General features: G+C 49.1%; 1 protein-coding gene, 2 long non-coding RNA genes and 1 pseudogene across 5 annotated transcripts; all 4 read right to left on the bottom strand.

Moving 5' to 3' along the window:
- Positions 1-5,640: 5,640 nt before the first annotated feature.
- TNRC6C (trinucleotide repeat containing adaptor 6C) lies at positions 5,641-154,919 on the bottom strand. Of its 2 annotated transcripts, none has more exons than XM_088028121.1 (23): positions 154,774-154,919; positions 103,316-103,415; positions 102,513-102,534; positions 82,307-82,633; positions 58,022-60,628; positions 45,583-45,798; positions 43,388-43,554; positions 39,799-39,879; positions 38,395-38,452; positions 32,125-32,267; positions 30,408-30,557; positions 28,779-28,844; positions 26,819-26,938; positions 23,533-23,616; positions 23,050-23,281; positions 19,564-19,731; positions 18,241-18,432; positions 17,625-17,768; positions 13,485-13,601; positions 11,262-11,456; positions 10,374-10,444; positions 9,452-9,591; positions 5,641-6,364 (listed from the first exon to the last, which is right to left on the bottom strand). In XM_088028121.1, the coding sequence occupies exons 2-23, from the start codon at positions 103,376-103,378 to the stop codon at positions 6,004-6,006; spliced, it is 5,724 nt and encodes a 1,907-aa protein (XP_087884247.1). In that variant the 5' UTR covers positions 103,379-103,415; positions 154,774-154,919; the 3' UTR covers positions 5,641-6,003. The 2 variants fall into 2 exon arrangements, with proteins under 2 accessions (XP_087884247.1, XP_087884246.1); XM_088028120.1 differs by lacking the exon at positions 28,779-28,844 and adding an exon at positions 28,845-28,991.
- Positions 33,890-33,959, bottom strand: LOC114216347 (U4 spliceosomal RNA; annotated as a pseudogene).
- Positions 154,920-186,971: 32,052 nt separating the features above from the next.
- LOC114216043 (uncharacterized) lies at positions 186,972-201,051 on the bottom strand. Its single transcript, XR_003610675.2, has 3 exons — positions 200,923-201,051; positions 197,395-197,563; positions 186,972-188,198 (listed from the first exon to the last, which is right to left on the bottom strand). It is a non-coding gene; the product is annotated as an uncharacterized LOC114216043 (long non-coding RNA).
- Positions 201,052-213,784: 12,733 nt separating this feature from the next.
- On the bottom strand, positions 213,785-219,120 carry LOC114216275 (uncharacterized). Of its 2 annotated transcripts, XR_003610745.2 has the most exons (3): positions 219,007-219,120; positions 218,040-218,384; positions 213,785-217,613 (listed from the first exon to the last, which is right to left on the bottom strand). It is a non-coding gene; the product is annotated as an uncharacterized LOC114216275 (long non-coding RNA). The 2 variants fall into 2 exon arrangements; XR_003610744.2 differs by having other exon boundaries at positions 213,785-218,384.
- Positions 219,121-287,707: the final 68,587 nt, after the last annotated feature.

Below are 287,707 nucleotides of genomic sequence, written 5' to 3' on the forward strand. Positions count from 1 at the left end.
GGGCCCCACTGCTCCTCATCCCACAGGGGGATCCAGAAGAACAAAGTTCGGGCCTGAGCAAGGCAGTGGGGAGGGCCAGGTCAAACCCGCAGTGGAGATACCCTAAGCAGAGATACCCTCGGATGGGTCCACGCTTTCCTAGATGGTCTCACAGGGGTATTCCTGTTTGGCAGACGTGCAGGGGCAGGTGCCATCTGCTGATATGGCCTTGGAGGTTCACCGGGCAGGCGTCACCTAGACTTCTGTAGGTGGGGGACGGCGCCCTTGGTGCCCCCGACAGCTCAGGATTCCCGGGCTGGTCATGGCCAGTCCCCGACATGGTGCTTCGAGATCTCTGCAAAGAGCTCGTGCTAACCCCAGGCGGCCACTCTTGGCTGCATCTCGGGCATGAGCACCACGGGGTGAAGCTGGGTGGGAAGTCCGGAAGGCGTGAGGCTGGCCAAGGGCTCTCTGGGCCACACCGCCCTTCCTGCGCCTCCCTCTGAATGGTCACAGATGCACTGTCCGGTGGGGGGGGGGCACGAACTGGCCACTTCCGGCTTGAGCTGGCACCACCACCTGTGTCACCAGCCCCTGGGAGGTAAAGACAAGCTGCCTGTGACAAGTGAGTCCTGTCACTCGGGCACTAACGCAGGTGCTGCTCTCAAGGCATTCGGTACGTGTGTTGAATACGTACAATTGCTCGACTTGGAAGATCATCCCCAATAACGTGTGCGGGCCTCATCTTAACAGCAAAACCTAGGTTTTCTGAAGCAATTCTGCCCGAGGCTGCAGCCTCGCCTGCCCCGCCCCCGCGTGTGGCGTCTGTCTGCCTCCTGTCCTGTTCCTGATGCACGTGGCCCAGACCCTCTGGTTGGGGCATCTCGTCGTGTTCCTTCTGCGATGGAGCCCACGGGGGAGCGGGCCTGGATTCTGAGCCTTGTTAGCGGATGGCCTTGGGCGTGTTCCGTGACCTTGCCCAGCCCAGCCCAGCTCCTTACTTCAGGGGGTTGCTGGAGCACATGACGCAGCTCCTATACAGTGCTTGGTTCGCACCATGCTTGGCCCAGAAGTTTTGCTTCAAAAAAAAAAGAGGCGCCTGGGTGGCTCAGTCCGTTGAGCGTCCGACTCTTGATTTTGGCGCAGGTCATGATCTCAGGGTCATGGGATCCAGCCCCACAATGGGCTTCACGCTCGGCAGGCGTCTGCTTCTCTCTCTCTCTCTTCCCCTCCCCGTTGCACACACTCTCTGAAATAAATCTTTAAAAAAAAGAAAAAGTGAGCTTTAAGTGCCAAACGAGGCTAACCAAACTCTTAGAAATTGCTATTCCAGGGCACAGGAGGTCGATAGAGCTATTTCAGGTCAATGACAAGATTCCTCCATGCCACTGCTTCTCGGCCTTGGCTGCTCAATGGAACCGACTAGGGGCCCAGCCCCAGGGATTCTGCTTGCGTTGGTTTGGGAGGTGTCCTGGCACTGGGATTTTAAAAGTTTCCAGGTAGGGACGCCTGGGTGGCCCAGTCTTTAAGCGTCTGCCTTCGGCTCAAGTCATGGTCCCAGGGTCCTGGGATCGAGCCCCGCATCGGGCCCCCTGCTCCGCGGGAAGCCTGCTTCTCCCTCTCCCTCTCCCCCTGCTTGTGTTCCTTCTCTTGCTGTGTCTTTCTGCCAAATAAATAAATAAAAATCTTTAAAAAAACAAACAAACAACAAACCAAGTTTCCAGGTAAGTCTAACACGCAGCTGGGCTGAGGACCACTGCTCTGTGCTTTATGTAGCATCTGATGCAGGTCTCTTAAGCCCAGGGCAGTACTGCCCACTTAGGGGGCGTCTGGAAACGTACTTCTTTCACAGCCGGGGCGCCAGACTGAGGGGCCCGGCCTGCTCCCCAGGCCACTGGTCCGGCCACAGTCTCACAAGTAGAGCTTGTCAACTGTGTTCCCACTGAGGTGCGATGCGCTGAGCTAGCAAATTAATGACTCCTTCAGGATTCCTATGTAGGTCTTCCCTGCTCCACCCCTGGGAAGAATCTTCTTGAAATGCCGGTTTCCATTTTCACTCCTGTCAGTGAGCATGTGCTCAGCCGCTCAGCTCGCCTTTGTCACTAGAACCGGTGTTAGCCCCGACGCCTCTTCTGGCCTCCTCGCTTTTCAGACAGCCCGTTCTCCGCATCTCCTGCTACGACTGACTGAGCACCCTGTCTTTGCCACTCTCCCACGGTGCCGTCACAACAGTTTTGTAGAGTGCAGCTCTGTACCTATTGTTTTCTTGATTCTAGACACCGAGCCTCCTTTGCTACTGTGGGTACCAGGATCCCTGCTCCCCAGCCTGGTGTCACGAGCAGTCACCCCAGATCTCGGCTTACCTTGTGTCACCCACCCGTCCCCTGCTTTCCCCAGGCTGGCAAAATCTGGTCGGCCTCCCGGGCCCAGGGCCGTGCCACCTCCTGCAGGAAGTCCTCCCGGGGAGCAGGCACTCTCACAGTACACACAGGCACCTGCTCGGCAGAATGCTGGGTGCGCTTTGCCCACTTTGACTCCCATTCCTCGCTTTTCACTTCTCCCGACTGTGACCCCCTTCGGTGCTGTCCTTCGTGACTTTCCAAAGAGGTTGGGCAGAGCCAGGAGTTTGCCACCTCGCCCTAGGAACCCTGGTCCTAGGTGGAAGGGGAGTGGAGACAGAAAGACACTCCTTCCGCTGGTCTCTGAGCAAGGGGTCACGGAGGACACGCTGGCCTGTCTCCCAGACACCGTCTTGACAATCCTGGCCGTCAGAAGCACTGGTGCTCGCCAGACTGATTTAAGGTCATGGTGTCTGCAGTGGGCCTGAGACACCCCCCGCCCCCAGTGTCGGCTCAGCTCCCTAGCTGCCACCAGAGGCCACGCTAAGTCACTGCCTTCGGCGCCCTGAGTTCTGCTCCGCGTGTGCAAAACGCTTTGTGAAAGTCACCTTTCAACCGTTATTTTAGGCTACTTTACAAGAATAAATGAATAAAATGTCCAGGAAACACAAAAGGCCTTCATTACTCTCTTTGGTCCCAGTATTTCTGAGGCCCAAACTGGGTCCCGGGTGACGGAGCCACGGTCCTCAGCGGGGGCACTTGGCCCGCGGGCCCTGGCTCCATCTCGGCTGCGAGGCGGTGGCAGCGGGCTCACGCTCTACTGCGCCTCTCCGCGACTGGCAGTAAGGTTTCAGAGTGAGCTGCAAAGTCACAAACCACAAGATAAAATTATAAGCCAAACAACAGACATTCAGAGTTCGTCTCATCACCTAACGCAAACTCTAGGGGTATCTTGAAGAGTTAGGGAATTCGTTACAAACAGAAGGACAGCTCTCTCCCCCAGCACATACAAAGTGAAAATCGATGATATCTCTGTGAAAAATAAAAAACACATTTATTTGAACAGCCAAGAAAAAAATTGCAATTTATTAAGATTCAACAAAGCGTTGTACTTTTGAAAGCAACTTTCGGTGCATGTTCTTCAACGATCACATTCTATGAGGAAAAAACATTAAAAGCCACAAACTTGTTTTTTAATCTCAGAGTTACAGACATCTTTAATTCAAAAGAAAAGGTCAAAAAAAAAATCAACAAAAAACAAAAACAGAGTCTTTACTTCCATCCCCAATTTTAAAATATCAGTTTTTCTACAACTCGATGCTAAGCGGCAGCATGGGAAGCTGTCTGGTGCACACACACGCACACACGCACGCACGCACATATATTTGATATACATACGTGAGCATATATACATCAAATATATAGAACGCATGTAATGGCAATGAGATGCTATTACTCTGAGGAAGGTTTGTTTAGCTAAATACACGACTCAACTTGAGAAAACAAGTCTTGAACCCAGTTTGTGCATAGTTCATGATCCTCTATAAAACCAGCTTTTGTTGAACTGCAATTTTGCAGGACCTTCTTTTTTTTTTTGTTTTGTTTTTTGTTCTTTTTTTTGTTTTGTTTTGATAAAACCATTAAAAAGCTAATTAAAAAAAATGTAATGCACAAGTTTCCTGATCAAGCAGGCAGGGAGCACAATGTTCATATATTTTTAAACATACTTGAGGGTATGTTACTCCATTGTCTGTCTTTCTTGCAAAACAATCAAAACATTGATCATTTTTAAAACATAAAGCAATTTTTAATATATAAAGCACTCTTCAAACATCTATTTCTTTTGAGTCCGTTATTTGGTAAATATGTAACTGCTACACATTAGAGATTAGGTATTTTTCTTCTTTGTGTTTTTTTTCCTTTTTTCTTTTTTTTCTTTATTTTTTTTGTTTGTTTTTTAATAACATCTTCAGTGCTAGGAGTTGGGTTACAAAATACATGAAATGGTGTGGAGCTGCCCCTCGGGAACCCTGGCTTTCCTGAGAGCGCATCCGCATGTGCAAGACAGTGACCACGACGTCTCGTCACCTCGACGAAGGGGGATAATCGACAGCCCACAACGATGGCCGGAGGGAAGCGACGACACTGTTCAATCCCAGAGCTCTGAAGTAGCGTATCTGCATTCTGAAAATAGGTTTCTTTACCACGGAAGTCTCTTTTTTTTTTCTTTTTTTTTAATTCCTTTTTAAAATTTTTTTTTATTTTAAAGTCTGAAGGAGAAAAAAAGGTCTGTAAACAGGTGGGAGCCCTGAGCACGGGCCCCTCCAAAAGCGGTCACCACCCACGTCCAAGTGCTTGTCTCTGTTCCTCCTGCGGAGCCGTCCGCTCTCCGCGAGGATCTATGGCCACAGTTCTGCAACAGTTGTCTTCTCTCTCACTTTCTATTCCACATGGAAACACGGTGCAATACTCTGGTAATATTTTCTTGCATTAGTCCACAATAAAAAGCTGCTAAAGGTAGGTATACATATTATTTCTCCAGAGATATACACTGTAATTTTTAAACGCAATAACAGAGTCCTTGAGTAAACATTTACACATGAATTGTCACCGGCCCTGTCCCATGAATTCTCTTTCATGTATAGGATTAGCAAAAGGAAGGGCAGGGACACTCAGTGCAAAGTTAGAAGCTAATAATAGTAACAAACATTTGACCAATGCGCCAAAAAAAAGCATATACTGAATAAAAGGGAAAACCCACAGTTAAATCCCTCACACACGGAACACACAAACACAGAAAGTACGCACACGCGTACACACACACTTCTGTTTCCACACACACACACACACACACACACACACACACACACACACACACATAGGCTGTGAACTCAGAAATGTTTTCTAGAGCCTGTTTCTGCGCACTGATGTCAGCCTGGAAGTGTAGAATTCGACGCGGCAAGTGTTCACATTTCCTTATTGGCCTGCTGGATTCAAGTATTTGCATGTTTGATATGTCTTTTTTTTTTTTTTTAACTTTTAAAAAATATTTTTTGGGATAAAAAAAATGGCATGAAAAAGTAATGAAACAAGGGTAATGTGCATAGGCGGACCCGTGGGAGCAGAGAGCAGGCCGCAGGTCGCTGCCTCTGCACAGCTCATCGGTCCCGGCCACCAGGCCCGCCGCGTGGAGCCCGCACTCTGCGCCCAGTGATGGACACCAGCTCCCCCTGATTACGGGGTCCGCCTCTGGTAATGTGCATAATCATCACAGGCTCGTTTTAAATAGGCTTTCTCGTCTCCCTCCCTCCCTCCCCCCTTGATAAAATAACCCTTTCCAGCCCACAATCTGAAAAGTGCCCTTCATGATAGAACTATTCTAAGCAGCTTTTATACTTAAAAAATCAAAACAACACACCATACAAACATAAGACAACACAAAATAAAAAGCTATGAGGAACATCCTGTCATTAGCATGTGACACTGACCAAGCGCAGCCCGCACTGTCTCGTGAACAGTTCACAAGGACTGCGGCCAGGGTTCGTCTTCAGTACTGGACAGAGGTACTCAAAGGGCTGCCGGGCTGCTCAGGTCAAGCGGGGTCCTCAGCGCCGCCCGGACTGGAAAGGGTCAGCCTTTTCTTCCTAGTGCTGATGATTGTGGCGCCCATGGGGTCCTCTCGGTCCTAGATGGATTCCCCACTGAGAAGGTCGCCGGGAAGCAGCGTGTTCAGTGGGGTGGGGCTTCCGATCACCCTGCCATCGTCACTGCTAGGTGGGCCCCACAGGCTGCTCGAGTACTGGGGGACCCCGCCCCACAGCAGGTCACTGCTCCCTTTGCCGGCCAGACACGGGGCACTCCAGTGGCCAGTGTCGCTCCGCACCAGGCCGTGGGAGCTGCCCGAGGCGCCCAGCCGCGTCTGGCCAGTCCCGGTGCTGGACTGCCAGCCAGAGGTGGGCGGTAGCGCTTGGCCTTGGGCTAAGAAACGGTTCACCTCTTCTTCGCCCGCAAACTCAGCCAAGATGGTAGTGTTTCCCAGAACACACCTAAAAGAGCAGGACGGCAACAAAATTAAGAGCTGGTTTTTTTGAAAGATAAAAAATTTCACAGAGCTTCAGCTAGACTAAGAAGGAAACAGAAGACTCAAATAAATAAGATCAGAACTGAAAGAGGAGACATGACACCCTATACCACAGAAATACAGAGCATCCTGAGAAACTTCTAGGAATGATTCTATACCTGCAAATTGGACAACCTAGAAGAAATGGACAAATCCCTAGAAACAGATGACCTACCAAGACTGAATCATGAAAAAACAGATAATCTAAACAGACCAGTAACGAGTAAGGAGACTGAATCAGTGACCAAAAACCTACCAGCACAGAAAAGCCCAGGACCACATGGTTTCACTGGTGAATTCTACCAAACATTTAAAAGAGAATTAACACCAATCCTTCTCAAACTCTTCAAAACACTGAAGGGGAGGAAACACTCCTGAACTCATTTTATGAGGCCCATGTTATCCTGATACCAAAGCCAGATCAGGACACAAGACAACTATAGACCAATATCCCTGATGAACACAGACGTAAACAGTGTCAACAAAATATTAAGCAAACTGAACACATGAAAAGGACTGTACATTCACGATTAAGTGGGATTTATTCCTGAGATGCAAGACTGTTGAACAACATATGCAAATCACAAAGTGTGACACATCACACTGATGGGAGTGAAAGATCCAAGTCCTCTTGTCTCAGTAGATGCAGAAAGAGCACGTGACAAAACACAACGGCCTTTCATGATAAAGACCCTCCACAGATGGGACAGAAGGAACATGTCTCCGTGACAGAGAGGCCGTCTATATATGACACACACACAGCTAACATCATACTCGACAGGGAGAGGTTGAAAGCGTTTTCTCTAAGGTCAGGAACAAGACAAGGATGCCTGCTCTTGCCATCTTTATTCCACACAGCACCAGAAGTCTTAGCCAGAGCGATCAGGCAAGACAAAGAAATGCAAGGCATCCAAATGGGAAAGAAGAAGTAAAATGATCACTATTTGCAAATGGTGTGATCTTATATAGATAAAATCTTAAAGACTTAACCAAAAACATTGCTGGAAGTGATCAATGAGTTCAGTAAAGTTGCAGGATATACAACGCACATAATGAAAAACAGCTGCATTTCTATGTACTAACAATGAAATATTTGAAGAAGAAAAAAAGAAAAACATCTCATTCATGACAGCATTAAAAAACAAGAAAATACTTAGGGATAGATCTGACCAAGCAAGTGAAAACTTTGTGCAATGAAAACTAAACGACTTTAATGAAAGAAACCAAAGAAGATAAATGCAAGGCTATCCAGACAACTCAAAGCCATCTATAGGTTCCACGTAATCTCTATAAAAATTCCAATGGCCTTCTTCACAGAAATTTATATGGAACCACAAAAGACTCCAAATAGCCCTAGCAATTCTGATAAAGAACAAAGCTGGAGGCATCACACTTGCTGATTTCAAACTATAATACAAAGCCATAGTATTCAAAACAGTACAGTTCTGGCGAAAAACCCCTGACATAGACCAGTGGAACAGAATAGAGAGCCCAGAAATAGATCCCCATGTAAACAACTGATTTATATTTGACAAGGGCACCAAGAGCACTCAATGGGGAAAGGACAGTCTCTTTAACAAATGTGCTGGAAAAGCTGGAGAAACATGTGCAGAACAGTAACATGTGGATGCCTGTCTCCCACCACTCACAAAAGTTAACTTGAAATGGATTAAAGACATAAACATAAGATCTGGAACCATAAAACTCCTGAAAGAAAACAGGGAAAAAGTTACTTGACATTGGTCTTGGCAATGATTTTTTTGATGGGACACCAAAAGCACATGGCCGCCTGTCTGGCTCAGTTAGAAGAGCGTGCAACTCTTGATCTCAGGGTTGTGAGCTGGAATCCCTGCGTTGTGTGTAGAGATTACTTAAATAAAGAAAACTTAAAATAAAAAAGCACAAGCAATAAAAGAAAAAAAATCAATAAGTAGAACTACATCAAACTAAAAATCTGCACAGCAAAGGAAACTATCAATACAATGAAAGACAACCAACCTATGGAATGGAGAAAAATATTCACAGAGCATTTATTTCATAAGGGGTTAATATTCAGAATATATAGAGAGTCATGTAACTCAATAACAACAACAAAAAAGGCCCAAACAACCTGATTAAAAGATGAGGAGAGGAACTAAACAGACATTTTTCCAAAGAAGACATACAGATGGCCAACAGGTATATGGAAGATGCTCAACATCACCCATCATCAGGGAAATACAAATCAAAACCCAATGAGATCTCACCTCACCCGTTAGAATGGCTAGAATCAAAAAGACAAAATATAACAAGTGTTGGGTGGATGTAGAGAAGAGAACCCTTGCTCACTGCTGGTGGGAATGGGAGTTAGTTCAGCCACTCTGGAGGTTCCTCAGAGAATTAAAAATAGAACCACCGTGGGATCCAGCAATCCCACTGGTCCAGTGCCGTCGCTGAGTACATCCACAGACCCATCTTAGCAAGAGTGTCCTGCAGCCAGTGTGGGGAGGTGGCTGGAAGACGGGTCATGTGCCGGGGGCCACCTGGTGGGGAGGGCATCTTCCTTCCGGCTGTGCTTTACGTGCATGCTCTGAGGGGGCCTGTCCCTAGTGGGGGGCATGGCCATGACAACTTCACAGCAGAAGAAACAGACGTGTCACGAGACACCTGCTTTGGCTTGAATCGTGGCCCTCCAAATCCCCACATGGAAGCTCCAGCCCCCCAGCACCCCGGCTGTGCCCGTTTTTGGAGACGGGTCTTTAAGGAGGTCATGAAAATAAAATGAGGTCATTAATGAACCCTAATCCACTTTGACCTGTGTCCTTCTGAGAAGGGGAAGTTAGGACACACGCACACTCAGACTTGAGAGGCGACCATGTGAGGACACAGGGAGAGGACAGTGCCTGCAGGCCAAGGACAGGAGCCCTGGAAGGAACCGACCCGGCCGACACCTTGGTGCTCCCACAGCACCCCGAACCCAGCGCTGCCAGGGCTATAGCCAGGGGGGCAGCCGATCGGCGGCCAGGAGACGTACATGTGCAGGGACTTCTGGGCCTTGGCGGCTTCCTCCTTGGAGCTGTAGCGGACCACGGCGTTGCCTTGAGTCAGGTTCAGGTGGAATGTGATGAGAGGCCCATGCTGCAAACACAGCGTCCGCAGGGTAGAGCCGTCGATCTGATTGAGGAAGCAAAGGGGGTGGTAACGAACTTCCTGGGACTTCTTCCACAACATTCTTCAAAGAAAATGTCTATGACCCGGGTGTACTGACCACTGGGAAAAGGTCTGTCTTTAAAAAAGGGCTTAGCATCTATGACTTTATGATTTTAACCTTTTATGCCTTGTCATTTACCATGTACTTTTTTTTATTTTTAAAGATTTATTTGACAGAGAGAGACACGGTGAGAGAGGGAACACAAGCAGGGGGAGTGGGAGAGGGAGAAGCAGGCTTCCCACGGAGCAGGGAGCCCGATGCAGGGGCTCGATCCCAGGACCCTGGGATCATGACCTGAGCCGAAGGCAGACGCTCAACCACTGAGCCACCCAGGCGCCCCTACCATGTACTTTTTAATCCTGGCTGTTTCACTTATATTTCGTGAATTCTGTCAATCAGGAGAAAGAAAAGACCCCATTTTGGTTGTGGCCTCCTGCCCACCCAGCTGGGGCCCATGGTTCCTGGCAGCCCTATAGCCCCTGACCCTGGGAAAGGGGACCACAGGACAAATTACTCTTGAGTGGGTATAATTTAAAGGCAAGCAACTCTGTTTAAAAGCCTCAAGAGAGTAAAAAGTGAACAATTCCCCAGGAATGTGGGCATGTCTGCCTGTGGCTGCCCCCGCTATCTGGGCCCCTGAGCGAGGCCCCCAGCAGAGGCCGGCATGCACTGGGGGTGGCGGGAACCACTCTTGGTCAAGGACAGCGCCGGCCCGCTCGGTGACCCCCACGGCAGGCGCCTGTACCTGGGGCGTGAGGTTGCGGAGAACGAGCCAGCTGCTTGTCCGTCCTGAGGTGTCAGTGCTCCACGCGGAACCTGCACGAGCCGGGGGAAAGCCCCATCAGCACGGCCCCCGGCGGCTTCCTGCCCACACACGCGGCAGCACAGAGTGCCACTGCATGCTCTAAGCTTTCTCAACCTTTGAAAACCCACGTTCTCTTTTTGGTTTGCTGAACGCAGCCCCACAATTCCTGCAGACCCCCCCCTGGGCGGAGGACGGCAGAAGCTCCCATCTCCTCTGCCCCCACGCCCCTGAGAATCGATGCTCTAAGATGCTATGTGCTAACACAGCAGACCCACAGGGCTGCCATGACGGGCCCAGAGCAGTTTTCAAACGATTTGTAGCTGGTTGCAGTCTCAGCTTCTTAAACTTCCGGCGCATGTCTTCCTCGGCCGCAGCTTGGCGGGGGCCCTGGTGGCGGCCGGCAGAGCTGCGGCGCCAGGATGCAGGCGCCGATTCACATGGGGGGCTTGGTTTGGGTTCTGGCCCAGAAAGCCCTTTACTCCAGTGAAATGTTGTGGGGAAGCAAATATCAAAGGCTGAAAGCGCCTTCTTGAAGGGCCCAGCGTGGCCCCTCGAAGGGTGCCGTGAGGGCCGAGACCACCTGCCTCAGGGCAGAGGCCGGAAACCATGGCAGCCGGAGCACTGGGCCCACACACTGCCCAGAGTCCAGGGCCCCTTGACCCCTCCTAGGCTCTCCTGGGTTCTAGGGGTGGGGGGAGCAGTTCTTACAGAAGAGCTAGAAGACAAGATGACAGGCACATTTATTCCCTAAAGGGCAAGCAGAGCAGGCCCCGAGCCCCTGCACTCCCCAACCTGCCCCACTTGTACACCAAGAGGGCGGATGCGTACCCGAGGAGTAAGAGCTGGTCCAGCCGAGGGGGCTGGCTCCCCAGGTGGAGGAAGGCTTGGGATTGGTTAACCCTGGAGGTGGTCTTGTGGGTGCAGTAGTGTTTCTGGGCACCTTCCACAGTTCATGAGACAGAGAGGCTTGCGTGTGGGAGGCAGGGCCAGAGGACCACGTCGATTTAATGTCTGACAGTTTACCTAGAAGGCAGGGAGAGCACAGGCATTCTTGAGACAGAGAAGAAAAGTCATTGCAGTGTTTGGGGAAGTGTTCAAAGTGCTCTCCGGCACCAGCAGACTGTGGGATAAGAAAGAAACACCAAGTAAAGCACCCCTACACGAGGGTAAGTGCTCTCTCAAATTCTGGCCCAGAGACCACCTGCCTGTGCCCAGTGCCCAGTGGAGGCCTGACCGGGACTTCTTTTTTTTAAAGATTTTATTTATTTGACAGAGAGAGCACAAGCAGAGGGAGAGAGAGGGAGAAGCAGCTTCCCGGCTGAGCAAGGAGCCCGATGTGGGACTCAATCCCAGGACCCTGGGATCATGACCTGGGCCGAAGGCAGCCGCTTAACCGACTGAGCCACCCAGGCGTTCCCTGACCGGGACTTCTGATGCTGAATTCGCTGACTGTGCCAGATCCAAGTCTGCCACCGAGAAAACAGCATTTCCGTAGTTTGAGGTTAAAACTATCCAGATATTCTGTTGGGACAAGCTTATAATGGAACACATTAATCGAGGTCAAAAGCCTAACGTGTGTACATCCTTTCCACTATTTCTTTAGCTATCAGTCCCTTTTCAAGGCAGCGCCCCCTGACAACCTGCAGCTTTGAGATGAGCCCGCCAGGCTGCATGACAGAGATGGACATGTGTGGCCCAGCTGCCGGGGGCTGACTGTTCAGCGTCTCAGTTCCTCCATTGTGGGGAGTGTTTGAAGGCTCGCTGGGAGGAGAAAACCAAACTGCTAACAACTCCGAACCTCAGCTTCTCGTGCGCCCAGGGCTTGGTTGGGAGGTGCACACACCTGGACGTCTGCCAGGCCTGCCTCACCCGTCCACCACGACCAGGACAGGAAGTGCTAGAGGCAGAGTGGTGGCTGTCGCAGTGTCCCTGGGTAGCACACAGCAACCAGACCCTGTGCAGAGCTCCCCCCTCCACCCCCTAGCCACCAGGACCTCAAACAAACAAACGAACGCTAATCTTAGCAAAGGTGTCATTGATCGGAAAAGCAAAAATGCTATAAAAACTGCCGGAGATACAGGGAAAATGATTTGATTCTGCCCCTTCTCTTTAGCTAAATGACTATGGAGGTAGTAAAGGTCTACATACATCTCCTCTGTAAACGTCAGGAAGAATAAAAATTAGAAGAAGTGAAATAATCCAGAATCTCTCTCTGTTTTCAATAAGATGCTAAACTATATATTGAATCACTGTATTTATACCTGAAACTGCATGGTAACAACACTGGGGTTAAAATAAAATAATAAATTGACTACGGAGTGGGGAAAAAAAAGGGTGCTAAAATATATCAGAACGACTTTCTTCCCTAGGTACTCGTATTAAAGGAATTCCTAGGGCATCTTTACACCAGTTTAAAAGGTCTGGATGCCGAGGTTTGAAGGAATACAGAAAAACACTTGAAGAAGTCTTTAAACAATAAACATTCCTTCTTTAAGATTTCTGTCTACTTACAAACCTGACACGTCTTGTTAGTGTCTGGGCCTGCATCTCTTTATATCCTTAAAGTCTTAAAATTTTCAGGTTCAGATTCCCCTAAAGTTTTTATGACACACAATTCTCAATTCTCCTCTAAGCCTAAACGAAACGTCTAACTTCAAAAACTTCTAACAGTCTAGGGTAACAGGGAAATAACCCAGGCGGGAAACGGCCACATTTTCTGGGACCTATTCTTGTCTCCCCCATCGACTTCCCAGCAGGGGCCGCCTGCATGGTCTGAAGGCCTGTGTCCCCCTCACACCCCCTCATGCCGTAGCCACAGGGGAGGGGAGGGGAGGGGAGGGGAGGGGAGCAGGTCCGTGTGGGCAGCAGGCACGCCCCGTCCTACAGCCACGCGCCCTTCGCGACAGCCCCACAGAGGCCATGTTCCCATTCCCGCTGCACTTGGCAGGGGGGCGAGGTGCCCGGGCCCCCTCTCCGTCACACCACGCGCCCCCCCCCCCCCCCCCCGGCTGCGGGGTGCGCGGGTGGACGTCAGGAGAAGCCAGTGCATACCTGCAATGCTGGGCGCGGGCGCGATGCTGCTGAAGGAGCGAGCGTAGCCGGAGGCACTGAGCGGCCAGGCACTCGAGGAAGGCAGCGCGGCACTCTGGGATGTCGGGGGGGAGGACCCTGCGGAGGCAGACATGGCGCTGGGACGGTGCCACCCGCCGAGGGCAAGGCTCCGCTGGAGGGGCCGGGCTGGCCGGTGGCGGGGAGGGGCTGCCCACACAGGCGTGCCATGGCCAGGGCCACGCCCAGGGTGGGCAGCCGCCCGGATCCCAGGGCCCAGGAGGCAGCGGCAGCCTCTCGGAGGCAGGGCCTCCACGCTCGAGGGAAGAGGATCAGTGGCAGAATGCCGAGAACGCCAGCCGGAGTGTGAACCGATCGCATGGCCTCCCTCCCACGGAGGCTAAAACTCACAGCACAGGGCACTCTCCATCCTTTCACACCTCAAACAATATCCACAAAGTTAAAAACCAAGCTTTTTGTTGTACATTTTACCGCAGAAAGACCAGCACTTCGTTCTGACTCAAAATGTCTCAGGTGTCCACTAGCTCTTGTCCGAGCCTCTCCCTCGTGACACGGGCATGAGGCAGAGCCCCGTGTGGGGCCTGGAGGACTGTACCCCCAACTGCAGTCCCCTCCTGTGAAAACACCTGCTCATGCACCTGGGAGGGAGGCGGGGGCGGGGGGGTGGCCGCCCCTGTACGGCTCCCTGCTGCCTGGCGGCTCTGGGTCACCCTCCCCCAGGCTTCTCTGAGGAGAGCAGGAAGCCGGGGAACGAGAAGGGTGAAGCAGTGCTGGCAGTTCAGGTTAGAGCCAGACAGAATCAGAGCTCCTCCGATTCGGAAAGTCACTCCACTGGTGTGTGGAAGCTGGTGGGGCGGGAACATGACACGTAAAGTAAATACGACAGTCTGCTTGTCATAGTTACTTCCATAAACAGAATCTCACAAGACAATGGAAGCCAGATGCAGGGCCCCACCTGGGCTGGTGCACCGGACAACCTCAGGGGTATCCTTCACAGAGACTATCAGGCAATGGGGTACCTCTCAGACTTGTGCAGTGTGCAACCTGCACAGCTGTCTACAACTGGCCTACTGTGATTGACCTCCTAAGAATGAGGGCACAAGAACTCATGAACATTACAAATGATTTGTAATCTGCAGGTCCACAGTCTAAAAGAAAACCAGTCCTACTGATATCCTAAGCTTATGTCCCAAACTCTCCTCTCTCATTTACCAACAAAATGTCATCAACCCAAGATCCCACGATTACAGACTATTTAATCCTCTTTGGTATTTCTTTTATAATTTCACAATAGAGTGCTTAGATTTTAACAGTGTTCTACTTTTGAAATTTTTAATAGTGGAATTTGTCCCATGAAATTATAGCTTATTTTCCTTTCTGGATGAAATGTTAGTATCAATATGCTATGAAATGGCATGACTGTACTTCACCATCCTAGTTACTGTTCATTCTGTACGGATTAAAGCTATACCAACTGAAGGTTGCTGGAGTGGTGGGGGGTAGGAAGGATGGGGTGGCTGGGTGACAGACGCTGGGGAGGGTTATGTGCTATGGTGAGCGCTGTGAATTGTGTAAGACTGTTGAATCACAGACCGGTACCTCTGAAACAAATAATGCATTATACGTTAAAAAAAAAAAGAAGATAGCAGGAGGGGAAGAATGAAGGGGGGGAAATCGGAGGGGGAGACGAACCATGAGAGACGATGGACTCTGAGAAACAAACTGAGGGTTCTAGAGGGGAGGGGGCGGGGGGTGGGTTAGCCTGGTGATGGGTATTAAAGAGGGCACGTTCTGCGTGGAGCACTGGGTGTTATGCACAAACAGTGAATCATGGAACACTACATCAAAAACTAATGATGTAATGTATGGTGATTAACATAACATAATTAAAAAAAATTCAAAAAAAAAAGTGAATTAGTGAACCCTAATGTAAAAAAAAAAAAAAAAAGCTAACCCTACCGTCCGTATACTGTAAATATGTAAACTTTAATATCAAATCAGAATTTAATGTCAATGGCAGGAAATAAAAAACAAAAATGTAAATTAAAAAGCAACACCTAGGTATAATTGATACTCGACAGAAAAAAGAGAATTGCATTTTGAAAATACGTAAAATAAATAAGCCGATACCAAAAGGTTAACAGCTATTCTCCCTGTTTCTAGGGCACGTTTTCTTAATTTTCTTCTCTACTTTAGATCAAGCTGTTCAATCAAGACGAAGATAGCTGGGGGGCACCTGGCTGGCTCAGTCGATGAAGCGTGTAACTCTTGATCTCGGGGTTGTGGATCCAAGCCCCATGATGGGTACAGAGATGACTTAAAAATTAGAAAAAAACTGGGGCGCCTGGCTGGCTCTGACTGGGGAGCACGTGACTCTCGATCTCCAGGTCGAGTTAAAGCCCCATGTTGGGTGTGGAGCCTACTTCAACACAACAACAACAACGAAAACTATAAGAAAAAATATGATGGCTTTTGTGGCTTGGTCCCTGAGCAAGGTCAGCCAAAGGAGCTGCCTAGAAACTGCTGGCGTGCGGGGAGCAGCACAGCACGCTCTGCAGAGAGGCAGTGGGCAAAGGCCGGCCTCTGCAGCTCAGCTGAGCTGGGGCAGTGACATTATCACGTCCCCGGTTCTACAGAAAGGGAAGTTCTCTATGCTCCCCTTCTCCCAAATAACAAACCACGAGGCCACAGGAGCAGAGGAGCAAGGGCTCTCTAGAGCGTGCAGGAGGGCCCAGGGGAGCTGCCCAAGACAGGCCCCTGACCGCGCCCAGAGGTCACACGACCGCCCAGGCTGGACGGCTGCTTGCCTCTTTACTGTGGAGCTGGAGGCCCCACCTTCCCATCTGGTCCTGACACCAGCGCCTCTGTCACTTCCAGACCCTCTCCTGCCGCCGCCTCAGCCCCTCCGGAGAGGAGGACAGCTGCTGGGCCCCGCCTGCAGAATCCACCTCCTTCTCAGGAACGCCTTCATCACGCCACGGCGCACTCGCGCAAACGTGGAGGTCACCCGCAATGCCCCAGGGGCCACTTGGAGGCCAGGGGACCACTGGAGGACCCACGGGGCACCGGCGGGAAGCTCTGTGCGACACTGAGCAACCTCGACACTTTCCGAGGCCTCTCAATACCCGGGTCAGTGCTGCCCTTTCACACCTGCCCACAAGCCTCAGAATCCACTGATGGATGGTCCTGCCGGGACACAACCCTCCTGCCACCCTCAGGGCAAAGAGCACTGAGGGCGGAGTCTGACTTCTGGCCGGTGCCTCACGCTGTCCCCTGCCCTCTCACACAGGCCCCACTTCCTGTCCTCGGTACCACTGTTCTGTCCCTGATGGCACGGCTGCTCCAGGAAGCGGCTGCATCAAAACACAAGGAATGCACAGCATTGAACGGGATGAGCCATACCTCTGCTGGTTTTCTACCAAACCACAGGAACACCTAGAAGCCCATCACTTTAAAGAACCACTCAAGAACTGCATCTCTCCCCCAGTCTTGCTTTAAGCGGGAAACCTGACTGCACATTCTGGGACTGCCTGAGTGGCCTTACTGGGACGAGCGTCCGCGGCCGCCCTGCTATTCCCTCCCTCTACTGGGACATCGGCGCTGCCACCGTATCAGCGCCGGCCCGTCCAGAGCTGCTCCATCTGCCCCTCTCAGCGTCATGCCTGAGGGCTGCACGGATGCTTCCAACAGCACAGCCAGCTCCTCACCGCCTCCTCCTGGATCCTCAAGTCTGACATAGGGTGTGCCCAAATCTAGCACCCTGAGCTGTGCCAGGAACGGACTTCAGTCTTTTTACCAGACTTCGTGAAGGAAACAGACTGAGATGGAGGAGGAAGGGGTTGATTCACCTGTAGTTTAAATAGATTTTAAGTGGGAACTGACTCACTGGGAAGCTTAATGGTTAACACTGGGATCTTATAACACAGTGATCAGAAATAATGTGTTAATAAATCCAGGAAATCCATTTCCATTTTCACCATCAGCACTACCTCCGGACGGTGAGAAGTGCCCATGGATGTGTCCCGCAGCGCCCCTGCCCTGCGGCCCGCACACCGCCCCGGAGCCCCCGAGCGCACGCGGGGGGCCGTCCGTGTCGGGCAGGTAGCACCCCCTTCCCCTCACCTCCACTCTTGAGGAGGTAGCGGTTGACGTCCTGTATGGTGGTATTGATGGTGGGTCCGGTGGGGACACTTCCAGGAGTGACGTCGGGGTCGTTCTCAGGGTCTATATTCTGAAGTCCTTTCCATGGAACTCCAGGATGGAATTCTGGAAAATGCCAAACAAAATGGAAAACAAAACATGACTATTACAGTATCTTCACATCCCTTCATGATAATTTATGGAAATTCTTACAATCTGCTAGTTAAAATAGGAGACACATCCTAGACTTTCAGTAAATCATCAATCCTCTGGAACAAGCTAGAAGCAGGAATTACAGCTGCCACATTAAGAGAGCATTCAGACGGTGTGGAGTCTAGAAACAGTCTGGCCAGCTGCAATACAGCGTCCCTTCTCATTCCACTCCTCTCACTGAACTAAGGGACTACAGGAAAGCGCTGGGTGCTAACCACTTCCCAAATTCGTGTGACAAACGGATTTCCAATGGAAAAGCCAAAGCTATGGGGTTCATGCTTCCAGGACTCTCAGCTCAGATCCTGGCTTCTCTGGACCGGAATCTCTGTCCTCAGGCTTGGGGCAGCTCTGATCTGCCGCCACATGAAGTGTCGCAAGCTCTTACCTGGGGGCCAGTTGATGCTGGAGCCATTGGAGATTTTATCACTGTCAGACTTGGCACGTGACCAGCTATGGGGAACCGCTACAGGAGGACTGGCTGGTGACTCACTGTTCTGGATTAAATCGTACCGGCCGTAGGAGTCGTCGATGGAGGACTTAGCTGGAGGCCCAATGCTTAGACCTCCAGGGATAGCACCTGTGGGGACAGCAGGAGACCAAGAGCTGAGTGAACAGGGGAGCCCCTGAGCCCTCACTGCTAGGCACCGGGCCCTGCCCCTTTCAGAGGTACATGAACCATCAGACTTGGTTTGTCCTGCACTCTCTAAGGATAAGTAACTATTTTGGTTAGCCCAAACTTTGTGGAAGACCAAAATTCTTTTTATTCTTTAAAGATTTTATTTTTAAGTGATCTCTACCCCCACGTGGGGCTCAAACTCACAACCGTGAGACCCAGAGTCACACACTCAACTGACTGAGCCAGCAAGGCGCCCCAAAACCAAAATTCCTTAAGAATCATTTTAGTTGGTCAAGTTGGAAATCTTGATAAAACACAAACCCATACCATTGAAAGCGGGCCTGTACCTTTCTGGGACCAGCTTATGAGTCTCTGTGCTTAGCGATGGACTCTGTGGTTGCGTGCGTCCTGCCCTCCCTCTGGAAGGACATACTGGGCGTGTGAACGCAGGGCCCTTATCTTCTAGACTAGACTGCCTGGCCAGGGGCGGCCACGCTCTCCTGCCAAGGAAAGTGCCCAAGTAGCCTGTGATGATTCTCTTGTAGAATTAACTGTTAGGAAAAACTGTGTTTTTCCTTTTAGGGTATTTACACCAAGAGAGAATCATACACCTATTACATTTTCTCTGCCATTTATGCTATCAGGAAACTGGGAGCTAAAGTTAATGCTTACTAGTGAGGTCACTGCCTCTGGTTATTAGCACTTTTGCTTCTTCCTTTTTTCAAAACATCTGATTTTCTATTGTGTTTTATCATTTTATTGAAAAAAAATTCTCAGTAAACAACTTTTTTTGTTGAAGAATACAGATATATATAAAAAATATGTAGCTATGACTAATATTCTTTGCTGCTCTGGGGCGTTTTCAACTCCTTCTGGGTTTGTAGCAAAGATCTGGAGGCTGAGGTTTCAGGAAATTTGATTGCGCACTAGCTGGGATCTTACACATTCTGTGATGGAACGGAAGATTCCATTCTAATGGAATTCTCAGACAAGAGATGCAGCGTGAGTAATAAAAGGAGCATGCTCTACAACCGGACAGTCAGCGAGTGGAACAGGAGCGACTGGACCCCAGGCACCCCGGCTTGGACGTACCATGCTTGCTGGGGTTCTGATCGAGGGGAGAAGCAGCACCGGGTAAGTTGTCCATCGGGTTGGGGTGTGTCCACTGAGGGAGGCGTGACTGGGACTGAGATGGGTCCTTCACTGACAAACCACCAGTCATGTCCATGCTGTTGACATTCATGTTTGGGTTCAGTCCAGCTAAAAATACAAATGCTATTAGGATATGCCTGCTCTTCTTCTAAATTTTATTACATCCTAAAGCTCTCCTGGAGAATCAATCCAAGTCTTAACTCATGGCCACATACTTAACTCTTTTAATGCTGGTAGAAAGAAAAGCTTTTTGTCTTTTTAACAACACATATTTCCAGGAATATTATTCCCAAATTAAGCTGAAATGGTCATGAATATTCTCTGGTTAAGTAAGACCAATGATTCTCTTCATTTCACTTGTTCCAGAGCTAAACACAGTCCTGGTGCTCCTCAGAACCCACAGAAAGGCAGGGCAAGTCCAGACAATGAGGAAAATCTTTTCTGATCTTAGGATATCTTAGGGAAACTCAGCAGATCAGGACAACTCCCTCAGAGTTCTAGACAGTGTTCTGAAGTACCAGAACAGGCTGGTAGGGATAATTCCATTCCACCTTTACTGAACTTACTTTACAAAAGTGTGCTCTTCAGGAGTTTATAAATATCAGACCCCTTTTAAGGACTTGACCTATTGAGAGCGTGGCAGGGCTGCCATCTGCCATCTGCCCCCGGCTGGAACAGCGTGCCAATCCTGGGTTTCTTTCTTACAGCTAAAGGCACGTGCTGCCGTTATGTGGCAACACCGTGTCAGGTTACTAAAGAGGGGCGAGGAGGACGATAGAGAGTCCCCGGTGGGGACTGAATGCTCAGTGATGGAGAATAACCCCAGGATTCACAGACCATACATCCTGGTACGTCAGTCAAAGTGCATCTCTACTTGTAAGCAAGGTATTGAACAGGTTTGTTCTTGGCTTTAAATCCGTGTCTGCAAACTCAAATGACTACACGGGCCAAGCAGCTGTGAAGTGGGCCCAGTGGGGGTGGTGGCGAACCCGACAGTGCTTGTCCCACCTGGAGTGCCAGCGGCTGGTGCCAGCCACAGGGAAGGCAGACCCCATGGAGCCATTTTAAGAGAAGCCAGAAGTTACTTTTATTTAAAAATTTCCAATTTGTAAATGTTGGTAATTAACACACACACACACACACACACACACACACACACACACACCTTTGCAGACGAAACACACCACCTGAGCAGGTCAGATGCCGCCAGTGGCTGTCTGTGTGCAGCTGGCACGGATGGCAACCTCCACTTCCATTTGCACACATGTAGTTGGGTGAGGGGACAGTGAGGCCGGGCTCCAGCCTGGCCTTCCAAGTGTTGGGCCTGAACCGATCTCCCCAGCTTGCCCGCTCATTTGTGGACCCCCGCCACAAGTTAGCATGACTGCCCAGGGCACGCCCTGTCCTGCCAGGCTCTGGTCACTGAAGTCCTGCTCATCTGAGATCCATGCTTGGCCCCTGCTCTGGGTTTTTCTTTCACCATTCATGGTGAACACCAGCTCTCCCTTCTCTGCAGCACTGCCTATGAAGGCTGTTTTTCATTATGCTATGCCTCATCTTCCCGTGTGGACGACAAATTCCAGCAGTTAAGAAACAGCAGAGTAAGGAGACGCTGAGTGGGAAGGAAGGTGGACAGAGCTACAACCATTGAAGAAAAATGCCAAGAACCAAAGAGAGAGGCAATTTTATAGGCTAAGTTTCTTATACTGGATCAGCTATTTTTTTTTTTTTTTCTTTTTAAAGATTTTTATTTATTTGTCAGAGAGAGAGAGAGCACAATCAGGGGGAGCAGCAGAGGGAGAAGCAGACTCCCCGCTGAGCAAGGTACTCGACGTGGGGCCGATCCCAGGACCTGTGACCATGACCTGAGCTGAAGGCAGATACTTAACTGACTGAGCCACCCAGGAGCCCCTGATTAGCTGTTTTTCTTTTTTTCTTAAGATTTTATTTTTTAAGTAATCTTTACACTCAATGTGGGGCCTGAACTCACGACCCCGAGATAAAGAGTCACATGCTCTACCGACTGAGCCAGCCACGTGTCCCACTATTTATTTTCAATAAGTTTGTTAAGTTTAATGTGAATATTATAAAATGTTATCAAAATTATTTTTCATCTAATTTTGAAGAGCCACTGTACTAATTTTTTCATTTGTTTTAAGAATAAAGATTAGTGTACTTTACTCTCCAAAAATAGGTTGAGAGGCCAGATGGACACTAGCAAGCTGAAGCGGAAGCTTTTCCTGGTAACAGACAATGGAACCGGTTTCTGAAAGGACTCCTAAACAAGACGTGCTTGTGTCTGGCTCACGTCTCACAAAGGGCTTGCTGCATGGAGCACTGTCCTGAGAACTTCACATATTATCTCACTTAATCTTTAAAGGACCCCATGAGGTAGTATCCCCACTTTAAATGGGGAATTGAGGCAGAGACAGTCGGGCAAGTCATGCAAGGAAGTGCTGAGCCAGCCCTGGTGGAGCTAGGACTCGGCGTGGCGGGTCACCTCTCCAGCCAGGCCTCGGCCACCAGACTGTCCTCCTCTGTGCACATAAAAGGCTGTGAGCATGGGGCAATGAGAAAGGGATGGGATGATCACAGTCAGCATTCATCAGGTTCATATTAAGGACATACCATAAGGATTGCATATGAAGGAGAACATGCTCGTACCATTAGGATTTACGGCTCTTTTCAAGGCAGTATTAAGGAAAGGGACACCATCAGCCAGCAGCAAACTCACCATCATGCATCTGACCTTTGCTCCTGATATGTATTTCCTGGGTTACTGGTTCCCTTTGTCCTAGAGCCTCACCCTAACAGCCACCTGGCAGACAAGCCTGAGAGCGGTCACCAGGTTCTGGATTCTTACATCAAACCGTTTCATGTATAATCCATTTACTGACATATACCTCCCTGGGACACTTCCTCGATCCTGCCTGCAGTTACGTTAACCTATGCCCCTCCTGGCTGGCTTGTAGGACCCGGAGGGTGGCACCGCGTCTTCCGCCGACCTGCAGATTTCATGTGCTGAGCATGCTTCCTACAGGTTAGGGGTCAACACATGCATGTTGATTTGGCGGATTATAAGCCATCTTCTACACTACAAGGCTTATATGGACAACCACTGCTTTCCAAGAAGTACCTGATTTTTAAAAATCTAAACACCTTTACTAGTAAAACCATTATAAACTCATCCCTGCAGTTAGGTGGGGGCTGGTGGCTACTAAAGAGCAGGAAACCAGGAACAGAACAAACCTATTCGACAAGAGAAAGGAGGGAATTCTGGGGCTCTCGCTGGCGCTCCTTTAAAAGACTTTATACTAGAAGGTATTTATGGCCACAGCAGAATTTCGCTCTGCAGAAGACAGCCAGTGGCGCTCCCTTACCAGGAAGCCCTGGGAGAGAGTGCCGGCCCGCACCGCGGGGACTCACCGAGAGGGTAAGGAGCAAAGGTGCTGGGAGAAGACTGTGGCTCTTTGGTCTGCAGGTCGGGCAGGCCGGGGGCCTGGGGGTGGGGGGGGAAGCTGTCCATGGCCGATTTGCCTGCAGAGGGGTGCAGAGACAGGTGCGGCGGGGGCGGCGGCGGCTTCACGAGCAGGGCCTGGGCCAGCTGGCGCTGGTGCTGCTGGATCTGCTGCTGCAGGTTAGTGATTGTGCGCGCAACCTGGCGGCAGAGATGCGAGTTGGAAAAGGTTTGAGAGTGGCGCACGTCACTTGTCTCCAGACCCAGGGCATTCAGTCTCCGCTGGCTGGACCCACCTGCTCCCAAACCAAGGTGACCCCGAGACTGCTAAAAGGGAGGGGGGGTTAGCGAGAGAAAAATCAATGACAACGTAACAGTTTGCCATTTAGCAACTTCAGATCAGGCAAGATGGGCGCTAGCGAGTCCAGCTACACCCCCCAGGCGATACCTACTTGCTGCTCCTGTTGTCTCATGGGTCCGGAAACATTACGCTGAGCCTGTAGCATCTGCTGCTGGATTTGTAAACGTTGGTATGCCTGTTGACAGAAAACAGTTAAAATACTGTAAGAAAGCCATCAACAAATGGTTCAACTATTGTATATTAAAAAAAAGAAAGAGAGAGAGAGAAAACAGCCAAGATTCTTGGTCCCCTTACCATACTATGGTTTAAGCATACTTACTGTGAGGTAGAAGCATTTTTAAAAGGAGAAATGTCTTTCTCAAACCCTTCTAGTGCGTAGATTTTTTTTTTTAAGATTTTATTTATTTTTTTTTTGAGAGAGAGAGACACAGTGAAACAGGGAACACAGGCAGGGGGCGAGGAAGACGGAGAGGGAGAGCAGGCTTCCTGCTCCTCCTCCTCCTCCTCCTGAGGAGCAGGAAGCCTGACATGGGGCTCGATCCCAGGACCCTGGGATCATGACCCGAGCCGAAGGCAGACGCTTAACGACTGAGCCACCCAGGCACCCCTAGTGCATAGATTTTTATTTTCTTATTTTTTTTTAAAGATTTTATTTATTTGAGAGAGAGAGAGAATGAGAGATAGAGATCACGAGAGGGAAGAGGGTCAGAGGGAGAAGCAGACTCCCCGCTGAGCAGGGAGCCCGATGTGGGACTCGATCCCGGGACTCCAGGATCATGACCTGAGCCAAAGGCAGTCGCTTAACCAACTGAGCCACCCAGGCGCCCGCACATAGATTTTTAAAAACTAATTCAGTCAGTACCCTTTAGTGTAGGTAATGAGATTTGTCAGCAAATATTTTTCAGTTAACGAAGAGATCAAAATTCTTCTGCTCAAATCTTACAAACTAAAAGTAAAAAGAAATGATGGGAAAATGAAAAACTACTGATTCTTACAGTGATACAGATGAAAAGTTGTCCAGAGTGGCTCAGACCCTGGCGCAGAACAGCAGTGACTGGCCACCCCAGATAATCAGAACAACTCCAGGCTTGTGAGTGCCAGGGGCCACATGATGATGTCCCCCCACGGGCTGCCTGAAATCCGGCCTGTGGCACTCCTGTCACGGGCCCTGCCTGCCCAGCTGGCTAACCGTGAGCACCTTCCACACAGCCATGCGTTAAGTTCCATCATTTGATCGCTTCAAAATGCTGGCTGCCAATCATACATTTTTTTCTTACAACATGGATTTTTGAGGACATGTTTAGCAAGAGGATTTATTAAAACAGGATCCATATAAAGGTAGAGACTATACTATTAGAAATGCCTCATTAATCTGTAAATTATAGTGGAATAAAATACTCCACTTCAGTGAATCCTTTAAGGCCCTAAAACAACCTCAGGATGCACCAAAACTTTATTTTACCAATTTTTGAAAAAAAAAAAATAAAAACAGTATGAATTGTTTGTAAAACAGAACACATTAAACATAATTCAAGACTTTCTTGCTTTTTCCACCATCTTTTTCTGTGCCGCCATCATGGTTCACATGAATGTCCTGGTAGATGCTCTCAAGAGCACTAACAATGCTAGAAAGAGAGGCGAAAGCCAGACTCTTACTAGGCCATGCTCCAATATTATCATTGGGTTTCTAGTAGTAAGGAGGGTCTGGGGCTCTACTTACTACTGGAAAACCGGCCCCTCGGACTGGTTAGACTGAGTCTAATGGGCAGTAAGGGTTATATGACTGACAGGGCCTGGGGATCTCTTGTAAGAAAAGCTTTGGCATCAATGCTTTTGTCTATCAGCTGGGAAAATCACTGTCAACCTCACAGGCAGGTTAAACAAGTGTGGAGAGATCAGCCCCAGTTCTGACGTATAACTCAAAGATCTAGAAAAATGGCGGAATAATCTGTTCCCGTCCTGCCAGTTTGGTTTCATTGTACTGACAAGCTCAGCTGGCATCACGGACCATGAAGAAGCAAGATGAAAATGCACAGGAGGGAAAATCCTGGGATTCTTTTTCTAGAGATGTAATATATATGTGTAAATAAAATGCCTCAATGGAAAAAAAAGAGATTTTCTTGATGTCTTTCACATTATAGGGGTCAATAAAAATTACCATATAAATAAGAGATTTTAGAACATCAGTATGATAACTAGCTATGTCTCCTGTCAGAATACAGCCATGTCTTCAGCGTTACCAAGAAACAGAAAGCTACTTTCCTCTATAATAATACCTCTACATAATACGCTTTTTAAATGTGTGCCTGACTTTTATGGTTGTTTCCTTCTCCATCTCTGAGGTCAGGGGTCTCTCCCTGTTGCTGCTGGTAGTAAAAGCAATAGTGCTGTGCACTTGAACCACCCACCCACCACACTTTCAGGTCCTGGGAAGCCTTCCTACCACGCTGCAAGGTGCCCCCCCATCTCCAATTTTACGGACAAAGAAACAGCGTCTGAGACCCTAACATAGTCGTGACCCCACTTCCTGAGCTCTGTGTTCTCCCTGAAACCACGATTTTCTCCGGGCACTTTCTTCCTCCCATCCCATGCTGCTACTTACTGGAAAACTGGACCCTTAGACTGGTTAGACATGAGGACTGACAGGGCCCAGGGCTCTCCTATAAGGAAAGCTTTGGCATCAATGCTTTTGTCTATCAGAGGCCTTTCTTCCTTCCTTAAGGATTCCTGGTCATTTTCAAGGAGATGAAGTTACCGGACAAGACTTTGAAATAAAGCAGGTGTCAACATATTAAAGAAAGGTCCTTTAGTGTATATAAATCCAGTATGCATCTAGAGATACAGTGACACAGAATTTTATGGCAAAAGCAGTAAGACTGTCGAAAATTAAAAATTTAAGGTATGTTAAATTGTAAAACTTCCAAGAATTATTAGGCTACATCAGCCTTTCTCAAAAGGGATTGTGAGAGGGAATTAAACCCTAATCTCTATGGCATCTACTGTATGTAATGAAGTAACTTCTCTTTCACGCTTCCAGAACAGACTTTGTGTGTTCCACCCTTGAAGAATTTAGAGAATTGTCACTCAAACGAGTTTCTGTGTTCTGTGGTTCTGACGGGAAACTCTGGATGAGAAAGGCTAGCTGAGACCCTGAGCCGAAGGACACGCCTCCTGGTAAGGTCTGGGACACTCTGTGAAGGGGCCAGAGAATTGACACTCTTAAGTGAAAAACTTCCTAATTTTTTCAGTAGTCTGACATGAAGAAAGTGAGGCATTAACTAACTACTTTTATTAGTGGCTAGGTCGCTGGCATAGCTTCATGAATGTCAGTGCGCACTCTTCCTTAGTTCTAGAAGCTGAATGATCTGTCCGCTTACCAGCTGCAGCTGATAGAGCTGGTTCAACATCGTCATATGCTGAGGATTGATTGGCGAGGTCAATAGTGCAGGGTTGAGACCAATGTTTTTTGCTGCAAACTGCAAAAGCTGTGCTTGAACCTGTTGAACACAACACAGAGCGTCAGGCACTGTGTCCCTGTCGAAACGGCCACCTGTCCAGGCAGTGTTTCCAAGATGCAGAACTGATGAATTAATGACAGTTAAAGACAGCTTGTCTCAAGAATGAACTTCAAAAGCCATTAAAAAACTCATGGGCTTTTTGCCATTAGCAGTTAACATGCTTCTGTAGAAAATAAGGAAGGAAGGAAGGAAGGAGAGAAAGAGCCTTCCACCTCCAAATATTTTAGACACGAATTAAGATGCTAGGGCTCTGGGTAACTCCTATCGAAAACTGATCTCACATTCTGTCACAGTGAAAATAAATGATTGGGCATAATTTAAGGACGGGAGATAGTGAATGTGGGGTTTCAGGGAAGAAGCCGCTCCTGCTGGCAGGTACCACGCCACCCCACAGGAGGGTCTCTGCCCAGGACGGGCTCGGGACGTGGTCTACGCCCCTCTGCCGGCCCTGCCCTGGACCGTCCATCTGCATTCCCGTTCAGGGGGATCTCTTCAACTGCAATTCACTGCGCTGAAACAATCTGGGGCCTGGCACTGGAGATTTCAATGTTTTCCACCATGGGCTATGTATGTTTATCACAACATTTATGCAAGATGATTTTGGGTAGAACGTGGATGGGCTTCTTTTACTTTAATACTTGTCTAATGTATATCAGAAAAATGTGATTTTTTTTTCCTACTTATGATAGGTATGTAAAGTTTGTTTTAAGAACAGATTTATTTAAGCAGGCAAGTCATTTAAAGAAAACACACTGTGTAATAGTACAGGTAATGTGGGGCACAAGGGTGACACATGCTTTGCTGAGTGTGGGAAGCCTGCTGCCGGTCACCCAGGCTCAGCTCTCCTTCTGCCCCTCAGGCTGGGGTGGCTGTGTCCGCAGGCTCAGGCAGTGGGACACAAGCGGACGTGTTCTGTGACGCTCCCAGCGATTGGGAAGGGCTGTGGCAGAGGCGCCCCACTGCCCTGAGCCGCTGCCTCCTGCACGGCCACCCAGAGAAGCAAATGCCTGTCCTGTCTAAGCCTCTGCACTCCGGGGTGTCTGGTATCGTGGCCCACCCCGCATCCTGATGAAGGAATTTAACTGTTGTTTCACCTACATTTCAGCCATCTCAACTCAGTGCACAAATCTGGGTTCAACCAACTGTGGAGGGTTAACTACTTCCAACTAATTCTATAGCTTATCATTAGTAATCTATTACTGAATATTTTTAAAAGGGATGAGGACTGAAACACTATAAGGAAAAACTCAGTCCAAAGCGTAAAATTATGGAATGTTCTAAAAGTAAACACAATTAACATGAAAAAAGTCCAAGTGCTTTAGAGCTATGCAAACAAGTATCCTTTTCCTTTTCTGTTTGACACACATTTTTTTTTTTTAAAGAATCTCTATGGGCAAAAATGGTCTAATACTAGGTAATAAACTTAACTAAGGAGCCAGTAATATATTAATATATAATTATGATCTATGATCACATGCAGGCGGCCACCAAAGCATTCTTCAGGCCCTGAGTGCTCCCACGTGCCCCCTTACGGGTTAAGCAATGTTTCAGCTTGTCATTTTCCTCTCCCAGCCAGGACAATTCATCAGGTTCATCTGAATAATTCTGGTAAGACCTGGACAAGAACTGCATTACAGTGCGTGGGAGGCGATCTTTCCACCCAGCTGCATGGCTCCTGACCGGTGGACGCCTAGCCGGGCCGTGGCTGGTGGGGGCACCCCCAGGGGCCGTTCTGAAAATGCCTCCCGTGGCCGGAGGACCGGTGGACGGGCGGAGAGGAAGGCCGTGCTCGGGGGTGGGTGAATGAACTGGCTCTCACTTTCAAACAGTGACGTCGAGCGGCACAGACACACACAACGCCCATCCGAGTCGCCGCGGGTCCCACCTGAGGGGATAGAAACGGAGGCACTTGAGCACGGAGGCTGGGCTGGGAGGAGCTCAGAGGCTGCACGGGGGGCTGCGGCGGCGGCTGCATGGTCCTGGCTTGCGCTGCTCCGCTGCTGCCGAACATACCCAGGCTGCCACTCGGCATCTGCGGGGAGATGGCACGGGCCGGGTCGCTACGGAGCCGGGCACCCCAGGAGCTCTGGAGGAGGCTCCGCCTTCCTAAATGCGACAGCAAAATCCTCCCTACTTCCTACTGCTGTCGACTTCTACCGAAGTGAACTCACAGTAAATGCTGCCGGGCAGGCTGGCTGTGGACGACGACGGGCCGCCAGCCGTGAAGGCTGCCCATGTCTTCACACGACAGGGCCAGTTGGAAAGGGGCCCCAAAAGAGGCTACCATGTCCACAGAAACTATCATAATACAGTGTTCCAAACAGCAATGCACGCCATGGGGTTCGGAAGCTTTTCTCACAGGCTATCTGTGGTGGGGTACGGAGCGCTAAGGGGTGGGGACTGCTAACCTGAACCAGCAACATTTTCAAGTAGGAAACAGAAGTATAATTTCAACCAAAGTGGAAGCTGAATAAATGGATAAATCCAGGTAGTTACCTTTGTGTTAAATATCATCATGTTAAAAATGCATTTTAGGTGTAATTTCTGCTCTGCTGCAGTGGGTGGGCTCACTCCCAGCACCCTGCCCACCGGCTTGTTCGCTGTCCAATGGCAGAACCCCCGAAAAGCAGGCAGGCATTGCACTGAACTACCACCAGCATTAGCCACATGAGACCGCGGGCTGAGGCGCCACCGACTGCTACCCTGGGACGACAGGCGCACACGTGGCCCTGGTGGGCCACCCCAAACATCACAGCGTCTACTTAAAGATCTGCCTCAGAGGTTGGTGCGTGTCAGCCTCACATGCGAGCGAATCCATGAAAAGGACGTCCTGCAGACGGGTTACGCCTTCCGGGGGGACTGGGAGACACAACGGCCACGGAGCCGCGTTCCACACAAACCCGCAGCCCTCCCTTCCGTGACGCCTGACAGGGGCTCTCACCGCCCCTGAGTGTCACAGAAGGGAAAACACCAACGTGGCTCTCTGGAATCCACCGGGATGTCACCTCTATTTCAGGGAGCAGGGGGAGCACGTGGTGTTTTCTCAAAGACCACGGTATGGAAGGTTTGGACCGCTGGTGCACAGGATGGCATCACCCGGATCCGTGAAGGGACCTCGCAGCTGGAGACCACCCTGCAGGACGCACTGTTTAAACCAGCAGTACTGAGCACTGAGGGCACTGAACTCAGGTGTGTGCTCGTTATGTGCAAAAATAAATGAAGTTTGGAAGCATTTCCTACAACATGGTTCAATTTCAAGAACTGGATTCAACTCCCAACACCTGTACATCACCTGGAGGGAAATCCTTCTCCTATTTCAGCTACCTTAACATACTTGACTGTATTTTAAAGTACAGGTATTAGTTAAAAATCAAAGTATATGTCCCAAACACATTTGTTAGAGGCAGGTGAAACCGAGACCACACTGGCTCTCTCCCCACAGCCTTACCTGTCTAGAAGAATTCAAGTTTTGCATGCCCAGCCCTGAGGCAATCCCACCCAGGGCCTGATTAGGGAGTGCACTGTTTGAAAGGGGGAGCTTCAGGCTTGGTGAAGGCAAAAACGGTGAAGTCGTGGGCTCTTCCACTAGGCCGCCGTCCTGATTGGAGAAAGAAAGGGTGAGCTACGTGCAGTGTCCATCCGCAGACAATGCACAAAGCAGTTTCCCAAGGACGTATAAACGGGTATGGATGGATAAAGAATTAAAAGATCAAAATAAGTGTGGGTAACAAGAGGATGGAGAACATGGGCCAAAGGAAGAGTGGAAAAGAAAAAGAGAAAGAGGATTAAGATGCTGTTCTCATAACCATTACTTCACCAACACATACATTAGCTTACAACGTGCTCAGACTCTGCTGACTCTGCCCGGGGCAGGGCTCAGGAGAAGCACAGAAACATTAGCAAAAGTCATATTTGGAAAACACTTTACAACCATTTTCAAATAAACAGGCTGCCTTCCTTCAGTACGAGGGCTCTAGGGGTACATTTGGTTGCATTCTGCCGACACTCAGCTGTTTCATATGGTTTAATCCAATAACAGGTTAAGTTATAAAGCAGATGGATCTTACTCTTTTACATTATTAAGGTCACATTATGTGTCAGGCCCTTTGCAAATTTATCTCCTCTAACTCCACAACCAGCATGCAGTATTATTCTTCATTTCTTTTTTTCTTTTTTTTTTGTATTATTCTACATTTTAAAGATAAGGAAATAAGTCAGGGTCCCGCACTTAGCAAGTTAAATACAAGATACCAAATTAAACTGGAATTTCACATAAACAACAAATAATATTCTAGACTAAGTGTGCTCCACCTATGACTGGTTGTTTATGTGAACTCCAAGTTCACTAAGGATCTTGGATGTGACCAGAGCCACAGCAGGGGGCAGGGCAGGACCTGACCCTCCCCCTAGGCCCTCCCCAGCCACAGCTTTCTGGAGGGTAGTGTGTGGCAGAGGATCCTGTTCATTTGTGAGCAGGGATGAAGTGTTATCTCTCTCCTGTGAGCCTTTCTGCTTTGTTGTGTTTTGTTTCTAAACCTATCCTTTCTTGCTTCAATTTTATTTTCAAGGTTCAACATTTTGACTGATTTTCACGGGATGCTGTTCTCCCCCTCCTTTTGAAGGCACACCCATCTGGAGAGGGGACATCACTACATGACAATCCTGAAGGGGCTGAACTGGTGCCTGGACACGTGGAACCACCCCAGGGGCTTCCAACAGACACCTGCATGCTCTCTGAAGTGGCCGAGCTGGGCCGACTAGACACGGGTGCCTGCACCCAACCACTTCTAGTTTCTTTTTCTCAGATTAAACATGTAACACATCATTTCCAATGCCTTATAAAATAAGACAGTAAAACAGAAACTTGATGACCCTTGTTACTGGACAAACTGAAGCAGATAAGCCAGCCAAGTTCACCCACTAAAATGAAAATCAGTTTTCAATTTCGGTACTTTTTAACCCTAGCTACATCGTATGAAATGTAACCGTAACATTATTTCTTCTGAGTTAAACGGTCACATATATTTTTAAAAAGTGGGTAAAAGTCACTTAAATATTACACACAATCCGGCAAGTATTTAATCCAGCTTGCATTAAGGACATAGTTAAAATGAAAAATACCTCTTTTTAAAAATGAACAAACAAAACACCCCCTAAATTCATACCTTGTCGAGAAAGGTGGGGCGGTCCCCGGAAGAGTCTTTGGAGACTGGTGGGCGGCAGCCAAGGGCTTTGGTGACCACTCCATTGTAGTCGGTCACTCCCAGTCCACGCTTGTCCACGTCCACCTTCTTTTCCAGCAGGGCGCCTGGAGCAAACAGAAGCAACACTTACACCTAAATGCCCAACGAGTGTCAGGAGTGATGAGCACCAGCTTGAGCCTCTCAACCCCATGGAAAACAGGGAGGCCATGGTTTTGCTCCTGCGAGCCCCACAGTCTATGACCAGGACCTGCTCTCGTCCCTGCTCCTGCTCCACCCACTCCAATCCACCTGCCACCCTGCCCCTCAGGGGCCTGCCCTTCCTCCCCACTGGGATGCACCCCTTCCTTCACACAGCCTTCCCTGGTTGTGTTCCTGCCCTGATCTTCCTGTTTTAAAATGGCGCTGCTGACCCCTCATAGCCCTTGATTTCCACTTCCTGTATCCCCGTGAGCTACAAGGGCTCTTCCAGATACTGGGGACGCAGTATCATGTGAAAACAGGTAAGGTTTTTGTCCTCATAGGCTCTTGGGCTAGTGACTGGTTTGGCGTGGCTACCTTTGATTTTGTGCTATTTTATACTTCTAAGAAGTTACAAATAACTTCTAGCTCACACGGATTGTCATTTCCTTTTTTTTTAAGATTTTATTTATTTATATAAGAGAGAGAATGAGAGATAGAGAGCACGAGAGGGAAGAGGGTCAGGGGGAGAAGCAGACTCCCTGCTGAGCAGGGAGCCCGACGCGAGACTCGATCCCGGGACTCCAGGATCATGACCTGAGCTGAAGGCAGTCGCTTAACCAACTGAGCCACCCAGGCGCCCCCAGATTGTCATTTCTGTCCTGGCAGCTCGTACCACACATTTCGGCACCTGCACATTAACTACAAAGTTGGTCCTCATCATTCACGGATTCTGTGCTTGTGAATTCACTGGCTGGCTAAATTTATCGGTAGCTCCAAATCAGTAATCGTGGCACTTTTGAGGTCCTTTGTGGACAAGCGCAGGGTGGTGGATCTCTGTGGTTTACATACTGCTTGTTACAAATCTGTACTCTGAAACACCACCACTCATCTCCCCACCTGCGGTGCCAGGTAACCACCATTTGCTGTCTGTGCTTTACAGGTTGAATCTGGATAAATGCCACATATAAGTGAGATCATTAAGTACTTGTTTTTGTCTGACTTCACTCACTCAGCATCATGTACTTAAGGTCTGTCCATGTTGGTGCAGATGGCAGGAGATTCTCCTTTCTCACAGCTAAATAATATTCCACTGTGTACATGAACCACATTCATCTGTGGATGGGCGTTTGGGTTGTTTCCATACCTTGGCTATTGTGAATAATGCTGCGATAAACACGGAAATACAGACACCCTGTCTAGATCCTGTTCTCACCCTTTGCGTGTATACCCAGAACTGGAACTGCTGGATCGTACAGTGAGTCTACTTGACTTTTTCTGAGGAACCTCCATATGGTTTTCCATACCAGTCGGACAAATCTACATTCCCCCTGACAGTGCCCAAGGGTTCCCTTTTCACCATGTCCTCACCAGCACCCAAGTCCCTTGTCTTCTTGATGAAGAAAGCCATTCTGACAGGGATGAGGTGAGATTTCATTGTGGTTTTGATCTGCATTTCCCTGATGATGACAGATGCTTGGCACCTCTTTGTGTGTCTGTTGGCCATCTGATCTCCTCTTTGCAGAAATGTCTACTTAGTTATTCTACCCATTTTCAATTAGCAATAATCGCGCCTCGAATAAACCTCATTGGCTATGATACTGCCACTGCGCAAAGCTTCTACCCATTTTTACAAACCATACTTTTTTTGTTTCAGTTGACTGAGTTCTTTATATATTTTGGATATTAACCCTTTATCCAACATATGGCTTGCAAAATTTTTCTCCCATTCTTTAGGTTTTTTTATTTTGTTTTTTCTTTTGCTGTGCAGAAACTTTTGAGTTTGATGTAGCCCCATTTGTTGATTTTTCTTTTGTTGTTTGTGCTTTTGACGTCATGCTCCCCAAATTATTATTAAGACCAATATATATTTTTTAAAGATTTTATTTATTCATTTGACAGAGAGAGACACAGTGAGAGAGGGAACACAAGCAGAGGGAGTGGGAGAGGGAGAAGCAGACTTCCCACGATCAGGGAGCCCGATGCGGGGCTCGATCCCAGGACCCTGGGATCATGACCTGAGTCGAAGGCAGACACTTAATGACTGAGCCACCCAGGCGCCCCTGTTAAGACCAATATTGACAGGCCTCTTCTTTAAGTTTTTTTCTAGGAGTTTTATGCTATCAGATCTTTTGTTTAAATCTCTGATCCATTATGAGCTAATTTTTATGAGTGGTGTGAAACGGGTCCAATTTCATTGTTCTGCACGTTTCTCCATTTTTCCCAAACCACATGTCGAAACACTATCCTTTCCCCATTGAGTATTCTTGGCTCCTTTGTTGAATATTATGTTGACTGTATCTGATGGAGTTTAATTCTGAGCTCTGTTCTATTCCACTGGTTGATGTGTCTTAACTTTTTTTTTTTTAGAGTAAGCTCTAGGCCCAACGTGGGGCTTGAACTCAAGACCCTGAGATCAAGTCACATGCTCCATTGACTGAGCCAGCCGGGGGCCCCAGATGTGTCTATTTTTGTTCTAGTGCCACAGTTTTGATTACTGTGGCTTTGTAGTAGTACAGTTTGAAATCCAGAAGTGTGATACTTCCAACTTTGTTCTTTCTCAGGACTGTTTTGGCTATTTGGAGTATTTTATGGTTCCAAACACATTTTAGGAATTGTTTCTTCTGTTTCTGTGAATGCCTTCAGTTTTTTGATGGGGGCTGCAATTTAATCTTTACAATATTATTTTTTTCAATCCATGAACATGAGATGCCCTTCCATTTGTTTGTATCCTCTTCAATTTCTTTCAGCAAAGTCCTGCAGTTTTCACTGTGCAGATCTCTTACTTCCTTGGTTAAATTTATTCCTAAGTATTTTATTGTTTTTAATGCTATTGTGAACTGGGATGGTTTTCTTTCCTTTTCAATGCTTCATCATTACTGTAAAGGAATGCAATTGATTTCTGGATGTTGATTTTGTATCCTGCCACTTCACTGAAATTGTTAATTCTGTTTTTTGACTGATTCTTTGGAATTCTCTCTATATAGGATCATATCATCAGCAAAAAACGAGAATTTGACTTTTTCCTTTCCAACATGGATGTCTTTTTTCTTTTTCTTTGTCCTGACTAATTGCCCTGGCTAGGACTTCTGGTACTGTATTGAATAGGAGTGGAGAGAATGGGCATCCTTGCCTTATTCCTGATCTTAGGGGAAACACTTTTAATTCCTCTACACTGAGAATAATGTTAGCTGTGGGTTTGTTGTGTATGGCCTTTATTATGTTGAGGGACATTCCTTCTATATCCAGTCTGCTAAGTGTGTTTTTTTGTTTTGTTTTAAATCATGAAAGGATGCTGTGTTTTGCCAAATGTTTCTTCCGTATCTACAGAGATGATCACATGATTTTTATCTTTCATTTTATTGACGTTGATGTGTTACATTTATTGATTTGTGTATGCTGAAGTAGCCTTGCATCCCAGGTACAAATCCCACTTGGTCATGGAATATAATCTTACTTGTGTGTTGTTGAACTCAATTTGCTAGTATTTTTGTGGAGAATTTTTGCATCTACATTCATCAGGGTTATTGGTCAGTAGTTTTCCTGTGGTATCCTCATCTGGTTTTGGTATCAAAGTAATGCTGCCTGGCAGAATAAGTCTGGAAGCGTCCCCTTCTTGATATTTTGGAGGAGTTTGAGAAGAACTGATGTTAATTCTTCTTATTTGGTAGAATTTCTGCCAGTGAGTCATCTGGTCCTGGAGTGTTCTGTGTTTAGATTTATTGACTGAATCTCTCTCTCTCTTTTAAAAGTATTTATTTAAGAGAGAGAGAGAGAGAGAGAGACCACAAGCAGGGGGAGTAGCAGAGGGAGAGGGAGAAGCAGACTCCACGCTGAGCAGGGAGCCCAACGCAGGGCTTGATCCCACGACTCTGGGATCATGACCTGAGCCAAAGGCAGACGCTTAACTGACTGAGCCAGCCAGGTGCCCCAAAAGTAAGGTTTTATGGCCTATCAGGATCTATCTTGGAGAGGCACTGAGTTAGAGTCCCATATTTGGTGTAGAGATTACTTAAAAATAAAACCTTTAGAGAAAGGCGGGGGGGGGGGAATCTATCCTGAAGAATGTTCCGTGTGTGCTTGAAAAACGTGTATTCTGCAGCTGTTGGATAGAATGATCTGTGTATGTCTTTATTTTTAAAGATTTTATTTTATTTTTTTAAATTTTATTTATTTGTAAGAGACAGCAAGAGACCACAAGAAGGAAGAGCAGCAGGCAAAGGCAGAGGGAGAAGCGGAGAAGCAGGCTCCCCGCCCAGCAAGGAGCCCGATGTGGGACTCGATCCCCAGACTCTGGGATCATGACCTGAGCCGAAGGCAGATGCCTAACTGACTGAGCCACCCAGGCATCCTCTGTGTATGTCTTTTAAGTCCATTTGCTTTAAAGTGTGGTTCAATTCAATTTTTCCTTGTTGGTTTTCAGTCTGTATGATCTATCCATTGTTGATAGCTGGGTGTCCGACATCCCCTCTAATTACTGTAATATCTACTTCTCCCTTATGATGTTATTAAATCCTTAATGTACTTCAGTGATCAGGTGTTGAGAATGGATGTATTTTTACAACCATTACATCTTCTTGATGTATTGACCCATTCCATCATATAAATACCTTCTTTGACTCTTGTTACCCATTCTGGCTTTAAGTTTATTTTGTCTGGTATCGAGTATGGCTATGCTTGTCTTCTTTTTGTTTCTGTTTGCTTGGAATACCATTTTCCATCCTTTCAACGTGAGCCTGTGTGTGTCTTAGAGCTGTAATGAGTCTCCAGTAGGCAGCAGAGAGTTGGGACTTGTGGCTTTAATCCATCCAGTCACTCCAGGCCTTCTGATCAGTGAGTTCAGTGCACTGACATTAAGAGAGATTACTGACAGGGCGCCTGGGTGGTGCAGTGGGTTAAGTGTATGACTCTTGATTTTGGCTCAGGTTGTGATCCCGGGCTGTGGGATCAAACCCCACTTTGGGCTCCACGCTCAGTGTGGAGTCTGCTTGAGATTCCCTCTCTCCGTCTCTCTCTGCCCCTCCCGCTCGTGCTCATTCTCTAAAATAAATAAATAAATCTTAAAAAGAGAGAGAGAGATTACTGATATGTGAGGACTTAACTGCTGCCCTTTTATCTTTTGCCTTCTGGTTATTCTATCTCTTTATAGTGTTTTTCCTTCTGTCCCTGTCTACCTTTGTACATTGGTGGTTTTCCACTTTCTGTCTCCCCTTTTTGTGTTTTGTGTCTCTGTTCTGGATGTTTGCTTCGTGGTTACCATGAGGTCTACATTAAACATCTCACAGACAGAATAGTCCTTTTCCTGCTGACAGCAATTTCTCTTTGTTGGCTTATAAAAGTTCCATCCTTTTGCTCTTCCCCTTTTATATTTTTGATGTCACAAATTATCTCTTTTTTGAACTGAGATTTTGTTACCAAGTTGTAGTAGCCGTAGTTATGTTTAATTTTTTCCTTTAACCTTTATGCTGTAGTTAAGAATTTAATATACCATTCTAAAACACAGTGATAGTTTTCCAATTCTGACTATTGCCTTTAGTTATTACTACTTTTAAAGCAGCTCCAGAATGAGGGCTGCTTGTTCTTGAGGTAAATCTCATCTCTCACACAGAGTAAGCGCTCCACCGGCACAGAGACATCTCTGCTGGCCCCTGAGCAAGCCCATTCTGGGGCGGGGCGTGAAGAATGGGCTCAATCAGTGTCAAATGAAGTCTGGCCTGAGGTCCTAGTGTCTTTCTCAAAGAACGTCACTATGACCTCTCCTCAGAATGGATGGAAAAACTCATCTATTTGTTGAAGTACTAGAAAAAAAATGAAAGAGGCAAACATGCCTCCATGTGGAGTTTGGCCATTCGTCCTGAGACCACCAGTCTCCAGAGACTTGCTGTGTGGTTACTGCACATCACGTGGTTACTCCTTTGCCGAAGCCTGGTCCTGTCTACCCAGTACATATTCCACATTAACCCAAGACTACAATGAAATGTTTCTGGAAATCCAAACTCCACACACTGGTACCTTTTTAAAAAGTGTGCTTTAAGTGTGCATCATATTACTTACTCATGGCCTGGTCAAGATTCATATTGTTACTCTTCAAGGCCTCTTCAGCTGGCTCTCTCTGTGTAGGAAAATAAGAGTTTTAGTTAGGATTATGCTTTTATAATAACAAAAAAGCTAGTAAAGAGTTCTATCCCTATTAGCTTAGAGAAATTATTATTGTTGACCTAACAATGACCTAATATTACCCTATATTACTAGGTTTTGGAACTGGGAATACTTCTCTTTGTTGTTGAGGCTAGAGACAAAGGTCTTCTAAGTAAAAGGCACTCAGAATAAAAACATGTATTGAATTGACTTTTAAAGAATTTATATTTAACACTTTAAAAACAAAATGTACAGTGCCCGTGGAATCTTGTCATTGATTCTGTACAAGTAGCAACCATTCAGCAAAGGTGAAATCTCCACCAGGACAGTTTCGGGAAAGTTACTGTAGGAGTTAGAGCACAGAGCTTCATTCTCTACTTTATGGACTCTGGGCTTTGCTGTCAACTATTTTTCATCAAGAAATGTAAAAACAAATCAAATCAAAACAAGTAGGTTCATTTTCGTAACTACCCCTGTGATGGGAACAGATACATGTCAGCATGTGCAGGCACCACAGTAGAAGTGGGGACTCCTGGGAAGGCCTCCAGTGTCCCGCCTGTCCTCTCGTACGGGAAGAGGCTGGGCCACCCCTGGGTCTGTGCCCTGCCCAGTGTCAGAGGGCCTGGGCCTGCTATGAAGTATACAGTTTCTACACTGGGCTATGCTGCACTCATTCTTTAGGGACATTCACAGTAATCAAAAGATAAATATTCGCTTGAGTAATGATCTGGAAAGAAGACCTTTGAAGGGAAGATGTAACAGATGCAGGTGATATCCACACTATCTGAACCCCTGCATTCGATCTCAGGAACTGAACACATCAGGACACATTCTCAGAGGGTCATCCTGCAATGTGAGCTCTCCCCACCCAGGACCTGAGACTCAGGTCCTACTCAATAGGCTTGGTGAGGATTCTTTTTCTGGACACAGAGCTTTAGTACTTTATACCACATTTTCTCTTGTCATCTGTCAATCTACTACATGAACTAATGAAAATTCACTTTTAATTATAAATTAAAGGAAAGGATGAAACTGTGTAAGCCAATGAAAAGAACAATCACACAGCATGTTTTATTCCAGGAAAAGGCTCTCACACCTTACTTGATAGAAACGGTGTGGATCCTTGCTGTAGCTAAAAGCAATGCTCCCTAAACAGAAGTGCTCGTGTGAAAGGGGAATTTACAAATTAGGTTGTATGAACACTCTCCTCCCTCAGAAGTCTTCCTTCCTTGTTACGCATGACAAACGCGGACAGGACACAATCAGGGCCATGCATGGCAGCACACACAGAGGGGAGCGGTAAAATAAGACACCAGTCACCGGGAAGCCCATGTCTGTGAGTTGTTTCATCAGCCGGCTCATGATCCAGGCCTCGTCCTGCTTGCCAGATGTTTTCATGCCCTAGAATGAAGTATGGGTCACATTTTAATGCATTTCTTCTAGAAATGGGAGATGCCTAAAATTCCCAGTGACTTAAAAGTTAAGAGAATCTTCCTGTATTCACGTTGAATAATGCTGTGCGCCAGAAAGTCCCTGACTCTGTTTCATGGCTAGTTACTATGGAATGCTTTAGGGTGCATTGCAAGTTGGCATGTGTGTGTAATTTATGGACTTTATTTTTTTAAAGATTTTATTTATTTATTTATTTGTCATAGAAAGGAGAGAGTGCGTGCACAAGCAGGGGGAGAGGCAGGCAGAGGGAGAAGCAGACTCCCCGCTGAGCAGGGAGCCTATTTGGGACTTGATCCTAGGATCCTGGGCTCATAACCTGAGCCGAAGGCAGACACTTAACCCACTAACTCACCTAGGTGCCCCAATTCTCTTGCTTTTTAAAAGTCCATAAATTAGGGATGCCTGGGTGGCTCAGTCAGTTAAGCATCTGCCTTCGGCTCGGGTCATGATCCCAGGGCCCTAGGATCGAGTACCACATAGGCTCCCTGCTCAGCGGGGAGTCAGCTTCTCACTCTGCCCCTCTCCCCACTCATGCTTGCATGCTCTCTCTCTCTTTCTCTGAAGTAAGTAAGATCTTTAAAAAAAAGGCAAGAGAATTATTTTTCTTTCCTAGAGAATTTAGTTCATCACAAATATGTGCCACTTCCATTATCAAATAATCGTAAGTGCTCCTTGGAACATGGCCCTATGCTAATACTATGTGAAGTTTACGAAAAATTTTACGTTTTCTGCCCTTTTATTAGCTTTACTGTAAAAGATGACAAATGCAGGGGTTTTGTTCCAACAGAATGAAAAGGAACAACAAGCCTGTTAATTTTACTGACTTCTCATGGCTTGCAGCCTTTAGGGTGGAGAAGAAAGTAAATGGGCAAACATCAGTGAGGGACAAGATGAAGAGAAAAGGAGAGAGCAAGCGCAGGGCAGAGGAGGGGAGCGCAGGGCAGTGCAGAAGGGCTGAGCGGGGATGTGAACCATTTTCCCAGTAATTTCCCTTCTATTCTCACAACCACGAAGATTCCAACCATGCGTTAATATAGTAGGAAAAACATCCTCCTCTAAAATTATTCTTCACAGTGCTTTTCGGAGTTGAGCCTGCCGTTAACTACAGAATGGAGCATATGGGGCAATATGAAACTAGCAGGCGCTCTCTCCTTGAGGAAGCAGCTTAATCGGAGGCTGCGGGAACCACTGTTGCGCTGCCAGGGCCAGAGCTGCTGGGATTACACAGTATTTTAATTTTCCAATTTGGTATTTCTGGTCCCATCATTAATTGGATTATCTGCCAGCCCGATTGTAAAAAGATTCCTTTTTGAAGTCCGTAATCACTTCTACTCCTAATGATTTTAGTTTCTGCATTCTGCTTACAGCTAATTGAATGCTTTGTTCAACTAATTTTTTTTTTTTGAACGGATAATACCTTCATAATACCTTCAGAGCATCTGAAAGTAGAAAAAGGGTATACGCCAAAGCACCTTCTTCCCACCCGCTCCTCCATCCGCTTAGCTCTTGCTCTCCCCAGGAGGGACTCCCCCTTCACACACGTGCCCTGCCCCCAGAGGAGGTGTGTACCACACACAGTTTTCTGTACCTTGTACAGAAATTTTCATTTAACAATATACTTTGGTGGTCTTTTCATATGAATAGATATAGAATTTCTGTTTAAAGATCTATTTGGCTCTCCCCCGTGTGGATGCAGTACAATCTAACCGTCACCCCACTGATGTGCATTTGAACCACTGTTTTATTTGACTGCAGACGTGCGCCAACAGCGAGGGACGCACAAATGCCCTCTGCCATGCCTGGGCCAAGTGCGAGCGCCGCACCCACATGCCGACATATCTGCAACCAGGACAGAGGGCGCCAAGCTGCCCTCCGTGCGGCTTACGCTGCTTCACATTCCGACCAGCAACAGACCAGGGTGCCGGTTTTCTCACAGTTTTGTTGACACAGCCCGTTTGTGAGACGTGTGGATTTCCGCTGGTCTGAGAGATGAAAACTGGCATCTTCGGTGTTATTTCATTTGTTTTTTAAAAAGATTTTACTGGGACTGCCTTCGGCTCAGGTCATGATCTTAGAGTCCTGGGATCGAGTCCCCAATCAGGCTCCCTTGCTCAGTAGGGAGTCTGCTTCTCCCACTCCCTCCGCCTCTCCCCCAGCCTCACCCCCTGCTTGTGCTCTCTCTGTCTCACAAATAAGTAAATAAAACCTTAAAAAAAGAAAAAAAGAATTATTTGAGAGAGAGCGTGGGGGGAGGGGAGAACAGCAGAGGGAGAGGGACAAGCAGACTCCGCACTGAGCGCAGAGCCCGACATGGGGCTGGATCCTATGACCCTGACATCGTGACCTGAAACCGAAATCAAGAGTCAGACACTGAACCGACTGAGCCACCCAGGCGCCCCTCGCAGTGTTGTTTTAAATTGAACCCTCTTTCCGTAAGAAAACAGGCTGAACACCCTTTCATATGTGTAAGAGCTGTCTGCATTCCTTTTCCAGGGACCATCTATTTATATTCTTTGTACCTTTTCCTAGTGGGTTACTAACTGATTTTTTAAAAAATCAGTTTCTAGGACCTTGCTTTATATATTCGGGAGATCAGCTCTCTCCATGCTAGCATACAAATTTTTTTTTCCAGCTTGTTATTTGTCTTTTGACTTTTGGTATTTTCTGTCATGCACAGTTTTTATGTCTATCTACTGATTTGTAAGTCTTTCATTTGATGGCTGTTAGATTTTGGTCCCACTTCAAGACTGTTTCTCAAATTCTTTCCCATTTTATATTTTTATTTATCATACTTAAATTTGTGATCTACTTGGATTTTATCTTGGTGCATATATGAGTGGTGGATCTCAATTTTTCCAGGTGGACACCTGTTTGCTACAAGACGACTTAATGGTCTACCTCAGGAGTTTCAGACTTAACGGTCTAAGGACCAACCACATTACCCTCTCTTAAAGATTGAGGATTCTAAAGAAATTCTGGTTATATGGATTGAATTTATCAATATTTACTGTAGCAGAAATTAAAACCGATAAATTTAAAAATACTTTAATTTGTTTAAAAATTACAATAATAAACCCATTCTGTGTTAACACCAATAACATTTTTTTTAATGGAAAATTATATTTTCTAAAACAAGAACTTTTAGTGAGAAGAGTGGCACTGTTGTACATGCTTGCAAATCTCTTTACTGTCTGGCTTCTTAGAAGCAGCTGGATTCTCATGTCTGTCTCTGCCTTTGCTTTGCTGTGACAGTAATGCCAGGTAGTCTCTGGAAAACTCCAGCCTTCACTCAGGCGAGACCCTTGACAAAATCTCAGGGTCTTCCAGAAGTACCCACAGCACTCAAAAAAACTCCTGGTCTACCAGTCATCATTAACTGGAGATACAACCTCTACCCTGAATGTGTTTTTAAGTACCACTGATTTTTAAAGTTTCCTTTCTTTAGTGTTGCACACACCTTTGGGAGTCCTTTTTTGGGGGCGTTCCCCCAGGAACTGCAGGAGGAGGTGCTTTCTTGGGAAGCAGCATTATTCCACATGCCCCCTTCTTCATCTTCCCACTGACTGGTGCCAAGGTTCATGTCGTCCCCACCACTGCCCCAGCCTTCTTGCATAGATTTTGAAGCTAGAAAGAGAGCAAACATGAACTTACCAAACTCACCTTTCCTAAAGCAGATGCTGTATTATAACATCATTTAGGGGAAGGTGGGACAAAAGGGGTGTACTGTAATCTACCTTTTTACTACTTCGTTTCCCCAAGACCTAAGAATTGAATTTCTTGAGCTAGTTACAGAATACATATGCAAATGTGTATATATTTTTTTCTTCAAACTCCAGCTGTTTGTCGTCTGTGCTGTTACAAACTCCCTTAACCAGCTAGAGATGATTTTGAAGCGTGGACTGTCTAACAATAAATCCCGGGGGCTATAGGAGAAGGTGGCAATGTCTGCATGGTATGAAATGGCCAGTAAAATGCAGAGTCCTAAAAAATACCACTGTCTTCCATGTGTTTTGTTTTTTTTTTAAGATTTATTTATTTGACAGAGAGAAAAAGAGAGAGAGAGAGAGAGAGAGAGAGAGAGAGAGAGGGAACACAAGCAGGGGGAGTGGGAGAGGGAGAAGCAGGCTTCCCGAAGAGCAGGGAACCCGATGCGGGGCTCGATCCCAGGACCCTGGGATCATGACCTGAGCTGGAAGGCAGATGCTTAACAAATGAGCCGCCCAGGTGCCCCGTCCATGTGGTTTTTGATTACCACTTGATCCAAACCTGCAGCAGTATGCGGACTAGTGCTCCTTCAATGTGATCAGCCAAGAGTCACCTGGGGATCACGAGAAACACACAGATCTGCGGTTGGGCCCTATAGTCTTGTTTCTGACAAGCTCCCAGGGGATAGTCTCAGAACAACAGGATGGAGACAGCTGAGGCCATGGGCAGATGGAGCCACAAGCTGACTACTGAGTTTTGATTTCAGGATATTATTTTTTCTACTTTTTGAAGATATAAAGTGATTTTGGATATAAAAGTTACCCCAAATTTTCACTTCCTGGGAGAAGGTGAAAAAGGCCAAAGATTAAGTGATAGCACAGTTAGCTGGAGTCTATAAGACTATGAAGATATGATGCTTTTTCAAGGCAGACACGTATATAATAATGCCTCCAAGTTCAAATTATAAAAACAAATATATCCCCTCAAAATGGCATGTGAATCTAAGTACCTCCTTATTCTTTAGATTTGTAACAAGTGTATGAATGGAATAAATAATCCAGCAGAATGGCAGATATACAGAACACACTACCCAGTGTTAGCAAAGTAACAAACACAAAACTAATGCAAAATGCAATAGCAAAAATATAAAATGAATAAAGTTGCATTTTAGATCTAAGACATTTAATGTTGTCCAAAGACAATACGAAGCTTTTGCAGCCATGTGAACAACTGATCTTATTATCAGACTTAAATCACAATCTTAGGTCCACGCTAATGTCCTACGTATAGCATTGTCAAATTCCCATACGTCACAGAGCTCCACTCGGTGAATGCAATGTGGACATCTGTGAGAATGGATGTTTCACAGGTGTACTTATTACACTTCCAGAGAATGGGAGGACGATGCAACCAAATGTTTGTTTCCTTTTCTTCTAAAAAGAAAGGAAAGGAAGGAAAGGAAAGGAAAGGAAAAGGAAAAGGAAAAGAAAAAAAGAAAAGAAAAAGCATCAGCCTGGAGCACCCAAAGTAGAACTGTGCTCACAAGACGCAAGTGAGGCAGGAAGGGCCGAGCACTGTGCAGTACTGTTGCAGGTCTCAGGAAGGAAGGAACACTGGCATGCTTTCTTTCATCCAGCCGCTCAGGGAGGCAGGAGCGGAGGGCAGGCACAAGGACACTGCTGCAGTGTGCGCACTACTCCCGGTATCTGGCTCACACACGGTGTGGTTTGGATTCTGGTAACAAATTTTTTTTTTTTTAAAAGGAGAGCATGGGCTTCTGTTAAGAGCTCCTCTATGTCCCTGTATCAGACGCGGCAAATATGTTAGTCTTAAAGTACAAATAAAAGGAGTAAAGTGTCCTAAACCTTGAATTCTTAAAATTCAACAGAAAGTATCCCTCTCAAGAAAATAGCCTGACCCACTTCTCAAGCACCGAGTCAGGCTTACCTGGTTTGCACAGGGCTGGGGTGGCAGTGGGGGCGCTGGCTCTCCCAAATGTCACCGGTGGCTCCGCGGGCTGGTCCCCCCATCCGCTGCCACTGCTGGGCGGCTTGCCCCATGCTGCGGTTCCGTTGTCAACCAGGGCGGAGGGGGAGGACGGCTCTCCCCAAGAGCTCTCAGCCTTTGAGTGGACATTAGGCATCTCTCCCCAGCCCGCTGAGACTGCAAAGGGCACCGACCGAGAGAGAACACAGTAGGAGTGAAACAGAGGAGAAGGAGAAATGGGCATTTCAAGTTCAAAATAATTTCAAAATGATCTGTCTTTAGGATGGCTTTGGGGGAAAGCAGAAAGGAGGCAGTATCATATCTAATTGGATTTGTTTAGCTTATTAAATTCCCAGTGTTTTCACTCCTGACCGCCACCCACTTAAAATCGAGAGCCCCTTAAACACTGAAGACTATTGAACTCACAGTATCTGCAACATAACAGGGTTTAAAAGAATACTTTAAGACTCATATTTAAGAAGCAGCTTTTACACTTCTAGTATTACATGTAACCTAGAAGAAATTTTACGTTACATAGTCTCTTATAAGAAAAATGTGTAAGTTGCAAATATATACTGAAAAGCATCCTAGCTTATCTTTGACCGACCGTCAAAGACAGAGATCTGGGCAAGGCAACGAGAAGACGGGCAGATGAAACATGTATAGGAAAGCAGTGACAGGAATTCCAGACGGTTCTCAGGCAGCACCCGGGAGCTGTGAAAGAGCTGGGGGAGGCATTTGTCTTCAGGATGGGAAAGACGAGAGGATCGGGCAGGAGGACTGCACGGGTCCTGGAACACTTCCTTCCCTCATCTGCCCAGTGCTGTGGCCAGAGCATCCTGACCCCTGGGGCTGGCACCTGACGAGGGTGCGCACTGGGGTCCAGAAGGTCATGGCATTGCTCTCGACATGCACAGGAGAGGTCATGGGGCCAGGCAACAAGAAGCATCTCGCCAGTATCTTTACACTTCAGCAAGAGAAACATTTTACATTACATACGTACACTTCATCTTCCCAAATCAATCCCTACTTCACTTTGCTTCTGCCTATAAGCTTACTCGACACTACGGATAACTGATAGCTCACATCAGTTGTAATTTTCATATGGATACAGTTTCTCAGAGATGGAAATGTGAACATTTTAAATACTAACTAAAGAATAGAGAGCATACAATACAGTTAACTGTAAATTTTAAATAATTTGGTTGCAAAATGGATATTACCATCAATTACGGAATTTATTACTTTTCTGACTAAAAATAGTATGGAATCAGCTCCCCTGATGCTCTTTATTCTAATAAAATGCAGTAATATTGATTAATGGCAAAAGACCATGCAACCTATGAATTTTAAATTACAAGCTCCATGCTGAGCAATATATTATGTAAATCATTGCCAATAACAGGAAAGTTAGCCCTAATCAGTTACTGTCAGCAATCGCTAACTATAATATTCCCTACAATTACACAGAAAACAATAATGTATACTGGGGAAAGTAGTTTTCTAAATTTAAGGGACAAAATTAAATCAGGAAAATTAACATAGCTGACAAAAATTATGGATGTTTTAAGAAGATAAAATAACTTAGGTGTTGCTAATGGTCAATCAGCTGTAAAAATACTGATTTATTGTAGGTAATTAAATAACATACTCACTTAAAATCTGTCATCCTTATACTTCCATCTTTTTGAAAGGCAATACTACAAGTGATTTAAGTAAGTCAAAACTAAGAATAAATATTAAGACTATGGTAATTATAATTAGTTGATTTTTATAAAGCGTTTTCAATTCCTGTTAAAGCAATGGAAACGTCTACAGAGTATGTCTATACACAAGGCAAATGATCTACAAGCAGCATGTTTCAAAATTTTACAAATGGAAGAATAATTTTTTACCCCCAAATCAAGAGAACAGTATTTCTTTTTCTTTTTTTTTTTTTTTGTGGTGAAACAAGAAAGGAATTTATTTCAGTGACGCCAACACCAGGAAGCCAGCGGACTAGTAGTGTCTCAAAGACTATTTCCCCAACAACATTTCCATTTTAAGTTGATCTCTGGCAAGCATGTAATTTACCGATAATGCCGAACACGCACACATCAGAACGCATGCACCGCGGGATACTCCAAAGGCCTTAGAAGAAGAGATGCTACAACCTTGAGGCACAACAGCTGATTCTGATTCAAAGCAAATACTTCCAGTAGACAGAAAATAACTGTAAATACATACTATTAAAATAATCTACAACGTTTAATGTTCATGGCTGGCGTGAATTTTGGTAAGCTTTTTGTTAAAGATGGGCTTAATGAGGCAGAAAAAAAAATCTATCTTACATTTAAAACAGTGATATCAACATTTTTAAAATGGCCCTTCAAATGCTACTGCTTTTGACAAAATGTTTCTGTGGCCTGGGGGTCGGTCCAGGATTTCTTGTCTCCCTTCTCCAAATGAACAAATACTGTACTAGGACTAAAATAACAATGAAATGCCACTAGAATATGTAGTTTTCATTCAATTTTAAATACACTTTATTTATCAGAACGGAGAAAACAAAGTACCTCTACCAAAGTAGACACCGTGAAGATCAGTGTAAAAATGAACACAAAGCAGTTCTAAGGCCAGGACTGATGTCAAGAGGCTCCTCCACCTGACCCATGATCCCCATCTTAAACACTCCAGACAAATTCATGGATGGAGTTCTTTCTTTTGTGAAATAAGAAATCAATTCTAGTTTGTTCCATAGATGCTACCTGTATAGTTTTTTTTTAATTTTTTATTGTTATGTTAATCACCATATATTACATCATTAGTTTTTGGTGCAGTGTTCCATGATTCATTGTTTGTTCATAACACCCGGTGCTCCACGCAGAACGTGCCCTCCTCAATACCCATCACCAGGCTAACCCATCCCCCTACCCCCCTCCCCTCTAGAACCCTCAGTTTGTTTTTCAGAGTCCATCATCTCTCATGGTTCGTCTGCTACCTGTATAGTTTTATAAGTGTGACAGGCAGTCCTTGCTGGGAAAAATTCGGTCAGACAATGGCCAATCATAACTGAGTGCAGGAAAGAGAAAAGCCTGACACTGCATCGACAAGGCATCTGAGTGTCGCCTGTGTGCTTGGCATTTTCCATACTGACTTAAATAGTAATGGGATGGGATTTTGTTCATACCAATGGCCTTTATGCCTAATGTACACTTATTATCATGCTTTCATGTTTGGTTGGCTATTGGCTTATGGAGGGACAGAGCAGAACTTCCCAGTTCTGTAGCAATAATTACTTTTTCATATTCGAAATCAAGAGCGGTATTTATCTAGTGAAGCTTTATACAGAGTAGTTTTTCTCAGATGGTCAAGTACCCTACTTTTCAGAATGCCTCGTTTCGTGAGCGTTTATTTGAAGCTTCTCTTCCAAACTCAGGGGACGCTACAGGAGGGTTACAGATAAGGTCCTTTTTCAAAAGTGGGCCCTGTGGCCTCAAACTACACAGCAACTGCTCAGAAGAGCTGCTTTTGCCTGTCTTATGGGCCCATCACAGACGGTCAGTATTGGAAAGAAAACATTTTTTTAGTTTTTATTTGAGGGCACTAATAGAGATTTTAAATGTGCTCTTTCTTATTGATATATGGGGGAGCCAAACTGTATTTTTAATGGTCTTATTTATTCATTTTGAACTGAAGGTTTTGCCTACAGCAAAAACTTCCGTGTGTACCCGCAGGACATGCACTGATAACCATCTCCTCCCACCTCTCCAGCAGGACACTTCCGATGCTCTCGTTCTCTTTCCGCTCCAGACCCTCTTACCAAGTCCCCCAAAACATAGGAAAGTAAAAACACTCTAACCAGTCCCCCCTGCCCCCCACATTCCCATATCCACAAAAAGCAGGCTGCTCAGATGACTCCTCTTAGTAACTACTGTGTGGTGCTTAAAATAGAATTACTCCGGCTGGAGAGGTCTGGGAGATCTATTTCTGAAGTTGCAGTGTGAGAACAGTTGAGCTCTTGGCAGCATCTTGCTGATGCACTCTGTCGGCAGGTAAATCCATTTTTTGGTATCGTTTTTGTACCAAAGAATGATAAAGGAGCAGGGGAGCTGCTAGGACATTAGGTCCTGCAGGTAGGACAATGTTCTCCAGCTTCTGCTCTTAAGGAAACTTGGAGAAACAACATCCGTGGTTTATCAACCTAGGCAGAGGATTCAGTTTATCAGATGGGTGTTATGCCTCTTCCATAATTAACTCACACAATCTCTGCCTTTGGTTATAATATTTGTGCCAGAAAACTAAGTGATGGAGCAAACATAGTATCCGTGGATTAAGTACCCAAATGTAAAGTGAAGTCTGCCTCTGGTTGGAGCTTTCTCTAAACTGCACAGGGCGACCACAGTGATTACCTTGGCACTGCTGCAATGCCCAGTGAAGGCGAGAAGTGCCTGAGAAGCTGGGGAGAAGAGGTAGTAAAATGGATAAAACGATATTCTGGAGTCAGGTCAACATTAGCAGTACAGTCCCAGCGTACCGACTGGCCTATGAAAGGGATGCTCTCACTTCGGTCATTGTTGGAAGACACAACCCCAGGCAGGATTTTATTTTTATGACCACACTACGCTGCTGGTTTAGCTTGGATCTCGTCTATAATGGCCTTCCTATGTGACTCGAAATTAACTGTATGTGTAGTGCTCTCTACTCTCCGACCCCTCAGTCGCTTTCAAAGTTATCTGTCTCAACGTCTCAGTGAAACCTGACAGAGTTCACTGTGAGGTTCTCCCTCAATCTCACTGTTCGTTTCAGAGCCTACAGGGAGGATCTGGTTTTCATCAAAAGTTGTATTATTTAATATTTAGTGTTCTCCTGTGTCTGCAAACCCATTGTTAAGTGTCAGGATATTTATTTCTAAGTGTACCAATCAGGCTGATTAGTATTTTTAGGATCCACTTTCATTCCCTCAGAAACAGAAGTAAATGCTATGCTTGCACTTCCTCACTTTTGGCCACATCTCCAGTAACTGTCAAAACAACAGACTGGTTCTCCAAGACTTGATAGCTCCTTGCCACATTAGGCCACAAGTCAGCGGGTCCTGCACGTCTGGCCCACATTCACACGAAGTCACCGGGGCACCGTTAAGGAGCAGGTACTGTGTCGCAACATCGTATACAACCTGACACCCCATGTTAAGAACAGCCCCACGAGTCCCTCTCAGGCAGCTTACCCTCTCTGACCAAAAGACAGGCACAGGGACATTTCTCTAGATTACCGTGCTCCATCTCCCAAATGGGTTCGAAGCAGGTCCAAATAATCCAGTTTATGAAGCTATACTGCATTTCCTAAATTACTATCAGTTTTCCTCAGGCTTATCAGAAAATGAATTGATATCAATATAACAGGAATGGGACAAAAATAACTGTCCTATAGCATTTACTTCTATAAAACCAGACACACATAAAAAAACGTAATTGAGGAAACATATTTTGTAAAACAGAGAGCCATACTCTTAGAGAGGAGTTCTGTTTTTTGTTTGTTTGAAGTAGGCTCCATGCCCATGGAGCCCAATGCGGGGCCCGAACTCATGACCCTGAGATCAAGACCCTTGCTGAGAAGAAGAGTCGGAAGCTTAACCGACTGAGCCATCCAGGTGCCCCCACAGATCAACACTCTTAAGTGGTGATGATCAACAACTTAACACCTGAACTCTGACAAAAGTGCAAATTTGTGTGAAGCCAGCAAGGCCAATAGCAAAATCGCAGAATACCTCTAAAAGAACAACTTCACAAAGATCAGAAACTTGATCAGTTAGTCGGGTGCATGGCTTTGCTGGGAGTGCAGAAACCCAGTAGATTTATGAAAACCAGTCTGCGCAAGTCTTCAAGCCACGATGAGCTAACCCACAGCCTCGCGGGTGCTGTGACTGCTGCTGCCATCACCAATCCGGGCTGCCCAGATGTCCCCAACCCCACGAGGAGGGCCATGAGCTGACGTTTGCACTGCTGAATGGAGAGGACTGAAAGGAACCAGCGTGCCGCCATTGCTAGGAGGGAGCTGGTTTGACAGTGTGACTGCTCCTTCTATCAGCTCAAAGAACGGCTCAGTCCGCCCGGTTGGGAAAGTGCCAGGCTTCTAACACCTGTAACCCCCGAGAGCGAGGAGCTCTGTTCTCACTGCACAGGGTGCCTGCTTCAGGGCTGGGACATGAACATCGCAGGTGACGTGGGGCAGGAAGCACGCCTCGGTGCGGCTGCTCGGTGTCTGGGAGGGAAAGGGACTACCGCTGTGAGTGGAGCCATGGGGCAGCGACCCCATCATTATGGCGCCATACACTCAACTCGGCAGTCTTTGCATGTGGGCCGACTCCATGGAAAACATTTGTCTCACTTTTTTGCCTCTGTTAAGTGTTTTGTAAAACCAAGTTCCCAGCTGCTTCCACACTACTGCTCCAATCACACAGATCACATGCATGCGTAAGGCCCGAGGGCTGGAGGGAAGGCAAGGAAAACAAACAGTTGCCATGGTTGGATGGAGCACATTTCCCTTCTTTTCTGCTCGGTGATAAGATGTGTAATTTGTTAAAAAATCATCTATAAATATTTTTCATATAAAAGAGAATGGTTTTGGCCCTTCTAACTAAACAAGAATGCCTTTATCCAGGGTAAAGCTCACATTCTTTGTCCACTAAAAACCAGTAAGAGAGTGGGGCGCCTGGGTGGCTCAGTTGGTTAAGTGACTGCCTTCGGCTCAGGTCATGATCCTGGAGTCCCGGGATCGAGTCCCACATCGGGCTCCCTGCTCAGCAGGGAGTCTGCTTCTCCCTCTGACGCTCCTCCCTCTCATGCTCTCTGTCTCTCATTCTCTCTCTCTCAAATAAATAAAATCTTAAAAAAAAAAAACCAGTAAGAGTGGATTCTAAGAGTAACATATCAAAGGGAAAAAAAATCAGTAACGCGACATGGTTCCAATCTTAGTGGGGTGTTACGGCTGTAAGATGGCAGAGATGGCAGCGGGCAAGGTATATATCACACATCTGAGACCTTGCCATGTGTGCACCCTCTGTGAGCCACTTGACCTCTGTACGCGGACGCCCAGGGGCGTAAGGATTACACGAGAAGATGTGTGAAGATACACCGCGTGTGGTCACCAAGCACTGTCAGGCCACATTCATCACCGGGACCCCAGTGCACAAGAGAGCACGTTTCGGCTGGAACTTTTCCAGAAGACTACGAGCAGCATGAGGGGCTCAAACTATGACCTATGAGGAACAGCACTGGGCGTGAGGATTTCCAGAAGACAGTCTTGGGTAGGTGGGACATAATGGCTATTTTTAACCATTGATTCTCCTCAGAGTGCCTTGTACATACCTTTACTGCAATGTTAATCAAACCACTAAGTTCTATGTTACCATCCCTCCCACTAGACGGTGCCATGTCTCAGTGTCCTTATCTCTTCGTTTTTGGCATCAATTACCTTTCTTCCTTCTTGCTTCCTCTCATTCCCTCAAGCACTTTATAAAATTTTAAAGTGCTTAGAAATATTAGTCATGTATTAGTAAAAAACAGGAGTCACAAATTCAAATACTCCAGGGAGCCAGCCAAGTCATGCACACAGGCCCATGTGAAAAGAACAAGAACACAAGCCTGGTATGACCCGCAGCTGCTGATCTGACCTCAGTGGCAGGACTGTGGCAGACTAGAAAGCACACGCCACTCCAGTTGACTGCTGCCATCCAAATCCAATGCGTCAGACCTTCCCGGTTTCCAAAGGAAGCCAGGAATCTGGAATTTTACATAAAACATTTTCATTAAAAATGTTGACTGACATGAAAAATGTGGGCCAGGGCGCCTAGGTGGCTCAGTTGGTTAAGCGCCTGCCTTCGGCTCAGGTCATGATCCTGGAGTCCCAGGATCGAGTCCCGCATCGGGCTCCCTGCTCAGCAGGGAGTCTTGCTTCTCCCTCTGACCCTCTCCCCTCTCATGCTCCCTATCTCATTCCCTCTCAAATAAATAAATAAAATCTTAAAAAAAAAAGAAAAAGAAAAATGTGGGCCAATGAGGCACATTTGTGGGATATGGTGCAGTCCATAGACCACCAGGTTTCTGACCTTTGGTTTAGGGACAGAGAAGTGTATATAGAGGCTGCAAGAGTCCTGAGCTCCATAACGTATTCCGGACATGGTGGCTCAGAGAGGTAAAAGTGAATTAATCGCCAAGGAATCTGAGGAGGCTGGAAGGGTCATGTCCAGCGGATAGACCAGGGCAGGCTTTGGAGGGCAGTGGTATTTGCACTGAACTCAAAAGGGAGGACAGCCCTCCTTTTGCTCTAGCTGCTCAATGCTCACAGTGAAGACCAAACAGCTACTCACATGCTCCGGCTGCCCTACACAAGATGACCATCTCTGCCCCCGACGCCCCTGCCCAGCTTCCTTCTCCGCAGCACCCTCATCACCAGACACACTGCATACATGCCTGCTGACCCACGAAGCCTTGGCCCCCCCTTGCTGGATTGCACCCCCACCCAGGACAGGGCTTCTGCCTCCTCTGTTCCCTGCTGTCCCCCAAACCAGAATGCTGCCTGGCACATAGTGGGTCCTAATAAACACATGCTGGATAAATGAATGTTCATTTCCTGTGCAACGGTGACATCTGGATCCTGAACACTGTCCAGCAGCCCTTCAGGGGCCCCTGGTAAGCCCTCTGCTCCATTTTGTATGTGGCTATTGCAAACTTCACCTCTGCTCCTACCCCGGCCCCTCTGTACTGGAGACTGGCGTCCTTGACACTCGGAGAAAAAGAACCCCAGCGGGTGCCTGTCACCCTCTGGCCACAGACACCCTGGCCTCCTCTACAAATTGGGGAGAGAGCTCCTCTTGGCTAGATGCAGGGATCCCTTCCCTTTGCATCCATTCTCCCTCTCAATTGGCTCCTTTCTAGCAGTCTTTTTTTTTTCTTCGTGAGAGAGAGAGAGAGCGCAAGCGCGCACAGAGGGCAGTGGGGGAAGGGCAGACTTCACACTGAGCAGGGAGCCTGATGTAGAGCTCGAGCTCACGACCCTGAGATCATGGCCCAAGCTGAAACCAAGAGTTAGACTCTCAATCGACTGAGCCGCCTAGGTGCCCCTCCAGCAGTCTTTGAACAGGCTCCAAACTCTACTGTCGTAAACAACGTCTCTACTCCTGACCTAACCCTCCACTCCCCGCTGTTCTCCCACAGCTGCACCTCCAGCCTCAGCTCTGGCTGGGGCTGGCTTCTACATCCACCTTTGCTCCACTTCCACGGGACAGGTGCCCCCTGCTGTACTCCTGGGGAAGTCAGCGAGTGACCGGCTCGTGGGCCCACTCTCCCCAGCACTGAACCCTCTCCGCTCACTTTTCTTTGCTTCCACACCCAGTTTCCCAGCCTTGCTGCCACCTCTGTGTCCACGGTCCACCACTGTCCCAACCCAGGGCCACCATCACAGTCAAAACATTGGCTGAACCTGGATCCTCCTCTCCAGCTTTGCTTCCCACTGACCCATTCTTAATTTTATGGTTGGAATGATTCTACAAGTCAGTCTGATCATTCAATCTCTGTTTAAAACTCCTCCCCGGGGGTGCCTGGGTGACTCAGTCGGTTAAGCATGTGACTCTTGGTTTTAGCTCGGGTCGTGATCTCAGGGTCTTAAGATCGAGCTCTGTGGAGCGCCTGGGTGGCTCGGTCGGTTAAGCATCTGCCTTTGGCTCGGGTCATGATCCCGGGGTCCTGGGATTGAGTCCCGCATCGGGCTCCCTGCTCTGTGGGAAGCCTGCCTCTCTCTCTCTGTCTCATGAATAAATAAATAAAATCTTAAAAAAAAAAAGATCGAGCTCTGTGTCAGGCTCTGTGCAGAGTCTAAGACTCTCTTTCCCTCTCCCCCTGCCTCTCTCCCCACTGCTCACGCACACACTCTCCCTCTCAAATAAATCAATCTAAAAAACAAAAAACCAAAAGCACAAAAACTCCTCACCAGCCTCTCAGTCCTCTGGATACAATCCAGCTCTTTCAAAGGCCTAAAAGGCCTTAAAGGCCTTTCCCGATCTCTAGCTCCTCTCTGCAAGGCCTTCCTATCACCCTAACACTCATCCCAACCACTGATCCTCCTCTGAACTTCTTTTTGTCCAGGTACTTGTCTTTCTGTCCACATGGAGGTTTAAAGAGGGCAGAGCTCCTGTCCTCCACGCTATCATATCCTGAGCCTCTGTGTGCTATGCCTGGCACATAAGAGTGTTCAGTGATTTATTTCGAACGAGTATATACCAGATAAAAGGATGAAGGTACCAGTCAGTTCTAGAAGCATTAACGTAGATGGGTGCAAGAGCCCTGTAGTTACTTACTAAACCTTACTAACTATGAGGCTCTGCTGGGTGATCAGAATTCCTGGATTGAGGAGGTTGGGAGGTAGGAGCCAGGGGAATGGAAGTAACCAGCCGGGTTTCTGGAAGTAACCAACTGGGTTCCCGACAGAGTTCTGGTACCGGGGAGTGGGGGTGCACCAATGGCTCTTTATTCATATCTGTTTGAATGATGTTTGATGGTGAGAACGATCTTTTTTTAACCCACATCTCAGTGCATGACAGAGGCAACAAGCACTCAGCATCCATTCTACTGCCTTCTATGAGCCTTCCTGTATTAGACGCCCACAGCTAAAACACGTCACTCGCCAGACTCCCTTGTAGGTTGGATTTGGGATGCAAATTTGGTTCCATATGTAAGGTGACTGAGTGAGTGACCATGGAGAAAGGACTCTATCCTTAGTCTTGTCTTTAGGGCATGTTTACGAAAATTTACGGATGGCAGAAAACTGGAAGGAGTAACTAATATGCTGATTACACAATCAGGGTAGAGAAAGATCTTAACAGGTTGGGGGACTGGAATCCAAATCTTTTACCAGGGCCCAAGTTCTACACTTGGGACGAAGCGACCAAATGCACACAAATAATCCTGAGTGAGGAAGGGGCTTTATAGTTTTCTTAACGAAAAGAAAAACTTCAGATTCTAAACTGAATTTAAGACAAATAGTGTGACGTGACTCAAAAGGGCTAAGTGAAACTTAGACTTCATCACCAGGAGTCGGATTTTTAGGAGTGAGGGAACTTACAGTCTCAACAAATTCTGCACTTGTTAAAACCATACTTGTAAACCAGTGACAATAGTTCTGGGCACAAAGACCCTCAACAAGCTACAGCTTTTCTAGATGACAACAGAAAGGATTTAAAACCAGGACTATGAGGAACAGTGGTAAGGACCCAGGAGTATTTCCTGGAGAATGGGTAGATGGGACAAGAAGCTCAGCCTTGCTTTGTAGAGTCCCAGAGGGCAACGGTACACGAGCAATTACAGAAACCGAAGGGAGGCTGACGGAGGCTCAGTCTAAGAAGACAGGACAGCCAGAATTGGAAGGGCGCTGGGTGGGAGGCGGCCTCCCTGGCACGGGCTGTGGGCCTTGCTGCGGGCCTTGCTGCAGAGGCCTCTAGCTGCGTGGGGACAATGCAGAAGGGGGAGGAAGGCCCTAAGTGTGATGCCCTGACTTGGACTGGATTCTCCCTCTGGTCCCTCTGCACCCAGGGGCTCTGCGATTTGGGGAGCCCAGTTCTCACCGCTCAGGCCGACTCTGCACCTGGAGCACAGCGAGAGCGCGCGCCAAGAGCCGAAACCCTAGTTAGAAAGTGGGGCTGCTGTCAGCTCCCGCTACACAGCCCAGCTGGGGTGCGCCACGTGTGTATTTCGTCACAATTCATGACCCCTGTGGGAAGGTTCTGGTCCGGTCCGGGAAGACTCTTGGCCGCCACAGTGTCCAGCAGAGTGCCTTGCACAAAGCAGGAACTCAAAACCCAAGTTTTAGTCTAATTTTACAATTTTTCTTCCAGCTGGAATCACAACACGACTCGTATTGTAGAATGCCACTACATGGACGATTCCATTTCAGCACCAACCACACATCAGGAATGCTGTGGAGCTCGGCAGCCACCCGTGCACGGACTACCCTGCAGGCCGATGACACCAGAGATCTTGGCAATTGGTCCCCCAGCCCCCGGGCTCCCAAGCACCTCTAACCGAGGCCGGGCTTGAGGACCACTGGCTCATCCCATAAGGAAATGGAAACTTTTCTAAGGAAAGGCCAGCTAACACAACGGTCCCCCATCTTTCCTGCGGGGGATCTATTTCTTCTCTCCTCTCCTTAAACTGAAAGTGTCAAAAATCTTTCCTTCCTGGGTAGAAAGCTATCAGAGAATCCTACTTTCCTTATTCTCTGGCGATAGGATTTAAGTACAACGCCACAAGGTGAAGGACACTTGAATTAGTGTCCTTTGCTATATGGAAACACCATCAGAGTGTGTATTATGTATGTCATGAGAATAAATGATTTTAACTTCTAAAGTTACCTCAAGTGCCCTCCATACCTGGACCGAGCAGCGGCGACCGACTCAGCTGGGCGCCGGCCTGGTGCGGCGGGGGCGTCTCGACCACGTCCGAGCTGCTGCTCGTGGCGGCGGCGGCGGCGGCGGCGGCGGCGGCCGTGGTACTGCTCTGCATGCCTGGGTTGTTTCTATCCCACATGTTTACAGTTTTATTGTTGTAGTTGCTTGGGTCACCCCAAGCTGAGGTACCATCATCAATTTCCATTTTGCGTCGAATGGATGGTGGAGAAGGTTCCTCCCAGCCCGTGGCCTCACTGCTGTCCTTTTGTTTGACAGGGACTGGCCCCCCGATCCACCCAGTTCCTGTCTGTTTAACGGAAGCGGCTCCTCCCCAGTTACTCACATTGTTGTCTTGGGGTTTGCCCGCCCAGTTCTGTTGGGGGCCAGGTTTTAAAGACTCTCCCCAGTTTGTCCCTGCATTCACCTTTGCATTTGTGCCATTACCCCAGCCACTGGTCCCAGACCTGGTAGTATCATTCCAACCAGACCCTGACCGATTACTGTCAGCATCCCATCCAGAGCCATTTTTTTTCCCATCCCCCAAGTGTCCGAGGACAGAAGACGAATCGGCCCAATCTCCCCCTCCTGCATTCCAGGCTGGATTGGATTTTTGTCCGTCTCCCCAGTTCTGAGATTTGGGTTTCTGAGGCTCCCCCCAGGTAGGCGACTTGTCCTCCTGATTTACGGTCCCACTCCAAGCATGGCCACTCTTGGCGGCAGCAGCAGCATTATTAACAGCAGTAGAGCTTATCGAGTCCCCCCAAACCCCTGGGCCATTTGGCGCTTTGTTGCTGCTGTCTCCCCAGCCTGTGTTTGCTGACCCAGCAGCCGGCGGTGCGCTGGCCCACCCGGACACTGAAGAGGTATTTGTACTGTTCACGATGGACCCATCACTCTTCCCCCCTGAGTTTGAAGGCTGAGTAGCGGCACAGCCCCAGGCCTCTGTCCCATTGTCATTTTTTCTCTCAGACCTAGGGGACTCTTCAAATTCCCAGGCAGTGTTTTGCTTTACTGGAGTCTGTCCCCAGCCAGTATTAGACAGAACTCTTGGGTCAAGATCGTTCCTTGGCAATTGGATGTGCCCTTGGTCTATCACCCCTTTATCTCGCCTTCGGCCTTCTGCACCTTCCCTCCCGGAGCTTCCTTCATTGTGACTGCCAGAACCGTCGCTACTTCCTTCACTCGCTGTCGTTCCAGAAGACGCAGCTTTGGCCCAAGAGTTCATGTGTTCACTGCCAGGCTGCATGGCAGGATTCTGGCTGCTAACGCTCGGACTGTCCCACCCTGCTGATCCTTTCCCATTGATGTCACTGTTGGAATGCTGGTTTGGGGGCTTGCCCCATTCCCCATTCACACCGTTAGAGGTGCTCCGGCTGGGGTGGCCCCAAGCCCCCGAATGGATATGACTGACGCTGCTGTTGTTGCCACTGCCCCGTCCCCAGGCGAGGAGTCCAGGACCAGCAGGAGGGCCGGAGTCCCAGGCGCTTCCTCCACTTCCTTCCTTCTGCACAGCACTGCTGGATCCATTCTGCTTAACACTCAACGCTGAGTTCACAGTGTCTCCATTCCCCTGACTGAACCCAGAATTGCTACTTCCTGTGGCAGGGTTACCTGGGGACAGTCCCCACACAGAACTGCTGATTCCTTCACCACCGCTCCCACTGACTTGAGAAACTGATGATCCGTTAGCACCAGGAAGGCCCTGCAGGTGGGGCGGGATGATGGCCCCCATACCGACAGCCATGCCCCAGTTTGGCAGTCCGTTTGTCTGCATTGCATTGACAGGGTTTGGTGAAGAGTTCATGGGGTTAGTGTTATTTGGTCCATCAGTGTTAAGGTTCTGAGGTTGTACGCTGAAAGACACATTCTGAGAAGTGGACGTTTGTGGTTCTGTGCTCTCTTGCGGCAGCAAGTTTCCCCAAGCACCTAAAGTGCCTGTTGGGTTCCCGTTCTGGTTGCCCGTATTTTGACCTATGGCACTGACCGGACTGCAAATACTGGAAGGGTTGCCTGTGGCCACAGTTCCTTCATGTCCAAGTACAGGCCAGGCAGCTGGGTTGGCATTAGGATTAAGGTTAAGATTAATGCCAGTGTTGGAGTTGGAAGCCCCCCAGCAATTCTGACTTCTCCCATCTCCGATCATGTTGTCCATTTTTCCATCCCCACCGCTGAGGGAGCAGTGAGCTGGGCCGGAGCTGGAGCCTGTGGCTACGCCCCACACTCTGGCTCCATTTCCATTACCGTTGGCGCCCCCTGCTCCAAGGGCACTCTGATTAGAAGGGCTTTGGACGAGCGCACCGTTGGTGCCATTATTGCCATTTGTCTTCTTGGTATGTCCAGTGAAGGTGCCCTGGGCACTCCCCGTAGCCATGCTACTGTTCTCTGAGCCACAGTTGGAGGCAGAGTCAGTGTCTGTAGTACATTCTGAGGCAGATTCAGTCTCTGCTCCTGTGATGGAAGGCCACGCCTCCTTGTCAGTCCTGTCTATTATCACTTTATCCCAGCTGCTGCTGGTTTCACCTCTGTACGTGGGCTGCTGTCCCCAGTGGGAACTTTCATAGTGATCTGCCAATCCACCGTGACTGAGATCTGAAAAACATGAAACACATTCAGAATTAGAGCTTCCTCTCATCTGTCAATGAATCCACTGTGAACTAGTCTTTGGGGGAAGCTCCTTATTTCCAGTTTCAACGTTGAAAGACAAATGCTAAAAAATGACTTTAGAAAAAAGTTACCTGTCTTCATAATAAGTTCCAATGTTTCTAAAATGAGCCAACGTTTCTTAAAATGATATGAATCCTCACCACTACCCCACACCATTATCTCTCTTGTGGAGACTCACGGAGCGCATAAGTGTCTCTGACAGCACCGGCCAGAGAGGAAGCTGTGTGATAGGAACGCAGCAGGTGGGACACTGATGCGACCACGCCACACCTCAACACACTCGGACTGTGGAGACAACACGTTCACGTGGCTTCTTGAATACAGTCCGTAGTTCTCTTCAAGACCTCCAACTGGAACCACGGTACAATACAGAGGCTACACAGCTCACTCAGTAGGAAACAACTGTAAATACAGTGCAGAACCATATAACAGAACCAGTATTTTGGGGGTGAGGGACAGAGGGAGAGACAGAAGAGGCATTAGAAAATGCTATCTTGGGGCGCCTGGGTGGCTCAGTTGGTGAAGCGACTGCCTTCGGCTCAGGTCATGATCCTGGAGTCCCGGGATCGAGTCCCACGTCGGGCTCCCTGCTCAGCGGGGAGTCTGCTTCTCCCTCTGACCCTCCCCCCCTCTCATGCTCTATCTCATTCTCTCTCTCAAATAAATAAATAAAATCTTTAAAAAAAAAAGAAAATGCTATCTTATGTTATCGGGGGTATGGAGGGTTAGAAACAGTTCATTACATTTATATTACTTATCTGTTATCACCAGCAATTACGGTTTGCCATTATTAAACACAAATAAGAACTCTCTGAGGACTTTCTCCCCTTGCCCTCCATCTCCTTGAATCACAGTCTTTGCACTGGGGACCCCAGGATAACGTGTTGCGCTATCTTTCTTCCATTCTAGCATTCATCTCGTTTCACCCTTATGATCCTTTTAAAGAATCCAGTATTTGCCATCGGCATTTTATTTCCTAGGATTTCTAGTTATTTGACTATTTTTTAACATTGCAATCCAACTTATACTCCAATGAATTTTCCAGCAGACTCTATCTAAAGTATGGGTCATTTAAAACTAAATAAAAGTAATATAAAAAAATTAATTTAACCTATGCATACAACAAACTCACACAACCTAGGAGATCCCTGATGGTTTCTTCAAACAGTATCATGTATAGATAACTGCAATAAAATATTTCTTCTCTTTTAGAACCTTTTCTTCATTATGTTTTCTTCAAAATTTTAACAAGAAAAATTTTACTCCTGGGAAGTAAAACTGGGTTTCCCACAGAAAACCTCTTTTAAAGTTTAATGGAGCTAAAAGAAAAACAAGGGAAGTGTGTAAAGGATGATCACTATCGCGACAAAGAACATCCTAGAGACAACTTCAACCTTTAAAAAAAAAAAAAAGGCTTTGCTGTCTGCTTTAAAAGGGATGTAACGAATTCAGAATTTTGCTCTTGGTGCGCAGCAAAGGAAACCACCAGTAAGACGAAAAGGCAAGCTACCGAATGAGAGAAAATATTTGCAAATGACATATATGACAAGGGGTTAATATTTAAAATATATGCAGAACTGGTACAACTCAACACCAAGAAATCCAAATAATCTGATTAAAAATGTGCAGAGGAGGGGCGCCTGGGTGGCTCAGTCAATTAAGCATCGACTCTTGGTTTCAGCTCAGGTCATGATCTCAGGGTTGTGAGATCAAGTCCTGCGTGAGGCTCGTGCTCAGCGTGGAGTCTGCTTGAGATTCTCGCTCTTCCTCTCCTTCTGCCCCTCCCCATCATGGTCTCTCTCTCTCTCAAATAAAATAATTAAGTAAAATCTATGGAAAAAAACACGGGCAGAGGACCTGAACAGACATTTTTCCAAAGAAGACACACAGGTAGCCAACAGATACATGGAAAGATACTCAACATCGCTTATCATCAGGGAAATGCAAGTCAAAACCACAATGAGACATCACCTTATACCAATCAAAAAGACAAGAAGCAACAAATGTTGATGAGGATGTGGAGAAAAGGAAATCCACATACACTGTTGGGTCAGAATGCAAACTGGTGCAGCCACTCCAGAAAACAGTTCGGAGGCTCCTCAAAAAACTAAAAATAGAAGTACCACATAATCCAATAATTCTACTTCTAGGTATTTACCCTAAGAAAACAAAAACACTAATTCAAACGCAGATGAACTGCTATGTTTACTACAGCATTATTCATGATAGCTAAAATATATAAGCAATCCAAGTGTCCAGCAATAGATGAATGGATAAAGATGTGGTATACATACACACACATACATACATAATGGAATATTACTCAGCCATAAGAAAGGATTGAGCTCTTGGGGCACCTGGGTGGCTCAGTCGGTTAAGCATCTGCCCTCGGCTCAGGTCATGATCCCAGGATGCTGGGATTGAGCCCCACATTGGGATCCCTGCTTAGCGGGGAGTCTGCTTCTCCCTCTGCCCCTCCCCCTGCTCATGATCTCTCTCTCCCTCTCACAAATAAATAAATAAAATCTTAAAAAAGAAAAAAAAAAAGGAAGAAAGGATGGGATCTTGCCATCCCTAGAAACATGGATGGACCTAGAGGGTCTTACACTAAATGAACTAAGTCAGCTAAATGAATCAGAGACAGATTTCAAAAGACAGTTAACATATGAATCCATTTACATATGGAACCTAAAAAGCAAATGAACAAATAAACAAAGACAGTAACAGACTCATAAATACAGAGAATAAACTGGTGGTCGCCAGAGGGGAGGGGGACTGGGAGATGGATGAAATCGGGGAAGGGGATTAAGAGGTCCGAATGAAATAAGTCACAGGGATGGAAAGTAGAGCATTAAAACACATTAATTATACCCTAGGTGAATCTGAAGTAGGTGATTCCAGGTGAAACTACAAAGGAAAAACAAAGCCAGGCAACAGAAAACTTTAGGACCTAAATTACTATGAAAATAAATTTTTTATTGCCAAACACTAGGGGCTGACTCTGCAACCTTGGTTTATGGCAATTTCCCCCACTGGTTTTGCATGTGCTATAAAAACTAGCTTTCGTAATAACTAATTTAAAGAGATAAATGAGCCAATCATCACTTAAGGCAGAAAATAAGACCAAGTTAAAAAAAAACAGAGATTACTGCTTATTATCAGCAAATCTCCCATAGTTCACTCTCCCATCCGTCTTGCTTCCCTCAGGGATAGGATATACCAGGGCCAGGACAGTACTCACTCCCCCCCCCCCCCACCCAGCAGGAGGGAGGAGGTCACCAACCTGGCTTACCAATGCACTCCTTCCGATACCTGGAGTACCTTTTGAATACATAATATTATTTTTTTCTATTCCATAATAGGTCACAATGCAAAAGAATCAGCTCTCTCTTAATGGTCTAGAGGGTTTGTGTGGAATGCCTTGTGTCTACCACTCAGCCTCCAATCTGCTGGACTCATACTCAGTTATACGTCAGGTTTGAAAAATGTGTTTGCATCCTTGGATAAAAGGATAGCATCGTAAGCCAGTGGAGAAAGGAAGCACCAGCTAATAATGCTGTTGGGACATGTGGCTAGCCATATGGACAAAATAAGATCTCTGCCTCCTATCATATAGAAAAATCAGCTCTAGATGGATTAAAGACCTAGTTACAAAAAGCAAAACTTCTTAAAGCTCAATAAGGAAATACAGGAGGCCATCTCTATGACCTGGGACACTCATCTTCCTAAAGAGTTGATAACTTTGTCTCTGTTAATATTTAAAACAACTGTATGACAGCAGATATCATATAAAGGAAGCTAAAAAAATAAGCCACGGACAGGAAGAGATAACAGAATAAAGAATGAAGAATCCTTAAAACTCAGTTAAGAAAAAGACCAACAACCCAACAAAGGCGGGAAAACGACAGGAAGAGACAATGCAGAGAAGAGGAGGCCCTCGACAGCCGCCACCACGTGAAATAATAACCGATCTCATCAGTAATCAAGAAACACACGTGAACACCGAGAGAGGTCATTGTACACGGAAACAAGAGGACTGTGATTCCTTTCAGAGGAGAGGAAAATGCGACTGAGCAACGTCTGTATCATTTCTGAAATAGAGAACTGAAGCAAATACAGCAAAAGATTATGTTACATCTGTACTGTGGATAGTTCTATTATTTTTTGTACACTTTCTTCTATTTTAAAAATAGATCAGAAAAATTGAAAAAAATTAAATGCTTAATTGTGATATCAAACGAAGTGACATAAATGGAAATCCAAAAGGGACCCAGGCTACTAGGGACCTAGTGCTACTAGCCACAGGGATGTAACAAAGAGAAGCGGTCAAACCTGTAGTGTTAGAAATCTGTGCGAACTTTACGCATGCAAGGAGACTCGGTGTGATTGCACCACCAGTCTGGCACTGAATGAGGTCTGATTCTGAAGGTGAGTCCTGGAGCGCAGTTTTACAGCCATCGTGCCCGCTGCATGATAGCCAACCAGTACAGCTTTCCCGGACCAACCAAGGAATGTACGTATAGAACCCAAGCTGAGTGCCAGCTAAAGGCGCTCACTATCTGAACAAGCCACGTCCCATCTCCACTCCACAAGGACTACATAATCCCTCGGGTTCTCAGCTGCAAACCGGATGATTTCTAGAGCTGCCATACTCTCCACGGTAACAGGAGAATCACACATGAAAGTACCGAGCCACATAGCTGGCATGTTCAGTCTCAACCCCAGTATCAAAGTAAAGATTTCTTTTTATTGTGGTAAAATAACATATTTCCCATCTTAGCCCTTTTTGAGTACACAATTCAGTGGCTTAAGTACATTCATGCTGTACAAGCATGAGCACTATCCAACACCCCAACCTGAAAGCGTAACCTACACACAAGAAGTTCTCTCGACCCTCCCCCCAGGCTCTGGTAACCACTGTGACCCTGACTATTCCATGTACTTCCTATAAACAGAATTGTACAGTACTTGTCCTTTTCTGTCTGGCTTATTTCTCTCAGCATCATGTTCTCAAGGTCCATCCACATTGCAGCAGGTGTCAGAACCTCCTTCCTCCTTTTTAAGGCTGAATAATACTCCACTGTATGCATGCGCCACACTGTGTTTACCCACTCGTCCACCCACGGACAATGTGGGCTGCTTCACCTTTTGGCTGTTGTGAATAATGCTGCTATAAACAGGAGTACACAAGTGTCTGTTCCAGTCCCTGCTTTCAATTCTTTTGGGTGCATCCCCAGAAGTGGTACAGCCGGACCATACAGCCAGATCATCAGTCTAGGTTTAACTTTTTGAGGAACTGCCATACTGTCTTCCACAGTGGCTGCACCATGGTAAACACTCCTACCAGCAGGATACAAGGGCTCCGTTTGCTCCACACCCTTGACCACACCTGTTAACTTCTGTGTGAATAGCAGCCACCCTGATGGCTGTCAAGTGGTATCTCACTGGGATTTGGATTCGCATCTCCTTAATAATTAGTAATGTTGAGCTTCTTTTCACATGTAAAGCAAAGATATTTTCATAATCAAATTGTTTAATTTATTCTGTTTGAAATGAACAAAAACAAAGAACTACATTGTCTGGAAGTAAAAAACCATAAAACCCAATGACTTTTCAATAGATACTGTAGGGCAATTCCAACATATGCCACCCTGCTACTCAGATGATTATGTTTTGGCATTTTCTATAAACATTTACAATCAAAATCTGAAACTGTAAATAAGAAATATGAATACAAAAACAAGCCAAAACATTTGATTTTTCAAAACATTTATTTTTTTAGATTGATTGATTGACTGGGGGGAGGGGCAGATGGAGAGAGAGAGAATCTCAAGCAGACTCCCCATTGAGCGCAGAGCCTGACACACAGGGCTCAGTCCCAGGACCCCGAGATCATAACCTGAGCCAAAACCAAGAGTCGGACACTTAACAGACTGAACCACTCAGGTGCCCCCAAAACACTTAATTTTGGACACTATGAGATGATAAAATATAGGGCAATGTTTTTGCTTAGGAGAAAAATAAATAAACCTAGAGCTTTACATTCGGAGCAACGTAACATTCTGTGAGAAAAAGCAATTTATGAACCTCTCTGAGGTAGTGAGAGGCTAATGCTGATAAGTACTTAAATTCTGTACTTTCACAGGTAGTTCTCTCCCTTTAGATCTTTATAAAAGCAGCAAAGGGCCAAGGGTCAAAGGCTAACACTGGAATTAAGGAGATAATCATGTGAGAAAGATAGTTTTTTTCATTCACATAAATTTAAAAATATCAAATTTCAAAAACACGCCAGTCATTAGGATAAAGAACAATTACCACCACCATCTAGGGTATCTAGGGCATCAGTGGTGCCAGCACAGCGTGGACTGTTTCTAACAAGTACGTCCATCCTCTCCAGAAATGATCAGCACAGTGAGAAAGCTCCCGCTGATGCTCATTCCTTCCTGGGGTTTGAGCTCCAGAATAGCAGAGCAGGATCAACACCAATGTGGCGGTATGGGCAGGAAGAAAAGTCACTTCTACAAACATGCCCCAATATCTGAAACAACAGGAGCGCAGGATCAAGTCATCCTGTGAGTTTACATATTGAATATCTCTAGAATCTTCCATTTAAAAATGAGAAACAGAAGGGCACCTGGCTGGCTCAGTCCGAAGAGTACGCAACTCTTGATCTCAGGGCTGTGAGTTTGAGCCCCATGTTGAGTGTAGAGATTACTGAAATGAATAAATAAAACTTAAAAAAAAAAAGAAAGAGAGAGAAACAAAACTTCCCCGTGAATAGCCCGCATTCAAGCTCCCTCATTCCTTGACTGGAATATTGTAACAGCTCTCCAGCAGCCTCCCCCATACCCACCCCTGCTCCTCTCCAGGGTGCTCTACACCAAGCATTCTTTCCAAACGGACATCCAGCAGATCACAATGCTTACTTGAACACTTCAAAGGCTTCTTAACATAAAGACCCAAAGTCTTTAAGCAGCCCACTAGGCTTGATTCTCTCTTGGGACCTCATTTCCCACCATTCTTTCACTTACTCAGTGCTCAAGCTAGTTCCTCAAGGCGCCATCTGCACTCTGCTACCCCAACAACAGGGCCTCAGAAGAAGCTGTCCCTGACCCGGACCCAGCATCTACTCTTTTATCTCAACTTGGCGGACACTTCATCTGAGAAGCTCCCCCCAGTCCCTCCGGTCCCCCCGGCTGGGGCCCTTGGACACATTCATCCTAACAGTCTGCCTCTCCTTTTAATTCATTTAGACCAGGAGTTGGCAAACATTTTCTGGAAAGGGCCAGATAGTAAATATTTTAGGCTCTGTGGGCCAGATGGTCTCTGAAACAACTACTCAATCCTGTCACTGTGGGGCAAAAGCCGCCATAGAGAATACGTAAATGAATGAGTATGGCTGTGTCCCAACAAAACTTTATTCACAAAAGCAGGTGGCAGGCTAGATTTGGCTCGCGGGCCATGGCTTGCCAAGCCCTGATTTAGATGGTAACGATTATGGAGTGCCTCCTACGCGCAGGCATCGTGCTAGGGACACAGTGCCGAACAAGACAGATGAGTTCCTTTTCTCTCGGAGCACACATCTTGGTGTGCGGTATCCGTCCGTGTGGCAGTCTGTTTCTCCCTCTAAGCTGTAAACTCTGACGAGGCAAGGACTGCCCATTTTTCTTCTCCAGTGTTCAGCAGGGCAGCTGACACATAATGGGCAGTGAGAAAGTTTAGATAAAGTTCACATTTAGTCAAAGTTATAACTGGCACTACAAATCTACAAGTGAAACACACTTTTCTTCAAAGATAATTTCCAGAACCAGAGAAGTCGATCTGTAGCTAGACATTTTACTTAAAACAAAGCAAACTGCTGAGCAGTCGTGTGCTTCACCTGCTCCACCCGTGCGATCTCTTCCGGGTTCCTGGAGATGCTGCAGGCTCTGGGCGACCTCGCGGTCAGCCACATCTGTCCCCACGCTGGTTTCACCTACTGCTGACATTTAATGTCTGTCCTGCCATTACTGGGCACACTGTTACGCCTTCCTCCTTCTTTCCCTATCTCAACTGTTCTTCTGTTTCTTACTTCTTTGGTTCTTCAGCAACATCAAAATAAACTAGGTCTCCAAAAATTAATTCAGGAGCAGTACACGGACACAGAAAGTACATAAAAAATAAATAAAAAGTAAACAGAGGGTATTCTTGTGTTTATGCTACCATTTAAAAGCTGTCTTTCTGGGCGCCTGGGTGGCTCAGTCGTTAAGCATCTGCCTTTGGCTCAGGTACTGATCCCAGGGTCTTGGGATTGAGCCCCGCATCAGGCTCCCTGCTCTGCGGGAGGCCTGCTTCTCCCTCTCCCACTCCGCCTGCTTGTGTTCCCTCTCTCGCTGTCTCTCTGTCAAATAAATAGATTAAAATATTTTTTAAAATAAATAAATAAAAGCTCTCTTTCCAAGGGCAGGTTCTAGGTATTTCTCTGAAAATTATGAATGAAAAAAAAAAAATTAAAAAGCCAGGGACTATACATCACACTGAGCTATTAGTTTACTGTCAGAAACAATTCTGAAGTAGTGCACCCTATCATTATTTGTGGAGGTGGGCATCAACAAACATAGAGAGGGGCGCCTGGCTGGTTCGGTTGGAAGAGCATTCGACTCTTATCTTGGGGTTGTGACTTTGAGCCCCACCTTGAGTGCAGAGATTACTAAAAAATAAAACTTAAAAAAGTATATATAGATACATCTCTCTCTCTCTCTCTCTCTCTATATATATATATACACATAGACAATTCAACTGCTTCAATGGCATTATTTGGGACAACTGGTGAAATTTAAATGTATTAAATCTAGATATATTAGATAATAGGATTATACCAAAGTTACATTTCCTAAATTTGTTCTCTTATATAACCATACTATAACTGTACATCTTTGTATATAGGGGATATTTAAGGGTTATGATATCTGCAATTGACTTTCAAATGCTGCTCCAACAAAACAAAGAAATGAGCACACGTGTGGGATGAGACCCACGCAGGATGACCAACAGAAAGCCCAGATTATATACAGCAAAGATTAGTAAAGCATCCCTCCTGTGTTTTTTATGTTAAAAAATAAACAAAAGTTTTCATTTTCTACACATTAGCATGTTCGGAACATCTAGCCCCTTGTCAAAGATACCTGAGTTATCTTTTTTTTTTAAGATTTTATTTATTTGTCAGAGAAAGAGAGCGTGAGCGCACAAGCAGGGGGAGCGGCAGGCAGAGGGAGAAGCAGGCTCCCCGATGAGCAAGGAGCCCGATGTGGGAGTCGATCCCAGGACCCTGGGATCATGACCTGAGCCGAAGGCAGACGCTTCACTGACTGAGCCACCCAGGCGTCCCAATAACTGAGTTACCTTTGACAGAATGCCAATTAATTTGCCAGGAGATAGCCAGAAATTTGTATGGTACCAAAGATGTTTGCCTTTAGTCCCCATTTCCCCAGATAACAGCAATGCTAAGACTGCCCAGTTCAGGGCAGTCAGGTCTACGAAAATATAACTGAGAGCCCACACGAGCTGCCCCTGGCACAGAACACAGAGGGCAAGAAGGAATGACTGCGGCCGTGAGACCATACTCCTACCCCCACCCCAGGAGACTGCACCATGCATATATATGACACCTGGGACCCAGGACTGGATGACCAGAAGATACATGCATCAGGCTGTAGAATTAATATTAGAATTAGAACACCAGAATTCCTTCCTTACTTTTTATATTAAAAAATAAAAACAAATGCTAATTTTTCTCTATTCCCCACTTTGGTGGCCGTAGTTGAGGCTAAGATGGTAATAATCTAATCTGAAGGCCTTGTTATAGGACATGGAGAGATGGAGTTATATTTAAGAATTCACATGACCTGGTGAAAGACTGGACATGTGGGGAGCAGGAGAGGAGGATTCAAGAGTGATGTCCAGATGTGGGGTTTGGGTCCTGAGTGGATGATAGCGCCAACCACTGAGCTCGGGAGTACTGGAATAAGAGTAATTCTGGGAAGGAAAGGCTGGGGAAGGGAGGTGATGGGTGCACACTTGACCAGGTGAGTCTGGGATGGTTGCAAGACATCCATGCAGGTATGCCCCAATGTCCTGGGAGAAATAAGCCAGAAGCTCAGATGTGAGTGTTTCAGCTCATTAGTGCAGGGTGTGCCCATGTCCCCCCTGGTCTCTGTGTGGACTAGCCCAACACTGCAGGTGCTTTATCCAGCTCCTTAAAAGGCCCTCACTGCCACTCCTGTCTCCTCTCCAGGCCTGTCACCCTCCTCAACAGCCCGGGCAAGTGGGAGCTGTAGCTAACAGCTGTAGCTGAGAAATCTAGGTGCTGTCACTGAGCAAGTGGTACGCACCAGGAGACAAGTGCTCGGAATTCAGAGGTGAGCAGAACATTCTGGAACGAGGGATGAACAGTAGGAAGGGGCAAAAAGGAGTGAGAAGACTAGAGGAGAAGAGCAAAAGGACGGAAGAGATGAAAGCAGATGAAGAAAGGTCTCAGTAAAGTGACTTGGAAGAGCGTTCTGCTGAATGGCATGTGGCTCTGTGCTCTGGCACGGAGGCAACAAAGGGGAGGCGACACCGCTACCACGGGGCTCCCAAGAGGCTCAGGCCTCACCGCTGCACGGAACTGCCTGCATCCACTTTGAAACAAGGGCTTTTGTCCTCAAGACTGCAAAGACTGGAGATTCTTATACATGGAACTCTTTGGAGGGGCTGAGAGGAGGCTAACAAGGTAATTGGCTACTCATTTATCAATGGTTTATTACTTACTATCTAAGTCACTAAAACTAGTTTTCTACTTAAATGTTTTCAGTTGTAACGAAAACAGGTAAGGAAAAATGTGAAAGAGACAATTACTATGATGGTTTTCATTGTGATTAAACTCTCAGACATCCAAAATCATAGAAGCAATTACCTAAGAAAAGTACTTTTGTGGGCACTATTTAAATATATAGAAACCAAAAAGCTAAGGATGAATAGTAAAACTACTTCTACACTGTGGTGCTGTACTTCTGATTTTTGGCCCTACTCCTTGGTGCTCCCAGTTCTGATACATTCTCAGTGCCGCAGGGACGCTCTTTGCAAAGAGAACCCCAGGCCACGATCGACACGGGCATGACAGGCTTCGCTCCATGCCTTAGATTTTCCTTAGTCCCCTTCTTTCACTTCTATCTTGTTTTGTCATTTATTTTTCCTGCTCAAGAAGTTTGACAATGAGAAACAACTGTGTCCTATTACTCTAATATTTAAAAAAATAATAGTTTGAGGGGCGCCTGGGTGGCTCAGTCGGTTAAGTGTCTGCCTTTGGCTCAGGCCATGATCCCGGGGTCCTGGGATGGAGCCCTGCATCGGGGTCCTGGGATGGAGCCCTGCATCGGGCTCCCTGCTCAGTGGGGAGTCTGCTGCTCCCTCTCCTCTGCCCTGCCCCCTGCTTGTGTTCCCTCTCTCAAATAAATAAATAAAATCTTAAAAAGAAATAACAGCTTGAATATAAAAGCCTTTTTATTTTATTTTTTTTAAAGATTTATTTATTTTGAGAGAGTGAGAATGAGAGAGAGAGAGAGAGCACATGAGAAGGGGGAGGGCCAGAGGGAGAAGCAGGTTCCTCGCTGAGCAGGGAGCCTGATGTGGGACTCAATCCCGGGACTCCAGGATCATGACCTGAGCTGAAGGCAGTCGCTTAACCAACTGAGCCACCCAGGCGCCCTATAAAAGTCTTTTTAAACACTTGAAAGGTCTCAAACGCTAAAGCAAAAAGTTATGATTTTAATGCAACAGTTATGGTTTTCGACTACAGACTCAAGTGGATTTGAAAATACCACTCACCACAGTCTTTTCAGCACAGAGGTAAAAACAACACAAGCAACAAAACACAAACAGTGGAGCTGATATTGCCAACACATGGAGGTGTTAACCCTAGAGCCTGGAAAATTAGGCTGCATCCACTCCCACTGTCTCCTCCCCACTCAGACTCCTTTCAAGTCTTCTGCGGGTCTCTGAGGAGCACGGTTTGGGCAACTCTGTTCCAGGGAATCCCTAAATGTCTCTCCCCCTCCTCCTCACCACCATCGCCACCACGTTCATCACCAGCACCACCTCTGCCGCTGCCACCACCTACCATCATAACATATTCTGATACGATAATTTATTCTAAAAATGACAATTTAAAAGACCATTCATTATTCTCTTTATGTTTAAGGCACACCATTATTCTTAAGAGAACTTTATGGCTCCGACAATATTTGAATAACACACTTTGCATAAACCAAAGTCTCTTGACTGTGTTATCAATTCACAAATCTATGTTTTAGTTCTAGTCTAAAAGAGAGAACTATAGGGAAGAAATTTTGTGAAATGACTGACTTGTAGGAGCAAGCATTTTGAAATGAAGGAAAGCTCTGAAGTAAACCAAGACTGAATTCTCTTATAGGTATTCTAGACTCTCCTGTATAGCCCAGGAGCTCTGAAAGGCTAAAATCCATACCTGTAATATACAACAAGTCTGAGAGAGTTTATAACTAAGGGTTGTCATATCCATCGCATAACACTTTGAAATTCTGAAGTATCTCCACCCACATTGAATTAACTGAACCTTAACAAATTATGTCCATTTTACAGATGGGGAAACAGAGGCTCAGAGAGGTCAAACTTGGAGACAGTGTTATAACCAATAAGCAGTAAGGACAGAACTGAAAGCTGCATCTAGTGCTCCTTCCACTCCACCATTCTACTATCAAAATAATTCCCCCTAAAAAAAGCCTTAAAAAGAAAAAAGTAATGAAGTTTGTGTATTATGTTAAATTCTCTTTTCTTCTGCTGTTTAAATGGTCTACACATTCTAAAACTAGATATCTCTATAAAAATCTAAGCAACATAACGGTCTTAAGTGATTAATTTAAAAAGGATTATATAATAACATGATTTAAAGAGAAAAACTTTTAAGCTCCAAAATGTTACCATATAAAGATAAAATTTTCAAGGAAAAGTATTTAATGAAGAGCTTCCAGGAGCTAGAGTAAGCAAAATTTTAATGAGGTATCAAATTCATCAGATAGGGAAGTGTGGACAAGATTTCCTCAGAAGTGTGCATAATGCTTAATTAGTACTAACACCGACAAGAGCATAGAGTTCATGCTTCATGACCACAGTCCCTGGAACTGAAATGACAAAAGAGTAAACCATACACTAAACGAAGTAATTCCGAATGCTTTCCCCTACTGGAAAATGTTTCCTAATGCTTACTGATAACACAAGTTCCCTGCCACTTGTCTTTCAAGACGCAGGATAAATGTTAACAACTGTTTTCAGCTTTTGAGAGGCAAAGATGCCTCCCCATCCACTGCATTTACTGCGTTCAAGAATCTCGCAGAGAAAGCGCTTTGAATTCAGAATTCCATCGCGGGACAGACTCTAAACATTTCATCTGTCAACTTCCACAAATGCAAGGAACTATGAAATGCAGACCAGAGTAAAAGGTTTACTGGGAACAATACTCCAAGTGTGCACAAGACTCCGCTTTCGGGCCTGTGTTTTCTGCAAAGCAGCAGTGGGACGAGCCTGCTTCCTCCAGGTTAAGAACCTATTAGCACGGCGACAAAACGCGGGGCAGAAGGCGCTGCTTGGCGCTTGGGGAGGGCGCGCCGGGAGCTCGCGAAGCGGGGGAGAGCTGCGGGGAGAGCAGGGGTCACGGTCGCGGTCAGGGTAGTGGGCGCCGCGGCGGCGAAGGTGCAGCACCGTGCTAGCCGGCGGCTCCCTTCCAAGACGCCATTTTAACCAGTCGGAGCCGCAGCCAAGGGCCCAGGGCGCAGAGCTGCTGCCCCCGCCGCCGCGCTCCCTCTCCTGCTCCGCGCCGCCGGGGGTGGGGTAGCTGCGGGCAGGGGCCGCCCCAGCCCGGGGAGACGCTACCTGGCGAGCCGGCTACCTGGCGAGCCGGCCGGGGCGCGCAGCTCCACCATGTCGGCCGCGCGCCGCAGGAGCCTCCCGCTGTGGCGCCGCCAGCGGACTCCCGCGCCGGCCTGCGCCCCGGCAACCTGCGGGCGCCCGCGGGGCAGGGGCCGACCGTGCCCCTTCCGCTCCGGGAGGTATCCGATTCATCCCCTTCAGCGAGGGGGAGGCGTCCACGGAGGGGATTTGAAAGCTCTGATTATCTAATTGCAGCTGACACTAAACCGATCTTCCTTCCTCTTTAAATTCTTTCGATTGTCACCAACGTTTGCACTTCAGGACCAGCTACAGGGAGCGCCAGGGCCCCTCTTCTGCTGTCCTGAAAATCAGCCAAAAGAATAAGGGCATAATGCCTACTGGCTGCATGCAAATAAATGCTGCTCTTTCATACCGCCTTTGTTGTGCGTTCCTTCTTCCTTCTCGCTTTTCCTAAACAACCCTGAAACATTTGGCATACCAACACTGGCGATAATATTCTAACCGAGCCCCATATGTAAACTGGCAAGTGTCCAACTTCTTAATTACTTTCCTGCCTCTATCTAAAAAAGATCTAAGAAGGAAACACTCCCCTACTGCATATTAATCAAAGCCTCTGTTTATAAATGTACAAAGCAGTCACCAAAACAATACATTGTTCTGCCTTTAGCACAATGAAAAAGAGGTGTTTTTTTTTTTTTTTAAAGACAAAAGCTCTCAAGTGTTTGGAGCTAGAGCTATGCAGCAGACTTGCAAATCTTGCCTAGAAAATCACATGACAAAATGACATTTTTCTGGAACCTGAATCGTGTGATTCACTACATTTACATACTACCACTTATCTTACCAGTTACAAGTGTTTGCCAATTGGCTACATGAGCTCCCCTCCAAATTCATACATGAATTAAAAAATCAATTTTTCCCCTGCATTATTTTTTTAGAAGGCCAATGTTTTATTTCAGGACAAATGTTGCTTAAATAGGGAACCTGGACGGGGGCTGGGAGGAACCCTGGCCTCTCCGTCTCATTTTGCAGGAGCCCCTCTCTACCACTGACAACTCCTGAGTACATCTCTTTGGATACTGCCAGTGACAGAAGACCTGAAACCCAGCAGAAGTTCCACTGGTTTCCAAACACAGGTCATGCTTTTTCTCCGTGTGGCAAAGCACAATGTCAGTCACTGGAAGGTTAATAGTGTTCCTTCAAAGAGACAGCAGTTGACAGTTTGTCCCTCTTGCCTTTTGACATTCTCAACTCACCTACCGCTAGGCTCATGCCACAGGGCAAGCGATAGCCACTGAGCAATAGGGACTGGGAGGGCAAAAGAGATGTATTCCCAGTTAGAACAGCTGGGTCAGGAGGGGCGCCTAGGTGGCTCAGTTGGTTAACCCCTGACTCCTGAGCTCAGCTCAGGTCTGGATCTCAGGGTTGTGTGTCCAAGCCCTGCGTTGGGCTCCATGCCGGGTATGGAGCCTACTTAAAAATAAATAAACAAAATAAAAAGAGCTGGGTCAGGAGATAGGACCACCTAAAATTTTTATAAATTCTACCAAACTGCCCTCCCTAGTGGCCACACTAGTTACATCCCTACCTGCAGCAAATCAGAGTTGCCCCTTCCCACGCCCTCACCAGTCAGGTGGAGTTGTTCTGGAGTCTTGCTGTGAAGACTAAAAAATTAATAATGTGTGAAGCCCTTGGATCTAGCACATAGTAAGCACTCAATCAACAGTACTGCTGGTATTACAATAGATTTTCAAGTTTTGGCAGTTTGGTAAGTGAAAAATGGTATATCACTGTTGTTTTCATTTTCACTTATTTTCCTCCTGGTCACAAATAATACTCTCTCTCAAAATGTTTAGGACTCATTTGTAGTAGCTTTACGATCTGCCTGTTCACATTCTTTGCCCATTCTCCTATTTGGACTGTTTTTTCCTTGTTGATTTATAGGAAGGCTTGGTATTTCCTCTCAGGTTTTATTTATGGGATTGTACAAAAAAGTCTGTAACTTTCATACACTCAACATTGTCAGGCTTTCTTTTCACGGCTTCTTGCCTAAGAGAAAATTTCAGGCCACAATCTGGAAATGTTCTCCTGTGTCACCTCTGACAGTTTTCATGTTTGTTTCGTGTATGGTTTTCTAGCACTGTGTTGACGGGAGCTGCCACTTTCCCAGTAGTTTGGGAGGCCACACCATACTAACCTAAACCTCTGTGTGCGTGCGTGTACGTGTGCGTGTGCGTGTGCACGCGCATGTATGTGTGTGTGCGTGTATGTGTTTTCCCTGGTCCCTCCAGTGTATCTCATCAATTTGTTTGTTTAGTCTTGCCCCAGTAACACGCAGTTGTAGTTAATTACTGGAGGATCGTGGCTCTATTTGATAGCTCATTACTCTTTTTAAAAATTTTCTTGACCATTCTATTTATGTACCTTTACTCTTCTAGATGAACTTTAGAATTAGCCTACCAAGTTCCAAAAGCAATGTGCTGGGATAGCTTTGAATATGAATTTGATGTGACTGGGTAATCACAGTAAGTTTTTGTGCTAGTTTATTGCTTTACTTAGTAATACTAACAGCTACCTTTGCAGCCCCATCTCCCCTTACTGCCCCCTGCACTTCAGCCACACTGAACCACCTTCATCCCCCACGGAGGCTGCTCTATCACCTGCCTTTCACAGCTAATCCAAAACTCAGTTCAGGTCGCCTCCATTGGAAAGTCTTCCTCCATGGAAAAGCCTTCCTTGGCAGTCCCCCATCCTCAGTCTGGGTTAATGGGCATGTGCCCCCCCCGTTATCTCTTACTGGCACCCCAACCCACTGAGGCATGACTATGTATCCCTATACTTAGTAGGCATTCAAGAAATGTTTTGCTTGGTGACTTAATGCAGACGTGCTTGAAGAGACCACAGTTCCGGCAGGTTAGCCTCTCCTCCTGTCAAAGGTATGCAAGCTGTGTGTGGCACTACTGCCTAGGCATTCTGATGAGGAAAGACATGGTGCAAAAGTATTAAGCTAGCGTATCGGCTTGTCAAAAAATGGCAAAAACTGGCAATGCAATTTTTCCATATGAACAAGTTTGACAGATTACTGTAAATTACAAGGTGAATCATAACAAAACTTTAAGAGCCAGACTGATCCACTGACATATCCTTTTCAAAAGCATGTGGAACATAAAGGAAAAGAACGAATACAGAAATGACTGTCAGTCTGGGTCTCTTCGCATATGCTACCACTGCCTTACGTAACAGTGCAGAACATGTAGCTACGCTCGCTGGGCTCAAACGAGTATGCCTTCAGTTTTCAATTCTTTACACACCTACACTGTTCACTGGTACCTACAAGTGCTTTTCTGTATATCCTGGGGTGGACAAGGCCGCTCTCCCCTACTCCAGCAAACACTGTGACAGTCCCTCCACAGGGAGGAGGAAGTAAGGCAAACGGCCCTGCACTCAGATGGGAGAGAACCAGGATGCTCATTAATTAAGTTATAGCAGGTTTTCACCATAACTTCTTAAAGCTATGATAAAGGTGATTCAAAGTCCACTGATTCTTTCCAGGGATATTTAACCTTCTTTAATCTTTGCCAATCACACTATACCTTTGTTGGGTGAAAAAGAGTCCACATGCTGATACACTTGGGAAAAACAGAAATTAATGCGCTGGGCTGAAATACTCCCTTTCCAATTTTCTTTTCACGAGAAATGGTCTGCTGTTAAAATCTTAAGGATGAGTCACTTACCCGCTCCCGGCTTGGGTAACTCGATCTTAGTTCAGTGACCGAACATTCCTACTTTTTAACTTAACCTTACTGTCAGAGGAATGGAATCATGAACAAAACTGCGTTTTTCAGGTGTGGCTACAGGGGTGGAAACCTGCTGACCCAGAATCAAACTCAGTGACAATCTATGTATTATTTAAAAAAAAAAAAAAATCATACAAGCTTTTACTTGAAGCAGTACCTAGGAAACTTTCAATGTAGCAAGAAAATGTGGCTACTCTTCCGGATTTCACCTGGATATGAATTTAGTAAGTAACCTGCACCATGAAAAAGTTCACAGAATGCTTCAACTCTGGGAAGGATAGCTGAAATTTCAAAATGTACACAGGTAAGAGAAAGATGAGAAAGCTTTTTTTTTAAAGATTTATTTATTTGAGAGAGAGAGCGAGCGCACAAGCAGGGGGAACGGCAGGCAGAAGGAGAGGGAGAAGCAGGCTCCCCACTGGGCAGGGAGCCCGATGCGGGGCCTGATCCCAATCATGACCTGAGCTAGAGGCAGACGCTTAACCGATTGAGCCACCCAGGCGCCCCTAGGATAAGAAAGCTTTATTGCACTGTGAGGAATTTATTCATTTTAAAAATTCTGCAAGCTTAAGAAACAACTGCTGCTCCATAATAGCATGTCAAAGACGGGCACATATTTGATGCACTTATGGAGCACTTACTATATTGCAAGGCCCTCTGCTGAGTACCAAAGAAATATCGCACCCTCGGAGTCCTATAGAGTAGGAATCCCCCCAGGTCACAGGTGAGAACTCTAGAGGGCAGGCCGTGAAAGTGACTTGGTCAAAGTCACACAGGAGGTCATGGGTCTGGAAACTTTATTAGGCCGTGGCTGCACCAGCCTGTCTCCTGACCCCACAGCCATGCTGCCTCCATGCGCGTTGCTGCCCCCCTGCAATCCCCGTGCTGATTCGCGAACAACACCAGACGGAGTACCAGCAATGTCTCCATGGACAAAATCAAACAAAACAAGCTCTTTGGAACAATATTTGACTCAGAAATTAAAGGGAAGAGACCTTAGAGATTAGAGGTCCTGAGAGGTTCAGACCTGTGATTTTGGATGAGAATGAAGTCCTAGGTGGGGGGTATGACCAGTGCTATAGCTGCCAGGACCCCCCCCCCGCCCCATAGTGCAGAGCTCATTCCACCCCACTAGGCTGGTGATACCATAGGAAAGTGAGACTCTTTATAGGATACTTTCAATTTAATCAAGACCTGAGACTCTTACAATTAATCAGCAAACAATGTAGGCTGCACAGTGTGCCATGAAGGTGAGATGTATTTGCAGACTGAGCACCTTCCGGCAGCAAGAGGAGCAGAGAATGGAAGCACGGAAGGGGCTTCGTGGGGCAGGACCGTGATGACCCAGACAGAAAGGAAGGGGGAGGCCATCAGGTGCATGCACGTACTGGGACAGACAACACTGAGCCTGGCGTATTTGTGACACAGTGAGGAAACAGTGCTGGTAGAATGGAAAGTAAGCCAAATAGAATAGAAGGGAAAACGCTGACTAGACAAGGCTGTCTTGACAGCCAGGCAGAGAAAGTGAGACTTTGTGCAGTAGGAACTAGCAAGGCAGGACAGGTTTTGAAGGGACCTGAATCAGAAAGGTTCATCTGGCTATGATACCAGCAACTGTTGGGAAAGAGATGAAACTGGTATAAAATGAAGACTTTTGTTTGGGAGCCAAAAATCAGTCATTTCTTATTTTATTAATATAATATAGATTGATTCCATTTTCTGAGATGTTTATACAGAAAATGCTGATTTAGTCTCCCCCTATATCTATCTATCTATCTATCTTTAACTATAATAAACTAGAAATAGCTTTCCAGAGGCTATTTACAGAGACCAATATTTTAATAAAGGATATTATTTTCAACCCCCAAATGTGAAGCAATTCCTTATTTTCTACTTATCTAAGAAAGTCCTGGTAACATCTTGCACCAACAGCATCTGATGGGAACTCTGATGTGGTCCTGCCAACATCCTTACCTTATCATGTAACAATGGGATAAGGCCTGAAAAAAGCAGGGTTGTTATAGTTCTTTTCCAGTTTTTCAAAACAAGCATCTGAAGTTAAAACACCAAGCTATTTAGGGATGACTACACACTCCTTGTCTGTGTTAAGATTTTCCTAAGGACCATGTTTCAGTGTACAAAGTAACTGTTTGATAATAACTGCTTGTGGTGAAGTAGATGGACTATACTCTTGGTTAATGACTATATTTGATAATTTCTTTTTTTTTTCCTTGCTTTTTGCTGAGAACCACTGACCTACATACCCTCTACCAGGAATTCAGCAGATGAGAGTCAAGACTATTTAAAGACATATGGCCAAGCTAAAAATATTTGTTTCAAAGATACTACAAAGTCGGAGTTTTGAGAAATACTGCTATTAATACTCTTAAGCCATGGATGCCTGGGAGGCTCAGTCATTAAGCGTCTGCCTTCGGCTCAGGTCATGATCTCAGGGTCCTGGGATTGAGCCCCGCATCGGGCTCCCTGCTCAGCAGAGAGTCTGCTTCTCCCTCTCCCACTTCCCCTGCTTGTGTTCTCTCTCCCCTCTCTGTCAAATACATACATAAAATCTTAAAAAAAATCCCAACTCTTAAGCCATGTTGGAATTATCCTCTATGTTAGAAAGCAGCACATGAAAGAAGTATTAATATAACTTGTGGCAGGTTTCTCTTAGATTCCGATCTAATGTAAGAAGCCTCCTTGCTTCTGAGGCCTGAGTCTCACTACCATCAGCAAATATGGTGTCCATACCAGCACCAATGCTGATCGTGAAATCATTCGAAATGGAACGATTTAAGAAAATAACAGGGAAACACAGCAGCAGAACACATGTACTCTGCTCTCTTCCAAAAATTTCTCTAACACTTTGGTAAAGCAAAGGCACAGATGGGGATTTCTCTCAGGGGTCAAGAGAAAGCTGGTGTCCAACGGCAGGCAAGGATGCCAGCAAGAAGCAGGGGGCTCAGAACCCCAGACACGCAGGGGCTGAGCAAGAGACCTGGCAGGTTTGGCTGAACAACTGACAGAAGCACCCACTCCCGATCAAACGCCGTGACCTCCCCGCAGAGAGCGCAGGCACAGTCACGGGCCGGCCTCGGAAATGGGCAGGAAGGTTTCATTAAGAGTTGTCACCACAGGATTCTATGGCATCTGCCTTGAGAGATGCACATGTACGCTTGTGCAGACCTCTAGTTTCTGGTGAGAAACAAACTTAGCTGAAGGAGCTAATCCCATCGGAAAACCGATGAGAAATAATATACAGAAGTAGGAGGAAACAGAACTGAATTTTAAAATTCAATTGAGGGGCACCTGCATGGCTCAGTCAGTTAAGCATCTGCCTTCGGCTCAGGTCATGATCTTGGAGTCCTGGGATGGAGCCCCGCATCAGGCTCCCTGCTTAATGGGGAGCCTGCTTTTCCCTCTCCCTCTGCACCCACCCCCCGTTCGTGCGCTCGCTCTCTCTCTCAAATAAAATCTTTTTTTTTTTAAAGATTTTATTTATTTATTTGAGAGAGAATGAGAGATAGAGAGCACGAGAGGGAAGAGGGTCAGAGGGAGAAGCAGACTCCCTGCTGGGCAGGGAGCCCGATGTGGGACTCGATCCCGGGACTCCAGGATCATGACCTGAGCCGAAGGCAATCGCTTAACCAACTGAGCCACCCAGGCGCCCTCAAATAAAATCTTAAAAAAATAAAATAAAATTTAACTGAAATGAATCTATCCACCTTCTAGCTAGCTAGCTCACTTCATTATATGCATATAGTGAATATGGACCAAAATATGTCTATTTGTATCACTGTACAGCAAAGTTGAAAATAGCACACCGGTTCTGATAAAAGGAATGCCTCATTCTATGTATTTTTACCTGGTTGGAGCTTACTGGGATGCTGCTGTGCGCCGGCTCCAGGGAGGGGAGGAGGGCTTACCCCTGCAGGCCCAGCACCCTGGGTCGGGCTCACACTGGCCAGAGCCCCTGCAGGCAATGGCTGGCCTCTCTTTAACAGCTGCTTCTGTTCTTGCTGGCGGAAGCGTGGAGGCACCTCACGAGGCAGGTAACGGGACGCAGCTGGCTGCTGGCTGCTGGCAGATGCACGTTTGCCATTGCTGCTGCTGGACAGAGTGCTGGTGCAAGTGCTGGTACTGGTACCGGCAGGTTGGGGCTGGCTTGAACAGGTCTTAGTAGGTTCTGGCACTATAAGGAACAAAATGACAAGAACCCAAAACTTTAGGAACACTCTTTAAAATCCAACCCCACCCAAAGAAAACAAAATAAAAACTGAGAAAGAAATGACAATGTAGTGCTTTGGAAACAGAAATGGATTAAAGCCCAGAGGTTCAGGTTTGAGACCCAGTTTTCATAGAAACTAACTGCAATTCTGAGCAGCAGGTTTTGGGCCACAGTTTCCTCATCTGTAAAATGGGTGATTCAGTTAGGGTAGAGCAGCAGTTCACAGCAGTTCACACTTTGGCTTACATCAGACTCGACTCAACAAGTTCCCAGGTGACTGACCTGATGATGCTGGCAGTCCCCGGACCACACTTTGAGAACCACTGCTCTTGGCCAGTGTTTTCTCAAATTAAGGGATCTTAGATGCCCATCAATTTATATATATTTTTGTTTTAATTCTGATGACAATACACACACACACACATGCATTCTGTGTTATCCAATTAAAGCATTTGTGGCGATGCCATCTACAGCACTACCACACTCTATGACAGATCTGCTGGAAGAGAATACAGGTGGGCTAACTTGCAAATGATGCACTTGAATTAAGTGAAAGCCACAATGCCATCTGAGTGTTGCATAAACAAAAGTTCCACAGTAATTTCAACAGAAAGAAGGTGCAGGGGAGCTGAGTGGTAGCCCTGATAGGGCTGTATTATTACTAATAAGCATGCCAAATGCGAAGGTCATTTGCGTAGTAACCCTGCGTTCCTAAGGGAGCACAGACAGATGAAATGCAAAGAATTTAAGCCTCAAGTCGTTCCCATCTTGAACTTGAAACATGAACAACCAGGACGTAACATTTACCTTTTTTTAAAAAAAGATTTTATTTATTTGAGAGAGAGCACATGAGCAGGGGGCGGTGGTGTCAGAGGGAGAGAAAGAAGCTCAGCAGGGAGCCCGATGCAGGGCTTGATCCCAGGACCCTGAGATCATGACCTGAGCCAAAGGCAGATGCTTAACTGACTGAACCACCCAGGTTCCCCGAAAGGATTGATTGAGTTATTTGAGGTGGTGGGGGTGGGGGAGAGGGAGAGAGAATCTCAAGCAGACTCCGCACTGAGTATGGAACCCAATGCAGGGCTTGATCCCACAACCCTGAGATCACGACCTGAGCCAAAACCAAGAGTTGACTGCTCAATCAACTGTGCCACCCAGGTGCCCCTACCTTGTTCTTTGAAAAAATGTTTTTTTCCTACTTAATTTGTAAATGTCTTTATGCAAAATGAGTTTATACCTAGTTTTCGGTGTCTATCTAAGAAGTGTAAGTAACATTATAAACGTATTTCCAGTCAATCCTGGGGGGAACACAAAATGTTACTGTTAGCCTTTACATTACCCATTTCGCATGGCCTGCATTTCTCATCTTCCAGCATGGGCTCTGCCACGCGCCTATGGCCCTGTACTATCTCACAGTCTGCGTCTGCAAGGCCTCTGCCCACTGTTCTTCTGTCGCCCTGCCCAGCAAACCCTTAATCCTAGATGAAGCCACTGTGCCACTGTCCACTCTCTCCACTCCTGACTCAGATCACAGCCATGTAGTCTGGTATCACTATGAGTTTGTGTCCCTAACCCAGGGCACCCTCAGTGCTTCCCAGCCATTCTACCATTTCCTGGGTCTGCTGGGTTCCACTACTGTCAATGACTCACTCAAAGACCTTCCACTCTGGAGCTGCTAAGGCCTCCCTTTAGCTCCTCCTCCTCAGAAGATGAACTCCGACTTTACTTTCCAGAAGGAATAAAAGCCATTAGGCAAAACCTTCAAGTTTCTGCCACTCCAAATACGTGAGCATCATACTGTTCTTTGTCCCATGCCTGTTACTCCATCTGTGGTGAACAGTGTATTTTACCAGTTCTAAGACTTACATTTCTTCATATGTTAGTAGCATTTACATCAGGATCTGTCCTACCACTGATGACACGTCAGTCAACTGGCAGTGCTTTTTCTTTCTTGGTATAAGAATATGATGGATGGTATATGGTGTATGATATGGTATATGGTATATGATCTCACAATCAATGGCTGACTCCCTCAGGTTCCTTCCAACTCTGAATACCTAGGATTTTCTAAGGAAAGAACAAAGGCTGTGGCACGCGGTTTTAGTTCTGTGGTGACTATCCCTTCCTAGTGCAGAGTTTCTCTTACCCATGTTCTGCCTCTCTCTGCTCCAATTTCCCTGGCCTTGCCTCAGACCTGGAACATTTTTTATAATTTACTTAGATTTGATGGTTATTCACCTTCAACTCAAAGGCAAAGGAAATGAACATCCATTCTACCTTTCCTTTAAAAAAAAAAACCAAAAACAAACCTATAAAACCTATTATAGGTTGATTTTTAAACATAGGGGCTTTCCAATGTATTTTTTTCTGACACTGGCCTTTAGCTAATTAAAATAGCAGAAGTTCTTAAGTATTTACCCCAATGAGTTGAAAACTTCTATCTACACAAACCTTCACAGGAGTGTTTAGAACAGTTTTATTCCTAGTTGCCCAAAATGGGAAGCAACTGAGATGTCCTTCTATAGGTGATGGATAAAGGAACTGGTACATCTGTACAACGGAAAATTCACATTTAAAAGAAATGAGCTATCAAGTCCTGACAAGAAATGAAGGAATCTTACACGCCTACTGCTAAGTAAAAGAAGCCAGTCTGAAAAGGCTTCATAGTCTATGATTCCTACTATAGAACATTGTGGAAAAGGCAAAACTATGGAGACAGTAAAACCATGAGGTACAGCACAGGGGACGTTCAGGACAGTAAATCGGTATGATACTTCAATTGTGGATATCTGGCATTAGCATTTGTCAAAACCCATTAGAACTGCATAATACAAAGTTAACTCAAATGTAAACTGTGGACTTTAGTTAATAATAATGTATCAATATTGGTTCATTGATTGCAACAAATGCACCACACCAAGGCTCAAGTTCATAATGGGAGAAACTGAGGATGTGTTAGGGGTGGGGAGAGGAAGTATTGTGGGGACTCTATACTTTCTGCGCAGTCTTTCCATAAACCAAAAACTGCTCTAAAAAAAAAGTCTATTAGGAACTCTCGTGCACTGTTGGTGGGAATGCAAACTGGTGCAGCCACTGTGTAAAAGAGTATGGATGTTCCTCAAAAAATTAAAAATAGGGGCACTTGGGTGTCTCCGTCAGTTAAGCGTCTGACTCTTGATTTCAGGTCAGGATATCAGGGCGGTGAGATGGACCCCCATGTCGGACTCTGCATGGGCATAGAGTCTGCTTAAGATTCTCTCTCTCCCTCCCCTTTCTCCCTCTCTCTAAAAAAATAAATAAATAAAAATAGAATGACCATACGATCCAGTAATTCCACTACTGGGATTTACCCAAAGAAAATGGAAACACTAACTTGGAAAGATATATGAACCCCTATGTTTACTGCAGCATTATTTACAACAGCCAAGATATGGAAGCAGCCCAAGTGTTCACTGATAAACGAACAGATAAAGATGATGTGGTACACACACACACACACACACACACACACAACACTGGAATATTACTCGGCCACAGTAAAGAACGAGATCTTGCCATTTGTGACAACGTGGATGGACCTAGAGGGTATAATGCTAAGTGAAAGCAGTCAGTCAGAGAAAGACAAATACCATATGATTTCACTCATATGTGGAATTTAAGAAACAAAACGAATGAGCAAATAAAGAAAATAAAGAGACAAAAAAACAGACTCTTAAATACAGAACACAAACTGGAGGTTCCCGGAGGGGAGAGGGCTGGGGGATGGGTGAGACATGTGAAAGGGATTAGGAGTGCACTGAGCGTGATGAGCACGGGGTAATCACCAGACTGTACACCTGAAAACTAATAGAACACTAATTATACTTTGATTAAGAAACCCAAATCTATGAATTAAAGCAAACTTGCTGTATCTCTCTCAATAGCAACTTTCCATTATCACTTCGCAAATGAAATTGAGAGCACAGCAGAAGTACATCTGTCTGGAAAATACCACCACTAAATTTATTTAAAAATATGTGATTAGCATGGGGACACCTGAGTGGCTCAGTCAGTTAAGGCTCCGACTCTTGATTTCGGGTCTGGTCATGATCTTGGGGTCACGGGATCGAGCCCCAAGTCAGTCTCTGTGCTCAGCGCGGAATCTGTCTGTGATTCTCTCTCTCCCTCTTCTTCTGCCCCTCCCCCAGCTCATACTCTCTCTAAATGAAGTATTTTTTTAAATAAAAATATGTGATCAGCATGATATCATTTTGCTTTATTACACATTTTAATATATCTGGCCCAAAGGTTTTACTCTAGACCCAGCCACTGCTTCTTAGGAAGCTCAGAATATGAACACAATTGGTTCTTTTACTACAAAATTCAAAAGAAGCAGCCGTGGAAGAAAAGGAGGAAGAGGAAGAGAAGCAAGAGGGACAGAACGAGGAAAGAGAACTATCAGTAAGCTACAGAGCTCCACCTACCCTTGCTGGGGAAAACCCTCCTTTCTTTTGTAGTAACTGACCCTGGAGGCCAGCGACCATCAGAGTCAAGTACTTCCGTCTGTCACCCAGCCTTTTCAAAGAATGGAAATGCAGAAAACCGGCCTGGACTCAAAACCCGATGGCAACAACTGGCAAGGACCTAAGAAATCACCCTGCCCTGCCCTCCTCCGCACAGACCCCCACGGCCCACGTGAGCTGACCAAGGTGCACCGGCAGCCTCGTCTCTGAGCGCCAGCCCACGCTCTTCCACTACACTGCTGTCATCTTCTCAAAAAAATCAGAAGACAAAAGCAGGGCTGTTTCTCTTCAAAATATTTAGGGGAAAAGGAGTTCGTGCTACAGAAATGAAGAAGGCTAATATAATAAATGAATGCTATCAGTTGCTCGGTTTTTTTTTAAAGATTTTATTTATTTGACACACAAGAGAGAGAGAGGGAGAGAGCACAAGCAGGGGGAGCGGCAGGCAGGGGGAGAAGCAGGCTTCCTGCATGAGCAGGGAGCCCGATGTGGGGCTCGATCCCAGGATCCTGGGATCATGACCTGAGCTGAAGGCAGCGGTTTAACCAACTGAGCCACCCAGGCGCCCCTCAGTCACTGGTTTTAAAGAAGTATAATAAATGAATGTTATCAATAGGTAACTAGTTTTGAATATAAAGCACCAATCCTAAGATATCTGAATATGGAATACTCCATTTTCCTCATGTTGTCTGCACTACATGATATGTGGTCACTTTTATAGCTTCATTTTAAGAGTCAAAGAATCCCAAACCAGTCTCCCCTCTGAAAGGGAGAGGGCTGCATAGGGCAGGAGCCAGCCGGTGAACTAAGTGTTTCTCACATTTTTGAAAGGTGGGGAAAGAACAATGAGGAATATGTGACAGAGACCAGACAAGGCCAGCAAAGTCTAACAGTTGCTACCTGGTCCTTTGTAGGAAAAGTTTGAAGGAAAGGGAAGAGAAGCCTCACATAGCAGAGTGATGAGGTAGAAGGAACCAAGAATTCTGACCCTGGTGAGACTCTTTGGTTATGAGAGAGTGATAAAGCTTCTCTGGTGTAAACCAGTATGTTTCAGATCTTTGAAAACTAGCAGCTAACTCACATAATCTCAATTGGTAAGTGGAGGATCTCAAAATTTGATCTGTTCGTATAATATAGATAAACCAAATGGGCAGTTTCTGACCAGCCATCTACTCTCTTCAGATACAAATTACTCGATCTCTCACCGCCCAAAGAAAGAGTAGGGTATCCAAGTCATCATGACACTGCTCTTCTCAAACTCACCTGCGTCTGAGCCTATCCCTCAACAACAGAGGCTCAAAGACAAGTCTATCCTACACATCACTGTTTTAATAGAGCAGCGGAACACAGGCTGTGAGAATTTCAGCTTGATTTTATTTAGGGACCGTCAACAAGTCACTGACTCTGAGAACATGAAGACAGCAGCCAGCTTACCGGTGTGTGGGCCAACTCTCCCAGATTTCTCCTCTCCCCAGTAAACTACCAAATGATAGCGACACCTGCTGGGGAACAGGCAGATATGACACCATCCTCTGAGAAACCAAGGCTTCTTTAAAACAATTTTCTGCTTTCAGTTAAAATTTTCAGAGGGCACTGTCACAACAGGGCCCACAGAGCTTCTAAATTCCTACTACTGCTCTCCCCAAACAGCAGGCTATGGTGTGGGCAGGAAGTTCAAACTGGCCTTTCGGGGCTCTGGAGGGCAGATTTAGAAGGAGCTCCTCTTCAAACTTTGACAAGGAGACCAAGAGCAGGTACTTCCCTTGTTGACCCAGCCTCCTTAAGTTTTATCCCGCCTGTCAACACGTCTCAGTGTCTGAGCTTCAGTTCCCCCACCCGGCACCCCCTGGGGCCCTGGCCTTTCCCTCTGCCACCCACACCTTTGCACCATCCCAACCTCCGGTATGGTCTGCAGACCGCCTGACGCTGCAGGCTCAAGGAACGAGGAGACCTACCGCCCACCAATGCTGCTCTAAGCCCCCACTGCTGCCAAGCAGCCCTCTGATAATCTAACATGGTATGCCAAAATTCCCTTATTTGAACTGCCGGAAACTTCTCCTACACCTTTGAAACCCTGATACCAGCCAGCTCCCTCCTACAGAGGCAGAGGCGGTCCCTCGCCTGCACACACTAAGCCCTCCTAGAGCCAGCCACTGTTCTGGGCACTGGGGCAATGCCCGAGAACAGAAAAGGCAGACTCCCGCCCGTGGAGCTCACATCTCAGCAGGGCAAGAAGGAAAGAAAAGGCCGCGTGGTGAGATACGCAACTGCAGAGGTCAGGTGCTCTGGAACACCAGGGGCACGGGGCACAGGGGGTCAGGGCTCAAATCGCTGTCTGCTGGCTCTCTCTGTCTAGCATTCTTTTTACCGCCCAGAGTGTGTCTGTACCCTCATGTACCCTCTCTATATTTATGTATTTAGGTCATGTTTAATGGATTTTTGTGCCAGACCCTGGGTATACTGTGGAAAACATATGGTTCCTGTCCTTGTAGTTGATAATCTAGTAAGAGATTATGACTCCACAAATACACAAGTACTTGCTGTGGTAAGCATGACAAGAGTAACAGTGGGCCAAAGAAGCTAATTCTGGTGAGTAGGTGACAATGAGGCTGGGCCTGGAGAACCGCCGCTCAGGTGAAGCGTGTGTGCATGCACGCCCGAGCTCGTGTGCATGTGTGGGCTACGCGAGCTCACGCCCGCCAGCTGGCACAGTGTGGGGAAGGTCCTGACCTGAGAAGGAGCTTTCGTGCTGTCAAGGGCTGAAACCATGCCACTGTGGCTGGAGTCTGGTGCCTCAAGGGAGAGCGGCTAGGCCTGAGGCTGGAGAGGCAGGCGTAGGCTCTGTAAGGGGTTTGGAATCTACCTGGTGGCCAACAGCTGGGAGAGCCCCCAGGGTGTTCCTGTTCTGGCTGTAGCACAGAGGAGTCTGGAGCCTCTGGTTTCGGGGAGAAATTCTCCAGGAACAGGCTCCTCTGACTACAAGTTCATGGAGAGCTGACATACTGTTTCACTGCTCTTTAAACTCAACAAGCAGCTGACCTTGATCAACAGCCTGTCTATGCAGGCTCTAGAGCCAGGGGGTCCTGTCTGCATGCCCCCTGTCACCTTCACAGGTAAAGGAAACAACATGGTAGCCATGGCCCCCAGTGCTGCTCCACTCCACAAATCCTGTGGGGACACCCTTGGGATGTTAGGTTCCCATCAAGGTCCACCTTCCCTTCCTCACCAGGGACTTAATAGAGCAGGGAGCAGAGGTGCCCAGTGTACCAAGACATTTCCATCTTATTACCCAAGTCATACTACCATGACATTCTTTTCTTTCAAAATTTATTTGGAAGGGCGCCTAGGTGGCTCAGTCTGTTAAGTGTCTGCCTTTGGCTCAGGCCGTGATCCCAGGGTCTTGGGATCAAGCCCTGTATCGGGCTCCCTCTGCCTGTCACTCCCCCTGCTTGTGTGCATGCATGCGCTCTCTCTCTCTCAAATAAATAAAATCTTAAAGAAAAACTTACTCGGAAATACTTAAGACGTACAAAAGGCATAAATTCTAAATAATCAACAAACCTTCATGTACCCAATCTCCAGCTTAGACATAAAATGTCACCGATTCCACCAAAGCCCCATCTTCCCATCCCTCCCTGACTGTATACTCAAGAAATTCTCCCCACGAGCAACCTGAGCTTTATCATTCCCAAGCACCTCTAGAGATGCAGTGTAGTGGCTGTGGGTACGGACTTGGGGTTTAAATTTCAGCTCTGCCCCTTACTGGCTGGTGACCCTGGGTAAGTTACTTAACCTCTCTGTCACTCAGTTGTGCCATCTGTAAAATGTGGGTAAATGGGGGGAAAAACGGGGGTAAGAGTACCTTGAGGAGTCAATGTTAATATATGTAAAGAACTGTTCAGAACAGTATCTAGCACATAATAAGTGCACTATAAGTGTTTATTATGGTAAAGAAAAAATGTGCAAGGACACTTAAGGATGGTGAGGCAGCTCCCTCCAGGACCCTCACGATGGGCTGATGGGCGGAGGGACCGTGTGCTGGGATTTACAGTGGGGGAGAGAGATTGGGCTCGACTCCGAGCGCAGCGGGGACAGGCAGGAATTTATAGCCAGGGAGCACGGGAGCGGAGCAGTGAATGGAAAATCACTAAGAGGAAACGTAGAGGGTAAGGGGGCTTCTGGCTAAACTGACCTAGCGGGATCCTCGCTGAAGGCCAGCCAGGGTGTGAGGCATCACCCAGGGGCCACTGGAGGATGAGGAACCGGGTCAGACATCCGGGAAGCAGAGGGGGCTTCTGGTGAAGCTGACTTAGCAGGGTTCTTGCTAAAACTGGATTTTATAAGGAAGCGCATGGACGGGCCTAGGAGACGGTCTAGGAGCCTGACTGAAGTTTGGTCAAGTCTTGGCCAGTCTTAATAATCCTCCTCACTCCTCTTCCCTCTGGGAAGCAATGGGAAGGATTTTAGGCTGATGAACAAAAACTCAAAGTCACATGACATGGACTGCAATTAGTGAACTAACTAAAGAAGGGAGGCAGGTAGGCAGAGACTCCTGACAGGAGCATCGTGGTGACTTAGCATGGACACCGACAGAGGTACGCAGGACTGGGGGATTACATCTCTTGTCTGGCCCTAAACCTCCCCATTTAATTTGGGTCTCACATTTCTACCGTCCGGGAAGTGTCAAACACTATACAAAAGTTAATGAGCAGTCATCCATTCCATCATTTTTAAAAATGGTCCAGAGCAGTAGTCGAAGCTGTCTCTCCCTGCCCCCCACTCCCCAACAGGCACACCAGGGGCAGGACTGACAGGGGTCTGGTTCCTAGCTGCAAGGAGGCCTCAGTTGTGGATCAGACCCCAAGCAGACACACGTACTCATGCGATCTGGCAGGCAGTGACCTCGCTGCTCTCTGTCTGCTACCCGAGCACTGACTGTAAGTCATAGCCCTGGAAATGGTGGATGTTTCTGGGCAGGGTCCTAGTTCCCAATCATTGCCTTAGTGGCGGTGAGAGACAGTGCTGGCGGCAGCTTCCCGATCACTGCCCTGCAGCGGTGACACCGTGCACTTGAAGTCAACAGTGCCTGTGAGGCCTCCTGATTCTTTCCCAGGGAGAAGCTCTTTGGGATGACTCTGTAGGGAATCATTTCTAGAGGCCCAGCCTAGGGTGTGCCCCCTCCCTCTGGCCTCGCAATGGTGTTATAAAGCACTCAATTCCCTGTACTTAAAAAAAGCTAGAGTGGTTTCTATACACTTCAACTAAACTCTGATTAAGAGCACAGATCCTTTTTTAGCAAGTAGTATATTCAGCTCTTTCACTCACCTAGACAACATCATGGTGTGTGGTCATGACCTAGATATTCAACAATGGTTTCCTTGTAATGGCATTCACCGTAATGGGACTTCCTTACACATGCCCCCCAGAATCTCACAGGCTACCGTAATGGGACTTCCTTACACATGCCCCCCCCGAATCTCACAGGCTACCGTAATGGGACTTCCTTACACATGCCCCCCCAGAATCTCACAGGCTACCCTAATGGGACTTCCTTACACATGCCCCCCCAGAATCTCACAGGCTACCCTAATGGGACTTCCTTACACATGCTCCCCCAGAATCTCACAGGCCACCACAACAAGCCTAAAGCACACTGACAGCTATAGGCATGCAACGGTATATTTTAAAAGTACTCCTTTATAGATAAATGCCAACCTAGAGGGACATGTTAACATGTCTTATTTCTGAAATTTGCATGCATCTTATAATTAGTGTATAAATTTAACACAGTTTCCTCATTGGCCCTCCAACTGCATCAGTAGGTAAGACATCAGAACAATGTTCTTTAACTGGTGGCATCTTAGAAGTTAAGAAATAGAAGTTTTTGTATGATAAAACATAGAATTTCTCTTCTGTACAGATACCACCCAATGACAGAAAAATATTCAAAAATCAAGCATTAATTCTAGCTATTTCAGAATATATACTCAAAGATTCAGAGTTTCTTAAACTTTAAAATTTACACTCACTTAAACAATTATAAAAGAGAACTATTTTCCTGGGCTAAAATAATCTGTGATTCCAAGGAAGATTTTCATTATTACAATCTCTTCTGCAACCTACACAGCAGCCAACACTATAGTGAGAAGCTCCTTAGAACAAACAACAAGAGGCGAGGGGAAGACAGCTATGTGCGGGAGGGTCCATCTGCCGTGTTTATTGGCAGTCCCCATGGGGTACCAAGCAGTGGCCTTCTGTGTGTTCTGTTGACGGCTTCTGGCTGATCTGTCACCATGGCAACTTAGGGAGCTCAACTCAAAATGAGCACAAACTCATTAACTACTAACTACATTATCTTAGTGCCTGTTGCTAATGAGAGAATGCTGTTCAGAGATATTTTCTATTCTAATGTACTACAGTTACCTCTCTAAAAAGCATGAAATTAAATTAAATGCTACTCTTAGTACATCAGACTGTATAATATGAATGTTAAAGTAAATTTACTTTAATAATGACTACTAACAGTAAGAATCATTTTATTAGAAGATTACTTTGTTTTGGGCCTTGGATTCTTCTACTTTAAAAAAATATACTATTTATCATATAGGCAAATATTTCTAAGTTCTTTTAAGCAACAGCCGGAAAGATTTAGAAGATCAAAATAGATACTTTTGATAACAGCATATGTTAAAGCCAAGTAACAAATACAGCACTAATACCTATTGGCTTTTCTATCATCTTTTCAATACGTAACATTAACTAGAAATACTCCCCGAACGAGGCACACTGGACAGACATGGAGGGTGAACAGAGTCCACTGAGTGCACAGCTTCTCAGCTTTCTCCCCTCCAGCCTAACCTCGTCTCTTTCTATGCTCAATCATCCATAACTGAACAAGCTCTTGAAAAACAGCAAATCCTAAATCTCATGAAACACAGAGGGTTTAAGTGGAATCATGTCTGAAATGTGTTCTCTCAGGGCATGCATACTGCCCTGTGTGGTAGGACTGTGTGTGTATTTTCTTTAATAAATGTAAAAATCGTGGACCAGCAATAATCCTGGGATGTTTGTCCTCCAAAAGTGCAGAATCCTAGAGCCTGCCAGAAGAGGGAGCCTGAGTTAGACTATGCCAACATTTAGTCCAAGCGGGATGGGGGGGAAGGGGAGGGAAATCGGCCATGTTGCAATCTGATTTTGAAAAGGAATATTCCAGGGGTGCCTGGGTGGCTCAGATGGTTAAGTGTCTGCCTTCAGCTCAGGTCATGATCCCAGGGTCCTGGGATCAAGCCCTGTGTTGGGCTCCCTGCTCAGCGGGGAGCCTGTTTCTCCCTCTCCCTCTGCTGCCCGCCCTGCTTGTGTGCTCTTGCTCTGTCAAATAAATACAATCTTAGGAAAAAAAAAAGGAATATTCCACCTCTACATGCCCCGTGCACACTAGGTCCCCACCTACCTTAGCCTCACTGACACCACTCTCCCCCTTGCTGACAACTCACCTGCTACGCCAACTTTTTGTTTGTTTAGTTCCTGGAGAATGCCACACAGGCCAGCCAGCCTTTGCAAATGCTCTTCCCTGCGAATGTGGAAGACCGTGAGTCCTCTCTCTACTTTCCCTGGCCTAACCCTAACTGGCCTAGCTGCCTTCTCTCCATCCTTCGGACCCTGATTCAGCATCACTTGGGATGCCTTCGCTCACTGCAGCCTGGTTCCAGTTCTTCTGTTCTATGCACTCATGAGACCGTGTTCCTTTCCTTCACAGTTGCCATCCCAGTCAGTTCTGACACACACAGCATCGTGATTGATGTTTCTGCCCGTTCTCCATAAGACTCGAAGCTGCAAGAGGGTTCGAAGCATATCTTTTTTTTTTTTTTTTATCTTTTTCTCCCCATACCAAACAGTGCCAGGCAAACAGGTGTTGATAAGTATCTGCCGGATCAAATGAGTAACCCAGTTGGTCTCCAAGTTCTGCCGGCTCTACCACACGACCCTTCCTGTCCACCCTCACCACGGAGCTGTCATCTGGAGTGTGAAGTGTGGAGCAGTCTAACTGTACCAGCTGCATCCAGCTCCCTCTCCAACTGTCTGATTCATCTTCAATCTGGCATGTTCCATGATCTTTCTAAAATATAAATCTCATGAAGACACTCCCACTTAAAATCTCCAGTGGCTCCCTCTGGTCTGAAAGGTCAAATCTAAAGTCCTAAGATGGACTCTATGAGCTGGTCTCCCTGCCCTCCACCCTCTCCAGTTTCAACTCCTTTTTTTTGGTAGGATAGGCTGTTAAGAGTGCTCAATTCTACTGGCCTCGTGGGTGGGTTCAGAACGGATGGGATAAGGTACCCCCCCATCTCATTTTCATGGCTAACTTGGGGACAACTGGGAAAGTGGCCAACTCTAGCGTGCATTCATCTCATTTTAAAGCAGTTTTTGCCATTCTCCCAGTTTTCTCATTTATTTTTAAAAACAGGCCATCTTTTCTTACAGGGGCATAAACAGTGAATAGAAACATGACCAAGTGAACGTACTTAAATCCTTTCAGGTAGAAGATGTGGGATAAATATATCACAACCCTCAGAACATTTCAGTGCATTCATTTGCTTATATATGTAACTCTTCCTCCTAATACATCTCTTTGAGAACAGGGAACTTACCTCTGCTGTCTGATAGATAGTTGTTAATTGTTTAATTAATGAACTAACTTGACAACTCTAGATAGCAAAATGTGACTAACAGCTCATTTATTAACACAATCTTTAGGTGTGTTAAAAGCAAGACAAAATGTGATCGCAGTTAAAAGTGCGCATTTTCTGAAATTACTGTATTACAAATAGCTGTGCACATGGGGAAATGATGGATTACAAAGGAAGCTAAGCTGCAGTGATGAGTCTTTCTGCCTGACTCTAGAGGTCAATGTAATATTAGAAACCAATCTGGAATAAGAAAGCAAGTAACTCAACTTTTTAAAAAGTAGCAAAATATTTGAATATTCACCAAGGATACGCAGCAAAAAAGCACATGAGGATAACATTCCACACCATCAGCCATTACAGAAACTCAAATCAAAAGCACAATGAGAGATCGCCACACACCTCTACAAGGATCAAGACTGATTTTCTAAGTACTGGTAAGGATGTAGCACTGGGAAGCACTCTGAAAAGGTTTTGCGGTTTCTTGAAGGTTAAACATACATCTACCCTAAGATCCAGCCATTCTATTCCTACATATTTACCACAGAAAAAGCAAAGCACATATCCTTATGGAGACTTGTATACCAAAGTTCCTAGAAGCTTTATTCACGAGAGCTAAAAATGAGAAACAACTCAAATGTCCATGACCAGGTAAAAGGACAAATTGTGATATATCCAAACCACAGAACCCCACTCAGCAATAAAAAGAAGTGAACTGCTGATATACACAACAGGGACAAACCTCAAAAGCATTACTCTGAGTGAAAGAAGCCAAGAGTGCATCCTGTGTGGTTCCGTTGCTCTAACTGGAGTCTAGAAAAGAAAACCTGTAGTGATGGGAAGCAGTGTTTGCCTATGGACCGATGAAGGTGGGGAGGGCCTGAGAACTGGGTTGGCAGGGGTGCAGGGAGACTTCCAGGAGAGATGGATTATTGTCTTGACTGTGGGGATGGTTTCACAGGTACGCACATACCAAGACTTACTAAACTGTCCTCTTTAAATACATGTAGTTTACTGTGTGCCAATTTAACTCAATAAAGTGGTTAAAAAAAAAGCAAAGCAAAGAAAGTAATCTGTTAAGTGATTTCTCAGAGAGCAGACTATCAGCTTCCTTTAGAGCTATAAATTATAACTTTCTCTAAACTTGGAACTGCCTTTACATTTAACATTGCACTTTAGTTAACCTATTTAGAGACATAGACTTCTGCTTTATCTGAGACTTAGCAGAAGGGCCCTCAAGAAGATGCTGTTACAATTGCACTACTGGGTATTTACCCGAAAGGTACAAATGTAGTAATCTGAAGGGGCACCTGCACCCCAATATTTATAGCAGCAATGTCCACAATAGCCAAACTATGGGAAGAGCCCAGATGGCCATCGACAGATGAATGGATAAAGAAGATGGGGTGTATATATATATATACCCACACACACACACACACACACACAATAGAGTATTACGCAGCCATCAAAAAAAAGAAATCTTACCATTTGCAACGATGTGGATAGAACTAGAGGGTATTATGCTAATCGAAATAAGTCAATCAGAGAAGGACAATTATCGTATTATCTCACTGATATGTGAAATCTGAGAAACAAGGCAGAGGATCATAGGGGAAGAGAGGAAAAATTGAAACAAGAAGAAACCAGAAAGGGAGACAAACCATAAGAGACTCTTTATCTCAGGAAACAAAGTAAGGGTTGCTGGAGTAGAGGCGGGTGGGAGGGATGGAGTGGCTGGGTGATGGACATTAGGGAGGGTATGTGTTGCGGTGAGCACTGTGAACTGTGTAAGACTGATGTATCACAGACCTGTATCCCTGAAACAAATAATACATTATATGTTAATAACAAAAAAATAAAACAAAATAAAAAGAGATCCCTTAAGCTTGACATCCACCTTGGGTTATTGAGTTATCTGAAGTTGGACACAAAACAATGTACTCTACTCCACTTATTTATGCCATCTTTTATATTTATACCTGAATTGTGCAGATAATAACCTGTATGTTTCTGACTATAAATTACTCCTCAATAAAAAAAAGAAAAATGAATTTTAAAAATCCAACTTCAGGGGCACCTGGCTGGCTCAGTTGTTGGGAGTATGTGGATCTTGATCTCAGGGTAAGCTCAAGCCCCACATTGGATGTACAGAGTACTTAAAAAAAAAAAAAAAAAAAAACAAGAACTTTTCTCCCTCCAACAAAATCCCTAAAAAAAAATAAAAGAAGATGCTGTTGGGGCGCCTGGGTGGCTCAGTCGTTGGGTGCCTGCCTTCGGCTCAGGTCATGATCCCAGGGTCCTGGGATCGAGTCCCATGCATTGGGCTCCCTGCTTAGCGGGAAGCCTGCTTCTCCCTCTCCCACTCCCCCTGCTTGTGTTTCCTCTCTTGCTGGGTCTCTCTCTGTCAAATAAATAAGTAAAATCTTAAAAAGAAAAAAAAAAGATGCTGTTAAAGGGCTTGTAACAGGAGCACTGTGCCGCCTCCCTGCCCCCAGTGGATTTATACTTCCTTCCTTCTAAAATTCGATGAAGAATTTATATGTATGTACCTGCTTAGCTGTTTTCTTTTTCCAATAATTTTTATCCTTTTAAGTTGCCTATGTGTTAGGGGAAAAATACCACATCTTAATATACTTTCTTTTGTTCCCACAGAAAAAATATTAATGTATTATATCTTCTTTCCGTCAGCGATTTAACAGTAAAATTAAATAATTACTTTAAACATAGGGCAACATGGCTACAGAAAGACATCTAATACTTAAAATCCTATAAGATACCATCCCATAAAGAATTCACATAATGGATCTCTTAGGAATTTCTTTCAGCCTTATTTGAAAAGGTCCTAAGTTACTTCCTAAAATAGATGATTACACTGATAACGGGTATACCATGCTGATGTGTCCTTCACATGGCAGCAGACAAAACGTATATGTGAGACAGCTGCAGGACAAGGGTTCCAGCTGTGCTGCTAGCTGGAGCCGTCAAAACTTGTGCAAACTGTTCAACCTCTCTGAGTCTCATTTCCAAACCGATGGAGCAACTGGGGAACCTCTAAGAATACTTCAAACGCTAAGATTTTATTAATTTTTCAGACAGGCAAACAAAATGCCATATATTATAAAATATACTGTGTAAAGCACATTAACTAGACTTCTAGCTATTGCTTCTAAGGGTTAACTCATATACTCAAAATAATACTTGTTTTGTTTATGTGGATGTGAACATGGATACATGTAAACTCAAGGAATCTGGCCAACTTTATTACACAGTGTAATTCAGGAGATGTGATGCCTTATAAAAATTAACTGCTGAATATTGTGTTGAGCAAACAGCTCACGACTGAGCAAATAGCACTCAGCCAACTCTGCTAAAAAAAAAAAAGTGCCACCTAACTGGCGAAGTACAGAGAAGTGGGTTCTCACTTGTATTTGTTCGTATCTAGATCTATGAAATTGGGAAGGCACCCTTTAAACTTCAATGCTCACCTTCATTCATACTGAGAAAACCATGTATAGAATGAGCCTTAACAGGAATACAGCACAGTGCAAATAATCTGTGACCCCAAAACCTTTATCACTCAATGTAAGGCTAGTGAAAGAATATGGTTTCAACTGATTTACATTAACAAAAGCACATAAAGATTTTCTTAAAATTAGCATTACAAATTGAATGCATGGCAAAGTTGAATACCCAACTGCAAAACTTAAATTATAGTCCTTTCAAGCAAGATTAGGAGACTAATCATAATGCATGAATTTATAAAAGTATATGACTCAAAATCATCAAGCCTTAATCATATAGAGTTTGAGACATACTGGGTCATCAAGATATTCACTTTCATACATGATATAATTAACTTTGAGCTTTTTGTATGAAAACTTACCTTTCTATTTCGTGAACTTTAAAAATCTGGCCAAAACCAATGAATTAAATTACTTCACGTTTATGGGTATTATAATTAATCCTTAAAAAAAATTAAATCCATAAAAAACCCAGAAAACAATATGGAAAATTTAGGCTCATAGTCATCACATCACATATAAAGCTACTATTATCTGTGCCCAAATTAAGGGCAGTGCCCAAAATAAAGGAAAGAGATTACTGATTACCGAAGCAAAACCCATTATACAGCGTCCAACACTCAAGATACCAGGTCCTCCACAGCAAAAATATAATATATAGGTGAGATTACGTCTGATTGCCTTCCCGCGACTGTGAGAGCATCTCGAGTCTCACTAAAGGCGTAACAAGTAATTGTGCTCAGCTACCTCTTTCTTGAGTCACTGATAATGCAAAGACAATGTTTAGCAGAAATTACAAGAAACTATTTTTTTTGTGTGGAAAGGCTCATACAAAGGTTTTCAAATTGCTCAATGCAGCTCTTTGAGGGGCAGGGGATGGGGGAGTGTTAATTAAGGGAAGCAGCAGGTCCAGCCTGTGTTGTCCAACACACATGTCCAGTCAGAAATTTCAGAACCACCTTCCTTCAGGCAGTTAATTTTGATTCGACCCAGTAATAACGGAGCATCTGAGAAAAATTTAAACCTTGATACTGCTAATATTCATTAATGAATTATCTAGCAGCACTGTTAGATTATTTATAATTTAAAAAGATTTTTTTTCTGTTTAGGACCATTAATAATCATTATTATTATGTGTGCTAAGGCTATAGTTAGTACAGTTGATGACAAATTGGACCCAAAGGAGCAGTAATTTAGAGAAGATAAAAGGAGAAGAGAAAACACCAGTAGACTTTGGAGTAAGCAAGGAAATGCTCATCAGAACAGTAATGGGACATATGGTAAATTTTCTATTTTGTTATGGTTCTCTTTTATTGATGGTCATGCAGTGGGTGTTTCTTGGAAATTGCCAATTTTTATTAAAATATTTCTGGAAGAAAATTAAAAAAAAAAGAACAGTAATGGGAAATAATAATTCTGTGTAGTGTGTATGTGTAATTTACATATCATTATACGACCATAAGCAAAGAGAAAACATTGACAATGACAACAGAATACGGCTGGTATTGAATCAGGTTATAAAAACTTCTCAGAATGTTGAAAAAAAAAAAAGGAAATAAATGACTCAGAACAACAATCCTGTAGTTTTAAATGCAAGTGGAAGAGGGACGCCTGGGTGACTCAGTTGGTTGGGCGACTGCCTTCGGCTCAGGTCATGATCCTGGAGTCCCGGGATCGAGTCCCGCGTCGGGCTCCCTGCTCAGCGGGGAGTCTGCTTCTCCTCGGACCCTCCCCCCTCTCAGGCTCACTCTCTCTCTCTCTCAAATAAATAAATAAAATCTTTAAAAAAATAAATAAATAAATAAAAAATAAATGCAAGTGGAAGAAACCATTCTTCCTCACTCAAGATCATAACTGCTAATACAACTATGTACCACAACCCTCTGGACCTTCTGAAAAAGTGTGCTATACATTCATACTGCTTCTGAGAGTGAGAGACAAATGTCCTTTCTGGGAACTGAGCTGCCTTTTAATATTTACTTTACACGAAATCCCATCTTACTGTGACCCTGGTGCCGGCACCTGGAGGCCCACTGCATGGGGGTCAGAAGGCCCGGTTCAAGCCACTTAACTCGAGCGTCAGCTTCGGTTTCTTCACGGTCACCTAACACCTGCCCTGCTCAGTTATGAAGTTCGAATGATGTCCTATACATAAACTTTACTTTGGAAACTCTAAGGATGCCAAACCAAAGTAGAGCATTAGCAGTGGTACCACCCAAAACAGCATGCTGGCAAGTCTTTATTATAGCACTTGTGCCTGCACATACAATGTGTACATGCGTCCAACAGAATCTGGAAAATCCTAACAATTAATTCTAGCTCACTTTTACTGAGCACTAACTATGTGTTGGCACCAAGCCCTTTTCATACATGATCTCATTTAATCTTCACAGGAGCTTTATTGAGGGGGGAGCCACCCACTCACCAGCTTTCTCCTTTTCAGTAGGAGATACCTGCGGCTTGGAAAAATCAAGTAACTGGCCCCAGATTTAACAGAGCTGGCGGACGTGGCTCCTGAGCACACGCCCCTTCTCCCTGCACAGCCCCTGCCCAGGGCAAGCACAGAGTGAAGAAGCTCCCAATGCTGCTTCCATTGTGCCCCTTCTCCAGCAAACCCCAGGTAGGCCTCTGTTACTGGGGGAACTACTTTTGTTTCCAACACCCACTAAGACACTAACAAGTAAATTTTTGACTTAGAAAATAAAAAAAAAAACTTCTACATATCAATAAGCAAAGAGGGAATACAGAAAGAATATACCTCTTTTTGTTATACAGTCGGCAAAGAGAATTGGAAGCTTCAAAAAAATTCAGTATCTTTTGGCTGTTCTTATTCAAATTGGATCACCTTTATCAGTTTAGTCCTTGTTTGGTGGAAAGCAAAGCAAAGGAAAAGTAAAAAGCATTGTTCAGAAAGCAAACATAACATTCTTTAGGCATTTTAGATTAAACCAATGCCAATGAAATGTAATGATAAATGAAGAAATGCACAGTGAATGATAAAAAGAAGATTTAAAAGGTTCAAAGCCAGGGTTAGATTCTTTGTTTTTAACTATCAATAAAATAAAAGTCATCTTCATCACAAAAAGTGTGGTGCTGCCATACAATGTACCACCCCCAAATAAAATAAACTTACCTTTGGTTTTTTGATCAGCAGCCTGCAAAAAAAAAAATCAGAAACTCTTTAGGAATAATAATGTGTAGAATGTGCACATCTATGAAAGTTTATAAGCAGACTTTAATACTGGAAATTTTATTAAAAACAAGTTTTTGCCCAATTTATTAAAATTTATTACAGGGAAAATGTATAACTGTCTACATGCTATTATATGCTGATATTGATCTAAAGGCCAAAAAAAAAAAACCTATCTGGAAGCTCAACAGAGCTCTGTATTTTAATATAAACTAAAAGGTACACAGTTTAAATTACAAGGTATGTTAAACTAGGCAAGACCAACAAAAAATGTCCTAACTTGGTATATTAAATGCGGTAAGATTTAAGTGAGACGGTAAGATTTACAGAAGGACTTTTAATTTTTAATAATAATAGGATTTATAAAAGAACATTTGCCAAACCTGCAAAAATTATTTCTAGCTCTCCTAATAAAATCAGTTACATGGCCCTTTTCCTCATTTCTCAGACATGGTTGCTCTGGACAGTTCGCGGTAAGTGGGATAGCATGCACATTCTTTAACCCCAACAACGAAAATCAGGCTTCTTTAAAACAACAGCTCTACTATTTCTAGTTCCTTAAGAAAGATATTCTGTGGCTGTCACTCTGTATTTATTTCGCTAGCACAACATCTATTTTTTGCTAATTATAGCTTTAGCACATAGATATTTTGAGGTCATAAAATGGAACTCTAACATAATGGCTGTGACAATGCAAATGAGACACACAATGATCACAGGCAGTGAAGTAGGAATGCCAGCCAAACCTTTTTCTGAGCACCTTCCTTCTTTTTCTTTTCTTCCTGCTTTTTCTTTTTCTTTTCTTCCATCAAACGTTCCTCTTTTTGTGTTTCTTGTTCTTTCTCCCTATGAAACAAAGAAAGGTGGCATTGGCATAAGGTCCATTTAAAATCAAGCAACGAAAAAGCATTAGCTGCAGGAAGTTTTAGGTCAGGTTGAGTTTCGTGCACAGTACTCGAAAGGGCACTCCGAGAAGGGGCAAGAAACGTGGGGCACTTCTCTAGGGCCACCACTTCTGTGCTCCGGAGTCACTCGTTCCGCCCACGTGTCGAACACCATGCTTCTAGCAGGGAGCGAGTTAGGCAAGAAGGGGACAAAAAGGAGTAAGGCACTGTCCCTGCAGTCCAGCCCCAGACCTACATCTCTCCTTGTGGTCTCAGGGGCCACAATGTCAGCATCCGCCACCACCTATTAAAAACACAGATTCCTGGGGCGCCTGGGTGGCTCAGTTGTTAAGCGTCTGCCTTCGGCTCAGGTCATGATCCCAGGGTCCTGGGATCGAGCCCCACATCGGGCTCCCTGCTCTGTGGGGAGCCTGCTTCTCCCTCTCCCACTCCCCCTGCTTGTGTTCCCTCTCTCGCTGTGTCTCTCTCTGTCAAATAAATAAATAAAATCTTTAAAAAAACCCCAAAGATTCCTGGGTTCTGCCCTAGCCCAACCAAATCAGAATCTTTGGAGGTGATTCTCAAGCATTCTATAATTATATGTTTGCTTGAAAAACCAATTATTTTTTTTTTTAGATTTTTCCCCCCAAAGTTTTAATTTAAATTCCAGTTAGTTCACACACAGTATAATACTAATTTTAGGTGTAGGATTTAGTGGTTCAGCACTTACATACAAAACCTGGTGCTCATCATAGCATGTGCCCTCCTAAATCCCCAACACCCATTTAACCCATCCCCCTGCCACCTCCCTCCAACAACCCTCAGTTTGTTTTCTACAGTTAAGAGTCTGTTTCTTGGTTTGCCTCTCTTCCCCCTCTCCACCCCATGTTCATCTGTTTCTTGAAATCATAAGGGATTTGTCTTTCTCTGACTTATTTCGCTTAGCATAATATTCTAGCTCCATCCACGTCGTTGCAAATGAAAGATTTCATTCTTTTTGATGGCTGAGTAATATTCCATATTTTGCGTGTGTGTGTGTGTGTGTGTGTGTGTGTCTGTGTACACACACACACACACACTGCAACTTCTTTATTCAACGGACATTTGGGCTCTTTCCATGGTTTGGCTACTACTAAAAATGCTGCTATAAACATCAGGGTGCATGTAACCCTTCAAACTAGTATTTGAGTAAATACCTAGTAGTGCAATTGCTGGATGGCGGAGTAGTTCTATTTTTAACTTTTTGGGGAACCCCCACACCGTCTTCCAGAGTGGCCGCACCAGTTTGCATTCCCACCAACAGTGGGAATGGGCATCCTTGCCAAGAGAAAGCAATTATTTTTTAAATAAAGATTCCTACATGATATGTTTGTTTGAAAGAGCAATTTTTTTTTAAGTAGGCTCCACGACCAGCATGGAGTCCAACACAGAGCTTGAACTCACGCCTGATATCAAGACTTGAGCTGCGATCAAGAGTCGGATGCTTAAACAACTGAGCCACCCAGGTGTCTCAAAGAGCAATTAATTTTGTTTATTTTTTTTTAGAGAGAGAGAGAGTGAGCGAGAATCTTAAGCAGGTTTCACACTCAGTGTGGAGCCCAATGCAGGGCTTGATCTCAAGACTCTGAGATCATGACCTGGGCTGAAATCAAGAGTCAGATGCTTAATCAACTGACCCATCCAGGCACGCCAAGAGCAATTAGTTTTTAAACAAAGATTCCTACACAGCACAGTGAGCTACCGTAAGGATGCGCGGGAGCACAGCACAGAGTAACACCACTTAGAAGGGTCAAGGCAACTGGTAAGCTGGGGCTCGAACACTGCATGAGCATTTCGCTGGCACAGGGTGGTGTGGGTCAGATACCAATTTACTGCTGGGCAACTCCAAATTCAACCTTCAACACACGCTCTGCAGTAAACGGGCAGTTCTTTAAGTCTTTCTCCTTTCCAGGGAGCACAACTGAGCATGGAGCTGTGAGGACACCAGTGATAACTCCAGCCATGGGCCAGAAAGGGCGGTCCCTCAACAACCTTGTGCCACACGGTCTAGTGTCATCTGCCCGCGACCCTTTCAACAGACACTCTGTGCTCCGGGCCTCCTGCTGCTTGCCCTACTCCTACACTCATCTCCTGTGGTCCTGCTGATGACACAGCCCTCCCGACTGGGACCCTGTGTGCCCCACACCTCCTTCTGCGCTGATACTTCTACTTCCGCAGCACATCCACATGGCTGACCATCAGCTGCAGCCTGCCACCAGGAGGGCTGCCCCCAGAGCCCCTCTGCCTGCTGCCTGTGTGGCCCTGTGAGCGGCCACTGGCTGTGGCTTTCCTGAGCCAGTGCTGTGCTCTGGAAGACTGCTTCCTGCTGCCCGGCAACTGCAGGCTCGCTGACATGGGCAAGTCACGGAGGTGCTCTGCAACTCCACCTTCTTCAGCGAGTCTGAACCCCAGGCCTTCCTCTGGGACTCTCCCTCAGCCCTAGAACCCACAGTTTCTGCAGTGACTCTTCTATCACAGCTTAACTATTTATTCTTTGTAAGAAACTTCCCCTGTTTACATTACCGTGTGCTTTTATCGCCTGCCTGGGCCCAGGCTGATACAGGTGGGAAAGACTAAACAGAAGGAACAGCATGCACAAAAGCCTCAGGAAAATATCATCCATATATATATTAATGTTGTTTTGAATTTACTGATTTTGAGGTTTTTCATTTATAAATGTGTTTTATATACAACTACACACCCAGAAGGAATTTCAACCTGCTGTCAGTTTGTACATATTTAAACACTATCATAATAAACATAATTTAAATCAATATGGTGTGTGGGGGGGTACATAGGGAATATTGTTCCTTTAAAACAGTGGTTCTCAGTCTTGGCTGTTTCATCAGAATTACCTGCGAAGAAGTTTTGAAAACTTCCAAAGCCAGGGCTGCCACTCTATCCTGCACAATCTCTCAGAGTAGAACGCAGATGTCAGCAGTTTTTAAAGCTTCCGGATGGCTCTGATGTTTTGCCAAGGTTGAGAACACTGCTTTTAAAGAAGTTCAGTATGTTTATCAAGTTTGGAAAATGGTAATCACTCGTTATCTCAGATGACACTTTCCAGGAATATGTTCACCCAGGAAATCTGCATTTAAACATTCTTATAAGGCACAGGCAAGCCTGTGAGTGATGGGTGGTGTACACACAGTGGAGCTATATCCATCATGCTGCTGCCACAAATCTTGGGAAAAAGCAAATAAATAAAAACCAAGCAGTGACTGCCCTCCTCTACCGTTACACTTTCTTAACCTACAGTACAATGAAAGCCTTAAATTATCCTCAGATAGTAAACTTAACAAAATAGGCAAAGTATAGGTGCATCTTTAAAAGGCATTCAATTGCAAAAACTAATGATGTATTACATGTTGGCTAACTGAATTTAAATTTAAAAAAAAATGAAAAAAAAGTATCCCCCCTAAAAATAAATAAATAAAAGGTATTCAATTGAAGATAAAATAAAAATACTCACTCACTTAATTCTATTGCTCTGACAAAGTAATTAGAGCTGCTACTCCCCCAGCAGTATAGTCAAGGTTTTACTATACAGTAAAATAAAATTTTGTAAATAAAGAAGACTATGTAGCCATGAGCTATCTTAAGCCTCGCTTGTCTGAGCTCATGTTTATATATGACAAAGCACAATTCAGATGTATGCTCTTTAATAAAATTTTATCTAATTTCCCCCAACTGACAGTAACTTTCCAGTACACAGTTTCTGCCATTTCTCACTAATAATTTTTTAAAAATAAACATCGAATCACATTTTTACTTTAAAAAGAAAGACATCTTCCATAAGCATCCTTTCTTTCGAAGGGACACCTTATTCCCTGAAATGATCAAGTAATACTTAATAAAATTCTATCTACCTTTCAGGGCTAGTGAGAAGATTAGAAACTTAGATTTGGAGGGGCACCTGGCTGGCTCAGTTGGAAGAGCATGCGACTCTTGATCTTGGGGTGGTGGGTTTGAGGCCCACATAGGGTGCGGAGATTACTTAAAAAAAACAACAACAACACTTAAGACTGTGAAGTTTCTTGACCCTTTGGAAGAGAAAAAAACTAATACGTATCAACTCTACAGCTGACACTTGATCATCCTGGAGGTTAGGGACACTGTCGGAAATCTACGTACAACTTTTAACTCCCCCAAAACTGACTACTAATAATCTGCTATTGACCAGACCTGACTTATCACATCAACAGACAACACATATTTGTATGTTATATGTATTATATACTGTATTATTGTAATAAAGCTAGAGAAAATAAAATGTTAAGAAAATCATAAGGAAGACAAGAATCTATTTACAGTACTATCTTGTGTTTATGGACAAGAACCCATGTGTAAGTGGGGCCCTGAAGTCGAGATGCCTGTTGTTCAAGATCTAACTATGGAGGGAGTTGGTCAGTATTTTTTTTTGGTGGAGACCAAAGTGGTCAGACTCACAAGGTGAACTGCAAGGAGAATGAAGAAAAGGGAGGGCCAGGTTGGGAGAATTTTATTTTTAATTTCAACTTTTTCTTTTTAAAATTACATTTAAATATACGATTGCATATACATGTGTAAAGGTAACCCTCTATTTTTTTTCCAGTATACTCTGCATTTTTGTTTCTCATTTCCTCCTGAGTCCCCTCAGGGGTTCCTCTCTCCACACCCACAGCAAAGCCCCTGCGCCCTCACCGCCCTTCCAGATAACCCATGTTAACCACCTTGTTCATACCTTTCCGGGTCTTTGTGCTCAGGGAACTGTATGGAATCATACAGACCTACACATTTTTACAAAGCATTTTATTTGGTCAGTTTTGTAAAAGTGGGTTTGTCTTATACAAACTTTCTTGCATCTTGCTTTTCTCATTCAATACATGTGTGTGATTCTCTCTCCTCAGTTCTGCCCCCAACTAATCGATCCAATTTATTATTTCTAGTGGCTACGTAATATACCACGGTGTGAATGTTATCCCATTCCATTCAATCACTCTTCTATTCGTACACATGCACTTCCTCTCCAGTTTATTACCACTACAAATAACTGGAGCTTTCCTATCTAGCTTCTGCTAAAGAAAAACAGCATTGCTTTGATTCATGGCACAGCTTCTGTTTCAGTAGTAGTGAAATCCAGGTAAGGAGAAAATCTGATATGGGGCTCAATTTCTGGACCCCACACTGGACACAGGGCCAAACTGGACATAAATCCTCTATACTCTGTATGGCAAGGCACATTATAATGGGTCCCCACTATACTGAGTTTTGTTAGAAAGAAAGTATTTTCAATAATCTGGGTTTCAATAATCTAATGTTTCTTTTACTCTCAAATAGTTCAGCCATCACTGGCTTAGGAGACTTTGGGTGGAGGAAGAAGCAACACTCTTATTCTGGAAGCAGCCAGAAGAAGGAAGAGTTGGGAAGTAGGGGAATCCCCATAACTGAAGCCTCGATGCGTTGTCAATCACCTCAGAATTCCTGGTTAAACTACACACTGTCCCAGAGAAATGAGGATTCAAAAGATAGAATTATGTAGGTAGACTGGGCATGCAGCCACCCCATGCAAAACTATTTTGGTTGGAAAATCTTCCAAATTTCCAGTGTTTTTGTTAGTTGATTACTCCCTTTTTGCAAAAGAAAGGATTCAATAAAAGAGGGCAGACTTGTTTCTACCTTGGAGGCTTAGTTACCAGAAATTATAATTGGTTTTCATCCTAACTTCGTTTTCACCTACAAGACAAAACCACAGCCTATACTCTGAAGTTATCCCAGTTAGGCTCCAATGCCATGTCATTAAAATATTCACTAATTCATTGGGTGTCTGTGTTATGTACATTATTTATTTTTTTAAAAAGATTTTATTTATTTTAGAGAGTCAGAGATAGCAACAGAGCATGAGTGGTGAGGAGAGGGAGAAGCAGGCTCCTGAGCCTGCTGAGCAGGGAGCCTGATGTGGGGCTTGATTCCGGACCCTGGGATCATGACTGGAGCTGAAGGCAGTCGCCCAACCAACTGAGCCACCCAGGCAGCCGGTTACGTGCATTATTTAGAAAGTTTGGGTAATTCAGTTAGAATTTCCTGACAGTGTTTAGGTTAGCAAGGGTAAAGTGTTAAGAGGCAAACTTTAAAAAGGAAGAAGAAGTGGTATCCTGTCTAGCTGTCACTGTTCTTAATTTTGCACCATGTGTTTGAATACCTGCTCTGTGCAGGAAGTACTCAGGGGGCCCTGTAGGCAATATAAAGGGAGGAGACATAAAAACAGTCTTGGACCTGAAGGGAAAGAGAATCTAATAGGAAAGTGATGGTAAGACTTGAATTACCTTTAATACCTGATAGACTATGGAAATAAACGGAAGTATGTCACAAAGAGCATATGCTTGGGATTTAGAATCACAGGACAGAGTTCTAAAGTAAAGGTCACTAGCATACAGGAGGTCAAGAACTCACAGGTCTGAGTACTGAATGGACTGTCTATAAGAACCATGAAGTCATTCAGTGTTTCACCAGGACTGGGGGGTGGAAAAGAGAACCATGGCTCTGATGAATAAGAGCAGAGGGTAGAAGGAAGAGTTTTTATTTGAGGATCAAAGGATAATATAGTTGATAGAGACTCTCAGGTCTCCTGATGTTCACACCTCTGTATAAATGCCCTTCTGTGAGTGTGGGAGGGACCTGTGACTTGCTTCTCACCATTAGAATATGGCAGAGGTGACGGAATGCTGCCCCCCTGACTACATTATGTAAGACTCCATCTTTTTAGCAGACTGACTTTAGTATCCCTCTTGGGTGCTGGCTTTGAAGAAACATCTACCATGAATCCTACCCCTGCAAGGAAATGAATTCTGTCAATAGCATGAGTGAGCTTGGAAGCCCACCCTTCTCCAGTCAAGCCCCCCAATGGAAACCCAGTCCTGGCCTGGACTGCAGCCTGCAGCAGGCCCCGCTAGGCCATGCCCAGTGTCTTGACCTACAGAAATTGTGAAATAATGAATGTATATTGCATTAAAGCCACTAAGGTTGTGGTAATCTGTTATGCAGCATACAAAAATAACACAGGCAGCAATTTAAGACTTCTGGGGCTGATCAAGACAGAGGAAGACCATGATAGTCTCTTGCTGATTACAACAGAAAACTAGATGGAAGTACAATGTAAATACAAAAATACAATACTGAAAAGCAAACAAAAGCTGGTAGAGTAGGGAGCAGACTCAAAACTTGGGGAGGTGACCTGCATGGGGGTGAGTTTCTCATTTTCCCCTGCAGTCACAGAGCTGTGCTGTGGCAATGGTGGCAGAGGCAGCCAAAACTGAGAGAACCCCATCCTTCTGAACCTGGGATTAGGAAAAGAAGCTCTTGTGAGCTAGACAGTGTGGGGGAATCCCAGACAGGAACTGCCTGGAGAAGACTTCTAAATGCTATGTATAAACGTTCCCACGTCTGGGCTCACGTTCATCAGGTCATGCATGTATGGGACAGATCCAGAACAGCAGAGCAAAGGCTTTGAGAAACAACAGCAACAAAAGTCAACATGCTCTAAAGGAGTTTAATTGGACTCAAAATCTGTACAACATATTCAAAATGTCCAGAATGAAATCTAAAATTACTCCTTATACAAAGAACCAAGAAAATGTACCCAGCTGCCAAGACAAAAGACAAAGGATGCTACCTCTCAGATGACCTAGGTGTTGGAATTATCAAAGATTTTAAAGCAGCTATTATAACTTTGCTCCAGGAGGCAATAAAGGTAAATACATCTGAAACAAATGGCAATTTAGGAGTTCACAGCAGATAAATAGAAACTATAAAAATAGAACCAACTGGAAATTTTAGAACTGAAAAATAAAAACTTGAATTAAGCTACTTCACTGGATGGTCCCAATGGAAGAATGGATATGACAGAGAAAAGAATCTCCAAACTTAATAAAGCAACAGAAATTATCCAGTCTGAGAGGGAAAAAGGTTGGGAAAAAAAAAAAAAAATGAAGAGCCTCATGGACCCTAAGGATAATATCAAAAGGTCCAACATCCATGTTACGGGACTTCCAGAAACAGAAGAGAAAGAGACATGTGAAGAAATAGTGGTGGAAAACGCCCCAAATTTGGAGATACATATAAATTTACAGATTCAAAAAGCTCTGTGAACTCTAGGATAAGCTAAAAGAAAAGCATACCCAGACTTAGCATATACTAAGTACAAGCAGCCAATTTCAAAAGGGTATGTGCCGTATGGCTCCATTTACAGGGCACTCTGAAAAAGAAAAATTATACGAACAGAAAACAGACCAATGATGACCTGGGCCAGGGCTGGAGTTAAGATACTGACTACAAAGGGGCAGAGCAAGGGAATGTTTTTGGAGGGTGATGGAACTGTCCTAAGTCTCGACTGTGACAGTCATTACATGCATATACGTATTGCATGTATGTGCTGCATGCAGTCGTCGAAACTTACATAACTGTACAGAAGAGAGTGAATTCTACTGCATGTAACCTTTTAAAAAAGTGAATAAAAAGAACAAAAAAATCAAAAGCAAAAAAATCATGACTTAAAAATGGTCATGGGGGTGGTTCTGGAGAATGGTGAATCCTTCCCCCGTGTGTCCTCCTCCCCCTCCATTCCTGGTCCGATGAGAGGGAGGGCTTCAATGAAAAAGGATGGGGCCGGGGGACCAGAGGGCACTTGAGGGGTGGGAGATAAGGCTGAAGATAAAGGTCTTCACTTCCCACAAGGGAAGATTTGGAGAAGACGACAAAGAAACTTAGGAACAAATGAGCACAGGGACCTTTACTTTGGAAGGATGGAGAAGAACCATGGCAAAATCAGTTGGCCTAAAGGTATTTTAAAGGAACTCCGACATAACTTTCATTTTAGAGCTAATACAGAGTTCAGCCCCAGGGTTTAGTTCTAGAGACTGTTGCGTCCACTCCACCAAACCAGAACAAAACCCGGAAGTGCCTCAGTAGCAACTCCTGCAGTCTGACTGACCAGACTTCTTAAGAAATAGTACCTCTTGGGCGCCTGGGTGGCTCAGTCGGGCAAAGCGACCGCCTTTGGCTCAGGTCATGATTGATTGAAGGGTCCTCCGAATGAGTCCCGCATTCGGTTGGGCTCCCTGCTCAGCAGGGAGTCGGCTTCTCCCCCTCCCTCTCCCTCTGCTCAAGCGCCTAGTGCGCGCGCGCGTGCTCTCTCGCATAAATAAATAAAAATCGTATAGAAAAATAAAAGAAAGAAATACTACCTCTTGCTTCTCACCTTTCCAGTGCCGGTTATCCACTGATGTAGGTATATCCACGTCCCTGTTTCACCCATGTTTTCCCCACTCTGTTATCTTCTTCCATTGACTTTTCTCTGAACAATCAAGGTGATTACCTCCATCTGCCATTTTTGCCATTAGTTCCCTCTACTCCACTGGTAACTGTACCCCAATTTCCCTCACTTGAACTCCATGGACTTTTGGGGCAGTGACTCCACTCAAAGGGTACTGCATCCCTGGGCCATCCACTAGATTCAGAGATGACTCTAAGGGTCAGGGATGAACCTAACAGGATCAGAGGAATGGAAGCTGCTAGAGCTATCTCAACCACAGAAGGCCTGAAAATGAAGCCAATGCCAAGGAAGAGAAGCTAAGAAACTGTGATAACTGAGTCTCCAGGACAGGGACCTGTGTCCTTTGAGCCCAGAAACAGGTTGTTTCTGCGGCCTGGCACCTCAGCGCCTTGCCCTCGCCTAGCCCTCCTAGACACTCCTCAGAATGTGAGTCCTGAACTGCACAGGAGACAGCTGGAGCAGATGCATCTCAACGATTGTTCCCTACAAAGCCTGTCCGTTCGTGCTTGCTACCCACATTCTGCAGGCTGCGGAGCCTAACTTTTCAGTGTTCCCTTCAATGATGTCAGCTGCCTCCTATCATCCCCAAAGTCCCTCTTTCCCTCCCCCATAAACTGTACAGAGTCATTTTCTGTTGCTTGTAACCAAAGAATACTGATAAACAGTTTCTCAATAATCTATTTAATTTAGGCTTATTCAGGAAGAGGAAGTGCTGACTGGATTCAGCACTATTTAATTATGCTTTGTCTCAAACCTAATCAGGTTCAGTAAACATTTTAACCACTATAAAAACTGCTTTAGTATTACTATATTAACATGTCAATTACAGGTATAGGAGTTGTAAGTGTCATTTTGTAAAAAACCTTTTCTTTATTTCATTTCTGAGTTTAAAGCAGCCTCAAATTGAAAATGACACTATAATTTTTACTGTTGCTCCACTTTCACAGTCAATTTATATAATGATACTTGAATATGTGTACTTTAAATATGCTTAAAATAACAGAAGCAAATCTCCAACCAGTCTCTCAGATACAGCAGTCCTTGCTGCCATGTCCTGGTGTGTAAGCTACATAGTGGTTATTAATAATGACCAGGATTTCATTGTTTGCTAAAAAATTTTAAAATATGTACTGTGTAACCAGTGATAAGCATTCTTTCCCCAAGTGTCTACTTGCAACTACAAGGAATCTGAAGGTAGCAAACCATCCTGGCTATTGATTTACTGCCTCTGCACTGCACACTCAGCTTTTTGGCCACTCTGTGAAAACCAATCTGGGACCTTCCAACATTTTTCCTTCGCCAGCAGGCACGATGCTACACTTGTTCAGTAGAGGGCGCTGGAGAGATACAGCAGAAGAAGAGTGTTCTCTCCTGGCAGGCTCCTTGCAATGCCCCCAGCCCCCCAGCAACTTCCCAGCAGCTTCCCCAGTCACCCCCTGCTCAGTGAGTTTTCCACCATCCCGCAAGCCATGGCTGTGCCCTCTCCAGTGAGGTGTGGACCTCAGCCTGGGAGGCTCTCACAGGGTTCCCCACCTCAGCCCTGGGGGCCGTGGCTCCTCTTTGTATCTGCTTGTCCTACATTCTTTAAGCTTTCTTTACTTCCGCCTAGCCAATCCCTTTTACTTCAATCCCTGCTATAGTTTGCAGTTCTTTTTTTTTTTTTTTAAGATTTTATTTATTTATTTGACAGAGAGAGACAAAGTGAGAGAGGGAACACAAGCAGGGGGAGTGGGAAAGGGAGAAGCAGGCTTCCCATGTAACAGGGAACCTGATGTGGGGCTCGATCCCAGGACCCTGGGATCATGACCTGAGCCAAAGGCAGACGCTTAACGACTGAGCCACGCAGGCGCCCCTATAGTTACCAATTCTTTACATTAAACTTTCCCTGTTCACACTGCTGTATGGTTTCTCTCTCCTGACTGATAAAAGAATCCTTAAATTAGAGCCTATTTCGATTCTGTCAATAAAACTGGAGACTTTTTAATACTGTCACACCAACAAGTAAATTCCCAGATGTGTTTCAATGACAAATAGATGACATCGCAGCATAAAACTACAAGTTATACTTAATAACATACAGACCTCAAATACGAAACCTGATAGGTGGGGGGAAAAGACTCTATTTGTCTGAATTTGGCTAATATGACATGCCCGGTATTTGTTTTAACTCCATTACACTTCTATGCTCTAAAACTTGAAGTACATCTGCGCAAATTTAGAATAGGCTCTCCTTCATGATTTTGAAAAAGAAGGGACAAAGTCCCAGCCATAGGACCGCAGGACAGCCACTAAAGCAATGAAACGGGTGCCTGGGGCATTTATCAATGAGAGCTCTGGGCTGCACATGATCTCCAGGGTAGTTTCCTATTAGGAAATTCTGCAATTCTGTGAACTAAAAAGACTGTTAACTGTAGATTCAGTTTCGGGAGCCATTAAACTAACTTGTGGTCAAAGTTGGATTCTAATTTGGGAGAGTAGGCAAGTGCACAAGACCTGAGCAGAAATAGCTTTATGACAATCTGCACAAGGGAAAAGTCAAATATAAAAAGAGATGATACCACCATCCACCCAGTCCTCTGATCTGGAAACATCTGTGAAGTTCAGGGTTTGTATGTAAGGATAGTAGGAAAGAAGATTTCAGGGATATGCACTGGAGTCATAAGCTGATAAAAGGAGTCAAATACCTGCCTAAACAGTTCCTATAATGAAACATAAGTAGAAAAAATGATTGACCAATTATATTTGGGCAAAAAAACCCCACAGTAATAAAGGACTGTTACTATTTTACATTAAAAATGTGAAATGTAAAAACTCTTATTTCAGAAATGATGAGCAAGAAAACCTACCTGAAAAATATGTTATAGAAAAAAATTTTAATTTTCTGTATTATTTTTAAACACATGCTGAGGGGCGCCTGGATGGCTCAGTCGTTAAACGTCTGCCTTCAGCTCAGGTCATGATCCCAGGGTCCTGGGATGGAGCCCCACACGGGGCTCCTTGCTCAGTAGGAAGCCTGCTTCTCCCTCTCCCACTCCCACTCCCCTGCTTGTGTTCCCTCTTTCGCTGTGTCTCTCTGTCAAATAAATAAATAAAATCTCTGGGGCGCCTGGGTGGCTCAGTCGCTGGGCGTCTGCCTTTGGCTCGAGTGATGATACCGGGGTCCTCGGATCGAGCCCCACGTCGGGCTCCCTGCCTAGCGGGAAGCCTGCTTCTCCCTCTCTCACTCCCCTTGCTTGTGTTCCTTCTCTCGCTGTGTCTCTCTCTGTCAAATAAATAAATAAAATCTTTAAAAATAAATAAACACATGCCAAGTTCATATGGGGAAAAAAAAAAGTCCAGACAGATGCGAGGGGAACCACTTGGGTGAAAAAAAGAAGTGCTCTATAATTTGCTGTACTATTCTTATATATAATTAGGTTTATTAGTCTTTAGTCATTCAACAAACGCAGAGCAGTGAACTGCTCCCTGAACCAGTCTGAGATCCTGACCTGCTCAGTCCGATGCTTAGCACATTAACAAGTATTTACCAGTCACAGACCATTGTCCCTGCACTTTACACCGCTGCCTTGGAATTACTGCCTTAAATCTGCAATTCTAATACTCAAAGTCTGGAATCTGGTAGGAACTGTGTACCCGATATTATGTTCATACACCAGTTTCTAAAAGCAAATGTTTCCGGGATGTCTGGCTGGCTCAGTCTGCAGAGCATGCAGTCTTGGGGTTGTAAGTTCGAGCCTCACGCTGGATGTAGAGATTACTTAAAAATAAAAAAATAAAAATTTTTTTAAAAAGAAAATGTTTCCCATTATTCTCATAAAGTCACCTTACTGCTAGCTGCCAACATTCTGACTTTCTTAAAAAAAAAAAAATGGGGTGCCTGGGTGGCTCAGTCGTTAAGTGTCTGCCTTCGGCTCAGGTCATGATCCCCGGGTCCTGGGATCGAGTCCCACATTGGGCTCCCTGCTCGGCAGGAAACCTGCTTCTCCCTCTCCCACTCCCTCTGCTTGTGTTCCCTCTCTCGCCGTTTCTCTGTCAAATAAATAAATTTAAAAAAAAAATCTAGAATTTACCTCCTTAAAAGATTTTAATGGAACCACATCTAGTAAGGATTAATACAAGTATTCAAAGCTAACCTACAATTTGCCTTATAGTGAAAGCAATTACCAATTTACCAAATTATGTTACTATTTATGATTCAATTCCTCTCTGTCTTCTATGGCTTCTCATTAACCATGAGAACACATACCAGTTCTACAAGGAAAGAAAAAGTTTCCCTGGCACTCAGGTCTAAAAATGAGGTTTTCAGGGTAGACCTCACATAGGTGACAGAGTCAAGCAGTGGACAGCCTCTTTCATGCCCTGGAGCATGCATAGGACAGGCTTTATTAAACCATCTCTTGCAACCTCTCACAGCCAAAAGCATGATGGGAAAACTCAGGAAACTCTAAAACACTCAGCAATCCTCCGGGGAACCAAGGTAACATGGTCCAAATATATGAAGGTTTCTGATGATTTTGCTTAATCCAAACATATAACCCAGAAAATCAAACAATCCTCCCTAAATATCAAGTCCAACTGAAAAAATGCTAGGGCAGCAGATAGTTTAAGGTTGTAGTCTTTAGAAGAACTAATGATGACAACAGCTGTCATTTACTAAGTACTGGGCTAGGATCAGGCCTTTTGAATAGACGATCTCATTCATTCCTGAAAAGTATCTTGTTGAGGGGTGCCTAGATGGCTCAGTCGGTAGAACGTGTGACCCTTGATCTTGGGGTAGTGAGGTTTGAGCCCCATATTAAGCATAGAGATTGCTTAAAAAAAATAGAATCTTTTTGAAATGGATATCACCTGCATCTTAAAGGATAGGCATCTAAAGCTCAGGGGATCTCAGTGAATAGCCCAGTGTGATACAGATAGTAAGTGACAGAGCTGTCATTCAAGCAGAGATCTGACTGAATCTCAAGCATACGCTTCATCCATCACACCACACTGCATCCCCAAAGAGCACATATTCTTTGTTGTAGTCCAAGAGTGAGAGCAATCTGCTTCAGACTTAAGATAAACTAATGGTAAGGCTGACCTCATTTCTTCAAAATAGAAAAGCCCAACCAAAACAGTCTCTCAGATGATCATTACTTACAGTATAGGCAAAACTACTTATAAAAGACCCCAAAATACGACGTCCTCAAGATGTTTCTCCCCCCCCATTCCAGAGGCTGGCCAGGCACCACTGTTGCATGAGGTCATCTAGGGACCCAAAGTTCTTCTCACTCACTAGAAAAGGGAAAGAAGAACTGGAGAGCAAGCCGTTTCTTTTTGGGTTTGTGACCTGGAAGTTCATATATTATTTCTGCTCACATCCAATTAGTCAGAACTTATTCACATGCCCATATCTATATCCAAGGAAGACTAGGGAAAATGTCTCTATGTGCGCATCTAAAACTTCTTCCAAAAGGAGGAAGGAGAGAAAGCATTCCAGGAGGATAATCAACAGCCTCTGGAACCAATGGATGGCCTGCCCAACTCTACATGGAGATAAAAAAGTTTTTCCAAAACCAAACAGGTACACATACACAAATGTGAGTTTGTGTGTTACTTGAACAAATGATACATAAATCAAGTCCCCAACATTCAACTCTATAGGAATATGACCAAAATGACTTTAGGCAGAAACTTCTTCAAAGGATCAAGATAGGACCAGTCACCTGCTAATGGCTACAGAAAATCTTAGTAATGCTTCTATGAAATGACTGGGCATCACAAGTTCTCCTTAAATCTTCCACAATGAATATGTTATAAAATACCAAATATAATCTAATCTAAGATGCCTTCAAATATAAGATGCACCATTATTTTATGCACCCCTAAAAAACTGATGCCAATTACACCATGATATGCCATTATCTATAAGATGCATGCCAATTTCAGAGATGTTGAAAGTGAGAAAAATATGTTTCTTAGAACAAATGAAATATAGTATGCCCCTGAAGAAATAAATCAAACTGATCTACCCTATAAAATTACTGGCTAAAAACCAATTAAATTTTAGAAGACAAATTATTATAGTTGCTATTAGGCCATTCTTTATGATGAGAATATAAACAGATATACTGAGGCCATACCTATACAACATGAATTAAAAAAAAAATTCTATGGGAAAGACAGACAGCTACCTTATAACACAATCATTACAATTTGCTAAGTATGGGGTGCTGTGATAGCACATGATGGGGGAGTGTCCTGGCCGAGTCAGGAGAACATGGAAGGTCTCCAATGGAAGTGAGCTAAGTTCTGAAGGATAACCCAGCCATGGCAAGGGAAACATGGACAGAAGCTCTACAGTGGGAAAGAACATGGCATATTTAAGAAACAGCAAGATGGTAAGTCGGCTTAAAGTATGGGAGCAATGAAGAAATGGCTAGCACAATTCTGGCTACTATGGAGAATGGATTTTTAAGAGACTAAGAGTGGACAAGTGGAAACCAGCAAGTAGGCTCCTGCTGTCAGTCTAAGAGAGTTTAGACTTGGTACTTTAGATCTGAGGAGCAGTAGAGGATTTGGGGATGGAAAGCAGGGTTTGAAAATTATTCAAGAGGGGCGCCTGGGTGGCTCAGTCATTAAGCGTCTGCCTTCAGCTCAGGTCATGATCCCGGGGTCCTGGGATCGAGCCCCACTTTGGGCTCCCTACTCGGCGGGAAGCCTGCTTCTCCCTCTCCCACTCCCCCTGCTTGTGTTCCTGCTCTCGCTCTCTGTGAAATAAATAAATAAAAATCTTAAAAAAAAAGAAAAGAAAATTATTCAAGAGGGGTACCTGGGTGGCTCAGTCGTTAAGCGTCTGCCTTCGGCTCAGGTCATGATCCCAGGGTCCTGGGATCGAGCCCCACTTCGGGCTCTCTGCTCAGTGGGAAGCCTGCTTCTCCCTCTCCCACTCCCCCTGCTTGTGTTCCCTCTGTCGCTGTCTCTCTCTGTCAAATAAATAAATATTTAAAAAATAACAATAAATGCCAACTCCCTCTTAAAAAAAAAAAGAAAGAAAAAATTATTCAGGAGATAGAATGAACAGGACTTGCTGATTAAGTGCAAATGGGCATAAGGGAGAGGGAAGCATCGAAAACAACCCTTAGGTTTCCCACCAGTGTGACTAAGTAAATGATGGCATCATTCACTGAGATAAACACTGGAGAAGGGCATGTTGACTTTGAGATGCGTGAGCATTAAACTGAGAAGGAAGCTAGCAGCTAGATATGTAATTCTGGATTCAGAGGAAAGATTCAGCTGGAGAAAAATCTAGAGAGATGTCAGTGTAGAGATATAAATCAAAGCCATGCTCGTAGCTGAGATCAGTAGGGAAGGGGTTAGAATAAACAGAAAAGAGGGTCTGGGACAGAGGCTTAAGGAACATCAGCATTTAAAGGTCAGGCTCAGACGGATAACACAGTCATTCAAACATCCTTTCATTATGTCTGCATCAATTACTGATTAATAACTGGCCACAATGTGCCACTCTGTTTTAGGTATAAGGATATCCAGCGAACAAAATACGTAAGACCCCTATTTCTTAAGGAGCTTATGGTTTAGTAGGTAAACAAATAAAAAACACAAGTTAATAAAGAAGGCAATTTCAGTTTGTGTTAAGTGTTATGAAGAAAATAAAATTGGCATTGCAACTCAAATACCGTGAGTGGCCCTAACACCAGTGATGAGATTTCCAAAATGATGAATAACTACTGAGAAGGTTCCAGACAAAGTACAGTCTTTCCTCAACTTAAATGAGAATTGCTTTCCTGGGAAATTCAGTGCATATTATTACAACAGCACAAAGAACTATATATAAATGTAAAATAGGTTCTGCACTAAAACAGTTTTTCACCTACCTATATATCCAAGTCATAAAGGATGCATGCAATATCAGTCTTTACTTTATGTACTGTATGGGGCTGGTCCAGGCACTATAGAATATCCAGGATCCCTGGCTCCTGCCCACTAAATGCCATTGTGGTTGACCCCAATCATGTGATACCCTTACCATATCTCCCTATTTCCAAATGCCCCTCAAAGGGGTTAGTACCACCCCTGTTGAGAACAACTGCTTTAAGGCAAAAAAGTATACACTGTGCTAAATGACACAAATTCTAAGAAATGGAGATATGCTGAGGTCTCTATGCTAACACTTTACAGTTGTAGACATTTCCACTACGTGGCAATTTCTTCTTTCATTCGGTATATGCTTACTGAGAGTGTACTATGTGCCAATGTTGTGTCCTGCCTTCATAGAGCTTACATTGTAGAAAACTGTAGTAAATATACAATAACTTGAAATGAAGATGATCCAGAATATGGCTCTTATATTTTAAATCTCTACACCTTGTGTTTCTCAGGTAAAAGTAGAAAAAGTTTCCCTGAAAATTAATGTTATCTTCCCCATTAACTGTTATTTATTTATAGGCACATGTACCATAAAATCGATTTAAACATTTAGCACCCAGGGGCGCCTGGGTGGCTCGGTCGGTTAAGCATCTGCCTTAGGCTCAGGTCATGATCCTAGGGTCTGGGATCGAGCCCCGCATCGGGCTCCCTGCTCCGCGGGAAGCCTGCTCCTCCCTCTCCCACTCCCCCTGCTTGTGTTCCCTCTCTCCCCGTGTCTCTCTCTGTCAAATAAATAAATAAAATCTTTAAAAAAAAAAATAAACATTTAGCACCCAACAGATGACACCCAACACTGGAAAAGCAATTGTACAGTTTCATATCCCAATGAAGAAGTTTCTATAGTCTAAGAAAACAGACAGTAGAGTAGCACCTAATAGTGGAAAAGATGCTAATTTATGACTGCACCCTTTTGGCCTCTAAATAAATATGCTCAAAAGAGAAAAGCAAAGGGAGGGAGCTGTGAGTTTTTAACCAAGGAACCATTAACGCTCAGGAGCAATCTGGGAGAATAAATTCACAGACGGGCAAGTGCAGAGAAGAAATTCTGCTGTTGCGAAGATGCGATGAGGAGTACACAGGTGGTAGTACCGCTAATCAGCGTAGTGCCTCGGTATACAGCTGACCACTGTCTTAATGTACACTCTCTGTAATCCTGAGTTCACTTTAGGTAATTTTCCAAACTTAAAAGAAAGGTATGGTTGAAATGATCCTTTATATAAAATTTTGTATTCTGCTATTTTCATTTTTAACAAGGTATTCTCACACTAAACAAGCTTCACAAATATAATTTTTAATGACAACATAATACCTTCATTGTGTAGGTAGACCATAATTTTCTTAACAATTCCCCTGTTGTTTATTTAGGAGTTTCCATTTTATACTATTTTCATCACTAATCCCCTTTTGTGTAGCTTAGTCTGTATTTGTGATTATTCTAGTTTATTCTGTATTTTTGATTATTGTCTTAGAGACATTTCCAGAAGCAGACTTACTAAAACAAAAGGGTATAGGGACGCCTGGGTGGCTCAGTCGGTTAAGCCTCTGCCTTCAGCTCGGGTCATGATCCCAGTGCCCTGGGATCGAGTCCTGCATTGGGCTCCTTGCTCAGCAGGGAGCCTGCTTCTCCCTCTGCCTCCAGCTCCCCCTGCTTGTACTCTCGCTCACTCTCTCTCGCCCACACTCTAACAAATAAATAAATAAAATCTTAAAAAAAATTAAAACAAAAGGGTATAATTAAGGATTTCAATATCCAAAGTATTTTAATAACCTGTACTTTCATTAGCAGAGTATTTAAGAGTGTTTATTTCAAAACACTCTCACAAGCACAGAGTATTATAATTTTTAATCTTTGCTAATCAAATAAAGTATCTCATTGGCCTTAATTTATAATTCCTTGATTATTATTGAATATTTTCCCCTATATTTGTTAATCTGCATGAACTTTATTTTCTGTTAATTGACTGTGTTTTTCCTCTTTTTTTTTAAAGATTTTATTTATTTATTTGACAGAGAGAGAGACAGCGAGAGCAGGAACACAAGCAGGGGAGAGGGTCAGAAGCAGGCCTCCCGCCGAGCAGGGAGCCCGATGTGGGACTCAATCCCAGGACCCTGGGATCATGACCTGAGCCGAAGGCAGACGCTTAACGACTGAGCCACCCAGGCGCCCTGGTTGTTTTCTTAAGTAGGCTCCACACCCAATTTGGAGCCCGATCCGGGGCTTGAACCACGACCCTGAGATCAAGATCTGAGCTGAGATCAAGAGTTGGATGCTTAACCACCTGAGCCACCAGGTGCTCTGTGAATTCACTGTTTATATCTTCTAGTCTATTCCTTGGTTTCTTAGCAGGCTTTTTCCTTATCAATTTATAAGAGTTTTTATATGCTGAATGATTAACCATTTATTGTGTTATTATAAATATTTCTACCATTTTTGGTTTGCCTTTTAATTATTTTTGGCATTCAGAAATTTCAAATTCCCATAAAAATCCCACAAAAAGCTGTCATGAGATTTTACTTTTAGTCCAGAAACATTCCCTAAATTTGCTGTTTTCTTTTCTAGATTTCTCAGTTTCTCAGTTTTTTATACAGATGATGCTTTATTTAATTTTTATTTGGGTGGAAAAAAATTTTATTTGGGTGTATGGTAGACATTAGGATTTACCTTGCTTTCTTTTTGAATCAAGTAGCTAACAGAGTGCCTGGGCATCATTTAGAGCCCCAGGACTAAATGACCCCTCCTTATTCAACTCATCTGTAACACTGACTCTTCATATATCAAAGTCACATGTAACAGATGGACCTGAAGACCATTTTGCTCCATTAATAACCGGCTGTTTCTGCCAGGACCACACTATTTTAGTTATTCCAGTTTCATAAAATTTTGCTCATCTGCTACCACTAGTCTTCCTCATTACTTTTTTTTTTTTTTGACAGAGTGACAGATCACAAGTAGGCATAGTGGCAGGCAGAGGGAAAAGTAGGCTCCCCACCGAGCAGAGATCCCAACGCGGGGCTCAATCCCAGGACCCTAGGATCATGACCTGAGCTGAAGGCAGATGCCTAATCGACTGAGCCACCCAAGCTCCCCTCCTCATTACTCTTTTAAAGTTACTCAGGGCTTAGTAGGTGGCGTATGTGACTCTTGATCTCGGGGTTGTAAGTTTGAGCCCCATGTTGGGTGTAGAGATTACTTAAAATATATTAAAAGAAATTATTCAATTACGCTTTTGTCCTTCCAAATGAAATTTACCATCATTTTATCATGTTCCAAAAGGAAAATATGTAATTTTTTTTAAAGATTTTATTTATTTGAGAGAGAGAGAGAGCACATGAGAGGGGGGAGGGTTAGAGGGAGAAGCAGACTCGCTGCTGAGCAGGGAGCCCGATCGATGCGGGACTCGATCCAGGGACTCCAGAATCATGACCTGAGCCGAAGGCAGTCGCTCAACCAACTGAGCCACCCAGGTGCCCAGAAAATATGTAATTTTTAAAAGTTAGAATTTCTGGGGCACCTGGGTGGCTCAGTTGGTTGAGCGACTGCCTTCGGCTCAGGTCATGATCCTGGAGTTCCAGGATCGAGCCCCGCATCGGGCTCCCTGCTCAGCAGGGAGTCTGCTTCTCCCTCTAACCCTCCCTCCTCTCATGTGCTCTCTCTCTCTCTCATTCTCCCTCTCAAATAAATAAATAAATAATCTTTAAAAAAATAAAAAAATAAAAGTTAGAATTTCTGGGGCACCTGGGTGGCTGAGTTGGTTAAGCGTCTGCCTTCGGCTCAGGTCATGATCCCAGAGTCCTGAGATCGAGTCCCGCATCAGGCTCCCTGCTCAGCAGAGAGCCTGCTTCTCAGTCTCCCTCTGCCTCTCTCCTCTGCTTGTGCTCTCCTGCTCTCTCTGTCAAAAAAATAAAATCTTTAAAAATAAATAAATAAATAAAATCTTAGGAATTGTTTTAAACCTACCAATCAATTGATCTGAAAGCTCTGTAGGATTTAATTTTCTTATTTGAAAAAATCCTTCCTCTTTCAGTGAAATTACTTTCTTCCTACTTCCTATAATATGTTAAGGTCATTTCTAGGTATTTTATGATATCTTATTGTTGTATAGGATGTATAGGCTCAAACATTCTATGGATGGTCTACATGGTTACTGATGGTAGGTGTCTAGTCAGGTTACTGATCTATCTCTATTGCATCAAATAACTTTTCAGCTGATCATCTTGGGTTTCCTGGGTATACAATCTGTAAACAACCATCTTTTCACCTTTTTATTTCTTATTTCTATTCCATATTGTGCTAGGCAGAATTCTTTTTTTATTTTTTTAAAGATTTTATTTATTTATTTATTAGAGAGCGAGTGAGAGAGAAACAGCATGAGAGAGGAGAGGGTCAGAGGGAGAAGCAGGCTCCCCGCTGAGCTGGGAGCCTGATGTGGGGCTCGATCCCAGGACTCCGGGATCATGACCCGAGCCGAAGGCAGTTGCTTAATCAACTGAGCCACCCAGGCGTCCCTGTGCTAGGCAGAATTCTAAGACCCACCTACCCCTGCCAAGATTTTGGCTCCTGGGGGCGCCTGGGTGGCTCAGTCGTTAAGCATCTGCCTTCGGCTCAGGTCATGATCCCAGGCTCCTGGGGGATGGAGCTCCGCATCCGGCTCCCTGCCAAGTGGGAAGCCTGTTTCTCCCTCTCCCACTCCCCTTGCTTGTGTTCCCTCTCTTGCTGTGTTTCTCTTTAAAAAAAAAAAAAAAAAAAAAAGATTTTGGCTCCTGTATCAGTACAAGATCAGTACACATAGCTTCTCCCAGTTATTCAATCAAGCACAAATGTAAGCACTGTTGTGAAGGGGATTTGCAGATGTAATTAAAGTCCCAAATCAGTTTACCTTAATATCCAGGTGGGCCTGAGCTAATCATAGGAACCCTTTAGGTTTAGAGGTCAGAGACAGAGGAAGTCAGAAGTTCAAAGTACGAGGACCGAACACACAGTTGCTGGTTTGAAGTGAAGGGCACATGGGAGAGGAACACAGCTGCCTCTCAGAGCTGAGAGCTACCCCCATTGACAGCCAGCAAGGAGGCAAGGACTCAGTCCTACAACTATAAGCGACTGAATTCTGCCACAAGAAGAATGAGCCCAGAAGCAGATTTTTTTCTCCAGGGGCTCCACAAGAGAACTTGTCTTGGCTGACACCCTGAGTTTAGCCTGTGAGACCCTGAGTAGAGACCTCAGTCATGCCATGCCAGAACTTCTGGCTTGCAGAACTATAAACTAACACTGGTGGTTCTTTGAAGCTACTAAGTTTGTGGTAATTTGTTATGTAGCAATAGGAAACTAACATACCTATCTTATTTAACTGGCAGGAACTTAGATGGTAATGTTAGATCAGACTAGATAATAATGTTAGTGAGTCTCAGCAGTCAGGGATAGTTGGAGTCAGGAACCATACCAGTAATTTGAACAGGGTGGGCTTAATGGAAAGATCTCTTAACCAGTACAAGTTGGCTTACTTTTAAGAGGGATAAAAAAGGTCTTTATGGAATCCAGAAGAAGCAAATCTACTATCTCTAGTCTGAGGGTATGTGAATAATGGGCTAAGAATTTAGAAGCAGACCTCTCCACATGGACGAGAACGGTGTGGCTGCCAGAGAACACACAGGTGATCAGTAGCAAACCTAACAGAGTGCTCAGGTCAGAGATGGTCCACAGGAGGGCCCTACTCAGTGGCAGACCATCTTCCCAAAGGTACGAGTGGACTAAAACTACTCCCTAAGTACCACTGAGATAAGAACTCCCAGATGCCAATCTGCTGACTGCTGCACCAAAAAAAAAAAAAAAAAAAAAAAAGGGCAGCACACCTGAACCAGAAGTCCCTTTGTCCCTCTCTTCCTCCTTACATTCTCTCTCCAGTGCCCTCTGTTGATAAAGACTAACATGAAGCCGGGATCGGTTAAGCATCTGCCTTCGGCTCAGGCCATGATCCCAGAGTCCTAGGATTGAGTCCCGCATCGGGCTCCTTGCTCAGCAGGGAGCCTGCTTCACCCTCTGCTGCTCTTCCTGCTTGTGCTCTCTCTCGCTATGTCAAATAAATAAGTAAAATCTTAAAAAAAAAAAAAAAAAGACTAACATGAAGCCAACTAGCCAAAGGGAAATGTTTGTAAGTGGCCAGCTCCACTATCAGAAGGCCAGGCAAAGATGGGTTTGGATTTACATAGACTGGACAATAAGGGACAAATCAGTAATTGGCAGTCTACCCTTTGGGCTACTTAGCTTCCATATATGTCCTCTACACACATCTGAACTCATATAAAGCACCAAAGAACTCTGTTTCTACCTAACAGCATGCAGCTATCTTCTTATAAATAATGATGCTCTCACCTTCTCCCCAAAATAAGGAGCCATAGTCCTAACAGCCATTGTATACATCAGTGACTATATTAATTACTTTTTTTTTTTAAGTAGGCTCCATGCAAGGCTTGAATTCACAACCCTGAGATCAAGACCTGAGCTGAGATCAAGAGTCAGACGCTTAACTGACTGAGCCACCCTGGTGCCCCTATATTAATTACTTCTTAAATTCTGTACAGCCCCACTAAATATTCTCCTCTCTAAAGACTAAATTGTCAAATTAACTCACAACAATTTCTATATAAAATAAGGGGAAGGAGAAAAATAAAAGTTAAACATATAGAGATAACAAAGAAAAAATATGCTAAATCACTACAATTCTCATTTCTGTACCTGGTCATGAGGTCACAGATAGTATCCATAACTTTCTTTCTCCATTTCCCATCCCATATTTCCTTTGTCTTCAATCAGAACCTCAGGTAATCAGGGTTCTCAACATGACAGGATAACTGTAACTCTCATTCTCAAAGGATCTGACTTATCAGACCTGCCTTTTGGGGGTATGGCAGTTTTTCATTATTCCTTAATGCTTACTGAGAGACGCTCTAGAGAATCCTGATTTAACAGTCTTCCTTGCCCCCATTGTGTAGCATAACCCTTTTTGCCCCTTAGTATAATCAGGATCAAGCACTCCAGGCAGTGAAGTGAGTCCCCCCGTTCAGTGGCAAAGAATGCCAAAAGGGTGGTGGCCTCATATACCAAGTCAATGGAACTACCCTGTATCCTCTGGTTAAAGCATTCCCCACTTGGAAAATAAGAACTCCAAACCCCAGCAGGCTCAAAGTTGCTAGGATGGAAAGCAGAAATTCTGCAAGTGGGTTATTAGGTATAACAATAGTGAGGCTGCTTTTAGGGTTTTACCATTAAGTATGATATGGAAAGTTGGTCTGAGAATTTATACCATGTTAAACAAATATCCCACTCTTCCTAATCCGTGTCTAATCGAAGAAATAGCAGTAACAAACTTATCTTTTCTCCTTTTGATTCTGTTGATTTTTGCTTTTTGCATTTTGAAACTGTTATTATGTAAATTTCCTTACAGATTGACTCATTTTTCATTACAAAATTTCCTTCTTCACTTCTATGAATGTGTTTTGCCTTGAAGTCTACTTTGCCTAATATCACTTAAATTGATCATCTTACTACTTATTTTGTACTTGTTTCACTTATCTATGTTCCTTTTCTCCCCCCTCACTTCTTGTCTTCTTTTGGACCAATAAATATTTTTTATTATTCCATTTCCCCTCTCCTTCTCTATTAATACAGTAGCTATAAATTCTCTTTCTATCCTTTTGTGGTTAACCTAGAGCAGTTTTTCTCAGCTTAAGTTCCATGAGAGAACTGTCTTACAGAAAATAATCTGAGTGGCTCTTCTGTCAATTTTTCCAAGGATGATACACAGCTGGTACCATTCTAGATGCAAAGAAGTTAATTCATTAGTTACAAACGATTCTTTAGCACAGAAGTTAGCAAACTTTTTCTATCAAGGGCTAGACAGTAAATATTTTGAGCTTGAGCTTTGTGGGCTACACGGTCTCCACTGTAGCTACTCAACTCAGGTGCTATAGCATGAAAGCAGCTACAGACAATACATAAACTAATGGGCATGGCTGTGTTCTAATAAAACATTATTTCTTAAAACAGGCAGGAGGCTGGATCTGGCCACAGGCAGATGTTTGTCAGTCCCTGTTGTTGGGCATTAGGACATGATTCTCTCACTAAACACAGTAGAGAAGGGCTGCCTTAGGCATTGTATCTTATATCTCAGACTCATTAGTCTTTTTTTTTTTTTAAGATTTATTTATTTGAGAGAGGGAAAAGCATGAATGAGCAGGAGGGGCAGAAAGAGAGGGAGAGAGAATCTTAAGCAGACTCTGCGCTGAGCACAGAGCCCAATGTGGGGCTCAATCTCATGACCCTGAGATCACAACCTGAGCCAAAACTATGAGTCAAATGCTAAATCAACTGTGCCACCCAGGTGCCCCCACTAGTCTTTTTTTAATATAAATTTACAAGGACCCTAGGATATTTAAACTATAATTAGCCTCTTCCTGCTTTTTGTGCTACTGTTGTCATGTATTATTTTTACTGTTTTATACAGTTAATATAACTTCAGATTTATTACCATTTACTCTTTCCACTGTTCTTCATTCTTTCCTGCATCCCCATGCTTCTATCTGGGATAATTTTCCAACTACCTTGAGAACTCTCTTTATAGTTTCTTTAGTGTGAATCTGTTGGTGATGAATTCTCACAAGTTTTTGCCTGTCTGAAAATGTCTATTTTCTACCTTCATTTTTGCTTGATATAAATTTCTAGGTTGGCAGTTATTTTCTTGCAACATTTTGAAGATTTGGTTCCATTGTCTTCAGATTTCTATTTCCTCTGCAAAGTCAAGTGTTAGTTGCTCCTTTGAAGGTAATGTCTGTTTCTTCCTTTGGTTAATTTAAGACTTTCCTTGAGTTTTAGCAATTTTCCCTTTTTCTTTCCTTTTCTTCCTTCTTTTCTTTCTTCTTCCCTTGCCCCCCCCCTTTTTTTAAGACTTTACTTATTTATTTGAGAGAAGGAGAGAGAGAGAGAGAGAGTGCGGGGAGGGGCAGAGGGAGAGGGACAACCAGACTCCTCGCTGAGTGCAGAGCCCCAATGTGAGGCTCAATCCCATGACCCTGAGATCATGACCTGAGCCAAAATAAAGAGTCAAATGCTTAACTGACTGAGCCACCCAGGTGTCCCTTTTATTTTTATTCTTAGGTCCACAGTGACTTTTTTTTTCTTAAAGATTTTTTTAATAAAGATTTTATTTATTTGTCAGAGAGAGAGAGAGCATAAGCAGGGGGAGCGGCAGGCAGAGGGAGAGTGAGAAGAAGGCTCCCTGCTAAGCAAGGAGTCTGATGCGGAACTCGATCCTAGGACCCTGGGATCATGACCTGAGCCAAAGGCAGACGCCTAACCCACTGAGCCACCCAGGCATCCCAAAGATTTTACTTTTATTTATTTATTTATTTATTTATTTTTAAAGATTTTATTTATTTGACAGAGAGAGATAGCGAGAGCAGGAACACAAGCAGGGGGAGTGGGAGAGGGAGAAGCAGGCTTCCCGCGGAGCAGGGAGCCCGATGTGGGACTCGATCCCAGGAACCTGGGATCATGACCTGAGCCAAAGGCAGATGCTTAACGACTGAGCCACCCAGGCACCCAGATTTTACTTTTATTTAGTTGAGAGCAAGAGAGAGCGTGCAAGAGAGAGCACAAGCAGGGGGAGGGGCAGAAGAGAAGCAGACTCCCCACAGATCCTGAGATCATGACCTGAGACAAAGGCAGACACTTAACCAACTGAGCCACCCAGGCATCCAGGGCCACAGTGACTCTTAAATCTGTGGCTTGACAGCTTTCATCAGTTTTGGAAGATTCCCAGCCATTACCTCTTTAAATATTGCCTCTACTCTTTCTCCTCTTCTGAGACTCCAATTAAAAGTATTTTTAGACTTTTAAGAGTGTCCCATTTGTCTGTAATGTGTTTTTCTTTTTCATTTCCTTTTTCAACCTTTTGTCTCTGAGCTTCAACATGAATATTTTCTTTCTTTTTTTTTTAAGATTTTTATTTATTTGAGAGAGAGAGAGCACAAGCAGGGGGAGGGCAGAGGGAGAAGCAGACTCCCCACTGAGCAGGGAGCCCGATGCGGGACTCGATCCCAGGACCCTGGGATCATGACCTGAGCTGAAGGCAGACGCTTAACCAACTGAGCCACCCAGACGCCCAGCATGGATATTTTCTTCTGATCTTTCTTGCAGTTCACCAATGTTCTTTTCAACTGTGATTAATCTGCTATGAAACCCTTCTATTACTGTATTTTTCAATTCTAGAATTTCTATTCAGTATTTTTCATAGTTTCCAGTTTTCTACTGAAGCTCTCCATTTGTCATTTAATTTTTTAAGAATATTGATCAATGTTAGCTTAAAGTAAAAGGCTGATAACCCTAAAATCTGGATCTTTTGTGGGTGTTCTTGTTGCCTATCTTTCCCCCTGATTTTCAGTCTTTTTATATGCTTGGTTTTTGACTGAATGTTATTGTGTGTGAAAATTTGTAGTGATAACCTGAGGTTCTGGATGATATTATCTTCCTCTAGAGAGAATTTACTTTTGCTTCTACAGGCACTTAAAAGTAGAGGTGAATCGGGCGCCTGAGTGGCTCAGTTGTTAAGCATCTGCCTTCGGCTCAGGTCATGGTCCCAGGGTCCTGGGATCGAGCCCCGCATCGGGCTCCCTGATCGGCAGGAAGCCTGCTTCTCCCTCTCTCACCACCCCGCTTGTGTTCCCTCTCTCGCTGTGTCTCTCTCTAATAAATAAATAAAATCTTTTAAAAAAAAAAGTAGAGGTGAATCATTTTAATCTATTTCAGGCAATTAAAAACTAAGTTTTAGTTTTTGTGAGAGCTGGATTTCAGGATCATTCTATGTTCATCATTACTCCTAGGGTAAAACTTTTGGGGGAGAGGGTCCCAACCAAAAGCCTGAGATGTTCACCAGAGCCCTTCCTCCTCTGTCATTCCTGAACTCCACTTTTTATGCCTGCTAGCCTCGTAAGTCTGCTGAACACTCTATTTAGCTTCTCAACCTGTTTTCTGTTCAGCTTTTCAGCCACAGCTTTTGAGTTGGCAAACGCCTCTGAGGGGGTGTGGCATCAAATGTTTATCCTGCTTCCTTAGATCTTGGGGATCTTGGCCCCTCCAAGTCCTCAATGCGCTGGTAACTTCTAATGCCTTCAAATGCCTTTTTATGGTCTATCTAGTGTTTTTAGTTCTTGGCAGCAATGATGGTCTGGCACAAATGGTCTCTCTCAGGCAGAAACAGAAATCTCAAAAGATACTGCATTTTATTCAATAACTTTCTAGGTAGCAATTAGGATAATCTTATACTTGATCTACTAATGCAGTGGAATGTTAGATTTCTTGCATCCCCAAGGTAACCCTTACTTGGTCTTATTTGATCTACCACTGTTAGCGGGATCTTAAGAGTTCTTGCATTGCCAAGGTAACCCTTACTTGGTCTTACCACTCTACTGATTTAATATGCTGCTCCATTTGTCTCAAATTTTCTTTAGAAAGAGATTTTAAAGAAATAATACTAATATTGGTAAATTATACTTGCTGGTAAATTATTTAAGATTCTCAGATTTAGGGGTACCCGGGTGGCTCAGTTGGTTAAGCATCTGCCTTCAGCTCGGGTCATGATCTCGGGGTCCTGGGACTGAGCCCCACAACGGGCTGCCTGCTCAGCAGGGAGTCTGCTTCTCCCTCTCCCTGTGCCCCTCCCCCTGCTCATGCTTGCTCATGTGTGCACCCGCTAACATGCGCTCTCTTTCTCAAATAAAAAAAATCTTAAAAAAAAAAAAAGGATTCTCAGATTTATGTGACAGAAACTTAAAGTTAGCTTTGTTGCTGTCATTTTCATGAAAGTTTTTGGTATCATAATTATGCCAGCTTCATAAGAGGATAGCTTTCCCTCTTCTTAAAGTTCTTAGCTAATTCACATAGTAAATACTAAAATATGAAAAAAAATTTATTAACATTATCTGAAAAGGAGAAACTTTTTGGAGATAAATTCTTTTATAATTAAAATTTCTTTCTTGTTCTATTTAGGTTTTCTGGATTCGCAAAGGGTCTGTGACCATCTAAAAAGTTAAGATCCAATCCTAGCACAAAGCTAAGGCTCAATAATTGCTATTTCTTTTTGACCTAAAAAGTTGTCTTTTTGTTATATGCCAGGTCATGAATATCTACTATTTTGAGTCACAGAGTTGCTTTTCATTACATAAAGCTTTAAAATTACTGGAGATTATGGACCCAGGAAGATAAAGGGGATATTATTGCTCACTTTACTTTCCTTATCACCAGGAATCTCATCAAACTTTGGAGAGAGAGTTGACACCATTAGAAGTCAGTAATCTGGGGCACCTGGGTGGCTCAGTCATTAAGCATCTGCCTTCGGCTCAGGTCATAATCCCAGGGTCCTAGGATCAAGCCCCACATCGGGTTCCCTGCTCCATGGGAAGCCTGCTTCTCCCTCTACCAGTCCAGACCCCCTGCTGTGTTCCCTCTCTTGCTGTGTCTCTCTGTCAAATAAACAAAATCTTAAAAAAAAAGTCAGTAATCTAACACATATGAACATTTATTCAATCAACCAAGCAATACTTACTTAGTGCATATTCTATAGAAGTCAATGAGCTAAGTTTTATAAAAGATGAAAAAATTAAACATGAATCTTGCCTTCAAGGAGTTTATAATCTAATAGAAGAAAACTTGTATACATATATAATTATTACAAAAAGTAGAAAGTCCAAACGCCATAAGATAGATACCAACCAGAATCACCCGTCATATAATAATTCATAAATCTCTATGCCAAACAGTAGCAACATGTTAAACATTCTATTTTTTTTCTCTTTAACATACCTTTAACATGAGGAAAACTAAGCTTTATATGTAAGTGATAAAGTGACTGTATATTTCTTAAGTATCTGATCTTACTGAATAAAGCTTTACACATTATGGTAATTAAATGCCACAGAAGACCTACTTATAAGCATTTCTGGAACCCTGACTGGGGCTTCTTTGTGTGAAATACAATAAATTAAACTGACAATATGATCATCACAAGAACAAATCCTAATAATCTATACAGAACACAAGTTCAATCTCTATTCCAGGTCTTTACTCACACAATAATTTTATATGCCAGCACATATGGAGTTTTCAGAGTAAAACAATCTCCCCACCCCACACACCTTACCAATCGTACCAAAGTGACTGCTATGGTCATGTCTATGGTAGGATTAAAATAATACCACTCTCTACACTTGAATCACTCCTCTGAAATTACAGCAACACACACACACAAATAGATAATGATAGTACAAATGTGTGACAGTGAGTAACAGACTTTGCAAGCTGAACATACAGAAGATAATGTGTACCTACAAGGTGTCAAATTTATGCACTATCTAATTTAATACATATCATAACCCTGTAGTAGGCATTATTATTCACAACTTCCAGATGAGAAAACAAAGGCTCAGAGAAATTAAAAAATAAACCCAAAGTTACCCAGCTTATAAGTGGCATTCCTAGAAACCTAGCCCAGAATTGGCTAGACAATTCCCAATCCCCACACTAATACCAGCGGTGCCAAACGCTGGTTATCAGTTAATGAGAATAACAAACTGCACATCTTTAAAGTATACCATTCAATAAATTTTGATGTATGTATACCCCTGTCACATGTGCGTGCGCGCACACACACACACACACACACACACACACACACACTCAAGATGACTCCACAGAACGAGAAAAAAAGGGAATGATGTCAGGTAAACTTTTCATAAAGTTAATATTCACTCAAGCTATAAGACTCTCCTCTAAGATGGTGTCCTTTGTACCTCTCTGCATGGCAATATCTTTTCTTTTATAATGATAAGAGTGGATGGTGGTGGTTATTTGATTGTCTTCTGTGGCAAGACTAAAAGATGGCAACCCTATGCTGGCTCCTGCTTCCGTGTTGAAACTTTACTCATGTATTAAGTCTTAACCACAACGCTTTTCTGTATTTTCAAAAGAATAGATTTTACCCTCAAAAGGAAAGGTTTGATTAAATAGTATTTAGGAGGTAATTACCTTTCTACAAGAATGACAGGTATTTTTTAAAACTGCAAGTGTGGGGCACCTGGATGGCTCAGTTGGTTGGGCGTCTGCCTTTGGCTCCCTGGAGTCCTGGGATCGAGCCCTGAGTCAGGCTCCCTGCTCAGCAGAGAGTCTGCTTCTCCTTCTGCCCCTCACCCCACTCGTGCTCACTCTCTCTCTGAAACAAATAAAATCTTTAAGAAAAAAAAGAAAAAAGTCCTGGGATGCCTGGGTGGCTCAGTTGGTTAGGCATCTGCTGTCTGGAATCACAATCCCAGGGTCCTGGGATCCAGTCCCGCATCGGGCTCCCTGCTCAGTGGGGAACCTGCTTCTCCCTCTGCCTGCTGCTCCCCCTGCTTGTGCTCGATCTCTCTCTCTCTGACAAATAAATAAAATCTTAACAAAAAAGTGCTGTGTGTAGCCTCCTTTACAGGCAAAATTATAAGGGAGGCATCCCCATTCCCTCTACTGTTGTCTTTCCGGTGGTCACTCAAGTTTCTCATTTTGCTCCTCACCCCACTCCCACCAACATACTTCACAACTGAATCTCAACAGATACACTCATGGGCAACAATGTAATTCAGTCTTTTGAGTATATTACCATTTTCACTGCCACATTCTTACTAGCAGCAGGAGTGGAAGAATTTCTTTTCTCATCCTCCTTAGGATTATATTTAAATACTGCCAACTTAATATGTTCCCCCCGAATCTGGTTTCTTTAATTTGCTTTTCTTTGATTACTGGCAAGATTAATTTTTAAAACATGTTTGCTCACTGACCTGTTTTATAATCATCTTTCCCTTTACTCTTTTATCTATGCCAAAAGGCATAAAACTAGTTTTCTCCAAGACTTGAGTTTGAACCCAGGACTGTCTGATCTTAGGTAAGTCACATCCCCTCTTTGGATCTCAGTCTTCTCCTCTATAAACCCCAAATATCTGTGAATTTTAATAATTTAAATTAATTAAGACTTAGTCTTGAAAACACAGCAGGCACACAAAATATAATGCTGATTAATAATATTGCTGTTGCTAACCCATTACCACCTTGACTACAGAGAACATTAAATAGCAATGGTAATATAGACCCCAAATAAAACTAAGAAAAACAAAACCACAAGGACCAATCCTCATATTTTTAATAAAAATACAAGAGTGCCTGCAGTATGTATGCACCTTTGATGCACACCAGAGCCTTGAGATTAAAGGGCAGCTTTTTCTCCTCTAAGAAGTCCGTACATTTATGGAGTTATATAGCTGCAAGAACCTGACCCAGGTTTTGAACATTTCCATTACCCACCAAGATCCAAATCATAGCCAATCCTCATTCTCACCCTTAGCTCTAGACAACTACTGACGTACTTTTGGACCCTGTAGGTTTGCCCTTTGTGGAACTATCATATAAATGAAATATGGCTATTTTCACTTGGTATGTTATTGAGATTCATCCACACTACAGCATGTATCAGAACTTCATTCTTTTTACTGCTGAATAATATTCCATCATATGGCTATCTGCATTTCCAACATCCATTTACCATCTGATGGTCTCGGATTGTTTCCACTTAACTGGCCCCTATGAGTAACATTCATGGTCGTGTTTTTGTGTGAAGAGATGGTTTTATCTGTACTGTGTAGATACATAGGAGAGGAACTGCTAGGTCATATGGTAAATTTATGTTTAACTTTTTAAGAAACTGCCAAACTGATTTCCAAATCACCTAACACCAATTCCCAGCAGCAATGCATGAAGTCTCCCATTTCTCCACGTCCTTGTCTTCACCTGCCCTTTCAACTGTACCGTCTAGTGTGGATACAATAGTTATTTTTATAACTATTTTATAACATCTTCTTTGGTGAAATGTTTATTGAAATCCTTTGTCCATTTTTGAATTGGGTACTTTGTCTTATTATTGACTTATGAGTTGTTCTTTATATGTATTCTGAATAGAAGTCCTTTATCAGCTATATGATTTGCATATAGTTTCTTCCAGTCTGTGGAGTATCTTTTCATGTTCCTAATGGTGTCTTTTGAAGTAAAATATTTTTAATTTTGATGAAGTCCCATTTATCAAGTCTTTTATGGATCATGCTTTTGGTGTATCTATGAACTCTGTCTCACCAAAGGCCACGAGGATCTTCTCTTACTTTTTCTAACAGTTGCATAGTTTTAGCTCTTACATTTAAGTCTATGATCCATTTTGAGTTTATTTTTGTGTATAATGTTAGATAAAGATCTAAATCACTTTTTTTTTCTTTTTGGCATATGAATTTCCAACTTTCCCAGAACATTTATTGAAAAGACTATCTTGGGGGGGGGGGCGCCTGGGTGGCCCAGGGTCCTGGGATCAAGCCCTGCATCGGGCTCCCCACTCCGCGGGAGGCCTGTTTCTCCCTCTCTCACTCCCCCTGCTTATGTTCCCTCTCTCGCTGTGTCTCTCTCTCTGTCAAATGAATAAATAAAATATTTTTAAAAAAAGACTATCTTGGGGGGTGCCTGGGTGGCTCAGTTGGTTAAGCGTCTGCCTTCAGCTCAAGTCATGATCCCGGGGTCCTGGGATGGAGCCCTGCATCAGGCTCCCTGCTCAGTGGGGAACCTGCTTCTCCCTCTCCCTCTGCCCTCCCATGCCCTACTCATGTGCATTCTCTCTCTTAGATAGACAGAGAAGGCGAGAGAGAGAGAGAGAGAAAAAGAAAGAAGAGAGGAGAAGAGAAAAAGAAAAGAAAAGAGAAAAGAAAGAAAAGAAAAAAGAAAGAACTATCTTGGGGCACCCTGGCTGGCTCAGGTGATGGAGCGTGCGACTCTTGATCTTGGGGTTGTGAGTTCGGGCTCCAGATGGGTGTAGAGATACTTTAAGATCTTAAAGAAAAGACTATCTTTTCCCCACCGAAATGCCTTGCACTGTGTCAAAAATCAGTTCACCAGAGGGGCGCCTGGGTGGCTCAGATGGTTAAGTGTCTGCCTTCGGCTAAGGTTATGATCCCAGGGTCCTGGGATGGAGCCCCACATCGGGCTCCTGGCTCAGTGGGGAGCCTGCTTCTCCCTCCCCCTCTGCCTCTCTCCCTGCTCATGCTCTCTATCTCTGTGTCTCAAATGAATAATTAAAATCTTAAAAAAAAAATCAGTTCACCATAAATGTAAAGGTTTATTTCTGAACGCTCAATTATGTTCCATTTTTCAATATGTCTGTCCATGTGCCGATACCAAACTGTCCTAATTGCTTTAGCTTTATGGTATTTTTTTTTTCTAGTAGGCTCCATGTCCAGCATGAAGCCCAATGTGGGACTTAAACTCATGACCCTGAGATCAAGACCTGAGCTGAGATCAAGAGTCAGATGGTCAGCTGACTGAGCCACCCAGATGCCCATGGTCATAATCATTTTTTTTAAAGATTTTATTTATTCATGAGAGACAGAGAGAGAGAGAGAGAGAGAGAGAGAAACAGAGGGAGAAGCAGGCTCCCCGGTGAGCAAGGAGCCCGATGCGGGACTCGATCCCAGGACCCTGGGATCATGACCTGAGCCGAAGGTGGACGCTTAACCATCTGAGCCACCCAGGCGCCCGGTCATAATCATTTTTATATGTTGCTAGACTTGGCTTCCTAGTATTTGGCTGAAGATTTTTGTGTTTACATTCACGAAAAGTATCTGGCTGTAGTTTTATTTTTTCGTGATATCTTTGGCTTTGGTACCATGGCAATACTGGCCTCAAAGAATCAGTTAGGAAGCATTTCCTCCTCCTTTATTTTCTGGAAATGTTTGTGAAGGTTTGGTATTAGTTCTTTATGTTTGACAGAATTTGCCAGTGAAGCCAAGATGATCTCGGCTTTTCTTTGTGGCAAGATTTGTAATTACTAGGGCACCTGGCTGGCTCAGTTGGTGAAACATGTGACTCGTGATCTCAGGATCTTGAGTTCCAGCCCCATGTTGGGTGTAGAGCTTACTTTGAAAAAGATTTGTAGAGTCACGTGAGTAGCTAGGGCTCCACATCAGGAAAAGATGAGGAGGAACTGAGGTGGGGAATGCCTTTTCCTCTCTTCCCAAGTCTCCCTGATCAACGTTAAGAAATTGAGGACCCCCCCTCACCGGGGTGGGGGACACGGAGGAACAAAGAAACATCACATCCACATCAAAAGTTGACAGGCAAGTGGAGTCCACAGGGGAATCTCCACTCCTGGCTCCATCCTTCTTAAGAATAAAGGTCATCAGACTCCAAATGGTGGTGGTTCAGATGGAGCTTCACATGGAGGTCAAACGAGACACCTGCAGGGGCCCCCTTGGACTGCCCCGTCCAACACCCCTGACCAGCAGGACGCAGCTACGATCAGTCGTCACCCTTTTTCCCTAACAGCAGTTCGGGTTACCTCTTCAGACGGGGGATAATGAAAGTTAATTGGAAGGCAGGCAGGTGGGGACAAGGCCCCCACCCCCCCCACCCCCAAGGGGAAACTACCCTTAAAAGGCTTTTACACTGCCCTGGAAGGAGCCCTCCACCCTTTCCCATATGATAGATAGGTGACAAAAACCCGACTGGATGACAGGTGCAGGGTGGGTTCATCAGATGAAAACAGCCCACCACCAAGCCCATAAAAACCCCTACACTTAGAAACTCCAGTGGCAACCCCTTCGGGTCCCCTCCCTCCTCAGGAGCTTTGTACTATCATTTTGGTATCGCTCAATACACCTTGCTTTGCTGCCCACCAAAAAAAAAGATTTGTAATTACTAATGTCTTTACTTGTTATATGCCCATTCAGATTTTTCATTCTTTTTAAATCAGTTTTGGTGGACTCTGTCCATTTCTAGGACTGTGTCATTTCACCTAAGCTGTCTAATTTATTGGCATAAGGTTATCCATCATACCTATTTCATTTCTGTAAGATCAATACTCATGTCCCCTCTTTCATGCTTGATTTTTGTAATTTGTATCTTCTCTGTTTTTCTCAGTCTAGCCACAGGTTTGTCAATTTTGTTGATCTTTCCAATTAACCAGCTTTTGGTTTTATTGATCTTCTCTACTATTTTTCTGTTTTTACTCCATTGACTTCCACTCTGATCTTTATTTCCTTCCATTTGTCTGCTTTTTTTAGTTTGTTTTTCACTCTCTGGATTCATAAGATGAAAGCTTAATTTTTGATTTGAAATCTTTCTCCTTTTCTAATATAGACATTTAAAGCTATAAATTTCCCTCTTAGTACAGTTTGGCTGCATCACATGAATTTTAGTATGTTGTGTTTTCTATTTTTAATTCAGTTCAAAATATGTTCTGACTTTTCCTTGTGATCTCTTCTTTGACCCACATTTAGAAAACTTGTTTAATTTCTTTTTTTTTTTTAAAGATTTTATTTATTTATTTGAGAGAGAGAATGAGATAGAGCATGAGAGGGGGTAGGGTCAGAGGGAGAAGCAGACTCCCTGCTGAGCAGGGAACCCAATGCGGGACTCGATCCCAGGAACCTGGGATCATGACCTGAGCCGAAGGCAGTCGCTTCACCAACTGAGCCACCCAGGCGCCCTCGTTTAATTCCTTATGGATTGTACATGGAGACAAAGAGGGGAGTCAAGGGGGAATTCCAAAATTCTTGACTGGAGCAACTAAAAGGAGGAAAGTGCTGCTGGAGACAGGGAGGAGAGCAGGTGCAATGGATGTAGGGTGAGAGCAGGAGTTCAGTCCTGGACATCTGAGGTGGAGAGTCTCCTGCAACAGTCACGTGGAGATGTGGCAAGGCAACTGGGTACGCAAATACTGAGTCTGGGGAGCCATCCAGGCTGGTGATACAAAATTTAGAAATCTTCAGGGCATGTGTGGTATTTGAAGTCAAAGGACTGAATTACCAAAGGTGTGAACGTCGATAAAGAAGAGGAAGTCTCCGTGAGTAAAGTCAGAGACAGTTTCATGAAGGAGATTCTTGTTAAGTTAGGTACGTTAGGACATTTATAATTTGATCCAGCAAGGACAGAGCCAATTTAAGCACTCTATAAGCCATGGATGTGAAATAAATGTTATCACATGATAACATGTCATAACTGTGACTAATGGAGGCGTTAAAGAGAAGAAAATGATATTAAGAGACCAGATCTCCACATAGACATTTTACAATATGTACATATCAATGTCAGGCTTACTGTATATATGTCTACTAAAATGATAACATCCTTAAATTGCCCATGTTACTAAAACAAGATCCTGGGGCGCCTGGGTGGCTCAGTTGGTTAAGCGACTGCCTTCAGCTCAGGTCATGATCTCAGGGTCCTGGGATCGAGCCCCGCATCGGGCTCCCTGCTCCGCGGGAAGCCTGCTTCTCCCTCCGACCCTCCCCCTGCTTGTATTCCCTCTCTCGCTGTCTCTCTCTCTCTCTGTCAATTAAATAAATAAATAAAATCTTTAAAAAAATAAAAAAGAAATAAAACAAGATCCTTACCCCCACACACCTATTTTTTTCTTCTACCCATATGCCTTTCTACCAATATCAGTCATTTAACATACATCTCTTCTGAAAACTGTGAAATCAAAGAAGCAAAATTGTTGCTCTTTGCCACATCTACTGAGAATGAAGACCATTCTTAGTAATCAGACTATTGACATTCCAGAAAATGTCAACATCACTCTGAAAGGATGCATGCACTGTTATAGTGAAGGGCCCCAGAGGAACCCTGCAGAGGGACTTCAATCACATCAATGTAGAACTCAGTCTCCTTGGAAAGAAGAAGAGGCTCTGAGTTGACAAATGGCAGGAAACAGAAAAGAACTGGCTACTGTCCGCACTATCTATAGTCATGTACAGAACATGATCAAGGTGTTAGACTGGGTTTCCATTACCAGATGAGGTCCATATATGCTCACTTTCCCATTAACATTGTCATTCAGGAGAATGGTTCTCTTCTTGAAATCCAAAATTTCTTGGGTGAAAAATACATCCGTAGGGTTCAGGAGAGTTCTAGTGTTGCGTGTTCAGTATCTCAATCCCAGAAAGATGAGTTAATTTTTTTTTAAAGATTTATTTATTTTTAGAGAGAAACAGAGAGAGAGAGCATTGGGTGGAGGGACAAAGGAAGAAGGAGAGGGAGAATCTTGAGCAGACTCCCTGCTGAGCACAGAGTCTGATGTGGGGCTCGACCCCATGACCCTGAGATCATGACCTGAGCTGAAACCAAGAATTGGACACTTGGGCACCTGGGTGGCTCGGTCGTTAAGCGGTTGCCTTTGGCTCAGGTCGTGATCCCAGGGTTCTGGGATCAAGCCCCACATCAGGCTCCCTGCTCGGTGGGAAGCCTGCTTCTCTCTCTCCCACTCCCCCTCCCCCTGCTTGTGTTCCCTCTCTCGCTGTCTCTCTCTGTCAAAATAAATAAATAAAACCTTTAAAAAAAAAAAAAAGAGGTGGACACTTAACCAACTGAGCCACCCAGGTGCCCTGAAAGATGAGTCAATTCTTGAAGGAAATGACATTCAATTTGTATCAAACTCAGCTGCTTCGATTCAGCAAGCCACAACAGTTAAAAACAAGGATATCAGAAAAATTTTGGATGTTTTTCTGATAAAGGAACAGATCAGCAGGCTGATGAATAAGACCTAAGTTGTCCAGCTACAGAAACAGCAAGATGCCAGATGATTTTTCAGACTTATTTGTGATATTTTAAAGATGCAATAAAAGCTGTATTGATTTGGGGCTTCTTCTCAAACCAATAATCCTTTCCAACTATTTGGCAAGTATACCATTCAGAAGTTTAAAAAAAAAAAAGGCAGCAAAATTGTTATCCCTCCAACCAGACAGCCACATGACAAAACAAAAGATAGTATGTGTATTCCAAAGTAAGTGCCTGACTCTTCTTACCATGTAAGTCTGCAAGGGTTTACAACACTCCATTCCTTCAAACTTTTTTTGTTGAAGAAGCAGAAGAAAGATATAATGCTAAAGAAAAATGGGTCAAGCGAGGGAAATTGCTTTCCAACTGAGATTTGAGATTGAATAGGAAATGGGTGAATTAGACTGAAGAAAGACAGTTATCGGCCATCTGTACGCAGCTCTTCTATATCAAAGGCAGCTTACTTCCAGCTTACCCCATTAACTAAAGCATTCTAGTTTCAAGGTGGCACAGAATTTTACAGAAATGTCTTCCCACTTTTAATAATTTGGATCAAAACTAGAATCCCTTTAAATAGGCTTAAAATTTTCAGTAATGTTAATTTTCAAATAATCCTTCAAGAAAAACCTGCTGCTGTGGCAGAAAAAAAATAATCCATGAGATCTCTGTTTGTCTTAAAGACACACTCCTTGCCTAGCTGCATTCTAGATGCCAAAGTTAGAAATCAGAGAGAAAAGAAATTCACCATTACGTTTTTCAAAAATAAACGATTTTTTTTTAAAGATTTTATTTATTTATTTGACAGAGAGAGACACAGCGAGAGAGAGAGAACACAAGCAGAGGCAGTGGGAGAGGGAGAAGCAGGCCTCCCACTGAGCAGGGAGCCTGATGCAGGGCCCGATCCCAGGACCCTGGGACCATGACCTGAGCCGAAGGCAGACGCCTAACGACTGAGCCACCCAGGCGCCCCTAAACGATTCTTTTTTTTTTTTAAGATTTATTTTATTTATTTATTTGACAAATAGAGACAGCGAGAGCAGGAAACAAGCAGGGGGAGTGGGAGAGGGTGAAGCAGGCCTCCTGCCAAATACGGAGCCCGATGTGGGGCTCAATCCCAGGACCCTGAGATTATGACCTGAGCCGAAGGCAGCCGCTTAACGACTGAGCCACCCAGGTGCCCCTAAACAACGATCCTTATAAACACATCAATGTTAGTTTTCTCTTAATGTACTTTTAGAGCCCAAAATGATACTATTTGAGGCTATGAACCCATTAGACACAGGTTATTTATGTGACGCTTAATAAAGTTGTTTTATTGGGGCTTTCGGCTCAGGTCATGATCCCAGGGTCCTGGGATCGAGTCCCGCATCGGGCTCCTTGCTACTCAGGGAGCCTGCTTCTCCTTCTGCCTGCCACTCCCCCTGCTTGTGCTTGCTCTGTCTCTCTCTACCTCTCTCTCTGACAAAATCTTTTTAAAAAATGAAATTATATATATTAAAAAAACTATAGCTATTATGAAATTTGGAATCCTTTCTCCAGCTGTGAATTTATATCTTCAGAGCAAACAGGCTTAGCAACACAACAGTGCACTGAAATGAAAGAATGCAGACTGCTCACCCTATTGCCCCAAACCAGGCCTTACTATCATTTTGGAAGTGCAGTCTCAGGACAGAAAATGTAAAATAAAATGAAAAAAATCAAAAGAGCAAATGAAAAAATGGGGGAAAAGTTATGGGAAAACAAATGAAAGATTAAAAAAAACGTCTGAGTGACCCAGGGGCTGAATTCTGAAATTAATGTCCACTAATTTGAGATTTAGTTAGAAAAATCACAACTTAAAGAGAAAAACCCATTAAAAAATTTATTTATTTATTTATTTATTTGAGCAGGAGAACACGAGTGGGGTGAGGCACAGAGGGAGAAGCAGACTCCCTGCTGACTCCAGGGACTCTGGGATCATGACCTGAGCTGAAGGCAGATGCTTAACTGAGCCACCCAAGTGCCCCCCAAAAAATTTTCTTAGGCCATCAGAACTACACAATCAAAATTCTGCTGTTGAAAGATAGAGGAGCACCTGGGTGGCTCAGCTGGTTAAATGTCTGCCTTCAGCTCAGGTCATGATCCCAGGGTCCTGGGATCAAGCCCGACGTCAGGCTCAGCGGGGAGTCTGCTTCTCCTTCTCCCTGCCCGCCCCCCATGCTCAGTCTCTCGCTCTCAAATAAATGAATAAATAAAATCTTAAAAAAAAAGATAAATAGGCAAATATGTAACCTAATTAAATAACCACATCTAATAATTTTGCCAAAGGAGTACTTAAATTAGGAATCAACATAAACTGATTTCAAGAAAAAGAATTTTGACAACATCCTTTTAAAATCTGATTTCCAGGGCGCCTGGGTGGTTCAGTTGGTTGAGCGACTGCCTTCGGCTCAGGTCATGATCCTGGAGTCCCGGGATCGAGTCCCGCATCGGGCTCCCTGCTCAGCGAGGAGCCTGCTTCTCCCTCTGACCCTCTCCCCGTCATGTGCTCTCTCTCTCTCATTCTCGCTCTCTCAAATAAATACATCTTTTAAAAAAATAAATAAAAAATAAATAAATAAAATCTGATTACCAGAGCGCCTGGGTGGCTCAGTTGGTTAAGCGACTGCCTTCGTCTCAGGTCATGATCCTGGAGTCCCGGGATCCAGTGCCGCATCGGGCTCCCTGTTCAGCGGGGAGTCTGCTTCTCCCTCTGACCCTCCCCCCGTCATGTGCTCTCTCTCTCTCTCATTCTCGCTCTGTCAAATAAATAAATAAAATCTTTAAAAAAAAAATAAAATCTGATTTCCAGAGTCCCCCTGATGGAGAATAAAATGATACGTTTAATATATACTAACCAAACATTCTGGATTGGCCAGAATGATTCCATTACTTATAATACTCATTCTTCCAGTGGGCTAGTATCTGAGGATAGTTACCGGATCTGTAAAAGGCAAACCAAGAATTATTTTGTAATTTGTTTATCATACCAAAATTTCAAATGTCCATAAGAAATGTCACATTATTTCTTCGTAATTCGGTTGGTGGCACTTCCTGGCAGAGCCCAAGGGCCTCAGGGAGAAGGAACAGCCCACTGCTCTGGGTGCCCACAGAAAACACGGTGCAAGGGTACCACTGAGGACGGTGGGGATGGCCTCACACCTGCAGATGTGTTCCCACATGCTGGGCTGACTAGCTGAAAGTACGGTCAGGCGGTCACTGTCCTAAAAAGACTAAAAACAGAAGGAAAGTACTCATTTCTCAGCCTCTTCTCTCCCCCTACTCTCATTTGTGGAAACAACATCTCTGAAGAAAGAGATGATGCAAAACAAAACTGAAAATGTTGATCTTAGTATCCATAAAATACTGTAGATATTATAAAGATGGACATGTTATTATCCCTGCTACCAAGTAACTCAAAATCTATGAGAGAAATGATGATGATAATGAAGGTTTCTTTGCAAAGCAGGAATCTGTAAAGAGCTTTGCTGGGGTTTTGAGTCTGAAATGAACAGGGTGAATGACTCATGCTCATCAATTAAACACAAAACCATAATATATACAAAAGTTCAACTGTGGCTAAGATTCTTACTCATCACCTGACTATAGTAAATAAATAATATTCTTCTGTTTTAAAGCCCCCTCCCCCCAAAAAAGCTTCCCCATCGTACTCTATAAGAGTAAAAAAAAAGTCCATTTTATTGTTTTGTTTTCTTTGTTAAAAAAAAAAGAATCCGGGGCGCCTGGGTGGCTCAGTCGTTAAACGTCTGCCTTCGGCTCAGGTCATGATCCCAGGGTCCTGGGATCGAGCCCCGCATCGGGCTCCCTGCTCCATGGGAAGCCTGCTTCTCCCTCTCCCACTCCCTCTGCTTGTGTTCCCTCTCTCACTGTTTCTGTCAAATAAATAAAATCTTAAAAAAAAAAAAAAAAGAATCCATGATTGGGATGCCTGAGTGGCTCAGGTGGTTAAGTGTCTGCCTTCCGCTCAGGTCATGATCCCAGGGTCCTGGGATCGGGTCCCATGTTGGGCTCCTTGCTCAGCAGGGAGTCTGCTTCTCCCTCTGCCTGCCGCTCCCTCTGCTTGTGCGCATGCTCTAACAAATAAATAAATAATATCTTTAAAAAAAATGAATCCATGATCATTTAGGTTTAAGGATGCTATTACAGTTATCTAACCTTTACAAAGTTCTAGTAACTTCAACACAGCCTAACACTGCTGTTTATGTTATAATTTGATCTTTTATCTTATAATCTGTTATGTCATAATCTGATCTTACGTTTCCTGGAAATATTGAAGATTTGTTTTCTCTCTTTTCTGTCAATATTCCATATCCATAAAGTTTACAATATATCTAGTACTGTTATATAAAGTCTGAGTTAAGATATTTTTATAGGTATGGTACTAAGAAAATTTGATTTCGTTGAGAGTATTCACCATAATTAGCAGCAGAACCCTATTATTACATGGCTCATTACATACTGGGATTTATGCTGTGAGTCAAATCTCTATCCCAGCACCTCAAACAATAAACTCTCCTAAAACTGCTATCTTATGTGTCATCTTTCCCCAATCAGCATTCTAAAAGGATGCACTCTATATATTTTACCAACTATTTTAACATTAGTTTCTTTATTTACTTAAAGCCTCTCTAGAACTTCCAGGAAGTGCAGCAAGCACTACAAGTCTTACCTTTAAGAACTCATTGCTTCCAACAGCCCACATCAGTCATTCTGTATGGTTTTGTCCTGCTGATTCTTTGTAACACCTTTTCAGTTGGATCCTACCATTAAGCTTGTCCAAGCCTGCATCACCTTACACAGACAACTACGATAGCCATAGTCTTCACACTTCCAATTTCCCCTCTAACCCCTGCTATATTTCCAGCTCAAAGGAAGTTTCTAATCTATCACTTGGCTCATGTCATGCCCATCAACAACCACTGATGCAGCCAAAGAACGGAGGTTCTACCCATATAGCTCCTTCTAAGACTCACTGCCGACACAAAGCTTCCATTTACAGCTAGGCCTTAGCGTTCACTTGTTCGATAAAAATATTGAGTCCCAGGAGCCCCTGGGTGGTTCAGTTGGTTAAGCGACCAACTGACTCTTGATTTTAGCTCAGGTCTTGATCTCAGGGTTGTGGGTTCAAGCCCCACATTGGCCTCCATGCTGGGTGTGACGTCTACTTCAAACAAACAAACAAAAAACAATGAGTCCTGGCTGCTATATTAGTCACTTTCCAAAATGTTCCCCTATGTAGCAAATAATATCAACTTTCCAGGACCTGTTCCAGTGAAGTCTTGCCTGACCACAGTGACCCCTGGGTCCTCTCCCTCTTCTGAATGATCAGGCACTCTATTTCTGCATTCTCAAAGTTGATTCCACTGAATCAAAAGGTAGTATAAAGTGAAAACAACGTTTGGTGGTCACACACATTTGGGGAAAATTGGGCTAATAAAGGTAAACATAGGGCGCCTGGGTGGCTCAGTTGGTTAAGCGACTGCCTTCGGCTCAGGTCATGATCCTGGAGTCCCGGGATCGAGTCCCGCATCGGGCTCCCTGCTCAGCGGGGAGTCTGCTTCTCCCTCTGACCCTCTTCCCTCTCGTGCTGTCTCTCACTCTCTCTTTCTCAAATAAATAAATAAAATCTTTAAAAAAAAAAAAAGGTAAACATATTTTTTTTTCTGCTGGACTTCTCTGAGCATCCAGTATGTTAACATGCATCTTCAAGAGGGCAGACATGGTATATAACTATATAATTATATACCACCATAAGTTTTTGTTAACTTAAGGAAGTTTCACAACATTTAATTGCTATTTCAGTTTTTGTTTTGTTTTTTGTTTGGTGCCTGCCTCTCTCATTAGTCAGACAACTCTAGGAGGGCAGGGAGCCGTTGATCCTCACTGTGGCCATTGGGCAGAGAAGGCATTAACTTTTGGTGGAGCAGAGCAGAAATGATGTGACCAGGCTTGGGGTTTAGAAGGCAGTGCAGGGGGATGATAAAGAGCTCCGATTCCGGCATCATAGGACCTAGAAATAGTATTAAGTCTCTGACTGTGGGTAAATTATTCAACCTCTGTGGGGTTTAGCTTCCCCATCTAGAGAATGTACACAGCGACAGGAGCTCCTTACAAGCGGATGCTAAGGAATGGTTTACACACACAAAGTGCCCAGGAAGCATTCAGTTAATATTAGCAGATGAATTGGTAGGATACAGACCAGAAGAGAGACTAATTAAAAAGCTATTCAAATAATCCAAGCTATTTATCCATAAGTGAGGGCTTTGAAGTGGACTGAGTCTAAATTCTGGCTTTACTTCCTATAGGCTGTAGGATCATGCAGAAATTACTTCCTTCTCTGCCCTCCTTTTCCAGGTCTGTACATCGGGAACAATAAAAGCAACTATTTTTCAGGTGTGTTGTGTTGTGTTGTGAAGATATAATAAGATAATACTCATGTCCTTGGGGGGCGCCTGGGTGGCTCAGTTGTCAAGTGTCTGCCTTCGGCTCAGGTCATGATCCCAGGGTCCTGGGATCGAGCCCCGCATCGGGCTCCCTGCTCCACGGGAGGCCTGCTTCTTCCTCTCCCACTCCCCCTGCTTGTGTTCCCTCTCTCGCTGTGTCTCTCTTTGTCAAATAAATAAATAAAATCTTTAAAAAAAAATACTCATGTCCTTGGTACACTATCACACTTGTAAGTGCTCAATTGTTAGTTGTACCTATTTGAAGATTATTTTTAAGCAGAGGTCTGATGACCTGAGAGCATGCTTTCTAACTGCCCCACCATCCCCATCCCATCCCCAATTCTCAATTGTCCCCAGAGACTCAAACGTCCTTCCTTCCACAGAGCCACCACCTTCCTCCCCCACCTCATCTCCTGGCCCAAAACCCTTTAAAACATCAGCCTCCTGAAGAACAAAGCCAATTAAATTCCTTTCTTACACACTCTTTCCCCTCCCCTTGTGCATTGCCCACTTCATATACAGTGTGAGAAAACAGAATGTAATCAAAGGAGTAATTCCGCACCCCACCCCTTGTAATTTCTGAACAACTCTGTTAACATCTTTCCACAGCACAGGTGGATGGAAAGGTGGTACATTGTACCAACGCTACCATTTCCCAATTGCAGATCTTAACTTTAATTCCCAGTTGCTATTTTAATTCACATTTCCCCCACTTATTAAAAGAGTAATTAAAAAGAAATTATCTTTGGGAATAAAAAGTAAACAATGCCTTTGCCAGGCTCAACTCAAGCCGCTGATTTTAGTTGTGAGAGATACTATTCTTAATGAGCTAGTACACATAAAACGAATCCAACAAAGCGTATATTCCCCTGAACCACCTTGGCTCTGGCCAGTCTGCCCCTTAGTAAGAGACTCAACTACAGATAGGTGTGATCCCCCTACTGAGAATAATTTGACTTGATATTGTGATACTGCAGGTTTGCAGTTCAGGCCTTTGCAGGAAGGCCATTATGAAGACATAATAGAGTATTAATTTCTAAAATGTTCCCAAGAAGGAAAACAGAGAGGGTCTTTAAAGGAAAAAAGGAAAAGGAAAAAAGAAAGAAAGAAAGAAAGAGCTGTTCAGGTGTTTGTATTCTAGAGGATCACGGGGGACCTTGTGGATTTATACGAACAGATGCTGGTCACAGAAAATGCTGTAACCTTGTAATGACGACGAATTGATCTATTTGCACACTCTTTCATTCTCATAGTTTTACACAAAAAATTTTTTTAATGAGGAAGGAAAGTGGGAACTGAGCCACAACAGGCCAATCCCTCCTGCCAGCTCTCTGGAAGACAGATTCCAGATGATTCTTTGGGACCTAGGTGCTGTGACCTAGTGGCCCAGTGATCTTATGTGTCTTCAAGCAGGCTGTTCTCCAACAGGAAAGGAGTGTTGTGACAAAGAGGCAAAGAAGGAAAGGGAGACCGCAGGACAAACAACTCCTACTTCCTAGAGCAAATATTTAAATACATTGGCCTGGAAGACACATATCTTAGAAGGTATATTCTTGCCCATCCTTATTTATTACTGTATCTTAGAAAACCAAAGTCCCATTGCATAGCTGGAACTCAAAGAGCCACATGGAATATTAAGAGTTCAAAACAGCAGTGAACACTGCTTTCCCAAGGCCATTCCTTCTGCTGTGGTTGCAGCCAGGAGGGCTCAGGAGGGCGCGAACAACTATCTGTGCTTCAGCAGTGATGTTTTATGGCTGGGTGCCCAGATTGTCTAGCTCCGCACACAGCTCTATAGCCTTTGGAGGGCTACAGGGGAAGAATGCATTCTTAACAAACAGCTCTTCATCCCTGCAACAGCTTCTTCATTCTCTGAAAGCATCTATGGCCAAGAAAATAATTCATTTTTAGTAAAACTCTAAAAATGGCACAAAGGGTATGAATTTACACCATGTTTTTAATATATAAAGCCTCATCACATCCCAGTTGGAGAATTAAAGAACATGTATTTTACTTTTCATTAAATAAGTTATAGTTCAAACGCATGCTCTGCACAATGGGAAACTCACAGGATTATTTTAAGCAAGTTATTCAAACAAGTTCACTGGGCAAGGATTACACATTTCTTGGTTTCAACATCACACATACAATCTCTACACAAGGTTATAGCTATTTCTGACAAGTAATCTTTATATTTGTAAGTAATTATATTCTTGAAAAGTCGTGTATAAGCTGAATGTTTATAATTGAGGACATCTTTCCTGCATTGAAATCTATTTAAAGAAAGCTTACTGTATATTATTTTGCAAATTAAGAATGCTCTCCTCATGACTGCACAATTATTTAAAAGCTAATTTGTAAATTTTAGATATTCATGATTAGACTGGCTTAATGCAAGAAAATCTGTAAAAATCTACCTAAAAAAAAAAGGTCAGTTTTCATTTGATATTCTGTTCTCTCTACCTAAATCTACGACATCTTCAAACAAAATTAAGATGCTGTCTTAATTAGGCAAATAAAATCCACTCATCATACAAAACAGACCGCAGCACCAATACTCCTTCAAAAGATTTCCTTACAGCTCATCTAAAACATAAGACCCTCTGAAATAAAGCTAGCGTGAAAGGTAAAAAGCCATTTGTCTCAAAATCACCAGTAAGAAGCCATAACAATTTCAAAGAAACCAAAAACAAAACACGCGCGCGCGCACACACACACACACACACCCCCAAAGTTGCCTGGCTCTTCCCCACTTACTTTGACTTTCTAGGCGCTGTCTGCTAAAGGCTCCACCTCCTGCTCCCCCAACCCATCCTTCTCCTGGTTCCAAGACCTATAAATCTGTTCCTCCTCACCTCTCCGTTTCTCATGCTCCCCCACCCCTACCCCTGGGACTTCAGTTGCTCTGGCTAGATACTTTGTTTGCTGCATCCCCAAATCTTAATGATCTCATATGTTGCTCTGAAATGGAAAACACCCTCAGTGTTGACAATCTATTTTCTTCCTTATAAAATCTTCTCAAATAGCAACCTTTGCACAATAAACCCTGACTGACTGCTAAAGAGTCGTCTACAACATACGCATGCAATCTCATGGATCTAATTCTTACTGAGGAAGGCCAAAAAGACCCATAAATAGTCTTTAAAATGGCTCTTAAACCTTAAAATGTTAAGTTGTTAGAAAAGTTCTATGATGCTGAAGATATTCTATATACTCAAATAATGGATAAATAAACTAACTTCCACTAGTACCCCCCCCTTTTTTGTAATTTAAGATTAGCATCACTTTGAGTGGAGCAAGAGAAAGTTTATACTCAGGCCCTTTTCGCCCCCACTTGGAGTTGGGGCAGTCATGCAGACACTCCGTCTGCAGCCAGTACTGTAGGAATTCTATCTTCCATTTCTTTCCAACTGAAAGCTCTCTTCACTAAGGAAAAAGGCATGCCCCACTCCAGCCCTGACCTCCTCCTCCCCAGCTTGGTTTTGGAAGTGAGCCAGATGACAGCATTTGGAAAAGCACAAATTTATCTCAGTAAAGCCGGCTGTTTAACAAAAAGGTAGTGGTGAGAAATACTGTAATTTTAGAGTATATCCCCCCCATTACTTACTTCTGTTTTAATCCCTGCGGGTCCAATGAAACAGTGCACCCCACTTTCCCTCATAATCAGCCCTCTAATGCAACTATGTGTTCCAAAACTCCTGAGCCAACTAAGTATAAATATAAACCTGCTACAAAATAATCTTTGTCAAAGTGTTAAAACATACGCCACTTGAAAAAGAACAACAATAATAAACATTGTAAAAAGGAAAACCAAAGTCAACATTTACACGTACCCCAGGTTACTACTAAAATATTTAAATGCCAGAATCCAAAATGAAATAGTGAAGATTAAGCCTAATGACAGCCTCGGTGTCAACCTTATTTAATTTAATAGCTTAAGAGTATAAAACAGAGGTACCTGTCAGTAGGGTCTTTGGTTTGGACAAGAAACATGGAAGACTTAGAATCAGTCTTTTAAAACTAGATCCTCATAATAAAATCAAGTCTCTCTCTCTGTGTGTGTATTTAATATATATATAAAACATCTGGGATCACCAGATCCATTCTCCTGCTTAAGGAAGTGTTAGCTTGAAGAAATCACTCTGTGTCACCACAAGTCAAATTTAACTTAACCAATACTTTTATTGTTACCATTTTCTGAGCTATCAATTTCTCATGACCCAAGGTGTGAAAGAAAAACAGATTCTGAGAAACTATTCTTATGAAAATATAAATATTAACAACTTTCTGTAGAAAAAGCAAACTTTCAGTATAGGTAAGTAAGGCAGCAGCTATTCAGACCATTACTATCTTCTGTAAACACTGACAATAAAATTAGCTTGGATAATGTAACTGGGCTAGTCATTTCTTAAAATCTCATTTACCAGCATTTGCCCCAACAAAGCATCCTAGGAGTGCCACACTGAAAGGTTGTTCAACGACCTTCACCATCTCTGTGGTTCGAGAATAATGTAAATTCCTTCAAGGTGCCCTCAGCCAACCAGGTTCATCTGGCCCGGGGCTAAGTTTTATCTTCTACTCTTTCTCATAGTACAGAAGGAAGTCTGGAATCTATGCATATAACTGTCAACACCCGTACACATTTCAAGCTGGCCCCACTGTCCGCTAAGATCACTCAAGCCACATTTCCAGTGTCTCCACTCATCCTCATACTCACTCAATTCTAAACGTAGGAAATAAGTTGCATAAAATAAGCTTCAGCGGGTCAAATTCCGTTCAGGCTCGTAGCAGTCTCTACACAGTGATCATCATAATCTGACCACCTATACCGACCGCAGCGCTGCGACGAGCGGTATACCCGAAACAGGAGAAAACCCGACCCTCGTAAACACAATGGATTAAACCAGCCAGATGCTTCCAACTTGCAACTCCTTCAAGACGCTCAAGTTGGACATCCACAGAGCACCATTTTGAGTTCAGAATCTGCAGTTCATGCCTAGACATAACCGAACAGACAACTCAAATGGAGGTTTAATCTGACAGAGGCCAAGAGACAATTCCACTCATTTTGTACAGGATCGCTGACACCGTCGAGTGCCTCAAAACGCAAAAGGTGCAGCCAGGATCTGCGGCTCCTCCTCCCCCGCCCCCCGCGGCACCGATCCTACATCTTCGGTGAGATTCCCAAAGCTCCGTGTAACCCGCAAACGAACGGTTTCTCCGCCCGGTTAACACGAAGGGAACCCCTATATTCGCACCGGCAGGTTTTCACAGCCACGAATCAATTGATTAAATGTCATCCACAAGGTAAAGGTGCAAATGAGGCGTCGCTCAAACAGAGGTGGCACTGAGGCGCTCGGGTTACGTGATGTGCTAGCAGGTCAGCTGTGGTGCGGCTCCTTCTCCTCGTGCGCATTGCTCCGCAGTCTGCAACCCCGCTAGCAGCCCACCTGATTCCAGACCCGCAGAAGGCCGAGGGGCGCCTTCACCCTCCCCCAAATCACGCCCAGGGTTCGCTCTTCCCCCAAACAACGGCACGGGAGGCCCTACACCGAAAACGCTTTGGGTTCGTGCGTGCCATCGGAAATGCAAAATCCGTGGGTGACTGTTCAGGGGGAGCCCGGCTCCAACAACCCCACGAGTTTAAAACACACACATCTGGCGTGTGACCGCACCACCCGCCGCGACCCCGCCGGCTCCCCCTCATTCGGCGCTCTGCAAACCTCTCTCCCCGCGCGCACGCACGCACCGGCCCCGCGCCGCCGGCGGCTCCTCCCGCCGCCCCGCGCCGCGCATCCCTTCCCGCCCGGACCCGCCAGCCCCTCGCGCTCCGGGCCTGGCCGAACAAAGGCGACGCCGCCAGCTCGGCCAGCTGCGGCGGCTCGGAGGCCCGGCCCGCGCTCACCTGGGCTCCGTCCCTGGCGGCGGCGGCGGCTCCTCGGCGGGGCTCCGGCGGCGCGGGCCTGGCGGCGACAGCGACAACAACGACGACGTCCCGGGCGGCCGCCCCGGGGCCTGCGGAGCACTCGGGCGGCGGGGGCCCGCTCAGCGCCGGCGCCGCGGGCTCAGGTCCCGGCGCGGGCGGCGGCGGCGGCGGCGGCGGCGGCGGCGGCGCGGGCGGGTGGGCGGCGGCGCGTCCCGGCAGGTCCAGGTCCGGCCCCGGCGACGCCGCGACGCGCCCTCCTCCTCGCACCCGCGAGCGGGACGGCGGCTCTGGCGCGGCCCGGGATCCGAGGTGGCGGCAGCAGCGACGCTCGGCGCTCGGCCGGCTCCGCTCCCTCCGCCTCCGGCTCGGGCGGGCCCGCAGCGGCGGTGGCAGGAGCGCGGCGGGCGCGGGGACGGCCCTGTCAGGGGCGGCGGGGGCAGCCGGAGCGGCGCTCAGGACTGCAGGGCGGCGGGGCCGGCGGCGGCTGCTGCGGCTCCCGGGGCCGTCGCGCTGAGGTGCGGAGCTGCCACCGCGGCCATCTTGTTGCTCTAACTGACAAGAACCCCCCTCCCCCCGCTCCAGCCAGACGGGGCGCTCGCGCCCCCTTCCCCGCCCCGCGTTGGCCTCCAACAGGAAGTCGTCCCGGCCCCTGCCACGTGACTCCACTGTATCTGCATACCGGAGGGCGAACTGGCCAATCGGCGCTCTGCGCCCGAGCTCCGCCCCCGCGCGCCCCTCCCCGGCCCATTGGTTCGTCCTGGCTAGGCCACACCCCGTCCTTCCCCCTTAATACCCGCTCGCGTTGTGGTTCCGCAGACTGCGCGGGGAGCGCGCCAGGGTGCGAGCGGTTGCGCGCTCCCCCTGCCCGGGCGCGGGCGGGTCTCGGGGTCTCGCGCTCCGCCTGCGGTGCTTGAAGACCCGCGCGACATCCTTGCCGATCTGTGGGCGACGTGGCTCGGTGTTAGCGCTCTGGACGGCGGGGGCGCAGCCCCGGCCCTGCACATCCGCCCGGTTCCCCCCCCCCCGCCTCGCCAACACCCTGCGGTGCCCGGGCCCCGGTTTTGCGCGGTATTTTCACCCGGCGGCGTCGGCCCTCTGTACAGCAGCGACCGGAGCCCGCTCCGGCGCGCGTCCTGCCAGTGCCGTGCACACGCCCTGCACCTCCCCACCGTGCACATACTCGTACACGCGCCGACCCGGGCCTGGGAGCATCCTGCTTGCCGCGCGCTTCCCAGCCTCCCCTTGCACGCAGCCGATCCCCGGGGAGCGCCCTGCTGCGAACCAAACAAGCCTCCCTACGAAACAGCCCTCCCACTCCCGAGAGCGAACCCCCCGCCCCCACCGCGTGGACTCCGTGCCAGGGGTTGGAGGGGAACCCGGACGCTCCCGCCCTCGGTACCCGGTGGTGGTCCTCCATTCCGCCGCTTCTCTTCGGTATACAGTAGTCATTAACCGTAGGTAGGGGTCAGGAGGGATGTGCAATTTAAAAGTCCCTTTTTAACTTTAAGTACGAGTCATGAGGAAATTTTAAAACCAAGAATTTTCTCCATTTTCGTGAAGGGTCGTGCTAGCAGGCCAGCTTTCCCCTTCGTGCGGTGGAAGGAAGCTCAGCGGTGCTATTTGAAAGTTGTTCGTGTTGAGAGGAGGCCATTCCCTGTCTACGTGTCCCCATCTTGAAGAGCAGATAATGACACACCACTCTCAAAATGCAATTTTGTTACCGCAAGTGTCATGCTTTGAAAGTCTGTGGATGAAAGAGACACAACAAATTCCCCGCTCTCGTTTCCCATCAGGGTCTCATGAGCTCGGTGCTCTCCTTTCTTCTTACTGCCATATTTTAAGCCCTCTGGTAGGCAGATTAACAAACCACTCTCTAAAGTCGTCTTCAAATGTCTGTGTTGTGTATTTCCCCTCCCCAAAACCCGTATAACTTAGAAAGATCTGAAGTCAGATTTTATTTACTTCTTGACTGCGGAGAAACCTGCATTTTTTAATTATTATTTCTCAAAGATGGAGGTATTATTTGTTCCAGGAGGGAGTGCAAAATAATAACATCTTCAAAATAAGCAGCATCCACTAAGTAGATTGCTAAATCAATGGAGAGGAATCCAGGTACTTGGGTAGACCAATCTTGTAATAAACAGAAATTTGGGGGAAATGGAACCGAAGTTACATTATTTAATATTCTTGATGTTAAAAAAATTGTGACTGTAACCTCTCGACTTCACCTACCTTGTTCTCTTCACTACTCCCCTCCCTACAGCTTAAACTGGGCAAAATAATTGTCTTCTCCTGTTAGCTTAGAGCATAAACACTTGGAAGAAGAGTAGCACTATATTGACCCTTTTTTTTTTTAAGATTTTATTTATTTATTTATTTGAACGAGAGAGAGAGAGAGAGAGAGAGAGAGAGCGTGAGAGGGGGGAGGGTCAGAGGGAGAAGCAGACGCCCTGCTGAGCAGGGAGCCCGATGCGGGACTCAATCCCGGGACTCCAGGACCATGACCTGAGCTGAAGGCAGTCGCTTAAACTGAGCCACCCAGGCACCCTGATCATATTTTCTGAACCAAAAATTAGACTCACGGTTTGACATGAAGAGCTGTGGCACTAGAAAAAATATTTAAAATTAGGGTTGACCCAGAAACATTGAGGCATATGATGGCTCTGAGTATGGGGATTGCAGAACACAGTGTCACTCATTCGTGGCTGTTTGAACTTATTAAAGAATGAGCAAAGACCCCAAGCAAAGTTGTAAAATGGGGAAGTGCATATTTGGGGTCTTCATCCCCTTATGGGCCCTGTCATTACCATCTCATAGCTAAGATATGAGTTAATAATCTATAATAATGGTCAAAACCCACAGAATCACATTTAAGAGGATTAAATGTTGAATGTAGCTCTTTAGTAAAAAAGTCAGCTAGTTGAGGGTTCCTGGGTGGCTCAGTCGTTAAGCGTCTGCCTTTGGCTCAGGTCATGATCCCAGAGTCCTGGGATCGAGTCCCACATCAGGCTTCCTGCTGAGCAGGGAGCCTGCTTCTCCCTCTCGCACTCCCCTGCTTGTGTTCCTGCTCTCGCTATCTCTCTCTCTGTCAAATAAATAAATAAAATCTTAAAAAAAAAAAGTCAGCTAGTTGAAGACATAAGGAGAAGATCTGGATGGACACAAAAAAATTGTGGTTTCAGGTGGTCACATGCTCACATGGCTAACCATGAAAAATGGTTTGTTAAAAGTCATGCAATCTACTTTTTTTTATTCTTGGGGGGCGTGGGGGGGAAAGGGGCAGAAGAAGAGAGAAAGAGAATCTTAAGCAGGCTCCACGCCCAGTGCAGAGCTGACTCGGGGCTCCATCTCACGAACTGAGGTCATGACCTGAGCCGAAATCAAGAGACACTCAACAGACTGAGCTACCCAGGCGCCCCAGGTGCCCCCCCTTTTTCAAATAAGCTGTACACCCAACATGGGTCTCGAACTCAGATCAAGAGTCCCATGCTCTCCCTCTTGAGCCAGCCAGGTGCCCCAAAAAACATACAATCTGTATTAAAATAGTGTCCAGTTCAAGAGACTGTCTTCTGAGCTGGCCAGACCCCCCACATGGGGTACTGCGGCCAGTTCTGAGTACTAAGGCCAGTTCTGAGTACTAAGGCACGTGAAAGAAATGGACAAGCTTAAAGACTGCATCAGGGAAGAGTCAGGGAGACAGCAGGTTATTGATGGAAGGAACAGGAGAGGCTGATACAGGGAAAAAGAAATGGGCAGGACAGGATGGCTGTCCTCAAATTTTTAAAGAATACAAATAGGCACAGGTAAATTCTGTGAGATCCTAGAAGGCAGACCTGTGGTCAGTGGGTGGAAGGTTTGGAGGCAACTTCTGGTTTCATTCAAGGAAGAATCGTGAGGGTTATCCACAGAAGCTCCAGCTTGAAATGTAACAAGATCTACATCTGGTTTATGCAGAAAGACAGGGGATCATGTTCCTGTCTCCATGGCTATTGCAGAATAGATTACTGCATTGGGCACAAAGGTTGAACGAGCTCAGCGGTTCTCAAAGTGTGCTCCCTGGACCAGCAGCTGCAGCATCACCTGGGAACTTATTAGAAATGCAACCTCTTGGATCGCATTGCCCGATCTGCTGAATCAGAAACTCTGAGGGAAGACCCCAGGTATCTGCAGCGTGACAAGCCCTCCAGGTGATTCTGATGCACACTAAAATTTCAGAATAAAAGTAAAAAGTAAAGGGCATCATTTCTTAGGGTTCTATGTGTGTGTGATACTTGCCTCCTTCACACCGCCAACCCCTTCCGACCACACAGGACCAGGACCACTTTGCTTCCTCCTGAAATCCTCTCCATCCTCCCACTCTGTTGATTCTGCAAGTAGAATTTGCATCCTAATGGTAAACTCTTAAAGGGAAAAGCTTCAAGACTAAAATGATTGCTTTCCAAAGAAAAGGTAATGGAGCTGGGCTTGGTTCTCCCTGCTTGTGACCGAAGATCACAACTAACTTAGCCTTAAAAAATGTGATAAGCAGGGCCCCTGGGAGGCTCAGTCCCTTACACATCTGTCTGCTGCTCGGGTCCTGATCCCAGAGCCCTGGGATTGAGCCCTGCTCCGCGGGGAGTCTGCTTCTCCCTCCCTCCCTCCCTCCCTCCCTCCCTCTCAAATAAATAAATAAAATCTTTTACAAAATGTATAAGCAGGGTGCCTGGGTGGCTCAGTTGGTTAAGCAACTGCCTTCGGCTCAGGTCATGATCCCGGAGTCCTGGGATCGAGTCCCACATCGGGCTCCCTGCTCAGCGGGGAGTCTGCTTCTCCCTCTGATTCTACCCCCTCTTGGGCTCTCTCTCTCAAACAAATAAATAAAATCTTAAAAAAAATTAAAAAATGTATAAGCTTGGGGTGCCTGGCTGGCTTATGTGGAGCATGTGACTCTTGATCTCCAGGTTGTAAGTTCAAGCATAAGCATAAAAGACCTTTCAGAGCTTTGCTTCTCAAACCCTGTTTTCACATAAATTAAGGAGGTAGCTTATTTAAAACACAGATTCATCAGGTTCAGGGTACTGTCCATGAAGCTGCATATTTAATCACCTCCCCACGTGATTCTGGTGCTATTGTCCTCCCACTACACTGAAGAAAATACTAGAATAGAGCCAAGAACCTTAAATATGAACAAGGGCTTCAGATTTCTTTGTGAGTTAGAGATAACTCGTCAAACATTTATTGAAACTGTATTGTGTGTCAGGCGTGGACTAGGGCTTTTGAGCTGAAAGCCATGATTATAATACGTAACAAAGTGCTGAAGAAGGCAGGAGGAAAGACCTAGGCCATTCTGGAGGGCTCAGAAAGACTTCTGAGTGGGACCTCTGATTGATTCTTGAAAGATTCAAGGGAGCAATGGTCAGAGGCTGAGGAAGGGCAGTGAAAACAGAGGGAACAGTCGGTATAAAGGGAATGTGAAAGAACAATGTAACACTTTCGGGGGGCGGCAAAGTGTCAACAGGATTGAAACAATCTCCATAGGGATGCCCTGGGTGGCTCTGTCAGTTGGGCAGTTGGGTGGTTGGGTGTCTGCCTTCGGCTCAGGGCATGATCGCAGGGTCCTGGGATTGACCCGCATCCCTGCTCAGTGGGGGATCTGCTTCTCCCTCTCCCTCTGCCCCTCCTCCCTGCTTGTGTTCTCTCTTTCAAATAAATTTTAAAATGGAGAAAGAAAAGAAAAAGAAAGAAAGAAAGAAAGAAAGAAAGAAAGAAAGAAAGAAAGAAAGAAAGAAAGAGAGAGAAAGAAAGGAAAGAAAGAAAGAAAGAAAGAAAGAAAGAAAGAAAGAAAGAAAGAAAGAAAGAAAGCAAGCGGCCCTCATATAAAGGCAGAAAAGGAAGTGGGAGAAATGAGCAGGGGCCAGATTTTAAGGAGCCTCACATGTCACATTTAGGAGTTTGGACTTTATCCTGAAGGCAATGTAGAGCCCTTGAATGATTCTAAACATTATACTTGGCAGTCTGAGAGATCGCTGTGGAAACATTGTGGCAGATAGCGGGGGGGGGGGGGGGGGGGGGGGAGGGGGGAGGGGCGGGGGAGGAGGGTGAAACAGGCGGTGATGGCTTAGGGCAGGAGCAGAGTCCTGCAGCCGGAAATGAGGACCTATGTGAGCAACCACATAGAGATAAGGTGGTTCATGTTGAAATGAATGAAATGAAATTCTTTCCATTGGGGGTTGAAGGAAGGATTCCCTCATAGGTTGTCCCCCACCTGGGCTTCCCTGGCAACAGAGGTCAAACAGGAAGGATCCATTTGAAAGATAATTTTCACTCTTGGGGATTCCGGGGGACTCCCAACGGATAATATATGATGCCTAAGCAAGGTGGTGAAGGATGCTATCCAGTTTCCTTGCTCAGTGAGAGGTGGAGGGAGGGTGAGGCAGGGGCCTTAGGTGAGACTCGGAGGTGACTCAGGTTGGGTACCTTTGGAGTGGGAGGCACCTGAAGAGTTGCAAGTAGAGATGGTCAGATCTGCAAGTTGGGAAAAGTGTCTGGGCTGGAGAGATCAGGGGTGGTCTGCAGAGGGGTGCAGGCTGAAGGCAGGAACACAGAGGATTTGCCTGGGGCCTGGGTTAGGAGAGAAGCTGGGGAGGCTGGGTGCTGAGGCTGAGGAACCCTGGTGGGGGGGGGGGGGAGAAGTGTCAGAGGAGCCTGAGAAGGTTCCAGCCGGACATAGGGAATCTGGAGAGGCCAAAAGAGGGAGGAGAAGGAGGTCGGTAACAGTGTGACTGTAAGCTCCACATGTTAGGGTGAGGAAAGTTCCACCAGATTGGGCAACCACGAGGTCATTTAGTCCTCAGCAAGGGCAGTGCCAGAGCCAGAGGGCAGCAGGCTGTGGGGTCAGCTGGAGGAGGGCAGACGGAGGGAGGAGGAGCAAGGAGGAATCCCGTGTTTTTTTTTTTTGAAGATTTTATTTATTTATTTGAGAGAGAGAGAATGAGAGATAGAGAGCACGAGAGGGAAGAGGGTCAGAGGGAGAAGCAGACTCCCCGCTGAGCAGGGAGCCCGATGCGGGACTCGATCCCGGGACTCCAGGATCATGACCTGAGCCGAAGGCAGTCGCTTAACCAACTGAGCCACCCAGGCGCCCGAGGAATCCCGTTTTGAAGTTCCGCTGTTCTTATGGGTTGAATTGTATCCCTCACAGAAGATTTACTGGAGTCCTAACCCCACCTATGTCAGAATGCAACCTTATTTGGAGATAGGGTCTTCCAGATACAGTCAAGTCGTGTTCACTGAGGGGGGGGCTAACCCAAGAAGACTGGTGTCCTTACAGAAAGGGGAGATGTGGACACGGACACGCACACAGGGGGATGGTCAAGTGCAGATGAAGGCAGAGATCCAGGCACTACACCTATGAGCCGAGGAACAGCAAAGATGGTCAGCGAAGCCCAGCCGCTGGGAGGGAGGCCCAGAGCAGATCGGCCCTGCCGACACCGGGATGCTGCGCCTCTGGCCTCCAGAGCTGGGAGACAATACATTTCTGTTGCTGAGGCCACCCAAGTGTGTGGTTCTGTGTCCCTGAAGCCCCAGAACACCAGTAGAGCTGTGGAAGGAGGGACAGGGGCCAGAGAGAAATGTGAGGCCAAGAAAGGGTTTTTCATTGTTTTGTTTTGCTTTTTGAAAAGGAGAGACTTGTGTGTATTAATATGCTAAGAAAGAGCCATTAAAGAGGACAAAGCAAAGAGGAAGATGTTACCTTGTTTGTTTGGAAGGGGTAAGAAGGGCCTTGGGCAGATGTGTGGGAGGGGGCTCTTCTGTTACTGAGACTAGAGGCAAACACGTGGGTGCATGCATGAGTGTGTGCTTGTATGCGTGCGTGCGTGTGTGTGTGTGTGTGTGTGTGTGTGTGTGTGTGTGCTGGGGGGGCATGGTTTGCAAAAAACGGAGGGCATTGCCATCTTTTTTTAAAAAAATTTTATTTAGGGGCGCCTGAGAGGCTCAGTTGGTGAAGCGTCTGCCTTTGGCTTATGTCATGATCCTGGGTTCCTGGGATTGAGCCCCATGTTGGGCTCCCTGCTCAGCGGGGAGCCTGCTTCTCCCTCTCTCCCTGCCCTACCCCCCCTCAAATAAATAAATAAAATCTTTAAAAAAATTTTTTTTATTTAAATTCTAGTTAGCTATTATTTTTTTTATGAAGTAGCCTAAATTCCTTTTGGATCTAAAATTCTGTTTCTAGATCTTTCAGAACTCATAGCTATTTAAATACAAATTGCTCTTTTATTCTATATCAATAGTGTTGCATTGTAGCTTACTGTCTGTGGTGTATTAAACCTAATAGGAAAACATACTCCTTGTATCTTTGCCTGTTGTTAAAACAAATTCCAAATCTCAAACTATAGAGGACCCCATACTAAACCGTGGGAGGCCTATTCTGTCTGCTTTTCTTTCTTTGGGTCTGAATTTCAACATCACATTTTGGATGTCTGGGAGGCAAGCCTTGGTCTTGCATGTACCTAGCACCTGGACACTTCATGGCACTCTCTTTATACTTGGGTCTATTCCTTCCAGACTCAGGGGTGAAAATCTGTGAGGTCGTCTAGGTACGGAACATAAGATGCTTGATGAAGTCACAATATGGATGTCACCTGTACGAGGTGTTTGGGTATATAAGGCAGCTTTGTTTGTCTGGGTTCCGTGTTACAGAGCAGAAGTCTTTCTTCGATCCAATTCTGCCAAATTGGCAATCTGGTGTACCAGAGAGAGATAAAGTGGTTCATGTTGAAATGAATGAAATGAAATTCTTTATATTGGGGGTTGAAGGAAGGATTCCCTCATAGGTTGTCCCCCAACTGGGCTTCCCTGTGGCCAGAATCTGCTCATATGTCTGATGATCACCTAGGAGTATGGGTTTTGTCCCACCAGCCAGTAACTCTTGGATTTGCCATCTGCTGGAACTCCCCATTCCTGGGCTAGCTCCTTTATCCTTGCATGAATTAAGCAGATATTTGCAATCACCTGGCATATGCAAAGCACTGCAGACATTCCAGATACAGTCACTGTAGTTCACTGGCAACCCCTCCTGAGCCTCTGACAGAGGAGACATGATAAAGATATAAGCAATTGGAACTCCCTGTTCTGTGTTTTATTTTTTCTATAGCGTTTATCACCTTCTGTGAGATATAGTTTGCTTTTTATTGTGTTTATTGTTTCTTTCTTTCCAGTTAGGACTCCACTAATGCAAAATCCTTGTGCATCATTCATGGATGAATCTTAAGCACCCAGAGCAGAGATGGCTCTGGGTGCTCAATAAATATTTCCTCATTGAATTAATGAACAAATTAAGATAGACTATGATAAATGTCATAAGAAAGTTAATATCATGGGGCACCTGGGTGGCTCAGTCCATAGGCGCCTGCCTTTGGCTCAGGTCGTGATCCCGGGGTCCTGGGATCGAGCCCCGCATCGGGCTCCCTGGAGGCCTGCTTCTCCCTCTCCCACTCGCCCTGCTTGTGTTCCCTCTCTCGCTGTGTCTCTGTCAAATAAATAAATAAAATCTTTAAAAAAAAAAAAGAAAGTATATCAAACTGCTATAGGGAAGTGACATTTAGATATTACAAGTAAGGAGTGAATCAGGGAAAGCCCCATAGGGATGTGGCATTCAGACAGCTTTGAAGAGATGGGCAGGAGTCTTGCTCCCTCCCTTCTTCCCTTCCTTCCTTCCTTCCTTCTTCTTTCTTTCCTTCCTTCCTTCTTTTTTTCTTTCCTTCCTCTTTTTTTTTTCTTTTTCTTAGTAGTTTATTTGGTTACTTAGGACTATACACAGAAGAAATACCAGAATGTTTGATATTTACAGGAGACATTTTATGTGCCCTTTGTAGAATCCAAATTAAAAAAACAACTTTGATATATTTTATAATTTTCAATTTTCTCCCCCTCCCAAGTAAACAAAAATGCATTCTTGATATTGAGCAGAAAACAATGGCTGTGTTAGTTATCTGTTGCCGAGTGAAAAATTATCCCCAAATTTAGCAGCTTAAAACTGCAGCTGTGTTGTATCACACAGTTTCTGAGAAATCAGGAATCCAGGAGCAGCCTAGCTGGTGGCTGAGAGTCTTTCGTGAGGTTGTGGGCGAGTGCTGGCCGAGTCTGTGATCAGGGACTGCCGGAGGATCTGCCCCAAGCTCACTCCTCTGGCTGCAGGAGGCTTCTACTTTTCACATAGACCTCTCCATAGGGCTGCTCAGGACATGGCTTCCCCCAAAGTGAGTGATCCAAGAAAGAGGGAGCACCATAACAGAAGCCTAACTCCTCTATAATCAAATATTACAAGCAGCACCCTGTCAATTCGGCCAGTTGCTACTGGTCACACAAACCAACCCCGGCTCAGTGTGGGAAGTGACTACACAGGGCGTGAATATCAAAAGGCAGAGCATATGGGGCCATCTTGGAGGTTGGCTCCTGTAACAACAAATCCACGAGGAGATGCAATGCTCGGAGTCAGCAAGGCTTACTCCCTGTATATACAATCAAATTCCTGGCTAGCAAAATTCAGATCATTACCTGTCCTTGCTTTTGAAGTTCCTGCTGAATGGTTCACATGCAGGGCAAACGGGTGTTTGAATGCTTTGAATGCCACACTTTGGGGATTCCCTTAGCCTTCCTGGGTCTCATTTCCCATCTCTCCTATCAGTGGGGTGGACCATATTGCCAACTGTCAAACTCTCCAACTCTATGACTCAGAAATTCAGTTTAGGTGAGTCAGTACATGGTTATAGAAATGAAAAAGTCTTCAAAGAAGAGAGGGAGTTTGTATTTCAAAAAAACCTCCTGTATTTAGAAGGATGGAACGTGCCCCATAGAATGAACATACAGAACTAAGGGGGAGAGATGTTAGTGGGACTGGCAGCTGGGACTACAGAAGGTTCCTGTTGGGAGGCAGGACCCACACAGTTCGGATAAGTGAACCATTGGGCTAAGCCAAGATTCTCGAGGTCATTCTGTAGGTGGTGAAAATGGCAGAGATGCCTCCATCAAAATGCATAGTGCCCTCCCAGGTTGAGTCTCCACTGAGCAGGAGCTGTGCAGCCAGGGACTACATTTCCCAGCATCCCCTCCTCATCTAGGTAGGGCCATGTGATGACTTCTAGCCAATGGAGTGTGACCAGAAGTGATGTGCCTCACTCCTAAGCCAAGGCCGCAGAGAAGCAGTGCTGTCTTCTCCTCTAGCTCCTTCCCCCTTATTCCTGGAGGGAAAGGACTTCAGGGCTCCAGGGGATGGAGGAGCCTCAAAAGCAAAAGGGTCTATGTTCCTGACACGTCAAGAATAAGATTTCCTTGGGGGGCGCCTGGGTGGCTCAGTTGTTAAGTGTCTGCCTTCGGCTCGGGTCGTGATCCCAGCGTCCTGGGATCGAGCCCCGCATCGGGCTCCCTGCTCCGCGGGGAGGCCTGCCTCTCCCTCTCCCACTCCCCCTGCTTGTGCTCCCTCTCTCGCTCCCTCTCTCGCTCCTTCTCTCGCCGTCTCTCTCGCTGTCAAATAAATAAATAAAATCTTTAAAAAACAAACAAACAAAAAAGAATAAGATCTCCTTGGAATGCCAGAGGAGTGAAAAATGTGCCGGTAGCACGTGGAGCCCTTAACCAGTTGGGGGTTTGTTTTTTCCAGCAGCTACCGCACAGCCCTAACACGCACTGGAAAACCTTTGTCAAGTCTTTCCATAGGGATTTCATGAGAAACGTAGTCCTGGGCAGGTGAGGGTGTCATTGGTCCGTGGGATGGGGTGTAAGGAGGGAGAACAAACACCAAAGGCGGAGAGATCGGCTGGGAAGCTGTTGCGGGATTGCCACACGAGGTGACGTGGGGAGGCACGGCAACCCCATTCCTGCCTCTGCTTCGTGGCAGGATTCATGGAAAAGACACAAGTAATGATGACTGTTTCTTCTTTGCTTATTACATGCCAGACATTATGCTATGCACTTTATAGACATCACCTCATTTAACATCTTTAGTTCTTATTTAATTGTATTTTTACTATTTTTATTTTTGGGGGGGAAGGGAGGGGCAGAGAGAGAGAGAGAATCTTAAGCAGGCTCCATGCCCAACATGGAGCCTGTAGAGGGGCTTGATCCCTTGACCCTGAGATCATGATCTGAGCTGAAATCAAGAGTTGGATGCTTAACCAACTGAGCCGCCTAGGCGCCCATAGTTCTTACTTAAATTTTTATCTTGCCTCATTGGCCATTAAAAACAACTTTTTAGGGCGCCTGGGTGGCGCAGTTGGTTGAGCGACTGCCTTCGGCTCAGGTCGTGATCCTGGAGTCCCGGGATCGAGTCCCGCGTCGGGCTCCCTGCTCGGCGGGGAGTCTGCTTCTCCCTCTGACCCTCCCCCCTCTCATGTGCTCTCTCTCTCTCTCTCAAATAAATAAATAAAATCTAAAAAAGAAAAACAACTTTTTACAAAAAGATTTTATTTATTTGAGAGAGAGAGAGAGCACAAGTGGGATGGAGGGGCAGAGGGAGAAGCAGGCTCCTCGCCGAGCAGGGAGCCCGACGTGGGGCTCGATCCCAGGACCCCCAGATCATGACCTGAGCCAAGGCAGACGCTTAACGACTGAGCCACCCAGGCGCCCCAAAGCAAAAAAAAAAAGTTTTTTTTTAAACTTTGGACTTTTGGGGGCGCCTGGGTGGCTCAGTTGGTTGAGCATCTGTCTTCAGCTCAGGTCATGATCCTGGGGTCCTGGGATCGAGTCCCGCATCGGGCTCCCTGCTCGACGGGAAGCCTGCTTCTCCCTCTGCCTCTCTCCCCAGCTTGTGCTCTCCCTCTCTCAAATAAATAGATAAAGTCTTTTTTTTTTTAAAGATCTTATCTATTTATTTATTTGGGAGAGAGAGACAGAGAGAGCACAAGCAGGGGAAGGGCAGAGGGAGAGAGAGAGAGAGAGAGAGAGAGAAGCAGACTCCCCACTGAGTGGGGAGCCTGATGAGGGGCTCTCGATCCCAGGACCCCGGGATCATGACCTGAACCGAAGGCAGATGCCCAACTGACTGAGCCACCGAGGCACCCCTTAAAAACAACCTTTTTTTAAAGAATAATTTTCTTTTTTTTAAAGATTTTATTTACTTGAGAGAGAGAGAGAGAGCATGAGCAAGGGCGAGGGGCAGAGGGAGAGGGAGAAGCAGGCTCCCCACTGAACAGGGAGCCTGATGTGGGGTTCCATTCCAGGACCCTGGAATCATGACGTGAGCGAAGGCAGATGCTTAACCGACTGAGCCACCCAGGTCCCCCCAAAACAAATTTTAAAAACCAAGCTACTGGCTCAATCAGCGACTCTTGGTCTTGGGGTCATGAGTTCAAGCCTCATGTTGGGTGTAGGACTTACTTTAAAAAAAGGCTAAAAAAGAAAATGCTTTAAAATGAACCAATCTGGGGGCGCCTGGGTGGCTCATTTGGTTAAGCGACTGCCTTCGGCTCAGGTCATGATCCTGGAGTCCCAGGATCGAGTCCCGCATCGAGCTCCCTGCTCGGCAGGGAGTCCGCTTCTCCCTCTGACCCTCTTCCCTCTCATGCTCTCTATCTCTCATTCTCTCTCATTCTCTCTCTCTCAAATAAATAAATAAAATCTTTAAAAATAAAATAAAATAAAATAAAATGAACCAATCTGGGGCGTCTGGGCGGCTCAGTTGGTTGAATGGCTGCCTTCGGCTCAGGTCATGGTCCCAGGGTCCTGGGATGCAGCCCCACGTCGGGCTCCTGGCTCAGCGGCGAGACCACTTCTCCCTCTCCCACTCCCCCTGCTTATGCTTGCTCTCTGTCTGTCTCTCTCTCTCTCTGGTTCTCTCTGTGTCAAATAAATAAATAAAATCTTAAACAAAACAAAACAAAACATAAGAACGAATCCATGCCTTTTAGAAGGCAATTATGTAATATCAGTCTTAGAACAAACAAAACATTCCAGTCTTATACCCCGTCACTCCTAACTGTCAATTTCTACCCCTGGAAGTAACCAATATCAAGTGCTTCAGCTGTTTCTTCTGCCATTTACCTTCATGGTTCTAAAAAAAAAAATGCCTATTCTTTTCTTTTTTTTTAAGATTTTTTATTTATTTATTCATGAGAGACAGAGAGAGAGAGAGAGAGAGAGAGAGGCAGAGGGAGAAGCAGGCTCTCGAGGAGCAGGGAGCCCGATGCGGGACTCGATCCCAGGACGCTGGGATCATGACCTGAGCTGAAGGCAGTCGCTTAACCATCTGAGCCACCCAGGCGCCCTTTCTTGATTTTTCTATTTTAACATCAGGACTTCCCACATTAGAAGATGAGGCTTTGGCTCTTCTCCACCACATCCCGCTATCCTACACCTTTCCCCTCCCTCAGATGAGTTAAGATTTCACCAGCAGACGAGATCGGGCACGTTCAGGGGGGTATGGCTGTAGACTGATCTCACCAGCAGGACTAGAGGTGAGTTTTCTGGACAGGCAAGATAAGCATAGCCATAGTGATAATAGGACATAGGTTCTCCTAGCGGATTAGAAGGAAATGAAGCTGGAGGGGTAGCTTGGTACCAGAGCATGAAGAGCCACCACGTTGGGGAATTAAAACTTAATCTAGTGGGCAGTAGGGAGCCATTGAAAGTTTTATGCAGGGGAGGGGAAGTACAAGAGGATGCTTATTCAGGCAGCCCACTGTAGGATGGATCAGAGCAAGGATCACTGGGCAGTCCAGGTAATTGGCCATGTATGCATTCATTCATCCATTCATTTATCCTATCAGTGTCCTCATTTACATTTACATAGGGGCCATGGGTAGGGCTTCTCTCCCGTACTAGCCTGTACTTTCCATGACAGCAGAGACTGCTTGTTCCTTTGCTTGCTGCTCTACCCCAGTGCTTACCGAGTGTCTGGCACCCTGTAGGTGTTGAGTAAATGTTCGTGGGAGGAAGGAAAGACAGATGTTGAGAATGTGGAGATGAAGTCGGGTGGTGGCCATGATGACAGACTTGGAGGCATTTTCAAGAGAGACATGAGGGGCGCCTGGGTGGCTCAGTTGGTTAAGTGACTGCCTTCGGCTCAGGTCATGATCCTGGAGTCCCGGGATCAAGTCCCACATCGGGCTCCCTGCTCAGCAGGGAGTCTGCTTCTCCCTCTGACCCTCTTCCCTCTCGTGCTCTCTATCTCTCATTCTCTCTCTCTCAAATAAATAAATAAAATCTTAAAAAAAAAAGAGAGAGAGACATGAGTCTGCCCACTAATGGGAGGGCAGCCAAAGTGACTCTGAGGACAAGGCAGCCATGGAGAGGCTGGTGGTGCCAGGAGCGGGGACGGAGGCATTTGAGGGGGTGGGTTAACACTCAGATGATAGTTCATCTTTAATAATGTTTGAGTAAACAAATCACCAACCACCTTCAGTCTGCTATTAAGGTCCACCCAAGGGAGCCCCAACCTGGTTTCAACCAAGATATCTCCTCACTTTGGGCACCTGGGTGGCTCAGTTGGTCGAGCGAATGCCTTCGGCTCAGGTCATGATCCTGGAGTCCCTGGATCGAGTCCCGTGTCGGGCTCCCTGCTCGGCGGGGAGTCTGCTTCTCCCTCTGACCCTGCCCCCTCTCGTGTGCTCTCTCTCTCTCTCACTCTCTCTCTCAAATAAATAAATAAAATCTTAAAACAAACAAACAAACAAAACCTTCCCTTAAAAAAAAAAGCTATCTCCTCGCTTCGTTAGCCCAGGGCTGTGGCATTAAGCTCCCATGCCCGCTGTGCTTCCACAGGGGCTGAACTTCCACTGCTGTCCTTTTGGCTGTTTTATTAAGTGTCCAGCTGTTTCCACGCGAGCAGAATCCTGTCTCACTGGCTCACTACTGTATCCCCAGTGTGGGGCCCCTAACAGGTACTCAATAAATATTTGTTGGATGAATGAAACCAGTCATTACTGGGTTACCTCTGCCTGTGGGCGTCAAGGAAGGCATCATCAAGAGATGACATCAGAACTAAGGAGTAGGTGAGTGTGGGGGGTGGGGGGGGACCAGGGAGGGACAAGCATTCCAGCTCAGGGTTCCATGTATGTGAAGGTGAGGCAGCCAGTTTGGGGAACAGAAGTAGATTCCTCCTGGCAGTTTAGAGAATGGAAATAATTCTGACCTCAGATACTCAGCTGGCAATTCTTGCTGAAATCAACAGGATGAATAATGAGGGGAGCAAGGCAGGAGAGAAATCCACAAGCTTAGACCAGCTGCCCAAACCACAGATTTCAATCAGTTGATGCAGTGGAAACAAGAGTAGGTTTACCTGGAGCCTGTCACGGTGTGTGTGCCGATCTCCCGGGACGTGAGTGTGCTTCCCTCCTTGTGGGGACAGGTCTTGCTCTTAGACCCAGAGGAGGATGCTCGGGGAGGCTCCCTATGTTGACTCTCTCGAAGTCACCTCTGGAATGCAGCCTTTGTGTTGGAAAGCATGGCTCTGGGAATGATCACTGAAATCTATCTCACTCACAGCTAGGCATCAGGGAGCAGTGTCCCCTGGAGAAGAACGGAAGCAGGATTCCAACATCAATGAAAGGAGGTCATCTTCCCGTAAGGAGACTGTGTCACGTACCCTGTGAGTCTGTTTCTTGCAGAGGTGCCACCCATGTGAGCTCCTTCAGCCAAAACGTGGAGATTCTGGGATGTGTATGCGTGTGTGTGTGTAGCCAGAGTGAGAAAAAAAAGAAAAACCCAAACCTGATAAAATTCAGAGGTTGCCAGACCTCTAAGATTGGCATGTGGTGTGATGAGGAGCCGGCCAAGAGGCCTTGGGTGTTCATCTCGCAGAGCGTGGGCAGGGTGCCCGGCCGCCAGTTGTCAGATCACGGGTAAATGTGATTCTGGAACAAGGGAGAAGCTGGATAATGGGGTTCCCAGCCTATTCTGTCATAGCAACCACTTGTTTGTTTATTTTTGTTTGTTTTATTCTTTCCAACTAGAAAGGAATACAGGCTCTTTATGAAAAATGGTAGAAAATGGAGAAAGATAGAAGGAAGAAAAAGATCACATTGTCCCACTCCTCAAAGATTATGTTAACATTTAAAAGTGCTTCCTTCCAGACTCATATTTTAGCATAATTTTAAAAAACCATAGACATGTTCATGCTCCATGAATTGTTTTGGAATTACTCTCTGGGGAAAAGAGAAACATGTTTAGTCTAGGAGTGAGAAACTTTTTCACATTATAATTTTTCATGTTATTACAATAAACTCTATAAAAACCATCTTAATAGCAGACACACTGTTTTACCAAATGAATTTGCCATAATTTACGTAATGATTCTCCTACTAGAGGCAAAAGGATCTTAGATCTAAGTTCTTGCCTTCGCTGGGACCTGGGAGCTCTTGGTCCCCTTTAGTACTGTGTCGCTAAGGATGCATTTGGAGGGGTCAACCCTATTTATAGAAAAAGCATCTCCCCTCGCTTTCTTCCACATATTTAGTGATTGAAGTTTACCCCTGAAGAACAGATTTTAGTAACTGCTGCATTTATTTGGGAAAGTCTTACTTCTGTTAGTCTTCTTTTTTTTTTCTTAAAGTAAGCTCTACACCCAATGTGAGGCTTGAACTCGTGACCCTGAGATCAAGAGTCGCACGCTCTATCGACTGAGCCAGCCAGGCACTGCCCCCATTAGTCTTCATTTTTATTTTTATTTTTTTTAAGATTTATTTATTTATTTGAGAGAGAGAGAGAGAGTTAGTGAGAGAGAGGACAGGCAAGGGGGAGGGGAAGAGGGAGAAGCCGGCTCCCTGCTGAGCACAGAGCCCCACACAGGGCTAGATCCCAGGACCCTGGGATCATGACCTGACCTGAGCTGAAGGCAGACACTTAACTGACTGAGCCACCCAGGTGCCACTAGTCTTCATTTTTAAGGCAGGTGAAATAGTGGGTTGGTTTTCTTTTTTTTAAGATTTATTTGAGAGAGAGAGAGAGTGCGAGCGAGCACAAGTGGAGGGGAGGGGCAGAGGGAGAGAGAATCCCCAAGCAAACTCCCTGTTGAGTGGGGAGCCCAACGTGGGGCTCAATCCTAGGACCTTGAGATCGTGACCAGAGCCAAAATCAAGAATCAGACGCTCAACTGACTGAGTCACTCAGGCGCCCGTGGGATGGTTTTCATGAAAGAAGTCAAACTGAAGCACTTTGCTGTTGTCTTTGGGGGCCCCTGCCAAGCAGGGAGCCCCTTCTTTTTGGGGCTCATGGACACCAAGTGCCTTGCTCATGATGGCCCTGGGTTGCCTGTGTGGCTGACCCCGTGGTGACAAAAGCTACCCATCGGTGGGGAACGTGCACAGGTCCCCCTTCTGAGCCAGGAAGCCTCAGTTTACTGGCTGCTCCTTTGAAATCCAGCTTTCTTCTCCAGCTCTTCAGGGAGGAGATGCTGCTTGATCTGGGACCGCGGTTGCCCTGGGGTGAGATATGACCTTGGAAAGCCCAGCTGGGCACCCTGCGGCTGTCAATGGAGCCATGGCCCGGGAGACCGCATCACCTGCCCTCCCCAGCTCCTGGCTGTGCAGCCCGCTCGTGGAGCAGGACAGAGTGGCTCCCCAGAACCCCATGCACGACAAGCTCAGGCTCTGGCCCCTTCGTCCAAAGACCTGTGTCAAAAGGTTCAAGACACTTTCCTCAGCCGGTTGGGCACAACCGGGCCTTTGTGTGTTGGGGTCAATCATGGCTCCTAATTGGCAGGGTAAACAATGGGCCTCTGTGTTTGTTCCCAGAAGACAACAGTGTTCCGGAGCAATGACACGCGTTCTCAACGTTAAAAAAAAAAAAAAAAAGGAGCAGAGCCTGACATTCCAGGGAAAATCTCTTTGGAGAATCCTGTACTTCGCACTAAAAAACCTTGTACATCGTCCAGATAGCTGCAGCAGCAACCTCCTGCCACTCGGCGGGCCACGGAGGCCACTGTCCCTCTGTGGGGATTGTGTGCATGCAGGAGATGAGTGGGTATGCAGTGCCAAATGGCGAGGAGCAGCTTGCAAGATCTTATTGAGCTTGATGTAAGGGCCTTACCTGCCACAAAGTACCTCCATCCTGGGGCCAACTCAAGCCGAATACAATAGCCATCAGGAAGAAAGCAAGCCTCTTCTCCATACCAATGGCCCCCAGAGGACTCTGGCTAGAGGCAATGTGCAGGGCCTCCCACCCCCAGACCCTTGAAAGAGGGAAATGGGAAGGCACCTGTGACCTGATCTTTGGCACCCCACGCTGTTCGCTGTTCGCTCTTCGGGGTAGAAACTCTGAGGAGGGGAGTCCTGAGATGCATCCCCCTGGGCTTGGACGCTGCCCACCCTCCCCCACCCCTGCCCCTCCTTCCCTCCCTCTGCATCCCGAATCTAGCAGCTAGTGAGGCTGGGAGCAGCCCCAAGCCAGCAGCCATGCCTTGTGCATTGCTCCATTGGTTAGGGTTCTGCAGAGAAACAGAACCAATGCGAGAAAGAGAGACGTAGGTAAAAAGATAGATATATAGAAAGAGCGAGAATAAGAGGCGGGGAGAGAGAGGAGAGGGGAGGGGGACGGGGAGAGGGACAGGAATTTCAAGGAATTGGCTCAGGTCATTGGGCGGGGGGTGGGGGGGGTGGGGGGTGGGAGGCGGTACGGGGGCTTGCAAGTTTGAAATATGCAGGGAGGCCAGCAGGCTGGAGACCAAGGGAAGAGTTGATGTTGCAGTCTTAGGTCCAAAGGCAGTCAGGAAGCAGAAATTCCTCCTCAAGGGGACCTCAGGTTTTTTTTTTTTTCTCTTAAGGCCTTCAACTGATTGGATGAGGCTTATATACATTATGGGGGGTAAACTGCTCTACTCCAAGCCTACTGATGTAAATGTTAATTGCATCTAAAAAATCTGATAAGGAACTTCACAGCAACATCTAGGCAGGCATTTGACCAAACAATTGGATATCATAGCATAGCCAAGGCAAGCGGACACGTAAAATTAACCATCACAACTGCCTAGGTACCCAAGATGGTAGCACATTACCATGTGCACTCTGTAGACTGCACAAACAAGCATCCTAGGATTGCCCTTAACTTGTCCCCGGTCTTGCTCTCCTCTCCAGCACCTACTCCTATCTGACATTGTATTCGTTTTATGTAATTATTTGCTGTTGCCTGTCCTGGATTTGTGTCTGTTTCGTCCTCAGGGCCCAGAGGAGTGTCTGGCACACAGTAGGCACACAGTAAGTCTTTGCAGAATGGATGAATTAAAAAAAAAACAGGATCCATTCTTCACGTGCGCCTTAAACTCATGACCCTGAGATCAAGAGTCACATGCTCTCTACTGGCTGAGCCAGCCTGGCATTCATTCAGATGAATGAATTTAAAGGGTAATGATACCCACCAGCAGAGCATTAATCCAAGTGTGAGGTCCTTCTGCTTGGGGGGGGCCTGTGGGGCTGCCCAGGTCCTCTGCCTGGGGAGCCCACCCTGCTAGGCCCAGTCACTTCTAAAGCACCTTGCTCAGTATGGTCATCGTTGGATTGTACGTTTTTCCCTCCAACACGGAGGCTGTGAGACTCTGGAGGGCTGGGCTATTCCAGTTATCTTAATTTCCCAGTGCCTGGCACAGAGCCTGGCATCGACCAGTGAGCTCAGTAAAATCAAAATGATTGAATCCATCGACACCTTCATCATTAATTCCTCACCAACTTTTGGATTCCTGACAGTCTGCAAATGGCCGTTTCAACCTTTGCTTCTCATCTCTTCCCACAGGGAGTGAATATAATTTGACTCTCAGTGCCATTCTGAAGACGCTGATGTTGTCTGGCCACTTTATAGTCTCTCCGCGTTGTCTTCACCCTCCTGTGGCCAAGGGTTGGGCAGGCTTTTAACTGAGCCTGTCGGTCGCCTCTGTAATCTGATGGTGGGACCTCTCGTGGTTTGGAGGGATTTATGGACACACACCCACCACTCCTGGAGTGTTAGGGCAATACAAATCCATTAGACAGTCATTCAGGGAGAGATTAAAATAATGAAGGTGAGAATGCAGTGAAACCCGTGTCCTGTTGGAACTCCATTAATCATAATTTGTGGCTTAAAGAAAGAGTTATCATCCTAGCCTATTAAAGAAAGTTGTCAATTAGGCACGATGTGAGATCTCAGAAAATTGTTCCCTGAAGAGAATTTCAGGAGGGCAGCCACCTCCCTGTGATGAATTTATCACCAGAGAGCCCAGCGTGGTTCCCGGGGTGAAGCCGGGAGGATCTAGAACATGCCAAACGGAGTGCCCTGCTCACCGTGGTTCCAAGGATGACTGGAGAGGGCAGACTGAGGCAGTCTCAGGAAATCGAGGGTCACCAGGGTGGGTTCCTGAGGTCCCATCACCCACTTTTTAAAGAATTACCTCCTCTACCCAACGTGAAATGTAAAAATGCTTCCGGTTGTGTTTTTATAATAGCATCTATTTGAAAAGCAGCCCATTACAAAATAATTAAATAGATTGGTATACATCATTCCAACTACTTATTCTGCAGCTGTTAAGTGTTTATGAAAAGCTGTAGTTTTAAGTGAAAAAAAGACATCACATAGGGAATAAGGTGACAGCTACAAAAAAATGTCTACATAGAGAAAAAAGACTGGAGGGCGCCTGGGTGGCTCAGTTGGTTGGGCGACTGCCTTCGGCTCAGGTCATGATCCTGGAGTCCCGGGATCGAGTCCCGCATCGGGCTCCCTGCTCAGCGGGGAGTCTGCTTCTCCCTCTGACCCTCTTCCCTCTCGAGCTCTCTCTCTCTCATTCTCTCTCTCTCAAATAAATAAATAAATAATAATAAAAAGAAAAAAGACTGGAAGGAAAAGCACTCCAAAACGCTAGTAGTTGTTGTCTTTGAGGGGTGAGATTTTGGTAAGTGTTTTGGGGTTTTACAATATCCTGTATTCTCAGAAGGCTCTACACTGGGTGAGTGTGCATCGGCTCAGCCCCTGCCAGCGCAGCAGGAATCGGTGGTTTTGTGGCCCAGCACTCCTCCTCCTTTTGTGATAATAGCCACCCCAACTTTTATTTAAGGACCTACCCATTTCTTTCAGATGACTAACAGTGGGATGATGACGATGATGGTGATGATGGTGATGAACTCCTGGTCCGATCAAGGGAAAGCAAGCAAGCTCAACAAGTCACTATTCCCCTCTTTTTGTTTGAATTACCAGGAAACCAGACTCCTCCCCATTGGATATGAAGCTGAGAGCATCTCAGGGAGAGTGGGGCTGGGAACAGAGCCAATGGAGGGAAGCCAAGAGGACAGCAACAAGTTCTGAGAACATCGTCTGGGTTCCTGCATCAAGCCGCATCTGAAGCCAGCCTGGCCTTCAGCCTCGGTAGCTAGTACATTTTTGTGTGTGTGCTTGAGCTCATTGGGTTCGTTTTCTGTCATTTGCAGCTGGAGGCGTGCTTTCCAGTACCCTTGAAGAGTCTTCTGTCGGGCGTTTGGCACAGGGACCTAAGGATAGGGGGCCAGGCCTCTGTTCGTGGGGCTTAGAGGCATGGGCGCCTGAGCTGAGTTTTGCACGATTGGACTGAGTGAAGCATGGGGGTAGCTGTCGGTATCTTGGTGTGCTTCGAGTTCACGGTGCGAAGCAGTAGGCGGGGGCGGGGGCGGGGGGCTGAAGCCCAGAGTCTCCAGAGACCCTGTGAGAAGCTCAGGTGCAGGGGCTGCAAATAACTGAAGTCTTTGCAGAGGCTTTCCAGAAAGCGCCTGCATTTCCTGGGTACTAGAGTGGAAACATTTATGCTCCACCGGGAAGGGAATTCTCCCTGAAGGAAGGCTGTGCTTTACTGTTGTCTGGTTCCAGACTGCCAGAGCAAGCTTCGAGGAGGAGGGAAACTGAGGGACCAAAATGCAAACCTAGCATTAAAGCCCCCAGGGAGGAAATTTCACAGCGGATTCAGGCAGTTTGGGATTCCGAAGAATATACACTGCGGAGGAGAGCTGGGAGAAGCGGGAGTATATTTTTCATTCTGCTTTTGGTAGAAATGTATTTGCAATAGAAATATCACTCAAGGGGCGCCTGGGTGGCTCAGTTGGTTAAGCATCTGCCTTCTGCTCGGGTCATGATCCTGGAGTCCTGGGATGGAGCCCCGCATCGGGCTCCCTGCTTGGCGGGGAGCCTGCTTCTCCCTCTCCCTCTGCTCATGCTCTCTCTCTCTCTCTCTCTCTCTCTCAAATACATAAAATCTTAAAAAAAAAAAAAGAAATATCATTCAATAAATAAGTAAGTAAATAATGAATAAATCATCCAATACTGCTTTGGGTTTCTACTGACAGTCGGGAAGAAACGAGTTCAAGCAGATCATCAAAGATAACGGTAAGGAGGAAGCTCCAGCTGCAGGAAGAAGAGACCACTGCCCTTGACTGATATTGCCCTGGGCATGCAGGCCTGTGGTGGAAACACCACTGGTAAATACCCAGCAGCGAAGAGGGGCTGGCTGGATGCAAACAAGTCAGAAGGGAGGCCTTTGCACAAAATAACCCCCCAGGAAGATCTGGCCTGCGGTGATTGCCTAAGGGACAGTGTTCAAGTGCCTCAGTTTATTGAAAATTGGACTGCGTGAAACAGGGTCAAATTAAGGGACCTTTCTTAGCAGTTACCTGAGGGACCCCTTCTCTCTAATTTCCAGGATTGCACAGTTAAAACAACCCCCATTGTTCGTCCTGGCTTCTGAAGGTGCACGAATCAAAGCGCCACGTTTATCTGATATTCTCTGAAGTGGTTAATCTACCAGAGCGATGAAAGGGTGGTTTATTGGGTTAATTGCCAATGCAAAACAAAACAAAACAACATGCAGACAAAACAAAACAAACCGAAAACCAAAAACCCAAACTGCTGCTGGGGACCTATATTTGAAAACAGACACAAGGGACCGTGCAAGTAAAAATATAATTGTGCCCCCCTCCCCCTGTCCAGTTTCCTTCCTCATAAATCTGTGTGGTTCGAAGTATGGTGACCAGATTATGCTAAGCCCTTCCGATAACAGACCGGAAAAGTCCATACCAGTCTGCCGGCTGCACTAAGAACTTTAGATTGCCCCGAGTGATGTTCACCTTGTGAGCCTCAGGGACGACCTTGAACACAATTTTTACCCCCCTCTGGTCCAATTCACCATGATTGTGAGATGTACCGTTAGCTGGCAGGATTCTCCTGATGCTGATTATGAGATGAGCTTCAATTTGGAGAACATTAGAAAGTGAAGCAAATGTGTATTTCCAAGCGGAGAGAATATGGTGTTACAAGGTATCAGTATTTCCCTTTGTCCTGTTTCTTTTTTCTCTTTCTCGCCCTTTCTTTCCTCTCCTCCCTCCATGCCTTATCCCTTCCCTACTTTCCATTTTGGTTGTACAATACACTAGGGGCTGGGAGGGCGTGTGGGAGCCCTTAGGAACGTCTGCCGCGCCCCACGTTTGCCTGGAGACCTGTTCCGCCACGGCTGCCGAGCCCTGGAGAAGCAGCCCCACCTCCAGCAGAAAGAACAGAGCTTTGCCATCTTAGGGCCAGCCCGGTGCTTCTTGCCATCCCCCACCTGCCCCCCCACCAGAGTTCACACCACCACCTCCCCGCCTCCCCCTCCCCCGCCTTGGGTCGCCGCCTTTGCTTCTCCGAGTCTCTTGATGCAACAGTGGTAGTGGACCCTGTTTCATAAAGCTCTTGAGAGGAAAAAAAAAAAGCTCTTGAGAGCAGTGAATGACATGCTACCTTTATATTTTTTTAAGATTTTTATTTATTTATTTGAGAGAGAGAGAGCGAGCAGTGGGGAGGGGCAGAGGGAGAGGGAGAGGGAGAGGCAGAAGCAGACTCTCGGCTGAGCAGGAAGCCCCGTGCGGGGCTTGATCCCAGGACGCTGGGATCGCGACCTGAGCCGGAGGCAGAGGCTTTAACCGACTGAGCCAGCCAGGCGCCCCGATACCTTCAGAACTCCACGGAGAGCTCTGGACACATGGCTGTTCGGTGCACATCCAACTCGTCTCCTACCTGTAAAACCCTGAACATAAACTGAGAGCATCTCCTTGCTGGCCCGGGCTAGATCAGTATAATGCTGGACTGGTCGTCGTCAGACATGCGAATGGATTCTTTGAACTTAAATGAGCTGGATCTCTCGGCCATCCTCTCTCAAGGTTGTGGAACATCTCTCAAGTCTTGTTCTCCGAATAATGAAGAAGATTTTCAGGGTTTGGAAAACCTGAAAGACACCATGAGGGTGAGGATGGGGTGGGGGGAGCATAGTGAAGCCAGAAAAGAAGGCGCACAGGAGAGGAGACCCGAAGAAAGGGTCTCCTTTCTCAGACAGAAAGGTGTTGCCCAAGAGTAGCTCTGCAAGTGGGGGCGGGAGCAGAGAGGGGCGCCGGGGGCGGGGACGCAGGCGAGGGGGGCTGGGAGTTGACCTGGCCGCTGGAAGTCTGGGTGTCTCAGCTGACCACACCAAGAGGAAAAGCCTGTCCTGGAAGGTGATGCTCCCTGTGGGCATTAGGCCTAGAAGAGCCTCTGGGCCTTGTGCTCCATGGGGTTGGGTCCTGTCTGGACTCAGGGTGTAGCTAAACTGCAACGTAAAATGTGACACTGGACACCTAGTCCTGTAAGCTGGATTTTTTGGGAAGTGGGGGAAGTGGGTTTCTGGCTCCCATAGAACATTCCAGAAACATCTTGATCCTCCCCCACAATCTGGGGAGGCTTACCCCGTCCCCCTCCCTTGCTCCCCGTGGTGTTGAGGCCGAAGAGGAAGGACAGGCACGTGGTGTAGAAGGGAAAACTCACTGTGCTCCCTAATGGCTATGTGGACTGTAGGGTTGAGGTTCTGGAAAGGGACAGGGTTGACATCGCTTCAACCTCGTAGGGGCAATTCCAGGCTGGGGGTTGGTTGGGTCAGGGTTGGCCCAGAGATACTCTTAATCTTGCCTGCTTGTAACATTCACTCCCTCCCCCATGAGCCCTGGCCCAGTGGCCTGGGTGCAGACCGAGGGACGGGCGGGGGGGAAAGAGGTGTTTGGCCACGGGGACCTTTGGAGGCTTTTCAAAGTGCCTCTCCTAGGCTGGTCACAGCCTGACCCTGCCTCCTTCCTGCTGCCCTGAGACTGGGGAAGAATGTGCCCAAAGAGAAAAGAAGCCCAACATCCCTGGGAAGAAAGGTGGAGTCTGACCCCAAAGAAGGAAGCTCTATCCCCTTACACTTTTTTTTTTTTTAAGATTTTATGTATTTATTTGACAGAGAGAGACACAGCGAGAGAGGGAACACGAGCAGGGGGAGTGGGAGAGGGAGAAGCAGGCTTCCTGCCGAGCAGGGAGCCCGACGCGGGGCTCGATCCCAGGACCCTGGGACCATGACCTGAGCCGAAGGCAGACGCTTAACGACTGAGCCACCCAGGCACCCCGTCCCCTTTTACACTTTTCATGGGACAAGGAAGGGGTTGGGGCTGCAAGTCTCCACGGATACGCCCCGGATCACTGTGCTGATCCCAGGCAGGCAGCTCAGGGCAAGGCTCCGTGTGTGTCCGCTGAGTAGCCACCTGCCCCATGGTCTTCGGTACAGGAAGTCCCACTGTTTCTAGGAGGCTTCCACAGCTGCCTCAGCGGGACCCCATCCCGCTCCAGCCAAGCCACATTCAGGCCTAGCCCCAATGTGTGTGTGTGTGGGGGGTGCGTGTGCATGTCCACGCACGGGCGTGCCCACACACACGGGCCCAGAGAAAGCCTTGCCGGGCAAAAGCAAACGGGGAGAGTGCAAGGACATCTCTGTGTTATATTCTCCAATGACCCTTTTAAATATATGACAAACAGTTAAAACAAAAGCCCATTTAGCTTTTATGCCTGTGATTCTCCATATCCATTCCAGTTAATTACAGTGATTTAAAAACATCTGCATTTAATAAAGAACCTTCTTTTCCTCCTGTTCTCAGTCCACCCCCCCAACCTGATCTTTCTTCAGGCCACTGGGCTAACGCAGTAATTATCATCTCCACCAGCCCAGGCCAGAGCCGTCCATGGGGTCAGAAGACCAGACTTCAGGAGGCCCAGAGAGCAGAGTGAGGCTTGGGGGGAAGGGGGGAGGGGGAGGGGAGGAGGGATTGGGGAGGAGGGAGGGAGGGGGGAGGGGAGGAGGGATTGGGGAGGAGGGAGGGAGGGGGAGGGGAGGAGGGATTGGGGAGGAGGGAGGGAGGGGGAGGGGAGGAGGGATTGGGGAGGAGAGAGGGAGGGGGAGGGGAGGAGGGATTGGGGAGGAGGGAGGGAGGGGGAGGGGAGGAGGGATTGGGGAGGAGGGAGGGCGGGGGAGGGGAGGAGGGATTGGGGAGGAGGGAGGGAGGGGGGAGGGGAGGAGGGAGGGAGGGGGAGGGGAGGAGGGATTGGGGAGGAGGGAGGGAGGGGGAGGGGAGGAGGGAGGTGGGGAGGAGGGAGCCTAGCAGGCCTTTTCTCTAGCAGAGGATCCTGGGCTGGGAGGGTTCAAATCCGGGGACTAGGAAATGGCAGTATTTCAAATTTTTCATTAATTCTGGGCCTTAGGACTGTTTATTTGACAAAAGGAGAGACTGAGGCAAGGCAGGGGACTTAACTCTTGACCCAGGATCTCCCTTTGCTCCAGGAAGGGGGCTGGGGGTGGAGAAGCCTCCAAACTGGGTCTCCCACCCTGGGTCTAGAGCCTTCCTTTTATAAAATGCCATGTGTGGTCTCTGGCTCCCTTCTGGGCTCTGGGGACTCGCTGGCGACTCCTGCTCAGGATAATGCCTGTCATCAGCCACAGCGACTCCTTGGTGGATGCGTGGAGGCTCAGTGGCCCTCAGATACTTTGGCCTTGGGTGGATTTTTCTAGGCTTAGGCCGGCAAAACACAAGCAGAAAGGCTCTCAGCTGGGGCTGCTCCTGGGGAGGGGGATGCCAGGGGCCCAACCCCCTGCCAAGGAATCTGCTCCCCCAGCTTCTGGCCCCTGCAGGTCTCCACCTTCAATGCGGAAGAAGGCCAGGCCCTGTCACCATGAGGACAGTTCTGGGCAGGTGCCAACAGCCCGATTTCCGTGGAGGTGAAAACAGAACATCTAGCTCCACCCAGCAATTAGGGGCTCAGGAGATCCCTGGGAGATCTGGGGACCCTGGGAGGGGGAGGCAGGAGCAGAAATCAGCTTTGGGGCCTGGAGAAGGAAGGCCAGTGGGGGCATGGGGAAGTGACAGGTTCCCAAGTTCCCAGTGGGAGACCTCAGGCTCTCAGGAAGTAGGGTGGGGAGGGGGAGAGGGGCCAAACAAGAGGGAGGGAGGGGCTCAGACTTCACAGGGGTGTATGTCCTCCCTACTGGTCTCAACACTTCCAGCCAGAAAGCTCCTTGACTCCTTCCCTGCAACCCATCCATAGCCCCCCACTTCCTAACCCCAGAGGCAGAGACTCCTGGCACTGGGGGACAGACCATCAACCCCTAAAGCTTCAGGCCTTGGGAGGCCCACAGGAGAGGCCTGCTGGGTGGATTCAGGGAAGGTGCCTGAGTGGGGAGGACCTTGCCCGATAAAGACAGTAGAACGCTCTGCAAAGTTAAACATGAAACACCGACGACTTTGAAAGCCATTAGCCCCGGGGTATGCGGGTATGCGCTCAGGAGCTGTGTGACCTCGGACAGGCTCCTTAACCTCTCCGAGCACTGCGCTATCCCAGCTGGGAAGGTGGTGGCGGAGCAGGTCGCTGGAGAGGCCCCTGTATTCAGCACTGCCTGGCTGGCCCCCTGCCCTAGCATCTAGCCCCCTCTTAGGTCAGGATTCTTGAGAGAACTGTCCTGTCTCTGTACCTCTTTAAACGTGGAAATGAGAAGGAACTTTGCTTCCCGAGGTTGCTTTTTTGCCAAAGCCGCAGCGAGGGGGAGGCAGGATCAGAGACTGAGTTCTCAGTGGGATTCAGGTCGCCCTGCTGGGCCCTGCTGCTACCTGCTGGGGGTAGGCTCAGATAAAACCCAGGGGGTCAGACTCTGCGGCTGGGCTGGGCTGCGGAGGAGGTAGGAGGAGACGCCCCCCCCCCCCCCCCCCCGCCGCCGACTTCCTGAGTGGCAGCCGGGACAAATATCCTCAGCAAGCAAGAGCAACACTCAAAACCGGCTGTGCCCTTTTACCCCCTTCACCTTGCCGAGAGCTCCCTGGGATGGGGCTGCCCTGGGGGAGAGGCTGCACCTGCCTCCAGGAGAGGTGGAAGGAGACTCAGGAAAGCTAACCTCTCAGAAGAGTGAGCCCTCGGGAGAAAGGGAGACTTTCTGCAGTTCCTGGAATGCAATTTCTACACGCCGCCCCCCCCGACTTTGCGTCCACCACCCTCCCGTACCCCACCGATTTTCCTTCATTGTTGCTACCAGAGCATCACGTTGATTTGCTCCAAGAGAGTGCTGACTGGCTCTCCTTTTCCCTGCTGGGCCCCCTGGCGACTAGTGCGGGGCCAGGCAGGGTGTGCGGGCCTGTGGGGCAGGCCAGTTCTGGGGCGCGCGCCGAAGGGCGGGTTCCACACAGCGCACGCAGTGCCTGATGTCTGGGAGCAGCTACGGTGGTCTCATCTTGATCCTGAGCTTGCTTCCACCAGGCCCTCCCGCCAGGCCCTTCCTGGCTCCTTTCATTCTGAGCTGGCCAGTTCCTGCCGCCTCCTTCGGTTTCCTGGAAGCCCCATCGGTCCTCTCCCTTGAATTCACGGAGACCCGGATCTCCCTGACGACAAGGTGTACCATGCCTCTTCCAGGAGGCCTCCTAGGACTTCCCCTGCTCCTCTCTGCTCCTCACCCCCCCACCGCTGGAAAGAGACCCCCAGACAGCGCCCTCCCATGGAACGTTCCAGACTGACAATCTTCCCTGTGGGCTCCCCAGGTCCCAGCTCTTCCTCTGAGGAAGCCCCTGACCCTGCTTACCTTCTATGTCCATCATGCTCGGCCAGGAGCTTTGTGGTCTGCCACCTCGCCTCCCTGGTCTGGCGATCGTGGCAACCCCTGACCTCCTCCATCCCAGGCTCTCCTTCTGCTCTCCCTGCTCCCCTCTCTGCCCACAGCACAGCAAGGACTCACTGTCCCCAAGAACTGCTCCCCTCCTCCTTTCTCCTTCCTCCCTGATTCCTCAACTGTCCCCTAGACCGTTGGCCACTTCTGAGGCTCCCCAGGTGTCCCGGAGATCATGGACCCCACTCGTGAGGCTTTAGTCACCTTCTTTATCCACAGACACCTTTTCCTGCCCCGTCGGACAACGGCTTGCCTGCCCTGCCAGGTCCCAACCTGGGTCAGGGGAACCATCTGGTTTGGCAGGCAGCTAAGTTCAGTTCAAGTCCACGGGGCTCCCTATCTGCATGACCCGGGGCAAGTAGCTTGGCCTCCTGAGTCTCAACTTGCTCATCTGCGAAATGGAGGCAAGCGCTGCTTCCTGGGGCTCTGAAGATGATGAAGGCCTGCCACAAAATCCTTCGTGCGGGCTCCAGTGCCGAGCACGCGCTCAGTGGATGTGACCTGCGATCAGTGTCCTTTGCTGGCTCCTCCCCACAGTCTTATCGCGCATTATAGACATGGTGCATCTGTCTTCTCCGGATTGCCTGTCCCTGAAGAAAAGGGCCCAGGTCTTTTTCATCCTTGGATCTTCAGTACTAGGTGTCATTGAACGGTACTGAATCGCATCTGCATTTCTGGAATGTTCCCAAATTTTGGTGTTAAGGGGGCTGTGGGTAGAGGTGACCTCAGAGTGTTCTGACAGGGCCTTCATATGAGAGGTGACAAGCCCCTCCAGCCTTTTCCCACCAGGAGAAGGAGGGCCTCCGCTGAAGGTGTGGCCAGGCATTAATGGGGGTTATTGGCCAAGGCTAGACCAGCAACGCGAAACCGCAAACCTCTCTCTTGGCCTGTGAACTCACAGCAAATTGACGAGTGCATGTCCTGTGTGTGAGCTGCTGAGGTTTTCCATGACATCAGCAGAACCCAGCAATATCCTGGGTTCACCAAGAGCTTCGGGCCTTTTGTTCGTGAGAACCCCTGGCAATGACCAGCCACTGACAGCAGAGAGCCCACCGCACGCGTTAGGAAGTCCCCCCTTGGCAACCCCAACCTAGTACGGGTCGGCCTCATCCAGTGCTGAGCACACCGTGGGTGCTTAATAAATATGCCCTGAATGGGTGAATGAGTGAACAAGTGCATAAAAGGCCAAAGTAGGGCCATCTGTTTTAAACACAAAGGTTGTGGGTTCTGTCCCTGATTGTGCCAAAGAGCTTTATTCCTTTCCAGAATTAAATCTGTGCTCTGTGGCCCCATGAGGGGCTCTCTCTGTTGCTCATTCATTCATTCAGCAAATATTCATTGACCCCCACCCCCGACCACGGACCAGGCTCTGAGCTCTTAGAAGGGGCAGGACGCACCCGCCCAGCCCGTCACCACTATGGGAGATGGGGTTCCAGCACCAGAAGGCTGTTGGTGGCGAAGCAGCGTCCATGGTAGTGACAGCTGTCTTCTTGCTTTGAAAATCATTAATGGCCTGGTGTTTGCTCCCAGATGGCATTTTGAGTCTTGCCCAGTTGTGCTGTTCTCAGTCTTGGGTTGGATTTCTGGCAATTTCAAAATCTCCAGGATTGACTGATCAATCTATTCCTTCATCAACCGTTTGTGAACGGGGCTGTGGCTCCAAGCATTACTCAAATTCTTGCTGGAACACAACCCGGCCCCACACTTTCTCCACCCAGTGCCAGGCCTGCCGGGTGAACCCCAGATATTGTTGGGCTCTGCTGACGTCGTGGAAAATCTTAGCAGCTCATGCATAGGACGCGCACTTGTCAATTAGCTGGAGAGCTGGCTGCCGAAAGAAAAAGGTTTGCGGTTTCACGGTTTCACATTGTCCTTCCAAGAGACAAAGGGTCCTCTCCTCTGGCCTCAGAGGAGCATTTTCCCAAGCAGGGCACTAGATAACCCGAGGCCAGGGCTGTACCAGGCGAGCCCCTGCCCCTCCCTGTTCCGATGTGGGAGGTGGAGGTCAGGGAGATGCGTCTATTCGTTCTGGGCACCTGGGCCCGGGCTGAGCTACCTGGGTTGGAGGGAGGGCCGGGGAAGCTCTCGCGGGCTTGGCTTGCTCACTCGTAGGGAGTAGAAATGACAAATGGCTCCCGCTGGGCACCCTGCCGGCCTTCCTGCCGGATCGTTTATCTCGGCGGCGAGTGATTTGCATACTGACGGGGTGGGAACTGCCTCTCTCGGCGCCCCTCCCCTGCTCACCCCTCCCCTCTCCTCCCCTGCTCCCACTCCAGCACAACTCAGGGCGAGCCGCCTGCCCCGCGGCCACCTTGAGTGGCGCCCTAAAGCCCTCGATCGCCTGCTCGATTGGCACTGCCCGAGACCATCATTGTGTCTCCAAAAGGCTCCCGTTAAAACAGTCAAAGCTGCCTCTGAGGGGCAAGCAAGACCTTTCCCTGTTGTAGCGGCAGGGAACAGGGGCTCGTGATGAATGACACCGAGCCCTACCATTTGGGTGTGCTGATAAAAATTTGGTCAGGAGGAGGAAAGGGGAAGGCGAGGCCAGGTGCCCCCTCTGAACCCTTCCAGTCGCACGCTCTCAGCAGCTCTGAGCATTCCAGTCCCAGTTACGGGGGAGGCCTTGCCTGGGCAGACAGCCCGAGAGAGGCAGCATTTGAATCCAGGTCTGCTGACTCCAAAGCCCACAGGTCACAAGGAGCTACCTGTACCCCAGGGGCATCAGGGGAGACGGGGGTGGGGGGGCGTGGTGACCAGGGACTCACCACCATGTCAGCTCCGGAGGCTGTGACCAGGTGGGGGGCTGGCTGCAGGAGCTGGGCAGGGTGGCTGAGATCCAGGCCCCTTCCTTCCTCCCTCTGCTTCTCTTCTGCTTCCCCATGAGCCCATCCCTTCACCAGCGGGGCACACCACATGCCCAGAGACTTCCAGATCCTCCCAATTTGCAGGGCCAGTCACGCTGGGGGTGGTAACAGTCACGGGCCAGCCGTGTGGGGGAGTTCCTGATTGACCGTGTCCCTCTGGGGTAAGGCCGGTGTGGGGAGCTTCGAGGGGCTGGGGAGGGCTGTGCAGGGCTCTCTGGGAGGCCAGGCTCGGTGGGGCTGGGGTGGTCCAGGACAGAAGTTCCCCAAATCAGAGATGAGGCTGAACAGGGGATCCAGTTGGTACATAGGCCCGTTCTCTCAAGGTTGGTCTTTCCTGCAAATCCCTTGCAAGCCTTATCACAGTGGGAAGCCTCCTTCTGCCCCATTGTCAGTAAGGGTTTCGGGGTGTTTTGTGGACCTTCTCCCCGGGTCCTCTGCCCTCAGGCTCTTTCTGAGACCACACACTACCCTGGGTGTATGGCTCAGCCCCCCTGGAATGGGGTGGGTGGGGGGAACTGGGTTGTCCAAGGAAGGCTTGGCTTTCCCTTTTCCTGGACGGTGAGCAATAGTGTGGGATCCAGGGCAGGTGGTGGGAACGGTCTGTTCCACGTGTGGCCAATGAGGACATGCAGCATCTGTAGGAATGTAAAAACAACAATAAAACCAGCAAAAGTTGGTCTGCTTTCTAGTCTGCCTTTTTTTTGGGGAGGGGGGGCCTGCTTTTTGTCAACATCATGCACTCGCAATTCCCAACAATGTCCCTGAAAAATGTTTTTGTTGGTCTCAGTTCTAAACAAAAAATGCTGTTTGCTGTTGGATTTTAATAACATGTATGTAAGCTTCAAATTAGCACGTTTTTATTACTTAACCTTTGATAAACCTCGCATTCTTTGTGGGAGTCAGTTTGGAAAACCCCCGTTGTGCTGCTGGCTGCCAGCACAGGGACGGCCACTTGGGTTCATTTGGGGAGGTAGCTGTGGTTCCTAAGGGTCCCGCATCATTCACGATGGTTCTAGGGGCAGTTTGTGGGTCCAGCCCCCCCGCCCCCAGAATGGCTTCATACAGCATTTGAACAGCAAGTTTGGAATAAACCATGGCGGCCCTGGGTTTGCAGGGACGATGAGACAGAACTTGACTCAGAACTGACTTGACTCAGTCCTTCTGTGTGACTCCGTATGGTTTTTGTTTGTGTTTAAAATTTAAAACAGTGACACAGGGGCACCTGGGTGGCTCAGTTGGCGAAGCGTCTGCCTTCGGCTCAGGTCATGATCCCAGGGTCCTGCGATCGAGCCCAGTGAAGGGCTCTCTGCTCAGTGAGGAGCCTGCTTCTCTCTCTTCCTCTGCCTCTGCCGCTCCCCCTGCTTATGCTCTCTCTCGCTCTCTCTCTGTCAAATAAATAAATAAAATCTTAAAAAAAATAAAACAGTAACACAGTATGAACTGTGACGAGAAGTTATTTACGTTTGGCAAGTACCCGTTTCAGTTCACACGTGAGATACTGTACTGAATGTGAATGATCTTTTTAAGGTGAAAATTTATTCTTCTTTTAAAACACTTGTTTTAAATCACAAATCAGGAAAAGAATGACTAGTACATATTTTATTCCTGTATGAGTTTCCTGCAGCTGCTTTAACAAATTGCCCAATATCTCGTGGCTTACTACAATACACACCTGTTATCTTAGGGCTCTGGAAGCTGAGTCTGAAGTGGGCGTTCTCACCTGGTCAAAACCAGATGTTAGCTGGGCTGAGCTCCCTGCAGAGGCTTCAGAGGAGGGCCCCTTGCCTTAACCTTTTTCCCAGTTTCTAGGGGCTGCTGCATGCCTTGGCCCCTTCCTGCATCTTCAAAGCACTTAACTCTACTTTGTTCTTATAGTCTCCTCTCTCAAATCTGGGTCTGCCTCCCTCTTAGAAGGACCCAGGCAATTACTTTTAGGGCTCACCTGGATGATCCAGGATAATCTCCCCATTGTCGCAAGATCCTTGACTTAATCACATTTGCAAACCCCCTCTTGCCATTTAAGGTAACATTTACAGATTCTAGGGATTAGGGTATATCGGGGGGCTGTTTTTCAGCCTACCACAATTACCAAAAATCATTTTGTCGCAAGGCGTGGGGGTTAAAACATCACTCACTCTGCGTGTGAATCGAAGCCGGAGGCCTGACGTTGCTGAAAATGCTTGTGGAGGACAGGTTTTGTCATAGGTGTTGAGGGGGATGGAGATTGTATTTTGACACAAGTCAGGGATGTGTGTGTGTGTGTTTGTGTGCGTGTGCGCACCTGCTTAGGTGTGGATGGTCCACCGGCTTGATTGATTGAATGGTATGTGAAGGGCAAGTGTGGGGCTGTTTGCAGGGCTATGTCCATCCCACTCCAGGGTCAAGGATATTTGAGCTCAGCCCCTGTAGGACCTTTATGATTTATTCTGAGGAAGCGTTCTTCATGGTGTGTGGTATTTGCCGCCTGGCGTACGTAACATACTCAGCACTCTGATCCATGATTCAGCAACGAACACACAGACAATCCCTGTGCTTCCGGACTTTCTATCACACCTGTACGTGTTGGTTTAGTATCTGTCTCACCCACAGAAGGCAGGCTCCTTGAGGGCAGGCACTTTTGCTGGTAATTAGATACTGCCCAGGAAGACGGCCCAGCACGTGGCAGGCCTCGGCGAACAGTGATGAAACCAGCTCAGGTCCTGTTGGGTGCATCTCTGAGAGGCAAGAATTTGGAGTTATGGCTCTCCGAGTAAAAATGTCCCAGCAGATGACAGAAGTGGATTTCCTCCTTTCCATGTTTTTTTTATCGTGGTGATGCCATTGTTTTGCCTTCACTGTTTGCGTGAAGTCTTGGAATTCAGTGTCTGTTGTGGATCCAAGTTGAATTTCTGAACAACTACATATGGGAGGTGTCAAGATGATCCTTCGATGGTCATTCACCATTTGGCTGAGACACTTATTAGGTACCATGAAATCTAACAGGACAGAAACCTGCCCTGAGAAGGACTTTCCCCCAAATCACTGGATAAGAAAAGCTTCCATTTGGCCCTCAATGTTTACCCTGCCTTCCGATGCCTCCCTTTCCCTAAGCCCTCGACAGGGCATGCTGCTCTGGCCCCCTTGGATCCCACCCAGCCCTGTTCTCCGTAGGGACAGGGAGGCAAGGGAACCAGAGAGGCAGACACTCAGCCTTACAGAGAACAGCATCTCCATCTTCAGGCAGACCCTGGTCCCCGGCAGAGTCAGCCTGCTGCTTGAGATTAGCTTGGACCTGGTTCTCTTCCTGGTTCTCCTTCGACCCTGCCGAAAGGCATGGGGGCTTCATACTTTACTCCAGCTTTCTTGATTCAGTTCGGAATCTCAGAGCCAGCGCATCATGCCCCTTTAGGGAGGCGGACAATCTAGGTACTCCGCATACGGTTCCAGCCGCCCTCCAGTGGAACGCAAAGGAGGAGAGGCCCAGACGGAACGCCCGGGTTCCCGAAAGACAAGCCCGAGACAAGAGACAGATGAAAGAAAATGATGTGAAGTAAACCACCCCCCACCCCGCCCCGAAATGGACATAAATTCAGGCTGAGATCGCATCCTGGTGTTCTGATGACGTGAACCACAAGAACAAAGCTGAGGGAGATTTTTAAATGTCATCACCAGGCTCCTCTGTGGAATTGCAGCTTTGTTATTTATTACGTACCGCCGGGAACATATCATTCCTTCTGTTCCGTGGTGCCGGAGCACTTGCAGCCCGGCCGCCCCGCTGGGCTCCTCCCCACGCCACCGTGTGAGTCCTGCCTCGTGGAGGTGCCAGCCGAGCGAGGAGAATTATTTTTTGTTTTTAATCGATGTCATGTAGGAGCATGCCGGATCAGGAAGACAGAAGCAGGAAGGCTGAGGTGCGGGGGAGCGTGCGTGGTGCCAGCCCCTGTCTGCTGAGATCAGGATTTGGGGAGCCACGGCCCGTCCACAAGTGGCAGGGTGGGAATCTGCTTGTGTATTTGCGAACTAAACAAAACTCCCCAAACCCAAAAAACCAGAGTCCCAGTGTGTGCGGCCAGTTGGCGGAGGCTCCAGGCTCTCGCGGCCTCCCTGAGCCCAGCGTCCCTGAGCCCCCAGCTGCTCCTCCAAGTCCTTGGGGAAGAGAGGCGAGCGCGCGTTGCTGGCCCATCTGGGCAGCCACCGCCCGGCCATATTTCACCTTTACGCCTGCTGAGTTGCCTTCTGCTTTCAGAAAAGGGAAATCCAGACAACAGTAGGAGCTCTCCAAGAAGTTTCAGTTCCACGTTTTCAGCCCGCGAGGCGGCACGCTGACAGATTTCACCCAGATGATGACATTTAGGGGATGAGTGAGGCCGCCAAGGCCACCGCTTTCTAGCAAGGCTGTCGTGCCCGGCCACGGTTTCGGGGTTTCAGCTGGGGGCTCCTGCTTTTCCCAGAGAATCCTTTCTTCTTTCAAATTCGACCTTTTATTTTTTATTAAAAATTTTTTTTTTAATTATAAATTTTTTTTTTTTAACAATTCGACCTTTTAAACAAAGCTTTGGCCCTTGGTCACACGAACGAAGGCAGCCCTTACAGAGAAGCCTCACCACCATGTTACGTTGCACACCAAAGATGATGGAGCAGCCATGCAAACTCAATTCTGTAAGAAATATTCTGTTTAATTGATTTTCTAAAAAAATCTATTATGTTTCTGTGGGCCTGTCTATTGATCTGCAGCCCCGCAGAAGTAATGAAGAAGCTTTGTGATCAATAAGGCCAAAGTGTATCTTACCCTGAATCTGCTCTGCCCGCCCGCTGGGGATGCGACCGGCCGGATTCCCCAGACGGGCATCCCGACGAGTGTGAGCAGCCTTCTCCATGACTGCTGAAATTTATTTCTATTGGCATCAACATAACAAATGAAACCCTGATGACTTTCCTTGCTCTGAAAGCCAAGAATATATCACACCAGACGTCGTGAAACACACAAGAACACAATTTGCAAAAAGAAAAAAGAAAAGAAAAACCCGGCATCTTTAACCTTAGCGCCTTAGCTCCTCCCCCACACTTAATTAGGATAATATTTTACTCCTCAGCTCTTAAGCTGGTTTTCTCTCGTATTCGCCGCCCGCCCTCCCCAGCCCCTTCGGATTGGTTTTATGAGTCTTAGAAGGTTTTTCTGTGTCCGTCGTGAATGCCAAGTTCAGGTAGGTGCAATTGCAGACTGATCATTCTGGGTAGAGCTGACATTGCTATCTTACCCTCTAAAAAATAATAATGTTGAAAGAAGACAAGGCACCTGCAGTAACTTACACACGAGCGGCGGTCGGTCGGAAATGCTGCAGACACCATCAGGCAATATTTTGCTACAGAAACAAGAGCTTCCTGAACCTGATAAGTAATCTTGGTTGCTGTTAATTTCAGAGTTTATCATTTGCATTTTGCCCTTAAAGCAGAGGACACTGCCTGAGGCAGATTCTGATCAGATGCTGTGCAAACTCAACCGACCGCTTTGAGTGGATTTAGGAATGGGCTCTCCTCAGGGCTAGCGCTGTGCTTCCTGACCACCGCCCCCTCCAGAGAAGCTGGCAGGTGCAGCCGGATGGGGCGTTACGTGGTGCAAAAGCGATGCTATCAAGGTCAGCAGGGACCACATCATGAAGGGCTTTGCCCAGGGGCACTGGGGAGCCATGGAGAGATTATTATAAGGGGAGAGAAGTGACCAGATGTGTAACTTTACAGCCATTACCCGCTACAGGGCAGAATGGCTGTTCTCAGCCCCCTTCTGTGTGCACACACTGAATGAGGACGGTAATGATCATAGCTAGCACTTACAATGGACCAAGCTCTGCTCCCAGTTTTATATGTAGCCACTCATTTCACACAGCAACCCTCTCAGGGAGATACTGTTATTCTCTCACTTTACAGATAAAGACACAGACATACGCGGAGGGTCCCACACGACAGGTGAGCATCTCATGAACCACACCGCCCTGGTCAGGTGTGGCGTGGTATCCCTGCTCTCTCAGCTCCCCAGGAATGCCTGCTGGATAGGAAGCACCTGAGGGAGGATGCCTTTCATGGAGGGATCATAACCCTCACTTGGTTCAAATTTGGATTCAAAAAGCAAGTCATTTGGGGGAATGCAATTATTAGTAAATGATTGCATAAGCACATCTTCCAGCAGGTTAAGATGAACCAGTGTGTTCTGGCTCCAAAGCCCAGCTAGGAGCATGGCCCAGTGGAGGAGGAGGGTGTAGCCATCACGGGAGGGACAGCGCCTGCCTTGCGGTGGTGAGGGAGAGGGAGGAGCGGGGGGCTGTGCCCAGGGGTCCAGCCAGAGTGACCTGGGGGTTGGCAATGCCTCGCAGAGGCGGATGCCTGCCCGTGTGCAGGTACGTGTGTGTGCCGTCACCCCACACGTTCGCTGGGTACCTCCTCTGCATTACACTCCTCTGTGCGAGGCACCGGGACATTGCAGTGACAGGCTGGGGACATGGCTTTCACAGCTGACATGCCAGTGGGGAGCTCACGTGTCCACAGCGGGGGACAGAGAAAGAGGAGCTGAGATGAGCAGAGCAGGAGGGATGATGATGATGAGTTCAAAGAGAAATCCTGCGGCTTCTCGCGGGCGCTCTGCGCACCCACACACGCCACGCATGGAAAGGCACGCACGTGAAGGACAGAAGGCCTTCTGCACCAAGCGCTGAGTAACCCTTACAACCAGCACAAGGGGAGGCACCCTTGGAGGCTGGCCAGTCCCCACTGGCCATTCAGACAGCTCCCGGGTTGGGACAAGTAGCTTTGAACGCCTGCGGGAGGGAGGGAAGAGCCTGGAATGGACGTGCGGACGGAAGGAAGGGCAGGTGTCTTCTCCCTTGCACACCTGCCTGGGTGTTGAGGTGACTTCTCAGGCAGGAGGCCTCTGCCCTCCAGCATCCCCCAGCTCTGCTCCAAGCCATGGAAAGGCCCGCAGTTCATCCCTGCTTCTGTCCAGATGACAAGGCTTGGGAGGTAATTTGTTAACACGGTAGCCCTAAGTGGCCCTAAGTGGCCTTCGGGGCCAGAGGTTATCACTGGCCAGTGCGGTACAATGCCCCCGGATGCTTTAAAACCACAGAAGGGAAGCTGGGCCAACCCAGACGTGCGAGGTCAGGGTCTGTAGGTGAGGCCTGGGTCTAGTTTGCAACCCCCACTCCCCCACCCGGCAGCTCTCCTGTGCGGCCGGAGCTGAGGCCCTGGGGTGAACGCTTCCCTGTGCTTTGAAGCCATGGTCCTCAGGTTTGGTTGGCAGCTCTCAGAACCAAAATGGAGGAGGCAGGTGGGAAGGTCAGGGAGAGAGAGGCAAGAGGGTTGGGGGCGGACACCTCAGGGACAAATTCTCTTTCCTTCCACTTTGGTGACAGAGGGCCACAGGCTGGGGACCTTTGGTGGATGAGAACCCTGTGTGTGCCTGGGCACAGGGAAGGTGCTCAGTGACTGTGTCGAGCGAGTGAGGACGGGTGGACAGGGGGTGGGAGGTGGGGGTGGGGGGGGATGGGGTGGAGGTGGGGGTGGGAAGACAGATGGACAGGGGGTGGGAGGTGGGGACGGGACTGGTGGTTGGGAGGTGGATCGGGGGAGGGGTGGGGGTAGGGGTGGGGGAGGGGGGTTGGCTTCTTAGGCTCCTTCTGGGTGCTGCTTTCACGCGGTGTGTTTGTGTGGTGGAGGTGGCGCTGAGGAAGTGGGGTCTCATGTTCGCTTTGGCCCTGGTTTCACAGGAAATGCTCAAGAAAAATGAAGACCATGTCGGTATAAAATTAGAGTTTTGACGGAGAGCCAGCCTTGAACACAATTTGTCTCAGGTTCTTTAACTGAGAAGTTGAAAGGATCTCAGTGTCCAGAGGGAATCTTTAAGAGTTTCCTGTTCAGCTTTCCGGGTGAAATCCTATCCAAGCATGGCTGGGCCCCAGCTCTTGAGTTCGGCTTTCTCCCCTGTGGGCTTCCTGGTCAGGACCCCCCGCATCTCCTTGGTCTTGGTCTTGGCCTCCGCGTGGGAACCCGGGGTGTCCTGCTCTGATGGTGAGCCCCTGCCCCCCACTTCCTTCCTCCTTTCCTGGCCGGGCCCCTTCCTCCTGAAAGCCCTCCTAGTCCACTGTCTGAATGCTGGTTCTCGAAGGCGGGAAAAGGAAGACAATACCGACAGAGTTCTGAGTTTTTCAAAATGCTGCAAGCAGCCCCTTTAAAGAGCCACCATCTATTCTGGGATTATATCCTTCCCGCCTTTTGGGGTTAAGAAGTCCCTTATTTTATAAAATGACTGTGACGTGGGCTGGCACGTGCTTTAAATGTTGTGCTTACTCAGAGCATAACTTGGCCATCCATAGTCATTCCCTACTTTCCTGTTCTGAAATTTTGCCACATGGAGCCATCAGGGTCCAGGTGAGGATGCCACAGAGTGGGGCTTCCAGGCCAAGGGACAGAATCAGGGGGGAGGGCCAGAGAACCCCAGGAACCCTTTCTACCCGTCTGGGGCATGAGGAGGGCACTCGTTCGACAAATGTTGCTTGAGCACCTGCTGTATGAGAGACAGCGGGTGGGGTTCCGGGGAGATCAAGACAAATGACGTGGTCCCTGCCCTCAGGTGTGTGGGCGCAGCTGAGACGAAAAGTTACCAAGTGCCTTCAGAGGGTGGGCACTGCTCACATCACATGTCCCGCCAGCCAAGTCACGGTGTCGTTGGCTTAGTAACTGGAGCTCCTTTCTGCTAAATGGGACAACCCCTGGCTAGTTTCATTGGCCAGGACGGATATACGACTGTGTGGGTGTGTGTATATTTTACAGGTAAACCCAGATCACGAACATTTTAACCGTTTTGTCTGTGTGTGTGTTAGCTGCACGCCGGTGGTGAAGAACAGGCACGTAATGCTGCTCAGACGTGGGAATAGGTATGTCATTTTGCATCTTTAGGATCGGCAGCCATCCTGGTTTTTTTCTTATGGCTGGTCCTTGTGTGTGCATATCTGTGGATGTGTGTGTGGGGGGAGGGAGTGAGGGGAGAATGGAGAGCCCCCCCGGGATAGAAAACACTTCCTAGCCGGGTCATATGATCCGTTCCCTTTTGGCCTGAGTTTCTAGCGAGAGCAGCCAAAAGAAAAATTAGAATAAAAGAGGGTTTCCTGGTAGAAAAGGAAACCATTTTTGGGACATGTCATGAAGTTTAAGGTTTGGTGCCCTGGGGCGCCTGGGTGGCTCAGTCGGTGAAACGTCCAACCCTTGATCTCAGCTCAGGTCTTCTTCTTCTTCTTCTTCTTCTTTTTTTTTTTTAAGATTTTATTCATTTATTTGGCACAGAGAGAGAAGCACAAGGAGGCAGAGGGAGAAACAGGCTCCTGGCTGAGCAAGGAGCCCAATGTGGAACTCGATCCCAGGACCCTGGGATCACGACCTGAGCCGAAGGCAGAGGCTAAATGACTGAGCCACCCAGGTGCCCCCTCAGCTCAGGTCTTGATCTCAGGGTTGTGGGTTCAAGCCCCGAGCTGGGCTCCAGGCTGGGTGTGGAGCCTACTTTAAAAAAAAAAAAAAAAAAAAAAGGAAGATTTGGTGCCCTGGTCCTGAGGTGGGATGAGGTTTGGGGTCTGGGCCCGCACACGTGGCGGTTGCTAGGTCACACGCTGGGGCGGAGGACACGGCTCTCCTGGGAGCCTGGGTGGGTGGGGGAGTGGATGTTGCCCAGCATTTCTGCTGCAGGGGTGTACTACACCACACTGACGGAGCCGCCACATCTGCCCCCCCTCCTGTGCCTGGTGGGCTCCGGCTCACCCTTTAGCTCTTGGCCTTCCCTGGCCCCCACAGCGGGAAGCCTGTCCTCCTTACCCTTGTTTGCGGCATCCCCTGTCCCCTTTGTGGCGCTTGTCACGATTCATTCCTCCGTACTTGTCAGTTTACTGGTTCGCCGACCCTCTCCTCAGCTGGACCGTGCGCCCACAGGCTGGCGTGTCGTAGGTGCTCAATAAATACTTCCCGAGTCAGTCCTTTCAGGGTCCTAGAAATGGTGACGAGTTTAGTTGCGTCTTGCAGGTGAGGCAACAGACGTCAGGGGGGCTGAGCCACCCGCCCGCGGCCACCCACGTGGGATGTGGTGGAGCTGGTACTTGACCCTGCATCTGCCTCGCTGCAAAACCTATGCTGTGCATGCAATGTCCTGACCCCACACATACGCCTCTCTCCTCTGACCTGGGGACACAGAGGGGTGCTGCAGAACAACCTGGACAACCCCCTACCTAGTCCCAAATACCGCCGGCCCAGCAGAGAAGATGCCCAGAGAGAGACTGCCAGAGCATCGAGCCTACTGCAGACAGTACCCCTTCAGCGACCCACCCAGCCAGAGGAGGACATGACTCTTCACTGTCTGTCCTGGCCACTAGCAGGATGGAACGAGCCAGGTCTTGCCCTGGAGACTCCCCTGGCTGCCTGCTGTCCCCTTCCTCCTTTGGCACAGTGGCCTGACCAGGTGGTCCTTGCCTTGCAGACTGGTGTCCACTTGAAGGGTCTCCTTATTTTGTGCTTAACGAGGACTCAGATGGCCCTTCAGCAGCACGGGTCTGGAGGCCTGAACTCCCGGCTGGGAGGGGACTGCTCGTCTCCAGAGGTTGTCCTTGTATTAACACAGAGCCTCTAGGGGCACCTGGTGGCTCAGTCGGTTAAGCGATTGCCTTCGGCTCAGGAGAATCCGGGGTCCTGGGACGGAGCCCCACCTCTGGCTCCCTGCCTGCTTCTCCCTCTCCTCCCTGCTCATGCTCTCTCACTCTCTCTGTTGCTATCTCTGTCTCTCTCTCTCTCTCTCTCTGAAATAAATAAATAAAATCTTAAAACAAAAACAAACACAGAGCCTCTATTAGCAGGTGGGGCACAGCCCAGTCAGGGTGATTAAATCGCGCTCCTTGGGTCGGGGGGCTGCCCGGGTGGCACAGCTGGTTGTCAAGACTCTTGTTTTCAGCTCAGGTCAGGATCTCAGGGTCCTGAGATCAAGCCCCATGTCCTCGGGCTCTGTGCTCAGCAGGGAGTCTGCTTGAGAGGATTTCTCTTCCTCTGCTTCTGCCCCTCCCCCCACTCGTGCGCGCATGCGTTCGCGCTCTCTCTCTGTCTCTCTCTCTGTCTCTCAAATAAATAAATAAATCTCTAAAAACAAAAAGCCCTCTCCCGGTTGCTGCCAGTGCCCTCCAGGTGGCAACCGGGGGACAAGAGCCCCCAGCCTCTCAACCACCTCTTTCTGGCGTCCCCAAGCCCAGCACCATTATTTCCGCGCCTGCAGGGAGACCCAGGGTTGTGGGGTTTAGGACTTGGGGGGGCGGGGGCGGGGGAAGGCATATGAGGAGCTCTGGGTGGCTGCTGGGTCCCAGGCACACATGTTAAAAAGAAAACAGTCTATGGGAAAACAGCGACAGAGCACAGAGGGGAAAGCCTTTGGCTGCCCAGGGGGGACCTGCCCCAGGACAACTTTGGGGGTGAGGTTCTGGGTGAGGAGAGATGAGGGAGGTCTTTTCAAGTCAACGGCCAAGAGCTGTCTCCATCCCAAGTCTCTGAGTGGTGCTGGGGGTGAGACCCGGGTGTGCGTGTTGGTTGTGTGGTCCCTGCCTCTGCTCCTGGTGTCCAGCTGCCCATTCAGGCCCGTGATGGTGTGAGAGCCTAGCGGCCAGGCTAGGGGCTATTGCTCTATGTATTTGATCTCATTTCAGCTTATCTCTGCACTTCATTTACACTCGGGTACCAGATGCTCAGAGAGGTTAAGACGCTTGCTTGGGGATGCACAGCTGGGGTTTGTACCCAGTTCTGTTCGCCTCCTGGGCTCCTGACTCTGTGCGGGATATTCCACGGCTGACCACATCAGCCCCCCAGTCTGCCGGCCTTGCTTCAAATTTTCATTCCTCCGCTTACGAGAGCTGTGACTTAGGATCTCCCAGAATCCATCTTCAGCTCCAAAACACAAGGGAAATACCAGCCAATTCTTCTTGAGGTTGTAGTGAGGATCAAAGATACAAACATACGTGAAAACCACGGTGGAGGGCACGCTTTTCTCGGTCCAGCTGTTTGGGTTTGGGAATGAGTTCCCCATCAAAATTTTCTTTAAATAGAGGGGAGATATCCAGACAAACATGAGCATCATCACTCCCTACTCATGCACACACATTCCCATCTATTCACACACATACACGCATATTTATAGCCACCTACATATGTAAGCATTCACACACATATCTAGTCACATCTATTTATACACATATACGCACATTCCTTTTGCTTTGCTTTTCTTGGCTGGAAAGTCGGAGGTTCCTTCCTCCTCCCTAGAAATGATGGCATCATAATGATTCCTGAAGCTACATTTTCCGTGAAGAGAGGGCAGCACGGTCCCTCCTGGTGCGAGAGGTGGCCTCTCTCCTCTGTTGTCACGAGCCAGTGGCTGATAGGAGCCCGGTCAGTCCACAGCCCCGGGCTCATCTTCCTTTCCTCCAGGAAGCAAAACAAATGCTTGATCTCTGACACCTCAAACCAGCAAATGCGGGGGGGGGGGGGCGGGCGGGCGGGCGGGGCTGGGAGACCCCCGATCCTGACCCTTACCTATAAGGCTTAAAAATATGGAAATGCAATTAGCAGCCTCTGCAGCCTAATGAGGCCTCTCTAAAATGCTGATAAAATACTACTCAAGGAAAATGCTTGAGAGCCTCTTCAAACTTTCCAAAATGTGAAGTGCGTCCTTATGGAGAAAACGCCAATCTAGTCTCCTTTCTTCAAGGTTCAAGATTAATTAGGGGCTTATTTAGTGCATGAATGACGAAACAAATGAACTCTTGGATCACAAAGCATTGAAACCAATTTTTTAATCATTTTTTTTTTTTTTTTACAATTACATTCCTATCATAAAAGTCTTCATTAGACGTTGTCACCGGCATGTATTGTGCTAGGGGAAGGAAGTATTATCACCATGGGCTTTTGACAAGACTGTGTTTCCTTCCCATTAAAAGAGGGCTCTTAGAACAAAAGCCTTTTCTTTCTTCCTAACAGCTAAGGGCTGTGACTTGGAAGGCTAGTCTAAGCTCCAGGGGAAATTCAACTCCCTGTGTGTTCTCCTCAACCTGAGTGCACCTGCTTTTTCTGTAGACAAGGCTTCTTCCCAAATAGGATGGACCAACAAGGTGCAGGGTACGTGTGCCTGGCTCCCCGGACTGTGTGTCCATTTACACAGCCCTTTGTGAAGACAAGACAGGCATGGAGAGCCAAGTGAATCCTGCATCCCTCTCTCTCCTCCTCCCCACAAACCTTTGAGTGGAAGCCAATCTGGACAGCCACCTGTTACCACCAACCCATCAGTTCCTTTCATTTGGTAAATGGTTATGGTGCACCTACCAGCGCTGTGCCCTGTTAGGGGCTGGGGATACAGCAGTGAGTCCTGGATGCCGCTTTGCCTGCCTCTCTCCGGTGGGGCCCCCAGCTCAACCGGCAGGGGCCAGCTGGCCGACTGGGTGCAGAGCCCTGGATGTGCGTCCTTGGTCTGCCACGTGGGGCTTTCCAGCCCTGGCCAGCTCTGAGCTGGATGACGCAGACACGAAACCAACAAAAGAAGTCTGAACCACACTCCCCACTGCCTTGAGTGCATGCCCCACCCAGGGCAGCTGCTGGAGATCCGGCCAACTCGACATGTTGGCTCAGAGAAGGCCACGACTGCCACCATTATAAACAGGTGGGGTGTGGGAGCCTGCTCAAGGGAGCACATAACTGTCAGCAGTTGGGACATGGTCCTTTGCCTAGCTCTGTGACCTTGAACTTGTTCCTTAACCTCTCTGGACTTCTGTATCCTCATTTGTAAGGTAGGAAAAGTACTTTGCAGCTCTGTCGTGTGGATTACATCTTTATTTATGCAAGCAGAGCTGTGTTTTATTGTGCACTTGCCATGGACAAAGCATTTGGTTAGATACTCTCATATCCAGGGCTTCATTTATTCATCCCAGGAGGAAAGGGAAGGGGGACTACCTTTACCTCTATTTTATATATGAGGAGGCTCTTGTTGAAGGTGGAGCATTTGTCCAGTATCACGCAGCCAACCGGTCCCGCTGGATTCAGACCCAGGTGTTTTGACTCCCGACCCCGTACTCATAATGACTGCCGTCCTTGCTGTTCAACACCTGGAACAGGGGCGGGTACATAGAAGGCTCTCAACAAGGTGTGGCTGCTGTCGATCCCAAGTGCTGATGCCGTAGATGAAGGTGATGTCGGCTGTGGAACCCGCCACAGGCCGACCATGACCAGAAACGATCCAGGTAACTTGCAGCTATCACGGCCATCAACCTTGGTCGAGAGCTCCGTGAGTGGGACGATGTGAGACCTTCCTCAGCAGGTCCCAGGTGCCCTGGGCCTGGGAACAGATGACAGATGGGGGCTGAGTGCGCAGCCTCAGCTGGACTGACGTGTGGCTTTGAGGCGCATTCCCGGAGGAGCAGAGGTGCTCCCCCATTCCATTCTCTTCCTTGGGGCAGGGAGCAGTCCTAAGGCTGCTCCAAACTCAAGAGAATTCACCTTCGATACTGTACCCACCTTCAACCACTACCCCTTGCAGCTAAAGGCGGGGGGCATTCCGGCCTCACTGCACACTCAGGATGGGGCACTCCCTGGGCTTTGGGGGGGGGGCGCATCTTTGGGCACCACCCTGGAACTGGAAAGGCTGGCTATGGAGAAGGAAGTAGCCGTGGCCTGAGCCCCAGGACACGTGGCAGCCCAAGGGTTGGTCAGGCCTGTTGTGGGTGGGCCGCCCCCTGCCTTCTGCAGAGCCCTACTTGCTGCCCCATCGCCAGAGCACCCTGTCCTTGATGGACACGAAGGCGACGTGGTCTTCAGAGCGCCTGGAGGGCTGCAGGGGCTCAGCTACCAGATGACCACAGGAGATGCGGAGAGAGCTCGGATTTGCAACCACTTTACACCTCATTTGCGTAGGACCACATCCTGCCAAGCCCATACCTCTTGCTCATCCTCTTCTGGGGGTGACGGTGGGGCGGCAGGCAGGGAGGAGGACAGGGCCCCTGCCCGGGGCTGCAGTGGCAGGATCGGCTGTCCTGAGGCCCAGCGTTCCCTGCAAGACCTGCCAGTGGGCAGGAAGTTCTTCCTTTTCTGGGGGAGAGCGGGTCATTTCTCTCTTAGCCAAGAGCTCACTGGGCTAGGCGAGTGGCCCTTGTGGCTTTTTTTTTTTTTTTAAAGATTTTATTTATTTATTTGACAGAGAGAGACACAGCGAGAGAGGGAACACAAGCAGGGGGAGCGGGAGAGGGAGAAGCAGGCCTCCCGCTGAGCAGGGAGCCCGATGCGGGGCTCGATCCCAGGACCCCGGGATCATGACCTGGGCCGAAGGCAGACGCCTAACGACTGAGCCACCCAGGCGCCCCGCCCTTGTGGCTTAACGTCTATTTGGGTCACTTGGTTGCTGCTGCTGTCGGTAGCACGGTGGTCTGAGTGCTGTAGAAAAGGGGGAAATGCATTGTCCTAGGTTTGAATGAAATTCTTCCTTCTACAGAAAATTCTTTCATTACCGTCACCTCAGGTGACCGAAGGCTCTGCCGGGCCCCTTCCTGGGCCAGGCTGGCGGGCCTGCCCACACCCTCCCCGTGGCATGCCAGGCCAAACACTGGGCCTGGAGGCTTTGGGGAGCCCCCTGGAACCTACCCCAGAGGGTCTGAGGCCTTTACCCCTTCCAGGTTTGGAAGGCAGAGGGACTGGGACAGAACACAGGTCTGGTTTGACTGTGCCCACCCTGGGCCCCCACCCTGACACCGAATTCCAGAAGGTGGGAAATGACCATGGAAGCAGTAACTGTGCACGTCACCTCTCTTTCCTCCTTTGGAAACGGACAGTAACTAACCAGGATTATGACACAGGGCTTTTCTACCCAGCGGACCACAGTCCCTGCCGGGAGCTCCGTGGTCCTGGAAACCATGCTGGACAAGATCAAATCCCAACTCTGCCTCTTGTCCTGTGTGACTCTGGGCTAGTGCTGAACCCCTCTGCGTCTCAGCTTCCTGCTGCCTCCTAATCATGACACCATCCTGAAACTCATACATATGAGCAAATCTGAGGTCCAGGGGTCGGTGGCATCTGCCCTCCATGACCGGGATTCTCAGGGCATACACCTGCCCTTCCCCACCCCTCCTCGGTTTCACGGGTTCAGCTTTTAGGGTGAAGATCAGCCCTCACCCAGAGGCTCCAGCGGAGGTGGGTCCTAGGATTTGACCTCAGGGCGTGCCTGTCACTCATTCTCCCCCTGCTCTGCCCAAGGGGGAGGCCAGCCTGGGGCCTCAGCCATGCCTGGCACACCGCTACCGTACTGACGGCTCCGAAGGAGCCCACCCCACCGTCTTCTTCCCCACACCCGGGGAGGGAAGGAGGGCTGGGTTGGGGCGGGGGGACCGGGACCCGGGAAACACCAAGCAATAAAGGACTTTAAAATAGATTCACTTTAATTATATACTTCGGTAATTTGCTGCAGCTTCCCGTCCCTATTATTAAATTACACCAGTAACTCATCTAATGGATTTTCACTGAGAAAACATTCATTTTATTTTATTATGTTTTTGTGCTACGGTCTATAATGAAGGCAACAGGGTCTGGCCTTGTACCTGGCACGGGCCGGCTGGGGGTGCCGGGCGGGGAGGGGGCTCTGGGGGGCGGGGGGGGCAGTTAGGATGCTGCCTGCTGGCTTGGGGCAGGTGAGCGGGGTGCTGTCAGCCCGGAGAAGTTGACGGTGGAAGGCTGGGGGCGGTGGGGTCTCTGCGGGAGGAGGCCTGGGGTTGGGGTATCCGGGAATCGGGGTGGGAGTGGGAGAAACGGGCTGCTGGGGATGGGTGAGGATGGGGGAATGGACAAGACAGACAGAACGGGGTCCCAGCTTCCCTCTGGGTCTGAACAGGCGCGGGCAGCCGGGAGGACTGGACTGATTCTCTCCCCCCTCTGCTTGCTGCTCCTTGGGGACGGGACGGGAGGAGAGGGTGTGGGAAAGAGCCCAGGAGCAGCCACAGGAGTCCCGAGCGCCTGGTTTTCTTTGGCACGGAAGGAGAGTCTCTGCAGAAATTCAGGGCCGCCTGCTCTGGCTCCGTCACCCTGAAGTCCAGTCCCGTGCTCAAGAGTGTGGCCGCCAGGGCCAGCGCTGGTGTGAAGCTCTCTCCCACAGGTGCGCTGAGAGTTTAGAACATTCCGGGCTTGGTGGGGCCATCCTTGCTTCTTCGCCTCTCTCTTCCCCGGACCCTCTGATCTGGAGCCTCAGCTGTCCCTCTGCCTGAATATCAAAAGAGAGAGCGAGAGGGTACGTACGTGCGTTGTCCCCACGCTCCTGAGAGGCATGGATTGGAGGTAAGCCACTGGTAATCGTCATCATCACCATCATCATCATCATCATCATCAAAACACGTTTTGAGCATTTGCTATTTGCTTGGGCTGTGTTCAGCACTTTCTAAGTACTTTGTTAAAATTATGGCTCTTGTGAGGTATCTGTCGTTCGTTATTAGTCCTCATCGACATACGAGGAAACTGAGGCAGAGGTCAGCTTATTAGACGTATTAGCGCTGAGTGCCTGGCGGAGAACTTGCCTAGACGTGACCCCGAAGCTCAGGCTGGTCACAGCTGGCTCTCAGAGGCTAGAGCACCAGGGCCACCCGGACAGGCCCCGTGTCTGGACGTTGGGAGGGCTGGGCTGGCGGCGGCGGGAACGGACTCTTTACAACGAGTGTCTCCGGTGGCCCCGTGCCCTCCCTGGCAGCTCCCCGTTACGCCTCGAGGCCTCGCGCTGTCCCACCCTGCTCTGGCTTCTTCCTCTCCTGCTCGGCCCCCTCTCTCCAGGCCTAGGCTTCTGGTGACCCGGCCAGGCCCTGCCCCCTCGGGGATGGGGACCTGGCCCAGACTCAGGTCTGAGGGCTGGGCCCAGATGCCCAGCGCCCAGTGGGGGCCCAGCCTGCCAGGCCCCACCCTCACTCTGCCCCACCTGCCAGGCCCACCTGTGTCCTTTCTACAGCAGCCCCCTGGGGTGCCACAGCTCTACCCGCAGCTCCCTCCACCTGTCACACGAAGGGCCTCGGCCTACCCCACTCTGTGCCCCTTGGCCCTGTGGTCCTCTGCGGCCCCTCTGGCCTGTGCCCAGTTATTCTCTAGGCTTACACCTCGGAGGCTTCCAAGCTGCCCAGGTTCTACTCAGCTCGTAAAAACCCTCTGATTCGGGGCTGCCCCGGGAGGGACACACCTGCCTCACCCCAGGCAGGAAGGCAGCTGCCCAGGTCACTGCCCCCACCCTCTCCAACCTGGTTCCAGCCTGGGCATCCTCCCCTCCCCCCCACCCCCCGGGCTGCCCCAAGCCCCTAGCCTTCAGGTCCCCTGAGATCTGCTAGGGAGGAGGTGAGAGGCGAAGATGCACGCTCACCTGCACATTGTCATGGGAACAAACCATCCCGCAGGGACCACCGTCACCTGTGCTGGGCACGTAGGAGAAGCAGAGGACAGAATGTCTCCCTCTCGAAGCTGCAAATGAAGACAGCCAGGCAGGTCAAAATAAGCGAGTGACATACCCCGGTGTCTTACCTAACGAATCCCTGGCAACTGAGCGTCCTCATAATAAACAAATGAACAAGTGCAATTCACCAGCCACTCAACGCTGGGTATGAGGCTGGTACTCCACCAGAGGCATGAGGATGTTTATGGGAAGCAGGTGGAAAATTGCTTGGGAGGACGCGTGTAATTAATGGATAAACTCAAGCACATTAAGGCAAATTAATTTGTCTCCAACCTTGAGTTTCTCAGCCAGGGATCTGGGGAGGAGCAGAGGAGGAGGAGAGTTCTGCTTGTTACCTCTCGATTTCCCATCCTGAGAGCACAGGTGTCTTTACCTGTTGCCCAGGTAACTCCAGGTCGCCTCCGCTGGGAGCACGGAGTGCACGGCGGCCAGGTAAGCTATGGGTAGGAACCGTATCTGTTTGCAGGTTGGAGGTTTTCAGCAGCTCTGTTGTTCCATCAGGAGCAGCTTTGAGCTCTACTCTTGGGCGCCCTTACTGGACACCCTCTGCATCGTCTGCATTGTTGTAGGCTACAGGTTATCTTCACCCCTTCGCCCACTTCTGACCCCACAGTACTTCTTCAGGATGCGCTCTCTTCACCACGCACTCACGTCCTTCGTGGGCTGAGTCCTGGTTCAGGAAGCTGGGGATGACGTGGGAGACCAGCACCCCAGCCGCTCCGAGCGGACGCAGATGCTCGCCCTTCTCCTTAGAGAATGTTTCAGAAGCAGAGTGAGTCTTGATTAGGAAATTAAAATGAGTTTGTGCTTCCTCTTGCTGGGGAGCTTTTATTTCTGATCTGGTTTATTGACCACTTATTTCTAAATTACAGCCTTTACCTTCACCCAATGGATGCGTTGCGGGTTTGGTTTCCCGGGAGGCAGACTGAGCCTGCAGGATGTTAATTAGAGAATGGACGCAGGGAAGGAAGCGGGAGGGGGCAGAGGGAGAGTCTGGCCCTCAGAGCTGTCCTGAGCTGGCTGAGCCCGCTGGCCCTTCATACGCTCCATCGATGGGACCTTGGCTGTGGCCCCCCCGAGGGAGGGCGAGGCCTTGCGGGGTCCTCTGCAGCTGAAGCCATCCCCGTGTGCATGTGGCCAGCATTGACGGGGCATCTGGGCGGCATAGCCCAGCGTCCACCACGTTGTGGCGCTGCTCTGGGCTGGCCTCACTGACTCCCCTGGGTGGCCTAGGACCCCAGCCTTGGCCTCCTTCTCATCACTATCCATGGCCTCGCCACTCCAACCAAGTTCCCTTTGTCTGCCTAGAGAACTCCTACTCACGCAGTGAGACCCAGACCAAATGTCCCCTCTGCGGAGATGGGGTCTCTGTCTTCTCTCTGGCCACTTGTGCTTCTTTCCCCTCTCAGGGCTCCATGGTGCCTCCTCCCTACCCCCTCCTAGGGTTTACCCTCATGCCTATAAAAATGATTTCCTGCAAGCCTGCCTCCCCTCCCCTGCAGACCCTGGGGTCAGAGAAATCTTTGATTTCTCTGTGCGCCCTTGGCACGTAAGGCTGTGCCTTGGAACATGCCAGATGCTCAGGGGCTTCACTGAGCAAATGGCGGAGGGAGCGCAGCGGCCCTGCGGTGTCAGGCCCCAGGCAGAGCCCTCGCCTCCAGGACCCCCAGAACCCTCAGGGCCGCTTACCCCCCTTGGTGGGAAAGGCCCTGTCATCAGGGACACAGCTGTCCCTGGGGAAGGTAGACAGAGAGTCTCAGTCGCTCACTCCGACATCATCCCTTAGCCTTTTGTCCTGCTTGGAAAACCTCCCCGGATTCTTGGTGGCCTGAGCTCAGTCAGTTTGATGGATGGGTTGGGTCTGCGAGGAGCTCTTCCTCCTTGTTCCAAACCCTCTTCCTTCTGGGATGGGGCATTTGGGGGGTGGAGGAGGAGGCAGCTGGTGAGGATTTTTAGCTCTCCCTCCCTGGGGCTGCCACCGGACCTTTAAAGTTTAAGTGTATATATGTGGCACCTACAGGAGGTGGCAGGCCTGACAGAACGGGAGAAGAGTGATTAATGCAGCTGTCCTCGCGCCTTGGGCTGCGTTGCTGCCCTCGCCGGAGGGAAGCTTCACTGGCTTCCCAGGGCCATTGTGCAGCGCCTGCTTCACGGTCAAGCCCTCTTGGACCAAGAGGAGGGTGGGTGTTTGGGGTGAGCCTAGAGGGGAGCGGAGGATGCCCTCTTGGGAAGATGGGAGTGCCTCGTGCGGGGCCAGGATGCTCTCCATGCAGCGGCCGGCTGCTCAGCGGGGGCAGGTGGTGTAGCAGCAACGGGAGGGGGCTGGGGGGTGGTGGGAGCGGACCCCGACCCTCTGGATTGCGGGTGACCAGGACAGGGGTTTGTGAACCACTGAGTCTTGTCTCAGAAATGCACGTGCATCCTGCCCCCTGGTACAGCCCTGTGGGTTTTCATAGACCCATTAGTTTTTAGATCATTTGCCAATTGAATTCTTGGACTTCCCTTACCTCCCACCCCCCAGATTTTTTTTTTAAAGATTTTTATTTATTTCTTTGAGAGAGAGAGAATGAGAGATAGCACGAGAGGGAAGAGGGTCAGAGGGAGAAGCAGACTCCCTGCTGAGTGGGGAGCCCGATGTGGGACTCGATCCCGGGACTCCAGGATCATGACCTGAGCCGAAGGCAGTTGCTCAACCAACTGAGCCACCCAGGCGCCCCACCCCCCAGATTTTTGACTAAAATGATTACCTCAGCAAGATGTGCCAATGCATGTGTCCTGGGCCTTCTGGTGGCCCCTCATCCCCCGCCTGTCGAGAGACCCGGACTTACAGGCGATCCCTGGGAGGTGGCACAGGAGGGCAGGGGCGCGGGCACACGGGTCAGGATGGCCTGTGGCTTCTCCCACCCCTCCAGGCCTGTGTGTCTTTTGGAGGTGGGCCAGGCATGTTTCCTGGGGTCAGGGACCGTGTCTGCCATTTTGGGGCTCCATGGTGTAGCATGGCGTCTGGCACAGCTCAGGTACACGTGGGAGATTGTGAATAGTGATGGGAAGGTCAGCAGGTGACCCCCAGGACACAGTGAAGGGGAAGCCAGGTGTCAGAGGAACGACAGAACCCTGGGCCGGGAGTGATGAGGTCTTGTCTCACCTCTGGGCAGGGGCAGGCCTGCTGGGGAGAGGCGCTGGGACAAGGGCCATGTAGCCATGAGGCCCGACCCTCCAGCCTTTGGCATCTACCACCCTGTTGATTTTCTTAGTTACAAGCATCCTCAAAAGAATGCCTTGTGGTTCCCTGCCTCCTCATGAGGGAAGAGGGGAACCGCACTGAGCAGCACTCTTGTGTGCCATGACTGTTCTAGAAGCTTCCCTGTGACCTGCTCATCTGATCTGCAATGACCACCCTTGTCTTGGAGGGTGAGAAGTAGTATCTGTGAGGTCCTAGCAGGTGCCTGGGAAAGGGTTGGCCTTCTTACTATTATTCTGAGTAGTGCTGGGAGGTGGGTGTTGAGAACCCCTGACTGAGGGCATGAAGTGCCGGCCCCCAGTAAGGGCTGCGCCGGGCCGGGCTCCCTCGGCCCTCAAGTCCTGCCTTCTCTGCTGGGTGGTAGTTGACCCAGTGTTGGTATAAAAGTGTTTTGGGACCCAATTCCAACGTGCATGTGGCTTCCCCCTCATACCACCAAGTCATTCCCTGACACCAGCTTAGGGTCCTACAGTGAGACTCAGTTTTGACACCATCTGCCTGGAGATGATGTCAGATCCCCGGGGAATCAGTCCCACCAGACCTCCCCCCGCCCCTTTAGAGGTCAATCGAATGACCAGCTATAGTTTGGAGGTTCCAACGACTCCCTCCTTGGGTTTGATTAATTTGCTCGAGTGGCTCCCAGAACTCGGGAAACCCTTTTCCTCAGTATCTCACGGTGTAACTCAGACCAGCCAGATGGAAGAGACGCACACGGCAATATGTGGAGGAGGGGGAAGGCCTCTCCAGGCTTGCCGCCCCTCCCAAATCTCCACGTGTCCATCAACCTGGAAGCTCTCGGAACCTGGTCCCTTGGGCTTCTATGGAGGCTTCCTTATGAAGGCATGATGGGTTATATCATGGACCTGATTATATCATGGTGATTGCCTGACCCTCCAGCCCCTCTCCCCTCCCGGAGATCAGAGGGTGGGACTGAGAGTTCCAGCCCTCTATCACTATCGCGAGGCAGACAGCCCCCAACCTCAGCCACAGAGTCAACATAACAAAAGAGATCTTTATTGTTCTCACCACTTAGGAAATTCCCAGGGTTTTAGGAGCTCTGTGCCAGAAACAGGGATGAAAACCCAATCTATTTTTTATTATAAATCACAGTATTGCCTGGTGTTCCCGCGAGGACTCCCTGACAACGACCCCAACCCCGTGTCTTTCTGAGGATTGCTGGGGCTGCTCGCACAAATCCCTGAAGACTGGGGAGCTTAAAACAGCAGATGTTGACTCCCTCGCGGTTGTGGAGGCCAGAAGTCCCGAAATCGAGGTGTTGGCAAAGTTGGCTCCCTCTGAGGCTCTAGGGTAGAGACTGCCCCACACCTCTCTCCTCGCTTCTGCTGGTGGCTGGCCGGCCTGGCTGTTCCTTGGCTGCAGACACAGCAACCCAATCTCTGCCTCTGTTGTCACTTGAACTTCTCCCGCGAGTGTGTCTGCGTCTGAATTTCCCTCTCATGACACCGGTCGTTGGATTTAGGGCCCAATCCTTATGACCTCATCTTAACTAATTCCATCTGCAAAGACCCTATTCCCAGATAAGTTCACATTCACAGGTACTTGGGGTTAGAACTTGCCCATAACCTTTTGGGGGCTTCAACCCACCACATGTCAACCCACCACAGCACACCGTTCTTGTCGCTCTCCTGCCCCTTCCCACCTTTGACCCCCAAGCCCCACACTCGGGGAAGAAGCCAAGTGGCATGGGTCGTGGTGACAGCGATGTGGCTTCTGTGAGGACAGCCAGCCCACGCTAGCCTTGGTCAGATGACTGGTCTGGAATTTTCCACCATCCTGGAGACCAGGGAGCTGTCCCTTGGACTGTCAGGGTTGTGCGCGGGGAAGGAGCCCTGGACTGAGTGCTCAGAGCCCCTTTGTGGGAAGTCCAGTAGCCCAGAGGGCTCCTAGCAGGGACTGGACAAACGACCTTGGAAGATGGCCCCCCCAGTGGACGTTCCTGAGAGCAAGCATGTCATTAGGAGTTGCTTGAGAAAACAGCTCATCAGGAAGGGACTGCCCTGGCCAGCCTGTGTAGGCAGGGCAGGAAGGGGGTCCTCAGCCATGGTCCCCAGGCCTGCCCTCCTGAGCCCCCGACCCAAGGGCCCTTTGCGGTGAGTTTCTCTATAACCCCGTGGTGGGGGGTGTTGCTTGTCTCCTGATGAGAGGCAGACTGAAGAGGCACAGGAGCTTCTGTGTTGACTCTGGAAGACCTGAGTTTGAAGTTTACTTACTTATTTATTTTTTAGAGGGGGAAGGGCAGAGGGAGAGGGAGAATCCCAAGCAGGCTCCACACCCAGTGCAGAGCCTGACGTGGGGCTCGATCCCACAACCCTGAGATAATGACCTGAGCTGAAACCAAGAGTCGGACGCCTCACCGACTGCGCCACCCAGGAGCCCCTGAGGTTTATTTATTTTTAGGTCATCTCCACACCCAACATGGGGCTTGAGCTCCTGACCCCGAGATCAAGAGTTGCATAGTCTACCGACTGAGCCAGCCGGGAGCCACTCCGGCAGACCCGAGTTTGGATCTTGGTGCCACCTCTTACTAGCTGAGTGCTATGAACTGAATTGTGTGCCACCCCAAATTCCTACATTGAAGCCCTAACCTCCAATGTGGTATTTGGAGATGGGGCCTTTGGGAGGTCATGGGGTTTGGATGAGGTCATGAGGCTGGATCCCTCATGATGGAATTTGTGCCCTTGTAAGAAGAGAAGAGACGCCAGACTCTCTCCTGCCACGGGAAGACACAGCAAGAAGGCCCTGGTCTGCGAGCCGGGGAGAAAGCCCTCACCAGGAACCCAATCTGCCCGCACCCTGATCTTCGGCTTCCGGCCTCCAGGGCTGTGGGAGATACATGTCTGTGTTCAAGGCCCCCGACCTGTGGTATTTTGTTAATGCAGCCCGAGCTGACTGAGACACCGAGTAGCCTTGAGCAAACTCCTTACTCTCTCTGAGCCTCAGTTTTCTCATCTGCAAAATGGGAACGACGAGCCCCGCCCCCCTAGGGTTCAAGGACAGGGAGATGACAGCGTGTGCAGACTACCCATCTTGGCACCTGGTACAGGATGGGGGCTTGATGACTATTGGTGCTTCCCCTCCCACCACACCCTCCTCCTGGGCTGGGAGCAGGAGGTTAGTCTGCCCTGAAACGCTTTCCTTGGATCTGGAGGCTGATTCCCACTGCTGGGGAAGTGGAGAGGAAGAGCCGGCGACTGCAGAAGGTAGGGAAGTGAGAAGTGGCACTGGGGGAGGTGGTCCCAGCACGAGGCCCAGGCCCAAGGCCAGCCCAGGCAGGGCACCCACCCAGGAAGCTTGGATGGCGGCACATGCACCCGAACCCCAGGCCAGTTGGGGGCCTCAGATGTCCAGCCTCCGTATTTGGTCTCCAGAGTGACCCATAGCATGTCCTTATGTCACCCACATGGTGGGTGTGGACCAGGCTGCCCCGCATAGGCCCCTTCAGCCCCCACTGCCTGTAACCTGCTAAAGCGCCCACCTGCCTCTGTTTTCGGGGGAGCGTGGGAGGGGGCAGGGGAGCATCTGTGTGTTTGCAGGAAGGCGATCTGTACGGGGGGCGGGCTGTCTGGGGGAGAGACATGAACACATCTATGCACAGAGGCAGGACAGTACCACACAGGGGAAAGGCTGCAGGAGAGAAGAGCTAATTGGTGGCACGAGACCCCTGGAGGCGGCCCAGGTGGGGCCAGGGCAGGATCTGGGGAGTGAAGCAGGGATCTGGAGTCTCAGGTGGCAAGGAGAGGTGAAGGTGGTTCGAGGAGCTGAGGGTGAAGTCTCTGGGGGAATTCTAGCAGGGAGAAGAGAAGGCTCCCGGGGTTCCGATGCCTTCCGGCGGCATCGCCCGGTTGGCAAGTGGTCTGACCCTTCCTGACCCCTGTCTTCCAATCACCCTAACTGGGAGAGTAACTCCTCCCCTTTGAGACAACAGAGGAGAAAGCGCTCGGAGAATAATAGCACCGCTGGGCGTTTAAGATTTTACAACGTAGAGAGCACTGCGTGATTGTACTGTCAAACATTCATAACTCAGCTATTTTCAAATTCATAATAATGATCAATGCCCCTGGGACTATTAAAATGCCATCCTAAATGTTTACATTATTCTCTTGGGTGAGCGGAGCTTTGGAAAGGAAAAAAGAAAAAGGAAACTAGAAAACGCACAAACTGTTGAAAACAAGCAGGGCTGGTAGGAACTTCCTTCTCTCCCTGGGAGCCTCCCTGGGACCCGAGGGAGCCTGTCTCCCTGAGCCTGTCCCGGTCTCCAGCCACCTCCCCAAAGCGGCTCTGAGGTCAGCAACTCAGTGTACCCACATCTTTGAAATGAGCCTCTTGGGTGGGGGCCAGCAGGGGGGCAGTGTCTGCGTGTGCTTGTGCATGTGTGCACTTGGAAGGGGGAGGCAGGAACCTGCCGAATCTGGGGCCGGTCACACTTATCCCAAATCCGGGGATACGCTGACACGAGGCTGGGAGGGTTGACAATACTCCCATATTTCTTTATTTTAACAGCTTTTGCAATGCCAGCCCCGCGCCCCGGCCCTGCCCACGGTCACCCTCTGAGGACTGCTGGCTCAGGGGGCTTGTTAGAGCCGCGTTAACAAGCCACATGCAGCTCCAGTCTCGCTGTGAGGTGGGTCCCTCTGTCCAGCACCCCATTCCTCTCTCCAAGAATGAGGTCTCTTTATGGTGACTGTGTTGTCCAGTGGAGGTGATATTTCATCATGCCATCGCTGTGTTATAGCATTTAACTAGAGCTTTGTACTTCTCGGAGCAATTTCCACACATCCTGTCTGAACGAGCCTGCAAAGGACGCAGTGCTCTGCCATTGTTTCCATCCTCTGCTTTGTGGCAGCTCGGACGCTTGGTTCCAAAATTCTTCTTTCCCTCTCTATGTAGAATTTCACATCTGCGTCTTTGGCTAGGTGGCTTTGCGGTGCCCCCCGCTGGAGTGGGTGCACAGCTTGCCCCAGCCCATTGATGCTGGCTGTGGCCACACGTGGAGTGTTTGTGGGTGTGACCCAGGCAGTGTCTTCAGATGTGCATGTGTGACTGGGCCTTGTGTTTCTCCTATTCACCATGAGCAGAATGGGCTCCCTGTAGCTGCTGGTCCCCAAAGGAGATGCTTGGTCCTGGAAGTGCCCCTGCTGGCTTGTGCCCATGGATAAGAAAAAAGTTCAGTGCTTTCGGTTGTGAGTCACTGAGATTTGGGGGCTTGTCTGTTACACAGTATCATAGCAATAGCTGACTCATCCATGGGTCATTCATTCACTCAGCAAACACCAAGTGGCTGCCATTGGTTAGGAAGGCTGCTAGGTGCTGGAGATGGACAGACGGTGTCCCTACATAGTCCCAAGCCTCGAGGGGTCTACAGGATAATAGAGTCATGCCTTTCAAGTTGTGGGAAGACCAGAGAAATCCTGGGGGTGGTCTTTGGAGTTTGGGGTGGAAAGGATGGAAAGGGGAATCCGAGCAAGCAGGATGCCCCATTGCTCACCCAGAGCTACACTCCTCCTATCATCTGTGTTACCTATCGGGGTCCTGAGCAACTATTTCCCCAACTGTGCAGCCGCCGAACCTCAGGCCCCATGGGGGATCTAAGGGTGACCAGCAAAGTCTTTCTCTTTCCTCCCTTTCTGCAAATACCAGATCTGGATGACATGTGAGACCCCACCTAGCTCTTCACGTGCTCACATCTGAAGAGAGAGGGGTCAGGAGAGCAGTCCAGGGTCCCTCCTCTTTGTCCTGGGAGACACGAGCTGGGAGACGCCTGTTTTGCGGCTGTGAACACCTTCCGCATATCAGCTAAGTCTCACCTGGTCTGTGGGCTCTTCCCGAGCCGCACACGCTGGTGTCATGAGGAACGGCCACTTTCATTCCTGCAACTTTTCTTTTCTAGTGAGTGTCTGCAAGTGCCTTGAAGAGAATTAAAACATGAGCCTCCAAGATTGTCTACTTTTGGGGAGCTGTAAGCAAACAGCAAGTGCAACCCGTCGGTCCTGTGGAGTGCCCCCGACGTTGTTTTTCACGGTGTAACAGACCCAGCAGCCTCGCGTAAAATGGCGAAGACACTGAGCTCTGTAAGAATTACTCAATCAGGCTCACAGTTCTCCCATGGACACCCTAGCATTGCTTTTCACGCGTCCTACGTACAGGCAAGTTGCAACTGCTCGAGCCTCGAGTCCTGCTCTGTGAAGAGGGGTAGTGGGACGCCCCTCGCAGCTCACGGGGGGCCCAAGTACAGCTCTGCGAGAACTATCGGGCCTTCCAAGAGGTTAGGGCGTTATTCATTTTTATATCCTCACCAAAAACTATGTTTAGTCACTTTTTCTCTAAATTTCCTCCAGCTTTCTGTTCGGTGTTTTCCAGATTGATGAAGCGCACAAAAGGCCCTCTGACCCTCTATTTTTGTGTTAAGGTATTACCGAAATCGTTCACAGGGAGGCCCATCCGGGGCAATCTGTTTGTCACCTTCCTTCCTTCATTCCGTCTCGGTCGGCTGGGCAGCAAGGCCAGGACGCCATTCTGGGTCTGTTCTGTCCATGGGTAGGGCGGGTGGGCACGGGGCTGGGGGCATGGTGGCAGGTCAGTCTGGGGTGGGGATTCCTGCCTGGTGGTGAGAGACGTAGTTCTGCCTTTCAGGGTGTGGAGAGTTCCAGGGGGAAGAGACTAAGGAGCAGAGCTGTGGGTCCCCTCCTTCTCTACCCCCACCCCCCGGAGAAGCGTTCAGAGATCCAGGCCCCGGAATCCTGGCTCCCAAAGCCTGCCCGGTCCCCACCAGCTCCCATGGTTTCTGTGGGCCTTCGCTCCGAGAAGGACTCCCTTAGTGGCTACTTTCTTCCAGTTCTTGTAGACATCCGTTCATCCATCCATTTGTCCATCCATCATTTAACAGAAAGGCCCACTTCCTGTCCCCAACTTTGGGGACCGTTCCCAGCAGTGACAAAAGCCCAGCAGTGGGGCTGGACTGACATCCTGGTAAGGGAGGTGGGGGACACATTTTGTATCAGGGCTCACGCAGGCCTGCCTGAGATGCAGGTGCTCAGCTCCACGTGGGATCCGAGCTGGCCTGGGCTGCCGGGGAGAGCCAGCTCGGTGCCACGGGCCACTTATGGCATCTCCACACGTTCCTGTCTCCCGGTCCCCTGCAGGCTCAGGGATCTTCAGCTGTCCGCAGAAGTAGGGACCACGTAAAGCAATAAGGAGACCAGGAGACACCTCCTGCCCCAACCCTACTCTAGGGAGATATAGAGGCTGTCAGGCAAATTTGAGGCCAACTGACGTCCTTCGAGGGCGGGGGTCACTGCCCCAAGTGGGTTTGCTCATTCTATGGCAAGAGGCCAGCGTGGCACCCACCTTTGTGGTCCCAGGGCCAGGCCACATTAGTGGCCCTGGAGGCTTCCTCTTAGTCTTCACGTGTCACACACAGTCTTTTACTTCCAGCAGGGACTGGAGTCTCTCCTTCCTGACCCACCTGAGTTGGGGGGAATTGGGCACAAAGGCCAAAGGGACAGAAAGTCTGGAAAAAGAAAGCTAATGTCGAGGCTGGCACCCCAAAATGACACGTTGATGACCCTTGCCTGGCGTGGTTCATATCATCCCTCAAATCCTGCATGTCTCAGGGAGGTGAAGTGACTTGCCCGAGGTCACCCTGCTGGGGGAAGGGCAGTGCGGGTGGGCGGGTGCTGGCCCCGAGCCCCGGCTTGTCTGCGTCCGGAGCTGGGCGCCCGCCTCGCTGGGCAGGTGTTCTCTGTGCACAGCCGGCTGCCACCGTTGCTCTGCCCGCCCTGTGCAGCGGGAGGGCGCGAGCCCATTGCGGGCTGGTCTCCATGGCAACAGCTGATGAGTCTGCGTCAGGAGGTGGCAGGGACGGGGCGGGATGGCGGGGGACAGGAGCTGGAGGGTGGGGGCAGGGCTGGGAGACGGGCCGCTCTCCCGGCAGCCCTTTGGAAGAGGCTCCCAGTCCCACCTCGGTCCCATCTGCTGGGGTCACTGGCTCCAGGGTGGCGTTCGGCTCTGCGCAGGGGAGACCTGCTCGTTCCATGTGTGCGTCACGGACGGGTACTGTGTGCTGGGCAATGGGTGCGCAACCCGCTCCACTCCAGGCTGTCTTCCTCTCTGAGATTACACACCCTGCGAGGCAGGTGATGGGGTAATCCCAGGCCACTGCGATCGGTGCTATGGTCGCGCATGTCTGGGGCATGATGTAGGCTCCCAGGGTGAGGAGAAGCCAGACTTGGGAACATGAGAAGTGTCCAGGAGAGGGGACTGTCTCCAAGACTTCCTGAAGGCTAGGGCAAGAGATCCCTGCGGAGGGAAGAGGCGGTGGGAGAGACAGAGAGAGAGAGACCGGGGTCTGCAGGCCTCGAGTGCCCAGAGTCTGGAGCTAGGTGAGGGAAGAGGTGTGGGGTGAAGAACCGGGCCTGTCTTGGGGTCTAGATTAGGAAGGAAGGGGGTCTGCTCCAGGCCAGGGCCTGGGTGAGGGATGCATTTGGTCTTCACAAGACCCTGAATTGGGCATGCCATGATTCCCAGACCACATCTGGGGGCCCTAGATAGGCCAGGTGGGTCTGCTAGGGCACAGCCAGGCTTCTGACTCAGGAGGCTCACCCAAGGAGCATTTCCTGACCTTGAGGGTGAAAGTGCCTGGAGCGGGCTGCCAGGACCCTTGGAGAGCCCAGAGGAGAAGGGCCTGCTGTGGGCCTCCCGTGGTGGTATCAGCTGTCTACTCACCTCTAGACGTGTCCAGGCCATTGCACACTCAGGGTGCAGATCCCAGAGCAGGGCCGGGACTGGGTGTCCTGGAGTCTCTCACACCCTCAGGTGCGACTGGGCTCAGTTCCAACCCCAGCTGACGCAGCGGGAAACACTGGCCACGTCCACAGGTGCATCTGGTCTGAGGAAGACTCTGGCCCCTCACTCCTTTTGCAGGGCCCTGTTTCTTGCATCCCAGCGGTCTAGAGGCAGCACTAGCCTGGACGGCTACAAGATGCTGGGCGGAAGTAAGCCAGCTAAGCTCGTCCCCAGAGGCCTCCGCATTTAGACAAATGAAGGCCCGGAGGGTTCTTTGGCTGAACACTAGAAAAACAGCTTACATCACCCAGCCTGAAGAAACAGGCAGGAAATCCCCTTGTTCCTGGGTGAGGAGAAGTGAGCCCGTATTGAGAGAAGGCTCCCTCGGGGGCCTGGGGGTGGGGCGCGCTGGCCTGGAGGGGCTGACTGCTGAAGGTGAGGGGGAAGTGGACTTAGGGGAAAGTGGGGGGAACACATCCTGGACCGGGAGGCACCTATGGCCTGCATGATCCGTTGGGCGGGCACCAGCAAGTCGCCGTGCACCTGCGGCGTGCTGGGTTCTGAGAAGGAGCCAGCAGCGAGCGCGCAGCTCCTACTTCCTGGGGCTTCCCGTTGGCTGCTCTGCTGCTGGGCAGTGGGGCTTTCTTGCTCTGGCTGTCTTTCTGCTCTGCTCTGCTCTCCTCTTCCCTCCCCCTGCCCCCTCGCACACACACGCGTGTGCCCAGACACAAACGCATGCTCATTTGCACACGTCCGCACTCCCACTCGCTTGAGCACCCCGCATTTACACACACCCGTGCACGTGCGTGCACCCGTGCACGCCCATCTGCAGCACGCACACGCATACACCCGCACACACCCTATAGCCGCGTCTCCAGCCGCCGTCCTCTCCCTGTGATTTCCCCACCTGTTGCCCCCTGCCGTGGGAAGGGGCGTGGCCTTGCCCTCCATCTGTCCCTTGTTTTTCTTCTGTCAGTGCAGGGAGGCTTCGTGAGGACGGGCTGCCCTCTCCCCAGGGCTGCTGCTGAGCGGAAGGCACCAAGGCACAGAGACAGGGAGGAAACCACATCGTCACTCAGGGTGCCCGCAGCTCCTGCCCTGGCCGTGGGGGGCCGGGGCGCAGGGAGCCCGTGGCCCTGAGAGTCACCAGTCTGAGAGGCGGGGTGTGAGGTGGTGTGGACCGGGAGTATGGCAAGCTGTTTCTCCCAGTCCCTCTTCAGTCTCAAGGACAGAGCCAGGCCACCCTGCTCCAGGAGGAGGGAAAACCCATGTCCCCCGAGGCTGGGCCCCGCTGGTGAAGTGGGCTCCCCCGTTCGCCTCTCTCCCTTCTTGGGCTCACCCTCCGGGCCTCTACATGGCCTCCAGTGGACAAATGGCCTTGGCCTATCTCCTATAGGGCTTGCCCTCCGCGTGGAAGAGGCCACTGTGTCCCACGGATGTACGTGGCACCTCCTGGAATTGCGCAGAGTGGGGTGACCCTGAGGCAGCAGCTCAGCCCCGTTCCCACAGCCCACTCGGTTCTTCAGTCCCAGTGGAGGGGGCCCGGGGCTCTGGGGACAGGGGCCTCCCTGGGAGGTTCGGCCTCCCTGGATCTGACTGTGGGGGAAAATACCCATCTTCCAACCTTGTGTTCTGCCAGTGGGGGTGGGGATTACCCTGCCTGGCATGGGGGGCAGGCTCGTTCAGGGCCTGGCTGAACACAGAGCTCTGGCCTGTGCCTGTGTCCCCAGGTCTCTGCTCTGTACCTTCCGTGCGCCAGGCACTGTTCTAAGTTCCTTACCTATGGGACCTCTGCATGATTCGGGAAGACGGTGCTGCTGTCCGGCACCCCCCCCCAACCCCCGCCGTGGATGCGCAGGAAAACGGGGTCAGGCCGGGTCCCATGGTTAGTAAGTGGGAAGCTGACTCGATGTGATTTGAGCCCAGGCATGGGGCCATCCAGCCTCTCTCGTGCGCCTCAAGGCTTGCCTGTACCACCCCCTCCATTGTTTCTGGGGAAACAAACTCCATTAGCCCCCTCACCTTGTGGGCACTTTGGCCCAGACATCTGCCTTGCATGGTGGGCAGCCAGCCCCCTCTCCGGGAAGGCGGGACCTGGGGTGGCTCTTCTGTAGCTGGCGCCTTTGTAGACCAGGGTCCTGGTGTTTTCGTGTGGGTTAGTGAGGGTGCCAGGAGGGTCAGTCCAGAGGGCTGCCCAGTTGGGGGTCCCGGGGGAGTCCATGGCAGGTGCCCAGCTGGCTCTTTCAGAGGGCGGTGGGGCACGTGACCCGGTGCCAGGTGGAAAGGCGGGGACAGTGGCGGCTTGAGTCCCTGGGGAGAGAAGGAACACACCTCATGGAGCTTTTGACTCTCCGGGGCCCTAAGGTGATACATCAGATGCCCACAGGAACCTAGCAGCAGATGCTGGTCTCCAACGGTCCTGAGCCCACCTGGTGCCATGAGGCCAGATGCCCACCCTGACCCATCGCCCCCCTCTGCTGGCAGGAGGGGAGAGGGGAGGCCCGTCTCACAGCTGCTGGGCTTGGAGAGGAAGAGCCTCTGGCAGGTTAACACATCGCTGCACATCAGACATCCTTCCTGAGCCTCGTTTTCTGTCTTTTTCATGCTAACTTTCCCACCAGCAAAGAGCATTTTTAAAAAGAAGACAAAAAAGGGTGAGAGAACCAGATGAAAGGGAGAATGGAGCACCTGGAATCCTTTTCAGCAGCTTGCTGCTGCCGGGGGTCTGATCTGAATGGCAGGCAAGTGGAGGATGCCACAGGGGGCGAGAATTCGTGGCAAAGCTGCCTGTCTGCTGAGCCCAGTGCAGCGAGCGAGAGGTGGCGCGTGGCTGGTTGGCGGACGTTCTGCCCACAGCCCAGTCCTGTGCCTGGCCCACAAAGGCGCTCAGTCGTTGAACGAATGAAAGAGAAAACATCACCAGATGGAGGGTGGTTAGACTCTTGGGGGGTGGGGGGTTTGCACACCTCCTTCTCCTAGGGGTTCTGAACCTGAGAAAGGCTCTGGGTTCCACACTCATGAGCCACCTGCTGTGGAGGACCTGACCATCCACGGCAAGGGCGTCCGGGCATCTTCCCCTCCAAACCCAGCTGGGATCTGAGTCCGTGGATTTCTCCAGATCAGAGTTTGGTTGGTCTGGCTCCCAGAAATGTCTTCGGAGCCCCCAGGCAATGACCAAGATCACTTATTCTGGAGGAAAACCCTGGCTCTGCCCGAGCTCCCTGCACACACACACACACACACACACACACACACACACAAACGAACGCACACGCACGCTCGACTTTCTCGCTATCAGCATATTTGTCACACTTACTCCATTTTCTCCTCTGGCTCGGTGACACAAGGTGAGCTGAAGGAGAGCTGTTTGGGTGAGGATTATGAAGGCACGGGTGCCATGGAAACCACTGGAAAGCCCGAAAGCCGCCTCCATCCAGAGAGCCTGCTCGGCCACTATTGGTTGGCTGTGTGGACCCTCTCCTAGCACGATGTGCGATTTTATTTATTTTCCTCCTTTATGGGTCTCACGCCCCCTTTCCCCTGCTCTCCCAGGTTGTACACACCTCAGCTCAGGACCCTGCCTGCAGGTCAGTGGGATAAAGGTGCTCATGATTTTTTTTTTACACTTTATGATGTTTTCAGCCTCATTTTCTGGTGCTCGCTACCCCCATCCCGGAGGCAGCACTGATTTTCAGCTACAGATGTTGGAGGCGGAAAATGAGATTGTGATAAACAGAGAGGGTGCCAGGTCCTCCGGCAGATGCTCTGGAAATGGCCAGCATCTTTGGTCACAGAAGCAGCCCTCAATGTACCCGCAAATCTGAGGAGCCCTCACGGGGGCCGAAGGCTGGGCAGGCTCTCAGGACACTGTGCCACACTGCGGGGGGGGGCTCTCTTCAAGTTGGTGCTGAGATCCAAAGCCCTGTGGGCAAACTTGATCTTCCTGAGCTGCTTTCATGTAACTGTGCTGTGTCCACTGAGAGAGGCTGTGAGCTCCTGGCCCCCCACCTCCTCCTCCCTTTGGATAGTCATAATAATAATCCCTTGCATTGGCCTTTCCGCTGACTGTTTCTAGATCCTTCATTTTGTTTATTTCCAGCCATAGCCCTGAAACATTGGCAGGTCAAGTATCATTAGCCCCACTTTTGAGAGGTGGAGACTGAGGCCCAGGAGTTTAAGTGGCAGGGCTGGGGATGGGACCCTGGCCAAGTCTCCGGCCGCAAGGGCTGCTTCCATCACCCTCGGCGTCTCTGGTAGATCCCTGCGGAGGCTGCGAGCCAGCTTTCGGGGGTGGGTTCATGGCCCGGGACCAGGAGGAAGGAAACTGTTAAGTAGTGAGGGGCAACGAACAGGTCCCCACCCTCTCCTCCTTTCATGGTTGGTCAGCTTCCTCGAGGAGGAGCTTCTAAACACTGTCTCTGTTCCCCGCGCGCGCGCGCACACACACACACACACACACACACACACACACACACACACACACACACACACACACACACACACACACCTGTTCATGCTTTACCCCTTTTGGTGAGGGGTCTATCCCCACCAAATCATTAACCTTGTTCTGGTGAAGGCTCTGAGGACATTTGTTTATCTGCTGGTCCTGTGAGTTGACTGGGCTCCGGGGAGGTCCTCTGGCCAGGCTGCCGTCCCAGGTAAACCAGAGCCCACCGGAGCCCACAGGACGCGTGCTCACGGAGCCGGCATTTGATGCTGACCGGGGAGGCTGCACATGTCCCAGGCTGGGCTCCTCTCGGTACGGGGCTTGGTTCGGCCAGGGAGTGTCCTCAGAGAGGTTATTTCAAGAAGGAGGAAGTAGGGGCGCCTGGGAGGCTCAGTTGGTTAAGCGACTGCCTTCGGCTCAGGTCATGATCCTGGAGTCCTGGGATCGAGCCCCACATCGGGCTCCCTGCTCAGTGGGGAGTCTGCTTCTCCCTCCGACCCTGCCCCCTCTCATGTGCTCTCTCTCTCTCTCTCTCATTCTCTCCCTTTCAAATAAATAAATAAAATCTTTAAAAAAAAAGGAGGAAGTAGCAGAGGCCTGTCTTTTTTTTTTTTTTAAAGATTTATTTATTTATTTATTTGAAAGAGAGAGAATGAGAGACAAAGAGAACACATGAGAGGGGGGAGGTTCGGAGGGAGAAGCAGACTCCCCGCTGAGCAGGGAGCCCGATGCGGGACTCGATCCCGGGACTCCAGGATCATGACCTGAGCCGAAGTCAGTCGCTCAACCAACTGAGCCACCCAGGCGCCCCAGAGGCCTGTCTTCTTAAAGACTAGACTCAGAACCGGCTCAGTGCATCCCGGTGGTCAGTGACGTCATGGGTAGCAGGTCCGGTAGACCTTGGTAGACCATCTAAATGGCCTCTCTGGCCACGGGACGTGGCCGGCCCATGGCGTGCCTCTCTCCTCCTGTCCATTCCCTTCCAGGCCTCTGACCATTTCTCTTCATCGGCCCCCTCCCCCTTGCTTTGTCCTTGGCTCTTTCTTCTCTCGGCCCTCCGCATGACCTAGAGGTCACGTCCATCCCCTGATGCCAATACCTCACTGGGGCTGAGGACCTGAGAGCCAGCCCGGGGTCTTTAACCTTCTCCCCACGTTCCTGACCGGAGGCAGAATTAAGAATCCCCAACTGCAATCTTGCTTGTCCTGCCCAGAGGAGGACTTGCCTTCTTTCCCCAGGCTCGTTTCTCCTTGTGCAGTCCCCACGTTGGTGAGTAGACCACCCCCATCCATGGCGCTGGACTTCTGACCCCCCAGGTGCCCTCCCGCCAGTGCTCCTGGGTTATACAACACGCACCACCTGGGTAAGCAGGAAAAAACACCCAGAGGTCGTTTAAAACAAAATAAAAGGGAGGGGTGTGCGTGTCTCAAGGGTTTTGTTTCTTTAGAGGGAAAGCGGAGAGGTGGTTGTTTAAAGCAGAGATCTGGGAGCAGTCCCAGCTTAATTGGAAAACCGCATTTAGACTGACTGGAGAGGCCTCAGGAATGGCAAACAGCTTCTCCCTGCTTGGAGGAATTTTCTGGAAACCATAATGGCCGTTCTTCCCAACCACAGGCTGGTCTTTCTGGCAGAATGAGCGTGAGTATGTGGTCTGGGTGGCCAGGCTGGAGCCAGCCTGGATGCTTCCACAGTCTGGGCTTCTCCAGCACTGATGAACAGAAGCCGGGGTTCGGGAGTGTGTGCGCGCGCACGCGCGTGTGTGTGTGTGTGTGTGCGCGCGCGCGCGTGTGTGTGTGGCGCCCAGGAGCTGAGGGTCACGGAAATTGCCCCACGGCGGGGAGCCCCGTGGGCTGTAGCTTGGCAAGGCCTCTCAGCAGCTCCCTGCTGCCCCAGGAGCCCCGTCCGACAAGAGAAAGGGTCTGGTGACTGCTGAGTGCTGTCCCGGGGTGGGCGCTTTGCAGCGTGTCCCAGTTAGTCCTAAGGGACATTCGGTTATGTTTTCCATTTGTCATAAGGAGAAACGGGCCAGGATGGTGAGGAATGTGCCCAAGATGTCACAGAGGAAGTGCTGGGTCCAGCCAGGTCTGATTCCACACCCAGCCCTGGGTGCTGCCTGGCTGGCGCAGCCCTGTGATGGGGGAGGCAGGGCCTGAAACCAGGCCTCAGAGGGCGGGCTGAGGCGCTGGGGTCCAGGATGGGGCTGGGCGCCGGGGGGATGGGGATGTCCTCTGCCGGTGTGGCTGCAGTGGGTCTCCCCACAGCGTGGTGCGGCCCCTCTTCCTTACCTGCTCTCAAGTAGTGGACCGGTCCGGATCAGGGCTTGGCTGCTGAGGCCAGGAGTGGGGCAGGAAAGGAGGGTGTGGACCCATCCTCCATGAGGGTGATGACCCTGGTGGGAGGCGGGTGCCTGGTGGGGGCCTGGGAAGTTTGAGTCTGATTGGGTCTTTCTGAGCACTCCAACAGCGCTCTGCGGGTGCCTGGGGAGGGGGGAGTCGCCCCTTCTGGATATATCACAGAGATGCAGCCGTGGGAGGGAGGGTGCGGCTTTAGGAATCAGCGGTCAGGTACTTATTGAAATATCAGAGATATTGGGTGTGCCCGAGGCACTTACAGTTTTTACTTATTTGTGTAATTGTTTTACTTAAGCAATGACTACTTACTTACAAGGTGCAAAAATCATGCACAAGCAAGAGCAAGGTTTGCAAGAAATATGAGCTGGGTAATTAAAAAAAAAAACCTTTTTTGTGTGTCTCTATAAGATAAAGACCATTTATTTATTTGGGAGGAAGATGGGGGTGAGGGGCAGAGAGAGAGAGAGACTTTTTTTTAAAGTATTTATTTATTTGACAGAGAGACACAGCGAGAGAGGGAACACAAGCAGGGGGAGTGGGAGAGGGAGAAACAGGCTTCCCAGTGAGCAAGAAGCCCGAGGCAGGGCTTGGTCCCGGGTCCCTGGGATCATGACCCGAGTCGAAGGCAGACGCTTAATGACTGAGCCACCCAGGCGCCCCAAGAGAGAGACTCTTAAGCAGGCTCCATGCCCAGCATGGAGTGCCACTCCAAACTCCATCTCACGACCCTGAGATCACGAACTGAGCCAAAACCAAGAGTCGGATACTTAACTGGCCGAACCACCCAGGTGCCCCTGTGGTTATGATTTTTAAAGGGGTTTTTATCTGGGGCATCTGAGTGGCTCTGTTGGTTGAGCATCTGCTGGGGAGTCTGCTTCCTTCCTCTCTCTCTGCCCCGCCCCCCTGCTTGTGCACTTTCTCTCTCTCTCAAATAAATAAATATATCTTTTTTTTTTAAAGATTTTATTTATTTATTTGAGAGAGAGAGAGAATGAGAGATAGAAAGCATGAGAGGGAAGAGGGTCAGAGGGAGAAGCAGACTCCCTGCTGAGCAGGAAGCCCGATGTGGGACTCGATCCCGGGACTCCAGGATCATGACCTGAGCCGAAGGCAGTCGCTTAACCAACTGAGCCACCCAGGCGCCCTATAAATAAATATATCTTTAAAAATAATAAAAAAACATAAAATTTGTAACCACAATCCACGATCACAGCAGACAGGGCTTCTATGCTGCCATCCCACTGTTATATTACAGAGAGCCGTGACTTCCGTTTGACCCAGGAGGGATGCAGAGCCTTGAAAAAAACAGCAGCTTCCAGCAACACCTTCTAGTATCCTCACCAAGTGCCCCGACCTGGACTAAACCCTTCCCTTGTGTTAACTCCTTTATGTGTCCCCACAAACCTATGACACAGGCACCAAGGTTGTACCCATTTCATAGGTGGGGAAACTGAGGCATGGAGAAGTGACTTACCCATGGTGGTACTGTGTGGGATTCCTAGCAGAGTGTGAGATGAGGGAGGCTCGAGGCACCCAGAGAGCATGGCCCAGGTTGGATTTCCCGGGGCTATCACGGAGCCCTGGGAAGTGTCCAGCAAGGAGTTCCCTTGTCCTAGGGTTTTATAAAATGTGTATGAGGAAGATATTTTTATGTTCTCTCTTGAAAGAGTCCCCACATATGCATATGCGTCAAGCTCCATAAATCCTGGATCCTCCCTTTCCAAGTTGGGAGACCAAGCTCAGCTGTTTCAAATTAGGAGCTGTTTCAAGTCGGGAGACCAAGCTCAGCAGCTTGCCCACTCCTTAGGCAAGAATCTAAGAAGCAGGGGTGCCTGGGGGGCTCAGTCGTTAAGCGTCTGCCTTCGGCTCAGGGCATGATCTCAGGGTCCTGGGATCGAGCCCCGCATCGGGCTCCCTGCTCGGCAGGAGGCCTGCTTCTCCCTCTCCCACTCCCCTTGCTTGTGTTCCCTCTCTCGCTCTCTCTCTCTGTCAAATAAATAAATTCCTTCCTGAGCCCTTGACCTCGGGTGCCTGCCTCCACCTTGCCCTGGTGGGGCCAACCAGCTCTGATCCTGAGTTGCAGAGGGAGTCAGGTGTGCTGGCAGATGGCGATGCGGGGGGCGGGGGGCGGTGAGTCTGGCTCTCAGCGGTCTTTATTCTGTATCTCGCGGTGCCCCCAGGTTCATGATATGCTACCGGGCTTTGTTTGCCCCAGGCTTCTTCTTGATGTCAATAAGCCATTCATTCATTTATTCCACAAGCATGTACCAGTGCCCACCAGGTGCCTGGCACCCAGCTGAATGTGAGGGCCAAGGTGGCGAGCACTCCCGCCTTCAGGAGTTCATGTCCCGCAGCGGGAGGAGAACGGTGCGGCCAGTCCGGGAAGGGCAAAGAAGTATAGGAGCCTATGTGTGGGGGGCCCTGACCTACCTGGGGGGTGTGGTGGGCCTGGGTGATGCTCCTGACCCTCTGCAGCATTTGCTGACCTGTTCTGCCCACCTTGGATTTGTAGGCTGGGCACGGAACGTCTGCCGCTGGATAGAGAGGTAGTGTTTCTTTTAATTCTTGGTGATCAGATTGGCGGCCCAGACTTTGCCTCTGTCCTTTTAGGTCTCAGTCTCTGTGCTGGGGAAGAGATGAGGGCCTCAGTCCTCTGGCCCCAGTGCTGTCCCTTGCCCAGCTGGCCCCAGCCTGCCCCAGTCGCCCCTGCCCCTGTCCCCCAGCGCCAGGCGGTGGTAGCTCAGCACTGGCTTGTGAGAGCAGCTTGCATGCTGGTTCCCTCAAAAAATCTGCCCTAAATTGCTTCTTAAAGTGTCTGTGACATTTCCCCTCCCACTAATCACTCGAAGACGTTTTTCCCCCGCTTAGTCTATTTCCCCCAGCCCCCCAGCACCTCCCCTCTGGCAACCGCCAGTTTGTGCTCTGTAGTTAGGAGTTTTTTGGTTTATCTCTCTTTTCCTTTGTTCATTTTTTTTTTAAGTTCCACATAAAAGTGAAATCATACAGTATTTGTCTTTCCCTGCCTGACTTATTCCACTTAACAGTATACCCTTTAGGTCCATCCATGTTGTTGCAAATGGCAAGATTTCCTTTTTTATGGCTGAGTCATATTCCATTGGGTATCTATACACCACATCTTCTTTATCCATCCGGCAGTAGATGGATGCTTGAGTGGCTTCCATATATTGGCTATTGTAGATAATACTGCACTAAACGCAGGGGTGCGCCTATCTTTTCAAATTAGTTTTTTTGATTTCTTTGAGTAAATACCCAATAGTAGAATTACTAGATCATACAGATTTGTTTTAATTTTTTGAGGAACCTCCATACTGCTTTCTACAGTGGCTGTGCCCGTCTGCATTCCCACCAACAGTGCACGAGGGCTCGTTTCTCCGCATCCTCGCCAACACTTGTATCTTGTGTTTTTTATTCTAGCCATTCTGACAGGTGTAAAGTGATATATCATTGTGGCTTTAAGTTGCATTTTCCTGACGATGAGTGATGTTGAGCATCTTTTCATGTGTCTGCTGGCCATCTGTACATCTTCTTTGGAAAAACGTCTACTCAGGTCTTCTGCCATTTTTTTTAAAACTGGATTATTTGTTTTTTGGTGGTGTTGAGTTGTATACGTTCTTTATATATTTTGGATATTAACCCCTTATCGGATATATCATTTGCAAATATCTTCTCCCATTCAGCAGGTTGCCTTTCTGTCTTGTTGATAGTTTCCTTCGCTGTGCACGTAAAGATATGTTTGAACAGAGAAGAGCTTGACCCACTTCCTGAAAGGCCCTTTATCCTTTGGGGATTGCCAGCAAACAGGAGGCTAGGGAGAACCTCTGAGCAGTAATTTACATCAAGGGACAGAGTGGGTGGCAGCCCAGGTGGGAACTCTGTCTCTTCTGTCACCATGGCCTGTAGCCCTTTTCCAGACCCACCAGATCACATGACAAGGTGGCAGCCATTTATCCAAAATGATGCCCTGCAGGGTGGTGGGGGCTGGTTATTGAGCCCAAGAGTGAAGGAGCCTTCTCTGATGATGTGTTGTAAACTCCCACTACCCTTGGACTGGCTCATTGTTAAGCAGCCGAGACTTCTCATTCATTCAGCCATCCATTCTTTCATTCACCCATCCATCCATCCATCCATCCATCCATCCAGCATTTACTCAACTGTACTGGGTGCCAGGGGCACCTTGAGCCCATAGGAAGATGGGGAGGCTCCCTGGAGGCACAGATGGTCCAGCTGGGTTCTGCAGGAGTAGAGGAGTTGCCTGGGAGAGGAAGCTCAGTGGTGGTGGTGGCCAGTGTGTTCAAGACCTAAGGCCTGAGAGCTGCCCTCGGGGTGGCTGGGAGAGGGCCGGGCAGGTGTAAGCTTTGGCAGAGCCATGCGGTTGGAGGGTGATGGGTGTGAGTGGGAGCCCCATGTTGTGACATGAACGAGGGGTTCCTGAGGATGGGCTCTGCAGGCTTGGTGGCTGGCTGCAGGGGTGAGGGGAGCAGAGACCTTGAAGGGGACCCCCATATCTGGTTTGAGTAGAGCACAGAGTCCATTCTGGAGGAAAGGGAGCCAACCAACTGATGCAGAGAAAACGTGCTTGTCCAGGTGAACATCTTTTCAAGGGATGTCCTCTACAACAGCGTGGAATGACATGGGCTATTTGGTGAGGAGACAGGGCTCCTCCTGCAACAAGGTGGTGGGTCTGGGGAGGAGCAGAACAGGGAGCGCGTGTCCTTTGCACTGTTCGATTCCTTTTGTTTCTGGCTCCGACACCCTCGGCGCTGGCCTTCCCGTCGGGTTTGTGGACACATTAATCATTAGATTTAATTAGTTGATCACACAGTCCCCTCCCAGACGCTAGAACCTTGGTGAAGTCCAGCCCAGTTGGACGAAGAGGGAAACGCGGTGGGATCTGTGGCAGCAGGGAGCTGGGATCATGTCAACCGCTTGCTGAAGCAAGATCCCGTGGGTGTGGATGACTTTGCTCCCACCAGCAGTTTGGAGGACAGCAATCAGGGCCCCCGTGGCCGTCCACGCCACTAGATGCGGTGAGCATGGAGGAGAGGACTTGCACGGGATCAGGATACCTGGGTCTGCTCTGCCTCCCGCCGGTTTCGTGACGCGAGTTGACTTTTCCACGCCTTCTTCTTCTCATCAGTCAACTGGGACACGGTGATGGGCTGGATTGTCCCCCAGTATCCACATGTGGAAGCCCTAATTCCCAGTGCCTCAGGATATTTGGAGACAAGCACCTTGATCTTGGACTTCCAGCCTTCCAGAACGGGGAGAAAAGAAGGATCTGTTGTTGAAGCCCTTGCGCCTGTGGTGCTTCCCAGTGGCTGCCTGAGCCAACCAACATGGGCCTTACTGGGCAGTTCGGTGTGGTGGGAGGGCCCCGCCAGGGATGGGAGGTCAGAAGGCCATGGGCAAGTCTCTTTCTTTCCCTTGTATTCCATTAAAGAGAGAATCTCCTTTGGAAAAGATACGTCTTTACTGCCTCTGCCTGCTAACACTTGGAAATCTCCCTTTTTAAAAGGGAGGTGAAATTCTCATGCCATAATATCAACCGTTAATTGTTTGAAAGCGGATACTTCTGTGGCATTTAGTGGGTCCACAGTGGTGTGCAGCCAGCCCCTCTGTCCAGCTCTGGGACACCGTCATCAGCCAGAAGGGAGCACCCATGCCCATTGCGCATCACTCCATTCAGGCCCGGCCCCCTCCCTCCCCGCCCCCCCCGCCCCTCCCCGTTCCCCTATCATCCCTCCTGCTCCCTACTGTCACCCCACCCCCCACCCCCCACTGTCCTCCCCTACCCCCCAGACCCCCCACCACCCCCCATCACCTCCACTGCCCCCCCGTCATCCCCCCACTGTCCCATATGCCTAGTTTGCTTTGTCCCTATGGAGTTACTTATTCACAATATTTCATAGAAATGCAATTATATTATCTTTGAACTTTTACCTAGAATAATGTTTTCAAGGTTCATCCATGCTGTGGTGTATGTCAACGCTTCATTCCTTTTTACGGCTGAAAATGTCCCATTGTGCAGATGAACCACATTTTGCTTATTCTTTCTTCTGTCGACGGACGATTGGGCTGTTTCCACATTTTGGCTATGTGAACAGAGCTACTGTGAACACAGGGTACAATAATTGTTTGGAAATCAATTTTTAATTCTTTTGGGCATATACCTAAGAGTGGAATTCCTAGGTTATATAGTAATTCTATGATTAAATTTTTGAAGAATGGGCATCTCTCTTTTTAATCAAACAGGAGCAGGCTTCAGGATGCAAACCTTCAGCTGGTAAGAGCGCTCAGCTAGACTTCGATGACCTTGATTTTTTTTTTTAAGATTTTATTTATTTATTTGACAGAGACACAGCGAGAGAGGGAACACAAGCAGGGGGAGTGGGAGAGGGAGAAGCAGGCTTCCCACGGAGCAGGGAGCCCGATGCGGGGCTCGATCCCAGGACCCTGGGATCATGACCCGAGCCGAAGGCAGACACCCAACAACTGAGCCACCCAGGCGCCCCGATGACCTTGATTTTTAATGGTACTGATGTTTACAGAATCAGAACATCATAGTGAATTTTCATATTGTAGTAGTGACATAAACTTTTCTTTTAAATTAAGTGTTACTTTAAACAGTGATTGGCAAGCGGCGGAAGGTGAGCCCCACACAGGTAGGTCATGCTGTCTGCTTTGTTCACGCTCTGACTCCGGCCTGGGCACATGTTAGGTCCTCCATGGGAGTGTGTCTAATGGATGGGTGGACATGACCTGCACAGGTTCACTGTTATACCTAACAGTACGGGTGTGGGGGGCATAAATCTGTCAGAAATGATGAACGTGCAGAGCAATGTCTGTGAAGCCTGGCACAGTAGCCACCAGAAAATGCCGCGGCTGGGACCCAGTCTCCCAAACTCATCTGCTCAGATTTTGGACAACTTCTGAGCCTTTCTGAGCCTTAGTTTCTTCATCTGAACAATGGGTTGCTGAGAGAATGGATTGCATTGAGGCACGCGACATACCCGAGCAAGTTCAGCTGCTGTCACTGATCATGCACAGCACCTGCAGGGAGGACCCCAGGATGGACTGCAGCAAGAAGGGTTGGGGAGGCCCCGCCATGCAGCCTGGACAGGGGAGGCTGGAAGCCGGGTCCGCAGAGGGCAGGGCTGTCCCACGGCCGCCGTGGGTGTGGTTGCGGGCTCCCCATGGCACAGGGGAAGTGACATCATAGCAACAGCATCTTGTATTTGGCCGGGGCTGGATGCTTTCCAAAAGGGTTTTCACCTCCCTGTTTTCCACCTAGTCTGCCCCCAGCCTGACAGGCCAGCAAAGACAAAAATTGATTCCCCTTTCTAGAGGAGAAAGCCTGAGCCAGAGCTAAGTGAAGGGGCTCCCCGAAGTTCACATAGCTGGTCAGCTCGAGAGCAGGGATGAGTGAGCTGGGAATTGTCTTGGCTTCGCACGCCCATATCCAATATCCCCTGTCTCTCTTGTGGCTTCCAAACCTGCTGGCCCAGCAGTCTGGCCCGGGCCCGGCCTGGGGATCTGTATTTTAGGTGCCACCGTGGCATCTCACGCTGCCTCATTTTGCAGAGCTCTTGCTTGGATCCTGAAGCACCTGCAAAGTAGACACATTTGTTCGGATCTTGAGAAGACAGAACAATCCACCCCCGGTAGAGAACAGCTCAGGAGGAGGGTGGAGGCGGGATTCGAGTCAGGGGCAGAATACTGTATGATCCTTGCATGAAGACGGAGGTCCCTCCTCATAAGGCCTTGGCCCTAAGCCACCTCTCTCCCTTCTGCCCAGGACGCTGGATTCCAGACAACGCGCATTCCTCTGCGTGTCCCCACGCCATCAAGCTGGGCCCCTGCTCCCCGTCCCACAGACGCCGACCTCTCCGCCTGCCCCCAGTGTGGGCTGAGTTAAAGGGGCACAGATAACGGGGCTCAGCTGGGGATCTGGGCTTGTGTCCACAGGGAGGGGGAGAAAGCTGGCCCCTCCCAAGCCCAGCGCCAGCGACTTTGACATGAGGTGCTGAATGTCCTGCGTGGGACCGGAGCGCCTCAGGGGGCAGCAGTCTTTGGAATGACAGGGAATTCATTACCCCTTCCATCACTGGGCGCCTCCCCCAGTTCCTTTCTCTTGAAAAGACCCTGCCAGCCTTGCTGTTTATTTACGTGGTAATTTATTTTTCCTGCTGCTGGTCTGCGTGTTCCTTGGAAATTTCCCCAGCAGCTACTTAACCAACTACCCTTCAGGAGGGTCCCCCCACCTCTCAACACTCACACGCCGTCGGGGCCCCAGACCCCCTCCCGGCAGGCCACCACCTGACACCCCACAGTACTTGATGTGACAGTCCTCTGGCCAGCCTCGTTTAGGTTTTGGAGGTGTCCCTATATCCATTGTTGGGCTGCTCACGACCGCCAGCTTCCCCTAACAGGCAGCCACTCTCCAAGGCCCCTCTGCTAACTGCAGTGGGGTGAGGAAGAGGAAGCTGCCTGTGTGCATAGAAGGTTCTCCTACGTTTCTGTGCTAGGACGACAGCTGCACGCCCCTGGGTGCGGGGACAGGACGTGGAGAGCAGGAAGGACAATGGGGTCCCTGGACCTCTAGGAGCTTGAACGGAACGGACAGCTATGTTGGTACCCAGCTGGGTGGTGGGGGCACGGGGACGCGCAACCACGCTCTGTGGCTGTGGCTTCCCACACGAGCCAAGTGCAGGGTGGGCCACCAGCTAGCCCAGACACCTGGGCTGAACCCTTCCTTCTCCGGACCTCAGTTTACTCACCTGGGAAAGAAGGGGCTGGCTTCCATCCCTGCTCCCAATCTCAGGAGCCCCAGAGACCGTGGATCTCATACCACTCGGCAGGTATATGTTCCCTTCTGTTTAGAGTCTGTTGGTGCTGCCTTGGAAATGAAGCCAAGGTCACCTTCCCAACTGGAGTCCTGGGTGGGTACATTGTCCAGGCTGGGCTGATCCCCAGCTCACCACTGTTTGCAAATGTAGGTTTTATTGTTATTCAAGTATGGTGGGCCAACAGACCAGGGGTCAACTGCCATTGGAAAGATTGTGACTCATAGATCCCAAGAGGAGGGGGCACGCCCTGCCCTGCAGGGCCACCGGGGACACACCAGGGTCGGTCTCAGTCACGGGGCAGAGGGACAGAGGGGAAGGCAGGAGCCACAGGCTGTGCTGTGGTTTTCATGGGAAAGAATAGGCTTGGGATTGGCGAGTTGGAGTCATGTCAGTGGACTCCGGCGTGTACCCTAGAGCAGGTTGTTGTCTGGTCCCTGGCCCTGGGGTGATTAGGATGGGGGAATATTGGCCCCGAGTGCAGACAGGGCGGTTGGGGTGCAGGCTCTGGGTTGGTCTGTATACAAAAGATGGGCTCCCTGGGAGCAGAGTGGTCTGCTCTCTCTGGGAGGCCGCCAGCCCTGGGAGGGGCCCCGGGGGCCAGGGCAACGAGAATATAGAACAGCGAAGAGTTAATATGGGCACATAACAAAATGTGTGCTGCATGTAATTTGTGATTTTTAAAAAATTAATAGACTTTATTTTTTAGAGCAGTTTTAGAAAGATTGAGCATAAAGTACAGAGTTCCCGCATACCCTCCATTTCCAGCGCATGCGTGCGCACGCACACACACACAGGGTTTCTATTACCAACATCTTACACGAGGGTGGCACATTTGTTATAATTGAACCAGTGTTGATACATTATGATTAGTCAAGAGTCCACAGTTTACATTAGGGTTATCTTGGTGCTGTGCATTCATGGGCTTGGACAAATGTATAATGACGTGCATTTGCCTCCACAGTGTCATACAGAGTAGTTTCACTGCCCTAAAAACCCTCTGTGTGCTTCCCCTGCCTCCCTACCCCCCCAACCCCCAGCCCCCAGCAGCCGCTGATCTCTTCACTGTCTCCGCAGGTCTGCCTTTTCCAGAACGTCATACAGCTGGAATCATACAGCCTTTTCAGACTGACTTCTTTCCCTTACTGATGTGCGTTTAAGGTTCCTCCGTGGCTTTTCATGGCTCGGTAGCTCATTTCTTTTTTTTTCCCGATAGCTCATTTCTTTATAGCACTGAATAATATTCCATTGTCTGGATGGACCAGAATTTATTTATTTATTTATTTATTTATTTATTTAAAGATTTTATTTATTTATTTGAGAGAGAGAGAATGAGAGATAGAGAGCACGAGAGGGAAGAGGGTCAGAGGGAGGAGCAGACTCCCTGCCGAGCAGGGAGCCCGATGCGGGACTCGATCCCGGGACTCCAGGATCATGACCTGAGCCGAAGGCAGTCGCTTAACCAACTGAGCCACCCAGGCGCCCCGAGGATGGACCAGAATTTAAATATGATGTTTATCCATTACTATGATCTTGAAGGAAGGCAGTGGGCTCGGTTGTAAGGGCCGGGCTCACAGACGCGCGTAGACAGGCCCGGGGGTGGGGGGTGGGTACAAGGCGGTGAGGATCTCCGTGCTCCCACGGAGGCGGGAGCGACTCTGGGCTTCGGGGTCCGGGCCGTTGTTGGCGTTCTCCTCCTCATGGGGCTCGTGTAGACAGCCGGCTGTGCCCCGCTCTTTCTCAGGGAAGCCTTCCAGGGCCAGCCGGCACCTCCTCCCGCCACAGACCTGCAGGCAGGAGAATCAAGGAGGGGCAAGGGGATTTCCAGGTTGGACAGTCGGCTTCAAGTGTGAACACGGTCCACACGCTTACCTAATGATCTGTCGACAGCTTCGAGAAGTTAACCGCCCGAGAGAGAGGTGCTGCTGGGCCAGAGGGTCCGGGTCTCCCCGAGGCCCTGCCCATGGAACGCGGCCTCCCCTGGCAGCCGGGCCAGGCGTGCTGAGCTCCCTGGCCGGGACAGCAGGCTGTGGGCTGTGGCGAGCCGGGTGGGCTCCGTGGGCTCTGGCCCTCCTCAGAGTCCCTTCCTTTACTTTCCAGACTGGAATGAGGTCCACCCAGCGCCTGGGACGCGGTTTGCTGCCCTGAAGCAGGCTCCTGGCTGAGACAATCCCAGACAGGGCGTCTGCCCTCTCCTTTCTCCTCGGCCAAGGCCCCGTGCTGGCGGCCTGGCGAGTCCAGAACGTGTGCGCCTGTGCGCCTGAGTGTGTGTGATATGTATGTGCCACGTATGTGTGCGAAGAGGCTGCAGGTGCTGTGGACAGCCTCTCCCTCCCCTGAATGCTTCTGGGACCCAGAGATCTATGGGGGAGTCCACAGGTCCGGCAAGGGCCAATGGGGAGCGGGGTGCCCAGGCCTGGCCGCCCCTCCCCAATTTTCTGGCCCTCCTACCTGCAGTTTCTGAGGTGGCCCTAGCACCTGGAGTCTCAAACTGCTCAAGGCCACGAGAAGGCCACCGTGGAACAGTGACAATGAGTCAGAGGAAAAGAGCACCCCTCTCATCTCGCCCGTGACGCTCAGATCCAGTGTAGAAATCACCCCTCGGCCAGCCTGGTTTGCACTGGACACCTCAGTGTCCTGGTTCCTCACACCCTCTCCCGGAGGCCACCCGGCGGCTGGCTGCCCTGCTGGCCAAGCGCGCAGAAAGAAGCAGGTGGAGGAGATGCTCTAAGGCCAGGAGTGAGGTTAGTCCTGGTACCTCTCCTTCCAAACCTGACTCACAGTTGTCCTCCACCAGGCAGCCCTGACTCCGCGCAAACCTGAGCCTTCCCTTCCCTGACCCCCTTGGCCGGCAAGAGGGGGCTCCACCCACCTGTGTCTGTCATGCTCTCTAGTGTTCTCCCGTGACGTCCCTGCCCAGGTGCCGTTGGCCGACCTTGTCCTCGGGGAAGGAGGGCGGGGAGCCCGTGAAGGTGGCTGACACCTGCCTCCAGGGCCCTGGTCCTTGAAGGCAGAGTGCTGCGGCAGGACGCACACTCAGCAGACAGGGGACACCTCCTGCCCTTGCTCCCCCTGCGGACGCCGTGGGCTCAGGTGAGATCAAGTCCCTGAAGGTGTGTCTGGCTAATGCACCTTCTGTTTCCCCACTGGTCCAAACAGAAGAAACGAGGGGCCTGGACCAGGTACCCAAGGTGCTTCCCATGTGCCTCTCCCACGACCTTGTGTTTCTGTGACATCCAGCCCCGTGCCCTGCATCCTCTGAGCTCTCCCTGCTGGGCCTGGAACCAGAGAGGGGGGCCGAGGACGGGTGTGTGGGAGGGAGCTATTTGCCCAGACCTTTGAGAGCCCCGTCCCCGAGGCCTCTGGGAGTGAGGGCAGGTCCAGGCCGCCCAGCGCTGGCGGGGAGAAGCCGCTTGCCCCAGGGCCCCGGCTCTGGGCTGGTGCTGCCTGACCTCCACGCCGAGGGCCACAGAGGCTCAGCGAGGTCGGCGTCTGTCCCGACACCTGCCCCCTCCCTGACTCGGGCTCATGTCTCCTCCAGCAGAGTCGCGAGGTGGAGAAGAGAGATGGGCCAGCCACCACAGTGTGAAGACAACAGGAAGCTCGTGCGCATCTCTCAGGAGGCCTCAGGAGGGAGGGAGGGGCCTTTCAGATCGACTGATGGCCCATTTTACCCTCTGGTCAAACTAGCCTGGTGGAGAAGACCCAAGCCTGGCACTCGGAACCCCGAGAATCTTCTGCCACTACCTTGCTGTGTGTCTTGGGGCAAGTTGCTTACCCTCTCTGAGCTCATCAGTGAATGGAGACAGGGGGACTAGAGGGCTGGCAAGTGTAACCCTTCTTCCCAGGGAGGGGGAGTCCTTTCCAGGGGGATGTGGGCAGCCCCAGAAGGAAACTTTGACTTTAGTGCGTGTCCTGAGGAATGCATGTCTGAAGGTGGGGACCTGTGGGTGGAGGTGGGGAGGGATCGCACCCAGCCCAGCACGGGTGCCACGGCACCTGAGGATTTGGAGGGAGAAGCTGGTGGGTGGACCGGGCCAGAGCAGAGGCCTCGCGTCAGCCCTGCTTGGTGGCAGGCTGAATTGCTGCTTCGTGGGTGGGGCTGGCAGTCAGCACCGACTCAAGTCACCTGCCAGTTACCGTTTGCTGTGGGTAGAATCCTACTGTTCACTATTTAGTAAGCTGTAAATAAAAATGGTAATATCTTCATCATTGACCCCTTACTGTGTCGGGCAGCATGCTGATTGCCGTATGTGGGCTCCCCACTCACCCTTTATGGTAACCCAAGGAGGCAGTATTGACATTATTGTCAGTCCATAGACTGAAGACAATGGAGCACAGAGAGGTTAAGTAACTTGCCTGAAGTCACACAGCTAATAAGTGGCGGAGCAGAATTTGAAGCCAGGCCTACCAGAGCTGTAGTTCTGGCTTTAGTAGAGGGCAACACTGTTTTTTAATGATAATAGTGAACAGCCTGGAGGACATGGGGCCTCTGCCCTTCCTGACCTCTCCAAGGACTTCCCAGGGGACAGCTTGGCCTCTATGTGTCCCGCAGCTCAGACGGTCAGAACTATCCTCCATTGCCCAGAGACTTCTCCTGTGGCCTGGCCAGGGGACGCTCGCCACCCTGCCCTCCACTGGCGCCCCACCGAATGAGAGGCGGTGACACGTGTCCACTGCCTGGGTCTTTGGTTACAAAAAGACTTTTTAACTTTACTCTAGAATCTGCTCAGGGTTTCTTTTGCAGAAGGGAACCGATTTGATTTTCCAAAATCAGATGTCAGCGCAGGCATTTTAGAGACAAGTTTCTGTGTAAAACAGGGGGTGCGGGTCAGTAGAGGGGGGTGGCGTGCCAGGGGGCTGGGAGTCAGGGGGCCTGAAGCAGGGCGGGGAAGAGCAGAGACTTGACCCATGAGTGGTCACCTTGTGTCATGTGCACTTGTGAGTGCATGCGTGAGTGAATAGTGTGCTTGTGCTTCAGTGTGTGTGTGGCTGTGTGCATGCTCCAGTGTGCGCGCGCGCACGTGCACGTATGAGTGTGTGCTGTGCACACGTGTGTGCATGCCTCAGCGTGTATGAGTGTGTGCATAAGTCTGCATGCTCCAGTGTGTGCATGCTTCAGTGTGTGTGCATGCATGTGAGTGTGTGCTGTGCACACCTGTGTGCATGCTTCAGCGCGTATGAGTGTGCATATGTCTGCATGCTCCAGTGTGTGCGTGCGTGCGTGTGCACGTGTGAGTGTGTGCACACGTGTGTGCATACGCCCGCATGCTCCAGTGTGTGTGCATGCTTCAGTGTGTGTGCGTGCATAGGTGTGTGCATGCCCCAGTGTGTGTGGCTGTGTGCACGCTCCAGTGTGTGTGAGTGTGCGCACACGTCTGCATGCTCCAGTGTGTGGATGCTTCAGTGTGTGTGCGCACGCATGCGTGAGTGTGCACATGTGTGTGCATGCTTCAGTGTGTGGCTGTGTGTGCATGTGAGTGTGAGTGTGTGTGTGTGTGTGTGTGTGTGTGTGTGTATGGGTGGCTTTCTGTTGTCTCCACTGAGGTGGGGTCTTTGGCAGTGGCAGCATCCAAGGCCAGGCAGCCGTGTTCCTTCCGGCAGAACAAAGCACACGGGATCTTGGGATGCAGAAGCCAAAAAAACCAAGTAAATAAAACAAGCCGCGCGGGCTATAAATAGATGCAGGCTGCAGGAGCTCTCCGGCAGCCACCCGCTCCCTCTCCGAGCGGGAGCAGCAGTGTGGGCCCTGTTCTGCAGCCCCACATGGCCACCCTTGGCCCGGGGCCGGTGCGGGGAGAGGCCCGCCCCCGACCTTCGACCAGCGCCAGCGCCTGGCGTCCTTCTCAGACAAAACCCTGCCTCCGATCGGTGCCCGCGGCACCGATTCAGCCCGCATTGAAGCCTCTCCTTCCTTCCGCCGCCCGGAGGGCCTGGTCCCCGTGTGTGTGTTTCTACGGCTCAGGGCAGAAGGTGGTTTGCTCCTTTGTGCTGAAGGGTCACAGTCTCTATTCCCCGTTCAGACCCCAATCCTCCTCCTCAAGGCAGTGCTGACCCGTGGGGGGGCCAGAGATGCGGGAATCCTGGGCGGCTGCGTGGCGGTGTTAAACTCTCCGGAAATGCCCTCTGGAGTCTGCATGAAGTGTGGTGCCTGGCTTCTTCACCATCTGGCTCAGTGCTTTCCTTGTTGCCGTGTCAGAGAGTATCCCGAGCAAATGGTCCGTTCATCCATCCATCCATCCTTCCATCCACCCACTCCGTCCATCTGTCCTTCCAGCCTCTGGAAGCCACTGGACCACTGGTCAATTACTCTGGGAAGCACTGTGCTAACCAGTGAACTGTTTACCTGGTCTTTCTTTTTTTCTTTCTTTCTTTCTTTCTTTTTCTTTCTTTCTTTCTTTCTTTCTTTCTTTCTTTCTTTCTTTCTTTCTTTCTTTCTTTCTTTCTTTCTTTTTTTCTTTCTCTTTCTTTTCTTTCTTTCTTTCTCTCTCTCTTTCTTATTTTTTTCTCTTTCTTTTCTTTCTTTTCTTTCTTTCTTTCTCTCTCTCTCTCTCTCTCTTTCTTCTTTTTTTCTTTCTCTTCTTTCTTTCTTCTTTTCTTTTTTTTCCTTTTTTTTTAGAGAGGGTGGTAGGTGGAGGGGCAGAGGGACAAAGAGAGAGAATCTTAAGCAGACTCCACACCCAGCAGGGAGCCTGACGCGGGGCTCAATCTCACAACATTGAGATCATGACCTGAGGAGAAATCAAGAATCAGATGCTTAACTGGCTGAGCCCCCCAGGTGCTCCTCAATCCCACCGTGCTTGCTCTTTGATGGGGGCACAGACCCGCACCCAGGCAGAAGCCGTTGAGAAAGAGCCCACCCATGGCAGGAAAATACGGTTGCTATGGGAGCTCAGGGCAAGGGCTCTGTGCTACGGGATGCTTGTTTCTCGCCTCCCACTTGCAGACGGATGGAGTAGCAGTGAAGGGGACTGTGCTATTGGACCACACTGCTCACGGCGTGTGTGCATGGCCAGGTGATTCACAAGATCAGTGCAGTCGGGATGCTAAGGCACGCACCCGGGGCCACAGGCTACAGCCGCAGGAACTAACAGGGGTGGTGCCCTTCGTCACTTTCTGAGCGCCTACTGGGTGCTGGGCACTGTGTCAATCCCTGCGCCCAGATCTTTTTACTAAATCCACTCCACGATTCTACTCTGTAGAGGACTGGAGACTCCAAGGAATTAAAGCACTTGCGCTGGTCCGGGGTCAGATCCTGGGTCGGTGCAGGCTCTGGGCTGTGTGACGGTGGCTAAGCCTCTTCACCTCCCCAAACTGTATTTTCTCCGGCAAAAAGGAAGGCTCTGCCATGGAATCGAGGCTCCCCATCTTTCCAAGTCTGTGAACTGCATTTTAATGTCAAACGCTTTGAGGATCTTTTCATGTGCTGGTGCTTTTATTTTTAGGATTTGTTGGTGGAGAAAATTCACAATGACAAAAAGCTACTTTGAATTCGGTAGTGGTTTAAAAATCAATTTGTATCTGATTATTCACAACTGCATGTATATCCATCTGAGAAACAACCCTGATGCGGGTGTTATTTATGGAGTCTACACGGGCAGGTTGGGGGTGTGGATCTTGGTCTCTGTGTTAAGACCCTGCAGCCCCCGGGCGTCGGGCCACCTGCCCGCCCTTCCAGATCATTCGAACTTGAGCAAAGCCATCAACTCTTACTTCCCCACCCCTCCTGGATAGCAGTAAGAAAAGGTAAAATGAGACAGGGAGGTGAGCAGAGAGACCCCAGTGGAAGTTGTTGGTTGCAAACCAGACAGAAGGCCGAGGGTGAGAGGGTCACCCCGCCCCCGGGGATGCACTCCGCAGTGTGGCCGGGGCCTTGTGGCCACCGCCCTGTGCTCACAGGAGCAGAAGCGAGTGGTGGTCCTGCAGAGGCTTACACCGTGGAACCACTTCCCAAATGTCTTATAGACCCCAAGACAGAACGTGCAAAAGGCTGGGAAACAGGTCAGACCTTTCCTTTTTTTCATTGTTCCTTTCTGAGAGGAGATTTGGGTTGACTGCATACATCAGCATTCTGGCTTCCCCGGGGAATGAGAAACAGAGCTCTCCTCCTTCCCTCCCTCCCTCTGTGGCCTCCTCCTCCTCCCGGCTCCCCCTCCTTGCTGGCACTGAGGGCTCAGCCCATGATGCAACGGCAGGCAGAGGAGGCCCTGGAGGGGCTCCCCGAGTCTGGAGAGGCCGCCTCTGGCCAGCAGCCGGCCCTTGTCGGGGAGGGAGGCCAGGCTTGCCCGGTGGTTTCAGCCCTCGGAAAGCTGCTGGTGAGCTGGAGCTTGTCTTGCAAACTGTTTATCAGATTATTTTGGGGTCGCGTAAACATTTTGACAAAGGAGAATTGAAAGTACAGGGTTGCTTTTTTCTAGGTGCCATGTTAGCCCCCAGATGCTGTGACATAGCTGGCCAGCCCCCCACCCCGTCTAATACTCCTCGTGGTGCTTTCCTTCTCTGCTTTTCCTTCATGCACATCTCTCAGTTGGTAGTTATTGGTCCCTGAGAGTGTTCCGTCTGATGGGGGGGAGGGCAATCTCTCGCCCTATCCGGGCAGCTCCCTGGAAGAGGTGATGCTTACAGTGAAAAGTGAAGGATGTGTAGGACAGAGGCAGAGGGACCGTGCCCAGGCCGCACAGGGAGAGGGTGTGGCTCCAAAGGATCCCAGGGCTCTGGGGACACACATGGGGAGGCGTGTCAGCAGTGAAGCTGGAGACATGCGCAGAGGCCTGGGCACACAGAGTCTGTGGGGACAGGGACGCATCCTGGGGTGGCCATGGGGGGCCCTTAGAAGCTGTGAAGGCAGATTGTATGTGGACACTTGACCAGGTCACGGGGTGCCCACATGGCTGGTTAGATGGTATTCCTCAGTGTGTCTGTGAGGGTGTTTCTAGAAGGAGCTAGCGTAGGAGTCCACGGGCTGAGTAAGGCAGAGAGTCCTTCCCATGTGAGCGGGCATTGTCCAATCCACGAGGGCCCGAAGAGAACAAAAAGGTGGAAGAAGGGAGAATTCTCTGTTGAGCTGAGATATCTTCTCCTGCCTTTGGAATGGAATTCACACCGCTGGTTTTCCTGGGTCCCCGCTTGCACTTGTGGAGACCTCTTGGTCTCCATAACTATGAGCCAACTCCCTCATAATAAATCCCGTAACATCTCTCTCTCCCTCCCACCCCCCACCCCACCTCCACCCCCCCCCATCCCCCACCCCCACCTCCATCCCTCACCTCCATCCCCCACCCCCCCTCCCCACCCCCCACCTCCATCCCCCACCCCCACCTCCACCCCCCACCCCCACCTCCATCCCCCACCCTCCTCCCCACCCCCACCTCCATCCCCCACCTCCCTCCCCACCCCCACCTCCATCCCCCACCCCCACCCCCACCTCCCTCCCCACCCCCACCTCCATCCCCCACCTCCATCCCCCACCCCCACCTCCACCCCCACCCCCACCTCCACCCCCCACCCCCACCTCCATCCCCCACCTCCCTCCCCACCCCCACCTCCATCCCCCACCTCCCTCCCCACCCCCACCTCCATCCCCCACCCCCACCCCCACCTCCCTCCCCACCCCCACCTCCATCCCCACCCCCACCCCCACCTCCATCCCCCCACCTCCATCCCCCGCCCCCACCCCCACCTCCCTCCCCACCCCCACCTCCATCCCCCACCCCCACCCCCACCTCCCTCCCCACCCCCACCTCCATCCCCACCCCCACCCCCACCTCCATCCCCCACCTCCATCCCCACCTCCATCCCCCACCTCCATCCCCCACCCCCATCTCCCTCCCCACCCCCACCTCCACCCCCACCCCCACCTCCATCCCCCACCCCCACCCCACCTCCACCCCCACCTCCATCCCCCACCCCCACCCCACCTCCATCCCCACCTCCATCCCCCGCCCCCACCCCCACCTCCCTCCCCACCCCCACCTCCATCCCCCACCCCCACCCCCACCTCCCTCCCCACCCCCACCTCCATCCCCACCCCACCCCCACCTCCATCCCCCACCTCCATCCCCACCTCCATCCCCCACCTCCATCCCCCACCCCCATCTCCCTCCCCACCCCCACCTCCACCCCCACCCCCACCTCCATCCCCCACCCCCACCCCACCTCCATCCCCACCTCCATCCCCCACCCCCACCCCCATCTCCCTCCCCACCCCCACCTCCACCCCCCACCCCCACCTCCATCCCCACCTCCATCCCCCGCCCCCACCCCCACCTCCATCCCCACCTCCATCCCCCACCCCCATCTCCCTCCCCACCCCCACCTCCACCCCCCACCCCCACCTCCATCCCCCACCTCCATCCCCACCCCCACCCCCACCTCCATCCCCCACCTCCATCCCCCACCCCCACCCCCACCTCCACCCCCACCTCCATCCCCACCGCCACCTCCATCCCCCACCTCCATCCCCCACCTCCATCCCCCACCCCCATCTCCCTCCCCACCCCCACCTCCATCCCCACCTCCATCCCCCACCTCCATCCCCCGCCCCCACCCCCACCTCCATCCCCACCTCCATCCCCCACCCCCATCTCCCTCCCCACCCCCACCTCCACCCCCCACCCCCACCTCCATCCCCCACCTCCATCCCCCGCCCCCACCCCCACCTCCATCCCCACCTCCATCCCCCACCCCATCTCCCTCCCCACCCCCACCTCCACCCCCCACCCCCACCTCCATCCCCCACCTCCATCCCCACCCCCACCCCCACCTCCATCCCCCACCCCCACCTCCATCCCTCACCTCCATCCCCCACCCCCACCCCCATCTCCCTCCCCACCTCCCTGCCCTCCCCACCTCCATCCCCATCGTTCCCCCACCTCCATGTCCAGTCTCTTCTGTTCGGTTTCCCTGGACAGCCCTAACTAATACAGACATTGTGCCCCACCCTGCTCTACACGGTCCCCCCGAGTCCCCATGATTATTTGCAGCACCTCAGAACTCCCGGCTTGCCCAGGCCTTCCTTCGGTGACAGTCAGCCCACCCGGTGACTAGGAAGCTCCTGACATCACGATAACGCCCTTGGCTCCAGGACCACCTTGCCCCCCTGCTTCTCCCAAGGGATCTGGGGCCGCAGAACTCATCTCCTTACTCTCCCTGGGCAGTCCTTCAAGTTTCTGAATGCTGTCCAGGGCCCCCTGTAAGTCTTCCATCTGCTCCTTGGGCCAGCTTCTCCTTCCCCCCCCGGTAGGATGCCCTAGGGAGCAGACACCTTTGGGGGTGACCACTCTTTAACTGCCCACTCACCTACCCCATGTCGATCCCGTGTGATTCCCTACCCTGGTGCCTGGGTGAGGGGTGAACTGGCCCCAGACGGTGCCCACCAGCTTTTCTCTCTTGGGCATTGGAACTGATGCTATGAAATTACCACTGGGTTAAGCTGGGCTTTGGGGCAGAGCTGATGGTGGCCAGGAAGCAGGGAGCAGTATGCAGCCACCAGGCATAGGAGAGAGCAACGCTTTCCCTCCCTCTCCCTCCCCACCGCCGACTGGGGCAAACTCTGGTTTGTTAGTGTCTCTTTTGCAATCAGGCGGCCTAGGTGCAGGAGGACAGCCCGTCTTGGGGATCCCACAGCACACGGGACTTCTATCAGTGAGAGCTCGGGACAGGGCAGGTCCCCGACTCCTGAGCCCAGACGGGGAGCCCTCCCATTTATGGTGCCCTTACTGGGCCTCCCTGCACAGGTGCCAACCCAGGCCCCAGATTACAGCCCAGGGTGCAAGGTGTGTTTCCTCCCCGTCCCTTCCCCAGCAGTCTGGAGCCTGGGGAGTTCCTCTAGTTTCTAAGAATATTCCTCTCCTCGGTGTTAATGATTCCCTTACGGCAGCCACCATCCCACTCAGCCAGGCTATGATTAGGATGATTACTATTCTTCTCGTTGTTGCAATTAACAATAATCATGAACATGACTGCTGCTGAAAGCCCGTGGAGCCCCTTCCCTGGGACTGCAGGGGCCCTGGTGCGCACGGGTATCATCCCAGCCCTCAGAGGCCTCAGAGGTCTCCAGCACTACGAGCCTGCATCACTTACCCCAGATCCCAGGGAGGCATGGACCATGGGGCAGGAAGGGACGGTCCATAACACCTGGAGCGCTTCTGTCCCTTCACAGGGAGGGCCATGGGTTCTAGAGAGGAGAGGGGCCGGTGAGTTAGCAGCAGTGCCCGGGCCAGACCTCCGGCTGCCTCCAGCCCTGGGCGGGACTTGGGGCTGACTCCAGCTCCGTACTGGCTGAGTTCGCTCCTGCTTCTGGTGCGCTCAGGGCTGGTGGCCCAGATTAGCCGCGAGGGCCAGCCCAAGAGGAAGGTAAACCCTGGCCCAGCAGGAGCAGGTTGCTCTTGCCAGATCGCTTGTCCTCATCAGCCTCTTTGCTCGGGGTCTTGCTGAGGGTTCGGCTCATTGGCAGGGCCGGCTGGGAGCTGGGGTGAGACTCTGAGGGCAGAGCTTGTCTGACATGTTGGGCTGGGTGAGGAAGTGGGGATGGGCGTGCTGAGGACAAATCCGTCGGGATTGTCAGTTGTCATGCTCACTGGCGAAGTCAGCATGGAAGGTTCTGGAACGTGTACCCTTCTGTACGCTCGCTACTCCCAGAGCAGCCACCCACCCACTTGCTTCGCTTCCCCCCCTTGGCACATCCTAGAGACAGCGGGGTTGCATTTTCATCTGACACACTCAGGGGTTTGGATGACGGCACACGTTGGCTTGCTAACCTTTACGTGGCATTAAGGGACTCCCTCCGACCCTCCCCCTGCAAAGGCAGTAGGCTGCCTGGGCAACCCCCAGGACAGCCAGCCAACACCTGGCCAGGGCCGGGCATGATTTAGAGCTTGTGTCTGAGCAAATAGAACACTTGCCTGAGACAGGGCGCCCCTCCCCCCCCCCCGGTGGGGATGTGCTGAGGGTGGGGGCACGGCGCGGAGGCACCCCTCTTCTGCGGCCAGGGTCGGGGCCAGGCTGCACTTCCCAGCCCCTGCCCAAGGCCAGGCCTTGCTGGCCTGGCTGCCCCCCCACCCCCAGCCCAGAGCCCAGCCCATCCTTTACCCTGCAGCACACATCCTCCCTGGACCCTCAGGACCCTGTCGTGGCCCTCCAGAAGTGTTCAAGCCATGCCACGGGGCCACTGCCAGCCGCCTGCAGGGAGGGGGCAGAGGCACAGGCAGCAGCTGTGGGGCGGGGGTGCTGGGGTGTGGGGGGGAGGCTCAGGCCTGAGTCCGGCCACAGCTGCCACAGCAGGTGAGTGACTGGGGCAGGGGGAGCACAGCCAGCATCTCTCAGCAGAGCACACCGCCACTAGCCACACGCACACCCCTGCACCCCCACCCCCATCCACGTGTACCACCATCCACGTGTACTCCCCCCGCATCCACTTATACCCCCATCCACGTGTACTCCCCCACATCCACATATACTACCCCCCACATCTGCGTATACTCCCCCCACATCCACGTGTACTCCCCTTCATGTCCACGTATACTCCCCCCTACATCCACATATACTCCCCCCACCCACATCCACATATACCCCCCTACACACATCCATGTATACTCCCCCACCCACATCCACATATACTCCCCCCCGACATCCACACACACACACACACACACACACACATACACACCATGCCCCCCCATACCTCCACCCCCCACTACACTCACACCCCCATCCCCCACTACACTCACCCCAACCCTTACCCCCACACTCATACCATAACCCCCATACACACACTCACACATGCACCGACCCCCTACCCTTACTCCCCCACATCCACACATCCCCCACAACCAAATCCCCTCACCCCACACCTCGTACCTTCAAACCACCCCCATATCCACATCCACACACCCATATACCCCTATCCACATACATCCCCCACTCCCCTACACTCCCCATACCCCTCCTACACCCACACACACTTATCTACCCACCCACACACGCACACAACCACCCTCACCCCCCCACCACGTTTGGGAGAGGTCTATGGTAGTCCTGGCAGAGAGACGGGGGTGGGGGGGCAGAGGGAGGGAAGCAGGCGGGGAGCGGGAGAGACAGGCAGGGAGGGCAGCAGAAGGCACTGGAAGCAGAGAGGGAGAAAAGCTGAGAAAGAACAGAGAGAGAAGGCAGAGTAGGCCCCCCAGAGGGACCCTAGTTGCAGCCCCATTTCAAGGGCATTTGTCAGGTGAGACCCTCAAGTGCCTCTTTCCCATGCTCAGAAGGCAGATGAGGCCTCAGGCTCAGGACCTCAAACATAGTCCCCAGGCCTGGCTGTGTGGCCCTTTCCCCAGATCAGCCACTAACGTGCCCAGCAAACCAACTTCCTACTAACTCTGGCAGAGACCAGAAAGAGAGACACACACATACGCACAGATGAGGCAGTCCAACCTTGATGCCCAGACCTTACAGGAACGTGTTCAGAAAAGAAAATTACGGGGTGACCTCTCTCGTGAACATGAGTCTAAGAGTCTTAAACCAAACATTAGCAGGTCAGACCCACCACTGGCAGGGTGAACACATCCCGATCACACTGGGTTTATCCCCTGAATGGAGAGTCAGTTAAACAATTGGAAATTCAATCAGTGTAGCTCATTGTGTTAACAGAATAAAGGAGAAAAATCACCTCAATAGAATCTGAGAGGACACTTGCAGTCTCTATGTATTTGCACCTCTGTGTCTGTTTCCATGAGCATATCTATAGCTGTATTTAGTGGCCGGAATATATAAAGAACTTGATTGATACAAATCAATATGAAAAAGGCGAATGACAAGCATATAAAAAGCTGCTCAACTTTATGAATCATCATGGAAACACAAATTAAAACCACATCGAGACACCATTACATAGAAAACAGAGTGGCTAACTAACACGAGAAAGAAAGACGGATCCCCCAAGTACTGGTGAAGAGTGGCCAACTGAAACTTCTCCCACTGGTGTGGGGGGTAAATTGGTACAACCACTTTCAAAAACTGGCAAATGTCTACTAAAGCCAAATGCATGCCTGCCCTAAAACCCAGGAATCCCATTGCCAAGTGTACGCCCCAAAGAAACGTGTGCAAATGTTCACAAGACTGTTCACAACAGCACTGTTCATAATTGCCCAAACCTGAAAACCACCCGAACACCCAGCAGCAGGGGCTGGATCGGTGTGGCTCATTCCCGCGACGGGCAGCTAGACGGGTAATGAGATGAATAGCAGCCCCCTGAGCCGGCAGGGGATCTCGCACACACCGTGTTGGTGAGAGAGGGAGACATATAAGCATGCGTACTGTGTAACTCCATTTAGGCAGAGAGCGATCTCTGGTATAGAAGTCAGGATAGTGGCTGTCTAGGCAGGGGGTTGGTGACAGAAAGGGGCGGGAGGGGACCTCTGCGGAGTGGGCAATGTTCTCTTCTTGATCTGGGTGTCGATCACATGGGTGGGCTCCATTTGTGACAATTCATGGAGCTGGATACATGGTATCATGCTTTCTTTATGCATATTATACTTTAATAAAATGTTTCCTTTTAAAAGCTGATATGCCCAAGAGAAGCCTCCACAGGAACCGCGGAGAACGGGGTCTGGGGCCCAGCTGAGGGTGCCCACCGTGGGTTTGCCTTCACGCATTGGGAAGCCCACCCCAAAAGGGGACAGAGGTCACCTCACTTCCACGAGGCGGCCATGGTCATGGAATGTCAGTCACAGAGGACCTCAGAGGGTGCCATGTCTCCAAACCCTCACCCTTCAGAGGAGGAAACAGAGTCTGACTGCGGGGGCGGGGGGGCGCTTGTCCAAGGTTGCCTGACAGGCCCGGCCCAGCGCTCATTCTGGGAGCCCATTACCATGCGCCTGGTGGCTCTGCCTGGGGACAGCGGTGGTTTTCCTCCCTATTCTGCAGCCTCCACCCGTCCTTGCCGAGGGACCCTGTGCACAGTCTGGGGTCCAGCTGACCTGCCCACCTGCAGGTCATTCTTGGCCTGTCAGAGCCACATTAGTGCCTGCAGGGCAGGGGAAAGGGCCGGTGGCCGCCCGCGGAGCACCTGGGCCCGAGACGTGCTCCCGCAGAGACCCTCAGAGGCTCAGAGGAAAAGGTCACCAGAACCCTGAGGAGGGAGTGGGCTCTTGATGAACAACTGTGAGCATGAAGGGGGTGAGTGGGGAATAAAGTTTGGAGGCCCTGCCACCTTCAGGACTGGGTAGGGAGGGACTCACCACCCCCCAAACCCGAGCAGAGTCCTGGGTCCACCCCCAGAGGATATCCTGTTCAGGCGGGTCGGGTCCCGGCCCAGGACTCTGCATTCTCCCCGTGCCCAAGGTGATTCTCAGGCAGGTGGGCTGTGTTCTCAACTGCAATCCCCTGTTTCCTCACCCCCGACCCCTGATCTGTGTACTCCTCAGCCCTGAAGCCCTGTGAGGCGTAGACAGGGCCAGCTTCCCTTGCTCTTATGTGCTCACTGCTGCCCTGCCCTCGGGCTGGAGGAGAGGAGAGTGAGCCAGGGGACACTGGACCCCATAGCTGAGGGGCAGGAACTGTGGCCTTGACCCCTGTCTACCGTTAGCCCGTGCTGTGGCTGCACACGGGTCCTGCAGCCCCCAGGAAACAGACTGCCAGAGGGACCCCGTCCTCCACTTTCTCCAAGTCCTCATCCAGGGGGCGGCTTCGGGCAGGCTTGTGGAATCTCTCCCCACCCCTGCTTCTCGGGGTTACATATGTACAAGCAGAAAGGACAGGAGACTCCCCTGGCAGGACCAGCATCACCATCTTCCCCAGCTCTCTGGCTGCGGAGGACTTGGAGTGAAACGCAATTAGAGTCTCTTACCGCCGGCTTCTGGGGACGGTGACATCATTATCTGACGGCAGTTCACCTTGACACGCAGAGCACAGGCAGGGGGTGGAATGATTCCCCAGCCCCGGAGAGGAGGGACCCATGGACAGCCTCTGAGTGTGCTGAGTGGAGGTAGGAGTAGCAGAAGGAAGGAGGAGCAGGAGGGCTAGGCAGGGTCTCGGGGCTGACGCGGGGCCAAGGAGAGAGGGCCGGGGAAGGACAACCTGGTACCAACGAATGACCTTAGGAGGTGACCTGGTGCGGGTCCTGTCCTCCCAGGGGTGGCCAGCTGGGTTTTACTTAGTCATTTTCTGAAAGGCAGTTTGTAGTAGTTTGGGGAAGGATGGCAAATATCCCCAAATAGTGTTCACTGGCCTGGCCTGATGGCAGGCCGTGGGAGAGCCCTATGGGGTCCCGGACTTGGAAGCCTGGCTGTGGTGACGAGCAAAGGAGGTGCATGCATGGAGGGGGCTCTGTAGAAACGTGGCTGTGGGGGGAAGGCGGGGGTGGGGGCAGCTGGTCGGCAACGCAGGGCTCCTGCGGTCGGGGAAGGTGGCCGTGGGGCCAGGCTCACGGGGCTGGCTGGACCACGTTCATGTGCCAACTTGGATGCTCATTGGTGGTGTGACCTGAGGCTCCAGGTCTGTTCTTTAAGTGAGATCCGCACAATATACAATTAAACATTTTAAAGTGAACAACTCAGTGGCATTTAGTGGATTCACAGTGCCATGCAACCACCACCTCCCCCCAGGTCCAAACATTTTCTTTGCCCTGGATAAGACCCTGTGTCCATTTGCACTCGTTCCCCCCCCGCCCCCAACTCCCCCAGCCCCTGGCAACCACTAATGTGCTTTCTGTCTCTACAGATCGTCCTAATCTGGAGATTTGGTATGAATGACATCATCCAGTGTGTGGTCTTTTGTGGCTGGCTTCTTTCATCTAACGCTCTGCTAGATGCTAGATGCCATGCTGTAGCAGGCGTCCACGCTCCACTCCTTTTTAAGGGCACGGTAATATTCCATCGTGTGGCTAGGCCTCACTTGGTTTATCTGTTCCTTGGCTGATGGACATGGGGGTTGTTTCCATCTTCGGGCTATTGTGAGCAGCGCTGCTACGAACACGTGTGCCCACGTATTTGAGTCCCTGTTTTCCGGGTGGGTCTCCACCTAGGAATGGACTCCTGAGTCATATGGTAATTTTGTGACTGGCTGTCTAAGGAACCATGAAACTGTTTTTCCGCGGTGGCTGAAACATTTTGCATTTCCATCAGCAGTGTGGGAGGGCTCTGATTTCTCCCCAGCGCACCACTCGCGAGGTCCTTTAACAAAACAAAACTATAGCCATCCCAATGGGTGTGACGTGGTATCTTCTTGGGGTTTGGATTTGCATTCCCTTGTGCCTAATGATGCTGAGCATTTCTTCATGTCCTGTTTTGGTCATCTGCCTATTTTCTCTGCAGAAATGTCTATTTGAGTCCTTTGCTCATTTTCTGAGGAGCTTCTGAAGCAGAGTTGTGTGCCTCTTGAAGCCTTAGTTTGCTTATCTGTAGAATGGGGGCCATGATCGTGCCTCCTGCGCATGAGGAGGAGCTGGCCTGGTTTCCCGAGACTGTTCTGTTTTCAGCAGTCCCCTGAAGCCCCTCAGGCGTGGGCAGCCTGGGGATGGGCTGAGGTGGGGCGTGGAAAGCATGTGGCAGAGCGTCTGCTCAGTAAATATCAGCTGTTATCACTTTTAATCATTTTTAGTGCATACTACAGTAGAGCAGTCTGAAATGTAAAAATCCAAAGGCAGAAGTTAAAGTCACCCCATGAAAAGTTTCAGGCGGTTTAAACATTTTTTTGATGTTAGAACCTTGGGGATTGTTAGTATATGGAGGAGAAGGGAGCAGTAAAAATCCCAAGAATTTAATCAGTAATATGTATCGAGCCATCATCACATACCAGCTGTAGAAGGAGGAGCTGAGGGCCTGGGAAAAAGAGAACACTGATGGGGGAGGCCCCTTTGGAGGCAGCAGAGACGAAAGGGCTGGGATCATGGTGATGTGGGTGACGAAGAAGTGTCCAAGGAAGGAGATGGGCTTGGGGGGTCCTGCCTCTCCTTGTGGCGTCTCTGTTTCTGGAGAACCTCAGGCATAGCCTTGGCCCATGGCACAGGCCACACGTGGAGTCTCCTGGGACCCCTCTAATCTTGCTGTCTCTCCTTTCAGGGGTCAGGCTGGGCCTACCACCTGAGATTCCCAGTAGGCGCTAGAGTCCCTTCTACTCAATCATCCACTCAACACTTCCCAGGCGCCCCGATGGGTTAGAGCCTGTGCTGAAAGGGGACATGGGACCCTCGTGAGCGGCTCAGGAGCAAACAGAGCCTGGAGGCGGGGTCCAGCTGTCAGTTCTGGGAAGGCCCCGGTGCCCCCGGGAGCACCCTGGGATGTGGTCCTTCCTGGTGTGAGAGGCCACGTTCTGGAATGCAGAGCAGATGCATAGCAAGTAACGACAGTTCCTGGATCCCTGTTCCAGCCTGCTGAGGCCTGCTGCTAGCATTTCCAACTCAGGGGGTGGGTGGGATGGGCCACCTCTGGCTTGCCTGGCCAGGGATCAGGACAGCTCATAGAACGTGGAGAAGCAACCTTGGGTACAATCTCCTAGGACGCAGTGTCCAGGTCTGCTTGGTGTCCTCCATGTCCAAAGACAGAGGCAGAGGGATGTGAAGAAATAAGGGGCCTGGCTCCAGGTAGTGGGTCTGCCATTTACCAGCTGTGTGACCTTGAACAGGTCATTATTTCTCCAGTGATAGGATTAGACTGGATCCTCTGTAAGTGACACGTTCCCAAGGGTCCTCAGGAAGAAGGTGACGGTCTGCCTTCTAAAACCTGTGGGTGAGCAACTCCCACGCAGAGCTACTTCTGCATCAGGCACTGCCAGCAAGCCACTAAGAAGCCCTGTTGAATTAATCTGTGTTCTAGAGTCTCTTAGCATGTATTTACTAAATACCTTTAATGGACCTGGAACTCTCCGGCAACCCTGCTCTCTGAGGGTACAGATGGCTCCTGCCCGCCTGGAGCTCAGTTTCTACCAGAGTAGACTTTTTCTTTTTTTTTTTTTTTCTTTCTTTAATTTTTTTTTTAAAGATTTTATTTATTTATTTGACAGAGAGACACAGTGAGAGAGAGAGCACAAGCAGGGGGAGCGGGAGAGGGAGAAGCAGGCTTCCTGCTGGGCAGGGAGCCCGATACGGGGCTCAATCCCAGGACCCTGGGATCATGACCCGAGCCGAAGGCAGACGCTAAACGACTGAGCCACCCAGGCACCCCAGAGTAGACTTTTTCTGTGTCTTTCCAGACTGCAGGGCCTTGGTCAATGAGCAGAAGTCATAGGGGGATAGGTTTGGGTTGATACTAGGAAGAACTTTTTTTTTTTTTTTTTTTTGAAGTAGGCTCCATGCCCAATGTGGGGCTTGAACTCACGGCCTTGAGATCGTGACTGAAATCAAGAGTTGGACACTTAATCGACTGAGCCATCCAGGTGCCCGCTAGTAAGGACTTTCTAATCATCCAAGGGACATCAGAATGGAGCAGGCTACCTTGAGGATAGTGAGCAGCCTGTCCCTGGAGTTGTTCGGAAAGCGATGGAAGTCATAGAAGACGTGGTGGACAGACTCTAAGCCAATTCCCACGATCCCACCTGCTGGTGCTCACAGCCTTATGTGTAGGCAGGGCCTGTGGCTTGCTTCTTCTAATGGACAGAATATAGCAAAGTGATGGGATGTCATTTCCATGGTTGTGTTACGTAAGATTGTGACATCTGTCTTATGTCTAACCAGGAGACTTTCTCTCTTGCTGGTGTTGGGCAAATGGCTGTGTTGGGGTGGCCCACATGGCAAGGAGCTGAAGGCAAGCCCTGGTCAGCTACCAGCTAGGGACTGAAGGTCATCTCTGGAAAACAGCTAGCAGGAAGCTGAGGCCCTCAGTCCAACAGGCCACAAACAACTCAATTCTGCCAACAACCCCAGGAGTTTTGAAGCAGACCCTTCCCCAGTTGAGCCTCAGATAAGCCTGCAGCCCTGACCTCACTGGCTGCTTTTGCGTGAGATGGAAACCTAGGACCCAGCCAAGCCACGCTGGACTCTTGACCCACAGAGACGGGGCATAGTAAACGCATGCTGTCTTATGCTGCGAGGTTGTGGTGATATTGTTATATAGCAGTAGGTAAGCAACTCAGGCTGTTGTAAAGGAGAGGCCAGCCTGGCTCTACTGGAGGGCCCTTTCTAACCTGGAGACTCTGTAGCCACGCCCTACTCATCTCCATCTCTTGCGTTATGCTCAGTTCAGTTTCTTGCACCGATTAGGGACCCAGTGCACATTTGTTAGGTGAGTCTTAGTACTGGCTTCTGCATCAGAGAAGCTGGAGGCCTGGCCCATGAGGAGGAAGTGCCCGAGCAACACTGGTGGAAGGCATGGGCCTGGATTCTGCGGCCACTCCAGCTGCCCCTCTTGCAGTGTGACCTTGGGCCCGGCTGGCCGGGCTTCGGGCACCTTATTGACGAAACATCAGATCTACCCACTCATGGTTTATGCAGGTCAGATGAGCTTATGTGACAGCCTGTTAAGAGGCTCACTGAGGTAAGGAGTTAGTATTTGTTATGAAATATCACAAGCATTCCTGCTGGGTGACTCATGAGGCTTGGGGACTTGGAGAGTTTCCCTTCCAAATAAGGCTCAGACGGAGCTTCTTGTTTGAGTCTGGAGCCTCCGGGAGCTGGTCTGAAGACCTCGCCCATCCTACCTGCGCCTCCTCCTCTCTCATTAGAGAACCCACCTGAAGAGATGGGTCTCTGTGGGAACTGGTGGATGGCCTCCTGCCGTCTATGAGGGCCTCCCCTCGGCTCTGAGCAGGTGGAAGGGTATCTTGACCTCGCCTTCATGAGCGCAAGTGGCGAGCACAGGCTGGTTCGCGGGTAAAGAGAAAGACAGGAAGATGGAGAGAACAGTAATCAGGAGGCACAAGCCAATCTTTTTTTTATTTTAAAGATTTTATTTATTTATTAGAAAGAGAGAGAGAGTGCACAAGTGGTGGTGGGGGTGCAGAGGGAGAGGGAGAAGCAGGCTTTCCGCGGAGCAGGGAGCCCGACGTGGGGCTCCAACACAGGACCCCGAGATCATGACCTGAGCTGAAGGTAGACGCTTAGCCGACCGAGCCACCCAGGTGCCCTACAAACCAATCTTCTTGCCAGAACTTCTCACATTTATTCACCACCCTTTGTAGCAAGTCACTGTTAAAATAAAAACTTCAGTTTCATTTTCTGTGGCAAATCTGCCTTAAAATCTGCCAGTGCTCTTTTCTGTTCCTGAGTTGAAGTCCTCATGGCTTTTCAGAGGCTTCGGGCAAGAGCCAGAAGGGCTCAGGGAGCCATCAGGTGCTTGCCCTGGTGGCTGGGGGGGCAGTGAGGGAGACAGATCCCTCTGCTGGCCTTTTCTGGGTCAGTCGGGGAGAGAAGCATCCGGTACCTGCGGACCCATTGCCAATGACAGCCTAGAGGGCCAGGCTGGAGGTCCAGGCGGTGTGGACTCCATGGGAGATGGTGTTGTGATTCAGTAGGGTGTCTGCTGCCGGAGGGGGGAGCGATGTGTGGGGGCCACATGTGCGGACCCTCGCCCAATCCGACCCCTCATTTTACAGGAAAGGGACTGAGACACGGGCTCTGGAACTCGGTTCGTCCAGCTATGCCCCTCCCAGCCCTGTGCCCTTGAGCATGTTACTTTGCGCCTCCTTGGCTCTGTTCCCTTAGCAGCTTGGCAAATAAGCACCACATCCATGTGTGTGCTTGCATATACACATCATGTACACGGTACGTGTATATTATACATAACACTTAATACAAACATGCATAACTATGTAAGTATATATTTTACATATGTGAGCTATGATTTTCTGTTGCTTTCATTACATTTTTAAGTTTATGATCTTCTTAATCTGGTTTTTAAAAATTTTGTTTATTTAAATAATCTCTGCACCCAACTTGGGTCTCAAACTCACAACTTAGAGATTAAGAGTTGCATGCCCTTCTGACTGAGCCAGCCAGGCACCCCTTTTTCTCTACTTTTAATATGTCGAGTGCCTAGTAGAATTTGGAGACACAGCAATGGGCAGAAGAACCAGAGGCCTTGTGCTCGGGGCTCCAACATGCCAGTCAGGGAGGCAGATGAAGAAGTAGACAGATATATGTGTCACCGTATGGTGATGAGTGCCACCAAGCAAAGTCAAACAGAGGGGAGAGACTAGAGAATGATGGGAGTTGTTCTTTTAGATCAGCCCTGGGCCAAATCTGGCTCATTGTCACCTGTATTTATAAATAAAGTTTTATTGGAACACAGCTATGCTATTTTCCTTACGTGCTGTCTATGACTGCTTTTGAGTTGAATAGTTGGCACTGAGACTGTCTGTCTTGCAAAGCTGGGACTACCTACTTTCTGGCCCTTTATAAAAAAAGTTTGCTGGCCCCCGTGGGGATGATGTAGTTGGGGAAGGCCTGTATGTGTGTGTGTGGGTGTGTGTTCATGTGTATGTGGTGTGGTACGTGTGTGTGTCTGTGGTATGGTGTATGTGTGTCTATGTATGTGGTGTGTGTTTCTGTGTGTATAGGTGTGTGTTCATGTGTGTGTGGTGTGCGTGTGTATGTGGTGTGTGTGTGTGTGTGTGTGTGTGGTACAGTGTGTGGGTGCATGTGTGTCAGGGACAGGGGGAGACCGGGGAATGGTGGGAAGCTAGTGCAATAACCTAGTGATCTTGGGCCACGGTGACAGGTTGAAGAAGATAAGAAGCAGCCTACTCTGGATAAATCTAGAAGGCACGAGTGCCAGGATTTGCTGATTCCCTGGAGAATTTGCTGAATGAATGGATGATCGAATGAATGAGGTGACTTTGCAGGGGTGCTGGTAAGCCAGGTCCAGCCTCCTGGACCCCTGTCCCCCCCCCCCGAGGGACCAGGCAGGTGCTGACCGTGGGCACTCCGGGCGTCCTTGGTCCCCTGATGCCCAGCGGCCACCTCTCTGGCCTCCCGTCCACCTGGCCCAGGCTCCCTCCTGAGCAGCAGTCACTGTGGGGTCCACCGGGGGAGCCAAGAAAGAGCTGCCTTGTCCTGCCCGCTCCACGCCCCAGCCTTGGCCCTGAGACTGGACTTGCAGGGAGAGGAGCTGGAGCTGCGTCCCAAAGGGCTCTCGGGAAGGCTTTTACCACCTCTAATGACCGCCGCTACCGGTGCCGCCTGCTACTGGTGCCACCCGAAGTCCTGCGCTCGCACGCATCCGTTAGTACCCACGGAGGGCTCTGAGGGTGCAGAGCCTGACCCAGCGCCAGGGAGACTGATGCATGATAAAAGAAGAGGGGGCCCACACTCACATATGGCCCCCTCCTCACATGTGGCACGGGGGCTGCAGGCCATGAGGACCAGCCTGGTGGGCAGGCTTTCTCTGGATGGGGAGCGAACCCTCTGGGGGCCCCTGCTTTGCTCTGCATTCAGGTGGTTCCCGTGGAGCCCCTGGGGGGGTGCTGGGGGAAGGGAAAGACAACGGATCCCACCCCAAATACCCCAGCTTCCAGGCTCAGGATTGAGCAGAGCAGGGTGCCAGGGGCCAGGTACCCCCCCTTGCCCGGCGCTGCTTCTCCCATGCTTCCGTCAGCAAAGCTCTGCACGTGTCCATGGGCTTGAGTCGGCGAGCGTTTGGAGGGACACCTGTTGCCTTGCGGGGCCCCGTGGCTCCTGGGGAAGCTTCAGCCCCGGGTCCACCTGCCCACCTGGGTCAAAACCGGGTCTGTTAGATTCCAAACTGTCATGTTCTGAGTGTGGTCCAGTCTGCCCTCTGGGGAGTGGGGCAATTAGAGAGTCATTGTTTGATTTGGCCTCGAGACAAATGGGGGGAAGTTAAAATGTGGCCGCTCTTGGGGAGGAGTCAGATCCCCTTCTCTGGTAGAGGCTGTGGGGATTTTTCACTTGTTTTTTTTTTTTTTTTTTTTTAAGAAACAGCTTTATGGAGATACAATTCACATATCATATATGATGGGCTGAATTATATCTCCCCCAAGATTCGTATGTGGAAGCCCCAGCCTCTTAGGACCTCGGACTGTGACTGTATCTGGTGACAGGGCCTCGAGGAGGTGACTGAGCTAAAACAGAGCTCGTGGGCGGGGGGGGGGAGGGGAGGGTGCCCTCCTGCCGTCTCACTGGTGTCCTTACAGGAGGTGAATCTGGGAGACGTGAGGGGTGTTCATGCTCACAGGAAGGACCCTGAGAAGACGCGGCGAGAAGGTGGCGCCTGCACACCAGGGTCAGAGGCCTTGGGAGAGAGCCACCCCGCCCACGCCGGGACCTTGGACTTGTAGACTCCAGGAGCGAGAGAGAGTAAATGTCTGGCTGGGCCCCCTGTCCACGGTACTTTGTGCGGCAGCCCCAGCAAACGAACACCCTGTGCGATCTACCCACTGGAATCGCACAAATCAGCGAATCATGGTGTATTCGCACATTCCTGCAATCATTAGCACGGTCGACTTTGGAGCATTTTCATTGCCCCAGAAAGAAGGCTTGTACCTGTTGGCTGTCCCCACCCTCGCCCCCCAGCCCCTGGCTGCCAGCCATCAGCTTTCTGCTCTGTGGATGCGCCCGTTTTGGACGCTTCACATAAACGGAATCACACGGCCTGTGTCCTCATGTGTCTGGCCCCTTCCTCGGCGCCGTGTTCTCCGGCTCATCTGTGTGGTCCTCCGTCACTTCTTCGTTCTCTTCCATGGCCCGAGGAGTGGTCCCGCAGGGAGAGACCTCGGCTTCCTCGGTTCCGTAGACGGACGTTTGTGTTGTCTGCTGCACTGCCGTCGGGTAACGTGCTGCTGTGAACGTTTGCGGACAGGATTTTGTTCGAACACACTGTTTTCGCTTCTCTTGGATGTACGCGGCGGGATGCAGCTGTGGAGTGATGCACGAACTCTGTGTTCAGTCCCGCGAGGGGCTGTGTGAGGCGGGCTTCTCCGTCCCGCAGTCCACAGCAGCACGCCGGGGTCCTGGGCCTCACCCCCGCCAACGCCCGCCCTTGGCCTCTGCTTCTGTCGCCATCGGAACGTTTCTGTAGACGGAGGCTGTAGAGAAAGCTGAGCCCCCACCCCCACACTGACTCTGAGGCCAGAGAGCTCCCCATGACACCCACTTTTTGGGTATAACTGGGAGCAGTGGCCTTCCCGTCTCCTCCATGGTCCTGCTGGGAGCATCCAGTTCTCTGTGACACCCGCTCAGATGTCTGCACACCACAGGCCTGGCCCCGGACGGGACTCGGCCCCCTATGCCACCTGGGCCCCAAATGTCACTCAGCGACTGCAGAAGTGGGGTGGGGGGTGTCTGGAGCAGGACCGGAGGTGGCTGGCCGGAGAGAGGGGCGGGGGACATGGGGACAGACACTCCTTTCCCTCCTTTCTAGGGCCAGCCGCTCCCAGAAAAAATACCCTCAGAGTCTCCACCCTCCAAAGCTTGTCCAGAGAGCTTGGCCTTCCAGCCTGGACACATCCGTGCTTGTTAACGGGGAGTTTTGTGAAAAGGTAAGCTCACGACTCTCATACAAATACAAAATAAGTATGTGCCTACGATTTTCTGTAACTCATGAATTAATGGAGACATCAGTGTGGTGTTACCGCAGGTCCCAAGCGCCTGACATCTGTAGGCGGTGAGGAACACGGGAGCGAATTTACAGATATGCAAAGCCGGCCACTCTCCACAGGGCAGTGGTCAACTGCATGCCATGGAACACGGCTCATCTGCCTTTTGTGGACAAGGCCGTTTGCGTTCTTACAAGTTTTGTACCACTTGCAGAATGGCAACAGCTCCAAGACAGTCAAAGGCGAAGTTACCTCCAGAAGGTGAGCTGGACAAGATACCCTCTGATGTCGTTTGCCCCCTTTCAAAGTCCCACAGTGTTCCCTAGGCCCTTAATGAGACAGGGCCTGTACGACCCACCAGCCGGCCGTCCTCTGGTCCTCCAGGTAAGTGGCATGCATGAAGAAATCGGGGTGGAGAGAGAGGGCTCTTGGGAGGTGTGTGACCCGTGGGGGGACCAAGGTGGGCACTTGGGGGTGGAGTCGCTCTGGACAGCAGGAGGGTGGGAGGGGCCGGCAGGAGAGCACGGGGCGTGGGGCCACCCTTCTCCTCCCCCTTGGTTTGGCGTCTCCTCCAGCCTCCCTCTCCTCTCTTTGAAGAAGTCGAGACTTCGTCAGGACGTGCTCGGGAGAAGGTAAGCCGGTCACCGTGGGCTCTGGTGCAGTGGGGGCTGTTCCCCAGCAGAGGCCCCTCACTCAGCGCACAGGAGAGCTGCCCAGACCCCAGGCCCCAGACCCCAGCAGCGCCCAGGCTTCCAGGGCAGGAAGCACTGAGCGCTGGGCTTTTCTTTCCGGCTGTCCCAGGGGTCTGGGCAGGAATGCCCTGGGGTCTCAGGGTGGGGAGGGGCCATGGGTCCTTGAGGACACTTGACCACCTGCACGATCCTCCAGATGGGCCTGGGCTTTGCTCAGAGAGTGCAACTGGGGAGGAAGCCTCCCGAGAATAGGAGGGCAGCTTGGAGGGACAAGGGGCAGAGCCGGCAGCTCCCTGGGTCAGCCGGGTGGAGTGGTGAGCAGCAAGAGGTCGTCTGGTCTCGGAGGCACCCCATCCTGGGGGCATCCGACCCAACTCCAGAGTGCCACAAAAGGAGACATGCTATTTCCCAGACTTTCCCATGGGGACTGTTCAAATAGCTGGGTTTTCATAAGCTGCTAGGGGTATAGGGAGGGTGGGGGGCTGAGAGTCCCCAGAGAGCAGGTTAAGGAGTAATAGATGTGGGGGTAAGCGGCCTTCCGTGGGGGATGGTCCAGTCATCTCCTGATAATAGAGGGGCTGCTGTTGGGCGCCCGGGTGGCTCAGTCGGTTCAGCGTCTGTCTTCTGCTCAGGTCATGATCCCAGGGTCCTGGGATTGAGCCCCGCATCGGGCTCCCTGGTCAGCGGGGAGTCTGCTTCTCCCTCTGCCCCTCCCCCTGCTCGTGCTCATTCTCTCTCTCTCTCAAAAAGAAAAAAAAAAAAAAAAAAAAACCAAAACCAACTAGAGGGGCTGCTACCCCAGGCCTCCTTCCCGCATGTTGTGTTCAGGCTCGCAGTCTGGTTAAATGTTCAGTGAATATTATCAGAGCTCATTTCACAGAGGCAGTAATCCATTAGCTGATCCACAGTGCCAAATTATAAACTTGCTGGCGGGACCCCCCCAACACTGGTTTTCCAGTATTTGAATGCCTCCAGGGATGGGGAGTTCAGTACTTTTCAACAGCAGCCGATGTCTTCTTGAGGCAGCCAGGACTGCTACCATATTTTCTCGTATGTAAGACTGAAAACCTGTATTTCTGGAGTTTGCAGCCATTATCATCTTACTTTGGTCCCTTGGGGCCACATGGAATGAGTCTATTTTCTTTGGAGCAGCACAGTGTTTCAGAATTCTTGCTTCAGCCCCGAGTTTGTCTTCTGCAGTCCTTAACCATTTTTCAAGGTGGGTTCAAGGTCCCTTCCCTTCCTGGTTAGTTCACATGAACTTGGTTTGGTCTCTGCACAAACACCTCCCCCCATCCTCAAACTAAATAATAGGGCAGGAGTTCAGGCCAGTGTGGAGGACAGTGGGTTATGATCACCTCCCTTCTTTAGGAGACAATACCTTTACTAATGAAGCCGGAGACAGTATCAGCATTCTTAGGCAGCCCCATCACACTGTTGACTTGGAGTGCAGTGACCACTGACCAGTTCCCTTGTTTGTGCGGCGTGCGTGAAGGGGGCATAGACAGGGGTGCTTATGACGTTGCCTTTCCCCATCTTATTTTGGAACCCTCTGAAACTGACCCTGACTGAAGCCCTTCAGTCTGAGTGGTTTATCTGGAAAGTGATCCCTGGGAGCCTCGACAGGGCAGTGGGGGCATGAGGGGCTCTTGGGAGACAGTGTGCTCCAGGGACATCTCCCCATGGAGCGAGGGGGCTGGAGTGTGTCCCCACCAAGTCTTGTTGGGTCTTGACTGTGGGCTGCTTTGGTTGGGGGAAGGGGTTAGCTCTCCCGTGCTTCTGCTCTGCGGCTCTCATGGCCAAGAGAGAGATGAGGTGCTGGTGCTGGGAAGTCAGGCGGTGAGCCCAGAAATGGAAAGGCTGCAGGGAGGTGGGTGGGCCACTGTGGGCATCTCCGGTCCTGTGTCCTATCCATTGCCCTGATGTAAAGCCACACCAGCCTCTGTCACTCTTCCTCGGGGTTCTCTGGAGGTGGCCGGAAGTGGTGTGAGGAGGTACCATCATTTCAACTTACGTTGGCCCAAGGGGCTGCCCGACCCCTTCTTCTGACCTCCCAAGTGGCCGAGAGCAAAGCTTGAAGATGCCGCCTGCCCAGGACGGATGGGCAGAGTGCCTGGCGGGGAGGGCCTGGCAGGGAGGGCCCGGCAGGGCTGGGTTCTGGAGGGGTGCCGCAACCCTGCCGCAAGCTGGAGCAGGAGGGCGGACCCAGTTACCCCAGGATCTTCCAAGGAGGAGGCAGAAGAGGGCCCACCTCCAAGAGCTGCTTCCCCTTCTCCCCACCCTAGCGTGTGAGTCAGAGGAAAACCGGAAAGGGAATACGAACCGCCCACGGCTCCGCGGGGTTTCATGGCGAGCAGTACAGTGGCAGGCTGGGAGCGGGGATTTGGGGGATGTCTCCAAGGAGAGGGAGGTGGGTATAGACTTCAAGAAAGAGGGACACACTCCGTGATTGAGGCCTGAGGGCTATAGAAACTCACTGACGGGTTTTTAAAACCGGAACCCTAACGTGTGTGTCCAGTGGGGGCTGGCCTCACGGTGGGGGGCCTGGGGTCCGGGGTGGTCCCTGCCTGGCACGCCCTTCTTCCTCTCCTGTCCTGCTCATGGATCCTCCTGACTCTGCCTCCGTCTGCCTCCTTGTCTCTGATCCAAACAGAGGGGCCCTGGCCCTTCCCAGAAGGGAGGGAGAGGGCTTGCTCAGCCAAGGAGGAGAAAGAGCTCGGCTGGCCCAGGACTGGTGGCCGGCCAGCCCAGACCAGAGGGTTTAATGAAGAGAAAACAATTCTCAGGGGGAAAAAAAAGGCCGTTCCCATTTTAATTTTTCCCTTTTGGCAGAAACTAATGGTTCTGTAAAAACAATGAAATATCAGGGTGGAGTCTCCTCCCCTGAGCCACTCAGCACCCCTGGGAGGAAAGGTTTGTGGCCAGGGACGGGGCGGGAGGGCCTGGCTCCCGGGACAGCTGCCCCACCGGGGCTGGGCCGGGCAGGCGGGCAGGAGGGCTGGGGAGGATGGGCTGTCCGGACCCATCTTGCCAGAGACAGGGTCTACCAGGCCCTGCTGCCTGCCTGAGTCCTCAGCTGACCTGAGCTCTGCTGGCCCTGCAGACGGCCACAGGGTGGCCTAGACCATGGTTTTCATTCCATGAAGTCACTGTTCCCTCCCAGGGACTGGCCATTGTGAGCAAAGGTCCTGTGGTGACCTTGAGGAGAGGCAGGCTGGGCCCATGCTCACAAGGCAGGGGGCTGGGGTAACAACGACAGCCTTCTGTTGTATTGGGAAGGAAACATTTCTTTTGAGTAGGCATCTCACACCCTACTCACTCCTTCTGGCACATCCAGGACCCTAAATCCAAGAGTGGTGGATACGCAATGTGTATCCTACAGCTCACTGCTCTCTGACCACGTCCCTGGGACCCAGCTTGGCGCTCCCTCTCCCACAGACCACTGGTTTCCTTTCAAGCTGCTTGAGCACTTACTGCATACCTCTCAACTCCCCTTGGAAAGAACCATTTAAATGTCTCGCGTGGGAAGTCCTGGGAGGCGGGACCACCTCTGCACTGGAGGCACTGGGCAGGTCTGAATGGACCCGTCTTTGTGTACCCACAGTCGCGTGTTTGCCAGAGGAACAGACCTGAGTGGGCCAGTTGGCAGCAGGGAAAGCTCGGGGCAAAATCCATCAAATGAAGATGCTTCCAAGAATCAGGGGCCATGAGTAGCTTGGGGTTGGGGACAGAAACCCAAGAATGGGGCCCCGAGGGAAACAGATTCAGCCACATGGAGACTGTGGTTGGGAATGCAGGAGGCGAGAACTGCCGAGTCAGAAGTAAGCGGCCAAGGTGTGTAGAGCCTCCTGGAGAGGGGGCTAACCAGGGGACAGGCTCTTGTCTGAGCAGAGTCTGAGGATCCAAAGCTCCTGGATGCACAGGTCGTGGGGGTGGTCCCTCTTCCTTCTGTCACCCACTGGGTGCCCCTCCCCTGCTCCCTCAAGTCCTGATGTTAAGTCCCCAGAGGGCAGGACCTGCCAGTAGCCTCCTCTTTGTGTGCCATGTATGGTGGAAGCTTCTGGAAAGCGGCTTTTGGAGGCTGGGGTCACAGGATGTGCTTCCCCTTGTGACACATTGGATGTACATCACAGCCATGACAGAGTCACTGAGAGCCTGGCAGGACATTCATTGCCCAACTGAGATGAGTCCTTGAGAGACACTGGCATTGTACAGTGGGGAAACAGAGGCACAGAGAGGGCAAGGTGCCCAAAGTCCCCCCCTGGTTAAAGGTAGAGAATCAGAATAAAAATCCAGAGCTCTTGGCTCACGGATCCCATTTTTCCTGTGTACCACCCTATTCTTCTGGATCAGGGGAATAAATGAACACACACACACACACACACACACACACACACACACACACACACACGCATGCACACAGCCACCTGCCTGCTTCTGCTGCCAGACAGAGGGCAGAAGCTCCCGGAGGCTGAGGATCCCCGGGGACCTGGGCGCTGCCTTGGGAAAGGGGGCACTGACGGCACCCATGGCCTCGCCAGAAGCTGATTCTCCCACAGACATTATTCTTTGTTTTCATTAGGGAAAATCGCAATTAAAATAATTACAGTTACAACGAAAAAAATCACAGAAGAGAGATAAAAGGAGTTCAGTTAAATGCAAATACATTCAGAATGATGTTATGAACTCTGCTCACCCCCTCTAAAATTATCCATTAATGACTACATTCTAATTACCCACCTTTGTATTGTTTTAGAAAGGAAGAGATTCATTCTCGTTGGAGCAGAATAGATACCCAGTAAAATGATGCCCGGCGCCTATTTCCCAGGGGACCAAACAGCCCTCCTTTTTGGTAAAATCACGAGGAAGCTGGGACGGCTCTGCAGAGCTGAGAGCTTTACCCTGAAAAACAAACACGAGCATGAGTGATGGTTTTCCCTTGTGAAAAATTTTCCCTCCCTTTATTAAAACAGGGTGATCTGTAAACAAACCCTGGGACTTGTGTGCCGTGAGGCTCTGCCCCTCTGTGCTGCTTGGGTCTGGTGAGGGTCTCATGCCCGTAGGATTCACATCATTTTGTTTCTGGGGTCAGGGGGGCACTTAGTTCTCTTCGGGGGCTGCTCCTAGCCCTGACTCCATGCTGAGCCACTGATCTTCGGGCCACAGATGTTGCCGTGTCAAGGACAGGGCAAGGTCGTGGCCGAGACAACAGGTGAAGCAGAAGGTTGTGCACCTGGGGTCAGGCGTGTCTGTCCACGTCTGTCCAGTGGCATTGGTCTGGATTCCCGCTCTAGTCCTGCTTCCGATGTCTGCTCCGCCTCCAGAATTTGAATTTCCCACTGTTTTGACGTTGAAACCCAACCGTTCCAGACTTCCTTGTGTATCTATGGGGGCTCTTCCTGGCAGTCCCAGGGGAGGGGGCAGTGTAGGTCATTTTCCCTACAGAATAGACAGGAAATCTCTGTCCCAGGAGGTAGGCTTGTCCAACATCACTTAGCTGCAAGAGGTGGTTTTCAAATACAGGTCCATCCCAAAGTTCAAGATTTTCCTCACTGCCAGGATGCCTCGCCAGGGGCCCATTGCATGATCTGGGAAATTGGGGTAGGATGTGTGAGGTGCATCTGAGACTCTGGAAATCCTGCAGCTAGAAGACCAGGGACTCATTCCCAACAGATGCCGGTGATAAAAGGCTCCAAGAGGTCAGCAGTAAGGTCCTTGTCCTGGGAGGAGGGAGATGCAGAGAGAATTGATCCTAGCTGATCTGGGGGGTGAGGAATTCCCCAGGGGTGGCGTGTGGAAGTCCATTTGCTTGGGGGGGGGTCCCAGATGTGCTGGCTTTCCATCCTGCCTGCATCTGCCAAATGCCAGTGTGACTGAGCTCTTCCCACTGCACACAGGCCAAAGACCACACTCCTTGCAGGTCATTCGTGGCTTCTAGTCTCATAATCTCCCTCCTTTCCTCACCGGGTTTTTACACTGGACAGTGCTCAAGAACCTGTTGTTCTCAGATCCATGACCCCACTCTTTAAACATGGTCTCCTTCTGCCCAGAGCACCCACCTTCATCCCTTGTCTGTTTGGCAAGCTCCTATTCATACATCAAAACCCAGCTTCTGAGTTACCTTCTCTCATTCTCTCTCCTCCCTTGGGTTACTTCTTACTACCCTGAACATATCCTTTTTTTTTTTTTTTAAAGATTTTATTTATTTGACAGAGAGAGACACAGCGAGAGCGGGAACACAAGCAGGGGGAGTGGGAGAGGGAGAAGCAGGCTTCCTGCCGAGCAGGGAGCCCGTTGCGGGGCTCGATCCCAGGATCCTGAGATCATGACCTGAGCCGAAGGCAGACGCCTAACGACTGAGCCACCCAGGTGCCCCTGAACATATCCTATTGTTGTCCTTATCACTTACTGTTATTTTGATCTGCTCACTCCACCCCTCTGGCAGGACCCCCCCCATCAAAGGTACAAAGAGGTGTGGGACACATCTCTGCACGTCCAGTGTATAGCAGAGCCTGGCTCAGCGTGGGCTGAGTGGAATGGAAGCGCCTCTGTCCTTCCCCACCCTGCTCTGCCTTAGTCCCTTCAGGGGCTCCAACTGGCCTTTGGATCCACAGACGTGAGGGGGCCCCCTGCGGTTTGTTGACAGGCTTGCTTCTCTCCCCCACCCTCTGCCATCTCTACCCTGAAGACCCCCTCTCGAAGCCTGAGTCTCCCAGCCTGCTTCTCCGTTTCTTCACTCAAAGCTCTGGTTATGACGGAGGTAAAAACCCAAGAGGTGGTTTTTGCTCTGCAGAAGGGATATGTTCCAACCAAGTTGGCTGATAAGTGATTTTCTGCGAGTAGAATAATTGGGCATGTGTTCCCAAGGCAACAGAGCCCTTCCTGGAAACCGTTTGGTGGGGAGGCTGGAGGAGAGGGGCTGGCTCTGGCTCTGCTGGGCCCTGCAAAGCTCCTTGCAGTGTGGGGGGGGAGGGCGGGAAGGGGCGCACCTGCTGGCCATCCACTCCCCGAGATGCCACTGCCCTGCCTCCGGGGCCTGCCTCTCACTGTCCTGTCCTGTTCCTCAGGCCACAGAGATCACTTCATGCTGGAACACCTCCTGAGCTACACTCACCGGTCCCAGGATCTGTCATCTGTCTCCCTCTCCATGAACAGCAGCCATGTTTTTCAACAACGTCATATTTTACAACGCATACGGTGACAATTTGCAGACTTCTTTCCTGAGCGCTGCCATGGGATTCTCTGAAAGTGACCTTTGAAGGTTTATGATGTAAAAATCCCATTTTACAAATGTGGGAACTGAGGCTGGCACGGGATAAGTGACTGGTAGCACAGAGAGGCCAGAGGTGTGGTGGGACGCCAGGCAGGTGCGACCGCCAACTCCCCTGCACGCAGACGCGCTCCTTACCCCATCAGGAGGGGTGGGGCGGGGGTGGGGGGACAGAGAGAGACAGAGAGGGAGCGAGAGAGGTGACCTTCCCTTCACCTCCCTCCTCCAAACGGGGAATTCCAGGGACGCTCCCCTGCGGCGGAGGTGGGCAGGGGAGAGGCTGCTCCCAGGAGTGGGAGGTTCCTGGCTGCTTCTAATGAGCTTCCTGGTGAGATGTCATCAGTGCCTCGCTCTCTCTCCATCGCCCGCAGAGGCCTGGGCCCCAGGAAACGTGGTCACTGCACGAAGAAGAATCAAGCCCTTGCTTTGCATAGCTTGTCCTCTGATCTGGGAAAAGCTCCGAGGTCTATGGCGCAGGAGGCACTGTCCTGTCTTTTTGAAAGAGAGAGAGAGAGAGAGAGAGAGAGAGAGAGAATGTGTGTGGGTGTTTGTGCATCGGGGAGGGCAGAGGGAGGCAGGCGTGGGGTCTCTCCAGAGGGCAACAGGGCCCGTACCTAAATTTGCTGTAATAATTACGTATTCCTTTTTGTCATTAGAAAAACATTTAGGTATATTACATGAAGATGTAAGAGTCATTGTTTAGAGAAAAGCCAGAAAGGTCAGGAATCTGTAACCTTGCATCTGAGAGTTCCTGATGCTTTAAAAAATTATTCACAACTTACTGTGTGTTTGGCACTAAAATTTGCTTTTACTCTAGGATTTGTCTTGTAAAAATTGCATCTTAGCTTTTGTTTTATATGTAAATCATTTCTTTTTCTTTTTTCTTTTTCTTTTTTTTTAGAGAGGGAGGTGGGCGGGGAGGGAGAGAGGGAGAGGGAGTGAATCTTAAGCAGACTCCTTGCTGAGTGCAGAGCCTGAGGGGAGGGGGGTGCTGGATCCCGCCACCCTGAGATCATGATTTGAGCACAACCACCGTAGATCATTTATTTATGAAAGCCTAACATACATACACAACGAGCAGGCAGAAAGTGATACACATTATAAATGCAGAGCTTGATACATTTTACCAAGTCTTCCTATCTGTGTAACTTGAAGCCAAGTCAAGAAACAGAATGTTACCAGTTCCCCAGAAGGCAGCCACCGTATTCCCCCCATTATTACCGCCCTAAATGTCAGTGCTACCCTGATTTCTAACACCACAGGTTAGTCTTGCTTTTTTTTTTTTTTTAAACTTTACATAAATGGATGTGTACAGCCTGTGCTACTTTGTTTCTGGCTTCTTCATTCAATGTTGAAAGATTCCTCCAGTTCCTACAGGTAGCTGTGATTCATTCTCCTTGCTGCGTTGTGCCCTATTTTGTTAACATACCATGACACCTTCATCTCTTGCATCGCTGGTGGACGTTCATCTGGGTCGTTTCTGGTTTCCGATGTTAGTGGTGGTTCACATTACTGTGCACATTCTTGTATGTGTCTCCTGGTGAACCAATGTGTGCCTTTCTGTTGAGTCTGTTGCTTTTGAAGGATACTTTTCTTTCTTATTTAGTTGCTGCTTGTTCATTGTTTTCCTTCAGGGTGTTAGAGGTGTCACTCCTTTCCATGGAAACATGGAAAGTTCAGCCCACTGCTGCTCCTTTGAAGGGAATATATCCCCCCGCCCGCCCCCCCACCCCGCTGACTCTGCCAGGTTTTTTTGGCTATTTTGATATTTTTGTCTTTGGGTTGCAATAGGTTTGTTATGATATACCAGGGAGTGTGCACATGTGCGTGTGTGCGTGTGTGTGTATTTGTGGTGCTTGGGATTCTTAGTGCTTCTTACTCCTGTGTCTTGATGTCTTTTGTCAGCTTTGAAAATTCTCCATTACCTCCTTAGGTTCTGCTTCTGCTCCACCCTCTCCCTGCTCCCCTTGGCCTGTGCCACAGGGGGACTGCTCCACACCCAGAGAAAGTGACCCAGAATGTCCATGGTACTTCTCTGCTGCTTCTTTTCTCTCCAGGATCTTGATCCCTCAAGCCCTGGCTTCCTAAATAGCCCTGAATTCCAGTTTTTGTCACCCAGCCTCATGGGATGGTTGACGCTCTGCTTGCTTTCTCTGTCTCTTAGGGGTTATTTCTGCTGTCCTGGGTCTCTCTGTCCATGCTGCCAGGGAACTGACTAATGCATCAGGAGGGAAAGCAGTATAGGATGTCATGGTCACCTCACAGTCTCTCTTTCGGGGGTGTGGCTTGTCTATTCAAGCTCCACTGTCTTGATCACTCTCTGATGTCTTAACATTAAAAAAAAAAAGGTTAAGCCACTTACTAGTTGTTCTCAGTGGGAGAACTGGTCATCTATAAGCTAGTCTGTCTCCTGAACCTTTGCAGTTCTTTTTTTTTTTAAGATTTTATTTATTTATTTGAGAGAAAGGGAGCACAAGCAGGGGGAGCAGCAGAGGGAGAGGGAGAAGCAGGCTCCCGGCTGAGCAGGGAGCCTGACGTGGGGCTCAATCCCTGGACCCTGAGATCATGACCTGAGCAGAAGGCAGACACTTAACTGAATGAGCCACCCAGGCGTCCCTAAACCTTTGCAGTTCTAAGTCGCTGATGTTTTGGGGTTATTGCCACAGCAGCATACTCTAACACATCCTGGGGTCCCTGGTGGCCAGGTGGCTCTTAGACACATTCATTTTCCACGAATGGTACCAGAACCTTCAGTCTCCTTTATAAGATTACATTTCTTTCTTTTTAAGATTTTATTTATTTATTTGAGAGAGAGAATGAGAGAGAGAGAGAGAGAGAGAGAGCCTGAGAGGGGGGAGGGTCCGAGGGAGAAGCAGACTCCCTGCCGAGCAGGGAGTCCGATGCGGGACTCGATCCCAGGACTCCAGGATCATGACCTGAGCTGAAGGCAGTTGCTTAACCAACTGAGCCACTCAGGCGCCCAAGATTACATTTCCAGAGAGAACCTACTCCTAATTTTAGAACTGCACTGGATTTCCTGGAGGTTTAGGAAGTGGTCACCAGCCACCCAACTGCCTTTTTTTTATTTTGTTACAAATACTAAGCCTCCTGGAGTCTATCACATAAACCTGAGGAGGTCTTTATGCTTGCATGATACATTCCTTTTATTTTTTAATCTTTACTTTTTCTGATTATAAAAAGAATGCACACTTATTTATAAAAAAGTTTCAGACAACAGAAATGTATAAAGTAAAAAGTGGAAGGTTTGGTAATCCTACCTGCCTTGATAATAAATATGAATAATGGGACCTACTCTAGTTTATAGAATTTTATGCAAATGCTAATATATATATGTATTCAAAAATAGGATCATACTGTATATACTGTTCTCCAATTTGCTTTTTTCATTCAGAAATATATTACCAATGTCTTTCTGTGTTCAAGAAGTGTCTCATTACTTTTAAAGGTTATATAGTTTTCCATCATATGGACACATCATAACTAATTAAGGGAGTCCCCTGATAGACATTTATTTTGTATGACTTAATATAAGGGAAGATTTTTTTAAAAATAGGGATGATTTTATATTTCATCTATTAGACACCATTCAATCCTATTGTAAACAAGATTTTAAGTATCAATTTAAAATGCGATACGGTAAGTGGCTGCCTGGTGGAAAGTATAAATGTGCCCCTCCAGGATGAATGAACGTCCTGAAATGAGACACTGTCCTCGTAGGAAGTGCATGGGCTCCTGAAATGGTCTGTGACTCTTCCCACAGGCAGCACTTTATTAAGCACTGTGGTTTCTGAGCATTTCTCACAGAATTAGGTCGGGCCTTTGGGGCTGAGAGAGAAGTGGGGTGATTCTGGGTCGCAGGTGCTCCCGGGGGCGGGAGGGGGCCAAGCCCAGGCCTGGAGACCGAGGGGCTGGAGGTCAGACACAGAGCCTGGCCCAGACCGCAGGCCTGGCCTCTGTCCTAGCAGCCCTCTCTGTCCCACACAGCTCTGGACGTTGCTTTGGACAGAAAACCTGACATCGGACACTGTATGCCCTGCGATGCTCTTTTTTTTTTTTTTAAAAGATTTTATTTATTTATATGAGAGATAGAGAGCATGAGAGGGAAGAGGGTCAGAGGGAGAAGCAGACTCCCTGCTCAGCAGGGAGCCCGATGCGGGACTCAATCCCGGGACTCCAGGATCATGACCTGAGCCGAAGGCAGTCGCTCAACCGACTGAGCCACCCAGGCGCCTTGCCCTGCGATGCTCTTAAAAGTGTTTTATGCAGAGGCGTGGGAGTTAGGAGCCCCGTCAATACAGGGGGAGGGGAAGGAGAGCTGCTGTTTCTCGGGCTCAGACCACAACACTGATTGTAGAAGAAGCGACCGCAGTGAGAAACTCCAGGCACACCAAAGTACGGCAAAACAGTTGCGGGGCAGTCCCTGCAGATGACTGGGACCCCATAAATTCTGCTCCTGGCAGGGGTATCGAGGGGTGGCCTGGTCTCTGTTGCCCTGTGAGCCCTCCATCACCACCTCCAGGGACCCTCTTGCAGGTGTCATGGCCCAGCTAGTCAGGACGGTGGTGAGAGTTCTTCACCTCTGCTGCTAAAGCACCTGCTGGGGTGGGGGTGCGTCCTGGTCAGCATTTAGAGTGACCCCCTCTAAGGACAGAGGATGCAGGGTGCCCACATCCCCTTACTGGGGCTGCCAGGTGCTGTAGGTACAGTGAACATTTTCCACAGGAAATCTCCAGAAGGGATGCTTGACATGCATGTGTCTACAATTCATTGAGAAGGTAGGTGATGTGGGAGAAGTGTGTGTGCCTGTGCATGTGTGTGCACACGTGCATGCATGTGAGCATGTGTGTGCACGCCTGTGCATGTGCGCGTTCCATGCAAACCATTTTATCCAGGGTCTTCTCTACAGCGCGCTGTTGCAGGCGTGGAAACACACATTTACATAACACGGAGTCTTTGTCCTTCGGCAGCGCGTGGTGGGCTAGAGGATCGAGAATGCACCCAGAATAAATGACCCCCAAGTCGGGTGACTTAAAACTGCATCTGTTATTTCTTGGTTTTCTGTGGATTCGCGGGGCAGGTCTTTTCTGAGCAGGTTTGGCTGATCTGCACGGTGGCTGGGCCGGGGCTGGGGGCTCCAAGGTGGCCTCACTTCCATTCTGGCAGGTGGCGGACTGGCTGGTCTTAGGGTCCGGGCTAAGATGGCCCACGCAGCCTCCCAAGCCCCAAGGAAGCCTGGGCTTCCTCCGCCGGGGTCTCAGGGTTTCCAAGAGCGCACGCTCTTCCCCAGCCTGTGCTTTTCTCATTGGCCCAGCCAGTCATGTGGCTGCGCTCAGAATGGGCCACGGAGAAGGCCATGGAGGGGGCCACGGAGGGGGCCATGGAGGGGGTACTGGAGAGCGCAGCCGCAGGTAGGCTCGTGCAAGTCGGGGCCATTATTACAACGATCTGACCCAGAAGGGCAAGAAGAGGGAGCCTGTTTTGGCAGACAGTATAATAAAAATAAAATTCTAGGGGTGCCTGGGTGGCTTAGTCGTTAAGCGTCTGCCTTCGGCTCCGGTCATGATCCCGGGGTCCTGGGATCGAGCCCCGCATCGGGCTCCCTGCTCAGCAGGAAGCCTGCTTCTCCCTCTCCCACTCCCCCTGCTTGTGTTCCCTGTCTCGCTGTGTCTCTCTCTGTCAAATAAATAAATAAAATCTTTAAAAAATAAAATAAAATTCTAACGGCCCACCACCTTAATAAAAAAAAAAAAAAGAGTCCCACTTAACGCCAAGTTAAGCCAGGGGCGGCCAATTTGGGAATTAACCTTCTGGTAGGACCCACCTCTTTTTGGTTCAATCAGTCTCCCACATGGAAAGAACATTTTGCACTCAAAGGTTTAATTACGGGCTTTTCTTGCCACTTTCCGCTCCCCTCCCCACCCAGGGGCTTGGCTGCAGTATGACTAGCTGCCTATGGATCAAGGTGGCTGTGCCCAGTGCTCACAAACGGGGTGCATGTGTGGCAGCCTTGGGGGGAACCGCGCATACTCGACCAGATTTCTAGTTGGATCGGTTCACTGTTTCATGTGGTTCGCTGCTAACAGCCACCTTCCAGCATTTTCCAGCGCATTGGAGGCATGGTGGAGCAGTGGGTCGTTAGGTCCCCGCCATGACTGAGAGTCCCGGAGACTAGGAATCCCGGCTGCCCTGCTCTCTGCAGATACTGAACGCAGAGGAGAACAAAGAGGGGGCAGGCGTGGGTGTAGTCCTGGCAGCTGGCTCTGACCGGGTGACTGACACTCTCATTCTGGCCGTTCAGGGCTGGAGGGTTCCAGGGTGCTGGGCAGGGAGGCACTGGCCCAAGGTGGGCAAGTGGCCAGCCATGTTGGGTCACATTCTTGTTTTAGGGCCCCTCCCACCCCAAATCCCTTTCCCTGACCCTTGCTTCACAGTGACCACAGCAGCGTGGGTGATCTTCAGGGAGGCTGAGTGTTGGGGGCAGGGATGCGTCAGGGAGAAGGAGGTGGCAGCCTCTGCAGCGGGCGGGGGGGGGGGGAGTTCATGCATGGGAAGGAATGTCCAGTCTCTCGGTTCCGGCCACAGCAGGACAGGTCTCCTTGGGAGCTGGACAGGGACCTATCAGCCCCTTATTTCTGAGCACCCATCGCTCTCCTTTCTCCCGTGTCCTCCGCCGGCCTGCTTTGGCCGGGTCTGCACCCGGAAGGGAGCGAGAGATGACCCAGCAGGTCGCCTGGGATAAGTCAGGAATTGGAAAGAATCCTGATTCATCCGAAGGCCTTGGCTGCCTAGAAAATTCTCTTGAAGGCTTTCTTTTCCTCGGCTGCTGCTTCCCAGGGGTGAGGACTTAACAGTGTTTGTTTCTCGGCCAACTGTCCGTGACTCAGAGACAGAGGGGCCCAGGAAGGAGAAGGGCCAAAGGCCCAGATGTGGGGTGGCGATGGGGTGAGCGCGGTCCCACGTTTGGGAGAGCAGAGCGGGGGCATGGACACAGTAACTAACCGTGCGTGTTAATCTGCGACGACACGTTCCGAGCCTCTCTCTGGGGCCAGGCATCGGGCTGGCGGTCTCGTGTGCTCATGCTTCTTCATCCCACATCAGCCTCAGGGGCACCTGCTACTGCCCCCGTTTGGCTGAGGCGGAAGCCGAGGTGGCCTAACCGGTCTCCGATTCCAGAGTCCCATTTCTACAAGAGATTGCTTCTTGGCCCCAGGGTCTGTCCTGGAAGCAAGCGAAGGCCAGCCTCAGGGATGGAGGAGGACTGCTTAAGGTCCTCCCTGGGCACCCCCAGGGCAAGCTGCTGGGCTAGAGGAACCCCGGGGCGTCTGAAGAGGAGGGGTCGGAATGGTCTATCTTGCTCATCTGGGTTGAGGCTGGGGCGCTATGGATCTATCCAGCAGCCTGCTCCCCACTGGTGCAAGGTTGTGGAGGGTTCAGGGTCAGTGGGCACATCTGGGCTGACGGGGGACGCTCTCACTGCCTCCAAAAGGCTGGTGTGAGCTGGAGGTGGCAGAATAAAAAAGATGCTCAACAAGAACTGAGATCTCCACCTCTCACAAGATAATACCCCAAGGAACAAAAGGGCTCGAAGACATGGTGCAGAAGGTTTCTTACCAACTGTGGTGTCATGCCCTGAAGATGTGGCTGCCAGCTCAGAACCGCGGGTCTCCTCTGGACCGCCCCCCCCGCCCTTGTGCAGCTGGGTGCAAGCTCCGTGCTCTCTCTCAGGCTCTCAGCCTGCGCGGGTACCCTGGCCTGACTCCAGAGAGCAGAAAGGCCACGCAGAGTTCTCGCTCCTTGCTGTCTTCAGAAGCTGTGAGTCATGTGTTTGTATTTTTAGCAACACATAGGAATCTGCTGTGTGAAAAAGAATTGGAGGGGACACTTGCACCATTAACGTAACAAAGGCAGTTAATTTGGATCCAACACAAAGGGCTGGAGCCAGCCAGCCAGTGTTCTTTGATCCAGGAAAGAAAAGAGAAGGAAGGTCTGGTGGTGCGCCAGGGATGGAGGCCGCCCAAGGATGGAGGCATACCGGGGACGGAGGTACCCCACAGACGAAGACACCCCACAGATGGAGGCATCCCAGGGAGATGGAGACACTGGGAGGATGGAGGAGGCCTGGGGATGGAGGGCCCCTAGGACTTTCCCGGGACAGCAAAGTGGAGCTGCCTGCCCGGGTGAGCAGTTGTCATGGCCTGGAGCCCTGGGAATTGTGGACATAGGCCTGGCTCAGGGTGTACCTCTACCACCTGGAAAGGTCAAAGGGTGTGGGTTCCTTCCTGTGGAGTCCTCCGCCCCCTGAGCAAACAGCATGATCTCCTGGAAGCCCCCCCCCCCCAACTCCAATGACGGGCTTCTTCCTCGTGACCACCCCGTGCTGGAGAGATGCTGGGTCCCTACCGCTCTTGGGAAGAGCTGAAACTTTTGACCTTGGCTACCAAGATTGTCCTCAGTCGGGTCCTGATCCCCCTCCAACCTTATCACACACTGTAAATGTATAAAGCGTAGTTGGGCGACACGCCATCAGCATCCATGTTGTCGTGTTTGCCACGACCGTCCTTAAAAACGCTTCCAGAGGCGGTATTGTCCGAGAAGAGTCCCAGCTTAGAAGTTACAAAGCACCCTTTTTGGGTCTGCCCTGACTGTGGCCCCTTGGACAGTTGCTCTAACGTCTCTGGGCCTCAGTTTCTCTGTAGTGTCATTTGACAATCCATGTCATGGATGGACAGAGCATGACCCACATAAAGGAAGGGGGAAGGCAGGCCTTCCCCGCTTAGCTTATAGGATTGCCGAGAGGACAGAGTCAACTAAAAGGCAGGAAGGCTCTCTAGTAAATTAAAGAAGGTGATGCAGGTGAGTGCCTGGTAAATTCTTTCCCCTGGGGATTTGGCCACCGAGACTCCTGGATGGGCCTGGCTTCCTGGGATGAACTTGTCATATTCATAGCAGAGCAGCTCCCTTTGCTCCTGGAAAGAAAGCAGGAGGTTTCTGGGTGCTGGAACCATGCAGAGAGGTGGGCCCTTGTGTGTCCCGCGTCATCGGCTCAGGCTGATTCACGCCTCTCTGGATGCCTCGTACTCTCGGGAAGCCTGCAGGACCACCTTGGGCCCCCAGCACACACACGGCCCTTGTGCTGAGACGCCCGTCACAGACAGCAGCAGCGTCCGGGCCCGGAGGGTGCTCCAGATCCGAGCCGGACCCCACAGCCTTTGCCCAAGGAGCAGACGACCAGGAGAGGCTGACTGTGGCCGCAGAGACTCTCCCAGTTGCCCCAAAACCACGGATTCAGAATTCACTCACTCTATTATCCCCCAGTATCGAGCATTGCAGGAGAAGTCCCGATTACCCACCACTCGGCCGGGCCTGACCTGGATCCCCACGAGATGACGAGGCGGGAGCTGATGGCTGGTCATCCTGGTTGGCCTCCTCCAACCCAATCCACACCATGGTCAGGTGGGCAGGGAGTATGGAGTCCAAGCTGTTCCAGAGCTGCCTTCCCCGGCACCCCGCCAGCCACCTTGTCCTGGTGGTCGACAAAGCCGCTGGACGCTGTCCGGCAAGCGTATCCACGTCCGGCGCACCTGTGCCAGACCGGCATCAGGCCTCTCCGCCTCCTGAACCCGATCTCACAACGGCTCTCTTGCTATTGCCCGAGTTAAAAAAAATATATGTATATAAATAGCATAACAGCACTGAGTACGTTCTTGAAAAAGTCAAAGCACTCGTGAGCCCTCTGCCCAACGCAAGTGTCTCCATCTTGGCCTCCTCCCGTCCCTGCTCCCTTCCCGGCCTCTCTGCACACAACCTCTCACGCTTGCCCGCTTGCCTCTTTTCAGCCGGCTTTGATTTGATCAAGTGGGAGTTTCTCAACTCTGGCTGTGCAGTTAGCACCTCCCTGGCTTCCAGACGCAGACTCCTGAGCGCCCCGATCTTCCCGCCTGCCGTCTCCTTCCACCCCCCCCCACCAGCTTGGGTTCTGGGGACACTCCTCCCTCGGGCCAGGGCCTTGGGTGCCCCCTCTCATGGTGCTTGCGCCTTCAGCCACTCGCCTGCCTCCGGGCCACGACCCAAGCACTCCCAGCCCATTTCCCTCACTCTAGGAGACCTACCATCCCTCAACAGGTGCTCTGCATTGGCTTTTTAAAGGGAATTATTCCTTTTGAAAAAATATCAAAAGGGGGTATCTGGGCTGTGGGATTGTGGACCACGGGCTATTTTCCTCTTTATACTTGTTATTAAAGTTGAATCCATTTGGAACCCTCTAAGACGTTTCTGACATTCCGTCGTGACGATATTCAGCAAAACTGTTTTGAGGAGGCTCACCTCTCAACCTGACATTCTCCAATCACGCGAGGATGTCGTCCTGCACGTGGACGGGCACGCCATGCACAGGTGCTGCTCAGGGTATTACCACGGGGCCTCTCAAGGAGATGCGTCTTTGCCCTCCTGGGGGCCCCCATGAGGACAAAGAAACGACACGTATGAGCACCTGCTGTCCACAAGTGGGCTGTGCTGGGTGTAGGCCAATTCTCAGCCCTGCGACCAAACCTCAGGTGAGGTGCCCAACAGGAGAGGTGAGGGTAACCTGGAGTGGGGGGGGACCAATTTGCCCAGGGAGGGCAGGTGAGGCTCCAACTGGAGGTGGCATTTCACGGGTGGGCGTTGCTAAACTGAACAGGGATAAGGAAACTTCCAGGCTCAGGGATGGAGGCGTGAAAGGGTGAGGGGAAAGGGGGCAGGTGGGAGAAGAATCCGGAAAGCTGAGTCAAGGTCAGGAGATGAAGGGTGACGGACACCAGGCTAAGGTGCTCTCAAGTGGAAATCCCTGGCGGCCCGGGGGTGGGGGGCAGGTGTATGTAAGGAGAGATCCCATTGCTGGCGGCAGCCTGGTGGATGGGGAGAACAGAGGGATGGTGGTGGGGCAGGCGCCAACGGGGACCGTCGTCATAACTCAGGAAAACGGTAGAAGCAGGAGGGGTGGAGATGGGGGAGGGGGTGAGAAATGCTCACGATGCAGAGTCCAAAGGTGACAGGTTGCTGATACACCGTTCGGGCGAAGGCTCAGGGTGAGGGTGGAGGGAAAGAGGCATTGAAGGGAAACAAGCAAGTGCTGCTTTGAGGGCCCACAAATAAACGGTCTGCTCCCCAAGCTTGCTGAGGGCTGGGTCCACTTAGACCCACTCGCGGGAACCTACGTGTTGAGGCCCATGCATGCTCAAGCATGCGCGTGTGTGTATACAAACAAGAGGGATGTGGAAGTGGCTGCTTCAGGAAGATTCACGGATGGGGGCGCCTGGGTGGCTCAGTTGGTTGGGCGACTGCCTTCGGCGCAGGTCATGATCCTGGAGTCCCGGGATCGAGTCCCGTGTCGGGCTCCCTGCTCAGCGGGGAGTCTGCTTCTCCCTCTGACCCTCTTCCCTCTCGTGCTCTCTATCTCGCATTCTCTCTCTCTCTCTCTCTCAAATAAATAAATAAATCTTTTTTTTTTTTAAGAAGATTCATGGATGAATGGCAGAGATCTCTGTGTACCCAGTCCCAGCTGGCTTCCTGAAAGAGGGGGCACCCTCCCCTCTGCTCTCTTGCACTTCAGCAACTTCACCCCCAAATTCCTGCACCTCTACCCACCCTTTATCTAGGGAGCACGTGTGCTCTGAGAAACAAGAACCCTTCGCCTTTCTCCAAAGATAAGTCTGCATGGCCCCCATCACTTAAGGAAGAGCATCTTTTCAACCCAGAGGGTTTCAATCCTAACAGGCCCCCGCCCCCCGCAGCTCAATGGAGCCACAGTCCCAAGTCGGTTCCTGGTCTCAGAGAAGCCATCAGGGCTGGGGGCCAGGTGTCTGCTTCTCTGCACATCAAGGAGAGAATCAGGCCTTTCAGGAAGGTGGCTGGTTTTGTCCAGAGGAGTGTAAGGCTGTCTGGGGTCTGTCTTCCACCCTTTACTCTCCCATTAACCCGGTGGGGGGCCCTTCTCCTGACTTTTTTTCCACTTTAGCCCCCTCTTCTGTATTGTTTTGTTTTTTTAAACCTCTGTGCCCGGCTCCCATTATGGAAAGTGCTGTTTATGTCCAGGGCCCCTTAAAAAGGCAGCTAACGGCTCCCTGGCTGCGGTCCTCTCTGCTTGTTTCCCTGGCAACCGGAGGCAGGGAAAACAGAACCTGTCAGATGGAAAATGTCAGTTACAGCAGATCTGGGGAGAGGAAAGAAGGGGTGGGACGGAGGGAGGGGAGAGGGAAGGAGGGTGGAGGGGAGGGAGAACTGGAGAGGACCTCGGAGCTCAGGCTGCTGCCACCCCAGGCGGGTGCTCTGGCCCAGGCCAGCTAGTGGGCAGAAGGGCTGGCTTCTGAAGCGAGGCGGCTGCCCCCCACCCATGCCAGAGCAGGGGCCTGGAGAGGTGGGGAGGAGGGGGGCGCAGCCAAATAGGATTAGCAGGATGGTGCTGGAGGCCGCCATCCCTGCCCTGCCCAGCTGATTATCACATTGTTTCAGAGGTAATTTGGTGGCTTTGGGCACAGAGCAACGCATTCTAGAATCCCCTCCAGCCACCCGTTTGAAGCTCAGCCTGGGCAGGAGAACGGGGAGGTTCAGGGGAGAAAAAAGATATCAAATCTTGGCCATCCAAAGACCCCGAAATCCGCTCCTTCTGCCCTCCATATTGATCCCCGTCCTTGCTTTATATCAATTGATCAACGCCTCTGCCGAAAAGAGGAACTGCCCTTTAAAATGGCTGGGAAAGCGGTTCAGGCAGAGCGTTAATATTAATCAAAACGGGCCCCTCTCCGAAGGACAGCGGGGAAGTGGAAACAAAAGAAGGAGGTTTGCTGAACAGTCTAGAATATTAGGGCGGGCGAAGCAATCAGTTAATGGGACTGGATGCCAATGAGGTGTGTGGGGGCTCCCGAGAGTAGGGAGAGCGCGTGAGAGTGTGTGAGCGTGAGTGTGTGTGCGTGTGTGAGAGTGTGTGGGTGGTGGGCATGCGCTGTCTGCAACCTCCTGCCGTGGGCCTCAGAAATTCCCGGAGCCTCCCCAGTATTCTGATTTCCCAGGAGCAACTCCGCCGCCTCCCTGGGGCCAGTGGACCCAGAGAGAGTGGGGACAAGACAGGCTGCTGCCTCAGCTGGGTGCTTGCATTGCTGTTCAGATGGTGTTCATTTAAGATAAAAAAAAACAACAGGGGGGTGGGGGGGGTGGCGGGCTCAACAGAAGAAGAAGCCAGGACTGGTTTCTGTTCATTCTGAGAAGCTTAAGCCCTGCAGAGAAGAATCTCCCTGTCTTGTGCTGGGTTATCTGGGGGAGTCTCCGAGGAAGCTCCGTCTGTGAGGCTGGAGCACCAGGGATGTCCTGCTTCAAGGATGTCTCGCACCTGAGATGCCTCTGGCTGAAATGACATTGCCTTCTGGCCCAGGGAGTGCAGTGCATCCTCGAGCTCTGGTTGAGTACAGCTGCAAGGAAGGGCAAGCTTGACAACACGCCACCCTTTAACGCCCGGTCCCACGTGAGCATCCTTGTCAACAAAACTTCCCAGTAGAAGACAAACAAACCACAGCAACGCAACAATAACACTACCGGATGCCACTGACCCCCAGACTTGCAGACTGCCTTATTTGCTCTAAAGATTCCAGCTTCAGGCAGCAGCAGGGGAGAAAAAGGGAGATCAATTATATTCTGTGTTCTTTCACTGTAATCTCTCCTCCCAGGGTTTGCTGGGCGGGCACCCTCCTCCTTTTTTCCATCTATTTCTAGGGCTTGCAGGGATGCATCCAGGTGACCGTCCGGTCCATGCGGTCCCTGAAGGTCGAGGAGGAAGCAGGTCTGCAGTGACCGTGTAAATCAGGGCTCCGCGAGCCTCCCCGCACGCGCCTCACTTAAAGACCATATGGACCTTCTCGCCAGGCTGGGACAGGCTTAAATTATGACATTTTTCATCTTGATTGACAATTCCCTTCCCCTGGAAGTTGGGGAACGGCCCAGCTATATTACATCTTGTACAATAAAATGAAGGAAATAAAAAGGGGAGTCATTATTTTAGGAATATGGTCTCTGGCAGCTGGCTCCGGACGTAATCTTTGTTCCCACTGCTCCTGTGTTGTTATTATTTTATTAAGAGTTAACTCTTGATTATCCACATGTGAGCCAAAGAGATGATTTTATTCCCACAGCTGTTAGGTCTTATTATTTCATTATTATTGGTTTGGGTTTGTCCCTGGGCTCCATTCTGGGCTGAAAAAGAGTCATGATTTCTCATGTGTTTTTTAAGTACCCCTTTTGAATTATGTGCAATAAATGTTTATAATTTCAGTATCACTTCTTCCTTCTTCTGTGGTGGGTGGTTATTTCTTTCTTTTTTTTTTTTTTTACTGTGGTAAAAAACATTACACAAAATCACCATTTTAACTATTTTAAATACAATTCAGTGGTATTTTAGTACACTCACGATGTGGTGCAGCCATTACCGCTATCTGGCTGCAAACATTTTCATCCCCCCCAAAGGAAACCCCACAATAAGCAGATATAGCCCATTCTGTCTCACTCTGGTCCCTGCAACCACCCATGTGCTTTCATTTCCACAGATTTCCCAATCTGGACCCTTCGTGTAAATGGGATCATACAACACGTGGCCTTTGGTGTTTGGCTTCTTACTTCCCATAATGGAGCCAAGGTCCATCCATGTGGCCGCACGTACCAGAACTCCATTCTTTCCATGGCTGAAATAACACCCCGTGTATGGATTCACCACGCTCTGTTCATCCATGCTTTCGTGGACGGACCTTTGGATCATTTCCATCTGGGCTTGTTGTAAATAGTGCTGCTGTGATCGTCTGTATTCAAGGTTTTTTTGAACACCTATTTTCAGCTCTTTGGGGTATATTTCTAGGAGTGGAATTGCTGGAATTGCCTGGTAGTTCTGTGGTTAGCTCACTGAGAGCTGCCAGATTGCTTTTGCCAGTGGCTACAGCCCTTACGTGCCCAGCCGCAGGTAGGAGGTTCTAGTTCTCCATGTCCTCTCCCACGCTCGTCAACTGACGTTTCTTTCAGTCGGCCCTCTTTGTGCCAATGGAAAAAACAGTATTTTCAAGGTCAAGTTCTTGCCATGTCCTTGGCCTTTGACCTTGGTGCTGGGCATCATTCTGTGGTGCCACGCAATGGAGCAGGGGGATGGTTAGCAGGAGTGCCCCCATGTCTCCTGATCTGGGAGCTGGGTGTTTTGGGAAACCCACAGAGGCAGGCCCACCGGGGGCATTGCCAGGCAGGGGATCCTTCGGCAGGGTCAGTGTGGTGGGGCCAGGGGATGGTTGGGCTTTGGAGAAGAATTCTCCAAAAGCCTTGGTAAGTAATTTCCTCTTAAAATGGTGTAGCAGACCCTGTTGGTGCCCCACCCAGAGCCCCATGACATTGACTTCTGTTTGCTCTTGCACCTGGACTCACTGCCAGGGTTGGGGTCTCTCTAGGTAGAGCGGCAGGCCAGAAGTGCTCAACCAAGGACACAGAGGGATGGATGACCTCGTAGCCTTCCGGATGGGTCACTCTGTCTCCCGGAATTTGCTGCTGGGCTGGAACTCCATTTGCCCTCAGTGATAACTATGAATGAGGTACTTACACTGACTGCCTCCGGTCCCCACATCCCTTCCCCACTCCCCATTGGTGCTTCCTGTGCTCCCCTCTTGATTAAATGTCTTGCACTCTGATCCTGGGGAACCTGGGGTTCTGTCTTTCTGCCTTTATGGATTTCTATCTCCTGAACTGACTCAGTGCTGGGCATAGGGTGAGCCCTTCGTGGACGTCGGCAGTCCTTGTCACTGTTAACGTGGGTAGAAGCGGTTTGTAATTATCAGTCTGTTTTGGGGGACCATCTCCCCACGGAGAGAAGTGAACTGGAAACAAATATGGAGGCAGCTTAATTTTAGCACAGTGCTCTTATCCTATTAAAAGGGATCAGTAAAGCGCGTGATACAGAATCCGGGTGTTTATCTCGCGACAACAGCACTCAACTTTCCCAGAGGTTTGAGTTCCTCTCCGAAAGGTCTTTCTTCCAGGCTGAGTTGCAGTTGAGCAGACTTCCCCTTTGAGTGTCCCCCCCTCAGATGGGGCGAGGGCGGGCATTGGGTGCGATAATGCTGGTCTAGAAGCAAAAATTGGCTTTAGATAATCCCCAAAGTGGATCATCAGCCATGGAAGATCGAGAGGTGACCACGCTTATTTATTCCCAACCTGATGGGTATAATCACGGGGGCAGGGGGTGGACTGAAACCCGATGAGGCAGAGCACCAGCGTCTGGAAGAGTCAGGGGCTTTCACCTCTGGAGTGGGCAGCTGCCAGCCAGAGCTGAGTGCGGGGAGGGCTGTGGGTTCTCAGCCCCCCTCACTCATACTCTACCCTTCCTTCAGAGTAACAAGTGGTTCTCTTTGGCCCAAATGTTCAATACTGGCTCTTTTGCGCGGTGGGGTTCTCCAAGAGCATGCGGCAGGTGGAAGGAGGGCCGAGGTCAGGGGCTACTGAGAAATGGATGGGCAGCCCAAGCTGGTCTGCAGTCCCCTTGTCACCCTCTCCTTGCCATTGGCTGGCACATGCTCAGGCATACTCAGCAATTTTTTTTTGGGTAAACAGAAGGAGGATCAAGTTTCTACCTGTGTGGGCTTCCCACCTCCTAATCCTCGAGTGCAGAAAAACTTGGAGCCCCTGCCTCCTAGACCTGTCTTCTCCTCGCTATGCATTGGCACCTTCCACAGTAAGACCGAGAAACCGGATCCCCTAAGGACCCTCCTCCTGGTGCTCCAGCTGACCTCTGCCCCAGTGCGGGCCCCTGCTCCGCCCGCCTGCGGGTCCTGTCTCCGCACTGCCTGCCCCCACCGCCCACCATCACCCCTACCCCAGCAGGCAAGGCGTGCAGTGTGTGTTGGGGGAGGAGGGGAACTAGCATGTGGGGGCTGGGTCAGAAAGCAGGCGGTGAAGGGGACTCTAAATGCCCAGACTCCTGCCCGTTCAGAGTGCTCCCAGTTCTCCCTAACTTCTTTGCGCAGGTTGCACTGAATGCCCCCCCCCCTTTTTTTTTGAGAGAGAGAGAAAGCGAGAGAGCATGAGCAGGGGGGTGGGGCAAAGGGAGAAAGGGAGAAAGGGAGAAGCAGACTCCCCGCTGAGCAGGGAGGGCAAGGTGGGGTTGGATCCCAGGAGCCCGGGATCATGACCTGAACCGAAGGCAGACGCTTAGCTGACTGAGCCACCCAGGCGCCCCTGAATGCATCTTCAAACCCAGGAGTCCAGCCTCCTGCCCAGTGACCCTCCCCAAGTGCCCAGGGCTGCACCCGCCCTGGCTGTTGGCAGCTAGCCACCGGTCCACTCTTACAGGCTGGGAATATGATGTTCGGGGCGGCAGGGCTGAATTTTTCTCCACACGTTCCCTGAGTTCTTTATATAAATACCTGCTCCACAGCCATCACCTACTCCATCATAGAGACCTATCAAATGAACCAGCCGAGCCTATAAATTATTGCACAACCATTCCAAACAATAAGGGCAATTTTACTTACTGAACCATTAAATTTACATACTTAAATTAGACCCAACCAGACGTCGCACGGGGGTGTCTTGGGGCCGGGCACACAATGAGTTTCGGGAAGTGCTGTCTGGTGGCCCCACCCCTCTCATGAAATTAATGAGATGCTTCAACTTAATCATCCCTACAATCATGTCTTTATTTAGATACTTAGCTGGGTTTGACCTGCTGCTGTGGAGTCACCTCTGTGCCCTGGGCCATCCAGACAGCCAGCGAGAGGTCAGCAGGAGGCCGGTGGGCGGCTGCAAGGCTGCTCTGGGCCAGGACGCCTCATTGGCGGATCTTGTTTCTGCCTCCAGGATTTACTGGAGGCTTGCCTATGCTTTTCTCTTATCTGGAGATCAGAGCCAACAGCTAGGAGACACATGGTGCCCCGGAGGTGGTCTCCCTTGACCCCCACGTTGAATCTGACATCGAGCCTGACCCATTACATCTTTTAAATATTTCTTGGATCTCTGCCTCTTTTCCATTTCTAACACCAGTGTCCGAGTTCAGGCACCAAACTTTGTCCCTTTGGTGTTAATTCAACTCCAAACCCTGGCTGTCAGAACAGTTAATGGAAAATCTGAGTCTGACCTCATCTACCCCAGCTCAGAGCCCTTCCGTGGGGCCCCGTTGTCTCCAGCGAAAAGGTGGATGCCTGGGTGTGGCGTTCAAGGTCCCCCTGCCCATCTGTCCCACCCCCCACATCGACCCTTCCAGCTTTGTCTCCTGTCACTCCCCGCCTTGACCTTTAAAGTCCACTGAAACCAAACTGCCCGGGGGGACCTCTGCCCCCCACCATATGCCCCTCACAGTTAACTTGGCCACATGTCTCAGAGACTTGCTTATATATTGCCCTGGCCCAGAATGTCCCTCCCACCTCTACTTTCTTGTGCACCTGTAATTTGTCCTTTCAAACAGCCGAGGCTTCGGCTCCTCCATTTCCTTCATGTGCATTTCTAAATCCTCAGGTTGGGCTCAATGCCCCCAGGTAGCTCATGGGCCTCCTGCCACTCACCCGTGTATTTAGAACAACCGGTTAATATGCCTACGGAGGGGTGGCATACCTATCTTGCACCCTCAGTGCCCAGCAGAGTCCAGTAAGCAGGGATTTGCCAGGCAAATCCCTCAGAAGGAGGGGATAGTAGCCCACAGGCTGCTTCCCCTGGCCCTCCATGCACCTGCACACTCTGCGGCCCTCGGCCCTAGAATGCACTTACTCTTCATTCGTGCACGAGTCAGACCCAGGATGATGCTGTTGGAGAAACGCTCCCATGGTCCCACGGTAGGTACCCAGGTACTTTTTTGGACAGTGTGGAAACTGGGTTCTCGTTGTAGGGGGCCTGGAAAACACCCAGAAGGCATCAGGAAGTTCCTCAGCTCAGCCATACCTCTCCTTGATGTGCATCAACTGGTCATTTTAAAGAATGGCTCAGGACAGATGTGTGCATCAAATTGTATAGGGCAGGGGAAATCTGAACATCACCCAGGGGGGCACTCCTGATTGTTTGGGGTGGGCACCCACCGTCTGCTCCCTGCTGAGGTCATCCTCATTCCCTTCCAAAGGGGGACTCAGGGGGGCCCTGGCTACCTCTGCCTCTCTATCCCCAAGGTCATCATCGAATATCCGTAAGGTGGAGTGTGTCTCTACTCATCCTTGTCTGAGCATCAGGCTTGCAAAACACAGACAATCCCCCAAAGTTGCTGGTTTGCATAGATGTTTGTGTGTGCACAATGCCCACCCACCACGAGGTTGGGTGCATCTGGTCCCCGCGCAGGGGCCCTGCCTTCTCTTCTGCTCCCCATCTGTCTTCCCCACACCCAAGCCAGGTCTCTGCCTGGCGCGTATGTCTGGCCTATCACTGCATGCCTCGTGGAATTATAATGCAAGCCACATCCCCGGAATTTTAAATTTTCTAGTAGCCACGTTCAACGGGTAAAAAGAAAGAGGCGAA

The sequence above is a fragment of the Eumetopias jubatus genome, unplaced genomic scaffold (genome assembly GCF_037043125.1).
Source record: "Eumetopias jubatus isolate StellerSeaLion01/CBP00866 unplaced genomic scaffold, mEumJub1_p1.0 scaffold_10, whole genome shotgun sequence".
NCBI lineage: Eukaryota > Metazoa > Chordata > Mammalia > Carnivora > Otariidae > Eumetopias > Eumetopias jubatus.

Coding starts and splice junctions, on each gene's coding strand:
- TNRC6C (XM_088028120.1), bottom strand. CDS start 103,378: ATGGAAGAAAAGAAAAAGAAAAAGCAGGAAGAAAAGAAAAAGAAGGAA. Junction 102,535..103,315: donor AGGAAGGTGCTCAGAAAAAG/GTTTGGCTGGCA, acceptor TTTTTTTTGCAG/GCTGCTGATCAAAAAACCAA. Junction 11,457..13,484: donor GCCCGCGCCCAGCATTGCAG/GTATGCACTGGC, acceptor CCTGCCTTCTAG/GTAAACTGTCAGACATTAAA.